The 288,358-nt window shown below is 41.2% G+C and overlaps 1 protein-coding gene across 2 annotated transcripts; it reads right to left on the bottom strand.

Annotated features, from left to right (window-relative positions):
- Nucleotides 1–35,553: 35,553 nt before the first annotated feature.
- NEK7 (NIMA related kinase 7) lies at nt 35,554–166,486 on the bottom strand. Of its 2 annotated transcripts, none has more exons than XM_069459752.1 (10): nt 166,206–166,486; nt 116,605–116,689; nt 103,265–103,405; nt 93,431–93,493; nt 91,495–91,605; nt 74,917–75,025; nt 73,932–74,039; nt 58,927–59,021; nt 54,768–54,881; nt 35,554–38,522 (listed from the first exon to the last, which is right to left on the bottom strand). In XM_069459752.1, exons 2-10 carry the CDS (start codon nt 116,659–116,661, stop codon nt 38,412–38,414), a joined length of 909 nt encoding a protein of 302 aa, XP_069315853.1. In that variant the 5' UTR covers nt 116,662–116,689; nt 166,206–166,486; the 3' UTR covers nt 35,554–38,411. The 2 variants fall into 2 exon arrangements, with proteins under 2 accessions (XP_069315853.1, XP_069315854.1); XM_069459753.1 differs by lacking the exon at nt 35,554–38,522 and adding an exon at nt 53,259–53,305 and having other exon boundaries at nt 166,206–166,259.
- Nucleotides 166,487–288,358: the final 121,872 nt, after the last annotated feature.

Genomic DNA, 288,358 nt, shown 5'->3' on the forward strand with positions numbered 1-288,358 from the left:
TTTTGAATACATACTTACTATGTGTCTGGCACATGCTAAGTGCTTTTCATGTGTTGTCTTATTGAATCCTCATAGCTCCCGAGAAAAAAGTGGAGGCTTAGAAAGGTTAATTATTTGCCCCAAATTTCACAGCTATAAAGAGAAATAAAGAGGCTGGACCTCACCCTGTCTATCTGACTACAAAGCAGACACCTCTGTAGTCTAAGATGTGCCTCTGAAATCAAACTTTTTTTTCAGGCTCTGTAAAATTAGAGCAACTCAGACATCTACCAAAAAAAATGGTTTTCTTTGGAGAGAAAGTATCTGGAATTTTCTCACCAAGTAGAGGACAATGTATGAACATCCCCACAATTATGGACCACAATCAAAGATAATGTTAAATATATGAAAAACGAAAAACTCAGAAATGTACAGTGAAGATTGTGAATACAATAGACAATGATCAGGGGAATGAAATACTCCAAGAATACGTGCCACTAATGAGAATGAGACAGACAAAGCTGAAACTACCTTCACAATGTCCGAACAAAATAATATGCTTGAAACTAAAGCTTTATAGAAAGCATAGATCTGTAATGACAGAATCTCTTACTTGTTATTAATACACAGTAAGAGTGAAACTTCACTCGCTGATCTCAAAAACCCAAGATAGAAAAATATTTGTATTTCAAGCCTTGAACCAGAGGGAAAGGGATGAAAAAAGTCATCTTACGCTGGAAAACCGAGGAGTCACCACAGCTCTGCTGTTTTGTCCGTAACCTCTTCTTACACAAGAAGGAGCTGAGCATGGTGGTCCCATCTCTGTCCTCAGTAGGGTGTGTCACTTTGGACAAGTTACTCAACCTCAATAAAAATTAAATGATTTGTAAAGCACTTAGAATAATACTCCGCCCAGAGTGTAGTTTTCTGTTAAGTATTTTAGCTGCAGATCTAAATAGAAGTATTTATATTACAGATAATAATAGCTAAATTGTATTGGCTGCTGACCGTGTGCCAAGTGCTAAAATAGACTCTTTACACAGATTAATTTATTTAATCCGTCCAATAAATTTTTGAAGTAGGTACTGGATGAGAAAACTGAGGTTGGAGAAATTAAATAACTTGCCCAAGGTAATGTAGCTGATAAATTGCAGAACTGAAAATCAACTCAGGCCATCTGGTTTCAGAGGCCATACTTTTAATGAGAAAACCGATAAATATTCTCCTAAATACAGGAAGTAAATCTCATCATTAAAGAACTGAGGGGCATTAGTTAATGATAAACAGCAAATGAATTCTTAAACAAGTTTATTTTAAAATTAATCAACACAGAGAGAACATCTTATACTGTCTTTAATGCAAGAAGAATGTGTGTGCGTATGTGTTTAATTTGTCAAAGACCATTAATGTGAGTCCAAAAATGCATGTTCAAACTCTTGTACTTCCAGTATTGATTCACTTCACTATAAACAAATAAAAAGAAAATAGCCACATAGATTAACTATGGCCTAATTATGTTAGCCTTGTTCCATATAGGAACTTTCCCCTTCATTATTAGCTTTATACTGAACTAAATAAAGACAACCCCCTTCTATCCTTAGTTATCCTCCAGCTACACACTTAGAAATCCACAGACAACAGCTATCATTTATTGAAATCTATCATGTTCCATGTGCTATACTAGCCCAGGGCTTCCTAAATCATGTTAAGGTAAAAATATTCTATGGGCTGTAATTAGATAATCCAAGAAAAACACAAGTCCTCCCCAAATAAATAAGGTGATGTTTTTACCTGTTAACTAGGTTTCCCTTTTCACTGCAGGGTTGTGTGGAGCTATTAATGTATTTGCTGGTGTTTGCTGGGAACCTCCAAGAAGGGGATTTAGTAAAGTGGCCTTTCCCGTGTTATTTGAACACGGAGATTTGAGGTGTTAGAGCACAGATTTGTGTCTCCTGGAATTATGTTCAGTGACCTCTAGAACATAGTTTAGTACACAGTACTTTTATATGATCTCTGTACTGCATATTACAATTTTCAAAGATAAGTCATATTATCTCTGTTACGCAAGGAAAACTACAGATACCGAGTCACGTGTCTGAGGTTGCAATTATTATGTGGCTATGAGATTCAAACTCAGGTCCCACTTAGCACAAATTGTTCTGTTCTTTCCACCAGGTCATGTTGCTTCCCCCACAAAGAAACAGCGGGAGGCACCCCCCAGGGTAGCCCCTGCATACCCCCCAGGGCAGCCCCCTGCACACACCCCCAGGGCAGCCCCCCCCCACAGCCCCCAGGGCAGCCCCCCCCACACCCCCCAGGACAGCCCCCCCGCACACCCCCAGGGCAGCCCCTGCACACCCCCCAACCTTATTCCTCCCAGGACTTCTCTTCCTACCAGCAGGAACCTGACATTTGGATGAGAAAGAGAAAACCAGTAACTGTGCCCCTGATTTTCTTTCCTCCTCTTCCTCACCCTCCAGGCAAAAATATACCCCATAGATTTGATGTCTAACTCTCTGAGGTAATGAATTTTGGGAAAAAAAAAACAAAGTTTTGATCACCAGAGCATGAGTACAAAAATCCCTTTCAAAGACCCCCAATCCTTCCCAGCAACATCCGAGTATGGACTTAATTTCCCTCTGGAGAAATGTGGGCCCTTTTGTCCTTGTTGAATCGTAACAGTCAGACCCTTCCTACCAGTGGGGAGATTGGGGTGACACAGAATGTGATCTGATTTCATTTAGGAGTTCATGAACTCTACTTTTACCTTTGTGGTTTCTGTCCTTATGGATATAGCATTTCCCTCCTTAAGATAAATAAAAGTAGCCCTTCTCTTTTCTAATGTGCTCATGAATGGACTATTTCTTGCATATGTAAGAATCACAAAATTATTTTATCTACTGTAATAACACCCAAACTTTGTTTCTTTCTATTAATACTATTTTATCCTTCTATGTAATATTATAACTATAAATTTATTCAGCTTATATTGCATGCTGGGTACTTTACCTATTTTTTATAATCCTTACAGCAACTTTGCAAGGTACGTAAAGAAAAAGCATTTTTTAACTGAGTACATTAGTCTAGGATTTAACTTAGTTATGAAAACATTTTCTTAATAGTTAATACTTGTCCCTAACTTCAATCCAGAATTTTGTGGTTGATTAGTAGAGGAAAAAAATACTTAAAATTAAACCTTTACACAATTTTAAAAATTTTAAAACACTGATTTTTTTTTTTTTTCTTTAATGAAGCAAAACTTACAGTCTTTTTCATGAATGTAGCTGGGAGGATTCATTTTTTAGGCAGCTGTTTTTATGACTTGGAATTATTCAGAGAATTTGATCATCCACACAGTCTGGATAAAAGGTATCCGTCCACTTCAGCTCCCCCTTAAGTTTTCACTGACATATTTACCTCAGTCAAACCAATGCAATCCTTTCTAACCTGCAAGGTAACAAGAAGCAGACCCTAAAAATTATGTAATAAAATAAATCATTTTCCCCTTCTATTCAGTTCCCATCCCATGTGTCTAACGTGGCATCACCGTAAGGAGGTGACATTCTTGTTTCCACCAACGATTTTTACTGAGCTTCTGAAATGTTTGACAGCCAAGTCTCACATAATTAGGTTGGGAGTAAAGGCTGGGAAACCATTTAAGCCACCAAACTAAGCACAAATCCATTTTCCAAACTGCTCATGTTTGGCTTGTCATCTAAATACCCATGGCTTACAAAACAGAAAAGAATTAGAAAACAAAGTCTATCGTCCCTTAAAAGTAAGCATTCACACTATTTTAAAATATTTTGTCCAACGAACACTAGTGCTGAACATTCTACCGTATTGGAATGCTTGCCGGGTATTCAATCATTATGTGAATATGATTTAAGAGGATACTTTTCATAAACAGTATCGCCAACACCTGTGCAGTTTTGGTAGCTAATAAACATAACCCAAGAAACTTCTTTTTTCATTTGCTAACGTCATGGTAGGGGACTAAAAGAGGTGAAGTCAGGATAGCGTTTGCACTGGCTTATCGAGGTGAAGAGGGAAAACGGCTAAATTCAGCCACAGCCTGATGAAAGGTTAGAGTATGTGTTCTGGATTATAGAAAGGGTAATCGGGAGAAGACAGAAACGGTAAATACAGAGGGAAGTCATAGATTTCAACAAGAGATGCTAGCCATTCCCACTAAAACTCCACGTTTGATTAATAAATTCCTCTACTCTCACGAATAATAAGTGTTTTAGACAAAACTTTTTAAGAAGTAAATCCATGTCCAAATATAAATATTTCTTAATTAATAGTAATCATTTCCTTTATTTACCCAAGAAAACATATAAGCTATTAATGGTGATCAACTTTAAATAGATAATTGGTATGTTTTCAAACCTAAGGGAGACTTGAAAACATTATGACAGCTGATACACAGACAGGGGCCAAATACATCCCTATCAAGAATATTCTCCAGAGCACACACACCTGAAGAGTAAAATACATTTTGGGTGGGCGGGGGGGGGGGGAATGAACAATGGGATTTTTCAAATGAAAAAGTGAGATATTCCTATTTTCTTACTGGGAAGACATTTATTATTTATTTATTTTTCATTTCTAATTATTGTTTCTTTTAAATCAGAAATGGACAGTGGGAGCAGGGATGGGGATGAACAGTAAGAAAGTCAATTTTTACTTTGTTACGGGATTTAGTAAAATGCCACACTCTTTCCCAGGATGTCAAGTCCCGCGATGACAAGCCATGTCCACTTGTAGTTACTACTCAGCATCTTCTTACATCAAGCCACCAAGTTTGTGAGTTGGTTGGGAAAAGGTCAAACCCAATTCAAACAATGAAAGAGGAGAAGGGTGGAGAGTAAAGATGAGGGAGAGAGAAAATTTTAGGAGAACTGGAAACACATTCTTCCCAGGGAGGAAATCTGCTAAAGAAGATACTAGATTGCGGCATTAGATTGACCATGAAGCTTAAGCGAAAGGATCTGTCACCTGCAGGGGCCCCTCCGAGACCTGGTGTTTCCGTGGCGTCAGAGTTTTGCACAATTGGCAAATCTGGCTAATTTAACCACCATCCGTTAAAATTAGGGTTTTCCCGTCTTTTTCCTTCCACCTTCACTGCAGGCAGCAGAGGGTGGCTGTGGACATTTTTAGTCAACAACTGAAGCCGATTTGGGGCACATTTAATTTGGATGATCAGTCTGGGTCAAACGAGGAGAGACAAATCGCACAGTAATTTAAGGAGGAAAAACTACTGTAAATAATTACCAACTTCGAAAGCGGGTTGGAGCGACAGCGGACTGGCCGGTGCGAAAGAGAACTCGGAAATTACGGGCGTGGCACACAGGAGGGACCGTCACGTCACCGCCGTTAGGGCCGAGACGGCACAACCAGGGCAGCGTCCCAGGCTGAGATCCAGACCCCGCCGCAGGGGTCACGGTCGCGGTCACGGTCGCCTGAACGGCGGAGCGGTCCCCGCGTCCCTTCCCGGGGCGACAAGAATGACCCTCGGAGCGCCCAGGACGGCAGCGTACGGAAAGGTGTTGTCCCGGCGGCGCTCGACGGCGGAGCCACCACGGAGGGCGACGCGAAGCCACCAGCTGCCAGGTGCCGCCGGCCGCCGCGCAGGGCACAAGCCGCGTGTGGAGACGCCGCTGCACTGCAGGCGCCGCCTGTGGAACATTCCAGAAACAGGAAGCGAAGCCTGCGGGGTCTCCCCGGCGTCCTCTGCTGACAGCGCTTACCACTGTGACAGGCGGCGAAAGAAAAACACAAAGGGGCCGGACCCTTTCCACAGAGACGGCCGGAACCTGGAGCCCAGAGGGAACACCCTGCCAAGTCCTGCTCAGCCGTCCGCCCGTCGGCTTCCCTGGGACCCCTTAGTTACACGCGGACAGTCCCGCGCGTCAGCACAGCAGCTTCGAGGGACACTGTCCCTCCTTCCCCGCAGCCCCAGCACACACCGTGTTCTTTGCCGACTGTGTTAATGACCCCTCACATTCAGTGACAGTCCCCCTGCAAATCCCGTCACCGAAACACTGAATCGGAAGCCGCTTTCCGAACACTCCGCCCCAGCCATTTGCCTTTTCCCGCCGGGTCGAGCCCCGCCCTTGGAGAGGCGGAGTGACGAGAAGCGCGTTCCCGCTGCGTGGCTCTCCGGCTTCGGCTTCAGAGGAGCTTGTCCCCGTCAGGCGGCTTCTACCTCACGCTGACCGACCTCCGCCGGCCTCGGAGGGAAGCAGCCACGAGACAGGCCGCTATCAAGCAGCCACGAGACAGGCCGCTATCCAGGCTGCATTTCCCACGGCCTCGGAGGAGCTACGCGCCCGGTGGCTTTTACCTCACGCTGACCGAACTCCACCCTCGAGGGCCGAGAAACGAGAGAAGCCACTTTCTCGGCTGAGGCGCCACGTGGCCTGAAGCAGCGCTCGCCCCGCCCCCTCGCCCGGCGACTTGTATTTCCCGCCAACCAGACTAGCCCCGCCCCCAGAGGGGCGGAGCAAGAGAGAAGCCGCTTTCGGCGCTGCGGCCTCGGCAGCGCCTCCCCCAGCCCTGCGGCGGGACCGACTTGACTTTCCCTGCGGCCGGGCAGACCCCAACCTTGGAGGAGGGGAGAAAGCAGAGAAGAGGTTTTCTGGAATGGAACGTGGGGTGGTCTCAGGCAACACCCCTCCCCAGCCCGGCAGGGAGAAAGGACAAGAGTCGCTTTCTCTGTGTGACTGGGGCGCATCTGTGGGACCTTGGAACTGAGCGAAAGGGGACAGACTGTTTAATGGGACCGGGGGTTGGTCTCGATCACCTGATAAGAACGTAACACTAGGGCTCAGGCTTGGTACCCAGGTCACTGCCAGCTCTGGGGCTTGCGGTCCGGGAAGGACAATCTTGACCAGAGTCCTCGCGATTGCACCAGTTGACACCCCCCACCGGGGCTGCCTCGCGAGTGTGGCGACAGAGCCCTGAGTGACATACTGGCCGCTCTCCCCCAGCAGCAGGTCACGCAACCACAGAAGTCTGTGCTCTCAGGCTTGCAGGCTCCTGTCGCTCTTCTTACCGCACCTAGAGCACAACAGGGCTCGAGTGACCCTTGGGAGTGACAAGTGCTTTCCCAAAGATTGGGGTGCTGGTGTACCCCATTTGGGGGTTTAGAGCCCAAAACAAAGGTACTGGAGTACCTTGATGATCGACTCCTCCACACACTACGAGCAACCACAACAGACAGGGTAACCCCACAGCCCAGCACAGTGCCTTCCTTCTCAAGCTAGCGGAGGACAGCTGAGTCCCACACACAAGAGTGACTGACCACCTGGGACACTAAGCAAGGGGTCCAAACTCACTCATCTCCTTTGGCAGGAGGTGACGACAACAGGCCAGAGACAACCCAACAGGCTAAAACACCCCTAAGGCAACACAGGACCAGAGTGCATCTCCCCGGCACTGTCTAGGAATGTCCCTTCGGGGTTCCGGAGTTAAAGCCATAACCCAGCCCCAGCACCCCCAGTTCTTGACAAAGTAGCCTGATGAGAAAGAATCAGTGAGAGAACACTGGAAATGTGAAGGATCACAGAGAAAATTCTCCCCCAAAAGAAAATATTCGATCTGCATCAATAGATGACAACTTACAAGATACGATTAAATTGACAGAGGAAGAATTCTGAATGTGGATTGTAAGAAAACTCAATGGAATTGAAGAGAAAATAGAAACTTAGCATAAAGAAACCACAAGAATAATATAGGAAATGAATGAAAAATTCTCTAAAGAAACTGAAATACTGTGGAAACCCCAAACAGAAATCATGGACATGAAGGAGGCTTTCAAGGAATTTCAAAACACAGTGAAAAGCCTCAAGAACAGAACGGATCACACAGAGGAAAGAATCTCAGAACTTGAAGATAATGCCTATGTGCTAAACAAATCAGATGAAGAAAAAGAACACAGAAACAAGAGACAAGACCAAAACATACAAGAAGTGTGGGATTATATAAAGAAGCCAAATATAAGAATCATTGGCATCCCTGAGAGAGAAGAAGAAAATACACAAGGGCTGGAAAACTTATTTCATGGAATACTGGAGGAAAATATGCCTGGCCTGGTCAGAAATCTAGATATCCAGATACAAGAAGCACACAGAACTCCTGGGAGACTCAATGTGAAAAGGCAGTCACCACGTCACGTAGTTATTAGGCTGACCAATGTAAACACTAAAGAAGCAATCCTCCGAGCAGTGAGACGAAAGCAGCAAAGAACCTACAAAGGAAAACCTGTCAGACTAACTGCAGACTTCTCAACTGAAATTTTACATGCCAGAAGGGATCGGGTGCCTATCCTTAATCTTCTAAAACAGAATAATGCCCAACCTAGAATTCTCTACCCGGCAATATTAAGCTTCATCTATGAGGGAGAAATAAGGACGTTCCCAGACAAGCAAACCCTGATGGAATTTGCAAAGACCAGACCAGCCCTACAGGAAGTACTCAGACTGGCCTTACACAGGGAACAGCACACTAGACACTCTCCAAAGTAAAATCACTCAGGAGTTAAAGTCTAGAACCTGGTCTCCAAGATGGCTCAAACAGTAAAACAATAGGAATTTACCTAACAATATAAACGGAAATCTACCTATATCCTCTCAATAAATATGAATGGCTTGAATTGTCCTCTGAAGAGACACAGACTGGCAGAGTGGATAAAGATCCACAAGCCTGGTTTCTGCTGTCTACAAGAAACACATCTAACCCACAAAGATGCTTCCAGACTCAAGGTCAAGAAATGGAAAACAATCCTCCAGGCAAATGGAAGTCAAAAGAAAGCAGGGGTAGCTATACTTATTTCAGACAAAATAACCTTTAAAATAGCAGGGGGATTGCTTGAGCTCAGGAGTTCGAGACCAGCCTGAGCAAGAGCGAGACCCCCATCTCTACTAAAAATAGAAAGAAATTAGCCAAACAACTAAAAATAGAAAAAAATTAGCCGGGCTTGGTGGCACGTGTCTGTAGTCCCATCTACCCGGGAGGCTGAGGCAGGAGGATCGCTTGAGCCCAGGAGTTTGAGGTTGCTGTGAGCGAGGCTGACGCCACGGCACTCTAGTCCAGGCAAGAGAGTGAGATTCTGTCTCAAAAAAAAGAAAAAGAAAGAAAACAACTCTAATAACTGGTAATCCTCGGTCAAAATATTTACTGAATAGCGTTAAAAATATTCAATACAATGTGACCTGTGATACCAGTTTGAACCTGACATTGATATTACATAAAGTTTCAGTCTTCCTTTTTGCATATATAGGTGTATGATTATATGTACGTATTTAGGAATACAGATATTAGGTGGTTTAGAAACCTGGAATTTTCATTAAAAATACGTATTAAAAATGAATGTATGGTCCTACAGAACTAGGGCATGTATACAGCTGTATTATTATAAACAATGAGGTAAGCACTGGAGAATATAAGAGTTAAGAAACAAAGCTAACAAACAGCAGAAAGCTTGCAGGTGGAGACGCAGCAGCGATGTGCACGGGAGAGCTCTGCATTCAGGTACAAACAGGAGTGAGAATGATTTTGAATAGTGCAAAATCTCAGATATCCACCTTGACTGACAGACCACGAACAGATGTGCTATATCAGTCATTCTTTTGACTGAAGATTAATACAAATCGCGTCATAATTCTAGCTGCATAAAATGCCCACATAGTTGATGTAGCTTTTGCCGGCATGCAAAACCTGACAGACTTACAAAGTCTCACTGCAGACTAAAAAACACCACCACCAAATACCACAGTAAAGGTATTTGAGGGGGGAGCTCCTCCTTGTCAAGCCATTTTCCTTGCATCTTAAATTCTACAAATTGTACAAATTAGACCACTTGCACTTAGCGTTCATCTTTGACCAGAAAATTTCAAAAGTTTGAGGGATCTGTTTGGCAGATTCAGTCTGCCAGTCAATAAGGTCGGCTTTCTTTCAAGAATTCCCTCTTCCTCTTCCTGCTTTTTTGCGGTTCTACCCCACACAGGATTCTTAAGCATCAAAATGTATTTTTTTCCTAAATAATCCCCCGCTTCCATTACCATAGTCTCATGATCCACACTCAGTGTGAATTTGTGTTGTTGTCTTTTCAGGATGTGGACTGTGTGTGTGTGTGTGTGTGTGTGTGTTAGAGTTTTGGAAAAGGTTGTTTTTATTTTATTTATTTATTTTTTTTATTCGAAGCACGCACTTCAGCCATATGTGAGACTTTACTAAATCAGGTTGACTTTGTGGTTGTGATAAACATATTTTTCCCTCCTAAGTCTACTCCCTATTCAAGTGTAGTCCCATCTCTCCCAACAAATAAAAGGTTACCCGAGTAAAAGCACCCTAGAAACGCTCAGTTCGTAAATGTTCAACTCTCTTCCGATGCCTGTGGGAAATAAATAAATAAATGTCCGGCAGCCACAGGGACAGTGCAGTTAGCGATATGAATGCAAGGGACATCCTAGGTGCCAGTGGACAGGAAAGGGTCAAAGATAAAAGAAGAAAATGAGGATATTTAGAAAAACTTTTGAAATAAAAGGAGAATAACTTAATAAGGGGCTACTTGCTAAAGGCAGCTCAGAAAGGGCTGGATCAAGGGGCTGCTCAGAGGACCAAGGGTCGGGAAAGGGTCCCTTCAAAGCTATTTGTCCAGATAGGACAGCTATTTTTTGCTGCTTGGAATGAAAGTACTGCACCAGATGACATTTAAAGTTCCTTTTTTATCAGGAGGCCCTTGGAATGCAATATGACCTAAGTTAAAGGAAGGAGACATAAGGCAGGAAGGGGGGAATAGAAGGAGAGAGCAGCGCGGAGGAGAGGACGGGGGGAGACGCACTTGGACTGGAAGTGGAACCGATTACGGAGCTGAGTGAAGAAACACACACACACACACACACACACGCACACGCGCACACAAACATACATATGTATATGTATCTATAGTCCGATAATCTGCCGTCTACAAGCTGGAGAATCAATAAAGCCGGTCTGAGTCTGAGTCTGAGTCTGAAGGCCTGAGAACCAGCAGTGTTGATGTCCAAAGACAATTGCTCAGCTCAAACAGAAAGCAAATCTGCCAGTTCCTTCACTTCCTGTTCTGTGCAGGTCCTCAACGGATTGGACGATGCCCACTTTCAGTGGTGAAGGCGGATTTTGACTCAGTTTACCAATTCAAATGTTACTCTCTTCCAGAAACGCTCCCACAGACACCCAGAAATAACATTTTGTCAGTTATCTGAGTCTCCCTTAACCCAGTCAAACTGACGTACCAAAATTAACCATCACACTAGCCTCGCTCAGCTACAACAAGGATGATTCATTTTATCAAAATACAGCAGAGTCACTGTTGATACCAATTAGAAACTTGAATTCAATAGCATCTGAAATTCTAGATGCTTGAGCAAATTAGAATTAGGTGTGTTTAATTAACATCAAACAATTCCAATTGCACCTCACCTTATTTGCGGTTGGTTTTCTGACATCCTGCCATCGTGCGACTGGCCCTGGTAGTTTGCAGTCCCAGGTTACTAACGATAGGGCTATAGCCAGCATGAAATGGGCTAAAAAGTTGGATTTCTAAAAAAAATAAGGGATTACTTGCTTTCCAAAGTAGTAGTCCACTTCATTAAAGAAATCCATTTTTTTGCCTGTTGGTCAAGGCCACATGAAGACAGTCAGAACGAGAGCTGTTCATTACACATTATACACTAGTTCCTGCATTTTTCCTTGAAAGACAATCGTTCTTTATTTTATTAAAGTCAGATAGAACACTCTTTCCCTGAGTTTCCCATTCATAAGGACCCTTGTCTCCTAATTTACCTTCACATAAACCAGGATGCATTTCTACAAGGAGATGTGGTATGGTTAGAAACACGAATCTTCACCAAACTAGCAAAACGATTACTAAAAACAGTAAGTTATCTCAAGGTTTCACTTTCCAGCTAGGCCAACTGGATTCCATTAGTGACGACCAAAACAGAAGGTACTTTATTTCTTAGGAAGTGGCACCCGCTTTAATATTTGGCATTAAATTCAAATACAAAATATAATTTTGAAGTCAAACAATGAAAAGATATGCTTCATGTCTTAAGGTGTTTGTGAGCTGTAATCAGTCAATCTACTATCAGAGGTGTCTACGCAGTCACACTACTGTGTGGTGGTTCACAAACAGTCAATGTTACTGAACTAGACACAAACTTTGGTAGACTTTGTGTTTAATTCCTCGTGTCCCTTATTTTTATTACCTCTGCCAAGTTCACTGTTAGCTATTCATTCCCCTTAGCCCTTCTGGCAGTTTTTCATAAACAATGTTGTAGAATTGTTTACCCATTTTTAATATTAGTTTTTGACTACTTGACCTCAATAGTAAGAGATTCTGAAGTTACTTACATAAATGCAATATATTTTTGTGAAGAGCACATTTTGTAGGTAGAAAAGTGGAGTCAGAACTTGCCTACTTTTAAGATTTGGAGAATGGTTTGAAGACAAGCTAGGAGAGGCAAATGCCTTGCCCCAAGAGGCTCCCTCCCTGCCTGGTACTTGTTTGTACTGTGGTTTCACCTGGTGTAGAAATCTACAGTCACTAGACTGTCAGCCTCACTAGGCAGGAGCTGGGTCCTGCCTTGTGCACTGCTGCGGCTTCAGCATTTAGCCCAAGTACTGGCCCCAGAGGGCACTCTGTAAATATTTGTGTTCACTGTCTATTGCTGCCGTAGCAAATTACAGGATAGAAACGTGGTACCTTACAGTTGTGCAGGTCAGAAGCCCACAGGAGTCTCACAGGGTGTCAGGGCTGCTTCCTCCTGGAGGTCCTAGGTGACAACGTGCTCCTTTGCCTTTTCCTGCTTCCAGGCTGTTTGCTTTCCTCGGTTCAGTCCCTCCCTCCACGTTCAAACACGTTCCAGAACAGCAGACAGAAACCCCCTCGAGCCACCATCTTGCCAGAGCTCTACAGCTGGGAAAGGTTCTCTGGTTTTAAGGGCTCGTGGTTACATTGCTTCCACCTGGGGAATCCACGCTCCTCTCCACTGCTCAAGGTCTTTAGTTGTTTTTTTTTTTTTTAATTTATTTTTTTTGAGACAGAGTCTTGCTCTGTTGCCCGGGCTAGAGTGCCGTGGCCTCAGCCTAGCTCACAGCAACCTCGGACTCCTGGGCTCAAGCAATCCTCCTGCCTCAGCCTCCCAAGTAGCTGGGACTACAGGCATGCGCCACTATGCCCAGCTAATTTTTTTATATATTTTTAGTTATCCAGATAATTTCTTTCTATTTTTAGTAGAGATGGGGGTCTCGCTCTTGCTCAGGCTGGTCTCGAACTCCTGAGCTCAAACCATCTTCCCACCTGGGCCTCCCAGAGTGCTAGGATTACAGGCGTGAGCCACTGTGCCTAGCCTAAGGTCTTTAATTTTAATCACGTGTGCAAAGACTCTTTTGGCAGGGAAGGTAACATGTTCACAGGTTCCAAGGATTAGAGCAGGGACATCTTTGGGGGGACCTATTACAATATTTATTACAGAAGAAAGATGCCTGGAACTGTCTCATTCATTTTTATCACCAAACCTAGTCACCTGCTTCTGACCATCTGGTGAGCTCCACCTCCGTCTCCAGTGGACACTGACACTTCCAGTGGTCGCGGCCACAACCCCCCAAGAATCCTTTGCGTTGATGGGTCTGGCTTCAGAAATCCTGAATCTCCCAGGTTCCACCTTCCTCGCCGTGAGTTGCACTCTGTAGTCTATGAGTGGACGCCAGACTAGCTATGGCTCATTTACAGAATTCAGATCAGGTCTTGCATTTTGACTTTCACCAAAGTAAAATCTCTGGGAATTTTTCAATGAGAATTATACTAAAAAGCAGCAAAGCATGATGCTTTCTTTGATAAATAAACTCCCTCTTGAAAGTTTAGACTGATTTTGCCTCTTAGTGTGCATAACTGACTAAGCAGCAAACCTGTATCAAGCTCTCAAGAAATATGAATTTTGATGGGATTGGCAGTGGTTTGTAAAAACTTGGGAGGTCTGGACAGAGCACAGGATTTTGGGAAGTTAGTGGGCCACATGCTAATGAATCTGATGTAGAGGGAAGGTCGTTGGCTTTGGAGAGAGACCTGCATGCAGTGGCTTGTTGGCGTGCTCACTGGATGGCTCACTGGATCGCTCCCTAGCCTTGGCCACCATGGGGCCATGGACAGGCTGTTCAGCAATGACGCCAGAGCCATTCCAGGTGGCCTGACAGTGAACTGAGACAGGCACCCCCACCCTGTCCCACTGAGAAGGGCTGTCCCCACGATCGACTCCCTGCAGTTTCGGGGCTTCTTCCTCCTGGCAGACACACAACATCCGTGAGCAGCAGGGTCTTGAGTTTCAGGCACCTACGTGTCCAGCCGGCTCCTGTGAGCAGCCAACACCTCGGGAAGCCCAGACAGTGGTGGGGGTGATGAGGAAGGAGAAGGAAAAAAGAACTCTTAACACCCTGGTTAGGTTTAAATTACACTGTGAGTTTATAAGATATTTAAATTTCTGCTGTGGGTCCCGGGAGCCAGGAGAAAGAGATCAGGGAAAAGGAAAGAGGGCCAGGGCTAAGGCAGCTGGGGACTCATATGAGGGGGAAAAATGCCTCTTTTTGAGTGTGAAGACTGAAAATTTGGAGACACTGTTTTAGGGCATACTCGCCATGTTTTGTGATAATCATGTCTAACATTTGTGATATTGATAGTTCACAACCCTGTACAAATACACTGCCCCATTCGACCCGTTCTTCTCCTAGCCCTGTGGGGAGGCTGCATTATCTTCCTTTTAACACTGGGGAGAAGCAGACTCTAGAGGAAGCTGGCTTTTGGCCAGGCCGTCTCAGTGGTGAACAGTAGAATCGGGCTTTGAACGTACACCCCTAGGCTTCGTCTGTGGCGACGGACACCCTGCCATCTCTCCACTGGCGAACGCAGACCACGCAGAACCAGGGCAACTTTCATACCAACCCGCCAGTCAGAGCAAGGGCCGCTTGTCCTCCACGGGGGCAGCTCGGTCAGAGAAGCACGGCGTTTTCTGCTCATAAGAAATTGTGATCTAAATGAGCACGATTGTCTGGTTCCTGTGTGAGCCCTCGTCAGCACTGGCTGTGTTTGGTGTGTCCTCCTCTCTCCCGAGGTCTGGGCAGCCCATCCTCCCCAGCCGTCGGTCTCAGCCAGCTGACAATACTCGCACAGAGGTAGCAAAACAGTGACAATTCTACCAAACGGTACAAAATCATAATGAATAAATTTCATATTTTTAAGAGCAAACTACCTTAACATTTAATTAAGTGTTTTTATTACATCTCTTCCCCCATCTTCAGAATATGCAACTGGGAAGGAAAGAAACCTGGTATGACACGCAGAACAAACTGGTGATGCCACCGCTACGCATCCGCAGGGCTTCCGTGGAGAGGGCCGTGGCGAAGGGGCAAGAGCAGCCCGGACCCACAGAGGTGAGCGGAACACGCGTGTGCCCGTGGCAGCCTCGCGTGTGCCGACACGAGGCGGGCATCGGGGAGGTATTGATTCCATGAGCAGGTGTTTGTCGGATCTGACGGAGAGAATGAGCCAATAAACAGCCACATACACCCTCTCCCCAATATAGTAAATGGCCAAGCTGATTTAAATTCAGTTGCTCATGTTTTCTCAGAAATGGCAGAGAAAATCCAGTCATTACATTCTGCAAACTCCTTAAAATACTGGGAAATGGATGTCGTCTTTATTTTCCCCTCATCTCTCCTCATCAAATTCCCAATCAGAGAGTCGTCGTTCATTTGACCAATTTACCTCTTTGGCCATCGCCGTGGCTTTCTGCCCAGTCCTGCTTGGGCATTTGGGCATTTCACGAGCTTTGCCAGGAAGTTAAAAATGGCCCACACTGTGGAATGTAGCAAGAATTGTGACGAGGAGCTATATTTTATACATCTTTAGGAATGTCCTTAATTTGATAATGATGGATGTATATTAATTTAATACTTGCATCTGTGGACTCTGGTCCTGTGTATTTCCAGTCTTTTTTTTTCCCCCCAAATCTTAGTTTCTACCTTACATTGATGCAATTTCATTGCACCAATCACACAATTATTATAATTATAATATTGTAATAATTATATTGTCATAATTGTGTGATTATTCCATTTCATCCTATCTTTATATTATTGCTCTGATTCATCACTAAGAGTTTTATGATGTCTGTTTCTGACTCTGTGTTCGACATACTTTTTTTTTTTTTTTTTTTTTTGAGACAGAGTCTCACTCTGTTGCCCGGGCTAGAGTGAGTGCCGTGGCGTCAGCCTAGCTCACAGCAACCTCAAACTCCTGGGCCCAAGCGGTCCTCCTGCCTCAGCCTCTCGAGTAGCTGGGACTACAGGCATGCGCCACCATGCCCGGCTAATTTTTTCTGTATATATTTTTAGCTGTCCATATAATTTCTTTCTATTTTTAGTAGAGATGGGGTCTCGCTCTTGCTCAGGCTGGTCTCGATCTCCTGAGCTCAAACGATCCGCCCACCTCGGCCTCCCAGAGAGCTAGGATTACAGGCGTGAGCCACCGCGCCCGGCCTCGACATACTTCAGTGACTGAGAATTATATTCCCCTTCAACTAGTTCACCCCTTCCTTAGACTTACTCCATTTTGCAGGTGGAAGGAGGAAGCTCCCTTTTCATTTGACCTAAGGCTTGAAGAGCTTGTAATCATCACTAGCCCCAGGAAGGGGCCATATGGAATGCTACTGTGTCTCTCTCATTGTCTCTTGCCTGCGTTAAACTGTTCGTTCACACCTAGTTAGATGGGAGTTTTCCAACCAAGAGCAAGAGTAACTACAATGTCCCCAAAGGAGCTGTGTGTTCTAGAACAATTTTTTCTGGCTTACCAAGGGGCAATACTGATAACTAAAGCTTTGCCAAATCCTCTTGCGTGAAGAATGACATAGAAGGAGGAGGACGATGCATCCAGCTGCCCACACTGAAGACAGGAGCAGATGTGTTTGCAGGAAGCGCCATGTCTGCACCCACGGACGTCTCTCTCATCAGACAGGTCGACTGGGGCAGAGCAATTGCTTCCCTCACTTTTAGCTAAAAAAAAAAAAAAAAAATGATTTACTCAAGTGAATCTATTTACTTTCAAAGAAAGAATTTTTCAAAGGTCCCGATGTAACATTTCCTTATTAAAATGGGAGGTGGGACTTAAACTTCAAGCATAATCTGTCAGAAAAAAACAGTATGTGAGCAGTGGTCGTTGGCTTTGGTGGTTGGCTTCCTCTGGAAGTTTCCGATGGCCACAGGCTGGGAGAGTCTTCAGCAACAGTCAAGAGTGATTGTTTATTTGGTCGAATAACTTGACAACATATAAAAGTAAAAATTACTGCTAGAAATGCCATCTTTCCAAATTCAAAAGAGAGCCAAAGATGTGCTGGCCAACAACTCCCGTTGCGGAGACACGAGCATCCCTCCCGTCCTGCGTGATCAGTGAGCACCAGGAGCCCGGCCCTCGCGTCCCAGGCGGCCACTGTCAGCGCCCCTGTGAGGACACCCCCTCCCTGCCTGTGCTGCTGAATCACCCCGCGCTCAGCCCCAGGAGGGAAGAAATAACGAAGCTCCTGAAGACAGAAATGCTTTTCTGCCCCCTCCCCGCCCTCCGCTGCTGCAGCCAGCATGGGAAGGAGGTTTGGCAGTGACTGTATACCAAATTGCAATAAACAAACAGAGGACACTTTATTGATTTCCTTATTCTTTGAAGGGCTGAGAAGCAGTATAGGAAATTGCGAAACAGCAATATCACAGAGCTCAGTGAGGCTGCTCTTGGAGCAGAACCGAACAGACGAGGGAATTTACAGATCGCCTGCTGCCCGGAGACCACCGGGCTTTGTGTGTGTGTTTCTGAATACAGAAAAGTTCGGCAATCTGGTATTCATCCTTTGCATTGCTAGGTGGGAGGCTGGAACAGACCTTCTTTCTTCTTTGATTCTTTCGCCCGTTTATATCTGAAGTGCCACGCTGGCTACTAGCATTCTAAAGAACTGCCCATGAGCCAAAGTCAACATCCTCTTATTGCTAATCAGATTTTTTTTTTTTTTTTTTTAGCATCAGTGTCTCTAAAGAATCCTTTCATTTAGAGATGAGAGCAAATGGTTTGCCAAATACTGCTCCGCAGATTACACTCTTTTCTGAAGCACAGAGAATTTTATGATGATGAAGCTCACTGATGTAAACCCTTTAAATCCACGAATGGCACCTGATTGCCTGAAACATCATCATTAGGTGACAGAATCCAAAGCAGGGTCCACTCTAGGGGGTAAAATCATGCATTTTATTAAATTGTTGCTAAAAATGACTGGCTGCTAGAATTGCAGAATCATAAATTGCACTTTACAGAACTCTCAATTATTGTCTTCGGATCTTCTCCAAAAGGCCTATGAAGTTGAAATGCAATATTTCATTTCTGACACTTAATCTATGAGGGTGTCCTTGGAGATATATTATGCCTTTAAAATAATTTACGTACATTCTATAATGATTGTGCTACGCTGACGGAGCTATCAAAGTGCTTTGGGTTTTATAAATAGGTTCAATGGGAAAGTTAGAGTAAAACTTTTATAGTTAGATGTCACTGTAGACTTAGAGTAATTAGAAAAAGTAAGCAGCTACTTCAAATGTTTAATTATACTGTTAAAGTATTACTGCTGTATACTGTATTACTACTGTATATGATTGCTCCCTTTTTTATCATCAGCAAACATTTCTGACAAGAGAAGGGAAAGAGCAGGGCCTGGGATTTGTAATCCTACAAGCTCTAGTCTTCTTATCATGCTGCCTAGAAGCTATGTGGCTGGGGTCATCTCCCTAGGCCTTAGTTTCTCCATCTCTAAGATGGGAATAAAAATACTTATCTCACAGTACCTGTTAGATAACTGGCAAAGCTAGAAACTGTTTACTTTCAAAATAGGTCATGCAGATCAGAGTCAACTTGCCTCTCTCTCGGATTCTTCACTACATGACGTGTTGGGGACGTGTCCGGATAAGTTCCTACACCGGTCTCCGCACTCTATTCCTTGTGCTTCTTGCCATGGAAGGTGAGACGAAGCCGGCCATTGTCAAAAGAAGCAGAGAGCTCAGCAAGGTAAGATGATCACACCGTCCTGTTTTGCTGGATGCTCATTCCACGGCTCATTACTGAGTGCTGACATCGCCTCAAAGCTTTAGGACGGTGAAACCATGATTCTTAGTATCCAACGTGGAAATGATACCCTGTACACGGAATGATTGTTAACCTGAAGTTACGCCATGGCAATTCGATCCCTCAGAGCCATCTTAATTGTTCTCCTGGTGGGCAATCATTAGATCCCAGAGGGCAAATATTTAATCCCAAAAGTAGGATCTGGGGAAACCAGGGGAAAAACAATGGCTCACAGAACTGGCGAGAAGACTGCCACTACAGTGAGATGCCACCAGCAAGACTCTGCAATGCCTCTCACCAAGCATAGCCCAAAACTGAGAGAGGGGGGCGTTCTCTCCCCCCTTCACTTCTCTCCCATTTTGCCAGACGCATCTTGAGGCTCTGGCATTTGGAAGACTCACTCCCACTCATACTGACAGTGATCCCCAATGGCAGAGCAGTGGCAGGGTGCAGGGCCAATGGGCAGGGGCAGAGGGACACTGAGGAAGGAGCCAGGCCCATCAACGCAAAGGATTCTTAGGGGGTTGTGGCCGTGACCACTGGAAGTGTCAGTGTCCACTGGAGATGGAGGTGGAGCTCACCAGATGGTCAGAAGCAGGTGACTAGGTTTGGTGATAAAAATGAATGAAACAGTTCCAGGAATCTTTCTTATGTAATAAATATTGTAATAGGTCCCCCCAAGATGTCCCTGCTCTAGTCCTTGGAACCTGTGAACATGTTACCTTCCCTGCCAAAAGAGTCTTTGCACACGTGATTAAAACTAAAGACCTTGAGTGGTGGCGAGGAGCGTGGATTCCCCAGGTGGAGGCAATGTAACCACGAGCCCTTAAAACCAGAGAACCTTTCCCAGCTGCAGAGCTCTGGCAAGATGGTGGCTCGAGAGGGTTTCTGTCTGCTGTTCTGGAACGTGTTTGAACATGGAAGGAGGGACTGAACCGAGGAAAGCAAACAGCCTGGATGCAGGAAAAGGCAAAGGAGCACGTTGTCACCTAGGACCTCCAGGAGGAAGCAGCCCTGACACCCTTCCTGTGGGCTTCTGACCTGCACGACTGTAAGGTACCACGTTTTTATCCTGTAATTTGCTATGGCAGCAATAGAAAGTGAACACGAATATTTACAGAGTGCCCTCCTGGGCCAGCACTTGGGCTAAATGCTGAAGCCACAGCAGTGCACGAGGTCGGACCCAGCTCCTGCCTAGTGAGGCTGACAGTCTAGTGACTGTAGATTTCTACACCAGGTGAAACCACAGTACAAACAAGCACCAGGCAGGGAGGGAGCCTCTTGGCAAGGCGTCTGCCTCTCCTAGCTTGTCTTCAAACCATTCTCCAAATCTTAAAAGTAGGCAATTTCTGACTCCACTTTTCTACCTACAAAATGTGCTCTTCACAAAAATATATTACATTTATGTAAGTAACTTCTGAGGTCAAGTAGTCAAAAACTAATATTAAGAATGGGTAAACAAGTCTACAACATTGTTTATGAAAAACTGCCAGAAGGGCTAAGGGGAATGAATAGCTAACAGTGAACTTGGCAGAGGTAATAAAAATAAGGGACACGAGGAATTAAACACAAAGTCTACCAACGTTTGTGTCTAGCTTAGTAACATTGACTGTTTGTGAACCACCACACAGTAGTGTGACTGCGTAGACACCTCTGATAGTAGATTGACTGATTACAGCTCACAAACACCTTAAGAAACGAAGCATATCTTTTCATTGTTTGACTTCAAAATTATATTTTGTATTTGAATTTAATGCCAAATATTAAAGCGGGTGCCACTTCCTAGGAAATAAAGTACCTTCTGTTTTGGTCGTCACTAATGGAATCCAGTTGGCCTAGCTGGAAAGCGAAACCTTGAGATAACTTACTGTTTTTAGTAATCGTTTTGCTAGTTTGGTGAAGATTTGCGTTTCTAACCATACCACATCTCCTTGTAGAAATGCATCCTGGTTTATGTGAAGGTAAATTAGGAGACAAGGGTCCTTATGAATGGGAGACTCAGGGAAAGAGTGTTCCATCTGACATTAATAAAATAAAGAACAATTGTCTTTCAAGGAAAAATGCAGGAACTAGTGTATAATGTGTAATGAACAGCTCTCGTTCTGGTCATTTCTACAGAGACTGTCTTCATGTGTAAAGTCATCTTAGTTCCTCATTTCTGCTACTCTCTTAATGCCTCTCTGGTGTCCAGGCGGATTTCTTAACCTCATTATTGGCGTTTGGGGACTGGATAGTTCTGGAGTGTTGGGGCTGCCCTGTGCATTGTAACATGTGACAATATCTCTGGCTTCTACCCGCTCAACACCAGTGGCACCTTCTCCCGACCCACAGTCACAACTGTCTCCGTGGATTCCCAGTGTCCTCAGGAGGCCAGATGTTACCAGTTGAGAATCACTGGCCTGAGTGATGACCAGGGAGTGATGTAAAGTCAAATAACAGAGAAATGTCTTTGCAGGCATGAAGTCGGCTGGTAATTCATGCTTGCCCTTCCCGTTATTGACTTGGTGAGAGAAAATAGCTTTCATTAGCAAGGCGTGGGCGAATTTTCCCAGAGTTAATTTTGTAACTTATTGAACATCAGACACAGACGGATCTTTCATTGCAATACTAACTTCTTTCATCTTCATAGCCAGACTTAAGATAAAATTTAAAAATAGTAGTAATTTCTATATAAAACATAATCTGCCAGCCACTCTCCCAAATCATTTTATAGATCCCATTTTAGCTAAATCAAAGGACATTTATGAGTAATGACTTAAAAAAGACAAAGTCTTAATAGAAACCTAAGAATTACATATTGTGTGCATCGTTGAGTAAGGGTTTTCTTAAACATCACAGAATAGTAGGTGCAGAGAGATTTAGATGACAAAGTTTAATCTCTTGTCATGAAGTAAGTTGATGACTAAGTTACCTGGGACGTTGAGATGTGTGATATCACATAAAATATTAAAGATACATAAATTTCAGTTTCTGTTTTTATTAAGTTTACTTGCAAAATCCTTAACGCCCAGAGAGGAAGCAGTGTGAGGAGGTGGGGGAGAGGAAAAAGGAATTTCTAAGGCAACTGCTGAATTATGTATCAGTTCTCCTTCCATAATCAGAGTAACTTTGGGGTTTATTTACAACACATAATGACAAGGGTTTTGGACAATGATTTTTGCTTGATGTTTTCCAAGAAATATTATTTAAAAATCTCTGAATCTTTAACAGTGGAATAACACATCCAGAAAATCAAAAGTGTCATCATATAAAATTCTAAGCTAGTGCAAGTCTCCAAAGATACATTGTTCCAGAGAGTCACTTAGATGAGAAGCAGAGCTGACAGATTTCTGTAAACTCTGTTACGCGTGTAAGGAGGACGCTAAGGAGAAAAATTGGCATTTTGGCTTATTTGAGCATATGATATATTTAAGAGAATGGATTAAGTGTATAAAGCCCAGGGTAAGCTGGTACCCTGGGCTGGTACCCATTTTCATACCCACGTGTCCAGGGTGTATTGCACTGAGATTAGTATCTAGATCTGTTATTTCTAGAGTCTCAGAGTTAATGTAGGTTGGGGAAAATGGCTTTTATTTCAAATTTTATTGAAAAAAGTCAGCATCCTAGATGGATGACTTAGCAGAGAGATGAGTTTAAACAAAATCGTCCTTTTCTACACTTTGCCACCAAATGCAGAAAAAGGGGAACAGTTTCTGTAATGACCTGCATCAAATTCCAGCCTGCTCATTTTACATAGCTGGCATTAGATGTGTAATCCTGGATTTCAGGGGAATAATGGTATGTTTAAAGAATACAAATCTCACTTCTAAAGAGTGAATACTTTTGAATTCCTCATTTTAAGTTACCAGGTGAATTCCTGTGGTTTAATCTATGGAAAGAAAGACCAGATCTTAGGGTACAATGCACGCACACACATACGCAGATATACATAAGCAGGCTACATGTTCTTTTGCCCTTAGGAGATGGAAATTTGATTTACAGGCTAGTGGACAGGTTGGCAATTGAAATCAAACTGCTCTCTGCTTCTCAAAACGCCAGGCGTGAGGGTCGTTTCCTCTGATTGGTTATCCCTGGAGAGAAGTAAAGAGCAGAGGGGGAAAATACTGTGGCCAAACGCACCTGAGTGGCTGCTGGATCAATGGTCAGTATCAGCGGGGCTCTATTTAATGAAGCTTACCCCGGTGTCACTGCCTTGCTGACAACAGTGGGTAGCACTGGTGCCAATGCCGCGGAGGCAGAATCTATTGGAAGACAAAATAATTGCTTCATTTTGCAGCACAAAGATATAAATCTGATTTTTGTGTACATGAGAGCAAGCTTTAAACCCTTCACTGGAAGAGAGCCTTGCGCAGAACACAGAGTGCAACGTGATAGAAAGAGACCGTGCAAGGCGGTCTGGCTCACAGAGCTCGGGAGGATTGCGGAGGGGGCTTTATAGTCGAGGGATTGCGGGCAGGGTGGGCAGACGCCCACCCAACGCCATGCTGTTTTGGCTACAGAGAGAAAATACTTGTTTTCATTTGTGCTTTTTTAGAATAAAGTGTTTTGACAAATCAATAGTATCGGGGGGGAAAAAAAATCCCGCTGATGTGATTTACACCTAGTTTATCTCATTATTGCCTCATTATGATGGGGGAGCCCCCGCCGGGCACCCCTCCCAGACACCATGTCTGGCGCACACACCAGAACTGAAACTCACATGGCAGTGACAGACCCCACTCAGAATCTCCATGTCGTGTTCACATTTTCTTGGATTTCCTTGAACTGCCTTTGTGCCGGCAAGTGAAATTATGAGGCAGTGAAACCCTTTTCAAGACGTGTTTCTAAATGTCATTGAGATTAAAATTAAGGCACGATGTGGCCTAAAATTAAGGAATTCACATTATAGCATTCAAGCACATTTTCAGATTTCTACATCATAGTCCACCTTAAATCTGAAACAAATAAATGCATTATGCTTGTTTCTAAGCATTAGGGTCAATCAGCCCCTCGCTAGACACCTGGAAAATCACTAAAACGGACCCAGCTAGCTTCGAAGCAGCCTGTTGCAATAGCAGAAAGGCAGAGAAATGCACTCGTCTTTCCAGTCTCGGCGGAAGAGAGTGTGAAATCAAAGTGGTCATCCAAACTGCAAGTCATAATTTTAAGGCACCACCAACACTGTAGAGACATTTTTCTTTTAAATTAACCACCACCTTTGAACTTCTATCAACATGTCAATGTTGTTTCCAAAATCTCCTTTTTTGTCTTCCTAACATTTTTTCATCCACTGATTTTTCTTTTGTTTTTTTTACACAAATACTCATTTTGATCATATAATGGGCCGGAGATCATTTTCTCCACCCCTTCCAGGCTGTGTGGCCTTGGGCAAGTCAGTGTGCTGAGCTTCACTTGCCTAATCTTTTTAAAAATGAGGCTAATAGTCACAGCTACTTAATGGTGTAATTGTGACAGTTAGAAAAAATACAGGGGATTTGTCTAAGCACCAGGTCTGGCAGGTAGGAAGCCCTCAAAGAATACAAATTAAATGTAAATACATCTTTTTTTTTTTTTTTTTTTTGTCTCTTTGACCACATTAACAGAAATCCCTGTAGGATACTAAGAAGTGGCTTGTTGGGCTTTCTTCTCACTCCCCGGATTTGTTATTAGAGCCACGTGTCTCCACCTGGGGTCATTCATTCCTCAAGTTCCTCACCCACTACACCTGCTGAGGGCCCTGCCTTTGTTTCCGAAGCCGAATATCCCTACCAGAAAACCACAAATGAGAAAGGAACAATAAGGAATAAAACGAATATCTTAGCTTATCTATGCTTGAGCTCTTCAAGGCAATACTGGATTTTCTTTGAAGATTCTTCTGCAGTCAACAAATGACAATGTGTGAGCCTCAAAGCAGAAGAACTAGAACAACATCTGACTTCCTTTCAGTGACCTTGCAAAAAGCCTGTATCCTTCTGGGCCTCAGTTTTCTCCACTGTGAAATGCAGGGCCGGGAGGACAAGGCCGTCAGCCTCATAGACCGGTTGAGAAAATGCACGTACATGAGCGAATGGATGTAAACATCCGTTCAACGGGTATTTACTGGGTATATCCTGTGTTCTAGGTGCTCTGCTAAGCTCTGAGGATATAGCAGTCATCGGGACAGACATGCTCTCTGCTTTCGGGGAGCTTATAACCTTGCCTGGAAAGCAGACATTAAATGATGGCAATATTTAGTTACAGGAGAAATATGTTATAAATGAGACATGAGGTGTATCAGGAGCATGTTTCAATGGTTAGGAATGTCAGGAAAGAGCAGGTAAAACAAGGAGCACAGGATAAGTCTTAAGTACTTGATAAATGTAAGGCATATAGAAATGAACTTTATCTTTCTGGGTCTAGGATTCATATAACCATTAAAATGGAGCAATGTCTCCCGATTACTCAGTTGACTCCATTTGTATTTGAAAAAGTTTTGTTTCAAATACACAGCTATTCTTGGATATGATGAAAAGATTGTATTTCTTATGTGTGAGGTATTCAAACATGCATGTCAGGCTGTTGAGGATTCATATGTAAATGATAAAAATGTAAATGTTAATGATATATATTCCTTAGGCATTGCTAATCAAAGCTGATTATTAGAAGCTTTCAGTATTTCATTTTTTCATCCATACATTTATATTAAAAAAAACTATTTAAGTGCCTCTAGGCCAGGTACTTACGTTATCCACATCCCAGTGTTAGGCAAAACTGCAGAGAGATTTATTCGAGGTATGTCCTGGCGCTTCCCCGTCCCCCTGTTCTCTCATGCTCCCTCTGGACCCGGCATAGTCCTTCCTGAGCCCCGTTTCATTGAAAAATTCCATTTAGCCACATTTCCTTTCCAATCAAAGCGACTGATGCCTCAGTAGCCTACTCTTCAGATTCTCGCCGGCCAGTGGGCCATAGCAAGGGGGACAGTCCTCTGAGGGCCTCCTGCACTGGACGCTCTCCTGTCCTGCCTCGTGTCTTCCGGGACTGCCTGCTACTCCAGCCATTGCTGAGATGCCACCCTCGCCCAGGTGCAATGTACCGTGCCTGACCTCAGCTGCTACACTTGATTCTCCTGTCTGCCCCGGGCTGCTCTGCCCCTGGTGCAAGGGACACCTGCGGGAAAGGGCCTGGTACTCAGCACGCACGGCCCCGCGGTGAGGAGCTCGCGAGCCGCGTGCCTGAACAGCGCAAGACGGGGACAGGCGCCTAAGTGCCTTTCTCTTCTGTCCTTCAGGTGGACAGTTCCAGGCGTGGTTTCTCTGGCCTAGAATGTCCAAGTGGGTTGAGCTGATTCGCTCAGTGGGGATGAACTGCAGACACGCTCCTGTATTTCCTTTTCCTGCTTCTTTGTCGCGTTCTTCCAAAGTCTCCCCCCTCATTCCAAAGGATCCCTTCCCCAAATAAATCACCTGCGTGCAGCTCCTTGTCGCAAACCGCTTTTGGACTGGCCGGGGGGTGTATCTGGGCTAAGGCATTTGCAGCTGTCATTCATGTGTGTGCTCGAATCACAACGAGGAGGACAGAGTGAGAGATGGTTCCAGAGTGGGATGCACGCTTTACAGAAATAAAAGAGGACGGTATGTTGGAGAGTGACCAAGTCGGTGGGGTCGGGAATGCCAGAGGGAGGGGTGTGGTTGGGCACTAGACAGAATGGTCTGGAAAGGCCTCTTGGTCAGGAACCCTTGACCTGACGCCTAAATGAGAGGAAGAAATTGGCTAAAGGTAAAGACGGGGGCCGGTGGCGGAGGGGTGGGGGGGCAAAGTTTCCCTTCAGTCAAAACAGAAAGTGACTGAGGCCTTAGTGTGTCCTAGAAAGAGCATCGGGGCAGTGGGGGCACAGTGAGTGCCAGATGATCAGGCGCCAGGTGGTTTGGATTTTAAGTGCAGCAAGATGATTTGGAGGATTTTAAGCAGAGAAAGAACCATGATGTGATTTACAGTATGAATAATTCGTGCTGTTTGAATGAAGGATTTACAGTAGGAATAATTCGTGCTGTTTGAATGAATGATTTACAGTATGAGTAATTCGTGCTGTTGCGTGGAGATCCGGAAAGCTGAGGTGCGGCAGGCAGCGCGGCTGGGAGGGCCGGGGGTGGGTGACAGCGGGTGGGACTTGGATGGTGGCGGAAGGACGGAGGAAGGCTGCGGGGCAAGGGCCCCGGGGGCTGCACTTGCCAGGCGATATTTGGATTCAGAATCAAATGGGATCGGGTGCCCTGCAGGTTGGGTGGGCGGCGCGTGTGTTCAGGGTGTGGAGACCCCTGGGGTCCCTCCCTACCCCGGGCCTGCCAGCCCGACATAACGCAGTAAGTTGCCGTCCCACTTGTGAAAGACTGCGGTTCATAGTTAGGATGTATCGTTCATGAACTAGCTCTCTAACAGCAGAACAGCTTCCAGAAAAGTCCATTCGCATCGCCCAGCAGTCCTGGGACCGTGCGGGTGAGAGCGGGCGCAGGGGACGTGCTCTGCACGCAGCGCCCGGGGGAAGCCCCGCACTCGGACTGTAGGGGAAGGAGGTTTCGTTTACAAAATGGCAACAAGGTTTCATGACCTAGCTCACCTGCAATGTTAGGTTAATAAACGGTAGCCGAGAGGTGAAATTCTAAGGCTGCAGGAAACACGGAGCAGTAGGAATCAAGAGGAACGGTCCGACAGGCTGGAGCCACCTTTGGGACGTTTGCTGCATGTCAGCAGGCCACTGAGTGAACACGTGCTTAAGGAAGTGGACGAAAAATACTTAGTGGCAGCAACATCTCGCTACATGTTAAGCTGTTGAAAGAGACGCGGTTTGTGGAACCCATTCTGGGAGATTGGCCAGTCTGATGTTGCTTGCCTGGTTTCAGATGTTTGAGCTACATGCGTGTGTCTGGATCATTGGTTAATAACTTCACTCTTGTTCTATTTGACTCCTTTGTTTTAACATGCCTTCTCTTGCCCTTTCCTCTTCTGTCTCTTAAACTATTTGTTGCTTCATTTCTCTCCATTTGAGACGGACGGGGCTACGGTGGTCTACAGGGACCAGGGCTCCCGGGGAGGTGGGGATGAGGAGGCAGCGGGGTCGTCTGGAATTTCCTCGTGGTGATTCCAGCGCTGGGCAGGAGGTGCTGGGAGTGGGCGAGCCTGGGACCCAGGAGCAGGGGCAGGGTCGGAAGACGGTCACACACGGTGGGACTGAGCGTCTGTTGATACCGAGAACCAGGTTCCTTTCTGATAAGAGAGTCAAAATTTGGAAAAATGAACACAGAAAAACAAAAACCTGTGATGTTGGATTAGAACTGGAAGCACTGGTGTAACTTCATGATTTTTGTAGCATAGACAGACACAGAGACAGATACGTCTGTGTGTGTGTGTGTCTGTGCTCTGTCTGCGAGGGCCCGGGAGCAGCACCGTCTGGTAGGAAGGAGCACCCAGCACCCAGCACCCAGTCCCGGTGTCTACCTGCCGTTCCCCAGGCAAGGAACCAGGATCCTTGAAGGAAAACATGACCGATTCTAGGGCTGGGGAAGGGAAGATGGAAGATGAACCTATAGTATCTTTTTGTGCTAAAAAGTAAGAAAATGTACAAAAATTGATGGGGATTTGTCAAAAATCCACAGGAGCCAGCTTGTAGAGGCCCCAATAACTAAATACTAGACAATTTATGTATCAAAATTAGTAATGATACTAACAGATTATAGCCCATTGAATAACATAGGAATCTGTGTCCATACTGATATACATGATGAAGGAATAAAATGTAAATTGGAGGAAAAGGGAAAGTTATTCCTTGGAGTAGAATGCCGACCAATAAATGCAGATGAATGACGAAATTGGAGTCACCTGTGGCAACCGTCATAGTAAAATTAGAACAGGCAAGAATGATCAATGGATGCTGAAACTAGTTGGCAAAAGTTTATTGAGAAACATGATATTTATATTAAAGTATGTACTCACTACATACCATTAATTAAAAACTAACAATAAGTTTATAAAGTCACCAACTTACTGATCAGAGTAAGTTGTAACAGACAGACTGACATTCTTGCTTCCCAAGGGGCTGCATGGAGAGACACTCGGCCTAACGTCTGTGAAGCTCCTGCCAGAATCTAATCGTGAGGAAATATCAGACCTAAACTGAAGGACGTTCCACAAAATAACTGGTTTGTACTTTTCAAAAATGTCAAGGTTATGAAAAACAAAGAACAGTCTAAGGAGCTGATTTAGATTGAAGGTGGCTGGAGAGACAGGACAGCTAAATGCAGCACAGGATCCTTGGTGAAATTCTGATGAAAAATAAAAAATAATTTTTGCCGTAAAGGGCAGTTGGTGAAAGGTGCATGTGATTTGTAGGTTAGATAATATTAAACCCATGTTAATTTTCTTATTGTGGTTGTATTGTGGTTATGCAGGAGAGCATTTTGTCCTTTAGAAAAGAAAAACTGAAATACTTGGTGGTAACAGGCATCACGTTTGCGACTTGCTCTCAGTTGGCTCAGAAAGAACGTGTGTATAAAGTGGCAACGATAAAGCAAATGTGTGGCAAGATAGTGACACTTGTTGAGCCCAGGTGAAAAATTCATAAGAGTTCTTTGTCATAGTCTTGCAATTTTTCTGTAAGTTAGGAATTTTCCAAATGAAAAAAAATTTTAAAGGCAAAGATTCAACTAAAGGTAAAAATTCCAAACTATTTTAATTGGAAGAAAAATTCATGGTTTTTTTTGTACTGAACAAAAAAAATTACAAAGATGTATAAGGAAGAACTATATTGGCCACCCTTTTTGTCATTTATCCTCCTAAGGCGATCAGTGGTAGCGGCTTAGTTTGTGTCTGTCCTCACCTTCTTCCATGTTAATATGATCGTATCCAAACATACACATACTTAGTTTTGTTTATTTTTTAATTATTTATTTATTTCAGGAAATTATGGGGATATAAACATTTTGATTACATGTTATGACTTTGCCACATCCAAACCATGGTTTTAGACATGTCTTTTCCCCCATACAATGCTCTCCGCATCCATTAGTTGTGAATTTACCGCCCCCCCCCAAAGAATATTGCTACCGTGTGACCACCTTGGTGTTGATCAGTCAGTGCCAATTTGATGGCGAGCACATGTGGAGCCTATTCTTCCAATCTTGTGACACCTCGCTGCGGAGGACGGGCTCCAGCTATATCCAGGAAAATATAAGAGGTGCTAGGTCACCATCGTTTCTAATAATTGAGTAATATTCTGTTGTATACATATACCAAATTTGATTAATCCACTCATGAATCGACGGGCACTTGGGTTGTTTCCACATCCTTGCAATAGTGAATTGTGCGGCCATAAACATTCAGGTGCAGATGTCTTTATTAGAGAATGCCTTTTGTTCTTGTGGGTAGATGCCTAATGGTGGGATTGCTGGATCACATGGTAGTTCTATTTTGAGCTCTTTGAGATATCTCCAAATGCTTTTCCACAGAGGTTGCACTAATTTGCAGTCCCACCAGGAGTGTAAGAGTGTTCCTGTCTCTCAGCAGTCTTGCCAGCATTTGTTGTTGGATTTTTTTGATAAAGGCCATTCTCACTGGGGTTAGGGGATATCTCATTGTGGTTTTGATTTGCATTTCTCTAATGATTAGAGATGTTGAACGTTTTTTTATATGTTTGCTGGCCATTATTCTGTCTTCTTTTGAAAAGTTTCTGTTCACGTCCTTTGCCCATTTATTCATGGAGTTGTTTGATTTTTTTCTTGTTGATTTTTTTAAGTTCTATATAGATTCTTGTTATGAGCCCTTTATCAGATATGTAGAGAGCAAATATTTTCTCCCATTCAGTAGGCTGTCTATTTGCTCTAACCATAGTTTCCTTGGCTGTGCAAAAGCTTTTTAATTTGATCAGGTCCTATTTACTTATTTTTGTAGCTGCTGTGATTGCTTTTGGGGGTCATCTTTAAAAATTCTTTGCCTAGGCCAATGTCTGAAAGGATCTTGCCTACAAAAATAGAATCACCTTACTTTTGGTTTGGAATTCATATTATTAGGGAACAAAAGCATCATGGACTTAAGGATATAAAACCAAACCCAACCTTTTATTAATAATAGCATGAGTGTAAAATAATTTATTCTATCAATGCCCTATTCAAAGACAGTTCTTTTTTTCACTATTGCAGTAAACATCCTCATAGATAGAGAGAGCTTTACAAACTGCTACTTTTGTTTCTGTATAACAGATTCCCCAAACAGATTGCTATTTTAAAATGAATATGTGTATTTAGCAAGTAACGCCAGATTACTTTTTAAAAATACCTACGGGGAACAATGTCCACTACTCAGGTGACAGAGACACCAAAAGGCCAGACTCCATCACTATAAAATTATATATGTAATAGAATTCAACTTGTACCCCCTAAATCTATTTATGAAAAATGACAATTCACACAGCCAGTGACAATCAGAAGAGTAGATTTTCCAACATCAGATGCCATCATTTTTCATGTGTATTGACCAGTTTCTTCTGCTATTATTTATTGAATTTCTTCTGAGAATTGTCCATTTATATTCTTTGTTCCGTTTTTCTGCTTGCTTGCATTTTTACTTACCTATTTTACTTATCAATTTGAGAATATCAACTGCCTGTTGTTCTCGGTTTATCATTTGTATTTTGGGCTTTTGTTTTTTGCTTTTGAGACAGGGTCTCGTTCTGTCACACAGGCTGGGTTGTAGTGGCCTCCTGGTAGCTCACAGCAACCTCAAACTCCTGGGCTCAAGCGGTCCTCCTGCCTCAGTCTCCCCAGTATCTGAGACTACAGGCCTGGCCACCAAGCCCAGCTAATTCTATTTTTTATAGAGATGGTGTCTCACCATGTTGCTCAGGGCTGGTCTCAAACTCCTGGCCTCAAATGATTCTCCTGCCTCGGCCTCCCAAAATGTATCATTTGTATTTTGATTTTGTTTATGCCCTATGTTAACATACAGTATCCACTGCCAGCTATTTATATGGTCAAATATGCCTATTTTTTTCCCTCCGAGTTTCCCATTGAGCTTACACACGTCACTCACACCCAAGGCTACGCGTTCACCTAATTTTTTTCCTAGTATTTAAAAAAAAACTTACACTGTTAATTCATCTGGTATTTATCTTTTAATGAAGTGTGAGTTAGGAATCTAACTTTGTTGTCCTCTAGTGGATTGTTAGTTGTACCAGGATGTTTTGATAGAACATAGTTGTTCCCATAACTGGAAGTCACCACTTTCGTGTTTCCGTGATGCTTGGGTACACGTTTGACCGTTTCTCCCACCCGCTGTCCTGTTTATCTATTCCTTGCCAACACCATGCTGCTATAATTAAAGTATCTTTATGGTAAGTTTTCATATTTGATAAGTTCAGTCTTTTTGTTTCTATAATAAAAATGTTTTTGGTTATTCTTGTTTATTTTTCCATATGAACTTTGACATTTTATCTGGTTCCAAAAAAAAGTGAGACTCAGATTGATACTGCATTACAAATATTAAATAGTGCTTAATATTTATATTAATCTTTCTATCAAGAACTCAGCCTCTTTATTTGTTCAGGATTTGCTTTGGGTCCTTCAAGATTTTATAATTTGCTTCATGAGTCTTACAGCTTTCTCGATCAGTTATTTCTATGAATTTTATAATTCTAACTATTGTGATTTTTTTTTTTCCATTTAAATTACTAACTAGTTATTCCAAGTATAGAGAAAACGTTCATCTCCAAACTTACTTGCATGACTCCAGCCCTGGTCACCCCCTCTCACCTTCCGCATCTCGGACGGCCAAGCTACCTCTCGCCTCTACACCTTCACATCTGCCTGGCGTCATGTCCCTTGTTTGTCCTTCAGCTGACCTTTTCATCCTTTAGGTCTTAAGTGTCTCAGTCTCTCCCTTCTTCCATAGCTCTCATCAAAATTTGCATTTATGTATTCATATTTCTGCTAAATATGTTTCTTTCTGACTTGATTTTAAGTCCACGAAAACATCTTTTTGTGCTCACTACTGTATATGTGGGCTTAGCACACAAGATACCCGGTAAACATTTTGGAGTTAGTGGATATATTCTTTCTGTGGACCTCATTCCTTCTTACCGACCTCTGTACTCTTGCTCTAAAATCTTTAGTTTCTTCTCCACTTGCTGTTCTCTTCACCTTCAAACCATTCTAAATTCACTTTATCTTTAAAAAAAATTAGCTGCTACTACTTCTAGTTATCTAACGTTTCTCCATATACTTTCGTTACTATTTTTACCTCAATTTGTTTTCTGGCCTCCTGAAATGGCCCCTTTGAAGATGTAGGATGTTTCTCATTAAGTCCTGGGGCCTGATCTCAGTCCTCACCTTCCATTTCTTTGTAACCCCTGGCAAGGGGTAATGGTAAGTTTCTTCTGGATTAGCTTCTTTGTTCTTCAATCTCGCATCATCTTCCTTGCCCCCACCTCTCCTGCCTCCTGCTTTTCTTGTATCTGTGTACAACCCTTCATTTGTTGTCAAAAAAATAAACTTTATAAACTTGCATATCTTTCTATGAAAGATAATTTATTTCCATGAAATAAAATTATTTCTATAAAATAAAATTTTATAAATTTTCACATCTTTCCATGAAAGATAGTGAGTTCTTTAAATCATCATTATTTATATCGCTTGCAACATTAGAACACTATTTTACTAATTCAACAAAAATAAACTGAGTGATTACCATGGATGAGGCATTATGTTAAGTGTCGAACGCCACAGGTGAGCAACACAGGTAGTACTTGTTCTGCTGACATTTAGGATCTTGCAGGGAGACTGAACTTAAAGAATCACACAAGTAATCATTTGGCTGTGGTTGGGGTAAGCGCTAAATGGATATGGTCTAGGTGGCTCCTGAAAAAATGTATTTAATTAAAGTCAGCTTTGGAAGATGAGTTGGATTTTTTTCCTAGCAAAAAGGGAAGGGCAACTTAAGCTACAGTGTTCCTAAGGTAAGAAAGAGCTTGGGAGGTTTGAAAAATTAGGCAAGTGGTACAAAAGTGGACAGAAGTGTAGCCAAAGGAGACGCACACGTATTCTCTTCTACACTCGTATGATAATAGCTGCATTTATCGAGCACTCATTTGGCATGTAGTGCCGCATTCAGTTGTTATAAAATGTATTCCAATTTGATTCTTCTGTAGAGGTAGGATATTATATCCCTATTTTACACGTGAGAAAGTGAGGATTAGAGAAATGATTTATTTATAGGATTATACTTCTAGAAAGGAGTGAAAAAATTATTTCCTATGCATTGTAACACAGAATAATTTCATCAAACCCCATGTTTACAAATCCTAACTTGACTTATTTTGATTTTTTTAAGGTTTAAAACTAGATTTAGACACCCAATCAAACAATGAAATCAGTACATAAGATCAGAAAGAAAATTCCTTCAAATAAATCTATCAAATAAAAATAAAATAAACTTTTATAAACTTGCACATCTTTCTGTGAAAGATAACCTGAGTTTTTAAAAAATCATCAGTACTTATACCCGAAATTCACATGTAATTAAAAATAGTTCAACTTAATGGAAATCTTTTGGTAACTCATTACAATAATCTTTGTCAATATCATCATCATTTTGATTTTAAAAAGTAATTGCACCAATTTGGTGGTACCTATAGCTGTACCAATTAATACAATTAAACATATATTTCTGGTACTGACTTTTCCAATAAATATACTTTTGAAATAATATTTATAACTAGTTTTGTGGCTAAAATTTACTAGTACTTTATAATGATTTATACACAAACACACACACATAGCCACACAGTCCCAGCAAAGGATCTTTAATACAAAGTCATGGTTTATAAAACTGGTCATTCTTCACCGTGGCCTGTCTGGAACGTAATCCTGATGTGTAAGGTCCACCTATACCTTCTCCCACCAGTCTGGTAGGTTCTATCCTGCTAAGATCTTTTACACTCGGCATTTGCAGGCAGTGTGGCAACCTTCATTTGTTATGTGAGGAGGACGTTCAGTATATAGAGCATCAGTAACGTGAGCAGCCCGTTACAGTGACAGAAATTGAATCTATTGCCTAAATTTTGGGCTCTAAAGATTCAAAGCAGGAAGATAAATGTTACTTTTTTAAAAAACCTTTTAGGAAACTTTTCTTACTTAAAAACAGAAAATGATTCTCTGAAAAGAACAGAACATGGGAAGATGTGCCTTAGTTTAATGCACATTCAAAAAACGACTTCTTAGGATCTGTCAAAGCTGTTTTCACCTTTGACTGTTTCAATGCTTGTGCGTCTCCGAAATGGCAAAATTACAGAAATGTCTAAGAACCATTTCTGTAGGTGAAATGTTAAGTGAAATAAACAATGGTAGATTTTTAGGGGGAAAAAATCAGATACACAGAAATTTTACTATACTCATTTTTTATTTATTTTTATATTTTTATTTATATTAGGATTTGTACAATTTTCAAAGCTAATAACAGAATATTTTTTGTATGTGTATTTAAAGCATAACAAAATAAAAGTATTTCACAAAAGATGTCCATATTACAGTACTATTGAAATATGAGGCACAGGGCAATTATGCATTTGTGGGTTATAAACATAATACATTCATTTTAAAGAATTAACATTTAATGTGAATAACATTTTGGTTAAAATAAATATCATGGTAAATGCTAACAGCAACACCTGAAGTATGCGGCTAGGAGAGAGGTGTGTTGTAACAGACACTATGTAGAATGGTAAAGCATTCATGAAATGGCTGTAGTATCTTGCTAAATTTACAATCATTGCACACTGTTGAGCACTTTGTTTATACAGAGACACCTTCATCCACCATTTCTAAACCTCACCACACAAAACAAAGTTACCCCGCGTTTTCCCTGGGTCACAGGTACCAATGTCTAAATAAGGTTTAGAATCAGGTATGTCTTTTAGCCTACTCTGCTTCTCAAATCAGTCCAAATGTTTAAATTAATATAAAGTTTACTTATAAATAGAAATAGAAAGAGAACATCTTATAGGTGATTATAAAAATTAGAACTTCTAATCATCTTCACAATTTTTTTGAAGTGATCCCATTCAAAGTTAAAATTTGTTTTTTACACAGTGGTTTCTTCAGGAAAAACATGAACACTTAGATTAAAAAAGATATAATATCCAAAACAAAAAGGTTTCTACCAGTAAAAAATAATGATTTCCCTGATCATTAAATTCTTCCTAGCTATTTCCTTCTAGCAGATATTCACTGAGAAGAAAAGCTTAAATCTTTACTTAAAAGTCAGTGTGAGGGGTCAAGCTAATGAAGGTTAGATCCGTGTATTCTTGAAGATTGCAGGAAAAAGGAGAGTATCTCTTCCGACCAGAAAACGTTTCATCTAAGTCAATTATATGATGTCAAAAAGAACATGACGTTAATGGTCAACAGAAACAATTCCCGTATTTCTGGAGACAAACCTATGGATGATCAGCATAAATGTTAAAAATCACTAGAATCTGGGAGAAACAATGCATTCATCCCTCATAACAACCAACCAACCAACCAGATTTCCTTTGTCTATTCCAAAATAAAATTACCTTTCAGATACCATACGTAACTGACTAAATCTTGAAAAACAGGAGTGTATACTTTTTGTCCTTTATACATTTTAAAAATTTACAAATGAAAGTATTCAAATGAATGCATGAAAAACAGAACGGGCAGTTCCGTGGGCTAAGGGGGTGTGCTCTAAACACGAGGTTTCCACGTTGGCAGGACAGTCTGTCCCAGGGTCTCGTGGTGGCACCGTGTCCTTTCCCGGTGACGGCCTTTGGCTTTCTGACGTCAAGTCTGGGGGGAACTGGCCGCCACCGAGAGGAAGGCGTCCGGGACCCACATCGGCACCACAGCACTTGCCAGACTCTGCCCACGGCCTTAAACGAAATGGAGTGTGACCATCTGGGTCATCTTCGTGCACAAAAACGGGACTTTGCTCAAAAGCTTCTCATCAGAAGTGCCAACCTCGTAACCGTCCTGGCTGCAGTAATGGCCAGTTTTCATTTCATTACCCCAACCCTAGGAGTGCAGCCTCGCCAAGAGCTGCAACTGGGCCAACGTGCGCGGGTACAGCACAACACACATCCTTTCTTCCTCGCCAACGAGACCAAACACGTGCGGACAGGGAGGCCCACGTTTTAAAAAGTTTAAAAAAATGTTTTCAATCCAGGAAAAGTACTGGTATACCAAATATCTTTTAAAAGAAGATTATGCTCTCAGAAATATGAAACATTAATGGATAAAATGCACAAACAATATAAATAAGAAAGTAATTTGAATATAAAAAAATTTCTGAAGGGGACCAATCAGAACTTCAATAAAATCTATGAATAAAAATACATGCTTACAGTATAGTGTACAATTATGAGTTAAAATGCACTTAAATTCATAAAGAAATTGAAATATAGTACTGCAAGGTTATTCAAAGAATGTTTTTCAAATGTACAGGCAATAATAAAAACACACAAAGAAGACCTGGGCAATGTGCAACTTTAAAAATGACTATCACACCAGCCAAAAAAATCCTTAACCACTTTTTAAATGGATTCATTTATACCATTTCAATGCAAAGACAATACCAAAGATATGAAAACAAAAAACTCTTCAGTGTCTGACTCACATTTTGTCCCCAAATCTTTTCACATTGAATAGTTGCAAGCTAAGAATTTTAAATGTTCCTCAAATAGCTGATGTCCACATTTATTATAAGAATTATATTTGAAACTACAAAGCTAAAAACTAAAACACATACTTCAAACTTTTTAAAAATAAAATAATCATAAAAGTTCACAATTGTGTTCATCTCAATGTCCATAAATTACTAAAAAACAAACAAGTGACATGTTCAGATACTTTTCCCCAGGTTTTGAGTCTGTCCTGGTGTGTGCCACGCTGCACCTTCAGTATTTGGCACTAACAGTCCACCTGAACACAATTTATCAGCACAAAAGTCTAAATAATTCTAAACATCTTTAGCCATTAAAAACCATCGTGTTGCATTTACTCTCCTAACATGCAATTTGATTATTTCAGAGTCATTTGGGCTTTGCACGAAGGTGGTTTACACAGGTACAAAATGAAGCTTATGTGAAAACTGGTTAAGGATTCAAAGCACATGAGCTCTGAAATATTCATCTTAACACCCAGACACAGATGGGGAGGTATGATCTGCACAGAAATACTTTAAACTGTTTTTATTCTGTTCTTCATGATCTTGCACATGTTTAGCTGCTGGCTGTGCACGCGTGCATCCTCTTGGCCACGTCGTAAACATAGGTGACGTCTGGTCGCTTCTCTGGATCTGGATTGATGCACATGTTAACTAGCTGTCGTAGCTGCAGAGAAAGAACAATACAGCCGCCTGAGACAACTTTTTTCAGTTATTTATAAAAGAAATTCTGAATAGCCATAGATTTACAAGGAAAGTGCATTTCTAAGTATTCACTTTACTAGAAATATATATAAGACTGCTGTCAATTATTTTGCAAACAGGTAAATGTTCTAAGAAGTATCTTCATTAAGAGTATTAATGTCAGCCAAGCAGTATTTCCCAAAAGGCATTATAATAGACTTTTATTTTTTAGAGTCTAATCAAAAAATGGCAGTCCCTAAAGACTGCAGGTTTGAACTATAACTCTCCAAGTTAACTGTATAGATACACGTGTATATTTGATATGGAACTTACTACATTAGCCTTAGTGATAAGCTTACATTTTCATAAAAGGCAATTACGGTAGACGGCTATCACAGGCATTGATCGTGAGCCATTTCATATACATGTATGAAAAAGGTTTTCTATTCAGTTTTACATTAGAGAAACAGCACTCCTCTAAGAGTAAAAATTAAAAGCAAAGAAGTTGTAAGTATTATTGAATCCTCAACTGTGTGAAGTAGCATTTAAATGTCCTCACTTCATAGATGAGAGAGTTGAGGTTTTACTTATTTACATCACAAAACAGTAGTAAAAGCACATCTCAATAAATTAAGAAAATACCCTCCTACATGGTCCTAGACCTACCGGGTAGAAGAATATAGAAGTTATTCTCAATTCTAATTGCTCTCAGTTTGTGAAACTGTGTCATCACAACACTGTATATGTTCTTTAATATACAAGAAACCAGATCGAGAGGAAAAACCTGATTCTTTTGCTTTGTAAGTCTGTCTTTAGGAGTAATGCCGACAATTTGAAAACTTGCGTTAACTCTTTCTTGGCACTGTATTACCACTTAGTAAATTATCAAATTACCATAATTTTTTCATAGTCTTCAGCTTCTACCATAAACCAACTTTCAACTAGAAGCAGCAGAAGTGGCAATAACATGCATGGGCTGAGTATGTTACTAGTGCTACCAGAAGGCTAATGCCAGCGAGAATGTCACTCTGGAATAAGAGGCGTGTGTGGAAGCCAGACGAGGGTCAGGGTCCGGTCAGGAAACAGACGGTGAGGTGGAAACCAGTCTTGCGGAAGGCGCTGGTTACGGTGTGCCCCTAAGTCGGTCACTGTTTCTGGAGGTTTGTTTATTCATCCGCTAAGCAGGGAGATTGGAGTAGGTGCCTTTATAAGGGTTCTTTTAGTCCTAATCCCTTCGATTATATGATTCTAGCAGAATAAAATTTGGAAATGAATATTGGACAGTAACGTTACCCTCACTGAGAGGTTCTGAAGATTTTAGTTTATGTTCCTTGCAAAAGAGCCCAGTATTAAAAACCCTTAAGGAGCATAGCCATACACAAGGCATTTTTTTATGGTGATTTAAGAGACATTTAAGTCGGACAGAGGTTGGCATTTTACCAGTAAAAATAAAAACAAATACCTCTGGTTATATACAATGTAGAAAAAAGCAGGAAAAGCACTTATTAGTGACATTACTTTGAAAGACAGTGTGTTCTAACAGGTCACTTAGCTGTGCGGTCGGATATTTTGTTTAGAGATAAAAATGATAAAGCAGAAAGGACGGCAGGAAAAGATAATTGTGGCGCATAAACTCATGATATTTAACCAAAATGCAAGCAGATGCAATAACAATTTTTTGACTTTGTAATACTGCCACATCCTTCAAGCTGGTTCAGAAAACTTACTTTTTCTGCATCATATTTCAGAATAAGGTGAAATCTGCAACCAGTGGTAATGAATGTCCGGCCCTGAAGTTCTCCTGGCACAGGGAAACACTGCCCAAGATTAGAGACACTTGATGCGAGTTTATTTGGAGACGACTGAATCCCTCGCTCTCCAAAGTAAAAGAGGAGAATGAGAAGCCATGAAAAAGATAATGGCAAACAGGAGGATAAAGAACAGGAGTAGACAGCGAGGTGGGGGGGCTCCAGGGAGCAATGTCTCCCGACCGCTCCTCGCAGGCGGCCTTGGTGAGGGCGGTGGTCCCTCAGCGACCCCGCAGGAGACAGAGCCAAAGCTGCGCCGTGTTTGCTTTTCCCTCCCCCGTTACTGGTTCAATCTCCATCAAAGATGCAGTTTTTTTTTTTTTCATAAAGATTTTTCTTTCCCAGAGGAATTATTAACAGAGCTATCACCATTAAAATCAGATATGTGAAATATAGAATTTACCTAGCTCACTATTTATGAATCAATCTGTTGATAACATTTTTCATAAACAATTATATAACAAATTAATATAATATTGAAAGAAAACTATAAAAGTAAGAGATGCTTTGGCAGTGACGCTCAATCCCCTCACTAAGGATCTGCTCTGCAGGACATGCTACACTAGTGGCATCTGGTGACAAACAAGCTGTCCACAAAGGAAGGCTTCCTGTCCAGTTGAGAAATGACAGAACGACTCAGTTTCCTTTCTGATGGCCTGGCCCTTTCTTCCTTCCCCTCTCTTGCTCCCTTTTTATTCATTCATTCTTCATTTATTTCTTATGCAGCGTTTATTATGCACAAGACACTTTATTAGGGGGTAAGAATAAAGGAATAAATGAAACACACGTGGCAATGCCCTTGAACAGCTTGTAATTCAGTGAGGGACACAGATGGAACAAAGAAATAAACGAAGAGTAAGGAAACCGTGTAACTAACTCTGCTACAAGCTATCAAGTGATGAGTATCTCAAGAGAGAGACTGTGAGATGCAGGTAGGAGATCCCGAGAGAGACCGAGATGCAGGTAGGAGATCCCGAGAGAGACTGAGATGCAGGTAGGAGATCCCGAGAGAGACCGAGATGCAGGTAGGAGATCCCGAGAGAGACCGAGATGCAGGTAGGAGATCCCGAGAGAGACCGAGATGCAGGTAGGAGATCTCGAGAGAGATTGAGATGCAGGTAGGAGATCCCGAGAGAGACTGTGAGATGCAGGTAGGAGATCCCGAGAGAGACCGAGATGCAGGTAGGAGATCTCGAGAGAGACCGAGATGCAGGTAGGAGATCCCGAGAGAGACCGAGATGCAGGTAGGAGATCCCGAGAGAGACCGAGATGCAGGTAGGAGATCCCGAGAGAGACCGAGATGCAGGTAGGAGATCCCGAGAGAGACCGAGATGCAGGTAGGAGATCCCGAGAGAGATTGAGATGCAGGTAGCAGATCCCGAGAGAGACTCTGAGATGCAGGTAGGAGATCTCGAGAGAGACCGAGATGCAGGTAGGAGATCCCGAGAGAGACCGAGATGCAGGTAGGAGATCTCGAGAGAGACTCTGAGATGCAGGTAGGAGATCCCGAGAGAGACTCTGAGATGCAGGTAGGAGATCTCGAGAGAGACTCTGAGATGCAGGTAGGAGATCCCGAGAGAGACCGAGATGCAGGTAGGAGATCCCGAGAGAGACTCTGAGGTGCAGGTAGGAGATCCCGAGAGAGACTCTGAGATGCAGGTAGGAGATCCCGAGAGAGACTCTGAGATGCAGGTAGGAGATCCCGAGAGAGACTGTGAGATGCAGGTAGGAGATCTCGAGAGAGACCGAGATGCAGGTAGGAGATCTCGAGAGAGACCGTGAGATGCAGGTAGGAGATCCCGAGAGAGACCGTGAGATGCAGGTAGGAGATCCCGAGAGAGACCGTGAGATGCAGGTAGGAGATCCCGAGAGAGACTGTGAGATGCAGGTAGGCGATCCCGAGAGAGACCGAGATGCAGGTAGGAGATCCCGAGAGAGACCGAGATGCAGGTAGAACATGCACAGCAGCTGCCCCGACGAGGGCCTCGGCGCTTTCTCCTCTTTCCCTCCGACCCGTCTGACTCAGCTGTGGCCTCACTGGTGGGGACGCCCGGCTGACGGTGTTGTCCAGTCCATGCGCTGCAGCCATTGCCCCGATCACTGTGCTGTTTGCTTGAATGTGGATCAGCGTAAAGTTTCTTGACTACCCAGCCATAACCTTCACCTTTGGTTCATCTTGGCCTCCGCTTCCCAGGGACACAGTGTGTTTCTGACCGTGCTGCATCGGATCAGAAACGCAAGCACGAGCTCCCGTCCTTCCGGGTCTCTCATCCTCTTGCTCTGGTACGGCTGTACTTGGACTTAAGCGAGACCATTTCCCATCCCTTTCGTCCTCGTCATTCCTGCCCTTTTGGATCCATGTGGTTCAGTTCCAGCCGAGACTTCAGTTTCTGATGTGTCCTTCCCAGTTTCCTTTGTAGGTTTATCTTCCTTTGACAACCTTTCCAATGTTGGTGGCCCCGCAGTTTTCCCTTTCGCTGTCACTCTACTCTCATCCTGAACAACATGCACGCCAAGGCTTCCAGAACAAGCACGTCCAGGAACACAGGTCTGTGTCTTCAGCCCGGACCTCCTCGCAGGCTCTGCTCACGCATCTCCAGCCGCCCTCTGAGCCCATCTGCCCCCAAATACCCATCTTAAACATGTTCAAAACTGAAATCTTAATCCTTTTTCTCAATTTCTCAAGCCAGAAATCTGACGTTTGTACAAGGCACCTCCACGTGCTTCCTCGCCACTTGCCTAACAATCCCTGACCAAGTCCTGGTCCCGGACCGCTGAAGGCTCGTGTCTGTTCCTGCTACACAATCTCTGCTGCCAGGGAGTCTTCCCGCTGACGGCTCTGCTTCCCGTTTCCTCCAACCTCCCCGGCCCTGCCCGGCCACCAGGTTAGCTGTACTTGGACTTAAGCATCTCAGCGGGTCCCTGTCGCCCTCTGGACTCACCCTGGGCCTCTCAACCTGGGCTCCTGCTCCTCTTTCAGCCTCCTTTTTAGCCCCAAACGCCTCATCCCTTCCCTGCAGTGACCGCAATACGGCACCTGTGGCTCTGTGTCCGGGACGGGCTCCTGCCCCCACACCTGCTCGCGCTGCTCCCTGCAAACCCCACGCCCTCCCACCTCACCTGTGTGTCCCGCCGCCCCCTCTGCTCCGTCTGCCGGGTAGAAATCGTCATTTTCTACATGGCCTCCCCTGCGCCCTTCACACACTTTAGTTAAGGCCCTTGAAACACTTCATTGTACTTCCTGTAATGTCTGTTTTCCTCTTAAACTGCAGGATCTCCAGGGTGGATACTGGATGAGCAAGTGCTCACTGGCTTGTCCTTTTTGTTTTTTAATTTTTATTTCAGGAAATTATGGGGGTACAAACATTTTTGTTACATGGTATGACTTTGCCACGTCCCAACCATCTTTTGAGATGTGCTGTCCCCCTACAATGCTCACCATGTCCATTAGTTGTGAGTTTACCCACCCCCAACCCCCGACCCCCAAAGAATATTACTACCGTGTGAGCACCTAGTGTTGGTCAGTCAGTGCCAGTCTGAGGGCCAGTACGTGTGGAGCCTGTTCTTCCACTGCTGGGACACCTCGCTGCGGAGGACGGGCTCCAGCTCTATCCAGGAGAATGTAAGAGGTGCTAGATCACCGTCGTTTCTTATAATTGAGTAATATTCCATTATATACATATAATATTTTATTAATCCACTCATGAACTGACGAGCGCTTGGGTTGTTTCCACATCCTTGCAATAGTGAATTGTGCGGCCGTAAACATTCGGGTGCAGGTGTCTTTATTACAGAGTGACTTTTGTTCCTCTGGGCAGATGCCAGGTAGTGCTATTGCTGGATCAAATGGTAGCTCTACTTGGAGCTCTTGGAGGTGTTTCCAAATTCTTTTCCGCAGAAGTTGCACTAATTTGCACACTGGCTTGTTCTGAACGAATGAAAGGGTAAATGGGTGACTTCCGGCTTTGTGGAGGCGGCACCTGAGCTGAGGTCTGAAGCTTGAACACAATCTGAATATATAACAGGGTGGAGAGAATTCTAAGCAGAGGTAACAGAATGAGCACAGGTGCGTGGCCCAAGAAAACAAGTACAGGTGGTACGAAGGCGAAGGCAAGCACGTCTGAATGGCTGGGAGCAACAGGATGAAATGATGAGCTGAGGCCAAATAAAGACTTAAGGGTTTAGAATCTGCTCACACGGGCAACAGGAAACCAGTAGTTACGGCAAGAGGGAGAGACCATTAGAGCTGTGCTTCAGCACGTATTTTCTTGGTACAAAGATGAGCAAAAATTAGAGCAGTGGCAGCAGAATGCTCAATTAAGTCTCTCTAGGATTTCAGGCAAGAGAGCATTGATCAGGTGTTTTTACCAGGGTATCTGAAAGGGGAGTGGGTGACACAGAAGGAGGAGTGATCTTAGGAGGGCACGAGGGACACTTTGAGTTTTGCAGACACCACATTTGAGACACCGACATATTGAGATCTGGGTAGAAATATGAATTCCTGAATTTTGGGTTTAATTTTTTATCCATACCCCACATAACTGAATTGTATATATTAAATAATTTTTGTGACTATACTTTATCTAGATTATGAAGATAAAGGACACAGCACAAATGCAAAGTTATTAACCTATATTGAACATAATTTTGAGAGTATGGTTCTCTTAAATACGTGTTAATTTTGTCTTACTTAAGGGCAGGTATTCTGCTTTATAAAAATATTCCATATTTATATAGAATTTAACATTTTATAAAACCTTCCATATCATTTTATTTGCAATATTTATTTTCCAAGCACTGTAATCCCCAAAACAGTATCAGTTTACAGATATAGAAACTAAGAATTTAAAAATTGATGATGGAACTTCCACTGGAATCCAAATCATCTGATTTTTTTTTTTTTTTTTTTTTTGAGCTGGAGTCTTGCTATACTGTAAGGCTGGTCTCGCACTCCTGGGCTCAAGTGATCCTCCCACCTCAGCCTCCCTGGCACTACAGGCAGGTACCATCACCCCAGCTAATTAAAAAGAATATTTTATAGACAGGTTCTGTGTTGTCCAGGCTGGTCTCCAACTCCTGGCCTCAAGCAATCCTCCTTAATGCAGGTCTTTTACCATTTACCATTGTTGACCGCTTGTTTACTTTTACCTACTTGGTCTTTGGGTTTGAATTTCTCATGATGCCTAATACAGCTTTGCATGCATAATGATCATCAGTAACACTAATTTCAAATCATTACCAGTATGAAGGGATGTCACTTGGTTTAAGGCATCACCTGAGTTTTAATCAGGAGACATTTGCTACTAGCTATTAACAGGAACTACCAGTTTTTAGATGGACATTGTAGGATGGGAAAAAATAATATCTCAGGTAGTTTTTTCCACTCAGAGATTGGTCTGACTTGTGCTGAGTGAACACAGTAGTGAGACCCTCACGCTCGTCAAGGGCGTCCACCCGACGGGCTGCTTGTTTTCCCTTGAGCAAATCAGCAGAATAGAATCCAGGTCCTTGTCAAAGAGTATAACCCTACACAGTGTGCCCCGTGGTGGGGCCCATCAGACTCTTGCATGGATATAATTCACCTGTATACCTCTGGATAATCCAAGTTCTGTGCTTTAATCAAATTAGATCACCAGGAGGCTGGATCCTGCAGCACATTACTTTATCCTGCTTCCAAATCTCCTTTCCAAAACTGCGCCTTAATGCTTGCTTTGGATGTTACCAAACGTCATTCTGGTATTTGCTATGAAATTGCTACTGAAGATACTTCTTGGCGTATTACTCATGGATCTTTATGTGAGATATTTCTACCATAATTTAGTAGGAAAAAACTTTATTTTCTCTTAGAAACTGGTATGTTTGCTCCTTTACAAACAGAAACTAATTTGCTTACTATCTTTCCCTTTGTGCCATGACATGAAGGAGTAACTCTGTTGGCTGTTAGGATCGGTATATTTACATTCCCTCTACCCTGGTTCAGATTTGTACTTATATCTCTATTTTGATGACTGGTAAGTCACGTCTTTTGCTGTAAGTTACCTCAAATCTGTTTTTGAAAGAAAGTGGTTGTAAATTACATAATGGGAGATTTATATAGGCTGAATTCTTAATTTGATGTAGTTTTCCCTGATATAGATAACTACTAGTTCTAAAGATACATTGAAATAGTTGTTACTCCAGGGAGTAAAAGATCAGTTCCAATAGTCTTTTGGCATAGTAAGGAGGGAAAAAAAATCACACCAAATAATTCACTTTAATGCTATGAACAACCATGGACTGAGTTTTATGCCTTTAACTTTAATAATCTGGTTAAAAAATGCAAATTCATATGGACCCATGAATATGTCAGACTAACAATCTAAATTATACAAACAAGGTCACATCTCATCCCTTTTAATCTACACAAAATTATAATATCACTCTTAGATGGCAGAGTTATTTGTGTCCCTGCCCTAATGAATAGGAGGATAAAACAGTCACCTATGTATTACAAACCAGGAATTAGAGACAAGGTTTAAAATTCATTAATTACAGGAAGAGAAAAATCTTTGGCTTTTTTTGTCTCCAATTTTTAAGTTGTTAAATTACCCACAATAGGCTGACTCATGTGGTCACTAAGGGTGCACTTTTTACAGCTGGTGGACAGCTCCAGATGTTTTGTTACTCAGACTTTGATGTTCTGCAGAATCTTCAGTTTTTCTGACTCCAGTGGCCAACTGGAAGTACAGTCTCCTGAACGTTCCAGATCAAAGGACATTTCTTTATGCTCTATGAGATGACTCTGGGGATTCAAGGAAATGCTAGTTCCAGTGTTAGAGGAGAGAGAAGACTATTTCCTAAAACCTAATATTTATGAACCCTTCTATGCATTTTTACATGATTTAACTTAATCTTCATCACAACGCTGTGTGGTGGGCACTCCTATCACACACGATTTTATAGAGCAGTAACACTCCTAAGGTCACTTGAGCTGCAGCCGTCCAGCTCTGGGCCCCGACTGCTGCCCGCAGTGCTCTCACGCCGCTGCAGGAAATCCTGATGTGGTCTGCAGGTCCCCAGGGACACCGTGCACAAAGGTGGGGTGACCCACTGCATGGCCCAGGGTAGACTGTCGGGTTATTTGATTTTCAAAAGAACGTCAGCTCTAACACCAGTTCCTCTGGTTTCTAAAATCGGTGGATATTTCATAGGCCACTTCTGATTTTAAAAACCAAAAAATTTTCTCCAGGGCTCTGCAAAATTGTAGGCCAACCTTATCTGTGAGAGACACATTCAAATTATGACACAAAAACATTCAGATGATTACTATGACTAGAGTGAAAATTTAAATGTTATTTCTAATCTAACTCATTCATCAAACTGGTAGTAACTCCCTCCAAGCAAATAAAATGTACTTGAATTTTAACATGAAACAATTTCTTTATTCCAGATAATAAACTTACATAGTAACCTAATAAACATAAAAACATGCCTCTAAGTTTTCTAAGACAGTAAATAATCAAAAGGAAATAATTATCATAGAGAACTCCCTCTGTGTTAGGCTTAAGTTTTTTTAAAAAGTTCCTGTAGAGCTCTGGAAAAAAGGAAGTTACTTTAAAAATCTTTAACATTTATCTGATACTTTGCAATGATTCTGAGTACTACGTTACTAACCATGTTCAAGGAAAACAAGTGTTCAGATAATAACATTAAGAATTTTATATAACTTCCTTTAAGTCAGATTTCAATTTCTAATAATATTAGTCAATTGCTTGCTCAAAAAAAAATTTTGTGCTTAAATTCAGGGAGTTAGCTTTCCATTTATTACTTTAAATTATGGAAATAGTTCTATTTCAGCAATCAGTAGATATTACAACATTAATAAAAATAAATAAAAGTAAAAAAGCATTTTATGGCTTATGTTATCTCAGAAAATTTATTTAGTTTGCATTACTTTGTACTCATTTGTAAAAAAAAGTGTACTTTGTTGCTTTTTAAAAAATTATTTTATGTAACACATTAAAAATAAGGGAAAAATAAAGACCTGAATATGCAAAAGCCTTTACAAAATCAAAGAGAAAACTATTTAATTCAGATGCTTCAAAAAAATTTAAAAAGCAACACAGAAACTTGAATGAAACAAAACATACAAAGCAAGAAATAGAAGGGATTCTCTATAACACTTCTAAAGGATTATGAAGTCATAAGCCATATGGAAATTAATGAATGTTTTCAATAAAGTAGAAAAATACTAATAAATTTTGATCTATATATTTCTAAAGAGATATCAAAGCCACGAGGTTGATTCCAGAAATACCAGAAAGAAGACAGTGCGAACAGGCATTGTTGTCAGGGTGATAACCCAATTACGATCAAGTTCAGTCACGCACAGGTGATAACAATGGGGCTCTTTGTGCATCATAGCTTTAGGTCACTCGCACAATTCTCCATAGAATAATAGAGACTCGTGCTATCGGTACTGTTTCTTTTTCACCCCCATCTTAATCCCTCTGAGACCAATTATGTTATGTCAGCCTCCCGGATATACCCGATTTCCATCTACCCAAGGACACATTTTAGCACCCCAAAGTGGGTCTAATACATTAAAGTACACGTATTTCGGAGCTTTAGATATTTATACAAAATGATTAGGCGTAGCCAACATGTACACCAAAGTGTCGCTAGTGATTGACTTGGGGGGAGGGAAAAGGGAAAAGAAGGTAATCTCACACAGCTAGAAGGTAATGTAATGTCTGTATTTCGCAACTGAAGATCATTCAGTGTTTTCTGAAAACTGTGAGAGTCTTACAGAAAGTTACATGATTTCATAGGAGCCCACAGGATATGAGAAATATAGGGCACCGTTTTGGATTCATGTCTTCAAGGAGCGAGTCCCCAGTGTCACTTCAGAAGCATAGGTGAACAAAGGACCTGCTTAAATATATTTTTTAAACAAAAATGGAACATTCAAAGCTTAAAGATCTCATCTTAAATGGCAACTTTTAGTAAGGTGGCTAGTTGACACTGTGAATGATGAAAACATTAAATTTACTGAAACAATTTTTAGGAATGAAAATCAAATGTTATTAAGAGTGTTTGAAGTAACAATGCAAATTTTAATGAATAAGGGCAAAATTACATATCATTATGTAGCTCTATATTTTAAAGAAAGACATTCTTATCTCAATACTTGATTACATTATTATAGGGACTACAGAAATATTTGTACAGATTTACTGTCATACATTATTTATGCCATCTGATGTCCTTCATGTAAATGTTCTTGGGACAATGAAAAACCTTCCAATACCAATTTGAATAACATTGGTTAATTTCCAGAAAACTTATAGTTCTATTAAAATTTGTGAATCTAGCAAGTATAAACTAAAAATATTTATTAGACTGCTCAAATGAATAAGAAAGTGTTATAAACTTAGTTTAACTTCAAAAATGCAAAATACTCTCTAACTGGCACTTTCATCTTGTTTTTTTTCTTATTTATATAAAGCAGCTCTTTTATGAGCCAAAACAAAGATCCTGTTCTTTTGTTACCAACTTAACTTTCTTAAAAATCTTCTCTAAACATATTTCAATTTAAAAATAATTTACAGATGTTACGTAGAAAAATCAGTTATAATTTTTAAAGCTTTCATGTAGTATTTTCCTTTCCTTAATGGTGGTCATTTGGGAAATAAAGTATTAGTAAAATTATGACAAACTGTAACTTTCTTTTGTTTGCTATATTATGGATCAGTACCATCTGCTATCTTCTTTGAGATACATGCAGTGATTTTTACATACTCCAACATGTAAAAACCATTCCTACCCTTCTGCAAACGGGTTCTTCCTTCCTATCTTTCACTGTCACATGGTCCCTGAGTTATCACAAGCCGCAGAGAGTTGTGAGCAAATGCCTGATTGTGCCTCTGCCTTCCAGCATCGTTCGCTTTTAGGGAAGGAGGTTCCAGACGAATATGGTAGTGAAAGGGTCAGAATAGAGCACAGAAAAATGAAGAACAGACCCTAAGGTTAGCAGTCGTTACGTGCCCTCTCCCAGAACACCCGAGAGTCTGCTGTGGGCGGTGTGCTCTCGTGGCACACGCAGGCGCTGCCGTGAGGCGGCGGCACCCTGAGTTCTAGCATTTGCTCTAAACAGTGTCTGGGTCTCCACTTGCTCATATGTGAAATGGGAATAATGCCCTGGCCCTTCTTTCTTTAACAGGAAAGCTGATAAAAGAAAACAAGATGATTAAAGAAAATGGTGCTTTCAAAAGGTGAAAAAAAATTCAGCATTACAATTTTATTCAAAGCCATATAAATATACTCTCCAATAACCCATAAATTTCAGAAATTTATAGTTTAGTTCAATTAAAAATTATTATTGTCATTCATATATTATCAACCATAGAAAAGAATACTATTTTTTAATCGTTGTATTAGCTTTTAAATACTCTGGAAAAATCAAGACTTTTCTTATCTCAAGAACAATGAAAATGAAGCTGGAAATTCTTACACATTTGAGTGAAATAGCAGGGAAGACATTGTCAGACAGCACTGCGAAACTATTCCAGAAGAGGCTAGAAAGGAAAGAACCCTCTCTTCCTGCCTTCCATTCCTCTAACTTAAAAAAATGAAAAGAAAAAGGAGGAGAGAATATTGTCTAACTAAGAAAGGAAGAGGAAAATAATAGGAGATTAAACCAAAATATAATTATTACCATTTATGATGTGAAAGTTTATGAGATTTCATCCATTCTCTGTTAGTTCTTTGATTGGATGTGATCTTTCAGGTTGATTTATTTATTTATTTATTTTGAGACAGGGTCCCACTCTGTCGCCCGGGCTAGAGTGAATGCCGTGGCGTCAGCCTATCTCACAGCAGCCTCAAACTCCTGAGCTCAAGTGATCCTCCTGCCTCAGCCTCCCGAGTAGCTGGAACTACAGGTATGTGCCACCATGCCCGGCTAATTTTTCTATTTTTACTAGAGACAGGGTCTCACTCTTGCTCAGGCTGGTCTCCAACTCCTGAGCTCAAGCGATTCTCCCACCTTAGCCTCCCAGAGTGCCAGGATTACAGGTGTGAGCCACCGCACCCGGCTCAGGTTGATATTTTAAGGGATACTTTTTATATGTGAGTAGTAGTCCCATTAATTGATTTTTAATAAGGACAAATACTTTTTTATTTGAGAACTGGATGTATAAAGTCACAAAATGAAGAGAAATTTAAAGTAAAACAAAAGAGACATTAAATAATGTAAAAAGTGATCACTGGGTTAATAATTCTGATTCCAAAAATCACATTTTGATTTCACCTATAAAAAGCAATAATGAGACTAAACTAGCAAGTTTTAAAAAATATAATCAGAAGATAAGCACAAGTGTTGTTCATTTCAGTCTTTCTACTTATAATAAATTTAAAATTATTACTAAACACCTGCCATAGCAATGAATTTAGAGCAACAAGCACTATTATAATAACACAGTCCACTTTACTAAAAAGATTTTAACCATCTTTCTGATGGTTTGTAGGTGCTTAAATATTTTTCATAAAAGCATTGCTTTTAGCCTTCAATTTAATTTCTTCCTACTGTACCTTCTCAAACCAAGATCACCCTATCTTTCCTTCTCATTTCCACTATTCATACTTTCATCTGCAAACCTTGTACTTCTCAGAACTTTTCCAAACAAAAAAATTGTCAGAAATAAAAATATTTCATAAGCCATAAAATAAACATCATTCATGTGTAGCTGAAATATTTCCATCTGAACCCTGATCATTTGTACATACTATAAACAGTATAATTGAAAAGGAAAGATACAGGCTTTTTTTCCCAAAGAATACTACTTCTCATTTTTAATATTAATGCCTAACTGTACCCATGTTTTAGAATATAACACAGGAAATCAAGGTAATCCCACACTTTTAAACTGAGTTCTTATAAATGGAATGACTCTATCTAGAAATGAACCCTGTAGGGTTCCTCGGCATCCCCACCGGCTGGGGCTGGTTGGTGGGTGCAGCTTGTATTCTCACGAAATGTTCCCTTCAAATCTTTGGACAGTAGCTTTAAAGATTTAGCAGTAGCTATGTAAATTTGGTAAACTTTCAAATACATATTTGGTAAGTTAATTTGCTTAAAATTCTTATTTTTCAAACAGCCTGTTACCATTTTGGCTATAAAACTGGCACCTAATGAACTGTCGTTTATTTAAAAGTTCACTGTTGGAAAACTGTACCTTTCATTGGTTCCTATATTTTGCCATACTAATAAATTAAATGGCAATTTGAATTTTTAAAAGATCTAAAGAGCCTACTTTATACAGAAATGTTTACGATATTATGGCGGCCCCAAATCTGTTTGGGGTTTTGCCACCACGAGTTCTGAGTAATTATTTTACAAACAAATTGAGTTCCTACTTAAGGAGAGAAAATATTTATTAGCATATCTGCATTTCACAGCTCATGTTTTGAGAATGCTTCTACATAACGGATTAAAGTGACATTGTTATATAGTCTGTTTTTATGTTCACTTCTTTAATAAGAATTATTTTGCACGTTTACCTACCCTAGTATAGCTTTCTTTTTCATCAGGGCCTGACAACAGATCCACCAGCATGAGGAACTGTACTCTCTTTTTTGGAAAGTACACCCTATAAATGTGTTTTGCTTTATAGCTCTTTTCCAAACTGGTACCTATATAGAGTGAAGTAAAAAGTGGAATCTATTTTCCTTTCCCAACTCGAAGACCTTCTATCTGGGCCAGACTTTGATACCTGCCCCTTGGCTGAGAACCCACGTAGCCAACTCCGCACTCAGCGGCAGCGAAGTAGCCCCGCAGGCAGGCCGACTTCAACCCACCACTCGCGGTATCATCATTAAAATCCCGCTGAAGGTCACCATGGTAACCGCCTGCTGAGGCTTCACTGCTGCACCCGGCGTCTCCTAATCAGCTACCATGTGAAATGCAAATTCAGACAGTCTGAAAATTAGTCAAGAAGAATAGGGGATGAGGATGCAGATACGTGAAATATTCATGCGCTCCGTGGAAAAAAGAAGACAGCATGAATGACACAACAAAGAAAGGCCCCTGCCACCCCTGCCACCGTGCTGCATTACCCTTCACACCCCGCTGTATTTCCAGGCCTGCCGTTCTGAAGTTGGTTTTGTGAAATGCCGTATTTAGAGTCTGTGCCCAAAATAGTAATTAAAAATGGCCAACATAATAGCATTAACATCAAATAAAGATAATAGTTATCACCACTACCTTGTAAGAGAGTTTATCCTAATTACCTGAATACAAATGCTGTAAAGCAAAAAGCCAGGCATAATTGATTATCAGTACTTACTACATCCTAGGAACACAAATGCTTTACATATGGTGAAAATTCTTTACAGATACTTATTATTCAACTTACATGGGCTCAAATTTCCTTACTTAATGCTAAGAATGAAGGCTGTTCAATTCATGATAAAAAGACGGACAAAATTATCTAATAAGTGAACATCATCATTGTTTTATATTTTTCCTTTGCTCCTTTCCATTTTCCAGGGGCAAAAAATCTGTAGCTCCTGAGAAGGTGGGATGTCCTAACTCAAGATGGTGCTTCCTCTGGGTAGGTCCCCAACGAACATTCCAGAAAGAGCTTGTGTGCTCTGAGACCCTGATATCTATCACGCCTACCTCCCCCCGAAACACTGGCCAAGTCACTACGTGTCAGGCTAACGTGGGAGCTGTTGTGTTTGCTGAAAAACCGGACAGTGGGCGGTGCCCAAACAGCCCATTTCAACGGGCCACCAAAGCAAGGATTCAGATCTTAATAAGGTAACGTCTTCTAAAATTTTCAGTCATTTCAACATGTCTACAACGATAACCTCAAAACATTTCCCCAAAGGACTCTGACTCCAGCAGAGGGGTGGTGACAGGACAGGGCCTGTCCAAGGGGGGAGGGTAAAGCTTGAAGAATAAGATTCAGAGACAGGTAGCTAAGAGATAGATGTATGTTTCAATGTTTGCAAAACCTGGACTAGAGGGAACTTCTGCCCAAATAGAAAGTTATAACTGTCTGCTGGTCTGAGTCCACAAAGATAAGGGGTGAGCCCTATCCAGAGAGGCCACCAGACATGCTGATTAAGTGGAGTCTAGGTGTGAGCACCAACCCCGCCCTCTGCGGTGTTCAGTATGCTGTAACCTCAGCTGCTAACACACCCAGGAAGGGGCCAGTTTTACACCACATGCTGCGCTGTGTTCCCTTCCACATTATGAATTCCAGAGTCAACTCTTGAAACAGCAAGTCTCCAAGAAAATGGAAACAGAATAAAAAGCGCTGTTGCTGCCACCTATACTATTCATTTGTACTTCTGGATAAAGCAAAATTTCTTAATAAAACACAAAGGTCGGCAAAACAAACAACAGCCAAACGTGGGGACTGAAAATGACTTACTTCCTCCGAGTAGTGATCTGAAGGAAGAGGGGGGTAGTCGCACTGTTCTATCTTCTTGCACAGCGAGTACAAGTTCATTTTGTCACCGTAGAAAGGACTCTGCAAGGCGGCCATCTGTAAAATGCTCCCAATGAAACCGACATAGCTACAGGGCAACTTGAAGGGTGATTTCATCAAGTACATTACACTGGGGTAGAAATTAATCACAAATACTTTAAATAAAGTTATCTGGGCAGTTTGATTTTTATGAATATCCGTTTCTGAGAATTATTTAGTAAGTGCTAAAAATCTTACTTTAACTTTTGATTATTGTTTCAATATTTACAATTCCCTGAAATAGAGAAATGGTTAGCATTTATATATACATGTATGTATACATACAACATAAAACAATATTAAGAACATACGACTTAAAAACTCCTTGTGTATATAATGCCATAAAAACAACCAGCATATCTCATGACAAAACAGACATTACGAGGTACATCTCAACCTTGTTAATGGTCAAAATATAACAAATATGAAACAAGTTAAAAGTGAAATATAATCTAGAGAACATAAGGTAGGGGCTAGAATGCATAGCATTTTATCTTGCACAATAGTTCTGCAGGGAAAGGCTATTCTGAGGGAAAAAAAATCTTCTCAATTTGAATATTCTAACTGATCCCCAAATAGTTTACAGTGAACTAGAACTTCTTGTCTCAAAACACTAAGTATTTTCCAAAGCTCCACGAGTCATAGCTGCAATGCAAGGCTTCCAAATGAGATTTTTATGCAGAAAAACACGACTCAAAGGATGAACAACTTTAAAAAAGACATTATTGAATTTAAATTTATTTTAAGACAAGGTTCTAACTTGACATTTAAAGAGCAAGCAAGTACTGCGGTAAGCAGGGTTACAAACTAAAAATTCAATTTAAAGTGTTCGCATCCTGTTCAGAACCTTCTAAATCTTTGAACCGCAGCAGCAAGAATACAACACGGAGTGCCAGGCTGCCCCAAAGTCAGTCACCCTTTTCTACATGTGCTAATAAGTTTGATTTTGGAAGGACAATGTGTACATTCCCCAGACAGGCGGAGTGTGTGTGAAACACGCCGGTCCATGCTGTGCTACTCAGCGAGCGTCAGTGGGGACAGGACTCGCTGAAAATGGCTCTCATCTGTCTTCCGTGCTCCAGACAGAGCTTAACTCCTTCCGAGCCTGGGCCAAGCGGGATGCAACTGGAAATCAAACCTGGACGTCGCTTTGTATCTAGGCTCCGTTTTATATAAAACTACATATACCTATACAGAACAGCCTTAGGAGTGGCTGTTCCACGTGAAGAGAAAAAGGTAGAAGACAATTCAAATGTCCCTAATCATATAAAACACTCTATCCAAGAGAAAATCTCTAAAAGAGGAACTGTAATAATAGTGTTTTTATAAATGCCAGGATACTTTAAGATAAAATAAGATTAAAAATGCTACTTTAAAAATACTCTCTCTCTCTCTCTCTCTCTATATATATATAAAAACTATAGTCTCCCTGTGTTTGTGAACCTTAAGTAAATGTACATATATTCATTATCATATGCTAGGAGTTCATTAGTCCTTTTTCTCCATACTGCAGAGTGTTAAAAAGAAATCTGAATGTCCCCTAAGGAGTTAAACAGGAATAGTATATTTTCATGCATCTCCTGCTTTGACAGATGAAAAATGTCAACTGTCCTGTTTTTATTTTCAAGCTTTTGCACTATTCATCTGGTTCATTAGTGCATCTCGATGCTGCCCCTGACAGCTGCTCGCCCTCTCCTCCCAGCAGCTGAATTTTTCAGGCTAATTTGATCCTCCACACTGAGACGATCGCTAGAATGATTGACTTGCTCCCTGACCTCCAGGGTCTGACTTTGCTGATTAGTATTCTGGGGGTGTCCGAGGGACGAAAGCCCACTGTCTGTCTTCGGGGCTGGTGGCAGCTCTCTTTTTTTTTGAACTGTAAGCCACCAACCTACAACCCTGTAAGGATGCAATTGCTGCGCTGAACAATAAAGGAAATGTGTAAAACCTACTTTTCCATGTAAAGGTCCATGTAGCAAAAGCACAGCATCTTGATTTTAATTAGTAAAGTCTACTTTGTTGCATATCAATTAAAACTGTACTGCTAGTTTTTTTTTTTTTTTTTGAAGGTTTCAGGAATATTTGAAAGTCTAATTTTCTGAGTTTAAAATACATTTTCAAAAAAAGCTCCCTACTCCTTCATTGTTAATAATAATTTCTTAGCGGGATACAATACAAAATATCTACGGGATGTTAGGGCCAATTTTTTAAAGCTAAATTGCCAAGTATTTCTCTTAACATTATATTGAAAGGATTTAGAACATAAAGGTAAATTAAATTTTTACAAAAATTCTAGTTCTCCCAAAAGATTTGCATGGAGAAATAGAGAAAATGCATTAGCATGATAAATACTTACCTGGAAAGTATCCACAACACATATAACTCATGCATGCAGGAGTGTCCAAAGAAATAATTTTCATTTTGGTGATCATTTTAAGTACACATAAAGAGGGGACACTGCCTCTCAAAGGCAAATTCAAAATGTGATAAATTATTTCAGTTTTGACACAAGCATCTGTGCTAGCCTTACAAGAATTATGCAAACTTCCCCCCAAAAACCCACTTAGTACCTCCACTGAACCTTTTCTTTTTCATTGCTACATTTAATCTTGTTATTGGAAACCAATTTGCTGTTTGCTTTTAGGTGTTTAAAGAGAAAATGTTGCTTTGATAATTTTGGACTATGGCCTGAAGGAATCTCAGATTACCTAAACAGATAAAAAAATATCTTAAATGTACAAAGTGACTAACTTTGAAACATTCTAGTAACTGAATATAATTAAATTAGTTCTCTTAAGCATTGTACCAAATTATTAACTGGATATAACGGTGAGCATAAATCTCTTATCATCTCATGTGCACATATAAGAACCTTTTGTTACATTACGAATTCATAATTTTTCATAATGAAAATCATCCTAGGGATGAGCTTACTTAAGAACATTTAATCCTTTCATTTTAAGTAGTCAGTCACATTAGAAGGAAAAACTAAATAATTTCAGGTTCCTTAACGAAATTTGAATCTGCAATCAGTAAAATAATAAAAGATCATAACACACATTTAAAAATAAACACTACCTCCTGATGCTCCACTTCCAAATAATAGTGGCACAATTAAAATAGATGACCTCATCAAATATTTCATCATTTGTCAGGAGGACAAGAGATACAAAATATGTAGTAAAAAATGCATTGGTTTCTACCTACTTTAGGTTTCTCATATAATAGAGACAGGAAAATAATTCCATATAGCATGTTTCTTCACTTTATTCAAACCTACTTAGAAGTATACTAATTTTTAATTAACAGCTTTGACTCAAACCCTATATTCCTAGAAAAATTACCATTCAATTAAAAACAAAATTACAGAAGTCACTAGCTTGAGATACTCTTTGATTCCATTGCTCTATATGTAAAATGTGTTAATAATATGCTTTCTTTTATCCATTCAAATTATTGCATTGAAGTATTTCTAAAGGATCTACCTACATGATTCCATTTTCCTTTGATAAATTACCACCAGTAGAACAGGAGAGAGTATTTCACCGAGCTTTACCAACACAAATTGTTATTTGTTTCCATGAAATTAATGATAACCTAGAAAAATTATCTATTTGCATACTACCCTTGATACTGAATTACATCTGTGTTAAAGAGAACTAAAATATTGATAAAGCTATTTACGATATGTTCATATTTTAAATCCATTCCATTATACCTCTCCTACAATGCACAGATAAAGATTCATAGCTTTCAAATGTACATTTTTATAAATGCAAAGTATGCCGAAAAACATATTAATATAAAATTAACTTAAAAAATAAAATTCTCATCAAAAGGACACAACTGAAAAACACATTAGAGGAGGTAATGTTTAGGAATGTATAGTTATTAAATCCCATTATAAAATAGTTATTAACCTAACGGAATAATTCTTCATAATTAAAAAGCTGATTTTTAAACATCACCCAGAAAAAAAATAAGTGTATACTATAAGGATAGGAGAAATACAGCATAGCAAGTAAAACTGTATCGATAGATGGAATTTATCAACATTGCCTACCTCATACAGCAGACAGCCAAGAGACCAGATGTCAGATTTGAAGTTGTATCCATTTTCATGTATTCTCTCTGGAGACATGTAATAAGGTGTGCCCACTGTAAAAAAACAGACCAGATAAAATAAGAGGAGCATAAAAATGAAGATACAGTTTTAGCAAGAAATAACACACAAAATTTTGGATTAAAAATTGTCACCAAAATGATTCATTAGGATCAGAAAATTGTTTTTGAGAGTACCCAAAACTTTAAAATTTCTTCTTTACTCCCCAACCCTTAAACAGCACATTAACATTTACATAATATTATAAAGAGTATGGTGGGTTAAACTTTATTTCCTTTTGAGCAATCCAGGGAGACTCAAGAGAACATAACTAAAGGGGGAAAAAAAAAAGTAATTCTAACAAGAAAACCTATTGCAGTGATCGACATTGGCTTTATTTATTTTTAAAAAATATGGATATCCTAAATAATTATCCATAATAATTTTAAAACACATAGTATTATGTAACAATTTAACAGAGTATGTATAAATAAATCACACTTATTAACTTTTACAGAAACATCTCCTAGAACATACTCGTGGCTCTTAATAAATGATAGGACTGTTAACAACTGGTGCCCTAGTCACGCCCACTTTAGAAAGAATGTAACAGACTTTTGTACATCAAAGGGTTACATAATAACACATGTGAAAGGGCCCTGACATCTCTGGAAAAAAGTCTGAGTTCCTGCTACTACTGAGCCCTTTTTATAGACAAGACACTCTAGATAATTTTTGTTTTTGTTTGTTTTGATGTCCTAATACTTTTTAGTCTTTTCAATGCCATTTTAGAAAATGCTAATATTTAGTAAACATTTAAAAATACACAAAAGCACATACATATTTTGAAGGGTAAAACATATAAGTAAGTGACTTTCAAAGTGAACATCTTTAATTTTAGACTTAGGTGCCTAGTATTTCACCATCATTAGCCCAGGGCTTTTTAGAAATACAAAATCAAAGTTTGAGAACAACGCTTAGAGATCTTATTTACCCGAGGCAAGACCTACCGAAAATACTCAGCTGCTCATGGAGAAAAGGCTTTCTCCTTTTTCCATTAATTTTCAGGAACTCCCCAGGTATTTACTGTAAATCTTAATGAGACTAAATCACAATACCGAACAAGGGTCTTTAGTAAGAGGCAACAAAAAAGTCACACCAATAATGAAAGCATTATCCTTAAAGACAGGAGTCAGTTTTCCAAAAGAAGAAAATCACAGCCTACTAGTTGTACGTGGAAACCATCCTGTGCTACAGGTGAAAACACCATGAACCACATATCCGAGAAATCCTACCCATACTGGAATCCATTTTTACTACTAATGGACAGTCCTAGTCAGAACAGATAAAAGACAAGTATTTATCAAAGGGAAGCAGTGAAAAAAGAGTAGGCAAACAGGAGGATAAAAAATTTAAATAAAATATGAACTATTCAGATAGAAAATTAATGAGACAAACTTAAGTTATTTAACCACAGCATTTACTTTGAAGACAAAGAGGTAAACCTGCCAATTTCTATAGTGTCAGGAAAGCCAAGAAACTTTTAAAAATAGAAGGGTTTAAAGAATTTGTATTACTGTTGTATAAAATAAACACAAGCTATCTAGCTTTGGGAGTTCTAACCACTTTTACTTGTGGTTTGCATAAGCGACACGGATTACTGGAAATATTTACGCCCGCCCCCGTTCGAGGCAGGTACAGCTGGAAGAATGAGCATCTGCACAGGCTCCCGGTCTGGGGACATAAAGCAGTGGCTGGCAGTGAGCAACAGTGAGCGCAGAAAGAGGCTTCGCAGAATCCACAGGGGGCAGCCGAAAACACTGCAGCTCGAAGGTTCAGAGTTTACCAAAAGCAAAGGTAATTTTAACCAGTAGCTCTGGGAAACCTGCTGATACATGAGGGGTTTGCTACGAGTGTGAAAGATTGATGATGGGGAAAAGAAGAACAAACGCTAGCGTTTTACAGAGATTAGCCCCAGCACCACACCTTCACTGCAACACAAACTGAACTCGCCCACGACCGAAGTCGAGCGAGCAGAGAAGGGAATGATTAGGAATTCCACTCAACGAAACCTAAAATGTAAATGATTTTAACACACAGAAAGCCTTTTCCAGGGAGCTGCTGGAGGTCATCACAAAAAGTTACATACTCAGTTAACACTGTCACTTCAAACTTGGATTCCGATTCTTCTCAATATTGTAAATAACAAACTTCTTTATACTAAGTAGGCGTGTTTTATTTCAATATCGAAATTACATATATTCTTGAATATATATTAAAATCTAAAGCCGAGTATGCTACTCACCTCTTTGATTGACACATTTCCAAAGAGTCATTACATGAGATGAGTTTGCATCCTGCACTACAATTATTACTTGGATAAATTCATAACTCACTGAACACAGGCCTCAGAGGGAGGTTCTGCTGTCTCCTGACCTGCTCCCCAACGTGCTCCTCTGTTCCGGACAAGGGCTCTGCCTCTGACTGGCACTGAGGAGCACAGAGGTTCAGCCCCACCACGGAAACTGATTCCTCCTTACCCCTCCTCTCTAGCACAAAGGCCTAAAAGTTTCAGCGCTCAGGGAAATTCCCAATACATTTAGATGCAGTGATGTTTTCAACATTTCAAACTTAATGAAGATACAATTATTTCCTAAAAACCCTCTATAAAAATCCATGACAGCTGTGTCTACGATTACTGTTGCCTCAAGAATGTTGTGACTTCTTTTAACAGTTGTACAAGAGCAGAGAGAGTTGTGGACTGATATGATCAGACATTGAAATAATCCTGCAAATTACTGTCCTATGTACTGAGGAGCCTGAAGACTGAAGATCGCATAATTCCACTTATCCTTCAAGAATTTATGGTTACAGGTAAAAGGAGAATACATTTTGCAATAGCCGATACTTATGTCATTTTAACCTCCTGCCACGAGTAAAAGTGAGAAATAGACGATAACATTATAAAAAGCAGAGAACGCTGACACTAGAGGAAAGTTGCTAAGAACTGAAAATGCTATCTGACCTTTCTGTAATCTATAGTAATATTACATTCAAATATATCACGGCAGTCGTTCCAATGTAGAAAACATTTCCATTATATTAATTGACTTATTATAGCTATGTAAGAGAAGTTTTACATGATGTATAATCCCTAAACAATAAATACACTTTAAAATTTATCCTGAATAAAATGAAGACCGATTTTCGGAAGTTTAAACAATGTTTAAGAGAACCAACAAATTCTGCTCACGTGTTTTAATTATGGAACATATACTAAATTAATTAATGACTTTTATCAAAACAGGTTAGATACAGAACTTTTTCAACACTTTGACCAAAATTTTAGCACTGTGATATCTGCAAAGATTTGAATGAGAAAAAAATAATGGAATGACTGAAGCATCTTTATATATGGTTACATTTTGATTGCTATTTTTTTTTTTTTAAACAAAGGAGGTAGTACGTACAAAACCAGTGAGAGGCTGAGAAATCTCTCTCACATCTTAAATTTGCCACTAACTAGCTAAGAGTGTTTACCTTCTCTTTTTAGTCACTTTCCTCATCAGAAGTGATGAGAAAGATGAGATAATCTCTGAGGTCCCTTTTGCTCTAAAGTTCTACAACGTTCATAAAAATCTACAAAAATCCATATGGACAATGAAATGGAAAGAATTATATACTCCTTTTAAAACTATCACTTAGGACAGCTGAGTGAGAGTGTTTTAAGTTAGAGAGTACAAACAAGCAAATTCAGTTTAGAAATATTGTTTTCTTTCTCTTACGATGGGAGCAAACTGCAGGAAAGAAAGCTTTGAACACTCCTTGTTGGGAAAATTAAAAGGAGACAAGTCATCTTATACCTCAGCTTGAGGTAAAAACACACATAACTTCAGGGAGTTTGACTTAAGTTCCCTTCTTTCCTTCACACTCATGAGTCAGCCCAGAACTCGTGCTGGCGGCCAGATTTATTTCGCTGTAAGGAGTATTATCTGAGGTCAGTTTAGAAATGGTTGAGCAGATCAGTATTTCTTCTGCAAAAGGCATTTATAAAACAAAATTTGTCACCTTTTAAGTGTAACTGATAACATTGGAAAGCTTTAATAATGCTTAGGAAAAACACCTGGGTGCATTTCACTGTTACTGTCCGCCTGCTCCGGGCAGCGTATTAAGTGCATACGTGTCTTCTGCTGCTGCATTTTAACCACTGCTGCCCACGCCTACTGCACGGCACACGCCGTCCTGGGTCCTGCGGTGACAGGAGACGGGACAAATCCCTGACCTCACAGGGCGGGGCCCACAGTCCAGCGAGACGGGGACTGCTATGGGTGGTTTTATGCGATGTCCCTGCTGTCACCCTGCTGTAGGGAGAAGGCACGGGAAGCTCAGGGAACGTGCGCCGATGCTGAAACCAGCCAGGTGTGGACTTGGAATTCAAACACAGGTAGTTCTGCCTCTTACCGTTTAAGCAGACAGTTGTTTCATTGAAACTAACCACTGTGAAGTATGACTGAAAAAAAACTATTTGTCTCTTTCCAAATTAAGAAGCAGAGAAACCTTCTGAAAGTCACAGCGTGTCCATATGACAAGCCAGGAATGCGGGTCCCGGTTCACCGGGCCACATGTGGAAACTGCTGCTCTGCAGCTACCCTGGTTGCTTTAAATAAATAACTGGTTATGGGGGCCGAGAGGTTAAATGTGCCCAGTTTAAAATTAGATAATAGCTTCTTCCAGGAGCAATTACTTAAGTCAAGAAAGGGCTGAGTGTTGAAAATAAATCGGCGACGGCGGCCTACAGTGCTGACCAAACATCCGCTGCGTCTGCGGCTCAAAGCTCCGCGACGAAGGCTCTGCGCCAGGGAGACCCACCAAGAGGTGCGAGGGAAGGTGTGGGGGAAACTGTGTGTGACCGCAGGTGGCACCTGGCACCAGAGAGAAACCGTTTAATGCCTGGTTCAAGAAGACTAATTTTCCAAGTTGAAGTCAGAGAATATATCACACTTGGAAACAGTGTGGAGAACACGAATTGTACACTCAGGAGACTCGAGCGTGAAGATTCTGATACCTAGGCTTGGATAACAGCCATGCATCCACCCCGCTGCAATATCACAAAATCAGAGAACCATTTGTCTCCCTGTGAAAGGTAAACAGGAGTTCAAGCAATCCTGTAACAAAAACAACAACAACAATATAATTTCCTCCCAAGGGGTTTCAAATATTTGTCTAGCACAAGGATCAATACCAGAGAGTTTTTAGTTAGATTAAAAAAAAAAAAAAAATCTATTCCATTTTCAGGATGTACAACAAGCACATACAACAACCAAATTTACACACCTTCGTTGTGAAAAAGAAAATTCTCCATCTTTCCTTTTCTGGGGGACATTATGAAAGAGTAAAATACTAAATCAAAACAATATTAATTTAACTGTTCTCATGTTTTTCTCCTTTCACTAGAACAAGCAGACAGGAAACATTTCACTATTTATTAATAACTACAATTTTGGTGCAAACAGCTTCTCCTGATAACGACCACCAATTACTTTCAGGCACCTTTGGGGTATATAATGTAGTTAGATTTTGTAACAGATTAATTTTCCTAATTAAGTTTTGTTAAAATTACTTTTTATCCCCTCCTATATTCCAAGCCATGATGAAGGAAGCCACTGAGAAGCATGATGATTGCTGGCCAGGTGAGCAGCTCCTTGAGGAATCAAAAAACTGTGCAAATAATTAAAAAAAACCCAGAATTGCCTACAAACTCACAATGACAGAAAAGGATTTGTTTACAAAATTTATATAAGGCCAAGTGTGGTATTTTCTCCCTTAAAGTGTAAGTGTAAATCACAATGCATTAAAATACTTATAAAGGTCTATAATAAAAATGTGAAAATTTAATGTCAAAACATCAGCTCAAAAAAGAAAGTGTTTATTTTCAGTAATGTAAACTTCTATTAAAACCCCGGACTTTAAAAGCATTTTACCTCCTCAGGCTTCAGAGGAGAATCCAAATGACTCCCCACATATCAAGTCTACCAAAATGTGTGATAAGCAGAATTCGGGCCCCTCCTCTTTGCCCCAGGTGTTACACCTGCTTCTGTTATGGCAGGTGGCGGAAGAGACTTTGTAGACAGAAAGGTCATGGACGGTAAAATCGGGAGATCACCCTAGGTCGTCAGCGAGAGAGTCAACAGAAGGGGCGAGAGAGACTCACAGCGTGAGAGGAACTCTACCCACCGCTGCCGCCGACTTTCAGAATAGAGGAAGGAAGCCAAGGGCCCAGGAGTGGAGGCAGCTTCTAGAAGCTGGGAAGGGCCCACACCTGGCAGCCAGCAAGGAAACAAGGACTCAGTCCCACACCAAAGAAACGAATTCTGCCAGCAAGCTGAATAGGCAGCAAACGGACTGAGCCCTCAGGGCCCGCAGTCACCTTGAGTTGAGCTGGGTGAGAGCCATGCTGTACTTCTGACCTACAGAACTGAAAATAAACAAAAATGTGTTGTTTTAAGCCACTCCCTTTGTGGTCGTTTGTTAGGGCAGCAACAGAAACTGAGTACAGCTGTGTTAATGGTTCTTTCGTGCACTGCCCGGGACAGTGGATACGCGATTCAGTGGGCCGAGGACCCGCCACACAGCAAGAGCCACCCTGAGCGCTGAGTGGGTGAAGAGGAGTAGTTATAGGGCTCAAAACACGTTTGACCTCTAAGAGCTCACTGGATCGTTTTGGGATGAAGGGTGTGTTTTTAGTTTTCTCTTTTTTGGGGGGTAGGAGAAGCAGGAGAAGCCAACATATGCACCACAAGAAGAGCAATATGGTAAGTAATACAGTGCACCAGGGCTAAGGTGATGGTCTTTCGTAATCTACATGACCTCTGGGTCGGTCACTGACTGACACAGGTCTCAGCACCTCCTCAAAGAGTTGCTGAATCAGAGGTGCAGAAGAGAAAACAGTTAACATGCTGCATGGCACTCAGTCCATAGCTGGTATCTGAAGTTTGATAACTAACAATTTTTTATCATAAATGTTTTAAGTTGACCAAAATAAGGGCCTTCTCACAAAGAAGTCCAGTGGGGATAACTGCAGATTTACTGATCCAGAGAACAGTCACCAGGGATCCATTCTCTAGTGAACCTCATGAATCGTTCCGGAGTTAAAGATAATCTCTCTTCTCAGAATTTCCCAATTCAGAAAGATGGAAATTTCCTAAGGCTACAGCTACATATGTCTCCCTCTTCATTCACCATTACCCCCCATTCCCACAGAGTAAATCGCCCTTCGTTACAACTGCTATTAATACAAATATGTCACAAAAATAAAGAAGAAGAAAGGGATGTGAACAATATTTTAAAAAGAAAACTAAATGAAGTATTTTTCCTTTATCTTAGGGCCATGGACAATACTGACAGTCATTATTTCTGATCCTCCCTTTCATGGACACTCGGGAAAATCACATTCCCTGTCCCCTTGAGACAGTCCCTGTCATGAGACCCGCTTTGGCCAATGAAATGTGAATGGGAGTAACTTGTCTTACATTCAAGCGGAAGGGTTTAATTAAGAGCCGGTAAGTGATTCTCCATGCTCTCTTCCCCTCATGGGATCCCAAAAACATATGTTGATATGAAGATAACACAAGACTGAAGCTGCCTAAAAGACCAAGTCACCACAGGAAAGGAAGGCGGCTACCCTAGGGACCAGCAGGCACACAGCTGATTTTGGGTAGCACATCATAATACACTTCAGTGCTAAGCAACTGAGATTTTTTTTTTTGTATTGCTTCTCACTGTAGCAGAATCTAACCTATACTTACTGATATATTTAGCAAAATTCATCCTGTGTGTACAGCCTATCTCCAAGCCCCATTTATATAATCAATATTTACTGAATATCTATTATGAGTAATGCCCTCTTCTAGGCATGCTGTGATAAATCCAATCTCCGTGGAAAGCAATATGGAGATACCTCAAAGAGCTACAAGTAGATCTACCATTCGATCCAGCAATCCCATTACTGGGCATCTACCCAAAAGAACAAAAGACATCCTATAAAAAAGACATCTGCACTCGAATGTTTATAGCAGCACAATTCACAATTGCAAAGATGTGGAAACAACCTAAGTGCGCATCAATACATGAGTGGATTAGTAAAATGTGGTATCTGTATACCATGGCGTTCTACTCAGCCACAAAAAACAATGGTGATCTAGCACCTCTTGTATTATCCTGGATAGAGCTTGGGCCCATTCTACTAAGTGAAGTATCACAAGAATGGAAAAACAAGCACCACATGTACTCACCATCAAACTAGTATTAATTAATCAACACTTAAGTGCATATATAGTAATAACATCCATCAGGTGTCGGGCAGATGGGAGGGGGGAGGTGGGGATGGGTATATTCACACCTAATGGGCGCGGTGTGCACCTTCTGGGGGATGGACACGCTTGAAGCTCTGACTCGGGTGGGGCAAGGGCAATGTACATAACCTAAACATTTGTACCCCCATAATATGCGGAAATAAAAAGAAAAATTAAAAATAAATAAAAACTCAAGGATAAAAATGAATAAATAAATCAGGGAACGAAAACACAAAGATCTCTGCACTCATAAAGCTTAAATTTTAGCTGGGAGAGAGAAAGTAAGTACTCATTATAATAAGCAAATTATATATCACATGTCAGAAGATAGTAAGTCCTAGGGAAAAAAGAAAAATTAAAACAGGGTAAGGATTAGGAATTGTAAAGATGGGGTGGGAGTGGGGTGTCAGATTCAGTATTAAACAGAGTAATCTCAGTTTCCTAATCTGTTAACACCCACTATGCAACACCGCAGAACACAGGAGAAATGTGTGTAAAACTACATGGAAATCATAAAATCCTATACAGTATAAAAATTCGTTGCTACTGTTGTTATTGCTGATATTTAGAAGCAATAAAGGATTCCTCTGGGTCATTATTATAGGAAATAAACATAGTTTGATATGATTTGACTAGAAATTATATACTTGGAATATATAAAAATTACTCTGTTATATGTTTAAATATTCAAAGGTGAAGATGAAGATACCTGATCTCTTAATAAGTTACTTCTGAGTCAGAATATGCATATTTGCTGAAAGAAGATTTCAGAGTGATTAAGAACTAGAAATGCACCAGAAGCACATTCTGTCTCTTGCAAAATGAGAAAAATTAGGACTCGATTGCTGTGTTCCAATTTCACAGGTTTTGATGAAGTTTTAGCTTTTAGTTTAGAAAAGCCACTTCTTTAGAAATATCAGCTAAAGTTGCTGGTAGACAAATAGTCATGAAGACAGACTTTGATCTCCTAGAAGCCTATTTCCTATTTCTGAAGCTTGGAGCAGCAAGAGCAGTCGAGACCAGGAGAGAGAGCAGGCGATCTGGGCTCCTAAGCAAGGTAACAAAGCAGAATAAGATGATTCCAGATGGAGTAACAACAAACCAGGAAATGGCAACAGAGTAAGAGAAAATGCCACGAAGTACGGATATAATAAAAATAAGCAGAATGCGACAGTGTGGGAGAGCACACCCTGACCAGGAGGCCACAGACCCCCGCGCTGTCCTCTAGCTGCGTAGCCCATTTACCTCTGTGCCTCGTGTCCTCAGCTCTAGGATGGGGACAGCTCGGGTGCACAGTTCACGTGTATCTGTAAGGACCTCAGGGAGCTGAATGATTGGCAATCTGTGAAGAACTGCCACGCGTGCTACTATGTATCTCCAAAAGCGAAAGGAACACCGCAAATGACGACTTTATGTTTGAGCAACTAAACCGACCACACAGCAAGTCAGGAGAACCTCTAAAGTCGGCAGAAAAGGGCAGTCGGCCTTTACGTTAACGAAACGGCACGAAGGTCCTACAGACCCAGACCAGTGAGTTCCAAATCGCAGATCACGCAATCCATTAATGAGTTGCAAAATCAATTTAATGGGTTGCAACCAGCGTCATCTCTGGTGAGATAAACTAAAATAGAACAGAAAATATAAGAATATGCTGCAGTTATAATGGAAAACAGTGTTCATGAAACTTTGCTTCAGGTATAGACGATTATGTTCCCAGGGGTCACAGTGCTGCTGGGGGTCACCGTCAAGAAATGTGAAAGCCACTGACCTGGAGTGTCAGAAAGCTGGATTCAAAGAAGAGTTGTATCCTCATCATGTATTTGAAAGATGTAGGTACAGATAACAAGTTTCCTAACATCTGTTACATTTATAAGCTTGACAACCAGTATGAAGGAAAACAAGGCAAAAGTCATGGAGATACGTGTAATATCCTATGATTAGCCCTCCTAGCCACACCCCCTATCCAAATCAATTCAAAAGCACCAGATAAAAATCTTACTTAAGTTAATGTACAAAACAAAGAGGGCAGATGAGGGGACAAAAAAAAAAAAACAAACGCCCAAAGAACCGTACAGACCATGGCCCCAGGCAGTGAAGAACTTCGTGCTGTGCGGGCCAATGAACTTCACGTGTTCCACACACTCTGCTCGGTTCCAGACAGCCCATACTAAGAGTCACTCTGAGAGGGAAAGAGGAGGACTCCCAGGTCACAGGAGAACCTAAGAACAGTTTGATTTGTCTGTCCTGATTGTCCCACTGGACAGGCTTAGCTGGACGGAGGAAGATGAAGGGGGGTCACGGCTGCGGTCTTGAACCCGGACCACGTCACCGTCCTCATCACAACCTTGCGAGAGCTGCCGCAAGATACAGTGTGCCTTCCTCCCACGTGGACCCTGCCCCTCCTGCACCGCACTCCAGCGCGGGCAGAGCCCACCCCGCACCCGCCCTCTGTGTGAGACGCTCTTCGTCACCTGACACGTCCTCCACAGCTGCCTCCTCTGCATCCTCCGAGTCCCAGTTCAAACGTCACCTCCTCAGGGAGAACTTGCCGCCTCACCCTTGCTAAATCAGCCCACGACCAGCCAGTCTGTCACATCTTAACAATTCATCTTATTTGTTTGTTTGCTTTATAATTAACATATCTAGTTCTTCCCACCACGAGGTAGGCTCCCTGAAGACAAGGACTCGTCTTACTTAGGCGATATTCCTTGTCCCTAGAATAGCACCTGTGTAAAATAGGTACAAAGACTGTTTTGAATGGATCAATTCAAGTATTTTTAAAAGAATAAATGAAGTACAAATAGAGAACCCCGTATCTTCTTCCCCTCTTCTTTTTCTGCAGCTTCACTACCACTATTGTCATTTCCACACAAGCCATTTAACAGTCCGTTGCGGTCTACCACAATGTTACGAAAATACTTTTATGTTCACTGTATTATTTGGTTGGGACTGATTAGGGTTAAGGGACAACATAGGATGGTTACTACCCACATAAATCCAGAAACCGAGTTTCTGAAAAGTTAATGAATGGCTCGATCAAGGTCCTACGGAGCAATGGGCATGGAGATCCAGGTGTTCCCCTTCCTGCCAAACGTCACACTGTTTCTCATGCTCAGAACACAGCAAGGGGAAACACGGCGGGCACGGAACGCGGTGGGAGGCACAGTAAGCACGAGCGGCAAGTCAGGGACACCAAACTCTGCAGGGCCCTGAATGCCAGGCCAGAGGCTTTTCATGATTTTCTGCAGGCAACAGGGAACCATCAGAGATTTGGGGGAAAGTAACATAATCAGGTAACGTTTCTGAGGAAGGTAATTCTAATCGGAATATACAGAATGCATTAAAAAAAATAATATTAGAAACAAAAGACGGTATTTCCCTAGTCCAAACGTGACATTAGTATGGAGTAAGGAGGAGGGAATGGAAAGTAGAGAGATTCTCAGACAATGTACGTGGCGGTAGCAGGGAGGGAGGAGGGAAAAAAAGGTGAAGTCCTCTGAGGTTTTTCTCGATTTTGAGCATCTAAACATGATTTGAATACACAGCAACATCAGACTTAGTATTTGTAATTTTTAATTCTCCATTAAAAGAATTATTACTATGCTACGTTGTCATACTTGTAAGAACTGATTCTGAAAACTGATTGGAAACCTGGCCATCTATACAACTTTATTGCTGCATAAGATAAGAACTACAGATACTATGGCATGTTGATTTGTTATCACTGAATTAAATGATACAATAAGAGATGCAAATGAATGGACAATTGAAACATGCAAAGATTTGTCCATCTCTTAAGGACTATTAAATACAAAATGTTTTCGTAAGTTCATTTCCTAATAATGAATCAAAATAAGTTAAAATAGTATCTTTATTTGATTTTTTACAAAAAAATGTATTTTGAAAAAAGTATAAGTGCATAGCCATAAGAAGATATTTCTAAAATCCTATATATCCTTTCATTTTAAAATTCAATTCCTGAAAACATCTCCTATCCAAAATTAAAAGAAATTTGGCTCCAGGATAAACATCATTTAAAGTAAACTTATTCAGATTTTTCTTTATGAACTACACACAGATCTCAATTATTTGTAGTTCCACCAAAATTTGGACCTGCTTTATAGATGATTCATGCCCTACAGATTTTATCCTCAGTAAAATAAAAAAAAAAAAAGAATCAACATACAAAACCTATAGTTCTATCATGTTTTCTGTAAGCAAAATAAATTTGCGTAGGTTCTCATATTTTCAATTACTTCAGTACCAAGTCTTACAAGGAAACTTAAATTTGCTCTTAAAAAATATGACAATTAACATAGGACAGTAATAATTCTTTAAAAGTAATAATTAGGGCCAACTTGTCAACAAAAATAAGTCTATGTCAGGATTTCTACCCTTGTTATTTCATATACATATTCTGTGTTAGCAGAGAATTTTTCTTAACTCTTTTAAATAGCATTTTTATTGGGCCCAAAGAGCACAGGCTAGAGTTCAAACTTTAATTCCCGGTGATCAATGAACTTTGCTTAGTGAACATTAGTTTTAAACTATTAAGATCTTCACTTCATAGAGAAGACAAGCAGGGATAAAAGAAATGTTCTTATTTTAAGAATTTTTTTTCTCAAAATAGTATGTAACACAATAATGCACGTAAAAGAAATTACTTTTCTATTGATTCATCCACCATTAAGGAAACAGTCTCATCTGCACTTCTTCACCGGCTGTACATCAGGTGTGTCTTTGAATGCAGAGCATTATGGGCATCACCATGTATTTTATATATATATATAACTACATAACCCTAAGAGAGTTAATTTTGATAAAACTTGATATTAGAAATTCTTAATACATTATTAAATCTATTAAAATTAATTTTACTCTCTGTATCACATAATTTGGTCTAGCATATCACCTAAATTTGGAGATGCATATATGTTCATAAATTCTGTTGAGAACTTTGGCAATGCAGTGTCAGGCAAGCTAAAGACATCCACTTCCCAAACTGTTAAGTTCGGGGTTTCATATAACACGCTGTATCCTTTGGGCTGGATGACTTCAGCATGCTCAGAGTGAAAGTCTGCACAGGAGCATGGAAATAACACACAAGTGTGTGCACAGGCATGTGCTGCTGTGTGTCTAGAACTGCAACCTCGCATTTCTAAGTAAATTAGTGACCGACGTTCCACTCAGGGAAGTAACACAAAGTGAAAACATGTTGCAGGTGTCTTTACTAGGGATAAATGACACTGGCTTAGAACAGTCTAAGGTTCTCTTCATAGAAATCCTTCATTATTTCTATTGTAAGAGTGATAATTTCCCAAATAAAACTCTATTAAAGTACTGGACAAATGTATGCATTTATGGAATTTCCTGTCAAATTTGAGAAAAAGTTGTAATGCTCTGTAAAAATAAAGTAAAAGAGAAAAAAAGCAATGTTAGTCAGCATCAGTGTGAAATTCTGTGTTCTCAAAGTACTTGACAAAATTGAAATCCACGAAAAGTACAAAACATTGTTTTCCCACCACTCTTTAAACTAGGAGACACTATTTCGTGATTCAGTCACTACTGATCGGGTGTCTACTTGTGTACCAGGAACTGTTCCCGATGTAGAAAGATCAAATGACAGGTCCAAGGCCACACAGAACCTTAGTAACAAAGCCATAAAAACCTAAAAAATCTCTCGTCAACTAATTCAGATGCTCATTTCACTACTTTGTTATTTAGTGTAATTCATTTATTCCTTGTCAAGCCATTTAAAAGTTTTTTAGTTCACATTTAAAAACAATTTTATCAAAAAATCAGTGGCTTTCAATGAAATTATAATACAAAAGATGAGCACCATGAAATTAAAGCCAACTTATTTTTACCTTAATTTTTACTTCCTTCTGGTTGTTAGCATTTTATATATGCCTTCAATTTAAAAGAGAAAATATGATTTGAAGAGTTTTAAGAGAGTATCATTCCCTTTAAGTTATTCCATTTAAAAATTATTTCCTCCTAGAAATTTCCATTCTTTCTAAACTGGACAACTTTTTTCCCATTGTCAATGCAATGCTGTTATAGCTACATTAATTCTATTTTAGGGACAAAGGGAACTGTTCTATTATTAATTCTAAAATGAATAAAATACAGATATTTATTCTACTTTATAATTTAAGGGAACGTTTTCCTCATTAGTTACAGATCATCTTTAGGTTTTCCCCTCTGCAATTCTTGTAACCATATGTTATTTTATCAAAATAAATAAACATTTAAAAACTATTATAGTATTTTTTAATGGCCAGGGGAAGTCCTCTTCCAAAATACCTTTAGTCGTCATCTTATCTTACCACTATTAAAGGCAGAATAAAAAGAATGCACCGTGGCAATCATTAAACCAGGTTTATCCGCATTTTTTTAACCCGGCGTCGGCGTGAGATCAAGTTCAGGGAGCATCCAACTGCCAGGTGAGAGGACACGTTACACCTAATAGAGCGTTGCAGGCATCTGCCCCGGACCTGATGATTTTTTAAATAGTTTTATTAAGAATGTAAGACCTGGCATGCAATTGGTACATCCCTTATGCTTTTAACCACAACAAAAAGTAGCTGAAGGAAACTCTGTTGTGTCTCTTACCTAAAGAATGCGCAGCTGTGGTTTTGGAGCTGAAAAACCGGCCAAGGCCGAGGTCGCCCAGTTTCACCACCCCAGTGGCCGTGATGAACACATTGGCTGGTTTTATGTCTGCGAATAAATGAAGGGAGCAGGTGACAGAGGATGTAACTTTAGGAATTTTAAAGGGATTAAGAACCATTTTTCACGGCAGAATTTAAAATGTATTTTAACATGGGAGTTAGAATTATGAACCATTACTTTATTTTTAATAATTTTGATATACCCTAATATTTCAAAGTTCTCAATTCTCTGACAGATAATCAATGTAGTATGACGAAACTACCATTAATTTCCATTTAAAATGCATTTCGTTTTCCATTTTGAAATAACCCTTTGTGAAATTCAAAGCACAAAATAAATGTGTCCTTTTTGTAGCAATTTTAAATAAGATCTTATTAAACATTAATTTATTGGCATATTTACATAAAATATAAAATCATGACAATGCTCTAGGCATATAATTATTTACTTAGATGGCTTTAGAAATCTTAACTGCTTATATAAATTGTAATAAAAATTTTCACACCCCAGAATCAGTGGATCAATTACATAGTGCTATAACCTTAACACACTCTGCCCACCCATTTGGCTAATAACCAAGAATATATTGAGAACTAACGCTGAAGATTAAAAATCTAAGCGGCCATATTATACATTGTTCATTTGTAAAAAAAATAGTCTTCCTTATGTATATTCAACTGCTTTCCTTTTTTTCTTTAAACGTACCTGGTAATATGCTCAGAAGAGTCAAGCAGAAAAATAACTTTTATTCTCATTTAAAACCAACTAGGGCTTAAAGGTTTATCATTCTAGCACAATTATAATTTGGAAAAAAATTACCTGAGACAGCATGATACTAAAAGATATCACTGAAAGATATTTTAAATTGCTTAATTACTTCTACCCTTGAAAACAACACTGCAAGTTCTTAATGATTTTCTCTTACCTCTGTGCATGACTCTCCGAGAATGCATGTGTTCCAATGCACTGCAGAGCTGAACAAAGTACTTCCAAACAGTCCTTTCAGGAATTAGCCTCTTTTGCTTCTTAAAATGCTTTTTGAAAAATTAAAAATAAGAATTATGAAACTAAAATTTCTAAAGAATGGATTCTGACATGCAAAAATCTGTAAGTCAGAAAAACACCTAATTTTACCTACTTATAAACAACTAAAAAGTGTTTGATCTTTTATACCAAATTTTTTTCCCATGAATTTTATCTGACATGATAGCTTAAGTTTCTTCCTATTATACCTAAGGTTAGCATAGGCCATGTAACCCTATGTGATATCCAACTATTTCAAAAAATTAACATCTACATAAAATAATTTCTTGTCTTAAAAGGAAGATGTCAAATTTCATTTTAAGAAAAGCCAAAATAAAAAAGTCTAGAAACCTGTAGGTAATTATATTCACTAAAAGACAATTCTTCTCCTGGCGGAAGATTTCACTATAGAATTCCTTTTAAATATTGAACCACCCTGGTGATTTGAAATATCACAGTTTATTAAAAATTAAATAAATAAAACAGATTTATGTAAAAGGTTTTCGGGAATATTTCTATCCAATCTTGCAACTCAAACCTGCACTTGCCTTTGAACGAATGAAAGTAAACTTTATGGAAGAAGAACCTTACAGGAAGGCCAGGGCAAAAAGCAGAGAGTACCAACAGGCTACTTAGGAGAGAGTGGCCCATTACACATAAGAGGGTAATTCCAAAAGGAACAGCAAAGCCAAAGGTACATTTTTCTATACTAAATTTGCTGGAAGACTATACTAATAATATAGTCATGTAAGAACAAAGTTCTTGGCTTCATAAGACTGACAAAGATTCATTATATAAAAATATGTTTCAAAAACAAAAATGCAATGGGTTTCCTTTTCAACAATATTTATAAATGACCAACATTAAAAAATTGCATTTAAACAGGTTTTCATGAAATTTTCTGATACTTTTGTTCTAAAACATATATATATTTATTAATACAGATCAAAATTTAAATATATACTTTCATGCAATTTATCTGGAGATATTTTGAGAAGTCCAATTTGATTTTTTGTTATTGAATATGGAGAAACTATGCTAGAGAAAATTCCAAAACAACTACCTCTCAATTTTTACACGTGTGACCAGCTGAGGGCAGGCTGAAAGGAGAAACAGTACAGGGAAAACTGTTTATATCCCTACTTTATACTTAGCAAAAGATAATGTCTACTGTCTCATATGCACCCAATATTTGTAGGATATATATAAGTCTTTGAGGAAAAGCTGATAATCTTAGGTTAATCTTTACTATAGCACATACTATGGAAATAAACTTATTAGCAATTTCAATAGCTACTATATTAGTAACAGTACATCCCAAAGAATAACAATTAGATGACCAGGTAATTAGGAAGCAAATCAGGGTCTCACTAAAATGTTGAAAAACCTCCCAGATCATGTTTCAATATTAAGTCTTTTTAATTACAGACTGTGTCAAAATCAGTTTTCATTTGAAGGGGGCGATGCTGCGAAATCAGTTCTTTGCACGTAATTTTCTTGCAGACTTGGAATGAGTCCAAACAAAGTCCGTGTATGTGCTTTCCCCGATGCTGGATTAGCATATCAGAGGACTGTTTGATGTCAACAGGAAGATGGGGACCAGGTTTCTTCTCATTCAAAAATAAATATACCATATCACATAAGTATCAGACCATGAAAAAAAAAAATGCTTTAACATACATTCTGAAGTCATCACAATTATAATTTACTTGGCAGTTTCCTTTTTAAATCCCATTGTAAAAAAAATAAATGTAAAGGAAAAGGTATAACAAAAGAATTGCCCTTAAAATGCACATTAGGGAAGATGTTCTCAGACCAGGATGATCTAATTATTTTCATGTTTTTATATTCTTTGAGACTGTCACTTATAACAAATTAAAGATGATGATGATAAACTGGCATCAATTAATGCTACTCAGAATAATCTGGCAAGAGTTAAGTATCCAAATTACAGGCCTCTGAAGCATAGTATTATGAATTTGATTTTGTCAAAAAATAAATTAAAGCAGTTTTATTATTCATTGGTATCTCCTATTAGTTTTTATAAGTGTCTCTTTAGACATATGTGGTTCTCAATCATTTCTTAAATATACGGTGTTTTTGTTTGTTTGGTTTTTGTTTTTGAGAAAACCGACACTTACAATGAGAAAAGCCTGTCTGTTCTGATGGTGGCACTGTTGGCTACCTCTTAAAAAAAGATGAAAAGCAAAAAGGCAATGAAAATGTGAATTCCTTTTACCATTGGTAAAATTTGTATTAGCACTACAAAGCTGGAACTTGATAATGCCAATGTATTAAAAAAAAAAGAAAGACCCACAACCTTCTCCTAAAACTTATTCTAATAAACACAAATCTTTTAAAGTTAATTCTCTAGCCAAATAGCATTACTATTCAAAAATCCTATTCGCCCCACAAAAGATAGCCCTATATAAACATTCAGCTTTAGATTAGAAAACTATCTAATGCCATTATGTAAAAATAAAAAATGTACATGCATCATATAGTAAGCTTTTAATAAAATAATATATAATACCACCAAAATTTCTAAGGGTTAGTGTCAATATAAGTATTTACATATAAATGAAAGATTATGTGATATGGTTCTTTTACCACATTTATGTTATGAAATAGAACTGCAACTTTTTTATACTTGAAAATAAAGTATATAAAAATTTATGAGCAGGTAAAACTTAACACTCAGGTATGCTTAAATCACTTGGAAGTACTTTTGTTTAGTCTTTTTTTAATAAATAGGTTGTCTTTTCTCTATGCAAATCTTCAAATGTTATTTATTTTAAAAAGTGCATCTTCTACCTTTATCAACATTATTCAAATGAGCAGTAGACATTATTCAAATAGATAAACCGGATGTAACAAAATGCTAATCAATTTACATGCAAAATGTATATATAAACATCAGATTATATTCTCACGTATAAAAAAGATTACTAGCATTTCACTTAGGTAAAATTCAATGTATCTGGTGAAACACATTTGTGTCACCACCTAAGTGATTCGTATTAACATAAAAGAGGCTGATACAAGCTGCTTACATTCAAAAATTTTGGGAAAGTAGACATATCTTAATAAAAATACCTTTTTAAAAATTAATCTCCAAACATTCTTCTACAAGTTAAATGCCCAAAACCAAAGCCAATTATATAGCAGACACTGAATTTTTCTGGACTCCACTGAGTAACTTAGTTCCTGCATTCTAGACACTACAATTCCAAGTAGACCAGGCACCGCCAATTTCTAGGTTTTGCAATTCTAGCATTCTTCCTCAAGAAATCTCAGGAAGAGCTTCTACAATATTACTAGGAGAAACTCAATACCACAGAAAGACTGAAAATCATCTTGTTTTATAAGAAAATATTAACCTCTTTGTATATCAAAATATCTAAGCATACAGTTTGCATGTTAGTCTTTAAAGAAGAAAATTTCAGGCAAAACACCTGGAGCTGTCAGGGGACATCACCTGCTTCGGGCAGGGAGTCCCACACTCGGTTCGAGGCTCTGTTATTGCCATCTTGAAAATTCTTAATAATTTTTTAACAAAGGGACTCGCAATTGTGTAGTCAGTTCTAGGAATCATATACCAAGTATCCTTTAGAAATGTACTGCTGTGGTTAAAAAAATTAAAAAAAAAAAAAATGTGATCCTCGTGTGCAAGGCATTTTTACAGAGGATTAGGAAAAATGATAATTAAATGATGAGAAATAATGAAGTTATAAGAGAAGGAGAATTTACAGGCACCAGCTGTTCTCCATCTCTTCCAAGTATATAATAAGAGGAAGTAAGTGATTTATGTTAAATAGGAGGAAACATTTCCTGCTTGGGAGTGTTGTCAAATGTTCAAATGTGCCACTAACGCAATCCACAGCCATCTTTAATAACAGACCTGATGATGAGGTTTGACAGTAACTGGTCATGTGACCTTGAACAAGCCGCTTCATCTTGCTGGGCCTCGGCTTGCTCACTGAGCAAAGCGTGTGGCGATGAGCTACGAAGTCCCCAACACCCCTAAAACATACTCTGTGGGTCTATACTCTCAGCTGCAAGTAAAAGATAATAAATGTCTGTTTGGCCCATTTTCACACTTAAAATCCCCCCAAAACTCAGAGATCCCCATTGGTCCACTTAATACTATAAATGGTCTTTATGAGTTGAAAGGAAGTTAGAGTTCTTTGCTATAAACCTGTAATTAGGTCAGACATTTACCATCAGAAGGCATGTTACGTTCCCAGACAATCTCTGTAATTATCATGCAATTTTATATGACTATACTTTACAGCTCTTATTTCAAAGAATTAAATGCACAGAGACTGGGCAATGGAAAACATAGGATGTTTCTTAAAGCACGACTGACAGTTCTAAGTGTGATGTTTATGATATATTAATCTTTCCATGGAAACATTTTTCTTCTGAAGGGATAATGAGGTATCAACTGACTACACAAATACTTGCTATACACAATTTTGGGAATTATGTAAAAGTGTAAACTATTTACATCTCAGTTCGAACTTTGGTATCTAATACTAATTTGCAGTATGTGCATATGGTCACTCTTGGCAGTCTCAACAAAATCCAGATACCTTAAATTGCTTTAAAAGGTCTGAAGTGGAACAGGCCTGGCAGCCCTGAGATCACTGAAAATACTTACCACCAACATCTCATCTTATCTGCTGTCCAAGCTCTACTAGTCTTTGTCTTTTCCTGTAATGTTGGAAAATCTATTAAGAGCGCTCAGCTGTTTCTAGATTACAATTTAATAGAATATAAATGTAATCAATTAATTCCCCAAAGGCAAAATTGTACAGGTTATTAACTCGAGCCAAAAATATATTTTATTTTAGGGTAGAAAATGTGACACAGGAAAGGTTTTTTCCGAGCAATTAAGCCTTGGAAAAAAAACACCATTACATTATTTAGCAAACTTTAGAAAAATAAGTGGCTATAAAGTCACAATGTTCTTCCCCAAAAAGAGCTGCCTTCTGAACACTGGTACATCAATATAAATGAAATGTATTCAGGATATTGAAAAAATAAAAGATCAATACAAATGCAAGAATGCATCAGAATTACTGTAAGAAACGATCCCTGCACTGCTGCCATGGGGATAATTCTTAAGAGAAGCTTCCATGTTAGTAAAATTGATGAGAAACTACTTGGAAATATTTAACATGTTTTCTTTACTGAATCAGAGTACTGAAGAAAAAGAAAGATTAAAAAAAAAAAAGAAAGTCTTCAGGAAGACATAGAAGGTCACAAAGATAAACATACTTGCATTTTCAGTAAATTCTTTCTTGTTATATCATACTAGATAACAGTAAGATAGCTGGAAAGAGATTTCAATTTTCCTAATGGACAAAGAAAACACAGCAGAGCAATACTGAGACAGTGAAAGTCTCTCGATAGAAATCGAAATGAAAGAAAGTAAGATGCTTAACACGATGGAGGCTGTACCCTTCTCCTTACTTCCCTGTCTGCAGCAACCAGAGTCACTGCTCCTGGTAGGACGTGGTGTAACAGGCAGCTTTAGATCAGCATCACCTGTAACTGTCAGGTGCAGCAAGCTCCTTGAAAATGATCTTCTCATTTTTGTCCAGGTAAACACATTTCAAAATTCATGTATCACCTTTTATTTATACTCACACAACTACATAATGGTCATTATGGTATATAATTTTCAATTTCTTGAAATCTCTAAATTCTATACTGCTTTACTATCAAACTACTTAAGTATCAAAGAAAACCCAAGTGATGTTTTATCAGTAACGTTGCTTCTATAAAAATAATTCTGTATAACACACCTACATACATATACCATATACAGACAAAAATTTGCATGGATACACACACATAGGTATACATAAATATGGATGCCTAAGTACATGCATCTATATATTAATATAGGTATATATGTGTGTGTATATATATATAAAAAATTCAATGCTATGTAGTTTTCTCAGTGCCACTGATTTGCAACCTTAAGAGTTCAGAATAAATCGAAAGTGAAATACAAGAGAGATGACAATCTTATACAAAAAGCTCAGTGGGAAGCAGACTGCCTTCGGGATCCCTGGCAATTCTCGTGGTTGTCTGACCCGGCCGTACAGCTCGCCCAGACGCTGAACTGGAAAGCGCAGGACGCTGTTGAACGACAAGTCAGAGCTACGGAAGACAGACGGCGCCACCGGGAGCCTTCATTGCTTTGAGGATCCAAAGCCCAAGAGTGGGAAACACATGGCAAAGTGATTTCATTTCCGGTACAACCTCTAAATTTGGACAAGTATGAATAAAAATCTGTCTGCCAATGTAAAGAAACAACCAAACCAAATAGGTGAACAAGATTTATAAGTTATAAGATTTGAAGATAATAATTATCTCCAAAACATGGCTGAGACTCTAGCTAATTTACGAAAGTCTGTAGCAAGTGGAATTCCAGCGTGTACCTCACCACCCTGGATTCCCAAGTCCTGACGTGTAATCTCCTCCCCTTGCGTGTGAGTGAGGCACGTGAATATTATGAAATATGCTTCCCATATTATGTTGTCTTATATGGCAGAAGGAATTTCGCAGATGTAATTAAAGCTCCTGATCAGCCAGCCGGCTTTGAGTTAATCAAAGACGAGTGTGGGTGGGCCTGACCTAATCAGGTGAGCCCGTCAAAGCAGCCAGAAAGACTCTCCTCCCCCCGCCCTCGGGAGCACAGCGGCAGGCTGTGGAGGGGCCACGTGGTAGGGCACAGCTGGTGACCCCCAGAATGTGAGTCTGGGCGACAACCAGGAGAACACAGGGACTTGAGTCACACAACTGCAAGGAACTGAATTCTCCCAGCAACCAATGAACACGGAGCAAGACCATGAAGGTGAGCTCACGGCCCTAGCTGGCACCTTGATTTCAACCTTCTAAGACCTTGAGCAGAGAACCCACTACTTGGCACCTGGTCTCCTGGCCCACAGAAATCATGAGATAATAAATTTGCCCTTTGGAAGGCTGCTAAATTTGTGATAATTTGCAATGTAGCAATAAAAAAACTAAAGTACATTTCTAAACATACTAAAAATCAATATATATGATTTTCTGTATTATGTAAAGAAAACATTTTGAGGCTCCTACCAAACTTAAAGAGAATGATGCACAACTGGTAACAATATAGAAAATACAAAGTTAATAATCCAAGAAGATAGCCTATATCTAAATATATCAGAAATAAGAAAAGATACTCTTAAGTTATTTACTTGGAACAGTGCCAAACTTCTGGCAGAAAATACATACTGATTTAAATTATTTGTATTACATATTTTACTAAAAAACATTTATAAGAATATTCATTTCCTTCTTAGCCATTATGATGTGGTATAACATTCTTTTGGCAGATAACAAACCTCTGAGTTTCCCCTTAAGATATTTATTACATTAGGTTATGTTTTGTTTTACTGATATTCAAGCAAAATAAGGTTTTTAAAAGTATTAAATACACGCATTTATATTTTCTTCTATTGTCTCCAACTGACTTTTTAATAGGTAATTATGAATACAGGCACTTATAAATAGTTCAATGAATGATGTATATTTTGCAAAACGGGCTATGAAAATTTAAAATATATTTTAGCAACATTTCTATTAACAAGCTCAAATTAAAAAATCTTGTTTATATATTTTTGACATTAGTCTCATTTCCTCTACACTGAGTATTCATTGCCAAATACGTTTCTTGACATTAGAACAGTGAAATAAACAGTGTAAAAGGCGAACTACAGAACGGTCAAGTATTAGTCCAATTTAGACTACAATAAAGGAAATATATTGCATATATAGTACAATTTAACTGAAATCTAATTGTTTTGTAAGTGTCTGTTTTCCTTTAAAACTCTATTACTGATAATGAAGAAACATATGATGGAACATTCCGGATTTCCTTTTATCCTAAAACTCATCTGGGAAGTATTTCATCTGACCACAGCCTCAGGTATTCCTTTGTCACTAATTAGAGAAATACTGAATATTTCAACTATAAATTGCTTAATTATATTTGTCAGCCTGCTCTAAACCAATTAATTATTTACTTGTAAAAATCTTTGATGCAATGCTATCCAGAGGTTCATTTCTGGAATACAGACCAGAAGCTATATTTCCTTTTCTACCCCAATTAAGCTGAAGACTTGAGAGAGTGAAACATTGTTGTCATACGCAGTGATTTACAATAGTACTCACTATAAAGAAATGAATCATGTGCGTTACAATTCAAGCATTTACTGCTGTCCTTTCCAAAGCTTTAAATCGCTGACATGTTCCTTCACAAAAGAAGTTCCTACGATTTTTTCCTAATATCATCTCTGGTCACAGGAAACTGCTGTGACTGTTACACAACCACCCGCGTCACCTCCTGGCCCTGCGAACAGAGACGTGCAACACAGGTAAGAGAACCGACTTCCACACCGGTGTTCACCACGTACTTCCTGAGTTCCTACCACCAGCCAGGCACCGCCCTGGAAGATGATCACAGCCTGGCGAGCAAAGCCGACACAGTCCCTGTCCTCAACGGAGCTTTCGGTCTGATGGGAAATACAGACGTCTTATAAAACAGTCACACAGGTAACTACACGATTACGTTACTAAGTGCTATGAAGGAAGGGCACTCCGAGAGCACCTGTACCAAACAACAGTCTGTGGGTCGGAGGGAAATGCTCGAGGAAGTGGTGTCTAAGTGAAGAACTGAAGGATAAAGAGACATAAACGGCCAAGGACGGAAGAGAAGCGCGTCCCGGGCAGATGGAACTGCAGACGCGAATGCCCTGCAGGAGAAAATAAAACAGTCAAGGAGCTGAAAAATCAACGTGCCAGAGCACAAGCGGGAAAGCAGGCCCCAGATCCTACAGCAAGTATTTCCCGGGCACCTGCCCCGTCCCGGGGACTGTTCCAGGCAGCTGGGACGCGTGAATACACAAAATGGACTAAGATTCCTTCCGCAGGAGCTTATCTTCCCCATCACACTAGCTTTGCTAAAGCTCCTCAAACATCGTAATCTTCACCCTCAATGTGAAACCCTACAAGGATCTGACTGAAAGCAGAGGTTTCTTATTTTCCTTTTTTTCTCTCCCCTCTCTCCTCTTAACACATTGACTGCCACACTAGAAAAAAAATTTTTTCCTTGGGGCCACAGTGTTTTATTATGAAAATAAAGACTTCCAAAACAAAACAATCCTTTCTAATTCAATGAAAAATTTGTTATTTATTGTTTTCTGTGTGTGAGTTGTATGCGATTAAAGCATCAATATTAATTACAACAATAAGAACATCAACAAGTAAGATTTTCATGAACCAACTGCAGTTACAGATGCTTCACGAGGCCCCAGGCTCAAAACTAGCATGAGTTAAATACGACTCACATGGCAGTTAACGTGTGAAGGACTGATGGAGAAACAGATGGAATGGGGAAGTGGGGAGACAGTTAAAAAGCTCTCACTGTCCAGGTGAGAGACTATGCCATCTCATGCCATAGGGAGAGAAATGGAAAGGAGCTGGGTGGAGAAATTTGAAAGGCATTCAGAAGAAAAAATAAACGGAACTTGCAGACAGACTGGAAATGGAAAGTAAGGGAGAGAGTAGCATGGAAGGAGAGTCCTGGTCTCCAGTGTGCACAACCAGACAGACTGGCCCCCGGCCTCGAGCTAGGCCACGTGGGAGGAGAAAGTCTGCAAGGAAGATCACGGATTTGCTCACAGACATGTTAAGCTACGTGGAGTCATAATTAAGAGAGAGCTCCCTGCGGAAGATAAAAAAGCTGGGAGTCACAACAGTATCGAGAGACATTGAGGCCACAGATACAAATGACATCAGCTACAAAGTAAGGACAAAGGGGAAAAAAAGTTAAGACTGAAACTTAAAACTCCATCATTAAATCATTAAAGACCAGAAGAAGCACAGTCTCGAGAGAGGTGGGAAGAAAACCACGGTGCCCTGGGACTCAACAGGCCAGTGGAGCAGTATTTGCAGAAGGGGGTAAACAGCAGAGCTGAATGGTGCTGTGATCAGGCAGCGTGGGGGCCGGGGCAAGTCCACGGGATTCCACGCAAGGGGTCGCTCCAGAGTCACTTTGTGTGACGCGTTGGAAACGGGGTCAGGAAAACAGAACCAGGCAGCGACTGAAGGAAGAGGCTGGCAGAGGGGAGGGGGTAAGACTTAGGAGGGCCCCTCCGATCACCTCATTTAAAACAGCAACGCCCTTTCTCCAAACCCGTTACCTTCCTTCCTTTACATTTCTGCGTGGCACTGTCAGTACCTGGCATGCCATCTGCTCTACTTGCTTATCATGTCATTTGTCTTCCCCACTAGAAGGTAAGTTTCTTAAATGAACGAATCCATGAATGAATGACGAGTGTGGCATGTTTGTGTGTGTATTTATGAACATGTTTTAAGATAAAAGCGACCTGGGCATCCGTAAATGATGACAGAAGGGGTCCAGAAGTGCACAGTGGTTATGAATTCAGGACTGGGAATAGATTAGGACAAGGTTTAAGTTTTCTGAGCATATGGGCAGAGCAAGGACAGGGAACCCAGGCGGAGGGACACACTACAACCCCTCCTGTCCAACAAGAACATGGCAACAGGACAGAGTGAGGAGACAACAGTCACAAATGCAAGTTGGTCCCGCAGGTTTGGCCGTGGGGAGACGCGGGCACTGCTGTCTGATGACCTCTATTTACTCTGTGACATTGGAGGTCTCGTGTCATCTGCCAAGAGCAAAGGGCAGGTTTGTACAATGCAAGGAGGAGAGAAGAGTGGTGATCAGAGGTTTAGATGGAATAAAGACAATCTGAGTACCTATCAGACATCACATATTCAGATAAGCATGGATAGATTCGTGCATATAGATGGATATGCATATAATGTCTAAAAATAATATATAAGCATATATATTTTATATTACTTAATCTTCATAATACTTTAAGACAAGTATTATCAATCCAATTTTATGGATGTGGAAACTATAGCTCAGTCACTAAGATTAATAAATCAAGGTCATGTATAGCACTACTACTTAAAATCCTGTTGCCATCAGAAATTCTCAGTCTAGTTTTAGTTGTCCTGTTATAAACACCCATTATAAACCACACTTCTGCTTTCTATAACTTATTACAACTGCAGATTTGTAATTTCCTATGAGTGTTAGTTAAATGTCTGTCTCTTACAATGAGTTCCAAAAATGCATAAACCATGTACCTTGTACGCAGTAAATGTTCAATAAATGAATAAATGAAATGTAGAGCTTTTATGGGTAAAGCTACCAATTGGTAAACCTATTTGAGAAAATAATTTGGCAGTATCTGTTATGATTTAAAATGTGAATACTCTATTATCTAGCAATATTATTCATATGAATCTAAGTAACAGCAATAGATAAGAGAGTATGTATAGGCTGGGCGCGGTGGCTCACGCCTGTAACCCCAGCACTCTGGGAGGCCGAGGCAAGTGGATCGCTCAAGGTCAGGAGTTCGAGACCAGCCTGAGCAAGAGCGAGACCTCGTCTCTACTAAAAATAGAAAGCAATTATCTGGCCAACTAACAATATATATAGAAAAAATTAGCCGAGCATGGTGGCGCATGCCTGTAGTCCCAGCTACTCGGGAGGCTGAGGCAGGAGGATTGCTTAAGCCCAGGAGTTTGAGGTTGCTGTGAGCGAGGCTGACGCCACTCACTCTAGCCCAGGCAACAGAGCAAGACTCTGTCTCAAAAAAAAAAAAAAAAAGAGAGAGTGTGTATAGATATAGTTGTATTGATATATACAAGGCTTTGTTTTTGAAGTTTCTCTATAAGAATAAAAAAATCAAAATAATCCAGTGGTCTATCAACAAAGCAATAATTAAATAAATTGTGATGTGATGGAGAAAGAATACATACATTAGAATATATTTTTGCATTTAAAAGTGTGTGTGTAAAGACAGTGAATAAAGTTAGGAAGGCTTTATGCACATAAACTTAGTGGTTACCTCTGGGACGTGGGAATGAGGGAGGAAAGGGAAGGCCCTTCACCACTTGAGAAAATTAATGCAAGAAAAGAGGGCCTTTCATTTTATATCTAAAAAATCACATAAACACTAAGTTTAAATCAAATGGAGAGAAAAGCTGTAACTAGGTGCACTATTAAAATACATCAATTCACAATAACATTAATTCTATTTGAGAAAGAATCCAGACAGATTGCATAGATCAGATCTTCCCAAGTTATTAAATTACTTTCTTTGAATACAATTTAGGTATTTGGTCAGATCTAAAATATCACACTTCAAAAGACATACAGAAACATAACCAAGATATGAAGATATTTTATTCATGTGAAACTGTGTGGTCAAACTTTCTGCGATGGCTCCTATGCCAAGATTGTTACAAGATCCATAGGTTTGACAACGTGACTTTCAACCTTTAAAAGAGCTCCAAAAGAACCTAGGAAACCTGACCCAGAATGTCTTATACCCTGACTAGGCAAAAACTGATAGTACCTATAAAAAAGGATACGATCATTAAAAGGTTATACGTTACCGAGCCTACTAGAAGGGAGGAGGAATACTACTACTAATTCTCTAAGGAAGAACCACTTCGGTATTCTACCTAAGTACCTGAAGTCTTATAACTTATTAGAACTCAGCTGATACCCTTTATTTAAAAAATTGTTTTCCCCCTAAGTAGTCCTTTACGTGATAGACACCTTCAAATTTCAGTCAGAACCTCAAGGGTATTTATTCCAAGGATGTAGTTACAAATGTATATATTTATATATATGTGTATATTTTTATAGAGAGAATATATAAAGAATTCTCCATATATATGGAATTACAAAGGTGTAATTCTATAATAGTAAGTTATTACTCATTACCAGACAGCTGAATCTATTTTACTGATAGATAAGAATTTGCCCTCTTTTCCTTCCCACTGTAAGTAATTAAATAACTCTCTCAGTTAAAGGTTCAGGCAAAGCATTTTATGTTATTTGTACTCTCTTATAACCACTATGTTTACTTTCACATGTCTCTCTGGTAGAAAGCTGTTTTATAAAATTTTGCATCTGGGTACTGTATTTGCATTTCTTTTGAACATTACGACTATAATTTTTTATTGTTCTTTTTTTTCTTTTTTATTTCAGCATATTACGGGGGTACAAATGTTTAGGTGACATATATGGCTTTTGCCCCAGCGGAGTGAGAGCTTCAAACGTGCCCATCCCCCAGAGGGTGCACACCGCACCCATTAGGTGTGAATATACCCATCCCCCTTATTGTTCTTCAATTTGCAAAGACTTATGTTACTGGTGTTTGGCTGCTGGGGCTACTGGTGGGAAGTCCCTAAAACAGAAAATCAGGTAACTGTTAGAAGCGATGCACTCTAACTATGGGAGTTTAAACAGAGTCAGCTTGGTGGGATTCTGTGATAACAATACCTTCCTTTTATGTAGTGTTTTTATAATTCGGAAACATTCTTATGAATTGTCTTCACCGTACAGATGAGGAAACTAAGACTAAGAGAATTTAAGTGACACGAGAGTTTGAGTGGCTCATACAGAACCCACACTCAAGAGCAGAGTTCTCAACCACTGCCAGAGAGTCTGCGAATGCCTTGATCAGAAAATCCAAGAATGCTCTGTAATGAAATGCAAACTGTGCACGTATCAACTTTTCCCTGGGGAGAAGGTCAAGGACTTTCATCTGATTTTCAAAGGAGTTCTGTGATCTAAAAGTCTTTAAGGCCCACTAAAGGAAACATGGATTTTTGCATCCAACGAACCTAAAGTTGAAAAATACCAGTTCTGCTATTTAGTAATAATGGTACTTATCTTCTCTAGGTGTCAAATTTACCTCCCAGAATCCTTGTGAAGACTAAATAAGATAATGCATAGAAAGTGTCTTTAAAACACTGTCTTTAAAAACTTCTTACAATAAATCCACGTAGCAGAGATGACTAGTGATACTCCAGTATCTGTTGAGAGACTGAATGTACAAACTGACAACGCCCGGACCACGTACAAAAATAGAACTTTGATCTACAACCGGCAGTAACCTTCCCAGGACACCAACCCTTCATCTACAACACGCCAGCCTGCTGTCAGTCAGACTCGCGGGCGGCTATGGCACTCTGGGGTCAGCAGTGGCCCGACAGGTCATCGCTATCTCCAGCGACAATCCAGGAAGCTAAGAAGTAACTTCTGTAACAATCGGCCAGAATGGCCAAGACTTGATTAATAACTGACAGCTTTCCTAGTTCCGTCCCTGCTTTCAACTAGGACCAACCAGAAAAAGCCAAATGTGTTCTCCTAACCCATCACAGGGAAGCCCTGCTTCCAGCCAGCTGCCTACCTGGGCATACCTGAAGGCTGCCCTTCTTCTCTACAAAGCAATTCGCTCTTCTGCAGGCCTTTAATTCTCTCTCAGAACACAAGTGTCAGTGGCTAAATTCCTTGGTATAGCAAGCCCAGAATAAATAGCCTTTTTTTCTCATCTGGTTGTTCTTGTTTGTTTCCGTACCATTCACCTCATCTTCCATAGTAACAGACGTTGAGCTGTGCACGGGGCCAGCTGCAGGAAGACTGTATTTGCCAGCTTTCCTTGCAGCCAGACGTTCGTGAGACCACGCTCCAGCCAAGGGGACGCAGCTGAAAACGTGTGGCAGGCAGCATGCAGGAATGTGCTTTACGATAGGGCCAGCAAGGACCATTTGTCCCTTCAAGCCTACTGTGACTTGATAAGCTGGCAACAGGCTGGGTTCCTGAGATCAGAGTTGACAGATCAGAGCTACCATATCAGCTCCAGACTTCTACGTGACGGAGAAGTAATAATAACAATATAGCAGCAGCAGCTACATTTATATAGCTTCACAACGTATGAGGCGCTGTTCTAAGCTCTTAATAAACATTAATTCATTTAATCACAGCAACAACCCTATGAAGTGCATTCTATTATTATCACGTTTTTGAGAAAATGTGGCACAGAGAGGTTAAGTAACTTGCCCAAGGACAAGTGGTTTCTAAGCTACTGTTTGTTATTTTGGGGTTTCTATTAAGTGCAGCTAACCTTAAACCCAATTAATGTGCCCTTAGGAAAAAAAGTAAGCAACTTCTAAGTGGTCGAGTTAGGAACTGATATCCACGGTCTGACTAAGAAGCCCACTTTCTTCTACGAGGGATCCCTCCCAGAAACAGGGCACGCTGCTCCAGAACCTCCTCCCAGCCTCCTTCCTGGGATGTCCAGAGACTTGGATGGGTCTGCTCAGAGAAATCAGGCAGCACAACTGTAGCTCTGGCTTACAGAAGGTGAGTCTCTTAGCCTATTTCCAAGTTGATTTTGGAGTGTTCACATGGTCAAGTTGATCAGTGTGAATGTCACCAGGTCATCCAACTTCAGAGTCATTATTGATCACTATCATCTACCATTTATTACATATCTATCATATTATTACATATTATAGCTACCATTTATTACATATCATAGACCACAGTGCATTAAGGCCTTTATTTTTTTTTTATTTCAGAATATTACAGGGGTACAAACGTGGATTGCTTTTGTTCTCCTTGAGTCAGAGTTATAAGTGTGCCCATCACCCAGACAGTGTGCACTGTACCTGTCAGGTATGATTTCATCCATCCTCTTCTTCCCTCCACCCCCCGCAAACTGTATGATTTCCGTTGAGTTTTACTTCCATCTGTATACATGAGTGCTATTTGGTTAGTTCCAATTTAATAGTGAGTACATGTGGTGTTTGTTTTTCCACTCTTGAGATACTTCACTTAGGAGGATGGTCTCCAGTTCTATCCAGATGGTTGCAAAAGGTATTAATTCATTTTTTTATGGCTGAGTAGAACTCCATGATATACATGCACCACATTTTATTAATCCACTCATGTACTGATGGGCATTTGGGTTGATTCCACATCCTTGCAATTGTGAATTGTGCTGCTATGAACATTCAAGTGCAAGTGTCTTTTTGATAAAATGATTTTTTTTTCCTTTGGATAAATACCCAGTAATGGGATTGCTGGATCAAATGGTAGGTCTACTTTTAGTTCTTTGAGGAGTCTCCATACTATTTTCCATGGAGGCTGCATAGGTTTGCAGTCCCACCAACAGTGTGTAACTGTTCCTATCTCTCTGCATCCATGCCAGCATCTACTGGTTTGGGACTTTTTGATAAAAGCCATTCTCACTGGGGTTAGGTGATATCTCGTGGTTTTGATTTGCATTTCTCTGATGATTACTGATGTTGAGCATTTTTTTATATGTACATTGGCCATTAGTCTATCTTCTTTTGAAAAGTTTCTGTTCATGTCTTTTGCCCAATTTTTAACGGAGTTGTTTGATCTTTTTCTTGCTGATTTGCTTGAGGTCTCTTTAAAGTACCTAACATGCCTATATGTTTAATAGACAACTCTATTAGAAAAAAATAAAACTTTAAGACCATTAAAAAAAAAAAAAAAACAAACCCTTACCTTTATCATTCTGGATAGATCACCAGCATCTGCTAATTCCAAAACTATGTTTAGTTCATTATCTTCAATGAATGATGCATAATATTTAATCACATTGGGATGGTTGAGTTGCTGAGAAAACAAAACACGCACCAAGAAGTTTTCTTATTGTAAATTCCCCAAAGTCAGGTATAGTTTTGTAATTTAAAAATAAACTTACTGTATTTCATTTTTTAAATCACACAAATATGACAGTATATTTTTTCTTTAATCTAGTGAATTTTGAAACAAATATTATGATTATTGAAAGTAAAACTAGGTACAAATCAATTTTAACATTCTTTATTAAGAATAATACATTTTGGCCGGGCGTGGTGGCTCACGCCTGTAATCCCAGCACTCTGGGAGGCCGAGGCGGGTGGATCGATCAAGGTCAGGAGTTCGAGACCAGCCTGAGCGAGACCCCGTCTCTACTAAAAAATAGAAAGACATTATATGGACAACTAAAAATCTATATAAAAAAAAAATTAGCCGGGCATAGTGGCGCATGCCTGTAGTCCCAGCTACTTGGGAGGCTGAGGCAGTAGGATCGCTTAAGCCGAGGAGTCTGAGGGTGCTGTGAGCTAAGCTGACGCCACGGCACTCACTCTAGCCTGGGCAACAAAGTGAGACTCTGTCTCAACAAAAAAAAAAAAAAAAAAAAAAGAATAATAAATTTTGTATGTAAAACTTTTGAAAATAGCACTATGCCCAATAACCATAAAAGATGCAATAAGTGAATGACAGATTTAAATCACCATGTGCTAAATATTATATCTTTTAAAATGAGAACTGTCATTTGAGAGTACTCCAGGGTAAATAAAGAATCCCTTTTACTCCTACTTTGAAGTTAGGGCTGGTCCTAGTATAACTCCAGCCAGTACAAAAAAACAACTGGTATCTAATATACCTAACTATTGCTTTACATCAAATAACATAAATATACAGAACTTATTTATGTGAGCTGACTCATAAAATCATCCTTAAGAAAAATTTTACCTTGTAGGAATATATGCCTCAGTTTATATACCTTTACTATCTTTTTGTTGAATCTTTAAATATGTTAACACAAGACAAATCATTTCTCAGAGAAATATTCAAGAAGTATAGGTGATCTTCTTCTTTCTACTTACAGTTTTCTCCTCATATTTTCTATGATGACATGTTATTTCTATAGTAAAAGTTTATATTTAAACCAGTTACTTCATGTGCCAAGAAATAACTACAACTAACAGAATAGTCAGAAAGCAGTTTGTTTTGACCTTACTCTTATCTTTTTGGATAAATTTGATTCATTTTTGGCATAAAAATACCCAAGTCTTACCTAAAAGTTTAAAATATAACATAAGCCATCACATTTTTCAAAAGAAACTTAGAACTAGCAAAGAAGTAGTGCAGAGATAGCTGAAATCTCTGTCATACTCTTAGTGGGTGAGAAATTGAAAAGCTAAACCCTGACATACTCTTTACATCCACCTTTTCTAAACTTGGATAAAACATTCAAGGATATTATAAAAAGCACGTGAACCGTTTGGATTGGTCTACATTCTCAATATAACACATCTTGAGATAACACTTATGTGCATTTACATTACTGAACTTTGAGAATGTGCCTTGCTGAGATAGTCGAGAAAAAAAATTCTTCAATGTTTTATGCCCATTTTATCAATTTCCTAGTTTGAAATTAGGAGGAAAAAAAAGCTGATTTTACCAAATGTTCCAATTAAATTATTTTGCAGTAAATCTAAAATGTAACTACATTCTTCAATGTACTGAGATTCAAATTTATTTAATGCTACCTGAAATCAGTGTGGCATAAATCTTAAAGACCATTTTGCCTGTAAGTGTGGTATTTTAATAAATCACTTTGATCAACACATTCAGTGATGTTCAAAACAGTCAATAGTTCATCACTTACCTTAAGGAGATCTATTTCTTTGATGCAATCAGCACGTGCTTTGGCATCCATTAAATCAAATATCTAAAAACAGAATCCAGAATTAGTTAATAAAATAATAATCTATGGTTCAAGCCACCATGTAAATTCATAACACTCTACATATAATTATATATAGACTAAGAAATTTTCTTTCTGATTAGCTTTCAATTACTGTGGAGAGCTGCAGGTATTTTATCTCAAGTTACCACCAAAGCTTACATTTTTCCCTCCAAAGGTAGTCAGTTTTAAAAAATGGAAAAAGGGAACAGCTAGATCTCTTGGTACTCAGATCTTAAGTTCCAATGAACAAAACTGAAGTTAGGATCATTAAAATTATAAAATAATAGTTAATATACATTGAGCAATTAATACATGCTGAAAGTATTACATGAACTATTTCATCTAATTCTCGCTTAACCCTTATAAATATTAGTATTCCCATTTTACAGATGAAGAAAAGCAAGTTGAGAAAGCATAAGACATAAAAGGTTACACAGCTAATCAACTGAGCACCCGGAACTCATTCTCAGAGTTATCCAACCAGAACCTAACCACTGAAACATTAACCTGTTTCATCAAATCAAATCTGAAAAGTCTAATACATGCACCCGGACCATGGCAGTATCACTGCAAGGGGGTAAAAACTGGTTCTTTGAGGAGAGGGGTGACAAAATTTTTCTCTTTTTAAGTATAAAGCACAGATACACATCCAGCACTAGACTGTATTTGTGGTACTAAAATTTCACGGGTGGGAGTAATTAGGAAAAAAAGGGTCTAAAAAGGCAGCTTGTGGGATGATAATGAAGAAAAGGTTGAGAACTATTAGTTTAATGTGAAAACCACAAAAATAAATAATACAATCAAAAAAATATTTTGTGTATCTCTGAAAACACAGAAATCTCTGAAACTTCTAACTATGTGTAAAATAATAAGTAAAAAAGTATTTTCTTAGACGTTACAAAAAATTGTATGAATAAGTCAATACTACAAGCTGATCAAAACCTTAGTCATATAACAAATAAAAAAAAATTTAATGATGTTTTTACTCGTCAACTTGATCGAGTCTTCCCAATTCAGCCAGCCCATGCATCCCGGGAAGAGCAGCTGCGTGACGTGAAAGGAGGGGTCTTTCCAACTAGGGAAGGGGACACCGACCATCCACCAGGCAGCACCGGCCTCTTTAGTCCTCACCGCAGTCTTGTCACACAGGTAGAACTGACTCCAATTTAGGGATGAGAATTGAGGCGTACAGAGGTTAAATAATGTGGTTATGGTTAGAGAACCAGTAAGGGACGGAATCAGGCCCAGAAGTCAGGTTGTTCCAGCTTCACGGTTGGCGTTTTCTCCACTGGCCCAGGCTGCCAGGAAGTCTAACACACATATAACTAACTAATTAGTGCTAAAGTATGTGTGTGGCAGTATAGCACCAGAAACATAAAGAGGGACTCCCCCTATACGGGGAGGCCGTAACATTAGAGCTGAATCTTAGAAAAATTAGGCGATCTACCAGCCAGAAATAAGAGATATCTAATACATTAAAAGTAAATACAGAATACGGGTATACAATTGCAGCTTATAAGAGGCAACTTTTGCTGTATATTGTGCTTAACAGCCAAAGATGCACAAGGTTCTAATTTTTTAATTAAAAAATCAATGTGAGGATATTAAATAAAATTTTAAAACAGAAATAAAATCCATAAATTCACTGCCTTAAAAAATTTTAGCTTTTGCTTAGTCTCTTCCATTTTTTTGTATAAATGCATGTGTTTTTCACAAAGTGGAAAAAAATAGCAGCGGTATAAAAAATGCCCTATGTTTTTTCACTTAACATTATAGCAAAATGGTTTCCATATTTCTAGTCTTCAACTTATTTCTATCATTTTTCATGAAAACTTCAAGCATCAATTTTTGTTTTGCAAGTTTCAACGTAAAACGGTCAATGGCTGCATACTGTTAAGATTTGAAAAATATAGAATCTTAGTTAATGGTTTACAAAAACAGAGAAAATAGATGACATCTAAGTTCCTCTCAAATAACAGAAAAAGAAATATGTATGCTTGTACATGCATTATAAATAGTAGCTTCTCTTTTCTCCATCAATCGTAATTCCAAGCACCTCAGCTACAGTGAACTTGTGTGAATCACCACGATTACAGAAGGGAACAGAATGAAACAGATGAGAAAGGAAAGGAACAGGGAAAAAAGGAAAAGAGTATGACTGGCAAATCACTATCACAAAGTTCACATAAAATACCGAGTAAGATATTTTTTGTGAAACTTCAAGCTCTATCAAACTTAGGTAAAATGAGATGATACTTTAGATATAAACGGACACCAGTAGCAGAAGTTAAAAAACAAAAACCAAAAAACTACCACTTTAATACAAAAAGTATGATACCACTTATTGAAGGAAGGAGAAACTCAAATTTGTCTCCAAAGTATCATAGTTTTACACCACACATAGATAATTATCATGAATAGCCTGATCCTGGATACAGACAAGCTTAAACTGTACGTGTTCATGTTTTCTATCATTTATAAAACCACACTTAATGCCATCTTTTTAGAAATCTAATAAGATGTGCATCTTTAAGGACTTGTAAGACATTAAGCTTGCAGTCCTTAAAGATGCACGGGTAAGGTACAGAATGCAAACTGGAGCACAGAAAATTCCCATGCATCTTGTAGGCGCTACTTGTACAAAGTGATATGAGAACTTCAACAGGGTGCAGTACGGCCGACAGGGCTCTCAATACTTGATTTATGCAAGCAGGAAAGTGTATCCTTTCAGAAAAATTTTATAAAAATTAAGTAAAATCAAAAGTTCTTCACTTGTAGGAATAAGCTTTACGTTCAGCAATTTCACATAGACAAGCTATTCATTCCCAAATTGCAAGATAACAGATGCCAGAAAAATCATGCTGTTACTACATAACTTGTTAACAATAATAACAGACACTAATGTAAACAGAAACACTTGAACTTGATGTTAGTTATAGGCATGAAACATGCACACAGAATGCCTGTGCTTAAAAACCAAATGGCAAGAGAAAGAACCGAATCCTTCCAGAGCACGAAGGCTGCTGCCACTCAAGGAACTGCTAGTCACAGGGACCTGGGAGAACTCAAAGATAAGCTGGGAAGCTCAACGTTGTAAGTGTTTTAGGTATTGAAGGAATTCCTGAAATTTTTTTTTAAGGGGACAGGGAAAGAATAATGGCTGCACAGAGCTAGGGATTAAAATGAAGAAAATCAGAAACACGGAGACACATACAAATCTAATCTCTCAGTAATCAATGTCTCTAACATGGGAAAAAATATTTTAAAAAATCAAAAGGGAGTGAGTGAGAGTGAAATATGTGTAAGAGCTTTCAGAAACTGTAACTAGATAGAAAATACCAAGATAGAAACATGCTACACAGAAATCACAAATCTTTAAACTTTAAATTAATTTAGAATGCAAATCAACTTTTTATTTTTAACAGAATTGTCAATAATATCAAAAGTCACTCCTCAAATACTGGGAGAAATAAGCATTGATGGCACATTTAAGGCAAAACTAAATCCGAAGCTAAATACTTTTACAAATACATTTAACTGGAAATTCAAAAGTATCGTTATCTTTCCCTCTTAGCCAACATGTCAAGACGAAAATAAATAATGAATCTTTAGATCAAATCATTCCCAAACATAGATTCAGAGCTGTCTGATGATTTCATGAGCAAGAAAAGGCATTATGTAAGGGGAAAAAAATCCGGATTTTGTAAAAACATCTTACATATAATACACACAAGCAAGTTTTCAGAATGCATCATTTTCATTGCTACCAAAATTTCTTCGGATTTTTAACCTTATTTTATACTTGGTAAGAGCAAAGTTATTCGCTATGGTTAGGCAAGTACTAGCTGATAAATTCTTGGTATTCTCTGAATCATTTTAAAAGTTTTCTTCTGTCATCTTAAAATTTTGCCAAAATTACTCATGGCTAATGAAACTGAAAAGGTTAACACTTGAGATCTTAAAAAGGAAAGAGAGTCCTTCAAGTAACTTTTTAAAAATCTTTAAAGAGGCATATGTCAAATTATTAGAAGAAAAACCACTTAAAATGCAGCAAAGAAAGTACTCAAAATTATATCCTAAGAGAATCTGACAAACCTGGTTTATCCCATTTTAAATAAACCTTATATACAGGGAAATCTTAACCAAATACCTGCTGGGCCTCACCAGCCTCACAGAGGCCAAATAAATGGACTGAGCATCATTTCCCTAAATTGAAAAGCCCCGTCTTCCTTACGACGTGTCCTCCTTCCTCCTCCTGATCTCACCCTGCGTCACGTCTCGGTCATTCCCACTGTTCCTGGCCCTCTTGACGCTGACGCTATAATGACATTTCCGTCCCTCTAACTGCCCAGTGGCTGCACAGACCCTCCCTGAGCTTGGCCCCAAGTCCCTCCTCTGTCTAAGGAGTATTTTTGCTATCAGCCTGCAAATTTCTGGTTCTCCTCCCGGATGACTGGGAGGCAAAGACTTTCTCTTCCAGAGCCTCTCTCTTTAATTTGACAGGGGGGAAGGGGTTAGAAAATACCTAGCAGGGCTGTGGCCTCTCTAGACAGAAAGCTCAATCGCTGAACAAAATAATCTCCAAACAGTTAGTCTCCACCACCAGCCCTTCCCTGCCTAAACACAAAAACACTCCAAAGGGTGGAGAGGCTGAAGTGAGGAGAGCACAGCACTTAAGCAAGGTGAGTCTGAGAAGAGTCCCTACTGCTACCAGGACTTGCTGCCTCTGACCCCAGCCCTGCAGTCTAGTTTGTCTGCCCTCCTCTCTCATCCTGATGCATCAATGTGTCTGAACTAGAAATCAAAAGACAGTGCTCAAGTCCTTCCTTGCAGATTCCTTAAAGGCTGTGGCAAATAATGGCATGGAACTAGACTCCTGTTTGTGTCACTAATTATTCTGTGACTACTGAAAATCCTTTGTTTCCAAGGGGATACATTTTAACCCTCAGGCCAGTATGTGGTACTCTAACTTCCGATCCATCAATAACTCTGTTCAATAGGTCTCCTTAAAATTAGAGAATTAGGAAAATTACTGTGACAGTCATCTTTTGTTCAGATTTTGTGAGAGCCTGAAGCTCAGCAAAGCTTAGTCAGGGCTGGGGCCACAGATGAAGAAGCCACCACACAGAGGACACTGGCAGCCTTGAGGGAGAATGTAGGCACAGGAGAAGGGGAAAAAAAAATCCAAAATCGTAACCGTGAGAAACACACCAAGAGGAGAAGGAGAAAGAGGAGCCATTGAAGGGGACAGAAAGAGGACATCAGGAGAGGTGGGAGAACCAAGACGGTGCAATCACGGAAAATCGGACAGGCCAGTGTTAAGGACCTGAGCGCACGGGAGCCACACATTCTGCAGGGACTGGGGGGAGAGTGAACTGACGCTGTCTGCAGACAAAGGAGGGGGCTGGCGGGGGGAAAACGGGGCGACTGGTGCGCAAGTCTCGAAAGAGGCAAAAGAGAAGGAATCTCCTCCCAAGAACAGGTGGAGTTAGGAGAAGTTGGGCTGGGGCAGCTATGCAGTCCTGAGAGCTTGCTGGACAGCAGTGACCGTCCCTGTCAAACAGGCGATGACAGGAGCTGCTCAGCGTGAAGGGACGAGGTCTGTGCTGAGGCTCCAGGGAGCAGTCACCGCCGGCAACAGCATAACCACACACCCACTGATCTGGGTTCTTCTCACGCTGTGGTTACAGTATATTCAAGTGGGAGCGTAAGAGAGTGCATTTCCAAAGAAAAGTAAGCAAATCTCCAAGAAATAACCTGAGAACTCTATGATGTGGGACTTGGAAAAGAATTACATGTGAACAGAGAATAAGGAAATACACAGACGAGATAAACTATGACTGCAGATTGCAAGATAAGGGGGATTCCACAGTGGGAGCATCCACGTCACCGAAGCAACTGACAAGGGTCCGAGGAAGTCAAGAAAACACAGAGATTGCATGTACCGGATCAAAACAACTCTTTGACAGAGAACTGATGAAGTTTTGAGACCCAGCTCATGTCCTCTGTGAAGACTTTCCCAGTGAACCCCTCACACCTGTTCCCCTCAGCGCTGCTCCCGCCAGTGTAGACCTCCTGATCCTAGAGGTGTCTCTGCGGTACCCCATTGGAATCCCATGAGTCCAGCTGTGTTTATCTCAGTCTCCTCAATGCCTTACACTGACCAAGGAACACCAGGTGATCAATAAATACTGGTGGAGCGGGGTGGGCAGAGGGGATGGGGGTATAACTACATGATGAGTGCGATGCGCACTGTCTGGGGAATGGGTACGCTTGGAGCTCTGACTCGGGGGGATGGGCGGGACATGGGCAACGTATGTAACCTGAACTTTTGTACCCCCATAATAAGCTGAAATAAAAATAAATAAATCAATCAATACTGGTGGAATCAATGCAATGATCAACAGGAAGGGAAGCATGGGAGGAGGCGGCAGGGGGAGAGGGAAGCAAAGATGGTACACAGAATCTCACAATGGGTACATCAGTTGAGACACCACCTTACTTTTTGCAAATGAACCGTGATGGGATGTAGGAAAGTTTTCAAAGAGACTGGGTAATGTTGCCACACACTGTGGGCTCCCAGCTCCCTTTATGATTCGAAGAAGTGACACGCATTCAGTACACATGCTCTTCTTTCCACACGGGCAACAGGCAAACCTGTCGCAAAGTCACCAGAGCTCGGCACGTTATTTTTTCAAGGCCCTGAATAAGCGAACTAGACGGTGTGGAACAAAGTCAGGGAGGGCCTTGAAAACTGAGCTGAGGAGTCCGGATGGTAGTTCTAAAGTATCTCATCAAAGATCTGCAAGCAGAGAAGTGAATTATAAAAGTAACACTTCAGCATATGAACTCAACCGAAATATTTAAGAAGGATTCTACCAGAGCTGGGAACAGCAATGATACAGCCTTAAAATAACAAATTGCAAGAGGAAATTCAATATTTGATTCTTTAGGAATTTTTTGAAGAGTTGGGTTAGTATTCCTCAGAAAGGAAAATCATCTGGTTAATGATATTTGAAAACAATTTTATTTTAAGCTGCAGAGGTGACATTTTCTCGTGCAGCACAAATGTACTACAGCACGAGAATCAATACGACAACTGAGATGCAAACGTCCTTAAGGAAATAAACTAAAAATATCTTCACAACATCACTTTTTGATTCTATAAAGAAGTTACATTTAAACTAGAAGAGTCCACAGTATCAACACTTAACAAAGCAGAGAGGAATGACGTAATCCAGAAGAATAAACTGGCTTCCCACAGTAACTTGAGGCTTATCACCGTGCAAAACGGAGGCAGCTGGAGAGGACAGAATACAACTGTGCGATTAACTCACGCCTGCTCAGACTCCCCGTCAACAAAAAGAAAAATGTAGGCAAGAGCTTTTTTCTTCCTCCCTCTGTCCATTCCTCCCTTCTTCCTTTCTTCCCTTTTCTTTCTTTCTAAATATTTCTAATGACAACGTTCTGCAACTTAAAAAATAATCACTGGAAACAGAGCAGAGCCGCGTCTCTCTTCCACACTCAGGGTCAAGGACAAGGTGGAGAAGGAGCAGGAAGGCTCCGAGACCTCCCAGCGGATCTCTCCATCTGCCCACCCTCCCATCCCGACTATCTGCGGCAAACGGGAGGCTGTCTTCTCTCCAGTCCATTCTCTATGTTGAATTTATAATGTTATTTTGAAAATAATGAATTTTGAACAGGATTACCCTACTCGAGAGTCTACAGTGAATCCTCACTTGCCTACAGTTCGGATTCCTCTGTCTGTTCCAACACTGCCCACAATCTGGTCTCACATTTATGGCCTGGCTGAAGTTCCAATTCCACCAATTCCAACAGCTCACATTGACATCTCCATTCTGGGAACTCCTATTTCAATCAGGAATCCATGCCACAGCCTTAACATTTAATTGTTCTAGATAGACTCTTGTTCCCCTGGAGGGCAGGAAAAATACCATCAGTTTCTTCTTTTTTATTTCCCTCAGTGCTCAGAGATCATAGTAAAAAATTAATACATTTAAAAAATGAATCAAAGAGTCCTTTTGTAAGAGACTAATCATTCCAAAAGTCATCTGTTTCATAATATCCACATTCTATACTGTGTTTCCTTAAGCTCTGAGTGGCACAGTAGGAGAGAGAAGACTGCAATTCTTATTCGCTGCTGGTGAAAAAGTAAACTGGTGCCACTTTGGAAGACAATTCAGCATTAATGTGCGGTGGCTCCTCATTCCCACTCTTAAGCACAAACAACAGAGAAATTCTTGCATTTATGTAACAGGAAAGACACAAAAAATATCACAGAAGTATTGCTTGGAACAGCAAACAACTGCAAACAACCAACGCAGCAAGCAACAAGAATGACTGAATACTGCTGCCCAGCATGGACAGGATACACTACAGCCACATGCACCAACATGGATTAATCGCTCTAACATGATGCTGTGTGAAAAAAGACAGTTGTGTGCGTGTGTGCGTGATATTAACACACCCATAAAATCTGCTTCATTTCTATCAAGTTCAAAAACTCCAAAAGTAAACAAGCAATAGACTTTATTTTAGAAATTTGTACTGATGTAGGAAAAAGTATAAAGAAAAATGAAGGAATGATAAACATTAAATTCAGGATACGGTAAGAGGGAAGGGAGTGGCAGACACGAGTCAAAAATATTTTTAATGTTTATTTCTTCAACTGGATTGTGGATATGAAAGTAGCTCTATTATTGTTTATATCTAACACATACACCATATAAAACCTTTCATAAATAGTTAATATTTCATTTTTTAAATGTAAATAAAAAACTGTTCATCTCTAGAAACACTGTTGCAAGTATACTGATCACTTAAAAAAAAAAAAAAAAAGGGAAATTTAGGTTTCCCAGGTCCCTGCAGAGGAAAGGGATCAGGATTGCAGGATTGCAGAGCAAAATGGGAGGTCTGCACCAGGTATGAACAGTAACTACCTGCACCGAGAAAGGGAAAGAAAATCACATGACGTCACACACACTATCAGGCAGAAACACAAGTGCGTTCCAGGCCAGAGGAGCTCACTGGGGCAAGTGAAGCTTTCAGGGCTTGGGCAGTGAGCATTCCAGGGCAACCCAGGAGAACCAGAACAGCACAGTCAGGGCAGGACTTGGCAAGAGGAGCCGGAGCAAGATACACGACTTTGAGAAAGACAGAAAAGAGCTCGGATTGGAGAGCAAGGCTGATTCCAGAATGATACGAATACAATATGGAGATTTTAATTCAGATGTCAATCCTCTGATTTTATCTGCCTCTTTTTTGTCATTTCCAAGTAAAGTTCACTTCATTTTCCTTTTATTTATTGACAGTGGAGTTTGACTGCTATTTCTATTTATTAACTTCAGGCAATTCATCATGTGACCTGCTTTCCTCCTGGGATGCCGACAGCTGCAGAACTTCCGCTGAGGATTCTGCACCTACTGGAATGTCCCGTTAGAAGCAACGGTGGTAACTCAAATCTGCCTCTTGAAACACAGCGCTGTGAAAGCATTTCTAGGATCAATACCAGCTAAATTTTTAAAGCCTAGCCCTAGAAGTCATGCTAAAACTAAAAGTTAATTTCCACTCCGGGCTACACTCAATTCAAGCTTTTAAAATACAATGTTCATTCTTTTCCAGCATTCTCAACTTAAGGCTATCGTTACCCCATCATTCCGGACACACTTTTCTCTATCAATATTATTCACAAAGTACATTTAACACGGATTTATATAATTAAAATCATCTTACCTGCACTTTTTTTAAAGCCACTGGTACTCCATCCAAGAGACAGGCTGCTCTATAAACTTCACTAAATTGTCCACGACCAATTTTCTTTTCTATTCGAAAGTTGGCTAACGTATTATAGCCCATATCCGGTCGTAAGGCCTTCTGTAATTAAAAACATCAGAAAAATTTTCAATCACAATATACACACCATACACACAATCATTAATCATTTTCACATAAGCAGATGACACCCATGGCAAGCTTTCCGACATCCACTCATTCAACAATATTTGTTGAAACCTACTCGTGCCGGGCACCGTCCGACACTCAGAACACAGCGGCAGACTACGGACAATCATCCCCACACTCGAGAAACCTACATTCTAATGAGGGAAAAATAACAAACAAGGTAAACATGAAATTCACATGTGAGACAGTAAAGGCTAAAAAGAAAATCAAGGAAGAGGGACGTAACACGGGAAAGAGAAGGATTTTGAACTTTTAGGTAGGCGTTCACAGGATAGGAACTTGTCCCATCTAATCTAGTATTTCTCTGATATTTCTTTTTTAAACACATTTCTTTTCTTTTTTAAACACTCCTTGAGTTGAAATGGACTGTGTGTATGTGTGTGTACATATATTATATATATATATATATTCATTTAGCCCAACCTGTCAACTAATGCATGATACATTTCTTAACTTCCTGACAGTTAATTTAACTTCTGCAAACAATATTTCCAGTGCCAAGGAGTCTACCATCACATCATTACCTTTTTAAATGATTTTGTTATTGTTTTTGTTTGTGGAAAAAGTCATTTATTTACTAACATTTTTTGGTATTTACTATGTGCCGGATACTGTGCTAGCTGCTAGGGAAACAGAGATCAATGAGAAATATTCATGTTTTCAGCTCTCAAACAGCTTACCCAAATACACGGAAGAGGCTCCTCACTGCTGTCAGAGAAATAATTATAGGGCACTGGCGGCAGAGGGCACAGTGGTCGTCCCTATTTTGAGACAAAACTCAACTTACAAATTTTACCCATTGTCCCGGTTCTCTTGTTCACTTGTTTGTTCATGGCCTTATTATCCATTCACTCACAGACACAAGCATTAACCGAATGTCTGCTACAGTCCAACACTGTCTATTGCTGAGGCTGTAGCAACACCCAAAGACACCTCGTGACACTCATTTTAGCATCACTACCTATATAATATATGACAAAGTGCTCTATTTTAGCTATCACATGCCCTTATATTTTCTCTTTTTTGCCTAAACATGCCTGGACCTTTTCAAGATTCTGGATTACTGATGAATATACTATCCTGACACCCTCTCCTCTCTAAGCCCTCTTTGAGTAAATATGACTAGTGCACCCTCTAATGAGACTGAATTTTAAAGACTTATTAATGCATTCAAAGACAGCACTGGTTCACACACACAATACATTTAACCTGAACTCTTAGGCCTTCAAATAAACCTTTGCTGAGGCTGACGAACCCATGTCCTGAACCTGCTATGCAGAAAGCTATTTTGATATATGGCGAGTACTTTACGTTAAACCCTGTACATTTTGTCTTTTAATTTCACTACATCTATCATGCTGACAAAAAGTGTATAATTTCCCTAAGGATGCACTGTAATTCAAACCCAATGTTTCTCGAAAAGAGAAAAAAAGGAGCAATAATTTGTTAATATATACTGCTTTTCTTTTCCTGAAAGTCCAAAATATTATCTAGAAAAATACCATTCTTCCTTTAAAATATCCAAAATAACCAGAATACAAGAATTTCACAAATTTATTTCATAAATATGGGACCGTAATTGCTGTGATTAATGTTTTATCCCTTTTTAAGAAATTTTTTTCATACTGATACACTAGACAGTCTGCAACACGTAACAGGCACGATTCCTTCTTCTCCCACACACAGAGACCACTCTTTCTCTTGGTGAGCCGCGTCAATCTCAAGAGCAAAGCACAGCTCATCGTCAGGAGCACCATCGTGCAATTCAGAGACTGCAAATTTGACTGGGAATTCCATCTTCTGTCTGCACAGCAACGTGACAAACATTAGCGTGAACTGCTAAGGCAGTGTGACAGCCGCATGCTGAGAGCAAAGTCTCACTAATGTGTTTTGGCATGCAGGTTTGTAATCACACATTTACATATGCAATGACCTACATTTGCATGTCAGATCACACACCGTCTTGGTTTATTAAGACCGGGCACCTCCCTGTGCTTGGCCGCCAGAGTGGCGAGAGAGGGCCAGAGGGCGGTGGTTTTTGGCAGTTGAGGGATGAACTGCCACCAAGGATTAGGCTGATATGGCCTGAGCATTAGACACTTCATTAGGCGTAATCTGTTTAACAGTGGGCAGTGTATGTAAACTTCACAGCCCATTTGCGGCACCTTTCCCCCCATGGCCCTTCTTCAAAGGGCAGTGTGGGTGAGTGACAGCTTGTCTCATCTGCTCCCGTGTCCTGTCACGCAGTGTGGATGTGGAGAGCTGCCGTGAGAAGGAGCATAGCTGCACATCTCCAGCTACCCCGGGTCTCCCTGCCACACTGCAATTTGTATAAAAACAAGCGCGTGTGGGAGGAGGTCTCCTTTAGGGGACCATTGGGCAGGGAACACACAGACTTCAGTAACGATTACACGGCATCGTAGTCAACGCCATACGCCATCGCGATGAGTTACTTCCCACTGTAGGTGGCTTTATATTAGGTGCTTTAAATAGAAGATGAGATCATCAAATGAGTTCCTACTCAGGGAAAAAACTATTTTTAGTAAAAAGCTATATTCTCCTTTTTGAATGATATCCCATTCTCCATATGTTTTTCGTTTAGCATCTTGAGTTATCTTGGGAATACAATAAATCAGCAAAACAACGAGATTCAAATCAATATAAAATATAAACCAAATAAAATCACTTAAACTGGCTTTTTGCTGTTCTTAATTTAGAGTGTAAACTGAGTCTCGGTCTCTTGAAGCTCCTCAGTGACCAGGGTTTTTTTCTAAGCTGCACAAAACTGCTTTTGGATTTGAGATGAGCGTCTTAGAAGACCTTCAACTTTCATGAGAATAAAAATCTACTTTGTTTCTTCCGCTACAACCGAGGATAATGATACTTATCTACAACAGAAGGCTTTCAAAGTCCCTGTTGCACCTGGCTACGTCGGGCCTCTCCGCTAGCCACACCGCATGTCCCCAACTGCACTGAGAACGGGGCCTCACGTCCTGACGCTGCACTTGCTGGTCCCACGCCGTCTGACTCTCTTCTGCTTTCACACGAGGCAAACCACAACTCGTCTCTGAGATTCAGTTCCACTGTCGGCTTTTCTACGGCATCGTCCTCAGCTCACTCAGGCAGCGTCACTGGCCGCTGTCCCTGTGCGTGACCCAACTCCACAGAGCTGTGCACACTCGGGCACTGGCTGGGCTCTGCACCACCCTGGCTTTTCACTATTTGTTTACACCGTTGACCCCTGAATGGCACAGGTGTGAACTGCACGAGTCCACTTCATATGTGGATCTTCTTCTACCTCTGCCACCCCTGAGTGGGCAAGACCAACGCTCCCTTTTCCTCCTCTTCCTCAGCCTACTCAACTGGAAGATGATGAAGACGAAGACCTTTATAAGGATCCACTTCTACTTACTAAATAGAAAATACAGTTTCTGTTCCTTATGATTTTCCTAATAACATTTCCTTTTCTACAGCTTATTTTATTGTGAGAATACAGTACATAGTACATGTAACACAGAGTGCTGTGTTAATTGACTGTTTATGGTATCAGTGAGGCTTCCAATCAACATCAGTGGTTAAGTTCTGGAGGAGTCAAAAGGTATACATGGATTTTCAACTCCACGCACTAACCTCCTCGTTGTTCAAGGGTCAACTGTACATACATATTTCTTCTGCACACGTTGAGTTTCTCAAAGGCAGAGACCAAATTTTGTTGCTTTTTTTTGCTTTGTATCCAGATGCCTTTAAGTAAACAATAAATGTTAACTAAGTGAATGTATCTGAAAGAACCTAATGAATGTACACGGCTTTCGGCACACAGTGCGTGATTCTAATTGTCGACATGCTCCACGGAGAATCCGGCAGAGCAGCAGCACGCTGCAGTGGAAAGAACACCGACCGGCAAAGCAAGGCAGCTGTCTCTGCCTCCAACACTTCCAACAGGCGAATTCAGGGAATTCCCCTTAATCCCCACTACTAAAGGTGTCTTTCGTAATAGTCATGTCCCTGCTAGAGTGACAGGGGAAGCACTGGCCACTGCGGCACACCTGTCTTGCTCCAAAGGCTGACCCAGGCACGGTTTTACAGAAGAATCCACTGCGTTCTCACAGAGCCCCGTGGAAAAGGCCCAGGTTCTGAGGTCAATCAGCAAGGCCTGGGCTCAAATCCCAGTCCTGGTGCTCAGTATCCGAGCTGGGCAGGCCACCCAAACCTGTCTTCTCCTTCTTGTAAGACAGAGTGGGCCACCTCAGAGAACCGCGTCTGGGCGAGACACGGAACGCGCGGCACCTGGACAGAGCCACGCGGGCAGCCGGTGTCGCCAGCTCTGCAGACCTTCCCTCCCCGGAAGCGCCAGCGGCAGCAGCCCCCCAGCACCTCACTCTCCCACCAGGGCTCCTGTGTTGGTACATCCTCCTTCATGTGCTCGAGTTTTCCAGACTAAAAGTCTTCTTTAGTCCCTATCCTAATTTCCCTTTCTAGTCTCTTTTTCTCTGGGCCACAACTGGAGTCTGCCCCTACCTGGTGACAGACGTCCCACATGCCAAGGGCACATGTCACTGGAGTTCCAAGTTCTCACCCCATCACGGTCCCTGCCTTCAAACTGGGCTAGCCCGCTTAGCATACGGAGTATCTTCCTGGCTTACTGATCGAAATATCCTACCCCTTCCTTGGGTATAAGACTACTTGGGCGACAGTCTATCTAGCTGTAGCCATTCTATCCAAAGTCCTTTTAATAATTCTTGGGGGAGGAAGCGACATTTAATACATAAAACCATGTTTGGTGGCAATTACGTTATCTGACTGGAACATGCTTAAAATAAGGTTAAAAATCACAAACTGAAGAGAACAAGTGGTCCAAGGCCCATAAACCCTATTGGTTTGACAACGAATGCTTTTCATGCCAAATGAAAACCGAGAGAGGACAAGGCTAAATCAGCAAACAGCGTCTCCTAAAATGACTGAAGGCGACATACCCCATTCCGTATTTTCACACGGACTCATTTTTGGAAGAAGTCTCAAAATATAACTAACATGGATGACATAACATAAGCCCACCTAGGTTGTTTTTTGATACCACTTTATTTCTTACATTCCTAACTACAAAACATCCACAACCCCTCACTGAACAGGCATAATTAAAACTGATCTCGGAAGCATGTATATTACACTTCTGTTGTAAATTATTAAGTTTAGGCTCCTGAGATGTACAAATCTACATACTAACAGGCCACATTATAAAAGCATTCTGAGATCTCAGAAACATAAAATAAATATTGAAAATCACATATGACAACTAAGAAATTAAACCCTAGAATGAGTGAAGCTTTATATAACACCTTTAACATTCTGGGTTCTTATTAATGAATCTCTTGTTGATGTGAATACACTCTAATCATGTAACACCAGATCTTGCTAACTAATTGGGATTAACTTCTACATGTCAGTCTGTGTTTACTGTGCTTCTGTCACATAAATACTTTTCATTTTAAAATAAAATTCATTCTGTGTGCCACTGACTCTTATTTTCACAGGTGCAGACTCCTTGAACAATTAATAATTTCTTAAGACTAAATTAATTTCTTTAATTTGCTTTAAATTTGAAGGCAAGGACATTTACTGAGCAATAAGATAATTCATGATAACATTATGATGATAATTCTCTCTGGGGAAATTAGAAGAGTCACAGCATGAACTCAATAGACTCCCCAGAGAGAAAATTATATCGTGATGCTAGAGGTATTGTTATCAATGATCTAATAAATAAGTCAGTATTAATTACAATATTTGACACCATTAATAAGGTTTTCATTGTTATTGTAAATTCATCTCTCACTGGTGATTTTCACGTACCACTTACTTAGGTAAATACATTACTTTATATTTTATGTTAATATTGTTGAATTTCTCCAAAATTTAAAAGTAACAAAACTTTAAAATGCCCTTCAATTTTATTTAGCAATAAGGCTTATGCTGTGAACTTTTATCTATAAAAAGATGTTACCTCCAACTACACAAACTAGAATATCCTTTCTGACAATATCTAACATAATATTGTCATAAATCATTTTCTACAGATCTCATTAGAAACCAAAAAAGACAAACAAAGTACACCACATGTGCCAGCCAGGCCTAACTATTTGTGCTTCTTCCCATCTGAAAAATTATTTGCCTAAAATTTCTTTAACTATTTTAGAAGTAACATTTTCCTAAAGATTCCTAAGTGTCAAAGATTTACAACAGTTTACACAATATGCCATTAATCACTATAACTGGCTGTTTATCAAAATGAGGAAATTCACTATAACATAAGAAAAACGAGTGAACAAATATAACCCATTACCTAATGAAACATTTATAAGACCTGGGTATTTGTTGCACTTAGTCATCATTAGTTATATTACCCAGTATCACAGTTACTACATCCAAACGATGTAACCAAAAATACTGATTATCTCTCCTAGGTTACCATAAGCAGGATAATTAATTGATGCTAAGGTTCTCCCTTCTCTGGTACTTCCCCATGAGCACCACCAGCTACACCCGATAAAATTAAAAATGGGGAGGAAAAAGCCTCTTACTGAGAGAGACAGAGAAAGAAGAGGTTTGTCAAAAATTATTCATTTATTCCACAAATATTATTAGAGGTAAATAAAACTTATAAAGACAACAAATAAATACATGATAGTATTTAATATTTATTCTGCATATTTAAGTACTATGCAGAGAAATAAAATAGGCTGATGTGCCAGAAAATGGGTGGATGGTTATTTTGATTGGATCATTTAGGGATGATCTTGCGGAGGATGTAACGCTTACACTGAGATTAAAAGACGAGAAGGAAAGGGAACAGCAGCTACAGCAGAAAATGTCCTGAAGAGGAAATGGGCTTGCTGTGTTTAGGGACAGGCAAGAAGGGCGCTGTGGCTGGAGCATGGCGGTCAGGGAGTGCCGAGGCCGGAATGGTCACAGGGGTAACGAGCGCTGACAATCGCACGGCACTCGGACCCAAGAGTGAGGAGCAGGGTCTGAAGCAGGGGACACTGCCCTGACGTGCTCTGACACACATTCCACAAGGACAGCTCACGGTGCCATGTGGAGAAAGGACTGGAAAGGAGGACAGGAGGACGAGCAGAGCAGGAGTGGAAGAGGGAGACCAGACAGAAGGCCGCAGACAGACACAGCCCGAGGAGCTGCCGCACGACGCAGACAGGTGGCACTGGAACCAGGATGTGATCTGAAGCTGATGAAGAGGAGCCAGGGACAGAGAAAAATCAAGGGTGACAGAGCCCCCGCCACTGTTACTGGGACGAACGAGGCTAAAGCAGCAGCAGTTTGGGCAGAGAAAAATATATATGTTTTATTATATATAATAAATAACGGGATGTGGAAAAAAGCCATGGGTAGAGGAATCTGTGGGCCAAGACAATTACTGGCACCATGTTGTCACTGCCATCATCATCATCATCCCTAATATTTGACGAGTGCTAACTATGTGCCAAGCACCATACTGAAAGCTCCGTATCAATTCGATGAGGTAAAAACTATTATTCTTCTCATTTAATAAGAAAACGGAGGCTCGCAGATGTTAAATGGCTTGCCCTGCATCACACAGCTGAGCAGTGGGGGGCCAAGAACTGATCCCAGGAAAAACAGTTAGGAAAACACTTTTATACATTATAATGAGCCTTTATGCTCACTATTTCCCAGCAGTGACTGAATCTCCCTAAATACCACCTGAAACCATCACCTCACCGCTTGGACCTGGAGGTAAAAGAAAGCGCTGGTGTCATCAAGATACGGCTGAATCTGAGTCCAAAATAGGCAATGGCACAAAACGTAGCTGGAAAGTAAAAGGAGACCAGATGATGCAGATCTTTTAAGTCACGTAAATAAATAAAGAATTCATCCTAAAAGCAATAAGAAACCAGAAGGAATAAAATACATATTTTAGAAAGATGACCCTTGCTGCTATGTAGAGAATGGACTAGAAATGGTAAGATGGGAGGTGGTAAAGATACCAGTTACAAAGCTGCTACAGTAACCCAGGCGTAAGAGGGCAGTAATCTAAACTAGCGCAGTTATAGTCAGATACCTCCCCTGCCAGGTAAGTATCTAAATCAATCTGTTTTAAAGACAGAGTCTAGTGTCTGCTAACATTAGATATGAGAGAGAAAAACAGGAGGAAATCAGGAATGGCTCTAAGTTTTAGCCTCAGCAACCGGAAAGACAGACTTGCCTCTAACTGAGATAGAGAAGACTATAGGTCTTCAGTTTGAAGGGAAATACTTGAAGTTTGGTTTTGGACACATCAGGGTTGAAACATGCACATTTGATGTCAAGTAGGCAACTGGATACGTGAGTTTGGAATTCAGGCAGAGGAGCAGGTTGAGATATAAATTTAAGAGTCAGCAGCACAGAATCATGAGCCTGGGAGGGTCACCAAGCGAGGTATACAGGTAGAGAAGAGGTCTAGGAATTAAGCCTTGGGTGTGCTCCACTGTTAAGAGGTTCGGAAGGTGAGGAGAAATCAACAAAGGAGGGACCAGTAAGCCAAGAGAAAACAAGATTCCTGGAAGCCAAGTGAAGAGCAGGTTCCAAAGAAGAGGCAGGATCAGCCCTACCAAGTGCAGCTGGTAAGCAGGACGAGGCCTGAGAGCTGACCGCTGGACAGAGTGACAGGAACTAAGGGGCAACCCTGCCAAGAGCAGCCTGGCGGCACCGTGGGGGAGGAAGCTTAACTGGAGCAGATCTTAGAGAGAAAGGAGAAATGGGAGACAGAACTACAGATAAACCTTTCCAGGAATTTTGCTATAAAAGGGATCAGAGAAATAGGTTAACGGCTGGAAGGAAGAGTAACTTAAAAGGCTGTTTGAGGGTTTTTCTTGTTTCATTTTGCTGTTTATTTAGCTGGGAGAAATAATGGCACAGTAGTATGGACCTAGCAGAGGGGGCTGCATTGAGTGGGGGATGGAGATGAGATCTGGTGCTCGTGGCGGGGTTGGCCTTTGAGACCAGTTTGGACAGTTTATCTGGTAACAGCAGAAAACGCAGACTATATGAGCACAGATTCTGGGAAGAAGACATCCATGGTAGAAGTCTGTGCAAGTTCTATTTGGGTTGCTTCAGTTTTTTCAGTGAAATAGAAAGCCAGGGCATCAGCTGAGAGTGAGCATGGGGGAAAGAATTTCGGAGATTTGAGGAGAGAAAAGACAGGAAGTAGGAGAGTGTGGATGGAAGGGACTAGGGGTATGATCGCTGAGCAGCATTAGGCGTCACTTGAGTTTTATGGCCGTGAGTTCAAACTATGGCAAACTCGTCTTTCCTCCAAACAGTACTGCTCATTCTCCTGTACCATCAAAAAAGTTATTCAATGAAGTAAACAGTCACTAGAAAAATGTAGTATATCTTGATTTCTATGAAGTCTTCCAAAAACAGAAGCCCTCTGCTCAATGCCATATGACAAAAACCTTGGCAAAATCAGTTTATCCAAAGAAGCTAAATGACCCTTATTTCACAAAGAAAGTAACTCCAGAAGATAAGCTAGAGAGAGAGGAAGTTAATATAGTTATCATGTCCAAAACTCCTACCCACTCAATACTGTCCACTGGGGACCACCTTCTTTTTGGCCCACAGTGAAGCCTGTACATGCCACACCAGGGCAACTTCATCTCATCTCACTTCACAAAACCATAAATGCACTGCGGTTTGCATTGCCATAAACCTTAAAGGAACATCAGTACACCTTACTAGCTGAGATGAAGACTCCAAGTTAAGATTCTCATACTTTCCACTCTGTAAAAACAAGGACTATCTATTCTTCCACCTGCAAATCTGAGATGCCTCCCCTCTTTCACAGGTAGCCAAAGTATTATGCTATCTTCGAACTTACAAAAAAAAAGTATATCCTAGGCCTCTGATCATTTTACAATTAAAATTAATTCTCCCCTATAACTCATAGAAATTCTTAGAATTGTATTCTCATTATAATTGTTTTCTTTAACTTTATGATAAAATAAAGCCCTCTTCACTCAATAATCAGAAATCAAAATATTTACAAAATATTAATTGTAAACTTCCATTGTTTAAAATTAGTCTTATAGTAAAGAGCAAAAATTCTACTATTTCTCTGTCACCACCTTTTATACAGTCTGAACTTAAAAAAGAAAAAAAAAGCTAAATCCATTGTTCCACAAACAAGAGTCCAAAGGCAATGAAAATACATAGAATAAGAATCTAGTCAAAATATCCTTTCTGTACCTTTTAGAGTGGAAAGGGAAGGGGGGGAGGGAAGGAAGGAAAGGTAGGGAGGAAGGAAGGAAGGGAGGGAGAGAGAGAGGAAGAAAGGGAGAGACGAAGGAGGGGGAGGGAGGGAAGGAAGAAAACTGACAGAAGAAATTTCCCTTAAGTTTTATTTCCCCTAAGTCTTTATTAAACATTAATAAAGACACATAAATCTCACACTGTAAAACTTTAAAAAAAGGAACTCATACTGTACCAAAAATGAGACCACATATTATGCATTTTGGGGTTACAGTATTCATCTTGAAACAAGAAAAAGTAAGGATATGCTGAGAATATACATTACTTATCATGATAACAGGAAATGGTATTTGACACTTAGAAACTGACCTCCCTCGTTTTCTGTCTGTGTCCAAACATACAACTTAACGTTAGCATCGCAAAGTGGAAGAAGTCGCGGGCTGACCCTGTGTTGCCTGTCACCCCATTACTCAGGCCGAGGGTGCGGAACAAAACCAAGGCTGTCACCCTGAGCAGAGCTGTCCTTTCTCCGTCTTTTAAAACAATTCCATGAGAGCAGGAACACTTTTCAGAGACTTACTAAGCAATAACGCCCATAAGCGCCTGTCAGGCGACCCTTCCTCCCCTGTCTCCCACCAACAGTGAGAAAGCAGAGAGGGGGGAATCCTTCTCCCCCGCCCCCCACAAGGCAGCTGGAACCTGGGACGACACTCGCCTTTTCCTGCAGGAAAGGGAGTCCCCACACAGGGGCAGCAGCAGGAGGCAGAGACGAAAGGAACAGTGTGAAAAGAAATGCGGAACCACTTCTGTAATTCTGAAATTGCTGTGTGGCAGCCCCAGGTCTCAGCCCCGGGTCTCGTAGGAAGACAATTACTTTTATTTCCATCTCCTACTGCGCTTGACCTTTCCTGGCTGGTGGGTCAGTAGGAGGCCAAAAGGAAAGTGCTTATTTTCCCCCCCTTTGAAACACAGAGTACTTCAAAACTGTGAATTTCGAAATCCTAACATGAACTACCTAATCTTTAGAGGTGTTCTTTTATTGCTTTTTCTAGAAATAATATAAAACAATAGTGTCTGTGTATGTGCCCAAATGGGCACTGAGATGTCTATATTTAATAGAAGTTATTATAATCTTGACAATATAATTTATGACCATAACACAAAATATAGATGGTAGATATTAAATAAAGACAAAAAAATCTTGAACTTAAAATACTGGCCTTACTTTAAGCTAAAGGGTCCCTTTATTCAATACTGAAAATTCAGATAGGTATTAACACAATAAAAAAAAGCAATATAAAAGTGCAATTAAGTAAAGGGCTAATTTAAACATGTTAAATTTAAGGAGTCCCTGCTTGGTTTCAATCACATATTCTTACCGAGTTCCTGCTACCCATGGGAAATTGAAGGACCATGGGGCACCCAAGGTAGGTGAGACACAGTCCTTCCCGCAAGGAGATTTTAACCTAACAGAAGAGATAAGGGAAACGCCCAGGTGGAAATGACACCAAAGTGTCAGAAACACATCAGAAGAAAGATGCAAAAAAATATGATCAAGTTCCCATGGAAAGACACTGCACTCGAAAGTTTAGACAAAGCTTCATGGTAGCCATGGCATTTTAGAGATGGGCAGGATTTCAAAAATTGGAGGTGGAAGATGGAGAGTAAAAAAATGAGCCAAGCCACAGACACAGAAAAGATCATTTTTTTGTGGTAGTTATTTTCTGAACTATGCTTCTGGTAGAAGTCAGTAGAGAGGCTAAAAATAAAAAAGGATTCCATAGACAAGTAAGTTTGCAAAACACTACAGCCTCTCTTTGACATTCCCAATGCACACTAGGGTAGGAAAAGCTCTGAGGAAGTGCTGCCAAATGTAACTGTTTACCCCAAGTCTCCCAAACCCATTTGACTACAGAATTCATTTGAAAGAACATCAATTTCCCAAACGTTTTTCCCCAGAAAAGTACTTCCCCAGAAATACTATCCAGGCAAAACTGGGACAGGGCCAGCAGAGTGTGTTTGAGACATACTGCAGTGAGCCTCACGCACCAAGCTGAGAAATGACAACAATAAAAATGAGGTGCTGCCTGACAGGGGGGTGGCATTTGTTACTTAAACATGTCATAGAGCTTTATGAAAAGTCTCCATATCATATGCAGGATGGTAAATAATGAATTCCAATAATGCATGTACATTTTTTATTCAGACATTCTTTTACTTCATTTTATGTTACAAGAGACAAGCAACTATTTAATAGGGGAAACACACTACTGTGAGAGGGAGAGAGAAGAGGGACAATGACGGAAGGCACCTGTGGGCCACGCGGGACCAGCCCACCGGGGCAGAGGCAGGTGAGCAACACAAACGCCCTCCCAAGCCGGGGCAAGCCCGACCTGTTTCTGTCTCCCCTCCCTAGGCCTAACATTAAGCCTTATAGCCTATCGGCCGTTCAAATAAAATTAAAAGCTACAGCTGCCCTTTTGTTTCCATGTTTGTATAGGAGAACTAAGAATTATAAAACAGTATTTTAAAACGGTTCTATGGAAATATCAAATTGCACCCCATAAATATATACAATCATATGTCCATTAAAAAACAAAGAAAATACACTACACCTAAAGAATTACACCTAAAGTTTATACTAATTATACCTAAAGCCAATTACAACTAAAAGCCAAAAATAAAACTGAAAAACAACAAAACAGAAATCACTTCTGACTAAAACTTGGAAATTCAAAATTACAATTTTTTGACTAATTGATTTCCTAAAGGACTGCAAACGTTCTGCCTCCTCACTCGCCCGTGAGTCTCAGGTCTACACGCTTCTGCCCGCCTTCCCCGGAAGACATTACCTGCGGCTGGAACTGAGGAACAGGCTGCCCTTGCATTCCTTGAGATTGCTCATCCATCGTCCGAAGCAAGAGGAACTTTAAAACTCTGCAAACATATAAAGGTGAAATTTAAATTATGTAATCATTACCAATTTATGTCATTCATCATATACTTGACACGTGCATTCAAATACTAGAGATTTACTTGACGCTTCAAAAATTCATCACTAAGATATCTCACATTCCTACTTCTGGCATCTGCTGCATCCAAGCTCTGTTTAGCTCACACAAATATGCACCGTCTCAACCATTTCCACTACTCCACAGTAGCATTATGTGCTCAGAAAATCCTCTTTACCACGATGAAATTCTTTTATCTCCATTCTGCCTTGAAGATCAAAGACAGTCCCCTCACCGTGCCACCACGAGTAGAAAAAGACCGTGGGAAGCGCCTGTCATCATGCTCGATATTTTACATTCCTAAAATGGACCTTACCTTCGTATTCTAAAAATCTTCGTGTTTTTCTTCTTTTATCCAACTGTAAGGTTTATTGTGATTTTTAGGTTTAAAATTACAAGGCCTGTCCTCACATAAGAGTGTTTATTACTCTTACTTGCATACTTTGCAATTATAGAGCGTTCATCCACTAATTCCATAACCATAGGCTGAGACCAATTCTATGCCAGGCACCGCACAAGACTCAAAAATTGCAATGTGAGACGCAGCCCTCGCCGCCCTCCAGGAGTTGCAGCTACTCAACACCAAGTGTTTCTAGCTTCTTTATAAATGTTAATTTATAACTAAAATCTATGAGTCAAAAAACTGGGGTTCCTTTTAAATGGGATTAGCTGGTTGAGAAACTAAAACACATCTTCAGTTCATTAAACTCTTTAAAAAACAATAAAAATATTCTGGACACGGGTTATTTGTATTGCAAATATCTTCTTCCACTCTGTGACTTCTCTTTCTAAAACCTTCCCAATGGTATCTTTCAATTATCTAATGCACAGGAATTCATAATTTTAATGTGGTCTAAGTAATCTTTTTCTCTATCATTAGTGCTTTGTGTACTATTTATGAATTCTTTGCCTACTCTAAATTCTCATATTATTTTCTAATGTAAGCTTTATTGTTTTACCTTTCATATTTACATCTATAATCCACCTGGAATGAAATTTTTCATATGATAATTAAATTTTTTGTATGATTTTGTATGATATAAGGCAAAGTCAGTATTTGTTTTTCCTTGTAGATACCCAATGGACCTCAAATGATATATTGAAAAGACTATCCTTTACCACATTGCACTGCTGCTATGTCACATATCAAGTCACTATATTCATGTGCCATGTGTATACATATTAATATATCTGTACTTTCATTTCTGTTCCACTGGTCTATTTGTCTATGCTAACACCCATACTACACTATATGATGTACTATGTATATTACTACTGCTGCATATAATTACAGCATTAATTACTATAGCTTTATTAGAAAGTCTTGATATCTACTTAATTACATATCTGATTTTAATATAAATTTTAGAATCAGCCTGCCTGTTTCTAAAAAAAAAAAAAAAAAAGACTGTTGGGATTTTGATTGAGATTACACTGACTCCATAGATCCATTTGACGAGAAACAGCATCTTAATATCGGATCTTTAAACTTATGAATACAAAACATCTCATTTATTTTAGATTTAATTTCTTACAATAATAGTTTTCAGTTTCAATATACTGGTCTTCCACATCTTTTTTCACATTATTTCCTAAGTTTTTTTATATTTTTCGATACTATTGTAAATGGTGATTTTTTTTTCATGACCCTTTATCTTAGAAAGTTGCTAAACTCAATTATTAGTTCAAGTAGCTTTTTTTGTAGATTCCTGCTTTATTGCAATGGCTAGGATCTCTACAATGAATAGAAGTAGAGAAGAGACATCCTTTTATTGTTGCTCAACTTAGGGGGAAAATATTCAATTTTTCACCATTAAGTATAATGTTAGCTGCACATTTTTTATAGATGTCCTGATTTATCCGGTTGATAACTTCCTTCTACTCTTACTTTACTGAAAGTTTTATAAAGAATAGATGTTAGGGCCGGGCGCGGTGGCTCACGCCTGTAATCCTAGCACTCTGGGAGGCCGAGGTGGGCGGATCGTTTGAGCTCAGGAGTTCGAGACCAGCCTGAGCAAGAGCGAGACCCCACCTCTACCAAAAATAGAAAGAAATTATATGGACAGCTAAAAATATATATAGAAAAAAATTAGCCGGGCATGGTGGCGCATGCCTGTAGTCCCAGCTACTCGGGAGGCTGAGACAGGAGGATCGCTTGAGTTCAGGAGTTTGAGGTTGCTGTGAGCTAGGCTGACGCCACGGCACTCACTCTAGCCTGGGCAACAGAGTGAGACTCTGTCTCAAAAAAAAAAAAAAAAAAAAAAAAAGAATAGATGTTAGACTTTTTCAAAGGTTTTTTTTCTGTGTCTAAGATGATTATATGGTTTTTCTTTTTTAGTTTGTTAAAATGTTGAATTATGTTGATTCATTTTTGAATGTTAAACCAGGTATTCATTTCTGGAATGAACCCTACTTGGTCATGATATATAATCATTTTTATATAATATTAGATTCAAGGAGGGGAGGAAAATGAAGGAGCATCCTAGTACCAAATACCTTTTAGCATGAAATCTGATATCAAAATCAGCGTGTCTCATCTGGTGTCCCACAAATAACTTCACAAGACACTACATGAAAAAAAGAGTTTCTTGGTCAAAAACCTATGTGAAACACTACTTGTTATACGAATGTCTCTCAGAGAGTCATAGTAAATATTAGCATACTAAAGACCTATGCAGGCCTGCATTAAAAAAAAAAAAAAACTTTATTTAACTTAATCATTAAATGCTTTCTTTGTTTGACATTTTTTAAGGTACCCCAGTCTGGCTGATCCAAGAAAGCCACTTTGAGAAATTCTGTGCCAGGTTAGAATAAAGTGGTGTCACTAAACCTGCTGACAGGTGACAATGCCTAAGCACATAAAACTATGAAAGAAAGAAGCCAACATAAAGGAAACACAAAATTCAAAGAAATCTTAAGTGATTTAATCTAACAATCTACATAACAAAGAAATCACTTCTACAGTATCCCATACAGAAAGGTAAAGAGCCTCTGCTTGGAAAATAAAATTCTCATGTTGAATGCAGGCTCACTCAGGATGGAAACACCACCCGTGTTTCCCTCTGCTCTCACGCCACGCAACGGTCAACACACATGAGATTCTGTGGGCACGTGTGTGAAAGTCTCTCCCCACACACCAAGCAAGTAACCAATCCGCAGGGACACCAGCTGTGTCCCCCAACGGAATCCCGACACTACCTACCTGGAAATAGCATCAGACCCCACAAATTGAGGGCTCGGTCCCACCAGACTGCCACCCCCTTCCCACCAGTCGCAAGTCCAGGCTTCTGGAACTACTGACTGACCATTTTCAACTTGGGGTTTCCATGACTTAATCATTGAGTTCGATTAGTTTGTTGGAGTGCCTCAAAGAACTCAGGGAAACATGTTTATCCACTTACGATAAAGGACATTACAAAGGATACAGATGAAGAGACGCACAGGGCGAGGGACAGGGGAAGAGGCCTGGGGCTTCTACACCCTCCCTGGGTGCCTCCCTCCAGGAACCTCCACATGTTCAGCCACTTGGGAGTCTCTGCACCTGCCCTCGTGGGCCTTTTACAGAGACTTCATTGGATGGTCATGACTGACAACCACGCAGAACTGTAGCTGGACAAACAGGGATGGTCGAATCCTAACGACACAGTGGGGAGATCCAGCAAGGCCTGTCTGTCCAGACTGTTCTTGTCCTCCCTACGCAGTATCCTTCCTCCGGGGCATGGGGCAGGACCCCTTCTGAAACGGGGGTCTCATGACCCACAATCAGACAAGGCAGGGCAGGGAATTTCGTTACGGCCAGCTTCACGGCAGAAAAATGGAAGAAGATTCCCACCTTGGGAAGAGAACGAAGCTGGGGAAAGGAGGGCAGGAGAAGACCAGAGAGACATTCTGTTTCCTGAGGCCTAAAGCCCCCCAACACGACAACAAAGACTGTAACAAGGGCTGTGGGAGTTATGAGCCAGGAACCATAGACAAAACCTATATATCCAAATATTACACTAAGGACAATGAATAAACGCAACAAAATTTTTTGTAATATCTAACATAGTTCCATGTGTCACTGGATTAATGCTATACTATTATTTAATATTATAGAATATGTCCATGTTTATATACTGATTTAATACCATTACTTATAATGTTTCAAAGACCAAAGATACTTAATCTCTTTCTACTAATCCTTTTATAAATGACACAAAACACATTTTATATATAAAATATATTGAATACGTATTGAGTCTTCTATATTGTAAGTTCTGTGTTTCAGGGACCTATCTCTATCATCCACAGCTGAATCTCCAGGGCCTGGGTCAATGCCTGGCACAAAACAGATGGATGGACAAGTATTTAATGAATGAATATATGCATGCCTATCAAAAAAACACCAAATAGTTATTTCTACAAATTAGGTGTGAAGTCGATGAGGGAAAGAAACTATCATCAAATTCAACGAATATTTAATCTATTTTTTGAAAATTCCAATATGCAATCAGAGTTTCTCTATAACTGATTCTTGCGTCATGTTGTGAAACCTTAAATATGAAACTATGTGCATAAGCAATCTAAGAGAGATTTCAGATAAACACTTTCAGTAAAAGTTTTTATCTTTCAATTTTTCAAAAGTATAAAGAGTTGAAGTATACTAATCCAAACATATTTAATAGTTTCCTTCTCTTGAAATCAGCTTTCACTTCAATCTTCAAGGTTATTCATAAAATCTTCAATATTCTTTCTAGTTATATGTGACATTCAAATATTCTGAGAATATTAATAAGACATATTTCATTGACCAAAACAACTATAACTGATGAATAACAACATAAAAAGATCAACTATATTAAAATAGCAACGCTACTCCCACCCAAAAGAAAGTTATTAAATTAGCTGTATGTGTGACACCAAAAAAATGAAAGGGCAGCATGGAAGTTTTAGGGTGACTGATACTTGGCAGAGCCTGAACACTGAAATCCAGAACTAAATATTTTTCTTGGCCCCAAGTCACCGTTCAGCAGGAATATTCCTGACCTCACCCTCCTGTCTCCATTTAACTGCCTGAGTCATGCAGTATTTTCCATAATCAAGCAAGTGACATATCTATATCAGACAACGCAAAGAAAATTAAGTATGCGTACTTAAGAGTCAATAGTTTATTCTTACAGTTCTGTGTTATCATGGGTAAGTTTTTAAGAACTACTGAGATAACTATCAGATCTTTGAAGAGAATAGAACGTTTCTAGAGCATTCTAGTCTCAACATTTATAACTGAACACATTAAACTAACCCAGCACCAATCCTGGTGTCCACAGCCATTCTCCACGTGAGGAGTCGGGGCTCTGGACAAACGGTTGGTTTCAGGGCTGGATCTGGGAAACATCTTATTATGCCAAAAAACAAGGTAGTGCTCAAACAACAGCGTGACCATGTCAAAAGGACATGGAGGCCAGCTGGAATACCTTCCCACGGCCACACTGGGACAGTTTGAAAGTAACAGATCATATAGCTCATTGAATAAAGTAAGAACACATGAGTGCATGAAAAAAATTAATAAATAGTGGAAAGGGGAAGTTATTTCTTACAAAAGAATGCCACCTAATAAAGAATGGTAGACTTTAAAAATCAGTATTTGTTAGTCATCACAGAAACAACTGATTCCGGCAAAAATCGTCAATGGATTCTAAATCAGCGGAGCAAATTATTTACATTGTCCCACAATATATTCTTCACAAAACACACCTACAAACTACAAAGAGGAAAGAATAATTTCATAGTAGAGAATTTAATCATGAGAAAATACCACATCAACCTAAATTAGGGATATCTATAAAATAACTTGCATGCCCTCTTCTAAAAAGGCAAAGGGACAATGAAGAACTACTCCTGTGAATTAGATGCATTCCCTTGTGACAAGACCTTGCGTTTCTTTCAGTTAGAGCTCAAGCAAGTAGAACCTCATGAACAAAAACTATCAAAGAGAATAGGCAGAATGAAAATGATGTCTGGGTAGAAGGCTAAAGATGTAGGAGGAAAAAGTTAAAGAGCACAGCAACACAGCAAATTGAAATAAATATCCATATGAAACAATAGATAAAAATGATTATAGAATTAAAAATGTACCTAAAATTAAAAGACATGAATACCAGTATATAAATAGAGGGGGTAAACAGAGTTAAAGGTTCCTATTACAATGTCTGGGAAAAGGAAAAGTACAAATTAGCATTCTTTATTTTATTTCATTTTCATTTTTCCAGTCTACATGTCTTTTTTTAACATTCATTTTTAGTACTTTTTAATTAAGATATAATTTATATACAGTAAAACTGCCATTTTCAGTGTACAATTTCTACAAGTTTAACAAACTCAGTGATGTCACCAACCTCCAGAATCAAAATATAGACCAGTACATGCAGTTCCATCAGTACCTACAATCCCCCATGTCCCTTTAGAGTCAAACCCTCCCCCCAGTCCCTGCAACCACTGATCTGTAGTCTGTCCCTACAGTTTTGTCCTTTCTGGCATGTCATATAAACGAAGGCTTCTGAATATGACTTCTTTCATTTAACATGGTGCATCTGAGATTCATCTATCGTACTGGGCATGTAGTCTGTTCATTTTTAATACTGAGTAGTACTCTATTGAATGGATGTATCATAGCTCATCCGTTCTCCAACTGAGGGGCATCTGCACTGCTTCCAGTTTGGGGCAATTATGAATAAAGCCATTATTATAAACATTTGTATACAGGTTCACACATAGCTTTTCATTTCACTTGGGTAAATATCTAGGAATGGGACTCCTGGGTAGTATCAGATTTCATAAGTTAAGGATGCACGTAAAATAGCAGGTCTTTATTTAGTGTGAAAAGAAATAAGACACAGAAAATGAAAGTACCTCTGACTGCCCTGAACCATCACACATCTTCCTGGTGGTCCCAATGATGTTCCCTTTACTCATTCTTTTACTGTTCTTTAATAAGATTATCGCAAAAAACTGGCTATCATATTTCCCTACTGGATTTGTATTTTTATCAACTCATCAAGTGGGAAAGAAGAATCTCTAACAAAATTTCTGACAACTTGAGAAACGTAATGAATGCTTCAATTTTGGGGAAAAGCAGACATGACCTTCTCCTGATTATTCAATGTATTAGAATGGACACAAAATAGCTAATTGTATGCTGAAAGCATTATAAATGCTATATTTTCATTGAAAAATTAAGCCCATTGAAGACAGGTGCTTATGAATTCCTACTCCTATTCCTAAAAATGCATACAGTTATTAACTAACCCATAGAAATGGAATACTGAAAAAAAAGCACAGATAACCAGAGAAATATTTAAACTATTAAAAATAGCTTTTTTGATTGGGATAATTTATGCAGAATTTTTTTCAAGGCATTGAAATGAATAAAAGTTCACAGCACTTGGCAAACATCTTTTTCTTTGAACTAAATCATTTTAGAGCTGCTGCTATATTTCAGACATGTTTTCTAAAACATTTGATCATTTCCCATTAGGGCAACATACTGAGAAGGAAAGATTCTACATTAGAATGCAGGTAAGTGTCCACTAAAATAGCATTTTAAAGTTGTTCTACACTGAAGCATCACTCAAAAGTAACAAAATAAAGGTTAAGATAATTAGCACTAATATTTTTATTTTGGTTCTTGCTGACACCTGCTGGTTCAATTTTATCTTCTTCCTTAATATACATTGATATGTTTAGAGTCTTAAATATAGAGGCTTGTAGCAGATGAAATAGAATCCTTAGATTAATCAAGGGACCACTGACCCAAAAACCAAATGAGCACGTATCAGCCAATTACTTTCCATATCCACTGGTTATTACTGAAATCAGTGCTGTGCCTATTACTAAAATTCACTTCCCAATGAAATTATTTAATAGAAATTCTGTTATCTAATATTTTGATTCTGCCTAATTAGCTAATTCTAAAACTGAAGTTACATTTTTTAACTTAAACTGCAAAAAGCATGTAAATAGAACTGAAAAATGAAAAAAATAAAAAAGGATGTCTTAAAGAATGTTATACAGGGTGATTTTTTTTGTTTGTTTTATCAAATCCCAAATCCTATACTTGTCAAATAAGATAATATGTGGTCCTTACTAAGTCCTCAAAATTTTATTTTCTTCCTTCTCTCTTCCTTTCCCTACACCCGTTATAACATAAAGAGAAGTGGCACTTTCCTCTCTGAAACGTGTTTCATATTCCTAATAATACAAACAGTTTAAAAAAATGCACCTAAGGCGGAAAAAGTACTACAGTAAGTCACTTTTTCTCTTATTTTTTTTTACCAGCTCTTACTCTTTCTCTAGCTTAGCAAACCTAGTAAGAAATAGACTCTGTGCACCATTATTAAACAGGCAAAAGGATTAACTCAAATCCAAGACTGGACTGAAGGACATGTAAGAGAAAGCCAAAAACAGCGCCGTGTATGCCGCGAGTAAACACTTTCCCTTCACTCATTAATTACACACTAATCTACTTCTACCAGAGCAAATATAGTAATTTAAACTTAATTATTTTGGGCAAAAACCATCCCGAGTGCAGGCTATGAGTCAGTAGATCTCAATCCTGGCTGGTCACCTGCAGAGCTTTCGGTTGTTTTTTTTTTTTCTTGAAACTACAGCCGCTTGGGCCACCCAAACTCCCACCCTCGATGACGACTGGATAGGTCTGAAGCGGGAAATTCATTTCTCTATTTACAAGTACAGGAACAAAAAAGGCACAGGGATGATTATGATGCACAATTAGGTTTGAGGCCTACACGGCATTTTCCATTAATAGGCAACGGGGTCAGCCCACTTTCAGGCGAGCTCGGTGTCCAGGAGCATCCCTGCAGCCGACAGTGACCAGCGCTGGGCAGCGGCTGCCGGAACCGCCACGCGTGCTGGCCCCACTGACAAAGACAAAGGAACACGGAGGCAGCAGCTCACGCCCAGCACCCTTCTGAGTCTGCACTGGACTCGGACGAAAGTGAGCAGCGCGGTTTTCACTCAAGGACGCTGAGTGACAACTCAGTGGAAGGAGGAGAAGGGCGAAGGCAGGGAGGGGGCGGCAGCCCCTGCAGCAGACCGGACCACCCCCGGGGCGCTGCGACGGTCAACACTGTTGCCATTATTACATGTTATTATGTATAAAAAGAAGAAGAAGGAAAGTTGGGAGGAAACACAGTCATCCCTCTCAGGTACACACTCGAGTATCTCCACTTCTTTGTAAATATGGATCTAAAGTCACCTATCAGTCGTAAATCTACGTGAACTCTGGTTTACTCCCCAAATTGCAACGTTTGGTTGGAATAGTTATTTCAAACAGAATCTGTAAACAAAATATTTAAGTTTAATTTTTAAAATAAATATAGATCTAAGCTATTGAACTTGTAAAAAAGCCAAGCGTCTTAATAGTTGCCAGTTTAGGAGACGTGACGACATTACAGTGCAGTAAAAAATTAGTGCTGTGACAGGCTCTCATCCTCAGCGCTCTCCCCTGTGTCATCCAAATACAGAGACTACTGTGCTCCTGAAAAGGGTCTACGAGAAAAATTTTACAAAAGAAGAAGGAAGGAAGGGAGGAAGGGAGGGAGGGAGAAAGGAAACAAAGAAAGCCCAGTGAATTCAAGCTCGGTCCCCCTTTCTGGGCCACAGGTCCAACCAAGGCCTCTTTCTCTGAGCTCTCACTGTGAACAGCCCCTGCTTTAGGGGAGGGGGCGAGGTTCATTCTTCTATCAGTTCTATCGTATCTGTCACGGCTGCTACTGGTATTTTTACTGATTAGGAAGTGTTTCCACACACATGATGTTACTTACTCCTTACAGTCCCCACTCGAATGACCAGGGAGGCTCACTTCATCCTCCAAATGCAGTAAGACTGAGTCACAACAGAATCACCTCCCCTTCTTGGTAGGGACAGCAATGTCCCCACAGACAGAACTTCCTGCTTCTTCCAGATGCTAAAGTAACAGAGTTCTTAAGTGTCTGCCTTGATGTATCGCTGCTCCAACTCTTTCATGGGCAGTGAAGATAAAGCCTATTACTGACAACTCCGCATGAGTGAGAAATTCATTCAAAGTCTACTTTTCTTTTAAAGGATGAGAAGATTTTGTTCTCCTCTTCATCATGCAAAACATTTCTCTTAAACAAAAAAGATCTTCAGCGTAACTGACGCTCCGGGCTTGAGAAATGCAGCCCAAGGTGAACACGAGCTGCAATAATGTGACCTCCGTGATGAACTGCAGCATTTCAGAATCTACAGGCTCGGGACATAGTAACTATTTCACCCCTTCAATTTTATGTAAATACATTCCAATCACAAAGATTAACATACTTTAGAAATTATTGGCAGTGGGAGGAATGGTTATAAATGCCATATGAGAATTCATAAAAATTTCACATTAAATATTTTATAAAAAAATTATTTTATTATAAAAGCACTTGTAATTCAAGTATGTCATTTATAGCCTTAAAAAAAAGAAATGGCAGGAAGGCTTTTTCCCAGTGAATTATTGTTTCCATTTTTCTCTTGCGCCTTCCCCATCCCTGACCCTGGAGTCACTCTGGGTAACGGGGCGACTGAGGAAGGAGCAGCACCAGATCGGCCACTGCAGTGACTTCTGGAACACTCCGCAGGGGCACAGGAAGAGCCCCGAAGCCGAACACCACCTGAGAGGCTGTGCACACGGCATTACAGAGGTGCCGCAGTCATTTGCTTCCCCCCAAAAAATAACACCTTCGACAGCGGTAAGTCTCCACACTGGGTTTCAGGCGACTCACTGCATGATTGACAGGCGCTTGCTCAAGCAAGGAGAGCACTCAGCCCTCTCCAGTCCTCCTTGCGAACAAAGACTGGGTCACGGTTTTGTTCATATTCCTGACAACACCTACAACAGCACTACAGCTTTAATATGATGATTGATGCCTGTGAACATTTAAATCCTAAGCCGGTGTAACTAATGTGGATCTCTAGTGCTGCCCAGGCCACGTCTCAGTTATTTCTGGTTTGGAAACAGACGTGGCTGAAGCACCTCTGACTTTTTAGGTACAGCCAAAAAGAGTCAGCAGACTCGATGCCCTGAGATGAATGACTGTAATAAACTGTCCTCAAACACGAAACATTAGCCTGGTGCTAAATCCAGACTACAGTGCTCTTTGTGATTGCCACACAGTCTATTACAAACCTGTGCTAAACAAAAGGCTCCTCAATTTGGATGGCTTTAAACCAGGGTTTGTGTCTCAAACCAGGTTCCACATGCGCTATATTTTTAATTAGAGCTTGACTGTGACCTTCAGGTGTTTCTTCTTTACGGTCACTGTGTGGGAAGACACGCTTCCCACCGCGTGCTGGTTCTCAACACTTACGTATCTCTGGTGCAGAAACCCTGCGTGTGTCTCAATGTCATCTGGATTTTTCCAAAAAACTACCAACAGGCTAAGGTTCCAGAGAGAGAAGAAAATGGGAGCAGAAAAGCAATTCTGAAATCCATACAAGGGCAAAAAGAGAGAAGAGAAACAAGACGTACATTTTAAGCTACAGCCAATTCTTTAGAATATTAATGATAGATTCTATTAAAAGAATTGAATCACTTTAGTTTGATAACCTAAAGTAGGAATCAACAACCTTTTTCTATGCAGTGCCAGAAAGTAAGTATTTTAAGCTTTATAGGCATCAGTCTCTGTTGCAACTGCTCCGACTCTGTAATGGCAAAGCAGTCACAGACAACATGCAGAGCAACAAGAGTGACCACGTGCCAATAAAACTTTATTTACAAAAACAGGCAGTTCTCCACTATATACTTCCGATTTTTCATATGGAATTAATAAAACATGTCTATGAGATAGAACGGAATATAGACCTGTTCAATTTATACTAAAATAAGACAGATATTTTGTGGCCATCCCAAATACTTTGCACATTTAGATATGGCCTGTGGAGTGAATGCTGGTGAGACTCATTAATTTATGCTTCTTTTATCCCTCCTCACCACAACACAACGCAACCCTCTCCCACTAAAGAATCCACAAATTAAGAAATTTTACACACTAAAAACATATTCCATGCATTATATACCACAAGAATCACTCTCCCCAAAATTCTATGGGTCTCAACAAGCCAATATAAACAAACACAAAATCTCTGGAGAGGGAGTACTCGTTAAGTCTAGTATCTCAAGTAACAACAAACCAAAGAGGAAGCAGTTGCTAACAGACTAAAAAGCAAAGCCAAGATTTTGGCAGATTCTTGGTGCTGGGAAGACAAAACTGTAAAAAAAAAAAAAAAAGTGCCAAGGAGGAGCAGAGGTCGGGTAAACACCCCGGGTGTTCAGTCAAGACCCCTGAAGACAGACCAGCCTCCACCTGATCAAGGTGAAAGGTGATACGCCCAACAGGAAAAAAAAAACTGATCAAGGTGAAAGGTGATACGCCCAACAGGGGAAAAAAAAAAAAAAACCGAATCCTCTCTGGAGATGCTGACACTATTTAGAGCATCAACAAGTTTTCATCCACAATATCTGGTACACAATAAAAAAAATCACCAAGCTGGCCAGGAAATCAGATACGTAACCCAAAGTGGGGGTGGGGGGGCCAACAGAAATGGTCCCATATGTGAACCAGATTTTAGAATCATTAGAAACAAACTGTAAAATAATTATGATTAATGTATTCTATAAATTAGTTGAAAATAAGGAGAATTTCTTGGAAAACTGGAATCTATAAAAAGAAACAGATGTACTGTCCGCAAAATAATAAAAGTCCTAATTTAACGTTGCCCCTAATAGGTCAAAGAGGCATTGAAATCTCCAGGGTGTTCGCTAATAAATTGGTGAATGAATATGTAACCAGCAACGGGGCAGGAAGTAGCAAAAATGGAATGGTTAGCAAAGATGGGCAAGAAAGGAGGCAAAAGAGGAAGAACAGCTGGAACAACAGAAAACAAACAGGTGAAAGACTTAAATCCAAATATATCAGTAAAGACATTAAATGTAAATGCAAAAGTTACAATTATAAGACAAAAATTATCAAACTAGATTTTTTTTTAATTCTAAGTTGCCTGTAAGACATGTCTTACGTGTTAGTACACAAAAAGACATTTTTAAAAAAATGAAAAAGAAACACTATGTATAATGCACACTATCTGGGTGATGGGCACACTTATAACTTTGACTCAAATGGTACAAAAGCAATTTATGTAACCAAAACATTTGTACCCCCATATTATGAAATAAAAAAATTTAAAAAATTTTTTAAAAAGAAACACTATGTGGACACTGGCCAATGGAGGATAGTATAACTATATTTATATTAGACAAAGTAGCTTTTAGGATGAAAAGCATTAAAAATAAAAGAGGAATACTTCATAAAAATAAAAGGTACACTGCAACAAGACATAACAATCCTACAACTGAATAACACAGCCAGAAATATATAATGCAAAAACTGACAGAACTAAAAGGAGATAAAGACAATTTCACAATCAAGAGTTGGAGGTTTTAAAACATCTCAGCAGCAAACAGAACAAGCAGGGAAAAAAAAAGGAGTTAAATCACACGATTAATTAATTAAAACCATTAAATGTGTGCACTGGAAAAGCAGCAAGTCTGACGATCGGTATCTGAGCACCGGCAGTGGTCTGCGGTCCGGACCAGGCCACTGGGGGTGACAGCTGCTGAGGACTCGTCCATGGGACCCTTTCCTAAGCAGCTGCACCCAGTGACTGGCCAGTGTGAAAGGGCAAAGGTCCAGACCCCGGCATCAATAGGGGACCATCCAAAGGTCTGCTCTAGCCCCGTGGGACTTCCTGAAACCTTTCCTGCCACCCGACTGCACTGCAGGTTCTTCTGCCAGTCCTGCTTCCCTCCCGGTGTTGTCCCCAAAAGCGATGTACGATAAACAACACGCATGCAGATCCCCATCGCAGAGTCTGTTTCTTGGAGAATTCAGCTAATGGCAGTTGCCACTAGAAGTGGCCCAGAAAAGCAGACTTAGAGATGGGAATGTGCAGCTCGATACCAGGCCGGCGATGAGGACTCCCGTCCCCGATGGCAGAGAAGTATGGACGGCCTCTTGCGTGAGCAGGAGGCAACTGTGAAAACTTTCACCTCTTATGAAGTGGGACAGGATCCCAACGAAAGGAAATTTATTGGCCGATGAACTATCTCAGGCACCTGAGAGGCTAATAAGAGTAGTAAGTACAGCCCTACAGTCCTGCTGGGGGCTATTGACAACTGGGTAGGGGGGTGCAATTAAGAACAGAATGATCTGAGGTGACGTGAGGAGATAAAAAGGCCTCTTCGGAGCACAGAAAGAGATTCTAGTCTCCCGCAGTCGGAAAGCAGAAAGAGCTGAGAAGCAGGCCCAGGACTTAACTATCGGAGCAGCAGATCGCCAGAAACACGGAACACTCAATCCCGGCGAGTCAGCCGGCCCACGGGCAGGATCCTCGCTGGGAAGAACCAAGACTCTGAGACGGGAGAGGGGCTGAGGGTCAACAAGCCTGAAGTCCCTGAAACCTCAGATCACCTTAAACCCTCTGGGCCTGCAGAAGGGCCCACTCTTCCTTCACCTTGAGACAACACAGAAGCTTCCACCTCGTGGACACACAGGCCCCAGCAAGACTCACCCCTCCTGACCACCAGACCAACAACTAGGTCAAGCAAGGAAGCACAGTGAAAGCTCCCAGGGCTGGTGATGTTTTATATGCTCACCCAGGTCGCGGTCACATGGGTGTGTCCACGCGTAGAAACTTATTAGGCTGTACACTTAAATATACTATATTGTTTTGTCTGTTTGCACTTCAATAAAAAGATTTTTTTTAAAAAGCAATTACATTCAATTTACATTTCAAAGATAAGTGTTTTTATTGAGAAACTTCTACAATATCTTGTCATATTAGTATCCATATACCCCGATCTTTGCCACTGTATCTACACGGTATGCCAGATGCCACAGCAAATCAAAGCTGTTCTTTATTAGAAATGTTAACTGACAAGAAACCAATGAAACTCCAATATTATACATTAACTAATACGACAAATATAATCAAATTATAGAAAGTTCTATTTGTGCTTGCACAATAAATCCAGAACTTAATCACTACATAGATTGAAAATAAAAGTAGATAACATTCATACATTACTATGTGTCACGTACTGGACTAAGTTTCTTACGTGCATTACTCACGTAATTCTCATAATAATCTTCAGGTATTAATTCGCTGAACAAATACATTTGCCAGGCCTTGTTTTAGATGCTAGAGATTCAGCAGCACACAAAAAGTCCAAATCCCTCCCCAGTGGTTCTATTACTATCCCCAAGAGGAAACTGAGGCTCACTCAGCTTACCTGGGCACCCAGGATCGCCGTGGCAGACACTAAGGACTGGCCAACCCCACGTCCATTCCCAGTCTCCTCCTTGCATGCCTCGACCACACATGCTAAAAGGCTAATTACTCACCTCCCACCTGCCTTTAAGGTAGAACTGACAACCTGGATTTGGCCATAAGACGTAAGCAAAAGTCTCTTATGCTGATAGAAGTTTCTTTGTCCTTCCTCCTCTCTCCCTGCCCACGACGGGGATGTCATGCCTCCAGCTACAGCAGCCAGAGAAAAAGGCCAAAGAATCACTGAGACACCAGCCCTGACCTCACTCAATATTACCATTGCGGAAAAAGATTTCTCGTTATGTGACAAAAATAAACCCCTTTGTTTTGTGCCACTGTTGTTACTTGAAGCTAAATGCTTTCCTAACGGGTGTGCCACACAGCCAGAAAGTGGGGAACCAAGATTTCAAACTAGGTCCATCTCTCTCTAAAGCATCAAATTGCATAACTTTTTAACGAACATTTACTCCAAACTGTAAATATATACATTTTCCATATATAAATGCTTATTCCAAAGCCAGACTGCTATAATTTGTAGTAAAATCAAGAATGTAAGTCACCCAAGAACTCTCTTCTCTTGCATTTTTTGCTGATTCCTACACTGAATAAGCTTGTGATGACCCTTTCCTGACCTTTAAATACAGCTTCGTAGACACTGGTCTGTACACAATAATGCCCTTGCACTTCTCAGAAGCATAAAGCTTTAGAATTAATAACATTAAACTTTCCCATTTTCCTAGAACATGGGGGTGGGGGGGCAGGTGGTAAATTAGAGTCTGAATCATTTTCAATTGATTGATTAACTTTATTTTCATTTGAAGGATAATGTCCCCTACAACCCACCAATTCCTTTCCTAGGTGTTTACTACAAAAAAACCCAAATACGTTGACAAAGACAGACACAGGAATGTTCAGGGCAGCACTGTTTTGCAATAGCAACATGACAGAAAGAGCAACTCACTTCTGCTGGACCCCAGGGCATTGATAGTCCAGGACTGCTTTATGTGTGAGTTTCACAGTTTGAGGGGTCCTAATCCACTGCCTTAGAAGTGATTCGTAAACTTAAATGTTGATCTTTGTTACTACTATCTGTTTTAAAATACTTTAAAATGATACTATAAAATACATCAAAGTATGAAATAACAGCAAAGGCACCAAACAAAATGCCATATAAAACACATGACCACCCCTTCACTGTTTATCTAATAGGAAGCGTAGCAAAACCCTCTGCTGGTTTACAAAGCCAAGATCCCAACAAGTTTCTAATGAATTCCATTAGTTGGAAATAAAATAAAAATGAGCACCCTTCTCTTCGTGGGCCAATCTCCCAATAAATAGTGGAAATGAAAGACAAACAAGATTTCTAAGTTTGTAATTCCAATAATAATTACTTGATTACAAATATAGGTAAATTCATAAGAGTACAAAAAAATGATCTGGGACCAGAACCGGTCACAGATTTAAAAATTGAGAGTTACAAGGGACTTTAGAGAGTACACCTCTAAATACAGACAGAAGCTCGTCCTCTCTATAATATCAGATTCAGTTCAACTTTATTCAGTAAACTGTAATTTTATTCTAGCATTCCATATAACAGTATACTCTTAATAAATATTCATTTTATTAAAGCTTAAGTCATCCAGAAACATTAAAGAAAAAAACTGGCAAAAAATTCCACCGCTCTGACATTTTGGGTTTGTTTGCTTGCTGTGGGAGAAAATACCAGGGGTATAGATTTAAAAAGACGGAGGCATGTTGAAATGTAGAAGAGTCTCTAGGAGTCTGCTGTGTTTGTTGCAATGGACTGAAAACTGACAACATGTTCCCAGGTGATTGCCCTAGAATGGACTCAATGACAGGTTTTCACAGTGGAATTTTTATGGTAACTCTGATAGTGTTAGGAAAAAAAACAAAACCCTGTGGATATTTTTTATACATCTTGAGAAACAGGACACTTAATGCTGAAGCAATATTTTCATCAAAACATTTTCATCTGTTTCATATGTTTCCAATAAAATACCAGCGTTTTTGGAAATAAAATGACTCACAGTATAGGAAAGAATTATTCAAAGTGTTGCACTCTTAAATTAGTATTTGCTCATACAGCAATACAAATTAAATAATTAAGTAATGACAAGGTAATGATTCCCCCTTTTTTTAAAACCACTGAAATCTAAAGATAAGTTTAACTTTTAAATCAGTTAGTTTACAAATCCTTTTTTCAAGTCTAACAACTTCTTGAGATTGATTAAATGCTGTTTTAATTCATAATGGTTACAACTCATAACTTTTTAAAGGTTATCATCTGAGCTTAGTAGGTATTCTGATTGTAATACTAAAAATAATATAGCCCCAGAAGGAATAAGATAACTTTAAGCTGTTGGTCCCAAAAGAACAAATATTTTGAAAACATATTTTGAAACATAAAATTTGCCTTCATCTTAAAAGCCCTTAACGTTAATCTAAACGTTTAAAGAGGCCTGTAAGTGGGTCATGAGCTATTTGTTGCCAGGCTGAATATCTGTATACAAATGGTCCCCTGGAAAGAAATTTCAACCAAAAGTTACAAATATCAAAAGAAGGATTAATAATGGAAAGTCTGACCTAAGACTAGCTGGACTACTACGATATTCTACTCAGTACTATCCTACTGCTCACAGCTCATGCTACTCAGACTTAGAATGGATCTTTTGTTTTCTTAACTTGACAGATGCAAGTATCTACTTTTTCTCTCAATTGTGCTTTAAATATAACTTGTCAAATTATAAGATGTCAGTTCATACAACTGGGGATTTATGACATCAAAATTAAACAAAAATAACAGTTTTTAAATGTCTACCTCAAATGACATCCTTTTCCATTCTCTTTTCCTGTGTGAAGCTAATACCAGCAAAATCTTAATTCAGACTCATTCAAAATATGTAATACCCTACATATCAACGGAACTGAATGTTAACAGTGATGTATTTCCTAAGCAAATTGTTTTAGGATTTTGAAGTCTCAAGGGAGTGACAATTTTACTGAAATATTCACTAACATGCAAATGTTATTCATACCTGTAAATATTGTTCATTTTCCACTGGTTCAAGCACACTTGGTTCAGGGTAGTAAAGAAAACAGCTGTGGGCCCAAGGTCTGGTTCCACCACCTTCACACGTAACCTGCCACGAGCCACTTCACAGCTCTCAACATCAGTTTACTCTTCTGCAAAATGGAGATGACGACGCTTTCCTGACCTACTTCACAAAGTCGTCAGGATGACTCGGTGACATAAATTACAAAAGTGCTCTATTCACTACAAAAGCAGAACTCAAATGTAGTGCTATTATACTACTTCATGCACATTACTGGAAAAATACCTATTCTTATATTTCAGGTGTTTGATATCAATGACATCAGGAGAGCCAAGGGTCCCAAGTGTCCTGGGACAGCCCCACAGAGCAGGCCTGACTGCGAGATCTCACCAGTCTCCGAGTCTGAGCCCTTTACCCAGCGAGCAGCCTGGGTCGGAGGAACCACCGTGCACTTCAGCACGACTGCTCGGCCCCTGGGCGAAGGCGGCAGGCTGGCTTGCTACGAAGAGTACTGACCTTCAGCCCTGGGTTCCTCACCTAAGCACAGCCACCATCCAAGCCCAGCACGTCTCTCCACGGGACTGTGGGCGAGAGAACAAGCACTATCGTCGGATGTTCCTGCTGTTTGCTGTGCTTTAAAATACTGTCTTGCTCTGGTCACTAAGTTTCTACTTTCACCGCCCATGGAGCTGTGGCAAACCAATCTGCCTCCTAGGTTGCATGCTTTACAATCTTGCTCCTCCTTGCATTCTCTACGACGTCTGGCTTCTTCCCTTTAAAAAGTGGCACAGCAAGCAGTGTACCAAGATGGACACTGAGTTTCTGGAATGCCTTCCACAAGGGCCCAGCTAGAGGGCAATGTGCATATGGGTGTTAACACAGGGATTCCCAAAGAGAAGATGGATGGCATCAGCTTCCAAAGAAATGTGGGCCAGACACTGAGCAATGAGAGCCCCAAAGCAGGCAGCTGGTTAAAACCAAAACAGTCAGGCTGAACTAACGTGTCTCTGCAAAAGCAGATTCCTCTATGGAAATCAACCCCCTCTACTGGAGGAACTCAGAGCTGAGTGGCACCCTTAGAACAAATGACACCTTCAGTACCTCTACCACCTCATCTCGTGCCTTTGTACCCTGACGTGCCATCCTTGAAGGAGAAAGGGGACCAGAATCTCTCCACATGGAAGACTTCAGGACGACAGGTCAGGGTGGGGAACACAAACGTGTGCGGTAGTTTGGACATTGATGCTGGCAGGAGCGGGAGGCATACGATGGATTTTCACCAACGGAATTCAGTTGTTGCCCCTGTGGCTCTGGCTGTTCTGGACATCGTGACTGTGGTGGAATCAAATGCAGACTGGTAACACCCAGTACACACCCTGGACTTCACTAATGCCCCTTTCGCAATTCCTTGGGTGCCAAAAGATTAAGATCAGTTTATTTTCACCTGGCTCCAGGTTCCAAGAGAGGTTCACTGAGCAGCCACAAGGTACTTGAATTCTCTTGCTGTCTGCACCAGTGCCGAGATACGGAACAATCCCTCTCCCTTGCAGTGGAATGACTTAGTTCCACTACATCAGTGATGATAAGCTGATTGATAGGCTCAAATAAAGAACAGGTGGCAATGGCTTTGGAACAGATGCTAACTCACACAAGAACCCAGGGCTGGCTCATTAATCTTGACGAGATATAGGGACCAGCCATCCAAGTCAAATTCTCAGGAGCAATGTGGGCTGCCCTGAGAAAGTACAGGAAAAATTACTCACCCTCCAGCCCCCACCTACCAAAAAGGAAGCCTGGTACTTGGTTGTACTGTCCCGCCATTGAAGACAACGTGTGCCTCAGCTAGGCTAAACTACCCAGAGGACACACACACACACTTCGGGTTCCATATAGCAGTGCAAGTACTTTTCCCTACGAAGTTCATGACCTACAGCAAATGGCTAGAAACCTATCCTTAACTTCAGTTACCACAGCTGAGGAGCTGGAAGACCAGCGAGTCAGCTTACACTCTCCTGAACAAGTCACAACGGATAATACATTGGCATTAACTGCATCCTGGCTACACAAGACACGCGTGCATGAGCACCACGGGTCAGGTGGAGCAGTCCATACATCCTGTCAGAAAGGAAACTAATGATTATCTGGAATAAGACCTACCAGTACGTGCTGGGACTTTGCTCAATTTGATGAATTCTGGGGCACATGGTTGAGATGAATGTAGCAGGCTGGCCTCCTCCTGTGGATAACCGCCGAGTGTCGTATGAGATACATTGAATGAATGTGGTCTCGGCGCCCGGGAGCGTATCACTCTGAGCTGCTGACGGGGTGGTACACTTCTGTGCAAACTGGAGTTTAACCAAGAATGCGTACGGGTGAAGGGTGGACTGTGGGGAAAGACGGTCTGTCGTGGGCCCCCAGCACCCTCTGCCTCCTCACCGAGCGGGCCCAGCAGCAAGTGCACCAAGCACCCTCTGTCCTTGAGCCATTTCTCTGGCCAGTTACGTGGGCAATGACATAGGTCAAAGTACTGCAAAGCAGGACTCAGTACTCCTTGCCAACCTATATAGTAGCCAACAAATACTAATAACAATGCAAAAACTAACAACTTGTTCTTTACACAGGACCCTGGCATTTCAAACCTTTAAAAAGGATATTAAAAAGTTAAAGGAAGGTTCAACAAATCAGAATATTTACTTTGATGGATTTAATATTCTATTCTGCCAAATATCACTATTGATATGCCTTCACATCATCTGAATTCATTACTAAACTAAAATTATTATAAGCAAGCAGAAAGATAATATTTCAGTAGCTATGAAAATAATTTCAAATACATCCTTTCACAAGTAAAAATGATTTCCATTAATCATTTTACTGTTCTAAACATATCTACCATAGGTTTAAGTAAAATAACCATTAGAACGGTGATCTGCTAATATAAATTTTCCAGATAGTTAATGGATCACAGCATAAATTATCTTTCTTTGCATTACATAGCTCCTTTGAGATAAGGCTATCTTCTGGGTCCAAGATTTTGTGTGCATGTTTTAACAAAAAAGCTCATTTACAGATTTTCATTTTTACTTTTAATATTTCAGAATGTGCCCACTGGTACAGCCTGAGGAAACTGAAATAAACCAGCAACCAATCACCAAAGTGAACAAGTCTTTTCTTTGACTAAAACCCAGAGGAGATGAGGACATGGGCCAGACAAGGCAGTCCGAGCAGCACCGCCTGCAGACGGAAGATATTCCGCCTGCTCCGCATGCTCGTCACAGAGAGGAAGACTGTATTTCAGGGTCAGTCAGAGGTGGATGGCAACTTTGCATCTGTCAAAACAAGGTATTTCTTAAAATTGTAATTGTTTTATATTAGAACACTATAATTCAAGACATGAGATTCTTAGCTCTACAAGTTAGAACAAGACTGATGGATCCACAAAGAAGGCTCCACTGAGGCATCTTTAGACTTAGGAGAATTTACTTGCTAGAGGAGTACAAAGTAAAAAAAAAAAAAAAAAAATCTTTTACATAGTTTCACAAATTTGAGCCACACACAAAAAGTGGTAATACTTCTTTAAAACACAAATATCTACCAGAAGATCTGACTGATCGCAACTGATGGACACAACTCCCATTCATGACAGAGCAAAGTGCAATTACAGAATCACTAAGCAAAAAGCTTCTGAGAAAAGAAAACATACAGAACGAGAGACGGTAACCATGGAGTAAAAAGAGAGCCTTAGAGAGGAAAAGTGGATATCTATAATACGTGCCCAGTGTCTATGTTAGCACATTTGTTTGCATTTTGGAACAACAATGACAATGTTTTTAATATAACTTTTCCCAGCACCTTTCAGAAGTGTCTTGCCGCTTTCCCAAAACCACCAGAAACTTCTACGAGGGCTAAGAATATTTGTGATTTCGTTAGCGGAGGTAAGGATGATCTTGCTGTTACTGTTGTTGCCACAGTTGCTGGATTGGGTATGTCTGTTTTAATGTTAGTAAACCTGCCATAAACACAAACCAATTTCTTTTACGAATCCTTAAACCAACAATTAGCTACCAATCCTGATCTTTGAATGATCTAGAAAAATAATGAAACATCCATGAATACGTAAGCAGCCTGATTGTTCTCTAAAATATGTTCAGAATTTTTCAACAAAGGCCACGTAAAACACGTCTCTTAGTCAGACTGACAGGAAGTCAAGCCAATCCCTTGAAGACAGAAATTTCAGAGCTGTAAAATGTTATCTCACCTGCTCCTTCAAAAAACTGCACTCACTCATAAGGTCATAAACCAATAATTATAAAGAATTCTGATGCCTGAATAAGTGAAATCGTATTCACATTTATTTATAGTGTGTTTACCATTTATGAAAACTGCCAATGAATAAAAGTCAAAGCCGTGTATGCTGCCAGGGTATCTAATGTATTGTGAAAAATCAGTGAATACTAAGCAGCAATAACAATACATTTTGCAAAAACCCTAAAATCTGACATGTACGTATCTCATTATAAAATCATTTTAAATGCAGCTCTCATTACATAGGCATCCAACTGTTCAACAGTCCAGGTACCACCAACATACACGCTGTCCAAGAAGGTCCATGGGAAGCCCCTACATTCCCAGATTTCCACTTGTGATAATCTTTAGGATAAAATGGAACAAAGGAAAGAAACTAAATCTTTCTACATTTTTTTCACATGCTTTTGAATGACTTTGGAGTTCTGAATGACATTAGACCATGAAAAATGCCTCCTGGAATCGCATGCTAGGTCTGGTTATAACTGTACTCCTAGTGCTCAGAACACCGTGGACACATAGTAGGCACTCAAATATTTGCTGAATGAATGAAAACATAAAGTCTTCCTACTCCTGCTTTGTCTTAGTGAACTTAAAAAACACTGGTGAAGACTGGCCCTAAATGCTAGAGTCCAAAATAAGCAACAGAGGTTTGAACCTTCATTGCATCAACTGACTATCACATATATTTAGAACATTTTTAACTATAAATATTTACTTTCTATAAGTCAGAAGTATTTCGCAGTATGATGATTTGTGTGTATGTGTGTGTGGTTTTTTTTTGGCGGGGGGTGGTGGTCTTTTTTGAGACAGAGTCTTGCTGTGTCACCCCAGGTAGAGTGCAGTGGCCTCCCGGTAGCTCAGTGCAACCTCAAACTCCCGGGCTCACGCGGTCCAAGCAGCTGGGACACGAGGTGCGCGCCACCATGACCAGCTAATTTTTCTACTCTTGCTCAGGCTGGTCTAGAACTCTTGACCTCATGTGATTCTCCTGTCTTGCGGCCTCCCAGAGTGCTAGGATTACAGGCGTGAGCCACCACGCCTGGCTGACACAGTATAATGTTTAGAGGGCTCGTATGCATAATACACAATTCAATGTAATTAAATTAATCATCCTAGAATACCTCTTTCACTATATCATTCTTGTCTTTAAAGATTTCTGATAGTTCTCTACAATCTTTATCATAAAGTCCCAATTCCTTAGTCTGGAACCACAGGCCCTTATTCAGTCAACAGAAATTTACAGAACTCCTTCTCTGAACCAGGTAGGCACTAAGGATACTTTCGAGAAAGGGCTCATAACCTAGTGAGTAGGTAGTATTCAGAAACACCTGCCAGAGACACAGGTAAGGGAAAAAACAACAAAAGTCTGAAGTTTCAAGCGACCCAATACAACTTCTAAAGACAGGTTCTCAGATGGGGTTACTGGGTTGATTTTTCATTTTATGCCATTTTCAAATATCATCTCTTTGGCAGCTATAAAGAGAATGTCCCACTATTTCTGCAAAGCCAGGTCCATTTCTGAGCTTCAGAAATCCCAATTTCCTAATGGTTTCCCCTCAAAGTCCAGCACAAATCCCTATACTCCCATGAGGCCTTCATGGAATCCGTTCAAACTAAAAGACCTCCCCTTCCTGTGATATCCCTGTAGTAGCCCTATGCTAGGGTATACTCTCCTGTGTCGTGGCACTAAGGACCTTTTTTATATTGTTAATGACACTATCAATTGGTATTACCAAGTCCTTAACAACAAAGTCTGTATTAGATTCCTCTGAATCTCCCATTACGTCTAGCATAGTTCTTTATCCACAATAAGCCTTCTGAGGGTACAACAAATAACTGCTATCAGTTATATTTTAACTGAACCATTAAAGTATATTAAAATTCTAAGTAGGTGGTTAGCATGGAACAAAGAACAAACAGTTTAAAAGTAATAGTTTCTAAAATTTGAAAAACAGAAATAATGTTTCCAAAAAATAAAATCCCTAAAATCCCTGCATTGTTCTCTTTTGCCAGATTACTTAATTACTTGTGATACATATAGAAATCAAAGGCCACAGGCCTGACAGCAAGAATACAAACCAGAAAACCAACCTCAAGTCTTGAATCATAATCATGATCTTGGGCTATAAAAGGAAAGTTCAATCAATATCTCTCTCTCACCTCCTCCCCCCTACACACACTCATTGACATCCATTCTCTCTCTCTCTCCAATTTAAAGCCTACGAGATTAAAACAGCCTTCTCCATTTAGACTAGAGGCCAAAATAGACCTACTTATTATTCAACACATGATTTAAACAAAAGAGAAAAATCCAGAATGGTGAAAACATTATTAATGTATGCCCAAGAACACCTTCCTAAATGAAAGCTGACCATCATTATGCACATCTCTAATTCTTCTCAGACTTACAGTCTTGCAATCAAAAATGTTTACTACAGTCAACTATTTTCAAGTTGATTATTCTGATTTCCTGCTACTGACTTTTCCCTGTTTCCTATCTTGACTATTTCACTCTTTATTTCCATCAACAGAGGTAAACCTGAAGAATATCTACACATATTTTAATATCTCAAACATACAAAGTCATTTTAAAATTACACATTTTATCAGTGTTTCCTACTAAACAGAAAACCCAGGGTCCTAACGAATTTATTTCATTAACTGACAAAGTTTAATGAAGTCTCTGTTTCAATTCAACCACTTACCCTTGCACATGTCATTTTTAAAGAACTGATTGGCTTTACCCTGCCAAATGTTAACAAAATCCAGCTCACGAATTAGTACACCACCCAGGTAAAATTTTTCAAATAATCCTTTCTTCCATAATCGCACTGAATGAAATCTAAGAGTCAGACAACCCTGCAAGTTTAGAATTTATTTTTTTGTTGCTCACTTCTTCAGCAACCTTACCAATGTTAGGGAGGAGATTCTCACAAACATAAATAACATAGGAGGAGAAGCACTGGAATATGACACAGAAGACACAAGTCTCAACCCACCTTACTAAGAACTTGGTAACGTCTGACCAACCTCAGTCTTAGAAACCTCAACTATCAAATGAAGGTACTGGATTACAAGATCACCAGTCTTAAAAGTCTACTCAATTCTAATTTCTTCTGAAATAAATAAATAAGCCATATTGTATAAAAATTCAGAATTAATTGGCATTAGGATTCAAGTAAAGCAGCTCCAACAAGGAGCTACTATGGATTTGGGATTCCATGGACTACTCCCCACCCAGAGCAGACCTCACCGGTAATGCACGATTAATTCTCAAGACACCCCTGACTGGAAAAACCTCATGCAAGAGGGCACTATTGAAATAAAGTCCATGACCAATTCATCTGAAATCTAAAACACCAAGAAGAATACAGTTTTTATTTGCTTAGAGTGACATATGAAGTACATGGTTGATCTCACAAATAAACAAAGTTAATGCTTAGATTTGTTGGGTTTGCTGTGGTTATTTTTCTGAACTATTTAAAGACGATGCAGTGCTCTAAGATTCCAATTTATAATTAGTTATCTCATCAAAGTACTATGGTAATTATCATGTCTTTAAAGTTAATGGTAAAACTATATAAAATGAATGACCTCGGTTTTATAACTTGTCCCATTTTAACCTTTTCCATATAGATATTTCTCTTACTTTAAGAAAGAAGTCAATCACATTATGAATGTATATTTAAGGCATCATTTCATAAAGTATTTTATAGACAGTTTTTCCTATTATAAATCAACATTGAATAGTGTGAGCTACAAGCCCATTACTTATTCACACTTTTATTTTTAGTAAATGACTATATGAACATAATTTATTTAATGAGGATGTGAATGTGTTTTCTCAAAGTAAAAATTAAATGTCCTCCTATTGAAAATACTCCATGTGTGTTCTCATTGTGATGCTTCAATTCAACAAGCAAAAGCAACATATCATTTGACTATATTCCTAAAAGATTATGATAATTATCAAAAATTATTACAAGGTCATAATTATCAGCAAGAAAATGCTGTACCCAAAGGGGAAAAATGTGTTAAGTAGCAACAACAAAAATTATGAATTCTAGCCCTGACTCTCACCACCGCGCAAACGCAGGCTCCTCAGTGTCCTTCCTACGCCATCTGCCAAGTGAGGAAAAGCCTGCCCATTGCTCAAGCAAACTGTTGCAAAGAAAAGAAACCTTACCCAAACCTCTTCTCTCGCATTTTCCTCCAGCTATACAGTTAAAACAGGTCTCTGCAGAAATCCCGAATAAATAACAAAATGCTGACAACATAAATACTAATTCTGAATTATGGCACAACTGCATTATTAACTTTCTCCGCAATGCAAAGGCTTTTCTTTTAAATATTAGTTCAAACCAAATGCTTATTTTTTAACTGAAACTCTAAAAGGGGGAAAAAAAGATCTTCATGTTTCCCTCTCACCATGATTTTTAAGGTTTCTAAATTCTATGTTTCTATGTACTCTTCCAGCAAAATGAGCATCAACATGCTTTACTGACGTCTTACACTTGCAGTTTTGTACTTTTCAAAAAGTTTCCACAGGTAGCATCTCAATACATCACACGGTGCGGTGAGTGGGAAATAATTTCCAGGTTACAGATAAGAAACTCAAAATTAAGAAGTTATGCGACTTATCTAAAATCACGCAAGGAGAAAACAACAGAACTCAGGTTTCCTAACTCCTATAAATCGGTATGAAGTTCAGTCTGTTTTGTGTTTACACACATGTGCACACACATACGCACACACACACACACAGAATCCTGTGTAACTGCTGCTTCTTCCTGGCTACAGAAAGACTGAAGAAATCTGCATATGAACAAAATTTTCTTAAATTCTGTAAAGCCGCAGTTGAAAGCTAGGGTTTCATAGGCTATAAAGGCCGTCCGCAAGACCACAGAGAAACTGTGTTTAGCTCAAAACGCAACCACATCCTGGAGAGTTCTAAGCCAGCCTCAGGTCCCCAAATCCCTTGATTTTCCTGCACGAACATTTCTGTTCTGTTGGAGCCTTCCTCATGCATCTTGCTCTACACCAAGGATAATCCTTCTTTAAAACAGTATTTATTATGCCCCTTTGCTGTTCAAGATTCTTTATGAATTCCCTGCCACTGAACTGTTAGACCAAATTTAAATTCATCTTAAGAATTCAAGCCTTGCTGGATAAATGTATAAAGCAAACATAAAGGCCTGAAGAGTATGTATCTGAGTTTTGAAAAATCATGTACGTTTTACATTTTTAAAAATGTTTTACACATAGAAAAAAATCTTTTCTAAAATTCACTGTATTCTAAAAATTACAAAAGGATATGTTTCCAAATAGTGTTTTCATTTAATAAGTAACTATACTATAGAATGCCTAAAAATGCAAAGTCCTATATTAGAATGGGTGACAGAAAATGTAAAAATTAACTTATTTCCTACCCTCAAAGAGCTTAAATGGTAAGAATTATGGACAAACTTATATGAAATTACAATATATTATGATATTGGCCACATTCCATATCAAATAATATTCCCAATTTTCTAAGAGGTCTTTTCCTTTTCAAAAAAAAAAAAAAAATGGAGAGAAAGTTATCAAACGGTATCAAAAGTTTTTCAGCTCTACTGAGCCTGTCATACATTTTCTTACTGAACCAAATGAGATAATGAGTCATATAACTAGACCTTTTCTATTAAACCATCATTACATGCTCAGATAAACCTTTCTTGGTCACGATTGATGATTCTTTAACTGCATCATTAGCTTTAATTTTATTACAGAATTGTGCGTCTATAGTCATAAGTGTTCTTCAAACTCTGCTCTTTAAAACACCAGAATTCCATGAGTTGTTACCAATGTTCCATGACAAAAAGAAAGTTACCGGGCTGGGGGAGAGAGCCATGATCAAAATATGCAAAACACTGGGCTACGTAAAGTCAAGCAGATTCTTTTGCTTTAACACTTCTCAGGAACTGTGAACATCAAAAGAGGACTCTATACAGATTTTTCCAAACTTGTCTAGCCACAAAATTCTTCCACAGACTTTCTATTATCTTGGAAAAGTCTAGTAATCTGCTGAACATAGCTTGGTTAATATTTGATCAAAATGTTGTCCTTTGGTCCAAATTTTGACAGATTTTAGTATTAACAACATAGTAACTTAAGGGCATTAATTGGAAGATTCCTATTCATTCCAATTTAAAAGTAAAAATGTTAAAAACGGGCCTAGAAGTCTGATTGAGAAAGCAACACATATGATTACATTAATTCTTCCATAGTCTATTAGGGCTTGAGTCAATTTATAAAACTTTTTTTATCTTATTTAGTGATTTTCTTCATTAAATTAATTCTACTTTGAAATTTACATTGTTACCCCTCTGTGTTTTCCTTATAAATCTTGGCTACCTTTTTATTCTTAACCTTTCTAGGTTGATTTGTTCTAACGATATCTTTTGAAAGCAGCATATAGCTGAGGATTTTTTTTAAATCTGAGTCTGTCTTTTATAAAAGGAAATTTAATATACTATTTATAAATTGTTCTTTGACACTTATCTTTTATATTCTTATTTCTTATGCTTCCTGCTATCATTTTTTTTTTCATATCTTACCATATGGATCATGTTTGCTTGCTAATTTTGTCTAGCCAGTTAGAAAATAAGCATATATTCTTTTATTTTAATTCTACTACTGGTAATTCCAAGTTGTTTAAAGTCCTCCTTTAACCAGATTTTTGCTCACTATTAAAGTGAAACTGAAATCCGTCTTCTGGTACCGAGCTCCAGCTTGGCTGAGCAATTGATCAAGCTACCACTCTTCCCTTTCTCTGGCTCTCTGCCTTCCCAGTTCTTGGAGGATCACAGGTCTTACGATCACAGCCTACCTTTCTCAGTTGTTTCTGGCATTTTGTGCTCTTTCCACTCTTGCAGAACAACTGTTTAGTCTTGCTTCTACGGTAATTTATTTATTCTTAGTGCTTCTGTACAAAGCTGTCCCTTTCCCAAACTCTTAATTTTAACTTTTCCCCAATAGCACATCTTCATGTAATTTTCTTAAAGAGTTCATATGCAATATGTTTTCTCTAACCCTTGAAATCTAAAGATATCATTCTCTTGCCATCATAGATGAACAATAATTCCGCTGTGTATACAATTTTCAGCCATGGCCCTGTGCTTTGTTCTCTTTAGACCACTGAAGTAACTTGTTCCATTACTTCTGGCATTTTATGACAGTAAAGAGAACACACTGATCCTTTCCAATTCTAGGCTGAATATCCTAGTTCCAGTAACTTACTTTCATCAATTATCAGTTTAGAATCCTGTGTGTATTCAGTACTACTTGATCTAGTACTTGCTTGAAATAAATCAAGCTAGCAATGTGAATCACTACTATAAAGAGTGTAAGAAAATTATTTTATCTACTTTTATCATTTCTATACAAAATACATCTTTTGCTCTGTAATCAATAAGCAAGTCTGCTGGTTCTCTTGCTCAAGTTTCCTTTAATGGTAAGTCCCTTGATTATTTAAATCAATAACCGTATGCATTTTCTCAGCTGGCACATAACCTGCCTCCTACATACTGATGATTTATAAACCTGTAGCCCCAGAATCTCATTCCCAGCTCTCACCATTCTGCCTGATATCCCAAACCTAGTACCTCTAAACCTTAGACACTCTAAACCCCCTATACCCTGTCTTCCCCTTCTTGGTGAACGGCATTGCCACCCAGTCATCCCTAAGTCACACTGGACCCTTCTACTCCCTCGTCTCCACACAGTTGCCCAGCTCCTATTAACTCTGCCTCACAGACCTCACTCGGCCTATCCCAGACCCTCAGACTCCCTGCAACTATCACAACCTGTTCACTGCTCTCCCTGGCTTTGGAAATGTACTTCCTCCTCCATACACTCATTATGCACATTACATGTATATAACAACACATCTAAAATGGAAATCTATGTTATACTCCCGCTTAAAACCCTTTCATGAGTACAGCATAATTTCTTCAGCCTCACTCCTTACTTCCCAGCACTTTTCCTCATGTAAACACTACACTCGGGCCTTAATGAACCATTTACGCTTCCTCCAAATAAATGCCAGGTTATTTCACGTCTACGCGCCTGTGACACAGGCTGTACCGTCTCACTAAAATTAAAATACCCTTCCTGGCTAGCCGGCCGGGCCAACCTTGCCTGGTGCTCAAGTGGCCCTTTGTAAAATACCCCTGCAAGTATTGGCCTCAGTGTCTTCTAATGAATCAGTCATCTGTGCATCTGAGGTCTTGCCCGTTAACTATGTACCAGCAACTACTACTCAAGGGCTAAATCTGTTTATTTTTCATTTTTATACCTCTAGTACACATTAAAGTCTAATAAATATTTGTTGATAACCAAACAAATTTAAAAAACAAAACAAGCATTTATAAAGTCGACAGGTCTAACGATCAGGAAATCTTAGTTCAAATCCACGTAACTACCTACTTTCTAGTGACTAAAGACTAGATATCTGCCCTGTGTCTAGAACCCTCTCCTCTAAAGGAAAGTTCCTAATGAATACACAGCATGAGATCACAGAACAAGGTCTCAAATCTTTATCTCAGAAGCAACAAAAATAGGGCACTTTCTACTGCAAAAGAATGGCTAGAAGAATAAAGCATTAATACTTCTCAAAAGCGTTAAACGGCACACAAATGCAAGACAGTATTACTTCTCCTGCTTATCTTTACAGAATAATTTTCCTGTGAGGATGTGAAACACAAATGACCCCTGTTCAGCCCTTTGAAAGAAGTTTGTCCAAAAAGCTTTGGATAGACCTTGCATTTGTTCAGGTTAACCGTGGGCATAGCAAGCTATTACAAATTACCCTTATGTTTCTGCTACGTCATTCAGTTACAACAACTAAAGTCTGGCAAAGACACGCGCTCAACAAACTAATAATCCAGCTGTAAGACTAGAAAAATCAGGACAACCAAACTGACATAAAATAAAGAGCTAAGATAAACACTTTCGACCATCTTTAAAACCAGATTATACAAAACATTCTACTAAATTCCTTGTACTAAATAATTCATGGTATGAATTCCATCATAACAAAGTTGATAAGACCCTGTGGAATACAGGCTAGTACTTGGAAATATTTTCATTAGTATGAATTATTTATTGTAAGGTCATTTGTTTTAACAGCCTTTGGTCTATAACAAGTGCTCACGAAGAGAAAAATCATCACACAAAAAAAATGAAAAACATTTAAATAAAAGAAAAATTTAATAGAATTTTCTGAATTAACAAATGGTCTTACATTTTATCCTTATAGAAAGACTTATTAACTGCTCATATTTACCCCTTTGACAACTTTTTTTGCATACCTACTCTATTACAGACACTGTTCTATGCAGTGATTATGCCTGAACTTCCAAAGTCCTCTTTTCTTTACGTACTACCGTATATAATAAACTGTCAAGTAGTTTTAAAAGATTTCCCATCAATTATTTCTTTTAATGCTCCTAAAAACTAGACAAGGAAACTGCGGCCTTGAGCTCAGTGGTAAAGCAATGAAGGACTCTAGCTCAGGTCTTCCGATGTCCTGCAGTGAACTTTCCCACTGACCTCACTCGGGCCCTGACCGAGTTCTTAGCATCTGAATTAGTCAGAGCAACAAAGTCTATTTAATGAATAATTAGGTAGTAGGACAAAATCAGTGTTTAATGAAACAAATTAAGTCTGTTATTTTACTTCTTAAAAAACTCACGCCTTCTTTCTCTTATCTACCTTCTCTCTCTCTCTCTCTCTCTATCTCACACACACACACACACACACACACACACAGAGAAAGAGGCACAATAACTGCATCTTTGAGTTTCTTTGTTCTCTTTTTTACCAAGCGTAGACTTCCAATGCAGATGAAGATTTAAAAAAGAGAAAAATAGGAAAGGAAGGAAAAAAGCAAGTATATAAACGCCACTGACTTATAGTTACACAAAACTATCCTTGTTCTTAATAACATGATTTTTCAATGTAATTACAAGGTAAATCAAAGTTATACTTTATGTTTTAAAATTTACCTTCTGAGAAAATCAATTCAATTGCTCTTATATTTTTCTTTATAACCTGTGACTGAACTATGCTTTGAATGGATTGTGCAAAGTTAACCTAGGCAGCTGCTAAGCAAACTTTCTCACCAAACTCTGCCAAAAGATTTCAACTCTGACCTGCACCATCATGCAAGCCCTCTCTGCTCTTTTGAGCATGGACTATAAAATCATGCCAAGCTCTGTGTGTGTGTCTTTTAACATATACAAACATATACTAAAACAAATGTACTTTCTGGCACACTGATCACATAAAACCATGATTTTATGGAAATACTATCCAAAGAATAAGGATTACTATTTTAAATTAAAAGTAAGAATAGCAAACATAACATTATGCTGATGAAGCTGTCTAGGATGTTATATAAGAGACTTTAAATATAAACGGCTCTGACTAAATAATTGAAAATCTAACAGTGACTACAGACTTGCAGACACTCCAAAAGGAATTATATAATTGACATCCAGTTAAATTTTGTTTTCAGAAACCTTCTGAATCTGTGAAAATCCATTATTCCAACTAAAGAATGATAAAATGTTATAAAGATGGTATATACTAAGAGGCTTTAAAAATACACATTTATTAAGGATGGAAGAGAGATTTGGGGGTTCACAAGAAAAATACCTTATATATACTAAAGTCAGGCAGCAACTTACACGTTAAGTTTCCCCAGTATTCACTGGGCATTTATTTACCTTTCAATAAAAACTGCCCTTCTAAGCGAACAAAGGTGAACAGGACCCCAACACACTTTTCCTGGACAGACTCATCTGCTGCCCCATGTAATCCGTCCCCTTCTCTACAGATGACACCAGAGCTCCACTCCAGGCCAGACCTCTCTGCCGAGCTCACTGTACCTATAACAACTTCCTACTGGACAGTGTCCCCTCTACATCCCACAAGCGTTCTAAACTCACCATGAAAGACGCATCCTCCTCCCACCACACAAAGAAACCATTATTTATTCTGACCGTGGTTCACTTTGATAAATGTAGATTTAATCAGAATTGAAGGAGTTATTCTATACTATCTGCTTAAACAACAGGACTCAAAATTCTAAGCTGATCTGGTTACTATTTCTTCTCCTTTGTTTTTCAGCATTAGGCACGATGACAACTTTATCTATAACTAAGGCAAAACTTGCATTTCCTTTTATCTCAGAATACTTCAATTCCCACTGTCCTTGGCCAACAAGTAGGAAATTATACAATCTGGATACTGATTTGATTTGTGGGCACTATACATAGGAGGATCTACATGACTGTCTTGGCACCAAGCTGGCATGCAAAGGCCAGCTGCAAGCATATTTTGTATAAAGATATGAGATTTTTAAAACCACACTAGAACAAAGTTTGTTCCACCTAAGTCTCATGATCATGCTCCTACTGCTTATAAAACACTGCAAAGAGTCAAAATTACAAAAGAATTAAAAAACATTCCAATGGAAGGAGAGAGTGTACCTCTTTATTTCTAGTGAAAAGATATCCCTACCTTCAATGAGGCAGTAAACACCAGGACATAAATAAAACGTCCTGAGAATCTGCAAGAAACTTAAGTCTCTCATTGCTTTATTTCATCTCATTTCAATAAAAAAACACAGCTACTTAAAAGTGGGGATGAGAGGGAAAAGGGAGGGAGAAAAGAGTGCAGAAACTGAAGATAAAGAATACTACCATCCACTCAGGCCACCACCACCCCCATCCCAGCCAAACACCACAGGCTACTCTAGACTCCAGTCTCTCTAATCTTCAGTTCATTCATTAACTCATTTTCTTTCTTTAGCACAACTGGCGTCTCTACCACGGAGCTGCTGGGAATACAAAGAGGACTAAGGCAATTCTGATCCCTCGAGCCAGTCACAGGAGAGACACAGAGGAAGAGATTCCCACACTAACAGGAAGCAGAACAGGACAGACACCACCCCTAGGCCATGCTGTGACAGAGTTCAGGAGAAGGATCTCAGGTCTGAGCAGGCTGCCAGGGCCAAGCAAGGCCTTGCAGAGAGGACACCCCAGGCAAGTCTTGAAGGATGTGCAGGACCAACCAGGCAGGAGGCAGAGGGAGAATGTTCCAGACTGAAGGACGGACAGCTAGTGAACACACACAGGGCCAGGGGAAAGGAGCAGGGATGCACCAGAGGCAAGAGCCAAGGCCCAAATCACAGAGTATTTTTAAGAGACCAAGGAGTTAGAAATTAGGCAGAAGACAATAATTGAAGGACTTTAAGCAAGGAAAAAACCTAGCTAGAAGTGGGTAGACAGTATTGGGGAATTTCTAAAAAATAAGTAAATAAATAAATTTAATTCAATCTTAAATTTAAAAATGAGAAAAAAGAAAGAAGACATTAAGGGCAGTTCTGTTTATAAAAAAAAAAGAAATAACTCATTTTCTTGGTAATTTTTAAGTATACTACAGGATCACCAAAGTATGAATTTTCAAGTCTGAATTTAATTCCTTCATACATCTCATAAACCAAATTTATCTCAATGCAGTTTTCTCACAAATCTACCTCTGAGGTCCCCGTTACAGTAATCTTGATTCTGTTTTGATGCTTAGCTCCCGATCTGCCGCAACTCACAACCAAACAGAGAGATCACAAAGCACCATCGCTGTATTGCTGCAACAAGCAAAACCTGAAAAGATAAAGGTAAAGACGACTTTACAGTCACCTCACAGGAGAGAAGAGTTTCAATCTTCTCAGTGTGGCATTCAAAGCCTTTCCTAATGCAATCTCTGAAGGCCTTTCCAAGTGTTATTTCCTATGTGCTTCTTTATTAATTCATGAATATACAGTGTACCTTTGGTCCATTTGGCATAGGCACTTTGTAAGTATTTTAAATGTTTTTAAAAATAATTACCATTATGATTATTCTTTTAAACTTCCAGCAGTTAAAACTATGAAAAGATACTAAATAAAATGTATCTATTTTGAAGTTGAAAAACCTTTCACTATGTCAACATCAGATGGCCATAAATCTAATGAAAGTCTTCCATCAATTTGCAATTAGGAGTTATTCTTAAGAAGGCAATAATTTCAAGTATTAGCCTAGTTATTTCCTTATTTAAGTGAATACAACATTTTCTTCAGGAGGGGATGCCCGGAGCATCAGAATGGAATTAATCTGACAAACAGCATCTTTCACAGGCAGAAACGTTCTTACCCCTTTACAGAAAGCCAGATCACTGAACTTGAACTAGGAATGCACTAGCCTCCAAGGAAAGGAAATCGAAGGATATTTAGTGAACAGCTCAGTCAATCAGCTTCAGGTCAATCTAATCTGACTGCTGGTCCTGTTTTTAACCTCATGTCCCAATTCCAGGAACTCATCTCACTTTACTCCTTGCCGCCCAAGCCTCTAACTTACACCTAACTGCCAAACTGATCACCGTCTTCACTCCACCCCCCTCCCCACGGTGTGTCCGTGCCTGACACACCCCTGTTCTTCCTGGTCCTGATCTCACCACTCTGAGATCCTGCAGGACCTGGGATGCAGAATTCAGATCCAGAGCCCGGCCTCTCAGACCAGATCCCTGACTGTCATGCCAGTGGCCACTCACAGGTGAGACCTTTACCCGTTTCCCACAGCAAGACCTCGCTCACACCACAGTCCACGGACCAACCGTGCAGGGGCCTGTGCCTGGCATCCATCCTGGACGTCCCTGAAACCAACAGCTCGACTGTTCTGGACACCGTCTCGCTGCTACGACCTGCTCAGACCTCCTACCTCGTCCCGTCCCTGGGAACCGGCTGTCTGCGTTCTCTGAATGGCCTGTTCTGACAAGAATGGTCCTAGGCCCTGTAGGAAACAAAAATACGCACAGGACATGATTCACACCTTCCAGAAGCTTTTACTCCAGGAAGGAAGCTAAGAAAAGTACAACTACAGTAAGTACTTAAGGCGAAAAGAAGCAGAAGAAAGAGGGGTTTCTTCATATTTTTTGTATAATATTTGAGTAGGGCATTAAAAGATAAAGACGATTTTGATACACTGAGATTGAACAGTTGAAGTGTGGAAAGAAGGCTTTTAAAGCAGTGAGAAAAGCATAGAGACAGAGCAGAGAAGCCAGAAAGGATACAAAATTTACCAAAAAACGGTCAGTTGTTAGAAGTGACTAAAATGCAAGGGAATATGTAGGAAATGAATCTGGAGGGTAGGTCAGGACCAGGCTAAAGGCAGAGGCCCCGGCACGGAGCCATGACGATTGGTGACCCAGGAAATAGGACACGGTACTTGCTCATTCCTCCACTCTCATATTCTGCAATTAATAAACCCTGAAATATTTTTAAAGCACAACGCTGGGTTTTGTTTTGACGTGGAATACAATCCTCCAGACTCAGGGTAAATGCCTGACAGTGGTAACCCAAAGCGTTTTGTAACTGTGTAAAGTTGGCAAATAAACTTGGCATCTATGAGCAAAAGAGAGAAGAACCTCACTTGGCCATCTGCTGACTGGAAATCTACCTTCCCTCCCTGATCAACCAATAGAAAAAGGGCTTGCTGAGCAGCACTTACATCTATAATTAATTCATAATCAAACACTAGAGACAATGTAGATTCTTAGAAAACTAACACACAAATCTAAGCAATATATGTGTACTAGCTTAGTTTTAATCTATAAATTGAATACACTAATAAACTATGGAACCTATACACTTACAGGTAATTTTATAATATAGAGAAATCTGAGAATAATCTTTTCAAATTAGTGAACATTACAGAAAGTTATTTCCCCATCTTCCTTTCTCACATTTTCTGCATCCTACTCTCCTTTTTATTTTTAAAGGCTTCTTTTCTTCCTCCTACTTTATCCTGACCATTGTATCCCCCTCCTGAAACTGCCACTGCTGTCCAGGTTTTCTTTCTCACTCCTGCTAATGCTCCCTTCTTAGTTGTAATCACTTCTGCTCACCTTCAGCTACCTGCCAACAGCCCCCAAATTTCTCTTTCTTTGGCCTGTGAATCGTGGGACCAAATAGGAAAATAGGGAGAAAAATAAAGGAAGAAGAAAAGGAAGGACCATAAAAGGAACGTAATCACAGAATCATTCCTCTTACGGCTGCTGGAGGACTCCAGAGATCAGATGGTCTATGTTCTGAGTTCAAGAAAGTATCCTTCCCAAGTTCCGAGAAGACTCCCCTTAGTTTGAAACTGAGTTCAATACCAGATGTCTGCAGTCAACTGGATCATCTTCCTAACATTCTCAACATGCACCTCCAAATACCCCACAAAGTTCACAAGTTGGAAAAGGTGTGAACACTGACATTTGGAAGATGCCAACCCACCACGTGAACAAAAAGGGCCCAGGAATGGTAGCACGGCCCTGTCTGGGGCCACACACTGGAGACAAAGTCCCAGCACTTCCTAACTAGATCCCACTAGGACATCATTGCAGCCCATGTTCCTTTTTATTATCCAAACCATTAAGCACGCTATTGACACTCTGCCCAGGCCAGAAACTCAGCTCTTAAATTGAGTTGCACAGATATATTAATGTAGCTCACACTAAGTGTCAGACTCTATGTTTAGCGTTTGAAAAGACATAAAAATGAACCTGGCCTTAATCCAGAATTTCAAAACCTTCTGACTATGTCAAGCTGCCCCCTCTTATAACAAATAAAAAGGAAAGACCGGGGATGGTCATAAACTAAAAAGGGCTTACATTGTTCATAAACTCATAATTTTCAAAATAGATGAAAAAAAAAATCACCAATAGAAAGCAGTTTTTAAATTACCAAATAGGCTTTTTTGAATAAAGAGCATTATTTGCATGCAGAGGCCTGTATGTACTGACAGAAAGACAAGTTAGAAAGGACTCAAGTACTAGTCACTTGAGAAAACGGAACAGGTTCTTCACCATTATGTTCCTGAACCCTTTCCAGAAACGCAACACAGAAACGCCTGGTGCAGCCAAGCTGGGAACTCAGAACCGTAGGTAGGTCTCAGGCAGCTCAAGGGAAAATCTCTATGTGGCAAGGCGAAAAAAACCATCAGGATCAAGGAAGTGGTAAGCTTTCACACCCAGCTGAGAGAAATACTGTAAAAATGCCAAAAATGGTGAGAACAGCACACAACATAAGCAGCACACAAACAAGGACTGTCTGCTTGGCATGGAACTAAAACTGACGCGTAGATGCACTATTTTCCCCACAACTTGCCTGAAGTACACTTTTCTCTCCTGTTATTGCTCAACTGTCAATTACGAAATATTTACACTTCTTTAAGAATTATAATTGATTTGTAATAGTACTTTCGTAACACCCATCCATGTTTTGAGCTGAAATATTGGTCACATATGCTGAAGAGTCTGATTATTAGGTATAAGCTACTCCAAAAGGCTCCACACCCCCAGTCAGAAATGTTGTGAGCAGTAGCAAAGAACTCTCATTTAAAAAAACAAAAAATGTGGTGTATCTTCATGTGGCCTGAAGAACATCTGTCTACATTAGAATTATCTGCACTGCTCATTTAAAATGCAGGTTCCCGTCAGAGCAATAGCTTCCAAAATCTGCATATAAAAATCATCAGGGGCACCTATTTCAAAACGCCGATGCTCACACTTATCCAATCAGAACTCTGGCCCGGGCACTCCTGAGGACGGTAACTTGAGAACACAGTAATAGGACAAATGCTGTGAAAATACAACTTATCTTGGAGATGACAAAAAGGTCACAAATATATTCTTGAACAGCTACATAAGTTTTGTTTAAATTATTTTCAATATACAAATAGATATAACTATTTCAAGGAATCATGGAATAAATCCTTTAGCAGTGACTTGATTAATTTCTACTTGTTCTACTTTGCAAGAAAGGATCGTCACTGAAACAGTGACAAACCAGAAGCAACTTCTAAGAGAAAGGCATGTCTACACAGACAAAGGAAACTGAGCCACTCATGACCTCTGAATCGTAACAAAAGGAGAAAAAGTGAGAGGAAGAAAATGGTCAGCAGGGCCGCCAAACGTTGCAAGCACACATGAAGCAATGGGAGCGTATGTTATTTTCAATATACTAAAATGACTAACAAGAAACAATGAAGCCTGGCTCTTGTGAATCACAGCATCTAATACAAGGAAACATGTACTTATGAAATATTAATCACTCGTGAACTGTGTGGCCTTTCCCATCCTATTTACTTCCTCTAAGTAAGGGCTCCTTCCTAAGACTAGCCTCCACTTTGGTAATTTCTTCTCTCTGATTCTATTTCAAAGTAAAGCCATAACAGCCGGGCGCGGGGGCTCACGCCTGTAATCCTAGCACTCTGGGAGGCCGAGGCGGGTGGATCGCTCGAGGTCAGGAGTTCGAGACCAGCCTGAGCAAAAGTGAGACCCCCATCTCTACTAAAAATAGAAAGAGACTAGCTGTACAACTAGAAATATATAGAAAATATTAGCCGGGTACGGGAGCATATGCCTGTAGTCCCAGCTACTCGGGAGGCTGAGGTAGAAGGACGGCTTGAGCCCAGGAGTTTGAGGTTGCTGTGAGCTAGGCTGATGCCACGGCACTCTAGCATGGGCAACAGAGCGAGACTCCGTCTAAAAAAAAAAAAAAAATGCAAAGTAAAGACATAAAATATGCCCCAATGCTCCTCATTTTAAGGGCCGACAGAAATGCTTCACCAATTTAGGCATTCAAATCAGGCGCTCAAATATTTGCTGACTTGGCCAGGTGGTCGAGGCCCTGACGTGGACAATCAGAAGTACGATGCCGTCGCTCCATCAGCAAATCTTGATTGAGCAAGTACCATAAACAAAGCAAGGTTCTGCTAACTCGGAAGAAGTGGAAAAAAAAAGAAAGAAAAACACTGTGCCTCCTGTAAAGAACATTACTAAACTAACACAAAGGCAACATTGCTGTTATAAAACAACAAAAAAAAAGGACCCTGAAATGAAACGCAAGAACCATGGAATCTCGTGGAACATGGATTAACAAGTCTATGTCCTCGGGTTTTAGTTTATTCTCACATTAAATAAAAAGCCCAGTTTAGACAATTTATAAATTCCCTTCCAGTTCTGAAAGTATTTGACTGAGTGGATTAGGTACGTAAGGTCTTCCTAGGAGAAACTACAAGATGACAACGGTGACTGGAGAACCTGACGTGGGAACAGCTGCCTTACAGCAACAATGGAATATTAACCACACACCACACATACACACACACGCGCGCGCACACACACACACAGGAGGACTCGGGGGCCTTTATCTCTCAGACACACCCCCGCACGGGCTTCAAATCTGCTGTTAAGACCAAAAATATCAGAAATTTGATGGTCTTTTGTATGGTGAAAAACATGAATGGAAAAGTATAGATTTTTCTTGTTACATTTCAAGTGTAAGAGTGATTAGAGGGGCGGGGCGCGGTGGCTCACGCCTGTAATCCTAGCACTCTGGGAGGCCGAGGTGGGCGGATCGTTTGAGCTCAGGAGTTCGAGACCAGCCTGAGCAAGAGCGAGACCCCATCTCTACTAAAAATAGAAAGAAATTATATGGACAGCTAAAAATATATATAGAAAAAATTAGCCGGGCATGGTGGTGCATGCCTGTAGTCCCAGCTACTCGGGAGGCTGAGACAGGAGGATCGCTTGAGCCCAGGAGTTTGAGGTTGCTGTGAGCTAGGCTGACGCCACGGCACTCACTCTAGCCTGGGCAACAAAGTGAGACTCTGTCTCAAAAAAAAAAAAAAAAGAGTGATTAGAAGTAGAGGTGAGGTCATCAGGGTATCCTTGTAAGAAAAAAAGAGACACAGGGACACACAGGAAGAACCCATGTGACAGGCACACAATGGAGCGATGTGTCCGTCAGCCAAGGAAGGACAAGGACGGCCGTCCACACCTGAAGCTGAGACCAAGGCCTGAGACACGTCTTCCCTTCAGAGAAAACATGGCACGGTCGACACCCTCATTTCTGACTTCTGGCCTTCGGAACTGTGAGAGTATAAATTTCTGTTGTTTTAACCTACCCAATTTGCAGTAATTCGTAGTAGCCATCCTAGGAAACTAATATAGGCATACCTCATTTTATTATGCTTTGCTTTACTGCATTTCACAGACATTGTATGTTTTACTAATTAAAAGTTTGTGGCAACCCTATGTCGAATTAAGTCTGTTGGTATGATTTTTCCAACAGCATGTGCTTACTTTGTGTCTCTGTGTCACATTTTGGTAATTCGCGCAATATTTCAAACTTCTTCATTATTATTTTATCTGTTATGGTGATCTTCGATCAGTGATCTGATCAAAGTGAGTCTGAAGATGTGACTGAATTGTTGCAATCTCATGATATAACTCCAATGGATGAAGAGTTGCTTTTTATGGGTGAGCAAAGAAAGTGGTTTCTTGAGATGGAATCTACTCCTGGTGAAGATGCTGTGAACATGGTTGAAATGACAACAAAGAATTTAGAATATTACATAAACTGAGTTGCTAAAACAGCAGCAGGGTCTGAGAGGATTGACTCCAGTTTTGAAAGAAGTTCTACTGTGGGTAAAATGCTATCAAACAACATAACATGCTACAGAGAAATCTTTGGTGAAAGGAAGAGTCAATCGATGTATCAACTTTCACTGCTGTCTTATTTTAAGAAATTGCCACAGCCCCTCGGGCCTTCAGCAAACACCACCTTGGTCAGCAGCCGTCAACATCGAGGCAAGACCCTCCACCAGCAAAAAGATTATGACTCACTGAAGGCTCAGATGATCATTAGCATTTTTCAGCAAATAAAGTATTTTTTAATTAAGGTACGTACTTTAGTTTTTAGAGGTCATGTTATCGTACACCTAATAGACTACAGTACAGTATAAACATAACTTTAAATATTTTTTATTTTTAATTATTATGGGTACAGTTGTATATCTTTATAGAGTACATGTGATGTTTTGATACAGGCATACAATGTGAATTAATCAAATCAGGGTAATTGGGGTATCCATCTCCTCAGGTATTTATCATTTCTTTGGGTTAGGAACAGCTGTGTTCCTAACATAGCTTGTATATGTACTGGGAAACTAAGAAATTCACGTGACTCACTTTCCTGGGATATTCACTTTATCGTGGTGGTCTAGAATCAAACCTGCAGTATCTCCAAGGTGTGCCTGTATTGGGGTTAAGAGCCAGGGCCCAGAGCATCCATTTCCTAATAACAAGCTGGGTATGGTTCTGGGGCCCCCAAAATAACAGCATCTTCCTCTTTGTAGCTGTATCTTAATCAGGACAGTGACTGTGTGATCCAACTCCCTTGGTGGCCTGGTATTGGGACACTTTGCTAGAAACTCAAACTCCCCTCTCTCACAACCATCAAATACTATTAAATACTCTATAACAAATTTCTTCCTACTTTAAAAAAAAGTGATTAGAGGAGTCAATGGGAGAACTATGTAATAAAAGATGATCTTTATCAACAGCTGATATATTAAATATTCAAAGTTAAGTCAAAATAACAAAGTGAAGTTGAAAATAATATGCCACTCAATAATAAAAATTATCAAATGTAAAAAAACTTATTGAAACTATTTTGCATATATTTACATATATGGAAAGAAATGGCAGTTTTCATTGAAAACCATGCCTGCCACCTTACTATTCCACACATTTTAATACCAAAGACAGTAAAGAAAATAAAAAAAGTGAATTTGTAGGTTGCCATGAGAAAGGAGAAATGTCTTTCCATAAAACTAATCCATCAAAAAAATTCTTCTTGTATAATATCTTTTAATTTACATGTAATTGTTAACTAACAAACCATGCCTAGAAATAAACTGAAATAAGGACATACTGTTTGCCTAAAATAAATTACCTACTCTAGGTTTCTTTATGACAGCATGCAAACATGTCATATTATTTTACTATATGGTCTAGCAGTTAGATATAAAGGCAATGGAAGATTAGAAATTCACTATATTTTGGAAGTATTAACAATTTTTCATAAACATATCTATACAGTATTCCCTATCATAATATAATAAAGGATATATGGCTTTGTTATAGTTATAACCACAATAAAAAAATTATAATAATTTGCTTAGGTAAATACGAGAATATGGGGAAAATATTTCAATAATAAAGAAACACTTTCTAGTAACCATACTAGAAAGAACATTTTTAATCTTGCCATTTTTGAATCAGTATTTAAAGATCTTTCTGCAACTCCCAGTTTTTGTAGTCTGGACTACAACCCGTCCCCCCTCCCCCCCAGGCTCTTGTGGTTTTTTCTACCTGAGGAACTAAAGATTGCTACCTCTCCCCACTCTCCAAAAAAAATTCATAAAAACACTAACTCAAATGTGGGAACCATTAAATGATGCATATGGAAATCACAGGGCAAAAAGAGAAAGGAGAATTCAAGCAGAGAAAGTAGAAATGGCAGAACTAGGAAGCAGCCTGTTCAGACAAAACTGGGCCAAACTCGAGTAGGTGACAGGGCCTGTCATCTGATGAAACTGACAGCCGGATATGTGCTCCCTGACACAAAGGTCCTAAGAATAAAGAAACAGGTGAGATGAAACTAACACGCACTGGACCTGCTACCGCACATTTACAAAGATGTTTTCATTTACTCCTTAAAGCAACCTTATATAAGCTGGGAAAACCACAGTCTGAACAAAGTAAGTAACTCAACCAAGGTCATAAAGTAGGTGACAAACCTAGGACTTCATGCCTAGTCTCTTTCACATTTTGGGAAGCACAAATAATTTTAATATATGTGCAGCATGGTCAGATAAAGAGAAGAGGCTGCTTGTAGCTGGTGAGAACTAGCCAGGAAGCTCTGAATACCCCAGGTCCCACCTAGCCTCCCTGAGGGTTGAAGGGTTAAAATTCCTGCACAGCCAGAACCTACTCCTGACTAGGACTAAGAAACTCGACTGTGTAATTTCAAAGCCATTGCATTTTCCATTCTACTCTACTGCTTCTCAGTAGCTACACCCAGGTAAGCCTACAGCTAATTCTTCTCACAGCAAAGGGAGGAGGTACCTCTCCCCCAAGCCACGCACACCTTGACTTTAGGCCCTCTTCCAAAGCACAGGCCATTTCTAGTATTTTTGTTTTTTACTGGAAAAAATAATTTTTTCACTGGGGAAAAAAGTATTTTTTGAAAGACAATCAATTTTTCTGAAAAAGAAAAAAATATGCCCAACATCTTGCTCATGCCAAAACTTCCCTCTAAGGCAACAAAGGCAATCATACCAGCAGGCCTAAAATGCAAACTACTAGATAAAGCAAGGAGCCAAAACTCACTCTCATTAGGGTGTTAGGGTATTAGTCAATCAAGTAAAGATAAACGACTGACATCATATTCCACCAAAGAGTTTGATAAGGAAGCCTGAGACAGGCACACATTCTTTTAATGTCACGGGATAGGAACGGATTCCCCTGAGGCAAAGAATGGTAGAAAAACTTGAAATGGCAGATAAACCCAGAAGAGGTCCATATGTTTATGAACTCTGAAATGAAACACGAAATTTGGGAATGTATAGCCAGGCATTATTCTGAGGGAATTGGGAAAGATCAACAAATTATCACAAGGGTCTAAGAACAAAAAAGTTATAAAATACTCTTGTGGAAAACTCCGTGTGTACCCAAACATCAATAGCCTAGAATCACATTTAGACCTTTGGTATTATCTTCCAGAGCAGAGGTGGGCCACAAGCCTATTTATATAAACAAAGTTTTATTTGAATAAACCTATGCCCACGTGGTCAGAGTTACAACGGCAGCAGCTGAAACCACATGGCTCACAACGCCAGAAATATTTACTGCATGGCCTGTTAGAGGAAAAGTTTGTGAAACCTCTTCCATACGAAAACAACTTGGAATGAAAAAGTAGCCCTTAACTATTATCAACAGAAGACCAGTGGCAAGATTTATAAAAAGGCTTATTTCCATTATATAACAGAAAACATATATTTCTAAATTTGTATAGGCCACTTCATAAGTTTTGTTCATTTACACATTGTTGCTTAGCACTTTGGATAGCAATCACGACAAAATAGCTCATTGTATAAGCTCATTACATAAATAGTACGACAGAGCTGCTATTTTGACAAAGTTTAAAAAAGTTATCCTGCTCAAAAATATTAAGGCATGCTTCATGATCATCTGTCCTTCTCATTCCCACTGCCCACTAAAAACCACGAAATTCTGTGTTTTCGTTAGTATGAAAAATATTAAGATTTTTGTGAAAATATGTAACACATAGGGATAATCAAACTACCAATTACCAAAAGAGAAATCGGCAGTTCAGAAGTTTTATAACTCAGAGATTAAATGATATAAGTTTGAAAATTCTAAACTGCCATTATTATATCCTACAAACGCATATATTTGATCACAATTATGTAACTAAATATTCATCCATATTCCCTATAAAAATGGGGAGGAGAGTTAAACTGAAACAGTCTCAAAAGGGTAAAAAAATGCTTCTTAAAACATCTTGCTATATATTTATAGGGATGCTGATAAACTGCTGGTAAAGCAACTCAGAGCAAACAGTAATCATGTATGTCATTTCCAAGACACCCTCAAGCACTGCCTTAAGTTTGCTACCATGTTTTATAAACGATGCACTGAAATATCTACCCTCATAATCCCCCAAAAATATTTGAGGGGACTTTAATTTGATTGAAACCAGGAATGGGGACAGAGTGTTGTTTTGTGCAGCTGCAGCTACACTCCACATTTTTTAAATACCAAAGCCTATTTTTAAAATAATAATAGTAAAAGGAAACAAAACCTGAAAGGAATTTTGGAATTTATTACCTAATTAAGCAACTTCTTTTTCAGAACTGCAATAAATAATCACTACTCTCTCCTCTCCAGATGCCCTGAATAGTGACTGCATTAGTAATGCTATAGAGATACATTTTAAAATATCAGACAGTTCCTAGGAAAAATGGTGTTTGGTTTTATAAACACAGTAAGTCTCTAATGATATCTCAGGCCACAAATTTAAGTGAAAAAAAGGAATCTACATCTCAGTAAATGCACAATAGATGAGAAGAAAAGAATATGTTTGCAGTAAGTCAGAGCCCACAACTGTCCATTGCAACCCCCAGGAAGATTCAGCGGTGGGGGCGGCGGTTATGAGATTAAATATTTATTTACACAAACTGTGACAGCACTGCACTTCTGCTTAAAAACCACAATGCAGATTTTTAATTTATTATTCAGGTATGTTAGTTACTTTGGCATCGAGCCTCCCCTCCTCCACTAGCACGTTGCCATCATTGCCGTCATACCAGGAGTGCTTTCCTCATTCTTGGAGTAAGTGCAGTTTTACTGGGCTGGACAAGAACTCTCGAAATTGTCCAGCCAGGAAAATGTGAAAGGGAGGAAAGCAATGGAGGGTATTATCTCCATTAGGTAAAACAGGTATTATCTAAATAAATAAACCCGAATAGTAGTTCAGATTATAAAATGAGTCTGTCTGCATGCCTAAAAATAAAGTTACAGGCTTTACTTGTTAAATTGACAAGATTTTTAACTGTGAGAAGATTCCCAGGTAGTACTGAAAACGCCCGACGATCTAGATTCTGACATTTCAGAGCACAACCCCGATCAGTCGCACAGACTATATTTAGTCTGCTGACCAACTTCGGTTCTTATCTACTATAAACTCTCAGTCCAAGTGGTTAAGTTCAAGGTGCAGTTGAATCACGGAACGAGACGCTGCTGAGGGCTCAGGGGAAACTGGAGCCCCCTCCTCTCCATTATCCCGTATTCGTCTCACAAGGTTAAGCCGCAGCCTGGCGTCCCTCCCACAGCCATCCTTGGAGGAGGAACTCGGTCCCTTCTCCGAGCCCAAAGCCTGAGTAGGAAGTACCCGCCCCCCGGAGCAGTGTCCTCGCAGCGCATTGGCTGTGGAGGCCGTCAGTCCTCCGCAGGGCGGGGCCTCTCGCCGCCGGGCGGAATCTCAGGCCGGCACCTCCAGGAGGGTCCCCACGTCTCCCAAAGGCTGCCGCCCCCCACCGAGAAAGCAACCGGCCTCCTCAAAGGGCTGCTCTGCCTTTTTATCTCGCCGGGCCTTCCTCTCCGTCCCCACATTGTTCCTGCCCTTTTGACCCTCCACGAGGCAAAGCTTTTTCAAAGCCCCAACTTCTCTCCCCCACCCCAGCGAGCTCCCAGCGCAGGACCAAATAGAGGATGCTGCGGTTTTAGGAGTGAAGCAAGCTGTGGCCTGGATGTCCCCGAGGGCAGCAGAGGAGCCCTTCCTCTGGAAATGAAGTGAACTGCTTAGGCTGTATGTTCACCGTTTAAAGAACACTGGCCTTCGCCAAGTGGTACAAGAACACTCGGCGTCCATTTAGCAGGAGTTGCCACAGCTGAGTCTCTTGTTCTACTCTTTACTGTTTTCAAGGTTTGACTGTCCCAAACATTCCATAAACTTTCTGAGTGCAAGTAACTAAGCCATTCTTCGACCACACCAGCAGCAGCCCAAGGGCCTAAACAGATTTGTAACACATATTCTGTTTTTTTTTTTTTTCCTGTATGCAACCTGACAAGACATACGGCTGTCGCCAGTAGGGAGTAGGCATATTCCTGAAACTGCAAATTCCTTGGAGAAGGAATTAGAAATCGTGGTTCTAATTATGATGGGTACACAATACTCTGCAAACTATGGAAATCTGATGTTCTCAACTGCATCCATGAGCTCAGTAACCTCAAAGGAAGAGAAAAACCATTTCGTTTCTGTAACACATTTCTGATTTCCAGTTAAGTCCCGGGAATTGCTCAAGGGGAAAAACATATATCTGACTACAAACTAAGTATATTTTTAAGATTTTTTCCCCCAAAAGGACTACAACTATGGGAGAACACGATTCATCAGTTGATACATCATCTCCTAAGGCCTAGGGAGTTCTTGAGATCCCATTTGCAGCATCCTCCAGGCTGCGTCCGCTTCCTGACGCTGCTCTGGAGTCACGTGGTCTTCTCACTTTTCTCCGTTTTCCTTCGCGCCCCGCTTCGTCTCTCTGACTTTGGCCTCAATTTTCAATTTCTTTCTTTTCCATCGCCACCATCACCACCGACGATTGCTACTGCCTCGCAATGCGTCTCTCCGATATTTCATATTCCTGAGTGTCTCTGAAGTCCACTCTCCAACAGGCCTCTCACGCCCCCTGACTCCTCAGGCCGCTTCTCCCCCATTAGCGCGGCTCCCACCGGCCCCTCTCGCCCAGCGAACTTCACTTCTCTAAATCGGGCCACCGCCGAGTCCTGACAGACGGGCTTAACCAATCCGCGAGGGATAAATAACCGACGCCGCCAATGAGCTTCCGCGGGAGGCGGGACTTCGCTTAAGTTCCTCAGGTCCTGAAACCAAAGACCTGTTGCCGCCGCCGCCGCCGTGGCTGCGAGTTTCTTAACTACCGCGGCGGCCTCGGGCCCCCGGAGCCAGGCCCAGGCGTGCGGTGCCCGCCGCCCGCTCCCGCCGAAACCCCCGCCCGGCTCGAGCGCGGCGCGCCCCGCCCCACCTGCCCCGGGCGGGGGGTTCCCGAGGCCGCCCCGCGCGGTCCCGACCGCCCTCTCCCCGCCCGGCTCCCGCAGGCTGCCCCGCCCGGCCGCGGCCGCCCCGCCCGGACGCCTGAGCTCCGGGCAGCGACTCACCAGGAAGTCGGGAGTTTTCCGTTCTCCCGCCCGCGAGGCACCCGAGGCGGGCGGGCGGACGGCTCGGCCAGGAGCCGCCGCGCAAAGGCTCGCTGGGCCGGGGGCCGCGGCTACGAGGTCCGGAGCCGACCGGCCACCTCCCGCCGCGCCGCCCCCGCGGACGCTGCAGGCGCGGGCACCCACGCTGCGCTCGGCGAGGCGCGTCCAGAGTGCGAGCCTAGCGGCGGCCCATCCTCCCGCGGCTCCCGCTCCTCCTCCCGCGGCGCCGCTGTCAGGAGGGTAAACATCCCGGCATCCCCGGGAGGGGGCGGGGCGGCCGCCGGCCCCTCCCCGCGCCCCAGCTGCGGCCGCCGCGTGCCGGCTCCGCGCTCCCCACAGCCCGCCCGGCCGCGCGGCGCCCGCGACCCCGCGCGCGGGCCGAGGCGGCTCTGGGGCAGCCCCCGGCTCCGCTCCTCCTGCCGTCAGGCCCCGCGCGGCGCGGGCGCGTCTCTCCGCCCTCACACCTCTTCGGGCCACGTTCCCGCCGAGCCCCGGCGGCTGCTTTCTTAAAGTGTTTTTTCTTCACGTATAGTTAAATGCTTCCGTTTGCAGGTGGCGAACCGACTTGGTGACGTTCCTGTTCTTCTGGCACACAGCGTTTTCCTCCCGTTCTCTGTTACCAGGTGGTTTAAACAACCCCTGTGTTTAATGTGAGTGCAGGAAAATGCAGAAAAGAGGCATTTTCCCGAGTCTGGCTAAGCAAACCTTGTAATAAAGTGAGTGTCCCAGAATGGACAACAGTGGCTTTTGGGACATTCCGGAAGGTGAACTACCTGGTGTGGGACCGAGAATCTTTGAAATAAATAATACATGTACGTGACGATATGATGTATATAACAATACTGTAGAAGGACCCCCAAGCTGCAGCTAAGTAGCAGCACCGTGTGCAGAAGGTTGGGAAGACTCGGAACCGAAGCTGCTGCACTTTCTCTTTGTAAATGTTTTGTTGCCTTTGGTGCCCGGGGAGGGCTGTTCCAGCACCAGCCGGCTGGCCCCGCGCAGACCCGATGGAAAAGCAGAGGGGTCCGGCCAAAGAGGCTCCTGTCCAGAGACCATTATCTCAGAATCCGGCTCCAACTGCCTTTCTGTTCACCTCCCCACCACGCTCGTTCCAAAAATGCTTGTTTGGCCTCAAGAAACGCATTGATTACAATCCTTTATAAGAACTACTTAGTGCTTATACCTAATTACTATGCAATACATATTATTAACTATCAGATTAACTTTGCTGTAAATGGTATTTGATTATTACAGTTAAAACCTCTCCGTGTACACCGAGTTTTCATGTGTTGTTATTCAGACACCTTTGTTGGCCCCACACAATTAAAAATTAGAGATAGTATTGATTATGGAAACCATTTTTTCTCGAAAGGCTAACCTAGACCGGATGTTATATAGCAGGCTTAGTGTAAATGCAATTTCTCTGTAGGGAGAAAAGCTTGCGAGAAAAAAAAATGTTTTCCTGAAGGAGGATGGTAAAGTAATATTAAAAATAATTCTCCTTTGAAAGAGATACCCAGCCAGTAGGGTAGACCAGAAAGGTCTAGCCTTCTTGACTCAAGCAAAGTGCTGGCAACAGGTGTATTTAAAAAGCTGCTAGTGATTTTGGCAGCCACTGAATTTGGCAGCTAGATGGTGATGAGGCTTAGTCAAGCTGTTGAAATGTCTGGACGAAACTGGGCCAAGAGGAGGAAGTCAAAGTGCAGACTGCAGACAACCCAAGAGAGATCACTTTTCTCTGGCCCTGGCTGTGGTCACTCTACAGTGTCAGAAAATAAATCTTCATCTTGCTTTCGAAATGCCCATGAAAAATATTAGAAAGTTACTTTTTCGCCTTTAATGGCCCCTTACATTTAATTGTTAATGGATCATGCAGATGAACTTCCCATTAGAACAGTTAAATCAGCCTTAATTTTATCCTCCCATCAAATCCCTAGAATTCAAAATCACAGAAAGACAACCCTGCTATGTCCCAATTATCTACTTATGGTATTTTGAGAATACAGTTCATGGTTAAAAATAGTGGCATACTGACAGTGGCTTTTCCTGGCTATTTTTGTAGTAGTTATAAAACCAAGGAAACATTTCAATACACTGCATATTTTTTTTAATGTAGGGAAATGTAATATATTGGTTGCAAAATAGGAAAGAAACAGTACCAACTAGCAGGCTCTGTTTATATGATGATTTCGTTTGGTCAGCACAATACAACTGAATATCGTTTTCTTGCCTCTCAGTGTAAAAGCCAAAGGGCCAATGTGCAGTGGGCAATAAGTCACAGCAATGAAGGAAATATATTCAGAAATTATTTCCCTTTTCATTCTTGTACACCTCATCCTTGATGTGGAGCCAAACTGTTAGGCCGTTTCTCAGGACATAACTTCCTCAACCATGATGGCATTTCCAATCACGAGTGTTCTCTAGCGCCGCTCAGTTGTGGGGACAGCTGTGGTGCTCTAGTCATCAAATCTCAAAGACCATTTTTTAAATTGCAGGTTTCTTTGGAGTAGGTTTTATGTGTATATATGTCTACCTAGAAACGCGATATGAAAAACATCCTGTGATTTCATAAAGCTAAATGTAAAGATCTCAAGTCCTGTGTCATTTCCCTGTTCTTTCTCTACCTGCCTCTTCTGACGTACTATCTTCCGTGCTCCTGGGTTCAATTCTGGAACACTCCACATCCAGTCAGTTTGAGCATTAGAAGCAGTTGTTTATTTCCTAACAGGAAAGAAGATGGAAGATAAAAGTTATTTTGGTTTACTTTTAGTGTTTCTTCGTAGTTAAAATCGAGAGGCTGCCCTTCAGCTGCAGAGCCAAACGTGTATCCCCAATAAGTCAATACAAGAAGTGAAAAGTTGCATTTAGTATCGTTTCCATCTTTCTCACCCTTTTTTTTTCATACTTCAGCCTTTAGTGATTAAAACATCTCTTTAATCTTTTTTTTTTTTTCAGCTGTCCTACTTAAGGGCAGAAGTGCACCTTAAAATACCTCAGTAATTATCTCTCCAGCAGTTCAATTCTAGTGTTAATGTTCAATCTATTAATATTTGGAAATACAGGATGTGAGTAAACCCAGCTTTGGAATCACGCCACGTTAAATGCAGAGACACACTGAAAGCAGGCGCTGCGCTGTTCGTGACGACAAGCCTAGTTAATCATAAGCAGCCTCAGCGTCCTCCGTAATTCTGCCACTCAGCTGGCCACTGGATAACATTCACATCATAGAGACATTTTATTTTTTAAATCGCTCTGTCGTAACAGCTTTTCCACGCAAAAGTCAGCATCATGTAAAGTCAGGAGCACCTGGAACAGCACTTTCCAGAACGAGCACAGTGCCATTGCCAAAGCTTGAGAAATTGGGGGGAAAATCAGAGAGGGACTTAAAAACTGAGTGCAGTGCTAGCTTTTCCTTAAAAGTAAGGGCAAGAACCTTTAAATTCATGAGCCATTCGGGCACTGGAGAAGGCAAACCAATATTTATCTACAGGCTTATGGGATAATCAGTTCTTTGAAAGGGTAGAAGGCAAACAGTAAAATGTCACCCCATGGAAACGCAAACAATCCTAATTAGACAATATTGTTACATTTCCCGTCAGTGTTATTTATGGCTATGTAACTAATAGGTTTTATTTAATATGTAGGACTTGTAAATTATTTTGAGGGTATTTATATATATAAATAATTGTTTAAATAACTTAGAACTATATACATATAACATACAGTTTGAGCAACCAAAATATACAACTATTTAAAATTCTGTTTTTATTTTCTTCTTGCTCAAATTGAAAGATAAAAATGATTATTTTTTTCTGAAGACAAATAGATAACAAAAATATTATTTTATTTTCTAAATTAATTGAAAGTAATTTTTCATTAGGTCTACTAAGTATTGGAATCAGTATGTTTTCCTATTTTACAATAGGAAGTTTGAAAATATCATGATGTAAATATGACTCGAAAAAATATGAATCATGTCAATGATTAGTTTTAATTTTCTGTTTAAATTTGTAGAAATACATTTCTATAGTTACTATGTAACCAAACCTTTATTATTAATACCTGATACAATAGTGAGGCTACTGTACTGTCTTGAAATCTAAATATGTAAAGAGATTATACTAAGTCACAATAATCATATAGTCTGAATCTTCGCTGCTGATTGTTTAGCCCCTAAAGGTTAGAATCTACTTCTATCACATTCAGAATCTAGTATTTTAACTCCTCTTACGGATATTCTATGTATTTCCTTGGTTTATGATTCTTTGAGATTATGTTTACATGAACTATACAAAATTAATTATCAATAACCTCATTTGTATCTTAACGTATATTGAGATGATCAGTTGCTACATTAAGAGACTTTCATGCCATGATGAGGCAACACCTCATGCATCAGTTCTAGGGGTGGTCCAGCATGGCGTGGAATTGCCACAGTGTTTTGCCGCTGGGGTTCTACCCAGGGTGACAGACTGTGATCCGATTCAAAAGAAAAGATGGTGGGACTGAGGTGGTGAGCAGAGATGCCAACTATAGCAAACTATATGAGTGTTTTCCAGGTATCCGTTGATAGGAAGAGGAGAACAAGCTTAGGTACTAGTGGACTCACTATTCTCTGCACCAGTAAAGACAGTGTAATAGAGTAAATGTCTTAATGAAACATGAAAAAGCTACAAAAGATACAGCTTGGAATTCACTGTAAGAAAGAGTTCCTACATTTTCAAGGTAGGCGCTCAAATATCCTTCTCTGATAAAATATTAAAATGGAACACAACCCATCTCTCTGGCCCGCCCGGTTTAAATGTAACCTGTCCAGAGGCGAGAAGATGAACTAGACTCACGTAAGCTCACGTACTCATGTCTCAGCAATGCAGCCCCAGGGAGAGGTGGAGTCAGTCAAGGTCGCCCTTGCTCCAGGCTCCTTGCCCTGGGCACAAGGCTTTGTTCTCGTTGACTAGAGTATATTAACTATCAATGTTCAGTTTTCTAGTTTTAAGGTTGATAACTGTGAGTGCATGCATTTATTTTTCAATCTGAAACTTGTAATTAGTATGTAGGCTTTCGTTCCTTTGGTTCGTAAATGTTTTTGGATCTTTGATATCTCTGTCAAAGTATAAATGATTTTGCAAATAAGTTACACATTAAGCTGACGGTAGCCTGCACCAATGTCCAAAGACAGGTATATCTGTGTTTCCTTCCACACAAAGAAAAGCCTGCAGGAGCTCCTAAGCCTGGGAATACAAAGATGTCAACTCTGGCTTCTTTTTTATTAACTTGGAAGCAGCCAAATTACTGTTGAACTAATAAGTTTCCATCTGCGAAAAGCAAAGTTGGAAAAGTTTTCTGCCAAGAAACCCTCAGAATTATGCCTATGCTTTAGGAAGGATACGTAATTATTCTTTTCTGCCCTCTTTTTTGCTTTATTTCTTCTCTCCCTTCCTCCCCCTCCCTTTTCGAAATCTCCTTCCCTTCCTCCTTCCTCCCTGCTTCCTTCTGACATATTTATTGGGTTTCTTGCATGCATTAAGACTGTATTAGATTCTACAAATACGCATCTCATTGTTTCTAAGAAGTCACTTTTTTTTTTAACATTGAACGTCTTGTGAGGTTAGAGTGAATCTCGTATTCAGTGGTGTTTTAGAATCAATGAACTGCCGTACAATGGTACATAACAATGAATCTCTGTTTTAAGAGAAACAAGTATTTTAATTAAAATCTGGGCATAAAATACAAGTTATAAGTAAATTGTCTATAAGGATTAATGAGAGAGGCACTAAATTCAACCTATCTTACTCCTGTGCAAGCTGCTCTATTTAGAATTATATACTTTACAACTCAATGTTTGCTATACTTCATTGATTTGATAATTTTAAGAATCTGAAAATAATGGGAAAATTATTAGTGAAAACATAATTTAAACTAAACTTCAAAAAGCACATCTGGTAATTTAGCCATTATGAATAAAGCACTTATCACCACCAAGTGGCTTTGTAGCTTAATTGCAGGAAAGAGTACATAGAAATTTTTTTTTAAGATGATAGTTGACCAGCAGATTTTCTTCCAGGCGATAGCAAGTAGAGGGTAGTGAGACACACTATAACCTCCACATTTTCAGTGGATGAAGTGAGAAAGAGCAGTAAATGCCCCAAATAGATGGGCGTAACAAGTACTTGTGATTTGAGCTACGTCAACAAAATGGACCCCAGGACTTTTGCTGGAACCACTGCAAAAGAATAGGATGATACCACTGCTCCCCTGTGCCTTCTCAGCCCCAGGATGGGGGAGTCCGCTTGAAAATAGTTGATGCACAGGAAAGAAGAGCTGAGAAGTGGAGGAAGACAGATTACTGACCCTTGATTCAGCCATGTCTGAAGTCAGACTTCTCAGTTAGACAAGTCATACATTGGTTTTCGATTTTAATTGTCCACTTAAATAAGATTCTGTTTCTGCAATATAAGGAATCCCAACCAATGTTGTATCACATGACATGTATCCAGGGAAGACTGACACTTGAGTCATGAGAATCTCTTCCTTGGAAGGCAGGGAGGTGAGAGGAGGGAGACAGGTGGGACTATGCCATCTGTGTGCCTGACACCCCTTCTAAGCCTCTGCTTTCAGAGCCTGGGTGTTGTGTGCTATCGCAGCAGGTAGGTGCAGAAGAAGTGGAATAGCTGCTCCTTCTGCAGACACACTTAGGCAATCTCCTGTACTGGGGCTGTCCGGAAAGTATCCGGCCGTGTAAACATTCTCGTAATATTAACAATGGCAGGATACTTTCCGCACAGCCCTCGTATGTATTAAAACATCACATCTTACCCCATAATATATACAATTATTATTTGCCAATTAAAAATTAAAACAATAATAAATACTAATTGTTGAGACTCAACTACTCGCTGAACTGAACCGTTACATGGAGTTTTTCTTTATTTTTTGTTGGTGGTGGTCTTTTGAGCCTAGGGTGTAAAAAAATGACTGAGACACTCAGGGCACCATGAACTGAGAAAGTTTAGAAATTTCTGCTTACGACATACCTGACCGCAACATACTAGAGAATTGGATCAGAGCTGAGAATTAGTACTCTTTGACAATCTGGATTTTAATATACCAGAATTTGCTTTGTCTTGATCTAAATTCATTTATGTATTCAACAAACATTTATTGAACACTTACTATAAAGTACAAGCATCCAGGGGCATACACTGGTAAATGACACAGGACTTCTCCTCTAGGTCCCTCATATCTCTCTACACAAATATTCTTTCCACAAAACGAACTATTTAGTCATGAGAGCTTCCTTCTCTGCAATACATGTAGAAATGCCATATCCCTGAAGAAGGAATTAGAACAACTATTAATTCTACAGAGTTACCATTTTCTACTTCCCAAAATATGCAGATTTATCAATAATTCAAGAAAACGTCTTGTGCACTGTGCTAGACAATTTGAAGCTGTCAGAGCAACGGCTCCAGACAAAGTCGCAAGATGACATTTGTGGCTGAGAAGCTGGAAGGCGGGCTCAGCACTCACTGGTGTGACCAAGGGCGGCAGATGAGTCACCTCTCCCGTGGGAGAGACTCCACGGGCTGTGCTGGGAAATGAGGAAGGAGAAGTTTAACTCGGACACAATCTTATCCCACAGGATGATAAACGCTCCTGGGAAAGTTCTACTAGTATCTTTTTCTTCTTCCTTTTTTATTCTTTTTATTTTATTTATTTATTTTTTAGAGACAGAGTGTCGCTCTGTTGCCCGGGCTAGAATGCCGTGGCGTCAAACTCACAGCAACCTCGCACTCCTGGGCTTAAACGATCCTTCTGCCTCAGCCTCCCGAGTAGCTGGGTCTTCTTCCTTTTTCAAACTGAGTAATACCTCTAGCATTTTAAACAGGGTTATTCCAAATAGCCAAGTAAACTGATAAAAATTTGATACAAGAAAATTTTAAAGTGATTATAGAAAGAGTTATATATGCAAACACATACACATGTGTGTATGTATGTATGTATTTATTTATTTTAGAGGTGAGGCCTCATTGTGTTGCCCAGGCTAGAGTACAATGGCCTGATCATAGCTCACTGCAGCCTCAAACTCCTGGGCTCAAGGGATCCTCCTGCCTCAACCTCCCAAACGGTTAGAACTACAGGCGCGTACCACCACATCCAGCTCATTTTTTTATTTCTTTATCGTTTAGAGAGATGGGGTCTCGCTATGTTGCCCAGGCTGGTCTCAAACTCCTGGCCTCAAGTGATCCTCCTGCCTTGGCCCCACAGAGTGCTGGGATTACAGCCATGAGCCACCACCCTGGTCACTGAATTATTTTATATCTTACTTCAGAGCCAGAAATGCTGTGCCACTGTCCACGTACGCCAAGGGGCCACTGCAACCCTGTAGGACCTCAAGCACGTCACAGTTCCTCGCTGGAAGTTCTGCGCTGTTTCTAAATCTACTATGATTTCTTTCAGCGACACAGATTTAGACTTAGAGGAAAACATTGAATAAAAGTCTTAATTTTAAAAAACATTCTCTCCTATTTTTCTCCACTATTCTCTAACTAGGCTTTGAATTATTGAGTTTTCAAGAAAATGGCAAAAACAGGAAAGAGAAGAAGAAGAAAAAGGAGGAGATGAGGGAGAGGAGGAACAGGAAGAGGAAGAAATAATGTGTAAATGTAACTATAAGAGAATAGGAAAAAGAAGAATTTACCATAGTTGATCAAGTTGAAAATTGAACATAGCATTGCAAAATTTGCTTTTATACCAATGTATATTTGCCGAATTTGTGCTCGTGCATATTAAATCTGATTGGTTTTGTTGATGTTCTTCTGAGGAAGTGAAATGCTTAGAAAAGAGTATTTTTAGAAGCCCTTTGTCTGTCGAGTCCTTATAGCCATCTCAATAAAAATAATTCTGATGGCAAAGTTTGCATTTTGTAATTGACAAAAGTGTAAATTAAGTCTTTAAAAATCTTATGGTCACATTAATGTGATTATTAAGCATTAAGGATTCCATATGAAGAAAATAAATGTTTTCACATTTCTCCAACCAAATTTTTGGTTTTTAACATAACTTTACTAAAATCTAGGGCCAAATATTGTAATTCCCAAGAATCTTATGTTAATATTTTTCCGCTGAGAGTTCGCCAGAGAGTTTATAGGACCACTATGCTTAGTAACTACTTTCTCTGTTCATGTAAATTCTCTATTTGACTGGCGGCTTACAACCTGGGCTGTCTCTGAATTATTCATTAGGAAGGACAGTAAACATGTAGAAAGAGTTAACTTCTTAAGGTTTTTCTTTTAACATTTTTAAGAATTACAGGCAGTCAAAATGGTTAAGGGCGCTAATACTACTTTTGTTCTTATTAAAATAAGCTATGCTCTTTTTCTATTTTAACTAAACTAGGTTTCTTTCCCCCACATCTATCTCCCAGCCATTCATCAGCTTAACGGCATCAACAGGACTAGGAGAACTGATGTCAGGCTCTCCCCTGAGGCAGGTGGTAATGCAGCTCATTAATTTGGCAAACTGAACAGATTCCAGAGCGAGGCGGCTCTCTTGTTCTCCAAGTCGGTCAGCGGACACGCACTGTCTCCACTGAGTGGTAGATTATAACCAGGTAAGAGAAATGTTTTCAGAAGTCAGTAGAGAGCAGTTGGAAGCCTTGGTGTGGGAACAGCACGATCACACATTTCTTTCCGAAAGGGCAGGCTGCCTCCCAGGTTAGAGGTCAGGTCACCCATTTCAGCAGAAACAACTGAGATTCATCATCCAGAGGATGCACTTGGCCCACAGCGAAGAGATCCGTAGGGTCATAACTGAGTTTCAGTTATGCCCAAGAGTACAAAACATCGTCTTAGAAGAATGTTCACATTCTACTCTCCCACATATACAATGTCTTATATATTCTATGCGTATTTCTAAGTTGCCAGAAAAGAATTTTTTTAGGATTTGACTAATGTCTTATTACATTAAAAAAAAAAAAAAAAAAATCTGGAAATGCAATTCTGAACCATTATTTTGCCTGTCCAAATTCAGCAACATTATTCTACTTGTAATTTATAAGATTCCTTTTGGAGTAGCACACAGGCTGTGACCTTTCCTATAAAGAATTTGTAGAGTCATCTGTCAATATTTCAGAGGCAAACCCCTCAGCTGGTGAATCAGCTATATCCATGCTTGAGAACCACATCACCCAAAGGGCAAACCAAATACTAGGAACCTAAAAATAAGTATAATGTTAAGATTTGGCAAAGCTAAGAAGTATGCATGTGTGTACTCTTTCTCTGTTTGAAGTTTGTCATTACAAAAGTAAATAAATTTAGCAAGGTATTTTTATTCAAAAGAATATTGAATTTATTTTATTATTTTTATTTGCCATAATTTCCATTTCTAAATTCTATCTCCTACTAAGGAAAATACAGTGAAATTTTTACTACGTATTTTTAATTGTTTATATAATCCACTATGTTTTCCTTGTTAATTGATATGTTTTTAATATCATACGTTTTTGTAAAAGTGTCATGTAAAAATGGTTTTATAAATCAGAGTTCAGAACGGTTTCAGATGAAAACCATAGCCTTGTGCCCACTTCTTCCTTCCTCAATCCTGTTACACGGGTGAAACCACTTTTAAATATCTCTGTGTTTAGCTCTTCCGGTAATTACTGCTATAATTCTAAATTCTGTGCTGATATTCCGATGAACAAGGATGTAAGTCAACTAGCTCCCTCTACCCTTCTCCAAACATTTATTGCCAATTATTCATTCATTGATCCGCTCACTCGTTTAACAATCACTTACTATTTTCCTACACCAGGGAGCTTTGCTAGGTGCCTGGATATACCAGCTAATAAAAAAGACACAATCATTCCCTTTCTTGAGACACAAAATAAACATAATAATTAAGTAAGTTATGCACGGTGTGTTAGAAGCGGATCAGTGCTGTGGGAACAGGATGAAGCAGAGCAGGCGGGTGAAACCGGGAGTCCCCAGAGCAGGTGGGCGGTGGGCACTGGAGGGGCAGGTCTGGGAGCCTGGGGGAGTGGGCTGTGCAGGTGTCTGGGGGAAGGTGCCTTTCCACAGGGGACCCAGCCAGTGCCAAGGGACAAAGACAGGAGCTTTGGAATTTGCCACTCCAGCTTGATGAAAACAAGCGGCCACAGTGGTGAGGACGGTGAGCGAGGGCAGGAGTAGGGACAGATGAGTCACGGCGGGAAGAGCAGGGGAGAGCGGCATGTCACCGGGCCTGGCAGGCTCTCGGAAGCCCTTCGGCTTTTGCTCTGAGTGCTCTGCAAGGTGCATGGTTTTGAGCAGAGACGTGACAGGCTCTTTCTTACGTCTGAGTGTGGATATTGGATAAAGGCACAAGGCCTAAAGCAGGGGCACCAGCTGGGCAGCTACCGCAGGAATTCAGGGCGAAGGTGAGAGCAGTAACCGCACTGGGAAGGAGCCATTTCCTGAATGCATTTTGAAAACAGAGCAAACAGTATTTCCTGATGAATAGGATTCAGGTTGCCGAAAAAGAGAGGAATAAATGCTAATGCAATAATTCTAGTCTCTCTTTAAATTATTCTAATAACTTTGAACAATATATTTGTTCTTTTCTCTATTGTTCTATCCATGCATAAGAGCGAACATCTGTCATTGCCTCCAGTGATCGTTTGAATATCACATTGGGGGAAAACCAGTGCTGTGACTCCTTTCTCTGCAACGCAAGAGTCCAGGACAAACTCCGGTCGCCCTCGCATCCACCACAGAAGCACGTGACTTAGTTTCTGGCCATCTATGCAAAGTTTCATTCACACATGAACAACACGAGGGAGAAGAAACAGGCTCCTCTGGAACGTCCGTCTGTGCAGGTGTGTGCACGGCAGTGGGTGTGAGACTCTCGGGGCTGGCAACAGCGTGGCAGTGATTTCCCAGTGTTGCAACATGGAATTCCTGACGCAGAGTGCAACTGGTTGGGCGGCAGAGGCCATTTCTTCTAGTGGTCAGTGGACAACACCAAGGGTTTTCTATCATCAGACCTGTTCTGCAACATGCTTTTGGGTATTACTCTTAGAAACAGCCCGAGCCTATTTTTCCGTAGTTCTCCCAAAGCTAAACTCCGACTGTTAGCTTTCCAGTCTAATTTAAATAATCTCCTTTCTCCTTAATAAAATCAAAGTCACCTTCCATTGCTTGCATCTAATGCCCACGCTGAATGCCAGAGACATACGAAAAACAGTGTCCGTCTTAGTCCATTTTGTGCTGCTATAAAAAAAAATTACCGCAGATAGATAAATTATAAAGAACAGAAATTCATTTCTCACAGTTCTGGAGGCTGGGAAGTTCAATATCAAAGCACTATCAGGTTTGGTCTCTGGTTCAAAGATGGTGTCTTGCTGCCTCCTCCAGAGAGGGGGAGGTTGAGTCCTCTCAAGGCAGAAGCAGCAAACCCACCCCCGCAAGCCCCTCATACAGCGCATTGATCCATCTGCGAGGGCCCCTCCGTCACGACCTAACCCTCCAGAAAGGCTCTTCCCAACCCACTGCCTTGCACTGGGTATTGGGTTTCCAGCACCTAAATTTTTGGGGACACATTCGGCCGTAGCAGTATCTTCTGGTTCTTCCTTTTGTTGGATGAGGTTGCCCCTGCCCCTGTCTTTCCCATCAGTTTCACTCCCCACCTTCTACCTTGCAAATTCAGCAAGCTGACCTTGAACATCTAAAGAATCAAGGATGATGTCTGTCTTAGTCAGTTTGGGCTGCGATAAAAACAAACCATGAGCTAGATGGCTCAGACAGCAGGAGATGATTTCTCGTATTTCTGGCATCTAGAAGTCTGAGATCAAGGTGCCAGCGTGGTTGGGTTCTAGTGAGGACCCTTTGCCGGGTTGCGGACTGCCGACTTCACACGGTATCCTCGCAGGGTACAAAGAGGGATAGCAGCTCTTGGGGGTCTTTTCTTTATAAGGGTGCTAATCCCATGATAGGGCTCAACTCTCATGACATCATCACCTCCTAAAGGTCCCCCTCCTAGACCTTCACACTGGGGGTTAGAATTTCAACATGTCAGTTTTAGGGGACGCAAGCATTCAGGCCATAACAATAACGTTTACATTTGGTTCTATAATCATAACTAAATCTTCTATGTTTTGTCTATAAATTAACCCTAAGAGTAAAAAAAAAAAAAAAAGAAAGAAACTCAAACAATGATTTAACCATATAAATCCCATTTTCTTTAAATCCAATTAGTGTAGCATAACTGTATCTTTTTTATTTATCTGGGAATGTCTTATTGTCTTTGTTTACTTTTTACACCGCCAGCATTTGTTTCATTTTTAAGATTATTCAACACCTTCAACCTAGGAATATGATCAAATCTCTGGATTCTATATTTTTTCCTAGGAACTTCTGAAAGTTCTCCATCCTCTGGTTCCAATCATGACTAATTGCCATCTAAGCCTGACCCACAGCTATTTGGGGGACTTGATCACTTTCCTTTGTTATAGTCACTAATTGTTGCATTTCCTGGCCCCTCCTTTCTGTTTAAGTCCCTTAAGAGTACATACTCGAATAGTTTCCTGAGAAAGGCAATATGGGAGATAGCTTTCTAAATGCCTACATGTCTGAAAAGGATGTCTGGCAGATTTTTTTTCCCTGAATACAGAAATACGGATGACAAATAATTTTCCTTCAAGATTTTGAAGGCTTTGTTTAATTACCTTTTATAATAGCATCTATTGCCGGAGACCTTGTATTTTCATCCTTTTGAATGTGACCTTTTTTCCTCTAATAATAATTCTGCGAGGTAGGTATTCTTATGGTCCCTATTTTACAAATGAGAAAAGTGAAGCAGAGAAAAGGAACTAGCTAAAGATTGCACACCCAGAAAAGCAAGGGCTGGAATTCAAACCTGGCAGGCTGGCTCTAGCGATGCACCCCCTAACCTTTCAATACAGTCTAGAAGTTACTGTTGGTTCAAACCCGTGTGAGAACCGTGAGAGGAGAGAGAGCAGAGCATGTTTTCAGAACTGCAAACGGAGGAATTCCAGTATTTGGGTGGAGACAGGCGTCAGGAGACAAGGCCCTGGGCATGAGGTGGGATGGTTTAAAAAGCGTAATAAGTATTTTGAACTGCATCATGAGACCAAAGGGAAGCCACAGAAAGGTTTTAAGCAGGAGACACGCATGATATTATTGGTAAATAATAGTAATAATACCTCATATCAAAATCATCCTGACCTCTGTGTTGCCAAATCCAGCAAATACTTCTCTGTCCTCAGTTTATTCAGCCTATTCAAGGCGCTTCCTCATTCTCAAAACACTGTCCTTTCTTGGCTTCTACGATGCCTCATTCTTCTGGTTTCTCCCCTACCTCTCCGACAGTCTGTCCTTCTTAGTCTACTTTGCTGGCTCCTCCTCCATGATTCAGTCTCTAAATGTAGCAGTTCTGTAGACTCATTTCCGCATGCATTTCTCTAACTATATTCTCTCCCGTTCCCATTTTTATGGCTATAAATATCATCTTATCCTGCTGAGTCCCGAATGTATTTGATTAGCTCAAACTCCTCTGCTGAGCTCCCCATTTATATATACAAGTGCCCACTTGAATTTCTACTTGAATGGATTGGAGGCATCTCAAAATTAGAGACCCCGAAAGGAAATTTCTGATTGCTTCCTTAAGCTAATTCCTTGTTCCATCTTCCGTAATTCCCCAGTGTTCTCTTTCCCTCACTTCCTACATCCAATCCATTTAGCAAATCTTGTCAATTAAACCTACAAGACATTGCAAGAATTCATCTACCTCTCATCACTGCTCTTACCCCAGCCCAAGTCTCTGTCACCTCTCCTCTGCAGCGCTGCGAAAGCCTCCTCATTAGTCTCTGATTCCGCCAGTGCTCCCTGCAATCCATTTTCCACACCGCGGTCGGGAAGCCTTAAAAAGTGTGAGTCTTTGTATGTGACTTCCCCACCCCCAAAACCCTTTAATAGCTTCGCTTTTCATCTGGAATAAAATTCAAACGTCTTTCCAGGGACCACCAGGTCCTGCAGGTCACACCGTTAATACTCGGAAAAGCTAAATTTAGTGTTTTTAAGAAATGGCCTTGGCTAATTAGAGAAAAACAGTGGCTAAGAATAGATCCAGGGAAACCAGTAAGGAAGATTTAGCAAAAATCCCGTCTGCATGTGATGGTAGCCTGAACGTGATGATAGCATTAGTGGGAATGGAGAGAAATCGGACAGATTGATACATACTTACTTTTTCAATGATACAAATGGACCATCATGAAAAAACTCTTACAATAAAAGATTAAAGAAAAGTATAGGACAATATATATGGCCCAATGCCATTGTCCTTCAGAATTTAGGTCCCCGTGAGCTCTTCGAGTGGATATCAAACAACCAGTTGAATGTACAGCTCTGAATATTATCAAAAGACAAAACAACAACAAATTTGGTTTAAAGATCTAATTGGCTTTTATTTGGAATTCTAGAATCAGGCAACATCGTAGTCCATAAAACAGGATGAGTATTCTGATGAGCTGAGCAGAAGAGGTTTGGCTTTATAGACAGAAAAAGGCTGAAGAAAACAGAAACGGAGAATAAAAAGCAGATTGGTCATTTCACATTTTCTTTCCTTGTGAACATAAAAGCAGAAGGGACTTCCTTATCATGTGGCTAAAACTGGCTTCTTTGGAGATTTGCCTTTATCTTTCTCTCCCCTGATTTCTCAGAAGGTCAGATAAACGGCTTAGTTTCAGCTTGGTGGTGTGGAATTTCAGCCTGAAAGACTGTTTTGGTTTGTTCTGTTGGGCCTAGTGCAGGAGCTTAGTCCAAACCAACGGCCCCTATAAATTTAATTTAACGATATATAGGTGATACTGGTTTTTGAAACATGGGTGTAGAAATGGTAAATCAAGCCAGGAGAGTGGGTAACAATGATAAAAGAGAGAAGTAGGATTAGGACAATGTCATTGAAGAATGTCAATATTATAGAGCAAGATTTGTTTTTCTGATTCACTTTAGTATTTTCCCCCTACACAGAGTATCCTAATTGCTACACTCTTTGCCAGTGTGAAAGGTAAAAAAATAAACATTCATCTCATTGTTTTGATTCATAGTTCTTTGATTACTTGTAAAATTGTTTACTGTTTTACCTTTACCAATAATTAATATACATTTTTACCATAGATTCATCTGTTTCAGTTCCAGTTTTTAAATTGTTCTTTAAGATTTTTAGGAGGTCAGCGGGAAAGATGCAGGGGGAGCTAAGTACCCTGGTAAAGATAAATTCAACCTCAGGTAAATATTTTTTTATTTAAATTTACCAACCTGAAAGGGAACACATTCTACTGACAAGACAACTACAAAATGATAACTATGATGCATGTGAAATGTAAAATTATACATTTGTAACAGACAACAGAACTATTTCTGAAACTTCCTGACCGTATCTATTAATGGCAAAATGCAGCTGTGCTTTTTTGAAATGAGGAAATTTGACTAAATAAGCAATCTAAGAATCCTTGTGACTCTGACATTCTGTGATCCATTCACAACGTAATGTATTATAATCACACCACGACACAGCATCATACACTTTATAATAAGAAAGGACCTTGGGGAATCTGTATCCATTCATTATATTTCAAATGCATATCTTGTACTGTACTGTATTCTTTGTAGGCTAGAAATAGTTGTATTTGATATTGTATATAATGAAATACCTCATATTGCTTAACACATGATAGTCACTCAATAAAATATGAAATAAACTCTCCCCCAACATATTCCATTTGGAAATAAGGGAAAAAACCTGAAAGCTAGAAAGGTTAAGCTACTTCTGCAAGATCACTCAGATAATTAGCTGAAAGACCTATACGTTGTTAGACATGACCTCTAGTTCAACCTGAAAATACCAGAGTAGTTTTGAGCAAAACAGTCAGCAAAATCACATTCTAAGAGTAGCTACACAGAACAGTGAAAAAGTACAATAATAATTTTTTTCTTTTTTGGTCTTTTGTTGTAATGGTGACTTTCTCCTCATTCTACCACACACCCACCTTTGCCTCAGGGTAGATTAAGATGAAAACAAACAAAAAACCCTCAATACTCAGCTTTTCAATCCCAAAAAGAGGTCTCTAAAAGTCTATGTCAGGAAGAATAGATAGGAAATTCAGGTTTTCCAATTTAAGAAAAAGGTGATTTAAGCCACAGAGTGAATCCAATCTCGATGGGGAAGTGAACGGTTGTTTCATAGAAATGGGAGAAACATTTTTCCTGATTTGGGGGCAGGAGCCTGGAGACAGAGGGAGAAGAGGGAAGAGGGTTACGAGTCATGTGTGACCCTCTTCTGCCCCACAGGTGGGATTCTGAACCCAGGGTTCTGACCTGCCTTCTGCCCCACAGCTGAAAATGCCGAAAGGAGGTGCTATTGGAGACCACAGGATAGATTTCGTGTCTTAAAGCCCAGGGGCTTCTTCCTCCCTCTGGGAAGCTCTGGGAAAAGGATCTCCAAGTGCTTTGTGCTGACATGGGTCAGACCCAGTAGAGTGTAAACAGTAGGATGGCCCAGGAAGGAAGAAGGCGTCAAGATGCGAGGTACATACAGCAACCACACACCTGCCACGAGTCACCCCCCAGCCCTAACTCTCGGGGAACTGGAAAGTACAGAGAGGGTTGGTGGAGGAAGAAGCCGAGAATCTGGATAAGGGCGTAGGATTTTCAGGTAAAATACAGGATTCCCAGCTAAATTTGAATTTCAGATAAAGAACAATTGTTTTAAATATAAGTATTGCATAGGACACACATACCAAAATATTCTCCATTGTTTACCAGAAATTCAAATTTAATTGGGCATCTATATTTTTATTTGCTACATCTGGCAATTGTAGCGTAAAACTGTTATATCCAGGAGGTTATATTGTTATCACTCTTTTTAAAGCTGGAAGAGACCCAAACATTGATGGCTGGTAAAATTACTGAGTTTATACTAGATTGGGCAACAGATTGTGTTTTGAATTAACATTCCTGCTCACCAGTAAATTTATTATTTACCTTCTCTGTGTTTTCAAAGTTCTAATTTTTGTATGATGTTTTTGCCCCTTATGACATCAAGAGTCTGTTTTAAAAAATGACAGAAGTGATATTAAGAGAGATATAAGTACATATTTGCCATTAGAAAAAATAAAACAGAGAACTACTTAACTTCACTGATTGACCTTTCTAAATTATAAAAACATAAAATCATCCTAACAATATTTTATGAGGTTTGGACTCCTAACCCAGCTAGTTACTAATTACCAGAAAATACCTGACCTAGGGGTCACCGTTCTTATTGAAAGCGGCTTAAAATTCATAACAAAAATATTACAGAATCAATGTTTTATGTGTTGAAATGTGAGACGCTGCACGGTCATTTGCCAACAGGTTCTCTGCTGCTCGTAGTTCTCATCATTTTTTAAAAAGTCGTTTAAAGAGTAACCGATTATTAATAGAAAGCTGACTGGAGGAACCAACTGCAAAGCAAGTTTTAATTCTCGACATTCCATTAGGTTTATAATACGCAGTAAACCTCAGGGCTACCGCTTTTCACTAGGCCTGCAAATTAGCTTGTCTACGTCTAGGTTGGAAACCAAGCCAAGAATTGAGTGTTAAAAGAAGTTAAAATGGTCTCCAAAATTTCTGCCGTCCAGACCACACCACTGTTAGGAAAAAAGAATGACAAGGGTTTTTTTTTTAGTGCTGACCAGCTCTGTGCTTTACACCATGAGGAATCTGACAGTGACAAGTGAGCTCTGATGTCTCTGTGATTTCTTTGGTCTTGTGCCAGCGGCCAGAGTCTCTGGTATTTAAAGCTCATCCTGCTTGAGCCTTCTGTATTTTGAACTCTCAGTGAAGATTTGTGAACAATTTTTACTCAGAACTACTTGAACACAGGGCGTAATTTGTTATTTGGAGAGTTCAGTTTATTCTCAAAAAAATGTTTATTTGATGGAAACATTTACCTTTCCATATTTTCTTCATTCTACTCTACCACTCATAAGATACCAGAGAGTTTAAGACAAAATTTGGGAACAAAACAACAAAGCAATATTAATTATATACAAAATGTGTTATCTAATATGTAATAGACACTATTATGCATGTTACTTATAATTTTATTCTAATTTCAGAAACTTAAGTTTATTCATTCATTCAACTAGTATTTATTAAGTCCCTACTTTTGCCAAATACTGTTTTGTTTTGTTTGTTTTGTTTTGAGACAGAGTCTCGCTCTGTCACCCTGGGTAGAGTGCAGTGGCATCATCATAGCTCACTGCAACCCCAAATTCCTGGGGTCAAGCAATTCCTGCCTCAGCCTCCCAAGTAGTTAGAACTACAGGCACTGGCCACCATGCCTGGCTCACTGTTTTCTATTTTTAGTAGAGACAGGGTCTTGCACTTGCTCAGGCTGGTCTTGAACTCCTGAGCTCAAGCAATTCTCCCACCTCGGCCTCCCAGAGTGCTAGGATTACAGGCGTGAGCCACCGTGTCTGGCCTTGTATGTTTTAAGCACTATTTTAACAAAACAGATAAGGAACTTACATTCCAGCAAATAAATGTATTTTAGATGTGCCTTAGGTATGTCTTAGAATTGAAGAAATACAGTTTAGTCAGGTGAGTTGTTTGGAATTACTGAACTTAGTAAGACCTTAGTGGATATGGAAATCCTTGGGAAAATATGAAAGGAATGTTGGTCCCATTCGTGAATAGACACTTGATATCTCTATGGGGAGCATCTGTCATTGATGCTGAATTGGAACATTACGTGTACTTTCTGCTGGCTGCACGTGTGGCTACCAACAAACCACACTTTCATCACTTTAGTAAACTTTGATGCAGAGGTTTTTTGTGTGTTTGTGGCTCCAAGCAACTGACTCTCCTGTTTTGAGACGTCTAGACTGATCTGAATGTGGTTCTACAAGGCAGCCCTCCTTCAGAAACTACAGAGAAAATTAAAGATGAAACATCAGTCCCCAGCTTAAGATTACTAAATAACTTCTTTGCTTTTCTTGGAATTATGTCTGGTAGCTGTATAGAGAGAGGAAAGTATATACGAACAGTCTGTGTTTTTTGATGCGGTCCCTTAACTATTACAATCACCTCTTCTGTTACCTTCCATTTGCTTGCCGGCTTCCTCGTTTGAAAGGGTTTTCAACTTACTGACTTTGCAAGAAATGAAGAATAGTCATTGCCAGTACCGTCCTTTTTTCTAAAATTAGTATTTCTAATCACATTAGACGTGTTTTCAGTATCTAGAGAGGATGCCTACTCCCCACAGCTATCATGAACCATTAACTTTAATTAAAATTTACAAGTCTAATGTTGCTACATCTGCTAAAAGCATTAACTTCCATGTTAATTACCAAAATATTAATGTTGCATTAAAATAACGTTCCCTTTTGACAGTTCTTCTATAGTTCAATTATTTATTTTGTTGGGGAATAAGTTCTAAAAACTGAGAAGAGAGAAGACTGTGAAGTCGAATTAGAAAAATGAGATAGAGTAGCAAAGCTTCTAAGGAGTAAACCTTATGGTTCAGGCAAAGGTGACTAAAGCATACTTGTATTCTTTATTCTGTATTTAAAAGAAATATGTTCTCTTGTCTTACATCTGAAATATTTTTTAGAATAGTACTTCCTTTTTTTTTTCCTTGCAGCTAGTTTAGAGTGATAGCACTAATATTCATGCCTAATCTCTACATTCCCAAGTGTTTACAAGGCTGCACAATTCTTTATTGATATAAATCACTTAAAAAGAAAACTTCAGTTTCCAAAAAAAAAAAAAAAAAACAAGCCTTATGTGTTTTCTATTTAAATATTTATTTATTCTTTAAAACAGATTTGTTTCGATAAGTTATCCAGTATACCTTCGAGCAAATAAAAATAACCAAAGGAAATTCTCAAGGACCTACATGGGATCAGTGAGCTGTGCAGTGTGAATGTTAGTGGAGAATCTCATGCTTCATTGAAAGGAATTATTCTCTAATAACATAGCAGTTTCTTGCCCTAACATGCTTACTAGACTTATCCTCTAAAGACGTAAGTCTGTGTACGTAAGTTAATTCTCAAATGGGACACAGCCTTCCAACACAGGAATATATTCGCAGTGGAGCAACAGGTTGATCGAGCTGTAGGTCCCGGAGACCCTGCCTGTGTTTCCGTCAGTGTGTCCCAGGCCTGTGACTGTGGCCGCGGTATAGCAGGCACTGGATAAATATCTGACAGTTGATTTAATGCCACTTTAGTTCTTTTTTATTTTATGAAACATTATTTTATACTTTTTTCTTTTGGGAGCTTTTCTATATAACTGTATAGTTTGTATAATTAAACATGTAACTTTGCATTTGGCCCTTTTAAAATGAGAAGCAGTTGTATACAAATGTGTGCTACTCCTAAATACTTATTATAGGTACATCAAATAAAGCTGGTTATTTGGGGGAAAATCCCCAAAATAAAATTGTTTATACATGAGAGTACTAAATTAATTTTTAACATAAGAGACGCTCTAAATGCCCTGAGGAATGAGGAATTCCATTTTTCCTTGAATTGCTGAGCAGTGAACGGAGGTCCTGCCTTCCTCTGAGTGTCGCCGGGAGCTGAGAGTGGGACTTGCGAGGCTGTTTCTAGTTCCTCAAATCTTTCCTTCACCGTATCTGAGAGGGGCTAGAAGGCAGGTGTTGAAAAGACTATGACTCGGGTATTTATTTCCTTCTGTTTGTACATTTACAGCTATAGTTAACAAGCATTTCATATGCATTATCTTCGATTATATCAAATCTGGTTCCCAAAAAACTCCAAAGCAACTTACTGAAAAACATGCAAAAATGTAAAATATTCAGACCAACAGTGAGGAGAATGGAGTGGCTGGTTAAGGCCAAAGAGAAAAGAATACAGATAGGTAAGCGACAAGGTCCTCACTGAGTTGAAATTTAGCTTAAGCCTCCAGAATTGCAAAGCAGAAGGTTACTGTGAATAATTACGTGGTTCTCAATGACCAGAAGAGAAAGCAAATACATGTCCCTGTGTCAGCAAAGCTGTCCCTAACCTCTGTCTCCAGCTTCAGAAAAAATAGGTTGTATGTCAGTTTTTATGCAGGGACCTTAAGAAACGAGGTATAGTGGTTTCTCAAACTTGGTTAAGAAAGTGAAATGGTTTTCCTTTATTATTATTTTTTAGAATGGAATCTTATGACACAATTCAATATATAAAGCAGGTAAGAGTGATGCTGCCTTGATTGAACTAGGGCCCCGGGCACCGTCTTACCCGTGAAACCTACCCCAGCCCTTGCCCGGGGCGCCCGGGCCCCGTCAGGCAGCAGAGCTTCGCTTCTCTAAGCACCGGCTGTTACACTGGAAAATAGGGGTAAGCACAGGGCCATCTCCTGGACTTACCATGAGTATTGAAAACATCAAGCATGTAAAAGTGTTTAGCATAATAGTAAAATTAACTATAAGCTTTACATTATTATTATAGAAGTGAAGGTGTGGGCTTTGGAGTCTTCATACCTGGGTTTGAATCTTTGCTCTGCTGCCTTCTAGCTGTGTGACTTTGAGGACATTTTCTCAACTCTCTGAGCTTCAGTTCCCTCAACTGTAAATCAAGGGTGGTGATATCTACCTTATAGGACAGCCATAAAATTAAATAAGATCATTCAAGGATGAAAAAAGTGGAATAAAATAACCACTTAATATTTGTTATATATTATTAGTATTTTTTATTTAACTAAGACCAACTTAAAGTAATCGCTCCCTGTTATCCAAGTGAGGAAAAACACTCAGAAAAACTAAGAAACCATGACCTTCTGGAGTGCGAGGAGCGTCCCTTGATCGATCTCTACGTGCAGTGCCTAGGCAGCACCTACGAACAATTTATATTCAGCAGATAATGAATGGAATCGAGTGACTCGCCCAAGTCTCGGATACTGTGTAATCAGCACTAAACAGAAATGGGAAACAAGTCACATCGCTTAGGAGCAGAACGTAGACGGGAAGCAAGCGTGTGTGGGACCAGACCTGGGACATTCCAGCACTTGAAGTTTGTGTTAATACAAAGCGGGAGGGGCCAGGGAAGGGCGTGAGCGGCAATCAGAGCCGAGGGGACGAGCCGAGGGGAGAGGACGGGGTGCTGGGAGCCAAGACAAAAGAGACTTTGACAATGAAAGAGGGACTGACCGTGTGGATGCTGTGGGGACATCATGCAGGTGCGGCTGAGAAGTGGCCACTGGATTCAGTTGCCGAGAGGATGGGCGCCTGCCTGGTGGCCGGGACAGAACTGAAGTTGGCAGAATCAAAGGGAAAGTGGGAGGTGACAAATAAGGCTAGAACGTTTTTTCCCCAAGAAATTAAGCTCTGGTGACAGGGGTGAGAGTAAGGAAGTGAGGTTTTGTTTTTGTTATGATGCACACGCAGTCTGAGAAATATTGATAAAAGGATCCGTAGCGAGGAGAAGCTGAAACCGCGGGGGGCCAGGCAATCAGTAGGGCGTGATCACGCCAGAGACCCGGCACAGGTGTGAGCGGAAGGCCACGCTCCCCCTCCCTGACACTGTCCGGCACAGAGGCTGTGACAGTCAGGACTCGATACTGTAAAGTATGTGAGTGAACGAAAGACGCGTCAGTGCTGATGCAGATGTTCCTGCAGATGTGACGGGGAGAAGTTTAGATCGTGGTTCACTGAGAGTTTCTATTTGACAGGAAGGAGAAGTCAAAGTTTGCTGCTGAAGGGAAGGCAGAGGTGGGGTGGCCGGTGTGGAGGCTGGGAGAGGAGGCCACTCCAGGGCCCACTGAGGCAGGGGTGACCACAAACTCACTTTCCCAGTCCGTGCTGTGCTCGGGGCCGGGGCCCACCCACTGGAGGCTGGATCCCCGGTCGGGTGTTGCCAGACGGAAGCAAAGAAAGCACGAAGGGTCAAGGGAATTGAACATTTTGGCGAGAAAAAAAAAATGAAGATTAAAAATGAATACTTGCCAAATTAAGTTGTGAGGATTAAATGAATTAATATATTAGTATTAATAGTAAAGGACTTAGAATAGTGCCTGTCATATAGCAAATGCTCAGGAAAATTTTACTATGACTATTTTTAACTTAAAAAAATCTGAGCTAAAGAGAGACCTGAAGTCAGGAGAGAGCACATCCAGAGAAAAATTGCAAAGAGAGAGGCCTCATTATTAGTATATCAAGAGCAGTATATCAAGGTGGGAATAATTGAGAAAATAATCCAGAAAGATAGGAGATTTGGTTAGAGGCTGTGATTTCTAAGTTATTAAAATTAAAATACAGAGTAGTTTTTTAGGAGAACCAAATTTAGCACGGTGGATATCAAAGTTTACTTTGCTTAAGAATCACATGAGAAGATTGTTAAAATGTAGATTCCCAGGACTTTTTCTCAAAAAAAAAAACAACAAAAAAAATCTGATTCAATAGAACGAGGCAAATGGCCTTGGGGTCTGCACGTTCCAGCCTCCTAGATGACCCTGACGCGGCCGGTCCCTGGGCCATGCTTGGAGAGCTGGGCTGGCCCGTGGCTCTGGGCTGGCCCGTGGCTCTGGGCCGCTGGGGTGGAAGAGCAGAGCTGGTCATCGGAGATGAGGAAACCCAGGAACCGAGAGGCCTCAGTGTGGGGGTGACTCACTCAGATGGTTGCTGAGCTCACTCAGGATGGAGACCAGACAGGGTGGAGAAGACGACCGTGAGCCAGAGGCCAAGGTCACTGGTGAACAGGGGAAGGTGCAGTGAGGCGCGAGGAGCCTGAGTGAGCAGGGGGATGTTGCCTGGTGGCAACAAGCTCATCAGAGCACGAGTGTTTCAAAAGGCTGCGAAGCAAAGGTCTGGTACCGACCTTGAAAAGCAAGTCAGTCACGGGGAGAATATAGGAGGGAATATTCACATTAGGGAAGAGTCAGGAGCCTCCATTGAAGAAGGCAGCAGAAACGCCGCGTGCGCGGAGGAGAAGTTTGTTCTGGTGAACGGGTAGGATCCGTGCTGTGAAGACACTCAGGCAATGGAAGAGCGATTAGATCGTGGAGGTAGTTCCAGAGGGTTCAATGAAAACTAAGGAGGGGGAGTCTGGATTGGAGAAAAGGAAGCACAAAATGTCATGAGATTGAGGATTTGGGAGAATGAAGTTGGCCAGAGGGGTTGGCATTTTGGGTGAAGATGGAGGAACTAGGATGACGGGCGCAGAACGACGTGATCCTGACACACTCAGGCCAACATCTCTCCTCCTCACCAGGCGCCTTGGCGGCTGGGGGCAAAGTTTTAAGAAGGAAAGGCGGCCAACAGTTTTTTAAACACCTTCTCTTAAATTTCTGTCTCACGTGTTATGCACGAATTCCCCAAACTTTCTCGGCGTCCTTAGTGATTCATTTTTTTCACGGTAGCCCTAAGATAGAAGAAATATTTAACAGTTCTGTTTATTAAGTACTTAGGTCCAAATGATTTACTAAGTAGTTATGTCCTAATGATTTACTAGCTGTTTGAAAAATAAATGTAAATTGAAAGAAAAAACAATATTTTATTTCATGCTTTAATAATTCGCTACTGAGATATACATGTCTACTGGGCACTGAGCCACTTCTCAGACCGTAGCATTAGGTTGGACACCACCACCCGCATGCCCTGTTGCACACGGATTTTCACGTAGTGCTATTTTTAATCACAGAAATCGCACGAAACCAAGCTTCGCAAACGTGTAGCGTCATCGAAAGAAACGCAGCTGGATCTATTGGTGACACTATTGACAACCTCGAGCTCAGAGAGCCTGTGGGACATCTCTCACCCTCTGACAGACGTCTCTGTGTTTGGCTTGCCGTTTCTAAACACCTCACCACCGTACCACTGTGGGTTTTATTCAACGTCCCAGAGTATCTCTGTGCACGGTTTGGGAGCTATGGGTGCTATGCTGAAGAATTTGGACATTATTCGTATTACAGGGAGCCATCAAAGGGCTTTAAACGAGACAAACATAATTTTAGAAATCTTCATGTGGGAAAGATACTGGATAAGAGTAAGAACAGAGGCAAACACAAGCTAACAGGCTGGTAACGAGTTCAGAAGATACAACAACGCCTAGAAGCAAAGTACTGGCAGTGACCCTGGAGAGAAGGGGTGGGGTATGCAGGGAAAGAGCCACCGTGTGTTTGTGACGTGGCCCCACCGCCCTTTGCCAGCTTCTCGTTAAGAAGTGTCTTGTCCTCTCTCCTCGAATCCGGCTTCTGAGATTGCCGGACGGTAGAGTTTGCTAGAAGGGACAGGGGCCCGTTTCTGGGCACAGGCTGCAGAGAGCTGACAGCTGCTGCTTCCTGTCCGTGGGCTGCTTGTTCCTGGGACCCACTTCCTGCTTCGTGGATGAAAGTTGGTCCCTGGGCCACAGCCCCCGCCGAGCCCAGCCTCAGCCCCCACCAACCTGCCGACCATCTGCGTGAGCCGTCTTGAGACTGGGCTCCCGGCCCCGGCCGGCCACCCGGGTGTCGCTGCGTGGGGCAGACACGAGCCGTCCCCGCCAAGCCCTGCCTCGTTTACAGATTGCGAGCAGAGCAGATGACTGCTGTTGTCAGCCGCTAAGTCACAGAGGGGGCTGCTATACATCAGGTTACAAAAGCTACATTTATTTAAGGTGTAATATGTGCCAAACGTTGTTGAGAGTGCTTTATGCATATTGTTTCATTTAGTCTTCTCAACAACTATTACGAATATCTCCAGTTTAGTGGTGAGAAAATGAGAACACTTGCCCCAGGTCGTACAACTAATTGGTAAATCAGTTAATAGACGTGGAGAAGAAGGGAGGAGGTGAGAAAGCCATCGATGGGGACTGACTTGTAAATTTGGGGTATTAGCGGTTTTGTGGCCTGACATGATAAATACAGGAACAGAGGAAAAGACAGGAAATAGAGGAAAAGGGTAAACCGAGTTTGGGGGAACAATGGTGCTTGTAGCTTTGGACAATAGTGAGGATGTCTCGTAGCACTTGGCTGTGTGGGTCTGGAGTTCAAAGGTGGACTTCGAGCTAGAGACATAAACATAGAAACTATTAGAATATGAAGGATAATTAAAACTCTGACGGTTAATGCACATCACACGTGATAAAAATGTATATTTAGGGAATAAGAAGAGGATGAATTCTGGTTAGGATAAGATTGAAGACTTGAGAAAAGGAAGAGCAAAGAAAATTCAGAAAAGCAGGAGGAAAACCAATAAAGAATGAAATGAAGAAATCCAAAGGATAAGGTCATTTCAACAAGTGAGAGATTGGCCGATATTTTCAATTTCTACAGAAAAGACAAGTGAAATGACACCGGGCAAACAGGAGGTGAACTTAGCGCCTGAGCTTTTGGTGGTGCGGTGAGACAGGAAGACGGTTGACCGTGGATGAGAAAGGAACGAGAATTGAGCAATGGGAACAGTGACAGGCACCACTTAAGACATTTGTCTGTTTGAAAATGACAGGAAAAGTCATACAACTCAAATGACTTATATAAAAAGCTATCTATTGGCTCATGCAAAAAAAAATATCCAGGAGTATTTCTGGGTTTAGTCACTGCTGGATTCAGCGGCACCAGTGATGTCACCAGGATCCGGTTTCTGTCCACCCCTCTGCTGGTCCCCTCTGCTCCCTTTTCAGCTGAGCTGTCCCGCCCTGCTGGCGGGCAGCCTGTTGCAGCCAGCGCTGCGTATTTCCACTTTGCAAACGCTTGGAAAAGAAAATCCACTTTCTCAAGAACTCAGACAAAATTCCCAAAGTTGAGTCTGGTGGGATCTGATGGGCCTGCCTTGGGTGGCTTGTTCTTCCCTGAATCAATCCTAGATAAACCGAGGAATTGATTAGGTAAGGTGCCCGTCACAAGGGGGCAGGAGGGAAGGGATCCTCCGAGGAAAACCAGGTGCCGATGACAGGAAGAAAGAAGACGGATGCAAGCAGAGAAACAGCAGTCGGTTATTACAGCGATGCTGAGCTACCATCTCGGGAAGTCTGCCCGCAGAGGCAAGAAAAAAGAGAAAACGATATTAATTTTAGAGTGGAATTGAATGAGATTTTTAGGAAAAAGAGATGACTGAAACAGGGAAGCTGAAGACGTCAGAGGGAGAGGGAAATGGATGAAACAAGCCACAGAGGCGGGAGAGAGTTGATTACATCAAGAGAACGGTTGGCAGGATGAGCTCTGAGCTGGAGCAGAGACAACTCTTCCTGTGAGACCAGATAGGAGGAGGTAAGGCTGGGGACAGATACAAAGTGGTTTTTAGATGGAGGAGCAGGACATTCAGGAATTTATGCCTTACGACCTCTGTCTTATCTGTGGTTTAGGAAGGAAGGTCATGTGCAAAGGTTGAGGAGGAGGAGTTCAGCTGGGGGAAAGTGCAATGGTTTCTGTGGGAGAATGGAAGAGTTTGGACATGCAGGGCAAGTTACTGGATGACATGAAGTTTTAAAGGATATTCCCAATTTAATTTTGTCTTTTAATATTAATGCCATTAGAAATTTCAATAAATAGAACATAGATATCAGCTCATACAGTGGAAACTTGGAATAAAATTATAATAAAATGTGAAGATAGTTTGTTCACTTATTGGCTAGCGTGGGGTCTATTAAAGCAAGAAATATATCTTTGTTGGGAAAATTGATAAATATGTTTCCTTGGGGTTCTGAGACTTCTGGAGTCCTTCATGTGGATGCAGCTGGTTTATAGAAGACAAGAAGAGTCATATTTTGTTTCTTTTCCCATCCCAGCTTTATTGAGGTCTAATTGACAAATAAAAATTACATATATTTATGTTGTACATGTTTTGATATATGCATACAATGTGAAATGATTGCCACAATCAAGCTAATTAAAATATCCATCACTTCCCATAGTTATCCTTTTTATGTTGTGAGAACATTTAAGATCTACTCTCTAAGCAATTTTCAAGTATGTAATACATTAGTATTAACAATAGTCACCCAGCTGTATAATAGGATTCCACGTCTGACATTTCACAATTTCCTTTTGGTTGGAGTCCATTGCTGAAGAGCTGGTGTGACTCTTGGGGGTGTTGAAACAACCCGCTTTTCCGTGTTGCTGGAGGTGCTTTGCTGGATCCTTCTCATCCTTCAGTTCAAGACAGATAGGTTTGGGGTTCACCTGTTCTCCTCTCCCAGAAACTCTGCTGCTCAGTGTAGAGAGAGGGAGGTAGACACTGCCTTTCAGCCCATGCAGGTAGGTACCCACGGTGGTGTTGCTGGTAATTTGGGACCCCTGGGAGAGTGTTCAGGTGCCAGCGACGGTCGACCAAGTTAGGTAACTCCCAGTGCCCAGTCCCCTCAGTGATGTGCTTGAGTCCTGGGGAGAAGAGACTGAGAACGAGCCAACAAACTCGCTGTCCAGCCTCCCTGGGTTCCCATGCTGGCTGTGATGGTGAGGGCTGGGGTGCTCCCGGCTCCAGAAGGCTCAGGAGAAGAGTGGATGTGCTGTGATCCGGTGACAGGACAGACAGGCACTTCCTAACGAGATCAGCAGAGATGGGCAGCTGCGGGACGCACAGGCTGCTCATACGTCCCTCTCTCAGCAATGGCAGCAGTCCCTGTCCTTAGGAGGCATCAAAGCTCCCACCTTGGCCCAGCTGCAGTGGCCGCGGTGGAGGCAGCTCAACCTACCGTGTGCAGGGCCGCCAGACTGGCGTGGGCTGTGGCTGGAATGCTCCCGTGGGGGAGGTGCGGCTGTGCCCGGGCTTCGGGGTGGGCAGGCTCCTCACAGAAGAGACAGGCAAATTGCTGCTGGACAGAGGACTGCTAACCCAGCCCGCCCCTTGTGGTTTTAAATTTGCATTTCCCTGATGATTGGTGATGTTGATCATTTCTTCATATACCTGTTGGCCATTTGTATGTCTTCTTTCGAGAAATGTCTATTTAGATCCTTTGCCCATTTTTTAAACAGATTTTTTGTTTTCTTACTATCCAGTTGTTTGAGTTCCTTATTTATTTTGAATATTAACCCTGTGTCAACTGTATGGTTGACAACTATTTCTCCCATTCTGCAGGCTGTCTCTTTGTTGATTGTTTCCTTTGCTATACAGAAGCTTTGTAGTTTGATACAACCCTATCAGTCTATTTTTGCTTTTTCTTTGTTTTCTGAAGGGTATAGGGGAAAAAATGAGAGAAAAAGAAAGAGTGTGAAGAGACAGGAAGCTAAGGAAAGACTACATTCTTTTTTATATGATCTCAAATTTTTAGTAAAATTTCTAAACTTCTGAATGATTGCTAAAAGTAGTTTTTGTTTTGTTCCAGTGTGTATTGCGAAGGACTGTGTTCTTAATCTAGGCTGACACAAGGAGAATTGAAGCAGCACTTTGAACATGGAGATGAAAGCTTGAAAGCTGGAGATATCCGAGGACTGCCTCCCAGAGCATGATAGGAAAGGCTCAGGAATTGCACTGTGGGCTAAATTTAATTTTTTGGGGAGCATGTACTCACCAGTAGAAATATGTATTTTTTGTTCATCCTTTTATGTTTATTAAAATAATGTCAGGAAAAAGAAGCCGTATAGGTAAGATCAGATAAAGTGTAAAATAGGTATTATTTCCATGGCATGTAGCCATTTAGTTCATGGGAATTATTATTTGGGATTCTGCTATATTGGCAAAATGTCTTCATATTGTTCATCTCCTTGTTTTTTCATTCAAGCTTCCTTTTTTTTTTTTTGTTTTTTTTTTTTTTGTTTCAGGGATTGGGTAGTAAATATTATTGGTGTAAAGTAGATAGATTACAATTATTATTCTACAGACACTTTTGTTCATCTGAAAAAAATATGATATTCCACCAGTTCCAGCTTTGGGCTTTGGGAGGCGCAGGGTATTTTCATCCCAATTCACTACAGTGTAATTCTATCCCCACAGTAACCTGTGGGGAAGCAGGGAAGGGTGGTAACCTTATTCCTGTAGCTCCAGAGACAGAATAAATGACCCTTTATCAGGGCCGCACATCCCCCAGTTCAGAGCTTCTCAACCCAGGTGTGTTGCAGGGAGAAGCATCCTGAGAGATACTGGTCCCCAGAGCCCTCGGGCACCAGGAAATCCTGCACCACCCCCAGAGGGAGCAGCTTCTGCTGTGCACCACAACTGCCTTTGTTATCGTGCTGGGACAGGAGAATGCGACAGAGGGAATTAGAATCTGACTCCTAGTGTGGAACCAGTGCTACCTCAGCCCACGGCCTCTTCAAGAGAACCATGGGATTCCTTTCTCATCAGTTAATTTTTATAAAAGGAGTAATCCTTTATCTACGTGTTTTCTTACTTCACCCTATTCAGTACTTACTTAGTTCTACCATGTGCCAGCCACTTTCTGAGCCAGGCTGATACTTCATCCAATCTAGGTGGTCACAAAGAACCAGTGGGCAGTGACGCACAAACACTGATGCACATATTGTTTCCCAGCCTGTCAGCACACACCCGGTCAGAAAGTATCCCCTCGTCATGCGTGGCCCGAGCACCAAAGTTTTCAGATTACCTCCAGCAGACAGTTGAGTGGCTACGACCTACCTTCCCAGCATTTCCACCCTTTGAGATGTGACTTTGCCCCTTCTCTTGTCCAGAGGTGGAGTCTACTTCTCCTCCCCTTTGAATCTGGACTGTACTTGGGATTTGCTGTAACCACTAGAAGGAGGCAGAAGTGATGTTCTGAATTCCAGAGCCCGGACCTCAACACGCCTCATGGTTTCCGTGTTGAGCCCCTCGGATTGCTCCCTTAGACGGCGTCGCAGGGAAAATTCCAGGACAAGGGTCTAGTTGGCAAAAGAGGCCTGACTTTCCTAGCTGAGCCTAGAGAATAGATGGAGTAGAATAAATGAACCTAGGAGAAACTAGCAAAGGAACTGCCCGGCTAACCCACAGAATCGTGAGAAATGATTGTTATGTTTGAATCATATGGTGTGTGGGGGGGTGTTTGTTATGTAGCAAAAGATAGCTGATAAAAAAACAACTTTAGGGCGACATTTGGGTGTCTCTGGAGCTTCCAACCATTGATCATTGCTCAGTCAAAAGGAATCTTTCAGATACTTGAAAGACCGTAAACAAGACAATGACATTTTTATATTCTTTTCACATATCATTGGGATTTTTAGATTTACTGGCCTTTTCTGAAAGCCACTTACAAAGATGCAAATATTTTGTTTTGGGGAACATTTCAATTATGCACCATTTTTTTCCAAATGGGAAAGATATGTATGACTTAGAATTGTGCTTTTTGGCAATGAAAAAGCTATTGGGAAAATAATTTCTGAAGGGCCAAGGCATGGATGCAGCCAATCACATTTTTCCTTTCTGTGGCTTCAACTTACCTTTTCCCTCCTTCCAGGCGAAGGGTGCAAACGCTAGTGGATTCATTTTCCTTTACATGAATTTGAGTTTACTTAAGAATCATTTTTATTTATATCTCTTTAATGCAGAATAGTGTTTAAAGAAACAATTTTCAAGTATAGAATAAGAGAAAGCAAGTTTTTATGAAAATACTTTTTCTAATAGCATAACAGGAGGCAGCCTTGCTTCTGGGCTTTGTTAAGTTACAGAGATTTAATTGCCTAGAGCAGGTCTTCTAAGGTTAAGTTTACTAAAATGTGGGCCTTAGGGAGCACATTTTCTGGAAACAAATGCTTTTCAAACATTTCATTTTATAATTTAGTTGTATCCGGACTCTGCAGTATATGAATATTTTAAGAATTAAACTATTGATCTGAAAAGAAGTTGATATCAAATGTCCAATTCCTGAAAGTCACCCAAGTTAAGGTAATTTTTTGCACATTTAAATGTTACTACCATTCCCAACTCACTCTGCCCCCACCCCTCCGAGCCTTTTAGCTCTTAAAACTGTCTGGAAAAACCAAACCGTGCTTTAAAAATTATTTTTATGGGGGAAAAATGAAAACACATTTTACTTTTCTTTATGGGAGATGGTGCACCTTCCCCTGACTCCTGCGGTTTGAGAGAGACCAGGAGTGGACTGCACTACTTCTACGAGGTCTCTTACCTGCAGGAAAAGAAGAGACAGCAATCAGAAAGGCCTGCATTTGCTAACCTCAGAATCCCTCCTCAACATCAGCAAGACACCCGCACTAATCGCAAATCCAGTTTAACTTGGTTCTACTCAATAGCCTCTGCTGCTCCTTTTTTTTTTTTTTTTTTAACCCCAGGAGAGTTTGGTATCTTTAACTCTTTCAAAGCACGCCCAGACCTGTTTCTCTCATCAAGCTATCGAGCGGGAGTAGGATGGTGGGTACTTGTCAGAATAAATTACAATTTTTGGCAGGCAGCTGCGTCTCTGACCCACTCAGGAACCAGAATATTGCCTTGTAAAACAGTGCAGCCCTTCTATTATTACTTAATTATAAGGCCAAAATAAGGACACTGTTTTATAGGCTCTTTTAAGGCATATACACAGGATTTTCATCTTGGAAAATATCAAAAGAGATGAATTTGTTTTCTAGCTGCCAGTAGGCCGGTTCCGATGACACCAACCCAGTGGTGCCATATTGGTCAAGAACTCAGATCTCACGGTCCCGGGGGAGGTCACACTGCACATTTTCTCTGTCTACTTTCTCCTCTCCATAAACGAAAGGTTAATACACCTCAAACTTGAGCCAGGAAATCGCAGTTCCCGTTCCTACAACACAACGCCACCAGGGTCCCAAGAGAGGGGTTTAGAATGATTAATCCCTGATGTTGGCTCCTCAGCTCTACAGGTCACTTCAGGTTGCAAGCAAGGTCCCCCCTTGCCCTCCTGAGCCCTTTCCCACCTGATGCTCACGTAGGCTCCATCTCACCTGGTTCCAGTGTTATCTAAACCCCGATCCCACCCCGCCTCGTAACTGAATTACGCTCTATGGTGCTGGAGAAAGGGACCAGGTTGTATCATCATGATGAAATGTTGGCATTTGGGAGAGGACTTGGGATGGCCGATACATTTCTGTCAGTCAATAGCTGTTCACTCTACTCCACTTTTAATCTCAATAATTAATATCTTCATGATCAATAAACCTCTAGAACTGGCGTATAGCACAAGAACTTGGGTGTGATGGATAGGAACCGGAAAATACATTCGGTATTTTACAATGATAAATATTGATTGGCAGGCTAATTGGTGCTCAGTATATTATTTTTCCACTTAAAGGTGAGTATTGAGGAGACACCTCATCTAGGCGGCTTGTTAGGGACACAGGGCCCTGCACTCGGGTGCGCCCGTAGCGTGGGCCTCCGAAAACCGTCAGCTGCTCTATTTCTGAGGCCTTATACACGTCTTTTAATTAGTCCTGGTGAGCTGCTACCCAGGGTGTTTTTTATCTAAGCTGTCTTAGCAGTTTTAGGATAACACCCAAAACAATTTTTTTATTTTTATATGCAGTGTTCAAGAGAGCGCACAGTCATCTACTACAGGCGTCAATAGCATTTTTTTAAACCTTTATTTGCACTGGATGGACCTCAAGCTACGTGGATTTTGGAGGGCTGTGTCAACTTAACACTAAATCTAGACCTTCAGGTGAGAATTTTATATTTAATCTTACAATTAACCTTAATTCTTTATAAAGATTCTCTAGAAATCTATTGGGAATATAGCACATAGACAAAAATCAAAAAGTATATGTAACTATCATTTATTAATGACATGTTATATGGCAAACAGAAGCTAAACATTAGCCTCATCTTACAGCGAGGAAAACAAAGGTTCAGAGACCCGAGTGACTTGTCCAGCGCCCAAAGCTACTAAGTTGTAGAGCCACAATTTGAGACCACTTCTCCCACCACACTTTTAAGCTTCTTTGTTGAAAAATGACATAATTTTTTTCCTGTCTTTCTGAAATTTGGTCTCTGGATCATCAAGGTCATGGCCCCCAGCTTGATAATCCACGGTCTACATGCTGGAGTGACACAGTCAGTGAGTCTTGGCTCTAGAGGGAAACACATACCTGGTTTTCTATGGTATTTCATCAGGGTCTGTGGTTGGATTCATATATCTGTTACACCATTTGAGAAATAATTAGCCAGATGTTAATGATAATAAAAAAAAAATCTATGGAAAATTTACTTGTGCCAGGTACAATGTGAAACACTTTTTTTTTTTTGGAGACAGAGTCTTGCTCTATTGCGCGGGCTAGAGTGCCATGGCATCAGCCTAGCTCACAGCAACCTCAGACTCCTGGGTTCAAGCAATCCTCCTGCCTCAGCCTCCCAAGTAGCTGGGACTACAGGCATGCACCACCATGCCTGGCTAATTATTTCCTATATATATTTTTAGCTGTCCAGATCATTTCTTTCTATTTTTAGTAGAGACGGGGTCTCGCTCTTACTTAGGCTGGTCTTGAACTCCTGACCTTGAGCGATCCTCCCGCCTCGGCCTCCCAGAGTGCTGGGATTACAGGCGTGAGCCACCGCACCCAGCCTGAAACACTTTTTTAAAGCATTATCTTTTAATCATCACAAGAATCCTTTCCAGTGAGATTTGCTATCCATTTGACAGATGAAAAAACAGGATCAGAGAGCCACAGTTATTTGACCAAGGTCACAGACAAGGGGAGCTGGTATTAGATGGATTGGAATCTATAGATGTCATCTGCCTGACTGCGATCCTTAGAGTTCCTGAGTTTTGGGTTCTATTTGGTAGACTTTTGAGTATCAACTGCTATGACAGTGACATGGAAAGATCAACCTTAACAGGACAGAAGAGATTGATTATGACCCAGACTAACCAACAGACACAGTCCCTCCAATAACGATAACAGAAAAAGGATCCAGCCACGAAGCTGGTTCACTGGTGATTAAACACACATCAGAAGACGGAAGGACACGCAGGAGGTCTGAGTTTTTATTGCTGCTGCAACAGATAACTACAAATCTGATGGCTTAAATCAATGCGAATGCATTATTTTATAGTTCTATAGGTTAAAGTCAGTTTTAGTTCACTAAATTAAACAAGGCGTATGCATTCCTTTTGGAGGCATAGAGAAGAATCCATTTCCTGGCCATTTCCAACCTATCAGAGGCAGCTTGCATTCCTGAGCACGTTCCCCGTTCTCTATCCTCAAGGCCAGCAATGGCCAACCAAGTCTTTTTCACTTTGCACCACACTGACGCTGATATTCGTGCTTCCTTTTTCACATTTAAGGATCTTCATGGTCACACTGGGTTTACCTGGGTACTGCAGGGTACTCCCCATTTTAAGGTGAGTTGATGAGGACCGTTGATTCCATCTGCAACCTTAATTCTCCTTTGTCATGTAAATAACATAGTCACAGTTTCCAGGGATTAGAGCATGGCTGTCTTTGGAGGCCATTGCTCTGCCTACCACACAGGTAAACCACAGCAACAAGTGGTCCAATGGCACAAAATACGGAGGTATTTGGCATCAGGACTTTGTCGAGAGACAGCAGGGTTTCAGAATCTCCTGGAATTTTATGAGCAGAGAGTAAAAAACTGATAAACCCAAAGCAGGGATTCAGGTTCAAAGGATCTAAAGTACCAGGCCTGCAATGCAGGAAGGGGTTCAGGCTCCAAAGCAGTTGACCACAGAGTTACAACCACGCAGAAAGCAGGGGAGATGATGCTGAACTACCTGAGGGTTCAGTATGAAGTTTACAATGTCTCCTAAGGACATTTTTGTCCCACAGCCTGAAGAGAGCTGAATTCACAAGTGCAAATCAACTACCGAGCATTTTGTTTACCCATTTTGGGATCTTCAGCTGTGTGGCAGAGGCATGATAACAGGTTAAAGGAAGTTTCACAGGTTGACGGGGATGATAGAAGGGTGGATACGTTCGTACAATCATGTACCTCTTCTTGGTTTCTTCTTTCTTCACTTCCTTACATGCCATTTGTCTTGGTTCATTTGTGCTACTGAAACAGAATACCTGAGACTGAGTAACTTACAATGAGCAGAAATGTATTGGCTCACGGTTCTGGAGGCTGGGAAGACCAAGGACCTGGCGTGCAGTGAGGGCCTTCTTGCTATGTCATAACATGGCAGAAGGTATCACATTGGCAAGAGTGCATGGCAGGGGGGTCCAAGTCGTGCTTTTATAAGGAAACTACTCCCTCAATAATGGCATTAATCCATTTACGAAGGCAGGGCCCCTGGGACCCAAACACTTCTCATTAGGCCCCCTCTCAGCTGCATTGGGGATAAAATTTCCAACACATGAACTTTGGGGAGACAGTCAAACCATAATACCATTCAAATTGTACCTTGTGTTATTTCTCAGTTTGTTTTAAAGTGATAGTGGGCCCAGAAATTGAAAGGAAAGAGTGGCTCGTTGAAACTAAACACAGAAATGCCCCCTAAGAGAAATGAAGACCAAAGCCTATTTAGAATGAGCAATATCTAAGACTCACGGGGAGCGTGTTTCTCCTGGGGTCTTTTGTGCTGTGAGGATCACATTCTCAGACTTGGGATTCCAAGCCGCCAGGGCGACCGGCTGACAAAAAGAGCTCACAAAAGCCTCCATCAAATCACAGCCAGCGATGATGATGGTCCCAGAATATCCAAGGAGAGACAAAGTCAAAAGAGCTACAATCTAAAAATAATTCCACTGCATTCCCATCTCTAATGTCATCTCTATCTTTGAAAATGAAGAACAAGGAGAAAAGAGGAAGGAGCTGAGAGTTTGATGAGAGAAGAAAGGGGAAAAAGTGAATGCCGTAAGAAATGACCATTGGCATATTTTTTAAATTTATTTTTACTTCTTATGATATTTTACAAGGGGGAAAAAAAATTATACCAAACACTGTTTACTTCCATAATAAATATAACCTTCTATACTATGTAGACCAGTTGGTGGTTTTTCAAGTTATTAAATGGGACAGCTACTTACAATGAATTGCATACACCACATGGGCCTCCATCCTCACTCAAGGGTAAGAACAACACAAATAACAAGCATTTGTATGGTATTCTATGGTTTACAGAGGTCTAAACCCTAAGTTCTTTTCTAAAAATCTGTGTGCCTTGAGCTAAAAACCACAATTTAATAGTTTAGTTTCTGACCTGGTAAGCTCATAGAAGTCCTTTCTTTTTCTCATATTTCCTAACAATAAAATGGGAAGAATTTTAACAGTACATATTTATATATTTGAGGACCACTATAAAAATCAGATAGTTGAAGGGAAGGGCTTCAAATAGCTAACTAGATGCATCTGGTACTCACCCTTTCCATGGAGAGGAACCAAAATAGCGAGTAGATAATCACACTTTGAATAGATCATCTAAGAGAGAACACTGGAATTCAACAGAAAAATGACAGGAAGCACCAAAAGCAAGTCAGGAGAGGGAGGCAAGGCAGATTATTCCGCTGGGATCAGCCCGGAGTCTGGAAAGGCTCCCCAATGTGGGAAAAATGTAAGTGAGAGATGCCCCACGGGCCACGTTCCCACCAGAGACTCCTGAAACCCGAGCCACAGGAGAGCCCCTTAACCCTTGTGGCTCTGAGACAAACACAGGAAGCTGCTTGGAGACCATGTGAGGGCAGCGCTGCAGAGACAGAGCCCACTCTGGGTCCCACACTCTGGGTACCATTTTGCGAGCCCAACCCACACCAGATGGCGCCTTGCCCTGGGGCTCAACAGCCTCTGCATCTCCAGTTCCTAAAGCCCCACTGACATTCCCCAAGCACAGCTGTTCCTGCTGGGGAGGCAGGAGCCACAGGCAGCAACCCTGCCCCCCACCCCCAGCAAAGGGGTGGCTGCACATTGTCATGTGCCCCAAGTTATAAAAGTCCACTGTCTACGACAGCCTTCACTGTGAGCTGCTGCGGGTCTGAGGTGCAAGTGAGCACACACACACCACCCCCGAACCACCTACCTGTGGCTGCTCCCACTGAAAGCAACCCCGTCCCCCCAGTAGCACGGCCAAAGCACAGCTACTGCTGCTCCCACCTGAACTTTCCACCAGAGGCCTGGAGATGACCTTCTCCTGCCTGCAACAGCCGGTGCCTACGTGCACCTCTGGGGGCCCTGAGGGTAGGTTTGCCTAGTCTAGCTCCACCCCCCATACCCAAGCAAGCCACTCACGGAGCATCCAGCCCCAGGCCACCACCTTTGGCTCCTGAGCACTCCTCCAGGTATCTGAGGTTGGGCCCACTCAACTTGTTGCTGCCAACACGGCTGGCATCCACACATATGCACCACCTGTGGACCTGGGGACTGGCCTGCCTAGCCCATCACAGCCACTGCCAACACTAGCGTGGACTGCATGGGTCCCAGAGGGTCGTCCCACCACTGCCACTGCTATCACCTAAGCCACACCCACTTACCAGGGGTTCAAGAACTTTCCCACCCACTCAGCTCACCACTGCCATTTCTGGCACCTGAACAAGTCACTTGGAGGCCCAAGAATTGGCCTGCTTGAGCCCACTAACACTGGCACCAGTGTATGCTTACCTGGGGCCCAAGGACAGGCATGCTCAGCCTATTGCTGCCACCACTGGGACCCAAAGACTGGCCTACCTGGCATCCCAGTCCCAAAAAAACTTCACCACGACCTCCACCAACAACTGCACCATAAGCCATGAAGAAAATCACAGACACCACAGAAGCTGTTTAAAGCTGAATAAATCATAAAGAGACTATGCTACTGAACACCCAGAATTAAATCCAAAGTGTCCTGGCCAACCAACACCATAGATACATCTTCAGGAAAAAGTTCTACCCTACAAAAGCAAATTCAAAAAATTAGAAGCAGCAATTGTTACACCAGATGTGAGATATCAACGTAAGGACACAGGAAACGTGAAAAAGCAAGGAAATACGACACCTGCAAATGAACACAGTAATTCTCCAGCAACAGATCCAAATCAAAAACAAATTTATAAAATCATGGGAAAAAAATTTAAATATTGATACTAAAGCTCAGTGAGATACAAGAGAATACTGAAAAACTATACAAAGAAATAAGAAAAACAATTCAAGGTATGAATGAGAAATTTACCACAGAGATAGCTATCATTGAAAAGAAGCAAACAAATTCTGGAACTGAAGAATTTATTGAATGAAATACAAAATACATTTGAAAGCTTCAATAATGACTAGATTAAGTAAAAAAACAAATCTCAGAACTTGAAGACAGGTCTTTTGAAATTATCCAGTCAATAAAGAAAAATGAACAAAAAAAGAATGAGAAAATCCTACATGACATTTGGGACCCTATAATGCCACCAAATATTTAAATGTTCAGTATCTCAGAAGGTGAAGAGAAAATGAAAGGACATTTAACAAAATAAAAACTTCTCAAGTCTAGCAAAAGCTGTAGACATCCAGATATAGAAGGCTCAAAGATCCCCAAATAGATGTAATTCAAAAAGGTATTCTCCACGACACATTTATAGACAAACTATCAAAAGTCAAAGACAAAGAGAAAATTCTAAAAACAGCAAGATAAAAGCATCCAGTCACTTACAAACAAACCCCCACCAGACTAACAACAAATTTCTCAGCAGAAACTTTACAGGTGAGGAGTGAATGGGATGATATATTAAAAGTTTTGAAAGAAAAAACCCTGCTAGCCTAGGATACTATACCTAGCAAAGTTCTCCTTCATAAATGAAGGAAAAATAAAGTCTTTCCAAGACAAGCAAAATCTGAGAGCATTCATCACCACTACATTGGTCCTACAAAAATTGCTTTAAGGGAGTTTTATAGCCATAAGTGCAAGAATGATAACTATGATAATAAAAACACACAAAATATAAAAACCAGCAGTAAAGGAAAAAAAACAAGAAAAAGAAAAATCTGAAATGTTACCACTACTGAATACCACCAAACCACAATGATAAACAATAAATGAGCAAGAAAGGAACAAAGTATATACAAAACAATCAGAAACTATTTTTTTTAATGACAGGTATATGCACTCACATAGCAATAATCACCTGGATGTAAACAGATTAAATTTTCCACTTAAAATATAGACTGTGACTGAATGGATGTTTATAAAATCACCCAACTATATGCCGCCTACAAGAAAGTCATTTCACCTTTAAGGCACATATAGACTGAAAGTAAAGGGATGGAAAAGATATTCCATGCAAATAGAAACCAAAAGCAAGCAGGAGTATCTATACTTGGATGGGATAAAATGAAGCACAATAATCAAAGTCTCTTAAAACCCAGCAGCCAGAAACAAAGCACAATGTGTTTTAAAGAACTCTGCCTATTCCTCATTCTAAACCCACCAAGAATGCCTGAGACAACCGGTTTTCTAACGTAATTTAGCAAGATCAGATTTGGTCTTCTACTCCCGAGCACCAGGCTTGGACCTCTGATTGACAATGGGAAACTAATCATCATTGATCAGTGGGTGCCTGCTGTCGGGTTCCTCAATGTTATCACATCTGCCTCAGTCTACCCACGACACTCAGTGCTGGCCTTCTGAGAAACAGCAGAGCCGGGCCTGGAACCCTGGTCTTCTAATGCTAAGCTCTGTGTTTCCTCTTCTATGATTGCATTTTTGTCAGAGTTTTTTACATTGATTTAACATTTATGCTATTCTCAAGAAACCAAAGTTAGGCTTGCCTTCTCTCCCCTCAAAAATTTATTTTTTTCTATTTAAAAAAATTTTTTTTTTTAGAGACAGTGTCTTGCTCTGTCACCCAGGCTGGAGTACATAGCTCATAGCTCACTGTAGCTTTGAACTCCTGGGCTCACATGATCCTCCTGCCTCAGCCTCCCAAGTATCTAGGACTATAGGTGTGCACCACCATGCCTGGCTAATTTTTTTTTTTAAGAGACAGGGTCTTGCTACATTGCCCAGGCTGGTCTCAAACTCCTGGACTCAAACATTCCTCCTGCTTTGGCCTCCCAAAGTGCTGGGATTATAGGCATGCGCCATCGTGCCTGGCCACTCCCCTGAAAATTTTAATCTCAATTTCTTAGGACCTGAGAGTGCTTAGAAATCCTCCACATTCACTTGTCATTACTTACACGGTCATGGTGCCTAATGATAAAATATTTCCATGCAGTAGCCATATAAAACAAGAAATAATTAATGTGGCACAAAAAGCTCCAGACTGCAACTAGGACAGCAAAGTTGTACCAGGTCTTGAATCTGTCCCTATTTCTCTGATGCTGGCCTGGTTATTTAACTTCATAGGACCTCTGTTTTCTAATCTTTACATTGTACAGGCTGTTATCATATAGAAGATACCGTTTGCAGTTCATACGCCAATGCTATAGACTTTTTTTTTTTTTTTTTTTTTTTTTTGAGACAGAGTCTCACCCTGTTGCCCGGGCTAGAGTGCCGTGGCATCAGCCTAGCTCACAGCAACCTCAAATTCCTGGGCTCAAGCGATCCTCCTGTCTCAGCCTCCCGAGTAGCTGGGACTACAGGCATGTGCCACCATGCCCGGCTAATTTTTTCTATATATATTTTTAGTTGGCCAGATAATTTCTTTCTATTTTTAGTAGAGACAGGGTCTCGCTCTTGCTCAGGCTGGTCTCGAACTCCTGATCTTGAATGATCCACCTGCCTCGGCCTCCCAGAGTGCTAGGATTACAGGCGTGAGCCACCACGCCCGGCCTACCATAGACTTTTGTTTGCCAAATGCCATTGCATCAAAATACCTGAAGCAAAAACTCTTTAACTAGATGAGAAATGGCCAAACACGTAATCTTATTAGAAAATCCAGCCCTAATTAAATGGGAGATGTTCCAGTGAGAGGTTTGGCTTAGATGATTGCCAAGGTCTCTCCCAGCTCAGGAGTCTGTTCTGGTGACGAGGTCTGCACCCACCCAGCTACTCTGACGTGTCCTCACACAGCGATACACACTCAACTCCGCACGTCTAGTGCCACGGAATGTGTAATGCAAAACTTCGGGGTTTGGTTTGATCCAAACACTACCCACAGACAAAGCCATGCCCTCAGCAGCAGACTTTGAAACTTAGGAGTGTCTCGTGGGTTTGATCACCGATGAGAGGTGCCTATGGTGTTGAAGCACTGAACACATTTTTTTTAATCTTTCCAGCAGAAGTGTTTGTGTGCGTGGTTTAGCTGAAATGCATCACTAAGGCATTTTCTTTGTACCTTCGTTTTAATATCTGTTTCCTTGCTACATTTGGTGCTTTAAACTGCCCTCCTACTTCCTGGCATTACTGAGCTTGAGAGTAGGTGGAAAGTTATAGCGAAGTTAACAGTTTGGAAATGTGGTTAGCAGCACCGTGTGGTGTGACGGCTTTCAGTTAAAGTGTTAAAATTGCCAGTAAATCCAAAAAAAAAAAAAACACAAAAAACAGAGAGAGAGAGAAGACAGAGGATTTGCCCAAAGCCAAAAGCAGAATTTCACCAACATGAATAATTTTCGGGGCTTAGGAGGCTATTAAACCTTTTCTTTACACATATTTTTAAGCTCCTTTGAGATCACTCACTGAATTCACAGATGCTTATAATATCTTGATGAGTCAAGCAACGTTCAGTTTTAGAATCAAACTGTAAGTCCCTTCCAGCTCGAAGATTTTTAAATTTTATTATCTTTACTAACGGGTCTGGCATGCGGCTTTAAGACCGTTATGGGAAACTGGGTCAGATGAATTCTCGCACCAGTGGCTCATGACCTCAGTCTCAGAAATTTAGGAATGTGCTAAATTTAATTACCCAAATAATACATTCATAAATTTTCATGTAAGCTTTTATTTAAACAAACACTGATTGAGTCACTACTTATGCCAGTGCTCGGCTGGGAGACCGCAAATCTGGGGTCCCTGTACCCGAGTTGCTGCGGTCGGATGGAGAAGTCCTAGATAGGCTTCAAGTACGTGCTGTTAGTTTAAAATTGTCGTATCGTAAGATTCCTTATTTCCTCTGCCATGGGATAGCGCCACTGCTTTTAAGTTCTAGAATCCTAGGTACTATCGCGTGCGATGCATTCTGGATTAGTTCAGTGTGGTGAGTTAGGAAACCGATGCTTTTCTGTGTTTCTGATTCTCATCACCCCTCCAGAGATGAAGAATCGGGGCCAGCCCCACGCCTCCACCTTCCAAGTGTGCAGACAGACCCCCAGCCCCCTGTGGAACGCGGGGACCGCGATTTAGACAGGTTGAACAATCTGAGAAAGGAAGGAAGGATTGTCATTTGCCTGGTGCAGTCCAAAGCTACTTAGGTCACCATCTTAGAAAAGATGTCCAAGAGATTCTCTGAGACAGTGTCTCACAACTAGAAAGGACACGGTATGAGGACTTCCCTGATCACGACACAGCATCCTCGCTTGCATTGACATGAGCTTCAATTGTAGACAATGTGATTCCCAAATGGGTGTTTTCAGGACCCTTTTGGTTTCTTGAAGTTTTGCAGGGATCATTTATTTGAGCAAGAGCTGCACCTAGCACCCATTTGACTGTTTTTTTAAAAACACTATGCTTTTTTTAAAGCCCTTTATAGAGCTTTCAAAAAAAAAAAAAAAAAAAGAGAGGTGGGAAAGTATGAGAAACGAATGTAACAGAAAGGTGGCAAGTGTCCTGAAATGACAGAATCATGTCTCTGTCTGAACTAGTCTCAGGTTCCTTGGTGTGTTCACAGCTTAATGTGTCGGGGAATCTAGTACAAATACAACCTGGGTGGAAGAGGCTCTGGAGCCCAATCAAATGCTGGGAGGAGACTGAAAAGAAAATTTTTTTATCAGATCCTGACCCATTTCAGCGGCCCTGGTTATGTCTCTAAGAAGACTCTTTCGTGCCATAGATACAAAGAAAACTTTGTCCAAAACAATCAGAGCAGGAATAGTCAATGAGAACAATTAGAATTGCTCAGATTTAATATACATTATTAATATAGGCTATGTGTATCTCCCATTTTCCTTGCTTTATTAATTTTTCAAATAAATCAGTGGGAGTATTGAGTATTCTTTTCTGAAGGCAGAAAACAGGTAAATTTGGGTATGATTAGTACAAATGTACTGAATTTCTATGGAGAAAAACAGAAATTTTGACATAAATGAAAGGGAGAGCATTGTTATTGTTGCTGCTGCGTGCCAAATTTAATTGACCCACTAATAAATATGATAGTCACTACATCTATATTACCTGTATAATAGAAAACATCAATGCTGCTTTTTACCTTAAACACTTTTAAGTGCAAATATTACTAAAATGCAATAACCTGGACTAACCCACGTGTCTATTTCTGCTCTCATTTCCAAGCTGCTGAGAGTTACTGGATAAAGCCCCATGATCCAGCTGATTACGTATTCATGCTAGACAGCCCTACTCAAGCCCACAGTGCAGCTTGGCAAACCCCATATAATTTACCAGGGCTAACTTTTCAAACTGTTTCTCCCATTAAGCCCACAATAAACTACTTCATTGATTTAAAAAAAATTAACTTCTCCCTTCCTCAAATTTCTTCTTTTTTTTTTTTTTGGTCTGGAGGGAAGAAATGTCCCTCTTTTCACAGCAAAACTTCCACCTGTGCTTTATTAGAATCAATTTACTGTAACCCCCACCAGGTCCTTAACGGATCACTTCCTTCTTGGAACTTCAATCTCCCCACTCCATGGGCTTCTTATCTACAAATGCACACTTAGGTCTTAAATCTTACCCACAGATCTACTCAGGTCTCCCTCATCTAAAAATATCTCCCGTTCCCTCCGGATGATTCTGACCAGCTGCCTATACCTGCCCCTGCTCTACAAGACTAATCCGAGAGTCGGTTCTCAGACCTGGTCACACGTGCCCTGCCGGCCGCTATCTCAGTCCATTTTCTGTTACTGTAACAGAATACCAAAGACTGAGTAATTTATAAAGAAAATAAATTTGTTTCTTATGGTTCTGGAGGCTGGGAAGGCCCATAACAGGCGCTGGCATCTGGCGAGGGCCTTCCTGCCGCACGTGACATTGCAGAGGGCGCCACCTGATGATGAGAGCGGAAGAGTGTGCACGCCCAGGTCTCCCTTTCTCTCATAAAGCCACCAGCCCCGTCATGGGTCCCACCCTGATGACCCCATCTAGCCCTGATGGCCTCCCAAAGGCCCCGCTTCAACACTACCCACGTATGAACGTGGGGATTAAGTTTCTAACATGCGACATTTGAGGGACACGTTCAGACTACAGCAGCAGCATTTCACACAGTCGGCTCTTTGTTCTTCAGTCACTGTCTCAGATTTGAGACCATGGTCTCCTGGTTTTCTTCCTGCCTCACGGGCCACTCTTTCCCTGGGTCCAGCCTTAGATCTCGATCTCCATGTGGTGCATGGCCCAGGAGCTGGTCCTGCAAATTCCCCAGGCTCTGTCTGCCTCACTTCCTACATGATCTCATCCGGTCATTTCTCTTTCAGGACAACTTACATATTAATGACCCTAGAGTTTACACACACACACACACACACACACACACACGTCTACGTACACTCTAAACTCTCCTTAAGTCTTAGATTTGTTACATCCAACTGCTACCTGACATCTCCACTTACCTGTGTAAGTAATAGGCATTTGAAACTTATATCTAACACAAAATTCTTGATTTCCTACCTGAAGCACACCCCTCCCTAAATCTTCCTTATGATTCAGTGTCATTTCCTTACTGTTCACCCGGGAGCTCTTCCATGTCTTTACACCCCACATCCCATCCATGCACAAAGCCTTTGGCATAAGCTCCAAACTGCATCCAAAATGCAAACTCCCTCGTGACTTCCGCCATTATTATCCAAGCAGGATGACGCCTGCCGGGGTAACTGCAGTGGCCTCCTAACTGATCATGCTGCTTTTACCTTGCCTCCTAGAGTCTGCTCTCCACACAGGAGTCTGGGTCTACTGAAACTAATGTCCATGTATAATAATAAATACTCCAAGTTAGTGTTCAGACTCAAACCCACAGTCCTCTGCATGTCCCATAGGGCTCCGTGACCCGGCACCTTCCTACCTTTCAAACTCATCTCCCAGCATTTTCCCATCTGCTCACCGAGTTCCAGCCGCAGTCTTTCTCCCGTTCCTCTGGCCTCTCAACCTGTTTCCAGCTTGTCTGTCTCCAGACGATTCACTCTGTCGTAACAGCCCTTTTGGGGGTCGTCTGTGACCCACGGGGCCAATTCAGTTAACCTGTTCCCAGATTTCACCCTCCTGATATTTCTGCGGTGTCTGAGACCACTGGCCCATCTGTCCTTACTGGAACCCTGTCCCCCCTGGCTTCACTGGTACTGAATTCTCTTGGTTCACCCATTAATTCTCCAAATCTTTCTTTTCAGTCCTGGGTGGAGTCTTTTTCTTCTATTCATCCCTCAAATGTAGACTTTCAACCAAAGAAAAAAATTTGTTTAGAAAAATAACTTAAAGTAAATCTACAAAGTGTGATTGGATGAATAGAAATATAGAAATAAGAAAAATAACTTAAAGTAAATCTACAAAGTATGAGTGGATTATCTATTTTCATTTTTGCTACCACATATGCTCTATTTTTCTCTAGATAACATAACTACCTTTCATTTTATTTTTATCAAAATACTGCATGCACATGCTTGAAAATTAAATAGCATAGACAGATTTATAATGGAAAGTAATGTTTATGTTCTATTCAAGCCCCACCCCGCACTCATTTGACTTTCCAGAAAACAACTTTCAATCATTTCTGTTTTAAGTCTTACATATTTACCTTATGATTAAAATAATTATTTGTAGGAGTAGGATACAAGTCAGGCTGTTCTAACACTGAACTCAAATACAGAAGCATGGAAGGGAGACAGAAGTTATTTTTCGCTCACATAACAGTCCCAGGAGATAATTCAGGGCCACGTGGCAGTGTCGGGACCGGCTCCTTCCGCCTTGCTGCTCTGGCCTCCCTAGGATGCTCCCCTTTCCACGGGCTTCCAGACCCTGTGCCTGTGCTGCCTTCTGGCCTAGGGGGCCGGAGCAGGAGAGGAGGAGAAGTCACGCTCCTGTATTGTAAAGACTTGATCCCAAAGTTACATACTTTACCGCAGCTCACAACCTGTCGCCACACCCAGCTGCAAGGGAAATGCAGTTCTTAGCGGGGCGCTCGTGTTCCCTGACTCATTTTTATGGTATAGAAGAAAGGAAGAATGAATATTAAAGGATTAACTAGAACCCTCTACCACATTTATACAGCTCTTTTTGAATCATCAGCTTCAGATATTATTTGCTGACTTCTGCAACGCCTCATGAAGATCTAGTTCATCGGTAACCCCTTCTCTTCTTCTCTCCCTTCCCAACAGAGTTCTATCACCAATGGTGGCCCCTGTACTGATCTTTATTTGCCCTTAATAAACTGACCACGCTGTCACCCGTGTCCTTCCCTCCACTTCACATCCTCCTTTCTGCACCTCCACGTGGGCTCCCTGCCTCCCAGCATCAGCTCGCAAATCTCTCCTCCTTGCCCTCGAGCAATGAGATCCAGTCCTGGGGGTACGGGGTACGGGGTACAGGATCCAGCCTGCAGGCCTGTCCTCTGATCCCCCAAGTTCAATCCCTGACCATGACAGACAGGGACTGGTGTACTGGTCCTGGGTTATCTGTGACATGGCCCAAGCTGGCTTCCTGTCCTTCTGCTTCAGGGTGTGCCGGCTCTGCCGGAGCGGCGGGGCGGGCAGCGCTGGGCAGGGCTGGCGGGCAGAAACCCCTGGTCTGAGCACCCCGGGTCCGCTGCGGGTCCCTGAGAGGAGAGGCTGAGCCCCACGCTGGGGGAGCCCGGGTGTGGCGGGAGCACCGACGGGAAGCAGCCACTGAGAGCCGGGCTCGGTCGTCCCTCGGGGAACCGTGCGGACAGACACGCGTGGGAACTTCATACGGACAGACACGCATGGGGACTTCGTGCGGACAGGGACGCGTGGGAACTTCGTGCGGACAGACACGCGTGGGAACTTCGTGCAGACAGACACGCGTGGGAACTTCGCGCGGACAGACACGCGTGGGAACTTCGTGCGGACATGCGTGGGAACTTCGTGCGGACAGACACGCGTGGGGACTTCGTGCGGACAGGGACGCGTGGGAACTTCGTGCGGACAGACACGCGTGGGAACTTCGTGCAGACAGACACGCGTGGGAACTTCGCGCGGACAGACACGCGTGGGAACTTCGTGCGGACATGCGTGGGAACTTCGTGCGGACAGACACGCGTGGGAACTTCGTGCGGACATGCGTGGGAACTTCGTGCGGACAGACACGCGTGGGAACTTCGTGCGGACATGCGTGGGAACTTCGTGCGGACAGACACGCGTGGGAACTTCGTGCGGACATGCGTGGGAACTTCGTGCGGACAGACACACATGGGAACTTCGTGCAGACAGACACGCGTGGGAACTTCGCGCGGACACGCGTGGGAACCTCTTGCGGACAGACACGCGTGGGAACTGCCACGGCTGCGTCAGAGGCTGAGGGGAGGGGAGAGGAAAGGAGGAGGACAGTCTGAATAGAGGGGAGCGGGCACTCTGGTCCCTTTGTCCCAAGGCCCCCTGGCTCGCTGTGCTCTCCTCTCCCCTGAAGGCAGCCCACCCTGAACGTCCGAGCTCTGGGACCCCCCATGCCACCGGCTCCCCGTGGCCACCACGGCCTGGGCAGGTGCTGGGGGACGTTCCCGTGGGGTCCAGTGAGGAGAAAACCGAGGGGCGGGAGCTCCCCGGCAGGACAAGGGCCCACGGCGGGTGGAGGGGCCGCGTGGTGCCCGCTGCCGTGGCTCGGCTCTGGGGTGACGGGGCCACCCCGGGGAGCTGGCAGCCCCGTGCTCTGCTCCCAACAAGCGCCCGGGTCACCGGCGGCAGCAGCGTCCGGACTCTCGGGGGTGGAGAAGTTCTCCAGCGTCTGGGGCCTGCGGTGGGGTCCCCCAGGGGGAAAGCAAACAGCCCCCCAGCCCTCCCGCCCGGCTCCACACCCAGCAGGGGCTGGTGTTTGCCGAAATCTTCCCTCTTCTTGTTCTTCTCCACAAGTTCTTCCCATGGACTCTCCGCTAGGCTCTTGCACTCTCCTTCAGAATTACAGCTCAGCTATGTTTTTGTGCTTTTCTTCTTTGTGAGACAATCTAGCAACCGATGGGGACAAATTAACGTCAGGGGTACGGGGCAAGCAGGTGAGGTGACAGCTAACACTGGGGTGGTAACAGCTCGCTCCCACTCCCTGCAAGAGTAAGGCCGTGTCTTCTTCATCATCCCTTATCCCCTAGCGTTTAGGGGCTTGTAAATATTTGTTGAAGTAAATAATAATACATTAAATTTATATGTCATAATAATTTATATGTGTCAGCCAAAAATTGTATCCTAATAATTTGAAGGAAGTCATTTATAACTGCCATGTGATGAGTAACAACAATAAATATAATCTGCTTTTTCTTAACTAAGAAAATCTTCATTCCTGTATGATTTTATTCAGAATAAGACACTATATAGCATTATAACATGCACATCCGTAATCAAAAACCAACTATTAAATTATGGAAACGCAATTAGATCTGCTAAGTAGAACCCTTCAGCCTCAACCTTTCAACTCAAATAATACAATTTATATGATCAGGAAAGATTAATAATTCATCTTAACTCAAATTTGAAGAATTAGCTAACATTGTATTACCAACTTTTCTGATTATGCATTCTTCTAGAACCACCAGTAATTTTGATTTACCGACAGAGAGCGTATATTTTGTTTTCATGACATTTAACAGGAATATGCCGTCAATCAGCCTTTTGTTTTTACTAAATCTGAAAATTCATTCCAAAAGAGTTTCACAGAAACTCTTAATTACTGAAAGTGATGGTTCTGCTACTACATAATGTTCTGAATAATAAATACTATACTTATGGGGATTAATTATTAAATCCAACTAGGAATTATAACCTTCTTAATGCAAATAATAATAATTGCACATGATAATGTTTACCATCTAGCAGGGGTACTAAAAATGAAAGTGCATCAATGCATGTAAAAGTAGTAAATAACACAGATTCTATATATCATGGTAAAATAATTCTGAGAACTTTTCTAATATAAGTAATTCTTGGGCTGGGCACGGTGGCTCATGCCTGTAATCCTAGCATTCTGGGAGGCTGAGGCAGGTGGATCGTTTGAGCTCAGGACTTTGAGACCAGCCTGAGCAAGAGCGAGACCCTGTCTCTACTAAAAATAGAAAGAAATTATATGAACAACTAAAAATATATACAGAAAAAATTGGCCAGGCATGGTGGTGCATGCCTGTAGTCCCAGCTACTCGGGATGCTGAGGCAGGAGGATCGCTTGAGCCCAGGAGTTTGAGGTTGCTGTGAGCTAGGCTGACACCACAGAACTCTAGCCTGGGCAACAGAGTGAAACCCTGTCTCAAAAAAAAAGAAAAAAAGTAATTCTTGGTCAAGCTGATGAGCATGAAATGTCTACTGCCGGGAATCTATATGTCCTTCCTCAACTATTTTTTAAGACCCTGTCTGGAAAATCTCTTCCAACCCTAAAATTTTGCATTTCTATCCATATGAGATGGATAAGGCCAGGATGGGTCAGGATAATACAGCAATATTGTCTTTGGAGTCCAACCATGTTGAGCTTAAATTCTGGCTCCAGGTTCCAGTACCTACGAGCTGTGTAAGCTCGGGCCAGTTATTTATCCTCACTGATCCTCAGTTTCCTTATCTATATACTGGAGGAAACACTACCTGTTTTAGGTAGGTAATTAGGAAAAGCCTTATAGAAGGTGATATTTTTTTCAGAGTCCTGAGATACTAAAGGTTGGTATTTCTAAGAAGTACACAAAGCTTCCAACTTATAAAGAAAAAAATTATAATGTCTTTATAGGCACTGAAAAACCATAACCTGATTTGCAAGGAAAATGGACCTAGAGATAGTTTTCATAACTAATAAAGAGCTCCCATAAACCAACAAGAAAGTAAAGAGCAATCAGGTGTTAGAATTATATTCACTTAATCTTACGTCTTTGTCAAAAAGACATTCAAACACAGCACTTAGTTAATGGCAGACCTATTTATCTTCTCAGTTCTCTTTAATCTATTAGTACGTATGTTTTATTTTATGGAGGTCACTTGGAATAAAGCTGTAGATTTTTATTTAAGAAATTTAAGAATTAACATAAACATGAAATACAATTGGTCATGAGGATGTTTTTAAAAACAAATTAAGGCATACAGTAGATAGTATACGCTTCTAGTTATACAATTTACAAACATCCAATATAGCACTTACCAGGTGCTAATTTATATTTAACAATGTGGCTATTGTCTTACTAAGGATTCAGTGCCCCCTTCTGTGAGCTAGTTCCCCAGGTGACTCATTCGTGGGACATTTCAAAATGCCATCTGAGAGGCATTTCCCTCCTACACTCTGACTTTTCCTTCTACCGAATGGTCAGAATAAGCCACCGCCACTCCTTAAGAAGCACTTGTGATTCAAGATTAAGAGAAATGTACCTAGAAAAACGGAAAAAAGTATGTATAATGTATGTACAAAGACTCTATATATAGACTATAATATACATATACTGAAAATTGTGGTCAGAAAACTTCTGCTATTTACCAAATGTACATACCCTCTCAGACAGCTGCCATGGCTGGATACTCAACTCGTTTTTGCCTAGTACCTCTGAAGCCCTGGCCCTACCTGATGTTTCCAGGCCCCAGGTCTACACTGCCAGAAGCTCAACCTAGAGAACCGAGTTCCAGCCATTTATTCGTCCAATCATCCTGACTGCTCAGCATTTGGGCATGTTATTAATTGCATTCTCTAAAGTTTATTCTCCACCACACAACACAGTCAAAAGCTATAATATTGAAAGAAAAAAAAAAGAGAGAAACCCTCCAATCCTCCTGCTAGGACTCCTGGGTTTTCTCAATGCCTTTTCCTACACCATTTCCCTTACGTCCTGAGAAAGCGAAGGAAAGAAAAAACTCTCTGTGCTGTGCAAGTTGGGGCAAGTTTCAAAACCTGGCTAGGTCTCCCCCTAGTGACAAGATCAATTCATCTCTCCTGAGATACTTTTGTTTCCATGTTTGATTATATCCTAAATGGCAGGAGGTAAATATTTTTTAGAATATGAAACCTAGACTCAATTCTTTATCAAAAGGCTGTGGAATTCATATGGACATTATTAATAAGAATCCTGGTCACACAGCAAATCAACACCACAATTTCAGCACTAGGGCTTAAGTCACAAGAAACTACACAAACGTAGCCCAAAGGAGCTCTGAATCATCAGTGGCTTGCTGTGTGGATGAAACCATAAATGTCATAATAGCAAAATCCTGAAATGAATTCTCCCAACACCATTGCTAGGTAGATGTTATTTATTTTACTATGTATTTTTTATTTATGATAGTCAAAGAAACTGAGGCTCAGAAAGGTTGTGCTCCAGATAACACAGCTGGTAACAGGGGAACCTGGCATTTGCATTGTGCCTGTCTGACATCCAAGTGTTTGAGCTCCTCGCTGTGCTGAGTTACCCGACGTTCCACACCTCCCGACTCTCTGGCCTCCCGCTGTGTTAACACGGGTACCGATTCCAGCTGGGAGGTTTGACCCAGAGCACACGCTTCTGGTCATGTTTTTGTCCTAATAATTCCTGTATATCCTTTAAGCTCATCTTGGTCCTCACTTCCTCAAGGCAGCCTTATCTTAGCCCCTAGGTTGGTTCCCATTTTATCTAGCACTACTCCTATCACAATTCCAATGAAAGAAAAAGATACGTGATTGAATGTTGTCTACCTCTGCCTGCTGCACCCCCCAATTTAGGTTTCATAAAAGGAAATATCTTGCACAGCATAAGTGAACCATAAATGTTTGTTGAATGAATTCATGAGTGAATGAACAGATGAACAAGCAAACCTCACTCAAGCAGGTTGTGTTTCCAACATCGACTTTTCTGTCATCTCTGCTTAGCCTAAAATTACGATGCCCACATTTCTGACACTGATCTGATGACTCTGATCCTGATTTCTGACTACATCGTTGCTCTAGTATTGCCATTTCTGGACCTGGGTTGTAGCCTGAGTATTATACAGATTAGCTCTTTCATCGTAACTGCAAGAAAGTAAACCCTTTTCCGTGTCATTGTCGGTGCCAATAAACTCATGGGAGAAAAAAGGATTAGAGGGTCCTCATCTCTAAGGTTGCCTCTAGATATAACTCTCCCCAAAGAAAATGTATTTACTTTATAACCCAACACCTTTTGAGAAATCCATCTGTTCTACAGATCAAGAGAAATGCAGCTGGAGGTGAGGTAGCTCACATAAAATCTTTAAAGTACTCCCTTAATGGACGCATAGCCGACAGGTTATTTGACTTTAGCGAAAGACACAAGGACGGGAGCTTTCTATTTGGAGGTAACGTGCTGCCCACCCACTTCCTTATGTGGAAGGCACAGGGGGAGTCCCATCTGTGCTCCGATTTTATTTCAGAACTATTTTATAAATGTATAAAAGCTATGAAAACAATACCGCTTATTAAATATAACACAGAGTGGTTACTTTTGATCCTATTAGCACATGCACTATTTGAAAACAAAAGATTTTCAACATTTTCACCCAACTGAAAATATCTTGCAAATCTATGCTTACCTGATGCATTTTACTAACTAGCTTGTAACTACAGGCTGTGGTTTGCAATAATGCTTAGAATAAGCTGTTATATTAGTTCAGCGACCCAGCAAGAATGTGTGTTATATATATGTGTGTGTGTGTGTGTGTGTGTGTGTATAAAGCATATACATGAGAATATTCATGATGGTGATTAATTATAGAGAATTATTACAGCTTAGAAGCATGTAAATGAAAAACCAAATAACATATTCCATTATTAGCATTCCTCCGTGAAGTGGGAGGTTTGGAGAGAGAGGAACAGTGGAGTGCAGGGAAGTTGGGTCAGACAAGAGATAAATCAGTTGTGGAAAAACAGGGAAGAAATTATCATAAGCATTAAGCCACCATTCTAACACGATGAATGCAGAATAGTAATATCGTATTTGTAATTACAATGATGTCCTTATAAATTATAGATCAATTCAGAAAGCAATGCTTTTATATTTTTAAATAAACGTAGACAGTATATCCACAACAATAATGAAAAGAGTGCATATTAAGCCTCAATGGAATTTTAAATCCTAAAATACGGCTCTCTATTTACATTAACACAAGGCAGGAAGTATCCCTACCTTTTCTATAAGGCAAAGAATCGTGCTGAATTTCCTTAACTAGCATGTAACAATCCCATGTAATAATCCGCTTGCTTCTTTATCTCTGAACGTGAGCTAGGAAGCCCAGCGATGACACTGTACACAGAGAAAAACAACGAAGACCTAGAAAATCCCTCAGATTCCCTGTGACTGGAACAAATAAGGTGGAGATTTTGTCCCTAGCGTTAGCATTTTTAGGTTATCTTGCATCTTTCCTACTAGATTCTAAGCTCCTTAAAAACTGGATTTTATTTGTGTTTGTATTTCCTGTAATACCACTGACAATGCCATGTGCATGATAGAGATTTGGTTGGCTTTTTTTTTTTTTTTTGTGACTACTTTTAGAGGCAGGCCTGTTCTGTACTTCAGAACAAAAGAGAATTGGAAGAAACATACGGGGAAAAAAAAAAAAAAAGGGAAATCTAGCAGCCTGGGCTGTCTATCAGCGCCACTCCTGAAGTTTTAAAAATATACAGATTCCTCGGCACAATATCAGATCTATGGTTCATCTCTGGAGTGAGATCTAGACATCTCACCTTTAATACGTGTTTCAGGTCAGCTAGGAATGGGCACCATTGGTTCCATACCTAATCTTTTTTTTTCATAGCTCCTGGTGTGCCCTAAATTAGTACAATAAATAATACCTGCTTGCTTTATATTTCTCAAAGTATGTAACGTATCTCACTTGAGCAATATGTATTCAACAAGTATGTGTCCAGCAAATTGTTACATTGTTATGAAATCGACCTGGGCCTCTCCTTTCACAGTCCGTTCATTTCCTGCTAAGCGAGACCCTCACCCAACAGGTCCTCTTGCGGACCCTCCTGTCTCCCCACAGCCCTGAGCTCTAACAATGACAAGAGAAGGCCGTTCAATCATCAAGGTTAGAAGTTGGTTTGAAAACACTTTGAAAAAAAGAAGTAGGGTTACTGGCATTGAAGATAACAGGAACATAAAAAACAATTTTTTGCATTTGTATGCATCCACAGAAATATGAGAGAAAATTATCATTCACTGGAAGCAGCTTCATCCTGGCAGGTCATAATGATGGCTAATGAGACTGACATTTACACCGTTCAGCCAAAAAGTAGTTTTCTAAACACGATGTATAATTAACACAGCTTACACACAAATCATACACACAAAAAGCATCAAATTATTAAGACTTATGGATGAATAGCGTCCTCCCCAAGATTCTGTTCAAACCCCACTGTGTCCTGGGGGTAATTTTAAGGCCACTTCCAGGTTTCTTCACTCTTCCGAGTAAAGACACACCAGCGTGCACTGATGAAGGCTGTCGGTTCTTTCTATCTTAGAAAGAAGAAAAGAAGAAAGGAAAGGAAAGAGGGAGGCAGGAGAAAAAAAGAAAGGGCAACAACAGATTTTGAAAAAAGCCCTTAAAAACATATATTACATTCCGTAGAGTATAGATAATGCCTCATTTACACTTGGGTCCTTTTTTTCCTTTTTAACTTGTATTTTTTGTCATTACAGTTCTACTAACAATTTTAGGTACTACGTAGGTATATGTGTTTGGGTCCTTTTAAACGAGCTATAGAGAAAAACAATGTTAGAGCAATGATGGACTTTTACACACAGAGAGGCTAAGAATCTCACAGGTCTGTGTGGACCTACAAACACCCGTTGTGGCTGTATCCAGGTGCATACAGCAGGGCTGTCTGTTTTTTGGTTTTGACAATATAGAACTTTCTTATTTTATAACAGTACAGACTTTGAAACAGACACTGATGCAGAACAACACGGTGAGGAAAATCAAATGACCTACAGCGCAAATTTCCAGTTTCAGCTGCATCGTAACTTATGAAACCTCATTTGTGTCACCTCTTTCTCTGTGTCTTTGGGTTTTTTGTCCATATTTAAAAGATCACGGTTTACGCTGTTAAATGCTATAAGAAAAGGCTCGAGTCACAAGGGTGGCCGCGTTCTGCACGCTGCTTCCTTCCCGCCCCGCGGGACTCACCCGGCGGGCGTCGGCCTGTCCTCAGCCCCTCGTCTGGGTCCCCTCCTGCTGCTCTCACCTCGCAACCCTGCATCCCGATAAATTCCGCATTTCAGTTTAGCATCCGTGTATCAGAATAGACCTATTGATAGGGGACGAATCTCTTTTTCTACAAGATTTCTGAACCCTCTTAGTTATTCTTGAACCTCACCAGATTGCAAAATAAAAATATATTCTGAAAATTTATCTCAAATACAAGTTATGTTCCAGAACCTACACTCGCTCGGATCCTGGGCTTCATCAGCTGACCCAGCCCATCCCCCACCTGTGACCTGTCCAGTTCGGTCTGGTCCGGACAGCCTTTGCACGGTTCTTCACGTATGTGACGCTCATTCCACTCTGTGTCTGAACGATTTTCCTGTCCTGAAATATTCTCCTGCCCAGTCACATCAATCTCCTTTGAACATATAATCAGCTAAATATATAAAAATATATATTTATCCATAATAATAAATATATACGCAAATACATATATTTGCTAAAATATAACTGTTAATTTCCATCTCTTTAATGAAACTTCATGCCCATAATGATCTAATTCTTATTTAATCTGCCTCATTAATTTGTCATGGTGCTTGTTCAGTTTATTTTTAGTCATAATTTAGTATCGTTAAAACATTTTAATATTAACTGCAGCTATTTGTGCCCTCACCTACCTAGATCTGAAGACAATCCAGTGTTGATTCAGAAGGCTATGGGGACGCGTTCAAAATGTTTGAGCTAGAGGGTAGCATGATAGGAACTGCAGGTTTTGGACTCATCTTCTCTGTACAGGATGGGTGAGAACTGGGATACCATTCTCTTGCCCTGCTTAGCAACCTTCAGAAGTGTGACATGGTTTTCAGTTAAATGATATCTTTGTTCTCTTCTCTACTGCACACTCCTGCTGCCCTTCCCCTGTGCTCCATGACCTTCACATGACTGCATGGAATTTTCTAGAGCCGTGAACACATCACGCCTCCAGCATCACAGACAGGTGGGCAGCAGAGGAGGAGGAGGACGACCCCGGAGCAGGCAACTACTTCGGAAAGAGACAAAATTCTGAGTCATAATCTATCAGATGCATAAGCCACTTGCTTTAAAAGGTGAGAAATAATCTGAATGAAATTGAAAGGCATGATAAGTTCCTGATCTAGTGAGCAATAAAAAAAGGTTTTATTTGTGTTTAATAGTTTAATTACTGAAGGACTGAGTTTTTGGAAAAAGCCTGAAGAAATCTCTAGCTAATAGGATCAACTAAACATTTGGAAATGAAACCTAAAAGAATTCCACATGTATTAACAACTATGGGTAGAGCATTATGATGTTTGAAGTTTTCTATTTAAGAGGGAACTTAAAATTTCGTTGTATTACCGCTCATCATATTTCTTTTATATAAAACCCTGATACATCTCTAGATTTCTCAAATTTCTATACTAGAAAGATGAAACTACTACACCTTCTGAGCTACCTGAAAGAGCCACTGAGACTCATTCTGGTGGCAGTGCCTTGTATAAAAACAATACGTTACAAAGACCAAAATAGTCTCCTTAGAATAGACGATGGACCAAAATCTCCCATGCAAGCGTGGCTAAAGGGGAAAAATGGCTTGTGCCACCCTGCAACTATGCCCAATCCTATGCTTCAGTAAATCCAGAAAATTGAGGAAGAACATATAAAATGTCCCTTTACTCCCGGGAGAAGAATCCCAACAAATGACCAAGAGACAGCCCACAGAGACCCCTCTCCACTTGCATCAGTCCCATCTTTTCTGAGGACCGATCTTACGTCTCTCCCTTACTCGAAATCGGATCTTGGCAGTACTGTGTTTCGTGATCAAGTCACATGGTTGTACGCACTTCGTAAAACTTCATTGAGCTATGCATTTATATTTGTGCACTTTTATATTTGTATGCCCTACTTAAATTACTATGAAAACTTGAAAAATACACTTGCTCTTTAGTTTTATTTAAATGCTTTGCTTCTAAAATATTAGTAAGGGCTTCAGTTCAGGGTAGCAGACTGAATACACGCATCTACCTCTCCTCATTAAGGAGGTCCCAACTGAAAAGACACAAAAGTGCGTTTAAGGGAGTGAAACCATAAGCAGGCTAGAAAGCGAGGGAAAGAGCCAGAAAATTTCAGGTTGATGGAGAAAACAAGTCAGGAAAAGTTTTATCCCGAAACACCAGACGTAAGAATGGCTCTTTCCAAGGGGGTCCTGGAGAACCACTAGCTCAGAGGCAGCGACCACCAAGAGGAGGAGTGGACCGTGCGTGCTGACAGATGTGTAATTGCTTTCCGCACAGCTGAACCATGTGGGCAGATGCCCCTGCCCTGCAGCCTCCTCGTCTACACAGCACGTGGGGTAGAACTGTCAGCCATCTAGGGTAAGACTCAAGCTTGCTTTTTCACCTGGGCAAGGCTTCATCATATTGCTGGAGCCTGCAGGGGAAGCAGAACAGAGCCAAAGGTGACAATGACCCATCACATCAGTCCCAGAGGAAATTAATTACAAGAGAAGGCAGCTCCATCCAGTGGTGAGACACACTAACGCACCCCACCCTGTGGGAAAGCTCTCCCTGCTTTAGTAATGACGGAGCTTCCAGCAGACCTGGAAAAATTACAGGGTCTAGCGCCATCCCTCCCGTCTAAGGGAGTGGCATGTCAGGAAAATGGAACTATTAATATACAGCCTCAGAAGGAACCCACACCAAATGCCTCCAGTCATCAACCAAATTTGTATTCAAAACTATGAACAAAAAAGGCAAGAATTTCAGCTATTTTAGGAAAACTAATAACACAGAAAGAGGGGAAATGTCATCAGAGAAAACAGAGATAATCTAAAGAAAAGAAGAAATAAATTTTAAAATATATAGATGATTAGAATTTCTGTGGGGGCAAATTGGCAGGCAGTGATAAGGAGCTAAAACACATAACAATGATATAGGAAATAAAACAACAATAGAAACTAAGGCAAAATTGGGCTTGGAAGAAAAGAAAGAAAAATTCCCAAGTGACTGAAACAAAAGAGGGAACAGAAAAAATAGGATGACAAATAAAGACAATACTGTGGAGATACCGGGTTGTCACACCAAGAAAGAGATTTTAACAACAAAGCAGTTGGATTATAATGTCCATTCAGGGATAGAAAAAGAAATATTTGGTGCACAAGTATGTAGTATTAGTAATTACAACTCAGATACCTATAGAAAACCAGGCTTGTAGAAGGCTATCTTCTCAATAAAAGACTAGAAAAATACTGCCCAGTAGTCTATGTGTACAGCAAGGAAATTTATCTTTGCCCAGAGCTCAGGGTTGGGGGGAGGAATATGTCACAGCCAGGCAGTAATTTGGCATTAGGATTTAATCTATTTGATGAGAGACTTCTCAATGCCAAAAAATAATGTAAATATTGTTTCCAGTCTGGTCCAACATCTAGATCCCACTTAAAACTGTGCTGTATCAAGACCCTTCCGCAAGCAAGACTCAACAACTGTCAAGATAAACCAAAATATATAAGATGGGATTTTGATAAAAAAAAAAATATAAAACACATGTAAAAATGATTGAGCATGAGTAAGAGTCAGAAGACACAACAAACAAAAGGATTAGTATATCAAGAACTTAATATAATACTATAAGTAGATCATAATTTTATGGAAAATAATTTAAGTCGAAAAAGGAGGTAGAAACTGTAAGAAACATAGGACAATATAAAAAATAAACAGATTTGAAGATAAACTAAATGTAACAGCTAGAAATGAAAAATAAAGTGATTGAAAACTAAATACTTGGACTGTAAAACAGACTAGACACAGTTGAAAAGATAATTAGTGAACTGAAAGAGATACCTGAGGAAAATATCCAAATATAGAACAGAGATATAAGGGAATGGAAAATAGTAAGTAAGGCATGCAAGTAAAATGTGCAGATCCAGTGCATAACTGAGAGCAGTTTCAGAAAGAGGGAGACGAGGAGACACAATGTTGAAAGACATCACAGCTGAGAATTTTTCAAAATTCATGAAGATAGGAATCGTAAAATCAGAGCAAGCCTTATGGAATAACACAGACAGTTGGCTCTTGAATAACAGGAGTTTGAACTCTGTGGGTCCACTTTCATGTGGATTTTTCCACTAAATATATTGGAATATTTTTGGAGATTTGTGACAATTTGAAAAAACAGGGATATTTTTCTTTTATATTCACTTCATACCACTGGTACATAGAACAGTGCCTGATATAACTATAGTACTCAGTAACTATTTATTGAATGAACTTGATGAACTTCAGTTATTTCACACCAGCTGAGGAAAACAAGTGTTCACAGTAGTTGTAATAATAATCTGACTTTGAAACCTCAATTCCCATCCATTATGACAACACACACACATCTTAACTTACAAATACCTTGGTTTAAGGCATCGTAAAGAAGTTCGGATAAAGATGTAAGACCTACTTAGCAGATAGTGTGGTACGTGCTAACAGTGCAGGTAGTGATTCCCAAACTATGTGATCGTCACAGACTCCTGAGGAGTTTCACAAAATGTCTAGGGCTCCCCTGTAGACCTGCTTAATCACCACTTGCCAAGACAGTGCCCAGGAATCAACATTTTTTTAGAAGAGCACTAAGTAATGCTGATGATTGTTCAGATTTGGGAACCACCTCAGTTTTTTCTTTGCCCATATATTTAAAAACTTGGGAAGAAATATTAATATTTTTTTGTGATCAAATGCAAATGTTTTTCATCATTGTATAGATTAATTATTTTTCCATTACCTGAAATACTCGCAGCTGTTGTTTTGCCCTGTTACATGTCACTGGATAAGATGGTTTTTTGTGTGCTGTGAGACCTTGTGTTATCCATCAAAATGTGTGACATTTAACATCACCAAAGGGGAAGATTCAGTTTACTGCACAGAAGATATCTCCAGTTTCCTCTCTAGCTTTCCCTAAATTACACGGGTACGTTACATTGGTACGTGTAGAGTGAGTTCCATTTTGATGAGGAGGAAGTTTGTTCTAAGCAGTAGTTGCGTTTTGTGATTTCCTATCATTATTTTTTTAAAATGAAAACAAGCTCAAAATTTTAAAGTGACCCATTCTGCATAAACTATTTCTGATTCATGTCTCTCAGTATCAGTACAAATTTTTGCTTTAACTCATCCTTCTAATCAATATGGAGAGTTTAGTTACGGGTCTTTTCTTACTGTTTCCAAATAATTCCCTTATTGGAAGATGGATGAGTTTAATCCTTGGTCAAATGGAGAAATTGGCTTCTGATACGGGACGGTGTGGTCACCTTGCCAGGTGACAGGGACGCATCTCGTGCCCAGTTCCGGCACTAAGATGGGTTTGTATGTTCACATGTCCTCTTTACATCTCACAAGCAGAGCTGCATTCTCTTTTGAAGTCAATATTTACTAAATGGCAGAGTCACCACTAAATTGGTACAAAATGATTCTACCTTTATCATGTCTGTCTTGGAAACTTTTGTCTGTGGAATTCGTAGGAAGTAATAACCTCAGGAATAAAACAGATTTTAAAATATAATAATCACGAAAACAATTAGCATTTACTGAGACCTTACTATGAACCAAGCACTATGGCAAATGTTTTAAATGCATTATCACATTTAATCCTATGAGGTGGGTGTTAATATTATCTCCGTCTCACTGTGGAAAAAGCTGAGGCTCAGACACGTCAAATCACTTGCCCGAGTTCATGCAACCTGTAAGTGACTGATCCAAGATGCTCCCCCAGCTTCGTTTGGCTCCCAGGCTGCCAATGTAGCCAATCCCTTGGCTAAATTTCCTTGCTCTGATGCAAATTTAATCAAGGACTTTGTGGGTTTTTAGACATTTCTTTTAAAGAGATGAATTGTCCTGCAAAATTGAAAAGAAGACTAATTCTTCTTTATTCCACTTGGGTTCCACTTAAGGAGAAACGCCGAGTGTCTGGGAACTCGGAGGAGGAAAGGGGGCTTTAAAGGGAAAACACGCCGCAGCCATAAACAGTCAGACGGCCAACATCTGGGCAGCTCACAGCCGCGCTGAACATGCTGCCGTGTGAATTACAAAGGTTCGGCAAGTTTTTCACTCTGTTCTAATTTGGCCCGGCCTGCCTGCCTGCCTTCAGCCTTTTGCCCCGCTTCCCACATCTGAGCTAAAATGCCCTTTCACGACGCAGGCGCTGCCAGGATTACCCTGCAGACCTTCTGTTTTGTTTTCCACCTCACTTTGTTTATGTGCTGCGGGGAGGGAGCTCATAATGTTTGATGGCTCCTTACATCACGTTCGCTGCCTGTGCGGGGAGCGCCACTTTGCACAAGCCTTGCAGCTACACAGGGAGTTGTTACTCCAGTCTGGTTCTGCAGGACTGCAGTCCCCAGCCCCGGGCAGGGGCCAGGTACCGGCCCACGCCTGTCAGGGCCCGGGCTGCAGAGCTCTGCTCCACCTCCAGACACCTCCCCAGCCCGTGGGTGGAAAAACTGTCTTCCGTGGGATTTAGGAGGTGGGGTGGGGGGTGCACAGTGGGAGGTGAGCAGCAGGCAGGTGAACGAGGCTTCACCTGTACCTACAGCCGCTCCCCATCGCCCGCATCACCGCCCTCCCGCCCCCAAGTCCCTGGAAAAATTGTCTTCCGTGACACCCGTCCCTGGTGCCAAAAAGGTTGGGGACCGCTGCTTTAGGACGCCTACAGGAGTCCTCTCTTGGCCCACCTCTGGCTACGTCGCAGGCTGAGGGACCCTTCTTGGCCCGTATCACCTCCTCAGCTCCCTGACCCTCAGATGCATCTGGACAGATTTCCATGGGCAATGTGAGGTCTCACAGCAGATTTTAAAATCCTGATCAAATTTTTTTTATTCTTGTTTCTAATTCCTACTTAGGAAATAATTGATGTTGTAATGGGCCATGAAACATAACTGCCACAGCGATGATACTGGGTCACGTGGTAAGCCAAAGCACTAAAAGCTTCCAAACGCATCCTGACACGTAAGGCCTGCGGCTGGAGGCGGCCCTGCCCAGCTGGAGGCGGCCCTGCCCGGCTGGAGGCGGCCCTGCCCGGGAGTCGCCTGCTAGCTGCACTCTGCAGAGGTGCGGAGGGAGTAGCCAGAGGTAAATTCACCCCTCAGGGTCACGCAGCTTTGAAGTAGCACAGAAAGAATTAAAATCCAGGTCTGTCTTCCTTGAAGATCATCCTTGTTAGCTACTATGCTGCATAGACCATCAAAGAGATGAATTTGGACTATGCTAGATCAGTACTGGGTTAACCCGTGAGACTTTAGATGAACGTACTAAAGCGAACGAAACAAATAGTAACAAATCGCACCTGCCTTTCTACAGGTATAAAAAATAATACTGAGGAAAGCAACACGCTGAGTGACAGGAGCCACACGCTACAATCCCAACACTACCATACAAAGTTGCCACTTAAGTGAATTGATGAAATGTCTTCAGTCTTCACATGGACTCATTAAATGAGCTTCAAGCTCTCCTCTAAACTTAAAATTGTGGCCAGCTACATAACTATTGTGATAGTGTTCTATTAACAAAGGAGAGATCACCTAAAATTCATTGTATATGAACATTAAATTAGACTGTTCTCACAGTCACGAGAATAAACAGACCACCTACAGAATGGGAAAAAATTTTTGCATACTACACATCAGATAAAGCACTGATAACAAGAATCTATTTAGAACTCAGGAAAATCAGCAAGAAAAAATCAAGCAACCCTATCAAAAAGTGGGCAAATGACATGAATAGAAACTTCTCGAAAGAAGATATAAGAATGGCTAACAAATATATGAAAAAATGCTCAACATCCCTAATCATCAGAGAAATGCAAATCAAAACCACAATGAGATATCACTTAACCCCAATGAGAATGGCCTTTATCAAAAAAACCCAAAACAACACATGTTGGCATGGGTGTGGAGAGACAGGAACACTAATACACTGCTGGTGGGACTGCAAACTAGTGCAACCCCTGTGGAAAGCATTATGGAGGTATCTTAAACAGATTCAAGTAGACCTGCCATTTGACCCAGCAATCCCATTACTGGGCATATACCCAAAGGAAAAAAGGTCATTCTGTAACAAAGACACATGTACCCGAATGTTTATAGCAGCACAATTCACAATAGCAAAGATGTGGAAACAACCCAAATGCCCATCAATACATGATTGGATTAGTATGCTGTGGTATATGTATACCATGGAATATTACTCAGCTATAAGGAATAATGAAGATACGACATCTCTATGGTTCTCCTGAAGAGACTTGGAACCCATTATATTAAGTGAAGTATCCCAAGAATGGAAAAACAAGCATCACATGTACTCACCAGAAAATTGGTTTCCCTGATCATCACCTAAATACACATCTGGGAACGACACCAATCGGATATCAGACTGAGGTGGGGGTGGGGGAGGGGATGGGTGTATGCCTACCAATGAGTGCATTGCGCACCGTTTGGGGAGTGGTCACGCTTGAAGGTGCTGACTCGGGAGGGGGGATGGGGAGGGGAGGGATATATACCTACACGATGGGTGCAATGTGCACTATCTGGGGAACAGACACGCCTGGAGCTCTGACTTCGGGGGGAAAGGTGGTACATGGGCAACGTATGTAACCTGCAATTCTGTATCCCCCGTAACAATAAGATGAAATAAAAAATAAATAAATAAATAAAATAAAATAAATTAGACTGTTCTCATATGTTCTCTAGATTCCCCATTCCTGGATTTATTATGGCATCATGTCCGTGTTTGTACTTGGAGCTCTCAGACATGAACAGCACGTCTGAGTTATCATCTCTGCTCCATATTATGCTGGAAACTTTGCCTCATAAGGACTTTGCTTTCAGAGATAGTTTTCTCTCAAGCAAAGTAACTTTGAAACAAAAAAAAGTGACAGATATAATTGGGTCATCTTCCAGCATGCATGTACCCCCCACAGTCGGAGATCGGTATTTTCCAATCACCAGATTTGCGTTCACCCACTCGCGGGTGGCTACTGACCATGCGAGTTGAGGAGGGGGCCACGTGAGGGCATCACAGCAGGCTCTTCTCCGTCTGACCTTGCGGTGGAAACCTAGGAGCCTCTTCAGGGACCTCCAAAGTCAGCTTATCTCTAAGTCACTTTTCGGCAGAGATGGAGAAGGAAGCTGGGGAGTTGGCGGGGGAAGAGGATGGAAAGGCAAGCTGGAGCCTGATCCGGAAACCATCAGACAGAATGACGGTTTTTTCACGCTGAGAAGAAGGTAAAAGATAAGCTGGTAGAGATGTCTAATTGCCACAGGCAGTGAGTTACTGGAAAAGTAATGAAACCCTTCTACAGAGATGATAGAAAATTGTAAAGAAGGTGAAGAGTCAAACAGAGGAACAAGGAAACAACAGGCAGTTCTCACCTCCAAAGCTCTTCCAAGATCTCAGCACAAAAACAAATATGCATTGATTGTCCAAGCAATGTGGGGAAAAAGCCTGTCTTGAACATGTCGGGAGACTTTACTTTTAATGTGAGTGCGAAAAAAATAGCAATGAGAAAAATAAGCCCGTAAAATCAACTTTCATGAGGATTTTTATTTTAAAAAAAAATCAAATGACCCAAATTCCTGATGTTTATTAAATCTTTCTAAAAAACCTAAGGAATTTTTCTTGAATGCTGTATTCCTAATGAAGGTGTTCATCTTTATTTTACCTGCTCCTTTGTGGCTCTAAGAAAAAAAAATTACATAAATAAGAGCTTTATGTAGTAGCTGATGAAAATGTGTTATTTAAACAAAATTAGTCTACAGTGTCTCCTTGCGTTGAACGTAGATGCACTAGGAGATTCTGATAACACGGATGCATTTTTTTCTAGTTAGTGTTGATATGGTGTTTGTAATTACTTCTGTAACAAAAAGGATATCTGTCCCTTAGTCAAGAATTTAATTTCTTATTATTCATATAACAGGGAAAATTCAGGTCTGACCTCCATTATTTAGATTTAAATGCCAGTATCCAAAAATCAAAGTCTACTGTAATTCAAAAAAGAGTGTCTATCAATAACTAGAGATACACATGTATCAACTTTTAAAAGATGAAAGTATTTTTAATGTGTGCATAAGTACACAAAAAATATTGGACAGATATCTCTCTAAATACCATCTCTCCCAATCTACTTAGTTACATATACACCAAGCAATAAAAGTTTGTTGTTTCTTTTTAAGATGGTAGAATGCTGAAAATTTATTTTCATTTTTTTGCTTTCGTACATTACACTAATTTTCCAAAATGAACAAATGTTACCTTTATAGTCAGAAAGAGGCTATTTAAAAAAAATTCTTATGTTTTATTTGTCATCTCTAAGCTATGTTGATATTTGCTACTTAAATTATATTTTACTTATTTAAATAACTACGTAAATACTGGTGAAGGTGAGTGACATCTGCTGTCAGACTATCTAAATATCAGACACAGTTACTAAACAGAGAAAATGTGTTTCTGAAGATTAACAATATAAAACAATGCAAAGGAAGTGACAATTTGGGGACATCCAACTGTCATAGCCATCTTGATGGGAATTTACTATTAATAGCTAGGTTGGCTAAGATAGCTGTAAATAATGAGGCTTAAGAATAAATGGGAAAAATGATATACTAAAATTTTAAAATGATTTTTCCTGGAAAGGGGGGCTCAGCTGACCTCTAAGGCCTTTTTTTTTTTTTTTTTTTTGAGACAGAGTCTCTCTCTGTTGCCCAGGCTAGAGTGAGTGCCATGGCGTCAGCCTAGCTCACAGCAACCTCAAACTCCTGAGCTCAAGGGATCCTCCTGTCTCAGCCTCCCGAGTAACTGGGACTACAGGCATGCACCACCATGCCCGGCTAATTTTTTCTATATATATTTTTAGCTGTCCATATAATTTCTTTCTATTTTTAGTAGAGATGGGGTCTCGCTCTTGCTCAGGCTGGTCTCGAACTCCTGAGCTCAAACGATTCGCCCACCTCGGCCTCCCAGAGTGCTAGGATTACAGGCGTGAGCCACCGCGCCCAGCCTCTAAGGCCTTTTCAACTCTAATACACCGAGTCTGTGAGTTTACATTCAGGCTGGTTTTATTTTGCAGGCCGAAGAGCCTTATGAGGAGGAGAGTTTTTAAAATAAGCAATTGAATCCCATTATTCACTTTTTCTTATTTATACCTTAAGTTGTGAAATAAATGTAATTAGTCTTCTTAATATTCAAGAAACAATCTGTCGGCTAAAGATTTTGTCAAAATGCACTGAAAAGCAAAATGAAGGTATTACATTCTTTCACTTTATTAACAAAAAAAATCATAATAGAAATAGTCCAGGAATGTAACTAAAATGGCCCAAGGGACTCACTGGCTTCTTATGAATATGGGTTAAAAAATTATGGTTTCTTAACCTGAGATAATTAATGCTGAAGCCAAAGACTGAATTTAAAAAATGGCAAATATTTTAAACTCGAAGAATATATCAAGAGACATAAAATAAAAGATAATACTACTTTATCTGGCAGGAAATAAAAATATAGTTTGTTATTCAAAGGTTTATATGAGCTAAAAATTTAAATATAGTTAAGCTATGTTTTATAAAAGCAATATACAAGAAAAAATTATATAAATTGTATTTGGGGAAATACTGTCCTATTAAATATCCTCAAAGAGACTGGCTATTTGAAATTAACTCATCTTATTCTTCTCAAAAAATTTCAATCTTCTTAAAATGATCAGTTTTATAAATGTGAGGGTTAGTTTATTCATGTCTCCTACTGAGGAGTCTATTATAGACATAACAGCTTATATAAAGTCGTGTAACAGTCGATTCCTGATAGTTTATATAAAGAGGAAGAGCGGTTTGGGCTAATTTTTTTAACTTTTGGATTTGGCTTTCTCAGAAAACTATCGTGCTTTCCCAGAATATCACCGTGGTTCGACATTACTAGCGAAACCACTGTCCTGAGCCAGCGTGATGTTTTAAAACTTTACTGTCTAGTTTTGAAACTAATTCTCAGCTCTATTATTTTCACGAAAAATAAGAAGAAAAAGAAACAGCCAATGGAGATGCTCACAATCCGCAGATTATCTTCTCCACGGGTGGTTTTGTGACCTGGGACGCTTTGGCATCACCATGAACACAGAACCGGGAGAGGACGCTGCGACTTTCACTCTGCACCCAGGTCTGTGGGAAAGAGGTTCTGCCCATCACACCCTTCAAACGGAGGATTATTTCAGACAGATACAGCTAGCGCCTTTTCTAAAATGTCAAAATTGTAAATATTTCCAAATATACCCTGTGCCAGGCACCAGGCAGTTTTGATTGCTGTAAACCTCCCAGCAGTGCCCGAGATAAGTTGATTTTACTTCTCTTTAACAGAAAACTGAAGCTTCAAGTGATTAAGTCCATGCTGCTAGAATGTGACTAAACTGGGTTTCTCTGTCTCCAAACGTCAGGCTTCTTAGCTGGTGACTGAGGGCTCCAAGAGAAAGTGTCGCAGTATAATAGGAAAGAAGTTCCCGGCTTTTTATGACCTAGTTTCAGAAGTCACGTGGCATCACCTTCACTGTATTCTCTCAGTCAGAGCAGGCAGGAGTCCGTCCAGATTCAAGGGTAGGGACATAAACCCCGTCCCTCAGTGGGGCAGTTTCAAAGAATTTGAGCCTATGTTTTAAAATGGCCACACTGGAAAAATGCTAATATTACTAACCAAGGTCAGTACATAGGCTTAAGGGCTTAAATAATGAAATTTGTTTTATAAATATCAAATTTGTAGTACCTAGTGGAACCTTGGCAAGAAGAATCTGAAGTACAAGAAACAGTCACTCCCAGAGAAATAATCAAATAACGAATGTATGACTTATTGGCATTGACTGGGCCTGTGACGTCATCCCATCAGGAAACAGGAGGTAAAGTCTATTGGGAACGTCTAGAAAAGATTTCCCGTATAGAGGCAGCAAGAGATCGCCCCATTTTTCCCCTTTGCTTTTCCCTTTGCTTGGTATCACGTCTGAGGACCTGAGAGTGAGCAGCGTGGAAAGGCTGTCAGGGAAGACCCTGGATACTTCCGTGACTCTGGGCTGCTTGTTTCGTGAAATTAAAAATGCCCCATTATTTAAGTTATATTGAATTGAGGGTTTCTAATGCTCTGGGCTGAAATCATCCTGCTTAAATACAGTCCCTGCTCACATCCCCAAATTCCAAAATTCCCAGGACGTATCTAAACTTTGGCTTTGGAATTGAGGAATTAAAATAATCTAATTTAAAAGGACTTTAAACGTCTTTAAACATTTAACATTATTTAATTAGCATTATTTAATTATAGACTATGATGGATAATTTTATGCATCAGCTGGGCTGGGCCGTGGGATGCCCGTGTGTCCGATTAAACAGTATTTGTGGGTGTGTCTAGGGGCTGTTTCTGGAAGAGATCAGCATTTAAATTGGTAGAGCGAGTAAAGCAGTTATATGGGTATTTGCCAACCCACTGAGGCCCCAAATAGAACAAAAAGGAGCGGGGACATTGGATTCTGCTCCCTCCATCTGACCACTTCAGCCAGGACACTGACGTCCCTGCCCTCGGTTCTCCTGGTCCTCAGACCTTCCAACTGGGAAGACGATGCTCGACCAGCCCCCCGGCCGTCCGGCCTTCCAACCGCAGCCCTGGACTCCCTGGGCCTCCAGCTGGTGGACGACTAATTGTGGGACTTCCCAGCCTCTGCAATCGTGGGAACCGACATCTTATGATAAATCTCTGTGCATACAGAGAGAGATAGATATAGGGGTGTATACGCACATGCTCTATGGTTTGTTTCTCTGGGGAACCCCGGCTGATTCGCAGAACATAGCAACGTCCTGCCTTTGTATCGCGTGGTACTTGACACACGCTTTACACGGATTGTGTCATGTGAGCCTCACATCTTTTGGAAATAGGCAAAACGCAGACATTATTTCTTCCATTTTCAAATGAGGTAAATGAACATTCTGCCTTAAATCCTGTTGTGAGATTAGGCGTGATTTCAATAATAAATCTTACTCTACTTTTCATATTCCACTTTGCTTTGCAGATAGTACCTGTTCACTAAGAACTTGCGTACCTTATATTTATAGCACTCACTAAGATGATTTTGAAGGCAGAAAATAATGATTGTGTTCAAACACTGGCCGATATGAAATACTCCGGCAAGGTTCTGACCACGGACAGGCAAAGGATGGGAAGGCTTGTTTATGTTAAAGGCTCAGTCAGCTTGAAAAACGGGGGAGACTTTCTCTCGGCTTAGAACCCTCGTGCTTTATGGGAAGAGGTCAGAGAAAGAGGAGGAGGTTCAGGACATTATTCTTTGCATCTAACACAGTACCAGGAGCACAAGTGAGCCTGATCTTATTATTCCCCTGACAATAAATTTGCATGCTGCGCTGTCTGACGTGAAAGAAGCATTTAGGAGCATGGTACCCATTTTAAATCATCTATTTATGATGGCTTTTTCCTTTCCTGATACAGATATTAATTATAAAGCTAAACATTAATTTTAACAGCTAGATCTTTCTTTACCATTTTTCTTAGTAAAACTCCATCAATTTTGACAAGGAAACTTTTATGGAAACATATTGTTTTAACATGTCTGCCAAATTAGCTTGTTGCTATGTATTAACTTAAAATACTACTTTAACCGTTACACCAACAGTCAAAAACAGATGGGATTGATGCAGGACGGTGCAGAGAGAAGCTCCTGGGACGTGCACTGATTCTGTTGTCTTAATGAGCCCTATTTGGGAATAATTCTTTCTTCAAGCCCTTGCCACAAAGGAGAATAATTGTTTCTGTTTACAGAAAATGTGGAGATCCTCAAACCAAAACAGTATGCTCTAGTGGAAAGGTGTTACACAAATCTAAAAAAAAATAATTATTATTATTATTAAAAGTGCGTGTTCATACTGCTGGAAATCTACATGAAGAAAGTCGCTCTCCTTAAGCAAATTTTCTGCACCTCCCCTTACGTGTGAAAGAATAAGAAATCTGAGAAGGTGGGCAGGATTGCGGGTGAGAGTAGCACTAAAAAAGGCAGGAGTATAAAAGTAACAGGTTTCCTCCCAATACTCAGTGACTCTGGGTTTTTCTCTGTCTTTGTATTTTAATAGCTCAGTATCAAGGCTAAGCAGCGTTTGAGATGAAGTCTTTCGACTCTACAGTTCATTTATCTATTCATAAAATATTTATTGAGCACCTAGTATACGCTAGATATTGTCGTAGGTACTAGGTACACATTGGTGAGCAAAAGTGGGCACTGTCCCTGATCTCATTGAGTTTATGGTCAAGAAACTTTGTTCAATAACCCAAAACGGCATGGGCCCACTGCGTCACATTTTGCTTTAAAACTCTGTGAAAATGGGGGGTTTGTTTTTCCTCCAAACGGGATATAACACCTACCATCTGTATTATTTTTATGAATAACTACCCATTTTGCTTTTCCCATTTCCTTTCATTTCCTATTTTCTACTCATAGACGAGGTTCCTAAATACGTTCTCGTCAGGATGTTTGTTTTCTACCTAAGTGTCGTTCCTCACTTGCTCTTCTCGCCAGTGGACTTAGGGTGAAGACCACCCCCAGTAAAGCAGCTGAAAAACACAAGGGGGCATTTCAATTTGGGATTCCACGTCTCTGTCTTACAGCTTTATCCTGCCCTTCATTTTATTGTAAATGTTTGAGGATAAAAGCCCAGCTAGGAGTACCATCTGCTTACATCCCTCTTCCTTGTCCAGACCATTAATGAAGACAATTAAAAATCGTTCTCATGAGAAATAAGCCATTACTAAGAGGAAATCGGATACCACTGCACTCACATTTTCCACCTCCTAGAGGTAAAGTATTTTAGACGTCGTAAGTGTCCTATTTGCACTTCAAAACAGATATTTAATGTATATTAGACATTAAAGACACTGTGTTGTGGTTCGTAATGTATTCTGCCTTTAAAGACAAGGGCTTTCAGTGTGCAAGCTTAGATATGTGTAAACCTGTAACAGCGGGATGAAGCTGACGTGTGCGTGGAGAGAGACGGTTTTACGTGTTCATTTACACGGTGCTCGTTGTGTGCCGGGCCCTCTGCTGGCACTAGGCACAGAGAGAGAGCGCGGCTCAGACAAGGCCCCGCGGAGGCCTGGAATTGCTGTAGTCCAATTCGGTTGGATACACCTTACAGATACCTGGCACTTGGCTGTGCAACAATGAATTTCATTTTCTTTGGTTACTTTGAATGGATCTGATTTAGTCATTTTGTTAAAGGATGAAGTGTCTTGAGCGAGACATCGTACAAGATTTTCTATGTGATGTGTTCAAGGCTAGTGGGCTTTATCGGATCATAACTCAACATCTCATGCATCACTCGTTCAAAGGCAAATTGTTGGGGGAGGTGGGAGGGTTGAAAGGACGACAGACATGTTACAGATTAGGAAAAAAATCTATCTTGGCCGGGCGCGGTGGCTCACGCCTGTAATCCTAGCACTCTGGGAGGCCGAGGCGGGTGGATCGCTTGAGGTTAGGAGTTCAAGACCAGCCTGAGCAAGAGCGAGACCCCGTCTCTACTAAAAAAAAAATAGAAAGAAATTATCTGGCCAGCTAAAATATATATAGAAAAAAATTAGCCGGGCATGGTGGCACATGACTGTAGTCCCAGCTACTCGGGAGGCTGAGGCAGGAGTATCGCTTGAACCCAGGAGTTTGAGGTTGCTATGAGCTAGGCTGATGCCACGGCACTCTAGCCTGGGCAACAAAGCAAGACTCTATCTCAAAAAAAAAAAAAGAAAAAAAGAAAAAGAAGAAAAAAAAAGAAAAAAAATCTATCTTAATTTATTGTTAAAAACGGTTCACTTTATGTTGATAGGGAACATTAATTGCAATACGATAGTACAGGCCCCCAGTATTTTCTCGATTTTAACAACTAGGGGTGCTTAGCAAGTACCTGAACTCTAGCACATTCCGTATCGGAAAGCCAGCGTCTCTGTTCACTCGCTAACCAGACAGAGATGACAACCCTGGAAACCTAACTAGCACTTCACACAAAGCTGGTGTTTTGTTAATGGGGCAGCTAATTAGGATTCCACTTTCTTGGCTTGAGTGTCTTGAATTCTTCCACTTGCTTATGCCTGGGGCACAGAGAACAACAAAACCAAACAGAGGCTTTCCGCGAGCTACATTCATGAAATAACCCAGCCATGTTGGAGTGGAATTGTTTGTCATCAAATATACATGAAGGACCCGGTGCCCTACCTGACTAGACATGACAATTTAACTTGGTGTTTTCCATTGTGGCAACGTGATCATAAACATATTAACAAGTCCCACCGTGTGATCAACAACAGATGTAGAATTGAAAGTGTTGACAAGTTTCATCAGGTATTTGGGCTTATGTATTTGCCACCACATCTAAATCCCACTGCTCCAGAGAAACTGCCCAAGCAACTGTTCTCCGAAAGGCTGTTTGCGACGAAAACGTTCCCTTTTGTTTCGTGCTTCAACCAGATAAGCAGACACAGATTCCCTTCAATTGGCTTTGGGGGAAAAAAAAGCTACTGTACAATGCCAACCACTTATGGTAGGGTAGATCCTAAACAATTCTCCAAAACTTGAAATGGGCATCACACAACACATTTTCACCATCCATAGGTATTGAGAGAAATACTTTTACAAATAAGCTTATTGAAATAAAGTCGGTGATTTAATTAGTATCCATTAGAACCGGAAATGAGCTTCTGAACAATGTAAAAGGTGGGTTTTTAGTAAACATCTGCTGCTTTCTGTCCCCCAGAATCGTTCCCTTCTGGGACTTTCCTGCTGCCCACCGGAGACCTCAGGACCCCGGGCGCAGGGCGGGCGCGTCACCCAGCCTGTTGAGCTGTAGACCCGAGGCAGAGGTGTCAGAATTCTCCTCTGGGCTTTCGCTAAAGCTCTGGGGGAGTACGTGCTTTCTGGATTCACCAGCCGTAAGAACAGGGTAAAGCTAGAGCTCCCAGCTCTGCCACTTGGGGAGAGCGTTCCTGACAACAAAGCTAACAGAAAGAAAAGCAGAGCTGAGTGGCGAGAGGAGAGACAGAAAGGGTGAGAACAACACGAATAAGAGAGAGAGAAAAATCTCGGTGACCACGTCAGAAGCCCCCAGCTCTGGCCGGGCCTGACCTCGTACCCAGCCCTGAACCTTTCTCAATCATCTTAGCCAACAACTCCCCGCTTTTTTTTTTTTTTTTTTTTTTTTTGCTTAAGTTAATTTAGATGGTCTAGTACTGAGGTTCGCAAACTTTTTTCTGCAAAAGGTCAGACGGTAAACAGGCTCTACTCGGGCTGTGCACGTGGTAAGGTCTCTGCTGCAGCTGCTCAGCTCTAACACGCGGCGTGGAAGCCGCCGCAGGCAACATACACGCAAGTGAGTGTGATCATGTCCCAGCGAAACTTACTATGAACACGGAACTTGGAATTTCTTAGAATTTTCCTGTGTCACAAAGTATTATTTCTCTTTCAGTTTTTCCCCCCATCATTTAAAAATGTAAAACTCATTCTTGGCTGCAGGGTTTGGCGCCCAGGCTGTAGCTGGCCCCAGCCCGGCCTAACACTCACTGTTTGGCGTCCCCCAAGCACCCATCCCACTCCACTCTTCTGTCCACACACCCAGATTGTCATTTAGAGAACCAGCCCTTCCCACACTCCGTGCTGTTCCCTTTGGACAGGGCCGACCCCGCGGCAGCTCCGGGAGTGGACGCCACCGGCTCCTGCCAACAAGAGAACCCGTCTTGCTGGGCACAGAGTCGATTCCGAGATGGACCCACGACTAAAATAAATCCAACGAGATTTGCTAGGGCTTCGGAGAAAAACGTTTCCTCTCTTTCCTTTCTACCCACCCCACACCCCAAGCCATCTGAGAAGAGAGAGCATTTTCTCTGATAACACAAGGAACTGGAGTTGAGACTCAGAACAGCCCCGTGATGCTGGGGATGAGCCACCGCGATGGCCCCAGGTGGCTTTGAGTTCGTCAAACCTCGTCAACAGCTAACCAAGGCTATTCAGTTACAGGAGTTCATAAATCTTCCTTTGTTTAGTTTATGTAGGACAGATGTTCTGATAGTTTTCTATGTCTTACAGTGAAAAGAATCCTGACAAATTGGGAAAACAGTCAGAGAGCAACCAGCTGGCTGCTCTGGCGAGGGCCACAGAGCCCAGCAGCACCACGCCGGTGCAGGGTCAAGTTCAGGGTCAAGTCCTTAGCTTTCCAGGTTCAGATATTCTACCTGCTTATTAGGAGTTAGCTAGACTCTGAGGGAACTAATTCACACCAAACTCACAAAAGATGGTACACTTGTTTGTAAACAAAAAAAATTTTTTTTTGAGACAGAGTCTCACTGTGTTGCCCCAGGTAGAGTACAGTGGTGACATCATAGCTCACAGCAGCCTCCAACTCCTGGGCTCCAGCAATCCTCCTGCCTCAGTCTCCCGAGTAGCTGGGACTACAGGCGTGCACGACTATGCCTGGCTAATTTTTCTATTTTGGGTAGAGACGGGGTCTCGCTCTTGCTCAGGCTGGTCTCGAACTCCTGAGCTCAAGTGATTTTCCCACCTCGGCCTCCCAGAGTGCTGGGATTACACGCCTGAGCTGCCATGCCCAGCAACAAAAATCCTTGTCCCACTGCACATTTAGGGAAAACTCCAAACATCTCAGCACCGCTCTAAGGCCCTCCATGACTGGTCCCCTCTCAACAGCATGGCATCCTTGCTCTTCCTCGAACATGATAAATAGAAGGACCTTACATTTGCTTTTTCTTCCTTCCTAAAGTCCTCTTCATTCAGGTCTTAATATGACTCGGTCTCATTTTATTTCGTCCTCTGATATAACATCACTCCCAGAGAGGCCTTCTCCAATCACCCTGTCTGGAATAGCATGCCCCTCCTCCCCTACATACATAACTCCACTCTTTTCTACCCCCTAATTCTGCTTTAGTTTATTCATAGAAATTTCATCTCGCTGAAACTATATTCACATTACTTTTAATAATCTGTTTTCCCACTAGAGTATAAGTTTTATGAGGACAGGAACATTTTTCAGTCCTGTTTACTATTGCATTCCCAGTATAGTGCAGGAACAGGGTTTGACGTTCAATAAATAATTGCTGAAGGCCAGGCGTGGTGGCTCACACCTGTAATCCTAGCACTCTGGGAGGCCGAGGCAGGTGGATCCTTTGAGCTCAGGAGTTCGAGACAAGCCTGAGCAAGAGCGAGACCCTGTCTCCAGTAAAAAAAAAAAAAAAAAAAGAAATAGAAAGAAATTAGCTGGAAAACTAAAAATATATAGAAAATATTAGCCGGGCATGGTGGTGCATGCCTGTAGTCCCAGGTACTCAGGAGGCTGAGGTAGGAGGATTGCTTGAGCCCAGGAGTTTGAGGTTGCTGTGAGCTAGGCTGACACCACGGCACTCTAGCCCAGGCAACAGAGTGAGACTCTGTCTCAAAAATAAGTAAATACGGCCGGGCGCGGTGGCTCACGCCTGTAATCCTAGCACTCTGGGAGGCCGAGGCGGGTGGATCGCTCAAGGTCAGGAGTTCGAGACCAGCCTGAGCAAGAGCGAGACCCCGTCTCTACTAAAAATAGAAAGAAATTATCTGGCCAACTAAAATATATATAGAAAAAATTAACCGGGCATGGTGGCACATGCCTGTAGTCCCAGCTACTCGGGAGGCTGAGGCAGTAGGATCGCTTAAGCCCAGGAGTTTGAGGTTGCTGTGAGCTAGGCTGATGCCACGGCACTCACTCTAGCCCGGGCAACAAAGCGAGACTCTGTCTCAAAAAAAAAAAAAAAAAATATAAGTAAATAAATAAATAAATAATTGCTGAATGAAACAAGGAAGGAAGGAAGGAGGGAGGGAGGAAGAAACAGAAAGAAAAAGAAAATCAGTCCATACAATCTTATCCTTATAAAAAAAAATCTACAGAACTGATTGTTTAAAAATATCTGGAAGATATAAATCACATTGTAGTTTTCTCACCCTAAGACCACAGACAGATAATTTTGAAACAGGCCATTATCATGAACATAAGTGTAAAGCATCTCTAGAGTACAAATTACTTGCCAAATAACATAATTTAACTGATTTACATGTGTATAAGAATGTATAGCTTACAAAGCATTTTCCATCTAGATTTGCATTTAACTCATATAAAACCTTCCTTCAAGAGATATTGTTATTCCTCTTCTGTTGAGACGAAACCAAAGTACAAAAAGCTAAGTAAGAAATAGCTCAAGGTTACCAGATGATAAATGGCAAAAACAGAACTTGGACTCTGAGTCCTCTGGTTTTGTTCTACTCTACTATGCTGCCCACTTCTAGCAACGAGAGGTCCCACCCATAATGTACTGGTTTGCTTGCTTCCATTTCCAAGGGTGACCTAAACTTACTCTCATTTTCTGGGACTTTCCACCCAAAACTCCTAACACAGAATGCCCATCTGTAAGAAGGTCCTCAGCTCCGTTTGAGACATGCTGAGCTCTAGCGCTTCTCAAACTTCAGTGCGCACTTGAGTGGTCCTGGGAGTCCTGCTAAAATAAGATTCTTGCTCAGTGATTCTTGCGGGCAGCCCTAGTTGCTGAATCTCTCACAGGCTCCCATGTGAGACTGACGCTGCTCAGCCGGGAGCCTCCACTTCCAACAGCGAGTCTAGAGGACATTTGGATGGGTGGTTACACCACAGTGTAGGTAGCGCTGCAATCAAGGTCAAAGGTTTATTTCTGACATAGCTGATGTTTGCTATCATTCCCTCCCCTCCAACCACCGCCAGCTCTCAGAGGCCTTGGCTTCCTTTGGTCCTGTTCTATTCCGAGAAGGGTGTTGAATGAGAATCAACACTTGTCCTAACCACTTAAAAATCTGCCCCATTCTTTAGAATGTTGGCTCCCAAATACCCACAACACATCTCGTTCCTGAAACAGAGCTGAGTTTACTGCTAAGCTTTGGAGGGGGAGCTTTGTTAGTGTCCCAGACAGGGAGGGGCAAGGTCAGATTTTATTGAGAATCTGAAATCTGGTTTAAGGCAGGTCTTCCAACATGGGTGGGGACTTGATCAAGATTTGGTGAGAGTCATGATGTAGCATTAATAGTTCAGAATTGGTGGTAGGATTAGAATACTTTAGCAAGACAAGGATGTTGGAGATATGAGTTCAAAAAGTCTTAGGGCATAAACTATCCTTGGTTGATGCTTTCTGTTGAAGAGTTCATGGTTCTTTGGGGAACTTTCTGGAATGAACAATAAAGTTATTTCCAGCTTTCATTCTCCTGGGCAAGAGTTTCATGAAATAGCAAAATTATACTAAGGAAGGCAATGAAATAGTAAAGTTACATTAGTGTAGACAGTAAGCTGGATAGGGACAGGGGGCTGTAATACAGAATCCCAGTATCTGCAGCCTGAGCTGAAGGACAGACCATGAATATCTCAGCGTGTAATCCATCCAGATCTCCTCTGCTATCATAAGCGTCACAATCACTTATCACGTTTCCAATTGCATTAATTTGCTAGGGCTACGTATAAAGTACCATAAGCTGCGTGTCTTAAACATCAGAAACATATTGGCTCACAGTCCTGGGAGCTAAAAGTCCAAGATCAAGGTGTTGGCGGGATTGGCTCCTTCTGGGCTGTGAGGAAGACTGCTCCGGGCCTGTCCACTCCTCTCTGGTAGTTTCTGGCGACCGTCAGCATTCCCTGGCTTGTAGAATTATCACTCCAATCTCTGCCTATGTCTTTATATGGAGTCCTGCCCGTGTGCATGTTTGTCTCAGTGTCTAAATTTTCTCTTTTTATAAGGACACCGGTCATACTGGATTAGGGCTCGCCCTAATGGCCTCCTGTGAACTTGATGACATCTATATAGACCCTATCTGCAAATAAGATCACATTCTGGGGTACTTGGAATTAGGACTCCAGCATATCTTTCTGGGGGCGCCACAACTCAATCCATAACACCAGCGATTGTCTCAACCCACGTAAACATTGGGTTTCCCTTTTCTGCTTGATGGATGATCATTTGTCAGATCACTTTATGGGATGGTGACTCTACAACAGCATTTAAGACCTTACACATCTAATTGCCGCGACACAGACAAATACTAAGAGAAAGATTATAATCAGAATTTGTAGTCCATGACTCAGCTAGGAGCTAAGAATTGCAAGATTAAATCAAAAGATAAGACCCATTCACAATTTGAAGAGCCTACAGAACCAGGTTATTAATCAAATTACCTAATTTTCTGATTTTTTTTTATTGTTTCCCAGCTCTTTTTAATAATATTAATCTGCAGGAATATAAGCACAACCTTCTTCTCTTAAAATAGCACACACTTCCCTTCAAGAGGCCAATGTTATATCTAAGGGGCTCGCGTTCAAACTGCTGCCTGCCAATTTCATGAACCTCTCGGGTGAGGAGGCGTCGTCTAACTCTAACTCGTAGGTTATTCTCTAATCGTAGCATGCAGGATGCTTTCCCCCTTGGGGGCCTTTTGTAAAGCACGAAGCTAAGAGGTTGAGGAGCTCAGAAAGCAACCCAGAATTCCCCGTGAGACGTTACGATTTGGGTTCTTAAATCAAGGTCGAGTTTTTCTCCTTGAATCATGTTTTCTAATTATCTTTTTTTTCCTAAGGGAGAAATGTATGGGCCAAAGCAGGCCCTGGGCAGTGTCAGGAACGGTCCTGAAAGAAGCATCAGTTACGAAGGCGATATGTTCCTACCTTGTTTGTGGATGGGGGGCGGTAGTTACTAGGCTGTTGTGCTGCACATCTCAGACCAGTCACTGGGAGCCACTCAGTGATTTGTATACGGCCCAAATACACCCGTTGGATTGTCAGATAGTGTTGTGATATTTTGACAACAGTTACCAGGAGTAGTTTGGTGCCAGGCAATGAAATTTGTAGTGTGGAGATCATTAGGTAGTTTGAAAGCAAAGAATACGTCTTACTCGTGAGATCTGTGAAAGTGAGACCTACTCCAAATACACACCATCTGTTCCCCAGCCTTCCTGCAAGTTCTATTTCTGTAAAGGTCTAGCTACAAAAGCTAGCTCCCACAAAAGGCCACCAAGTATTTTTCAGGGGATATAGAAATCTCCAAGTCTGCGTTATGACATAATGGAGAGTTTGGGTTTTTGGTTACTTTGCCTGCAGTGTTTTCCATCTAAAAAGTCACTGGAACCTACACCACCCGCCTCAGTGGGCCTCCAGCTTGCAGACTGCCAACGGAGGGACTTCTCAGCCTTCCTGAGCATGTGGACCAACACTCTGTAATAAGTCTCTTTCTAGATGCGTGTGTGTGTATGTGTGTGTGTGTGTGTGTGTGTCTTAGTGGCTCTGTTTCCCCGGGGAACCCTGACTGACACATGGAGAGACATACCATGTTTCCTCACGCAAGGGCTTAATATAAAGATGTTCATTCTCCCCAAATTTAGCTGCCAAATGACCTCAGTTGTAGTTCCAATTTCAATCAACAAAATGTTTCTGAAGTCTATTTTTAAAAAGTTAATGTTTGGAAAAAATTAATTTGCTAAGTAGTCAAAATATTTTTTTTAAACAAAACAAAAAACAAAGGTACAGTAGGCAGAAGGGGGCCTTACCTACCAGACAATAAAACTTATTCTTTAAAGCACTGGGGATGGAAAAGACAGATCAGTTGAAGAGAACAGAAATTCCAAAAACAGGATTACATATACATAAGAAATAACTGTTGCCTCTTTCATGTTGGAAGAAACCGGTAAAATTTCCCTCTTAGAGAATATCTTCCATATCACAACAACAACACACCTCACAAAGTATGAAGTAGGATAACGTTTACCAAATACATTCTATTTAAAGAATTAACTCCTTATATATAAAATCTTTTTTCAAAACGATAAATACTGTAGTGGAAAACAAGTCTAAAAATACAAAGTGGCAATGTATTACAGAAAAAATGTTAATACAAATATCCAATAAATGTATAAAAAATTATTCTCTCTTGTAATTCAGCAAATGCACATTAAAACAACAATAAGATGAAATTTATAATATCAGATTAACAAAGATTAAAAATTATCCCACCTGGAGTTGGTGGACATGTAGGGAAACTATGTTTTATACACAAACTCAGGCAGGAAGCCTAGAGGAAAGTTTCTGTAGAACTCTCGTGGTAGCCCATTTTCCATTGTGATTCAGAAACCTTCAAAACTGCAACATTTTAGCAACTCCTCTTTTAGTAATTTATCATAAAAATTAATTGGACAAGTCTCACGTATAGTAATGTTTATTATATAATTTGATAAGATCAAAAATTAGAGATAAAATAAACACATATCTCGTGTCATTTTAACAATGGAATATTACACAGCAATAAAGACTAATTAGGTAGCAAGGTGTTAATTAACATGCAAAGATGTTCATAATATATTCTGAGTAAAAAAAGCACATTAATAGCAGTTTATAGAATTTAAATTGTAAAATTCTGTGATATATGTATTACACTGTGCTATATTTGTAGAAACAGTCTAACCACCTAATAGAAGGTTAACAGTTATTATTTCTAGTGATTTTTTTTCTTTGGGCTTACCTGTACTTTCTAATTGTTCTATAATGATTATTTATTGCTTGCACAGTAGAGAAAGTTCGGGAGTTTTGTGGGGAGAGGGGTTTCTCACTGACCTCTGCTTGGCTTCAGACACTTTTTTCAAGCCTATTTTTCATGAGCAAAATCTAGATTAAAAATACAATCATCTTTTGAGTTGGAAAAATCATGAAATATTCCTCACGTATCGTTTCAGGACTCCACCCAAATAAGAAACCAACTTTACATTTATAATGGCCCTTTTTTTTTTCTGTTACGACCAAGTAATGCAGTCGATAAGGCGGCTTTGAAAAGCAAAAATGAAGAAAGGAGGCCTGAGAGATAACGCAGTTATTGTATGGTAATGAACTCTGGGGCATCAAAAGTCTGATATGTTGCTGAATACAACCATTTCCCTTGGGTATAATTAAAATCTGAAAAGCTTGCCCCAGAGTCACGGATATAAATAGTCCTCCCTGTAGATAAATATGTTTCCAACTGTTGTTTGGGTGCTTTAGTTATATTCAATTACACTGCACTATAAAAAGATAACTGAAACTGCTTCTGAGTTAGGATTTAGGAACAATCAGAGCAGCCTAAAAGATTCCTAATTCTGAAAGTATAACTGCACCAAATCAGTAACAGCAGCTACAGCAGCAATTACCAATACAATTACACCTCCTGCAGCAGTAACAGCAACAACACAAGACTTCTAAACCCCTGTCAGGCCGGATAATCTCTTATGTCTTACAGGCCTAGAAAATAAGCCCATTAAATATTTAACATTTAAATATTTCAACTGGAATGGATTAACCAAGCAGAAATAAAATCTGAAAAATGCAAGCCTATTCGACCTCCTGTGGACCCTAATTTGAACACACTGTTAAAAATAAAAAATCGTGACATCATCGGGGAAAAGTGAAAACTGGATATTAAGACATTTTGAGAGTTGATAATGGTTTTGTGGTCACGCTTTTCAAAAGAAACCTTATTCTTAAGAAATACATGCTGAGATATGCAGGGATAATATGGTATGATGTCCAGGGTTTGCTTTAAATTAATCCAGTGGGGGTGGGGGTGGCCAGAGGTGACACACACCTGGCTGTGAATTGTTGAAGCTGAGCATGGCACATGTGGTTATTCCATCTCTTCATTTCTGTGAATGTTTGAAATTTTCAGCAAAAACATTTTTAAAAGAAAACTATGTGCTTCAGAAATAGCTCCTGTACACTGATCATTCTGCATCACTGCATGTAATGGACAGTTTGGTGAAAGAATTCACTATATGGCAAAGTTATAAAAAAAAAAACAACAGCATATTTGGTGACACATAATATCCCATTTCTTTCACAAAAGAGTTTTACGTTATTGAAAAGGGAATAATAACAATCGCCAAAAACATAAAAGTGAATGATTAGAAACCGCTGAGATGAGACCAAATTATAGAACTTTGAGTGTGAGTCACGGTGAAATATTGCAGAGCTGAGAACCTCACCGGAACACGGGGACATCCTACCTGAACTGAATTGAGATAACGGCTGCGAGAAGTGATTTTGAAAAACCGAATTCCTTAAACAAGACAAAATACTATCGAATGAGAGGAGTCATAGCAGGTGGCCATCGACAAAGGATAAAGAACTCTATCGGCAACATAAAGTAAAAGGGCGAGATGGAGAAATGAGCAAACCAGTTTGGTTTCAAAGACAATCTGGAAGATTCCGAATGCCCCACGTCCTCTCCTTGAACAGGAATTACACTTCATCCACATGTCGTTTCCACTTTACGTCTCACACGCCTTCCTGAGACCACTCAACGAGCACTAGCAGAGTCAGGCTGTTCAGCCACCCGCCGTCCGGCCAGGCACGGGACAGGCCCAGGGGCGTCACCTCGAGACTGTGCAGCCCTAGGTCCTTCACACCTTTGTGGAATTATTCTTTTGCCTTTCTCCACTCGAGAAACATTTATGGCTTTTCCTCCGCATGTCTGACACCGCGCAAGACCCTGGGACCATAACCACGAACAAACGCTGACGTTTGGCAATTAACATCGCAGGTCGTCGGGCTCAGCATCTAGTGAGTCACCAAAAGTCAATTGACTGATGAAGTTGTGTGTGGCCTAGTCACTGAATTTACCAACTCACTAGTTTATTACATGTTTAAAAATATTTTTAAATTTCACAGAAATTCACATCGGATGGATTGGCAGGGCCTAAGAGATACGTGGGAAGATGGCACTCCGGGGACTTCAAACTTCCCTCCCTGCCCAAACTCCTCTTTCCCCTCCCTCCTCTTCACTCACTCTCCCCTCTCTGACCTCCACCTCCCTCGTCTCTGAACTCTGTCCCCCCCACTTTCGGGAACCCAGACTCTCTCTCAGATGCTGCCCTGACCGTGCCCCTCGGTCCCCCGGTCCCCAAGGGCAGGTCAGGCTGGGCTGCGTCCCACTCTCTGCTCTCCTTTCCCAGGGCCACGTCCCCACCCCTGTCCTGCCTCCTCCGCAGGCAGCAGCAGCAGGAAGCTGAGGCAGAAACAGATTGAATATTTAAATGCAGTTATGAAAACCTATCTGCCAGAACCTTTTGAAAATGCTCAAAAACTATTACAAAACATTTCATTCAACATGAATAGCTATCAAATTTATCAACAATTATAAGAAGTAAGCGTTTAGAAATCAGTCAATTTAGAAAACATGGTCCTTGGGTGAATTGATTCTTTAATGAATTAATTGACTTTTGCAAATTTGGTTTCTGCTGAAATGTCTTTAGGTAAATGATGTTGTTTCCAAGTTTGACAGAGACAGTCAAAAGAGCCATGCAGGTGACCTAAGGTCTGTCTACAGAGCTAGAGTCATGTCACTTTCCCTGTGGGTTCTAGAAGCACCTCAGGACAAGGGGGAAATGAAGGGCTGCCTGTTCACAGCTCAACTGCCATGGCAAACCCTGTGTGTGACATCAGGTTCCTGCTCTGAAGTTTTCATATTAAAAGTAAAGCTCTTCCCTAGAGGTGAAAGCTTTAATCAATTAATATAAGGCAACATTTCTCAAAGCGTGTTGTGCTCAATACTATCTCTATGAGATGTTCTGCCAAAAATTTATTTTAATCTCAAATACATTTGGGAAATATGGCACACAATACCCCTCTTTCTGTATGATTTATAATACACATTAGTATATTAAATTCCTACAATAAACTATGGGGAGAAAAAGTCTCTACCTAAATCCTGCCTTCACGCTGTGGTTTTTATTGTTGTTTTATTTTTCTCTCTTTGAGTTATCTAAATAATTCTGTTACTGTTTAGAGGTCATGCAAGATGTGCCCCACCATGTTGACACTTTGGGGGTTACTTTTGGGCTCTTTTTTATTCTAAAGATTCTTCAGCAGAGCTGACGCTTGGCCGGCGCAGGGAAGGCGGTGGGGGGGATCAGCCACCAAGAGCCGCAGCGAGCGAGCAGATCATGGAAAATCGCCAGAGCTACGCACTCCAGCTCCAAGTGAAATCCTGCAAGGGATGTGACCGAAAACTCCGAGTGACCAAATTATAACTGATGCAGTGATAGCTGGAGGCAGCTCAGAGAAAACTATAGGCATAAGAAGGTGCTAATCCCACGTAAGGCCTGAAAACCACAATATTAAGACTCATGCTGACTAAGTTAAGCAGAATTAAACCCAAAAAGTCATAATCAAAAATAACGTCAGTGCGATCGTCACTTTCTCCAGGGTCTGGTGAAGACCCAGAGTAGACGTGGGTCGGGTTTGGTCTCTGCGTCTGCTGTTACCCCGCTCGGCCGGGACAGAAATCTTGCTGACAGATTCAGGGCACACCTCCCAGCAGCTCTAAGTGGCAACTGCTCCACCCGCATTGTTCCCCGTTTCATTCCAAGTACTCATGACTTCCGCGACCTCGCCCTGTCTGCACCTTCCCGAGGAATTCCAGGACACCTGGAACAGAGGGCAGCCCACTGCCTCCTGTACCTAATAACAGGCGCTCCAGACTTTCACCAAGTTTCGTTTATGGCTTCTTAATTTTTCCCACCTCTGTTCACTTTTTTCTTCCCTTCTGTTCCAAAGATTCAATTTCTGTATTATACGAGTCTTTAGCCTACATTATTCAAAGTGACAACCAAATAAACAAATCTATAAATACAAATAAGTAACCGGCACCCTCGTCTCTGCAACTCAATGTTTAATTCCTGGCACTAATATTGAGTATACGTTTGCCACTTTTGATTTAATATTTCCAAATCCTCAAATCCTTAGTCTGTCCATTTTTAAAAACCATAAAACCTTAAAAAGCAAATGCCTTGCTCTCCCAACATGGCCCCACTCTTTTCTTTAATTCAGTCTCAAATCATAGCAATATGGAATATATTTGAGATCTATGTCATTTTATTTCCTCATTCCTTATGTTTTGGGGTTCTCAATAACTTCACCCTAGCAATGACTTTATTGTTTTGCAAAATAGAAATGTTTTTACTGATGTGAAATTGTCTTAGTTGTGCATCCAAAAAGGAAAAAAATGGTAAATAAATATTCAATTCTGGGAAATGGAGTTCAGAGTATGCTGAAATACCTAAATAAATCTATAAGTGGCTCATAAATAATTGAACAGACCAACAAGCTAGCTCAATTATACCAGAAAATGATTGCTCAGTACCCCATATTATATCATTTGTGGGAAAAAGTATTTGAAGTTAAATATAAATTTAACTCCCCTTCCCACTGCTTATGGTTTCCAAAGAGGCCTGTCTGGGAAGGTGAAATTTTCCATGCTTGGTTTCAGCCCAGAGGGGAAACATTGATGGAGAGTTGAAGAAAATGCCCAACAAAGACTAAAGATTTATGGAGGGTAAAAAATGTTTTTAATTTTATTTCTAAAGAAATTATTTTGAGAAAACATAGTCAATGTAAAATAGTTATGTGAGGATCTCTACATGAATTCATCACATACTAAGAAAAGTGATCAAATAATCTGGGGAAATTTATTTTCATTCTAAGATAAAAATCCACTCCGGTGAATACTCAGAATGAGAATACCAGCTGCGTTTACGACTACCTGACAAATTCTAAAAAGTCTGTAGATACACAAAACTTTGCTATCAAACACCAAAACGTATTTTGGCCTCGCCTAAATTTGCCATGATGTTATTTATCAGTCTCTGCCTTCAGCAGGTGATAAGAAAGCCAACTACTTTAAGAGTGACTCTTGACATCTTCTTTCTAATCCACAGTTTGTTGTAACAACGCACCTCACTGTCTTGTAACTCTGGGGTACATCTCACCTCCTGCATGAAGTCTTCTTAGATTAACCCCATCTAAGGGTTTACCTGACGTTCCCCCTCAATACTCCTTCGTGAAGCATCCCTTAGCAGCAAGCTGTGCTCCACCCTTTAGATTATAGAATTCGCAAGTGCAGGAATCAGATCTAACTTTATTTCTTCCCAAACTCCCAGTTGAGGAGAGTAACCTTGATAGATACATACACTGTGTACACCCACTCTATTCTGACCTCCAAAGAGCGTAGAAAAAATAACCATCTGCCCACAAAAAACACCCTCACGTCTTCCACGCTAGCAGAACTAGAAAAATAAAACAAAGAGGGAAAAGAGATTTAATGATTCTATTTAGAGCATAATAGTTATCTTTAAATATATGAAAATATATTTCCAAAAGGATTCAAATTTATTTAGTGTGTTTCCTAGTAAGTGGAAGTGATCGAAGGTGTATTTTTTTTCACTTTAAGAAAGAATTTATGAGTGACTAAAGAAGTCAAGGAAGTGGAATGAGTTTCATTAAGAGACAGTGCATTCTCTTGATTCCAGAAGATGTCAGGAGCTGGATTACCAGCTGGGATATCACAGAAGAAACTCGAGACTTGAGTTGGACCAAATCATCTCTGAGGCGCCTTCCAACCCTGAGGGTCTCGTCTGGCAAACCCGCTATCTGATTTTCTGGACATCTTTACCAACTCCTTTTAGGCTGCTGGTATTTAGGCAATTGCCAACACCTAGAATTCTTTTAAAGAAAAGTTTAAATCCTCAACAGAGCCATTCTTATCTCTCCTTTCAAATGATGTTTAAAAAAAAAAAAAGTTTAAAAATCTTCATTGAAACTAGCCACCAAAGAGCTTTTGGTAAAAAGCTTTTACTAGAAACGTAAGTACTTAGAAGATAATTGCACCAAGAAATGAGAGTTTTTCCTCAGTAAGGTATCATTTTTCAAAAATCAATCTAACATGGCCAATTAACGTGTTGGAGCATAGCTCGCCTTCAGAGAGATAAAAGCTGCAGCCTAAGCCTTCTTCCCTTTGGAATAAATGACATCCTAACGCTCACAGAAGGTTCTCGGGAAATTTTTCTCTGACATTGAAATAAATGCAGGTGATCCATCATCAGAGAGCTGGGAACTGGCCTTCAGCTAGTTGGTTCACTTGTGCTGCGATGCTTGGTGGGGTCGGCCCCCAGCGGGCAGGAGTCTGCAGGTGTGGCCGCTGCACCCGGCACCAGCCCCTGCACCCGCCTGTTCGGACAACGGGGGACGGTCCCTCCCTCTGCTGTCACCCCCATCATCCCTTCTCCTCTACTTCTTTGACTTTCCCAGTCTCAAAATAAATGTGTCAGACACAGCGAAAAGAAAGTGATGGTTTGAGGGAGATATTTACAGAAGAAATATCGGTTTGAACACGTCATTCCGCCTGTAGGTCTCTCTGCAGTCTCGGGGTCTTCAGCTTCCTTAGTTCAGACCGTGGCTAATGGTGTTGCTCTGGAAAACCTTCCCTGATAAAGGCCATTTAGTTAATCTCCAAGCTGCTGGTACTATTTTTAATACCTTTCTTTATTTCTTCTCGGTGCATTCATGTAATCACATAAGCATTCCATCTATCTGTGCCGGATGTGCCAAGCTCGTAGCTGCAGTGCCAATCTGCCAAATTTGGTGTCGTTTTATGGTCAGCGCTTTGTTAATGTTTTTTTAAAAACTTCAATCTTTTCATTTTTTGCCATAGATCCCGCTAGTCCCAGATGCCTTACACAGGCTAACATTCACACCTTTATATTACCTGTCTGGCCCCTGTAGGCATTTGAATTTGCATCCCTGAAGTTTATTCAAAAATACTTCCATACTGACCTGCAAACTTAGGAGAGAGCATATCTCATAACCACGGCTTGTTTTCCAACACCCAAAACAATGCTCGGCATTGAATAATGTAAGGGTTTGGCAAACACTTAATATTTGAGGGAAAAAATGATTATCAGAAAAAGAAGTCTGTATTTCCTATAGTTTCTTATGCATGTGTGCAGCTCGGAGTGAAAATATGACTTTATTCTGCCTCTATGCTAAATAAAACTCCTGTTCCTTATTATGCCCTAATAGGTGGAAACATTTTTTTATAAACAGGTTTAAAATTTTTATTTTATTTTTTACAGAGGGCAAGGATTGGTGGAAGAAAGAATATGACTTTGTTAAGACTAAGAAAAGCCTCCCCCCTCGTTTTCTCCACCTAACTGGGTCCTGGGCTTGATTATAAACTCCCTGGGGGAGAACGCAGTGGCCATTTGGCGTCCCACACACACAGGAAGAGCTGTTTTAACGAGAGCTACTCGGGCTTTTTTTTCCTCCCAGTGTCCAGAGAAGTCTCATGGAAATAGAGTGTCTATTAAAATAAATATGATTTCAAACCTGTCATAGGAATTTGGAAATGCTTCTCCCTGAGCAAGATCTACCTTGAATGGAATCATCTTAAGTAAAAATTTTAAAACGGAAGGCTAAAAGTTTAGAATGAGCCAAACGGTCAAGACCAGGGACAATATACAAACACAGAGAGGTCTGCTGAGTACGTGAGGACAGGGAGAGAGGGGATTTCAAGCTAAAAAGATACAATTTGAAACTGGGGTTTTTCTTCCCATGTATAACTACATATTTTGCCACATCTCTCCAATTCCTTCCTCTCCCCTTTTCAGCTTTCTATTCCCCTTTTCTTACAAACTCCTTCGTCTCCTGCTCATCTCCTGACCGTTTCTCTGGCCAGCCTGGATGCGTCTGTGTTTAAAACGACTCCCACTCACGGCCCCTGTCACAAACACCCACCCTGCCGCCCACTCATGACGGGTTCCACTTGAAACACACACGCGTCAGATACCAATCTGCTATGTCAGGTCCGGCATTCAACCAGCATATTAAAAACAACAGAATCAAGCACAGGCTTGGGAACTTTCATCGAATAGTAAAACATTTGTGTAGTTAACTTCCCAAAGAAATGAGTGGATCTGGAAGGCCATTTCTCCTCTCGCAGAAACTCAGATGTTCTTAATTCTTTTCCTCTCAGCACATGGGCAGGCACGCCTCGTTCATCTATGCCCTCGACTCCCAGGCACGAGGTTAAATCAGGCTTTCAGGGCCAGGCTGGCTCTGAGCCTGCTTTTCCTTTCTTTAGTCTTATCCTCCATTGCCCCATGGATACATTTTTCAGTATTTCCGGCAACACTGTTTTTATTTAGTTGCAACGTATTCTGTAAGGTTACACGCCATTTCTCTTGATAAACTTCTGCAGTTGCTGTGGCTCTAACTGCATCTCCAGCCACTGCCTAACTTTTCAGAGAAATATACGGCCGAGCTGTCGTCACGAAAGCAGAGCTGACCACATGTCCTTGGAGAGTTTTCCAACAGCTCCCAGAGCAAGTGTTGTGACCCTTTCTCTGCCTGATGGAGTTGTATCGATAGCCTTTCCTGGGGCCAGGGAATGATAGGGAAACTGATGCAAAACTATGAAAACACTGTGTTTAACAACTCTTAAAACACCCCCAAAAGAAAAGCACTATCTATTATTAATCCATCTTGCAGATAGCTGGAGACACAAAGAATCTAGTCACTCAGATGACTGTCTCTCTTCACTTACGGTTCTCTACCATCTCATCACTCACATGTCCAAAGGGAGCTGATTTAATATTTTTAAATGGCCTAAAATACCAAAATGATCATTTTTCAAAAAATCGTTTCTTCATTTAGACACACTGTCCAGGAATCTTTTCATGAAGTTCTCATTACTCCTAGAGAACACTCCAAACGGCTATTAAGAAAAAGAGTAATCGTGAGGTACTTGCAATGCTTCATATTGTATAAAAGTTTTCACAGGATTATGAATAATTTTAAATCAAAAATACTGCAAAAGAACACATTCCCGTATAATTCTATTTAAGATAAAAGACAATGTATTAAAATGTTTCTTGCTATGTTTTGATTTTTATGTAATGAAGTTTGATGGCAAGTACATGGGCTGGGGAATCAATTCTGAGTTCAAACTCAAGGTCCAGCTATCTACTCTGGGTAGTCTGCACTTAACCTCCAGAGCCTCAGTGTCTTAATCTGTAAATTGGGAATAATAAATTGTAGATTTGCTAATGGGATTCAATAAGATAATACATGCAAAAAGTCATTGCACAGAACAATGTCTCAGAGCTTTTCCCCTATGTCTTCTTCTAGTAGTTTTACAGTTTCAAGTCTTATATTTAAGTTTCTAATCCATTTTGAGTTGATTTTTTATATGGTGTGAGATAAAGTCTAATTTCATTCTTCTGCGTGTGGATATTCAGCTTTCCCAACACCGTTTATTAAAGAAACAATTAGCAGACCAAAGAAACAACCTACAGATGGGGAGAGATTATTTGCAAACCATAAGGGGTTAATATTCAAAATATATAAGGTACTCAAACAACTCAATAGCAAGAAAAAAATAACCCCATTAAAAATGGGCAAAGGACCTGAATAGACATTTCTCAAAAACAAGCATAGTAACAGCCAACAGGTCTATGAAAAAATGCTTGACATCACTAATCATCAGGAAGTGCAAATTAAAACTACAATGAGGTACCACCTCACACCTTGTTAGAATGGCTATCATCAAAAAGAGAAAAAAGAGAAAAAACAACAAGTGTTGGAGAGGATGTGAAGAGAAAGGATCTTCTCCATACACAGCTGAAGGGAATGTAAATTAATACAACCATTATGGAAAACAATATGGACGTTCCTCAGAAAATTCAACATAGAACTACTGTATGAACCAGCAACCCCACTTCTGGTTATATATCCAAAGGAACTGAAGTCAGTACGTCATTCCCATGTTCACTGCAGCATCATTCACAATCGCCAAGGTATGGAATCCCGTAAGCATCCACTAATGGATGACTGGATAAAGAAAATATGGAATATATACACAATGGAATTCTATTCAGCCTTTGAAAAGAAGGAAATTCTGCCATTTGCGACGTCATGGGTAAACCTGGAGGACGCTGTGCCAAGAGAAATAAAGCAGACACAGAAAGACAAATACTGTGTGATATCACTTATATGTGGAAACCAAAAAAGTCAAACTCATAGAAGTAGAGAGTGGAGGCCGAGCATGGTGGCTCATGTCTGTAATCCTAGCACTCTGGGAAGCTGAGGCAAAAGGATTGCTTGAGGCCAGGAGTTCAAGACCAGCTTGAGCAACATGGTGAGACCCATCTCTACAAAAAGTAGAAAACTTAGCCGGGCGTGGTGGCACATGCTGTAGTCCTAGCTGGTCAGGGGAGGCTGAGGTAGGAGGATTGATTGAGCCCAGGAGTTTGAGGTTGCGGTGAGCTATGATGATGCCACTGAACTCTAGCCCAGGCAACAGAGGGAGACTCTAACTTAAAAAAAGAAAAAAAAAAGAAAAAAGAAAAAAGAGAAGTAGAGAATGGAGTGGAGGTTACCAGAGGCTGGGAGTGGGGACAAAGGGGAAATGTTGGCTCAAAAGGTACAAAGTTTCAGTTAGACAGGAGGATAAATTTTTGAGATCCATTGCACAGCATGGTAACTACAGTTAATAATAATGTAATCTATATTTCAAAATTGTGAAGAGAGATTTTAAAGGTTCACCAATGTTCATAGCACAAGAAATATGTTAAGTATGTGAGGTGACAGATATGTTAATTAGCTTGATTTAATCATTCCATAATATGTATATGTATCGAAACATTTTCCTTGTAACCTTATAAATTTATACAATTGTTATTTTCAATTAAAAAGAAAAGAAAAGAAAGATTAAGCAAGTGCCTGTGCGCACTCTGACCCCAATTTGCCCCATTCTGTTTCCATTCCATGGAGCACTCCTACGGCTACAACTTAAACTGGAAAACAGAAAAGCGTTGGTTTTGCTCAGTCCTGTATCACCAGTGCCTAAGCAACAATGTCACACCATGTAAGTGCTCAATAAACACAAGCTGAATGTTAACATTCTGAGAAATGGATACATTTGCAAAAATTAGTGTGTTTTCTCAGGGCATTTGAATTGGGAGTATCTTTCATCCACAGGGTCTCTGATCATGTTTTATTATGTGACCTTGGCCATCGTACACTGAGACCTGAAATGAAATCTTAAACGAGCTTAGTCTTTCCCTTATGATCACCGATCTGGTCCTAAGTGTGCTCTTACCTGTAGGAGACTTTTCTTGGCGACTAGATATAAATAAACACATCTATACAAAGGATCAGATAAATATGCAGCACAAGTCAGGTAAAAAAAAAAATTAGAATTAGTGTTACATATTTTTTCCCAAAGTTTGCAAATTATACCATTTCAAAGTAGCCCTTTCCTTAGCTGTCTGCTGATTCTCCAAGTGTCCAGGTACAGGTGGGAGAATGGTGGCCGTATTTCTTCACTTTAACAGGAATAGGGCTCTTAAAAATTACTCTAACTGCTACTCTAGATGCTGTGACTATACATTCAATTTCTATCGTATGTGAAAGAGTTTAAAATAGGAATTAGGATTTTTTGCTTGCCCTACCTGACTTTTCCTTAACTTACGTCCAGTTCCAAGGGGGTGAATTAAATGGCTTACTAGTTTTTTTTCTTCTTTCAAAAGGCTACAATTTTCCGAAATGGCAAGCTGCCACTTCAAGCAGGGTTGTTAGGCATCTCTCCTGTGGATTTAAACCGCGGCTGCCGGCTAAAAGCTGAAAGGGCCATTTTTCAAGCAGCACTTAGGTTTAGGAGCCAAGAGGGTCCTAAAATCTAAAGTGTCTCTACTTTTACTGGAGGAAAAAAATGTTAACTTTTTTTTTTTTTAACCGAGAGAGTAGATGTTTTCACTACTTTTTCTCTTTCACAGTCATCATAATTAAGAAAACCATTCGTCAAAGAGCTCTGACTAGCATATTTTGGCATAGCAATATATTTTTCTGAAAATGTCACCGGTTTATAAACCACCTTTCATTATTCCCATATTAAACCTGTATAGGGATGCTTCAAACATGCGTCTTTTATGATGTTGACTATGAAAGTAACGTTTTACATACATCTTCAATAAATAAATAACTATAATGCATTTTAATTAAATGCTTACAAAGACCTTTATTTGGAAGCCGACAAAATGTGCATTCCTAATGTTATAAAAAGCATTTTCTTGACATAAGGAAAACTATACCACGCTATGCTGATACAATGTATTTTAAACAATGTTTTTGCTGTAACTTATCACCTACGACACTGAGAGTGACCCCACAGGACTTCAATACCTTGTGAAAAGAGAAAAGGAGGCTCCCCATTCTCTCAGGAAAACGTAGATATGACTATGATTCTAGGTCACATACCCCGAAGCAATGCCACATGGGCCGAATGATTTGAAGAAGGCGTCGAACAAGCATGTAATTTACAAACAACAAACTCCAGTAAGTCTTCCTTGACAGCTTAGCTCTTCCTGGCGATACGATTCCAGGTGTTCTCTGGGCAGAGGTGGCGCGTGGTTTCCTAGAAAGCCTTCGTTCATGCTGTCAGGAAAGTGCTCTCTGGGTTCAAGTTTCGTCAGAAATGGCCCCTTTGAACAGCATTTGTCCTGGGACCATTTTTTCTTGTCCCCCATGTCCCCACATATGCTTTCAAAAATTCTAGGAGTCAGGAGTTGGCAAGAATTTATTGACTGCCGACAGGGTGCACAGGGCTGTACCAGGCTGCCCTGGTACTTCGATGCTCCTGTTTTATTGCCAACCGTGAAACTGGCCTCTGTCTTTGCTTCAGCCGCCTGCGCCCTAAAATCCCTGCAGGGTCAAACCCCTCTCGTCTAGGGAAAGTTTAGTTTGAGCCTTAATTGTAATCTACGGCCGCACTTGACCAAAGGTTGAAATTTTTCATCATGATTTGCCAAAAATGAAATGTTTATTAATTAGACTTTGTCAATGTAGATCTCTAAAATTCTAACACATAGTATGTTGATGATTATAAAAATTATTTAATGAAAATTGTGGTTAGATTATTTTCTGTGAGGTATGGAAATGATAAGCAACAAACATTCTAAAAATTAAACAAGAAATTTCTAAAAATTACTCCAACCGAAATGCTGTCATTAATGCCCAGAGCTATTTGATCAGTTATTCACTTGGCATTCTTTGTAAGAAAAACAGAACTATTAATAATTAAAATGTCCATCCATTGATAATTAATTACTGATAATCGACGGATGGGGGACTACCAGGCAGCCATTTAAAAATAGCTTTGTATAAACTGACTTGTTCGAAATGTATTATCTAATGAAAAATGCAATTTACTGACTAGTATATGATCTCACTACTGTTATTCTATATAGGGCTGCTCTGTGACAAATTCAAATGCCACAGTGAATCGCTAAAACCGTCCCGTGACCTGGTATCTTTCTAAGCCAAAAGATTAGGTCAGATATTACACACCAAGGCCTGAAATACTGTGAAGTGTGCGTTCTCTGGATGTCAAAAACTAAGGAGAAGGGAGGGTGAGAGACAAAAACCTACTTACTGGGCACAATGTGCACTTTGCTGGTGACATAAAGCCCCCGGCTTCAGCATTGCACAATTCATCCATGTAACAAAAACACTTGAACCCTTTAAATCTATTGATAAATAGATAGACAGTTAGCATGCATCCTCAACTGGGAAAATGTCATCCCCAGAGTGTAAAAATCCGTTCCTGACAGGGAGTGGGCATGAGAAAAACATCCGGGTATTATTGTGGTTTGCAGTCCTCCAAAGTTTAATCCCATCCGACAAAACCTTATTCCTTAGTAATTAATCCTTCTCATTGGGAAGAAATTAATTTAAATTTAAACTAATTGAATTAAATTAATTGATGCTGAAATTAATTGAATTAAATTCAACTAATTAGTTTAAATTAAATTCTAATTAAGAATCACTGATCTAAAGTCAGTTACACTCTGCTTGGATAAGGACCACGGTAAGAAATAAAAAATAAGTTGCCCACGTAATGAACTCTCACGTAACTTGCTTTAGCTCGAGGAAACTCAAAGGGCAGAGTTGTACCTGCAAAATGCTCTTGCGTTTCTTGCTCATCTCATGCCTACCGCGATGCAGCCAAAGTTAGAGACACTGACAGGACCCTGCAGACGCAGGGACGGGACACCAGGCTCGGTCCCTGAGATGAAGAGCAGAGCACGGGGGAGGGTGGGCAGAGCAGCACGTTTCTGACGAGAGACGCGTGAGCTGACGGAGTGACAGAGCCAGGAGGTCCCGAGACCAGCACCGTGTTGCACCGTGTTCCAGAACAGCGTTAGGAACACGCCGCTGCCACTCTCTTGACTTCAAGTTACCAACTCTGCCAGAGAGTTGTGTTTCTATAACTCCTCCTCCACACCAGGCCGAGTGAACACACGGGCGATTTTGGACCAAGACTCCTGTGGTGTCTTCTATGAATCCTTAAGGGACCGATTACCAGTTATCTAGCCCGATCGCTCTTATTGGCACTAACTCCTCCTGGTTCTGGCCTCTTCCTCTCTGTCAGCCTGTCACTGCGGTGCCAGCAGCCCACGTCTTGGCACTGAGGGCCCTTCACATCGTGACATGGTTATTACGTGATGCTTTCCTTGATCATACCACACACAAATTCTGCCCTCTTAGAAATAACCATGTTGCCCGTTCCACGTATTTTGGATTTTAAACAAATGAGAGCTTACATTGGTCTCTAATTCATCATTTCCCAAACTGCTCTACAGAGTACTAGTGTATGAAGAGATGTGAAAGGTGTTACTTTAATACAAATGTTGGCTATATCTGCTATTTACCTAACAGATAGTTTATGTTTCTCATAACCCAGGACTAAAGGAAAGAGAACTGCTCTGGGATCCAATCCTGGCTGTATTATAACGGCCCAGATGGTCATGGGCAGGTCTCTGTCCCTTCCTAGGGCTCAGCTGGTACATTAGGAAATAAAAACCTGAACAAGAGCCTCTCTGAGGTCATTTCTAGCCAGGAGTCTGCAGGCATTCAAGTAACGTCCAGGATGAGAGTCTTTGTCTTTCAGATAAACCAACTTTTTCAAAAAGCTAATTCCCACAAAGGTGCTATAGAGCCTGCTAAACATTAAGTCAGAGCGTCTAGGTATGCACCAAAGAGAAATGAAAACGTATTTGCATACAGGAACTTGTATGCAACAGTTTTAGAAGTATTATTCATATTAGGCAAAAAGTAGAAACAACCCAAATGCCCATCAACTGTGGAATCGCCAAACAAAATGTAGTGCAGTCATACAATGTAACATTACTCAGCTACAGAAAGGAATGAAGTACTGGTACACGCTACGGTGTAGATCAACCCCGAAAACGTATTAAGGGAAAGAAGCAGTCACAAAAGACCACATATTATATGATGTCATTTATGTGAAATGTCCAGAACAGACAAATTTACAGGCAGAGGAAGTAGATTTGTGGCTGCTTAGGGTTCGGGGGATGGGGGTGTGGGGACCGAGGTGCTAAAGGGCACAAAGTTCTTTTGAGGTGACCGAAATGTTCTGAAGCGGAAGGTGGTGATGGCTGCACGTATCTGTGAATATACTGAAAACCATTAAGTTGGATACTTTAAGTGGGTGAATTATATGGCATATTATCTCAATACAACTATTTTCAAAAATGGTCTCAGACCTCGGCTTTTTTCTCAGGACCTGACGGATTGTCAGCCCAAGACTGCAGGAATCATCACCACTGCGCTCTCTGTCCTGTAGCTCAGAACAGGAGGAGGTGGCTACCGCTGCCCCGCACACACTCTGAGGCCACAGAAGTGCCCCCCACTTGGAGGAGACGTGGAGGACAGTCGTGGCTCTGCTGGGCCATCAGAGCGGGGTTCCCGAGCTCCTGGAGAAGGGGGGCAGGCCGCCCACTGCCTGCCCCTGGCTTGTCTCTGACCTGCAGTCCTGGCTCGCGCGGGACACGCCAGCAGCCTCCCAGCACACGCCAGAGAGGCCTGCGCTCCACCTTCCTTCCCTTCGGGGATTATGAAAGGATCCTTTTAAGAAATAAGCAACGATCCTAAATTGTGTCATCCAAACATAGTGCTTTCTGTCCTCAAATCCTGTGCCTGGGGTCACTGGGCAGCGCCATGACACATGGTCAGCAAGTTATAGTCTCATTAAACGCTGCCTCGCTCGGCTCCTGAATCAATATAGTCTGTTCAAAGCTTGCACAAAAAAAAAATTGATCTTAGATCACTGTATCTATGACTAGTTCAAAAATCAAAAAAAAAAAAAAAAAAATAGAGGCCTAAAGGAAATGCCTTTTTATCATTTTCAGAATTTTTCCTCTAGTCTCTAAAGTCCAGTTTTTGTTATGTATTGATCCTGGTTTCAGAAACCAGGATTAACCTAATGACTATGAGAAAAATAAATTACAGGAGGTAGATTCTTGGGTAAGGTTGAAAAGAAAACCCTCTGAGCATTAAAAATGAGTAGTCTAAAGAAGGATTAGTTAGTCATTTTCAAGTAGTTGACAGAATGTTATGAGAAATGCCAGTTGTGCAGCCCCAAAAATATAGTCCTTTGTACTTTATTAAGTAGACACTGGGTATGTACTGAGGTATTCCTTCAAAATCACAAGCTGACCAGAAAACAATTAAGGATTCTCAACTGACATTTGCCTTTGTTTCCCCTAAAGATTGACTAGATGTTATAAGTCAAATACTTACCAAGTTTCTGGTACATGGTAGGTAAAAAATAAAAGTCTGAATAATTGAACTATCAGTTTCTAGAAGTATTTTGATTAGAAATAAAATATTATGTCAGAGAAAAAGGAAGACCCTACAAATTAAAATTTACACTAGCAACTTAGACATGAATTTTTAAGAAATACTTTCAAGTGAAATTTATCATGTCAAAAACAAACAACCAACCTCCAAATAGTATTACCAAAATGCTCCTCATCTTAAATTATCAATAGCGGTTATGAAAATCAACATTCTTTCTGTTGCCCAAGTTGGAAACCCTACGCTCATCCTTGGCTCCATCTCATCTAGAGAATCATTTCCTCTAGATTTTACTTTAGCAATCTCCATATTCATTGTTGCTTTTCTAGACTACACATTCATCCTTTATTCTTGCCTGTATTATTATAAAGCTGTTCTTCTAAATCACAGTCTTTGCCTCACATAAACTCCCACTCTCCATACACACCTCAGCTAATCATGTTATTACAGTGCTTAGACACCTCCGTGGCTCTCCATGGACTACAACATCCAAATTCCATGCACAAAAGGCTCTCCAAGATCTGCTCCCAAAAGAATCCCTATTCAATAAATGGTGCTAGGAAAATTGGATAGCCACGTGTAGAAGACTAAAATAGGATCCGCACCGCTCACCACTCAAAAAAATTAATTCAGGATGGATAAGAGACTTGTATCTAAGGCATGAAGCTATAAAAATTCTAGAAGAGGAGGTTGGAAAAACTCTTATAGATATCAGCCTAGGCAAGAAATTTATGAGGAAGATCCCAAAGGCAATCACAGCAACAACAAAAATAAATAAATTAGACCTGATTAATTTAAAAAGCTTCTGCACAGCCAAGTCAATAGAGTGAATAGACAACCTACAGAATGGGAGAAAACATTTGCATGCTACATGTCTGATAAAGGGCTAAAAACTGGAATCTACAAAGAACTGAAGCAAAACATCAAGAAAACATCAAACAACCCTATGAAAAAGTGGGCAAAAGACATGAAGAGAAGCTTTTCCAAAGAAGATAGACTAATGGCCAATAAACATATGAAAAAATACTCAACATCTCTAATCATCAGGGAAATGTAAATCAAAACCACAATGAGGTATCACTTAACTCCAGTGAGAATGGCTTTTATCAAAAAGTCCCAAAACAACAGATGTTGGTGTGGTTGTGGAGAGAAAGGAACACTCATACACCGTTGACTGCAAACTAGTGCAACCCCTGTGGAAAGTAGTATAGAGATAACTCAAAAAACTAAAAGCAGACCTGCTATTTGCTCCAGCAATCCCACTACTGGGTATTTACCCAAAGGAAAAAAAGGCATTTTATAAAAAAGACACTTGTACTCGAATGTTTATAGCAGCACAATTCACAATTGCAAAGACGTGGAATTAACCCAACTGCCCATCAATATGTGAGTGGATCAATCAAATGTGGTATATGTACACCATGGAGTATACTCAGTATTCACTCATATAAAAAAATGGTGAGCTAATACCTTTTGTAACAACCTGGACGGAGACCACCCTTTTAAGTAAACTATCCCAAGAATGGAGAAACCAACACCACATGTACTCACTCTTAAATTGGAACTAATAGATCATCTCTTGTACACATATGGTAGTAAAATTCAATGGAAATCCAGCATGCTGGAGCGAGGAAGGGAGGATGGGTAAATTCACACGTAACGGGTACAATGTTCACTATCTGGGTGACGGACACACAACTTTGATTCAAATTGTACAAAAGCAATTCATGTAACCAAAATGCTTATACTCCCATAATATTCTGAAATTTAAAAAAATATATAACATATAAATTGTATGATTAAGTATCCACCTAGCTATGTTTAACTTATATTAATGTTAAAATTAAAATGCATTCCCGGGTACAAGTAGAAAAATAACAATAAAACATCGACTAAGATGTAAAAAAACAAAATCTGGTCCCAGTCTGACTTTCTAGTCTCATTTTCCAGGCACTTAATCACACCTGCTGGCCGGCAGCCTCCCCACCCCCAGTTTTCCCGTAACAAGCTGGATTTTCCTGCCCCCAGGCCTCTCCCCACTGCCCCATACGGCATTTCTTTTTCGTCCGTCTCCCCTGCCCGAGTCCCAGCTCTGTGTTAGGACTCACCTCACTCACTCGTCACTTCCCACACCGCTGTGTGGTGCCCTCTGGTCCCCGTCCCCCAGGCAGAATTCATTTCCTCCTCATCTGTATTCTTAGGGCACCGCGGAGCTCCTCGCTTATCACTTTGTGTTACGGTCTTGTCACTTACATGTCTATAAAGTTTTTAAAAGAAAGGACGTATTTGTTGTTGTGTCCTGGCACCAAGCTTGACATGGAGCAGCTACAGACCTCATTGAATGAAACTTCTATGTAAAAGCAATTTGGGCCATAGCATCCCTGGACCTGGAGCTCTGAAGTTTTTGTTAACCAGGGGCAGTAAGTACATCAGGAAATGTCAGAGCTCAAACCCGGTGGACAGCAGAGATCTGAGACAAGGCTGGTGTCAGTCTGAGGACTTATTTGACTTCTCTGTGACTCAGTCCCCTCCACGGTACAGTGCTGGTAATGGAACTACCGACTGCAAACAGTTGTCCCCAGGAGTAAGTGAAATCACACGTGCCAAGGATAGTCGATAGTATCTGACGTACATTAACGGCAAAATAAACGTTAGGTATGCTGAACTTTCGTCAGGTTGATGTGAAGACGCTCCATTACGTGTTTTTCATCCCAAAATATAAGACTTCTCCTATACTCAGGATTTGAGGGGAAAGTGGGGTTCTCTCCAACCTTAGACTTAGTGACCCCCTGACAGTGACAGGAGGGGGCATCAACCCTGGCCAGCGTAAGCCTTGAGTCGGGCAGAACTCACTGGGTTTGAATCCCCGCTCGGTCACTGTTGTGCGGTGTGAACACAGGCGAGTTATTCAAATCTCTGAGTTTCAATTTCCTGACTTCAAAAATAGGTATTATCAGTGTAACACACAGTCTGAAAAGTAAAAGAGATACGTGAACCTGGCTGTATGTTATAGGCTCAAAACAAGAACGGCAGTTATCACTGTCACGAGCTTGGCCATCTGCGGAGGAAGCCCACCTGGAATACACTCGAGCCCCCAAGTCCAGCCGGTATTACTGATACTGAGCTCACTTAGGAGAACAGGATCGACTGTTAAGAGACAGCCACGGCCTAATCAAAGGATGTGTTGACGGAAGGGCCGCAATCTGCACGAACGTAGAATGCACAGAAACACAAAATCCAAGATTTCGACGGTGTTTATCCAACTCTGAATCAGAAAAGAGAAAAACAGATGCTGAAACTAGAAGACAAGTCACAAAAAAATGTTCACCCCGTAGAGAAGCGGGGAAATTCACCAGGATTGGCGACAGCGTCACTGAAATGTTATCAGACGAGTCCAACCCTCTCTGCTCTGATTCCACAAACTCTAGACGACATTCTCTTCACAGATATGTCCTTGCTGGTCACTTAGTTCTAAAAACCGGAATCCCTGAATGGCAGGAACAAATAGCTGACTATTGAAAAGGCATACTCTCTGGAAATTAATGACTTGTCTTTTTTTAAATAAAATCAGATATTTGGTGTTATTGTTGTTATCTTAGTTAACAGGAACCAGACTTGAAAAGCTCGATAAAGTCTAGAAGACATGACAAAAAAAATTAAGATGTTTTGTTTCAAACAAGACGACCAGACCCCAGAGCGTGGAAACCCCACCCAGCTGTGGCTTCCCGTGAAACCTGTCCAGCCGGCCAGCCCACCTGGCCCCTGACCCCTCTGCTCTGACTGTGTGTCTTCAACGCCAGCCACGAGACCGTGGTGTGAGTGACTCAGTTTGCTGATTTCCATCCCTGGAGAAAGAGCAACCGTTAGGTATTCTCTGTCCTACGCAGAGAACAAGAAAAATGGCAGCACAGTATTAGGTCTCTTACTAAAGCTCATACATCAAGGTGTTAATAGAGCAGGGACGAAAATCCTCAGTACCACCCTAGACTCTGACATCATCTCAAATATACTTTCATATTTACAGTAATTTCCCCCTATAACGTATCATCCACTATTGCTAACTGGCCAATCGTGAGAAAGGTTTTGTTAGCAATGCTTACCTGGGCATATTAACCTTGGCTTGTGTCTCACGACACCTGGTGAATAGAAGGAAGGAAGCGCCGTGTGCTGCCTCTCCTCTCTGGTCCTCCCTGAGATGCTTCTGACAACTCACCCACGAGAGATTTAAAGTTATTTAAGTGAAAATGGAACCCATAATTTTTATTTTTAAAATACAGTCATATCAACACCAGCAAACACAAACCAAATGCCTTCCAAGTGTTTTAAATCAAAGAACGACAGAGAATTTCACAGTTTACTTCTTAGTTGAAGCTGGTGTCTCAAAATAGGGATTGTTTAGTTTTGAAAAGCTCCTTGGTAAGATAAACATACGAGCCGAAAGGCATGCAAAACCTGAAGAAGAAAAACAAGCCCTAAATTTTATTTCCAAAATCTACTAAATGAAAACATACATTCTATTAAGAAAAGAGAGAGACACTCCCCTCCCCTTTTTACTCTCGAAGTGGAGGATGTGTGAAACATTCCAGCCCCCGGAGAGCAATATTTGATCACAGCAGACAGCGTGGTTTCACACATTTATTACGGTACTAGTCCAAATAGACGCAGAAACACACAGCCGCTCGCTCAGGAAAGCGTTTGTAGGTTACTTATGAAATTCAGAAACCTTCCCTCAAAGTACACATTTTCTTTTAGTTTATTATGTTCCTAGCATAGAAATATGCTATCACATGAGCCTGTGGTCAAACTTACTGAAAATCTTCGTGCTGCAATTTTCTCAAATATTTAAAAATATAATAAAATTGATATTTTTAAATGCATACTTAATTTAAATATACTTAATTTAATGCATAACTAAGTTAATGCATAACTAAGTTAATGTTAATATGTTCAAAGTTTAAAGAGAAATAAACTCAACCTTAATATCATCCATAATGCTGATGAAGAATTCATTGCAACCAGACCCTTGTTTATTAGCGGTGAGCTCTACGCATTCACACCACGTCACCCAAAAGGGTTTTGAACGTGGCAGGGTGACGGTGCAGCGGGAGAGAAGCCACACTGATCTAGCGACTAACTGTGATGTATGATATTCCCCAAACCCTCTCAAGCCCCAGGAGAGAGACTGCCCGACACGTCAACAGGAACACAGGTGTGCAGAAAACTGGGCCACTCTGCAAACTACACACCTGCCCAAGTCCCGCTGAGGTCAACCTAGGGACACAGGGTCTTCTACATTCGTCACTCGTGGGCTGTTACCCCTTCCACAGTCTTCTCAGAGAACGTTCGTTCTCACACCTGCGGAGAGGAGGAGGAGGAGGAAGAGGGAGGAGGAGGAGGAGAAGGAAGAGGGAGGAAGAGGAGAAGGAAGAGGGAGGAAGAGGAGGAGGAGGAGGAGGGGGAGGAGGAGGAGGAGGACCCTGCGCGTTTGTGCCACAGGACCCTGCCTGGCGGTGACCACAGTGAGGCCTATCGGAATTTCTCTCCCAGAAGTCTGGGGTTGCGAGAGAGGCGCGTCAGTCGCCACTCTGGTCCTCGGTCTCGGCCACCCACACGCAGGGGCAACGGTGCGGCCGCGCTGAGCACCGAAACCCAACGGCAGGGGGAGGACAGGCGGGAGGACGGAAGCAGAGGCAAAAGACCCCCTGAGGCCGGCGAGAGGAGGGGAGGACAGAGATACCACCTGGTCCCCGTGTCATCCCGGTCCCTATTTTTAGTCCCTCCGATTCAGCTGCATTTATTTCCCTTTTTTTTCATTTTTTTAATTGACACGCCATAGGTCTATGCATTCGTGGCGTGCGAGGTGACGTTCTGCGTGCGTGCAACGTGGCGTGATTAACTCCATCTAATTAACACGCCCATCGCCGCACTCTCCCGTCATCGCCTATGACGAGAAATCGGAAGTTTACTCTCAAGGTTATTTTTAATCATATGATACATTGACTTCAGTCACCCTGGTGTGCAGTAAATCTCAGAATCTCCTCTGACCTGTTTGAAACTTTGTGCGCTTGGATTAGCAGCCCTGCATTCTGGGGATGGATAAAGAAAATGTGGTGTGTGTGCAGGTTGGAGGATTATTCCGCTTTTACAAGGGGGGAAATGCTGACACTTGGGTCAGCACGGATGAATCTGGAGGACGTGGTGCTGACGGAAGTAACCTGGGCACAGGACGACCAGCACCGCATGGACCCACGGATACGTGGGCTCCCACGAAGCTGAACCCACAGAAGCAGAGGACAGGATTGCTGGGCGGCTACTGGGGGCCAGGGGACAGCGAGGGGGGGCCAGGGATGGGGGGACAGCGAGGGGGGACCAGGGGAGGGGGGACAGCGAGGGGGGACCGGGGAGGGGGGGACAGCGAGGGAGGACCGGGGAGAGGGGACAGCGAGGGGGGACCTGGGAGGGGGGGACAGCGAGGGGGGACCGCGAGGGGGGACAGCAATGGGGGACGGGCAGTTGCATTTACTTCTCCCAGGCCCATTTTCCCGTGAGCTAGTTTGAGTGAGTTCTCAGCTTGGTCCTCTACAGCTCTTCTCACCTCCCCCCTTCCGCCGGCTGAGCATCTCCTACCTCCCCCCACCACCTGAGAATGACGTGGTTCTCCTTCCCAACTGCTTCCTCTCACTCTTTTCAGGTAGGATTCTTTGAAAATGTGTCTGTAGGTGTCTTTTGCTGCAGTAAATGAGGCGAGCTTGAGAATAATCAATCTTTGTTCTCACTTTTCTCTTGAATTTGGGACTTTTAGGCCCCTTTAGTAAAAGGTATTTCCTTTTAAAAGCTACTTGGCTTTAATAAGAACCAGAAACACACAATCAACAGTTTGCAATAACAGCAACGGCGGCTTAGGCAGGAGTTGTTTGCCCCTCACTTTGATTCCTGCTTAGTCCGTCTGGCGTGCTTGTTTCCAGCCTTTAGAAAATAAAAAGAAAAGACCGTCTATCTGACTCTCCATTTTTTTTTTTTTTTAATGATTTAGCACATTGACCTGCCAAAAAGCCCAAGGCTCCAAAACCCTAATAAGGCCTCGTAATAATAGCGTTTCTCCTCAGAACGAACTTCCCCTCCAGAGCACCTGAGTCGGCTGGTTCCACGTGTACCGAGTCCCTGACGAGCCCCCCGCCCGCAGCTCTGCAAACCAGAGGGCAGAACCGGTTCCGAACCCGCGACCAGAGGATTCCAAGCACAATCCAAACCAACGCAAAGAATTAGCAAGGAGACAGTTCCAACCTCAGACACCATGCGGATTAGTTTTAAAAATAAACTGACACTACAGTTTTGGAAATTTGAATATTACCGTTTTTGGTTTTTTTTTTTTCCAGATCTGGGGCTCAGTTTTACTGAGGGAGATTTCCTGCTATCATTGTAAACGCACATGAAGGCCATAAAGATGGGATTTTTGGGGGGATGGTGTTTTTTTTTTGTTTGTTTGTTTGTTTGTTTGTTTGTTTTTATGGAGCGATGAGACATTCCCATCTCAGTGCAGGGCGATGAAATTGTTGTCTGTTGCCATCAGAGATCTTCCCCCCCTCCCCTCTAGGTGACGCCGTGTACACACCAAGCCCTAACTAAAAATTGCCTTCTGATATTTGAGGGTTATTAAACAAATAATGTTGACCTGCTCTTCTCTCTCTCTCTCCTGATGGGGAAAAAAACAGTATACAGGCTTTAAATCCCGCAAAAGTGTTTGACAAAACCCACAGCCTGATGAAGAGCTCTGGAGCCAATGGCCAGCCTACCTGAGTGGTGGCATCTCCTTCCCCAGCATGCTCAGAGTTGGCGGGAGGACGGGAGGTGACCTGAGCTAGGACCTCTCGAAGTGGCTTCCAGCACGTGGTCTCGTTATGCATTGACATCCAGGGACACAGTAAGGTTTCATCAACCTGCCCTCTGTTCGTGGGAACAGTAACAAACAGGAGCTGCGGCTGTGGGGGCACTTGGAGACTTTATTTAAAACTCATGATAATTAGCTAACGTATCTCACCTGCGAGTCAAAGGCCTTTCTGCGAATCGATTGGAGGAGGCGGGGCACAGTCCCCACTTTGACTGTCCCCGTGGGCTCCGCCCCCGTCAGGCCGGTCTCTCCCTCTGGGGACCCCAGCAATCCTCCCCCGCCCAGGGAACCTCAGTGCGCTGATCCCGCCACCTCTGCAAAGTCCCCCGGCTCCCCCGTGTCATCACTGTCCTCCTGCACCAGCTCAGCCTTCCTAGTCCGTCGTGATAGTTGCTCCCTTGCTTAGACCCCTCAGTCCCCGGACCCTCTCTCACTTTGTCCTCCTTGCTTGGCGAAACTCCAGCTCTCTGCCTGGTCCGCGCCTGCACCTGCTGGGCTGATGGTGGCTGGAGACAGGCCGGCCTCTGTTCAAAGTCACGACCATGACCTTAAAGGGAGCCTGCAGGCAGCGCTGCCATGGTTCTTGAGTCCAGCCGCTCTTGCTTTCCTGGACCACTGTTTCTTATCTTCTTTCCCGTCAAGCCTCCACTTACCTATTTTCTGTCTCGGCTGGCGCCTTGCTGCTTTGTTCACTGAGGAAATGGAAGCAGTCGGTAAAGAATTTCTGCAAGCTCTCACCATAACCACCTGCCCGCCCTGCGTCTGTGCTACTAACTCTGCCTGTCTCCTGTTATTTTGAATAAACTGCCTATGAATTTCGGGGGCACCACGTCCTGTTTCCGCTCGCGGGTTAGAGAACATCGCCCCAGCAAACCTTCCTGCCCTCTCACCACTACCAGTCTTCCCATCTCCGAGCTGTCTTTCCCAGCAGCAAACACACGTCACTTGTTCCCCCCCAACCACGGCTTTCACTAGCTGCGTGCTCAGCGTCTCCACTGGACTGTCTCATGGATTTCTCAGACTGAACTTGCCTGAGACCAGATCCCAGTTCCCCACCCCCAACCCCCAGACCTGTCCTCCCACAGCCTCCCCAGCTTAGCCAAGGGTGTCTCCATCCCCTAGTTGCTGAGATCAAAATTTCTGGAATATGTGCTCCATTCGGCAGCATATATACCAAAATTGGAATGATACAGAGAAGATTAGCTAAATAAAAATTTTTTAAAAATTTTTGAATAATTTTTAATTCCTTTTGTTCACATCCCATATGCAATCTGCCAACGAATCATTTTAACGTTACCTTTAAAATATACCCACAATCTGATTACTTCTTCCCACCTCCATCCTTCCAGCCCAGTTAAACCCACCGTCACTTCTTAATGAAGTATCACAACAGTCTCCTAAAAAAGTGTCTCAGCTCCATTGATTCTTCTCAGCACAACAGCCCCAGCGATCTGGTTAAAACACTAGACGTGAGACCTCTGGTGCAAACCCTCCGGCAGCTTCCACCCCACACGGACCAAAGCCAGAGGCCAGGGAACCCCTGCCACGCCCTGCAGGGTCCACCCACCAGCCTCCCCTGCTCCCACGAAGGCTGTGAGCTCAGCCCCTGCACACCGACCTCCTTTCTGGTCCTTTCTATTCCTCAGGTGCGCTCAGATCACCGCAGGCCAGAAACTCGCTGTCTGCAGATCGATGGCTGCACGGCTCCCTCCCTCTCCCCTTTCAGGTCTTCACTCAACCCCCATCTCCACGAGGCCCTGGGCAAGCTCTGAAATTCTGCCTCCTCCAGGATCCTCCATTCATCTTCCTTTCCATATCCCTCTCCACTGTGCTATTGCCACCCAGCGCTGTTTTATACTGCACTGAGGTTGGTATTTAAGCTCACTTTGACCATAACCAACAAAACACTAGAATGCAAGCTTCGTGAAGACAGGGCATTGTCTGCCTGCTGCCACACTCCCAGCACCTGCTACAGCGCCTGACACACGGAGGCCCTCACAAAATGCTTGTCAGATAAAATTATGTAAGTGATCCCTGCCACCTACTGCCCTAGGTTGCAATGCATCCCTGCCCTCGGTGGTACCTTCTTATTGCCTTTAAAGCAAGAATAGTGGAAAGTACTCATGAGCACACCTGTAGGCTGTAGGACTGCTGATTGATTAGCAATTAGGAGCAAAAAGGCCAAGCATGGCGGCTCACACCTGTAATCCCAGCACTTTGGGAGGCCAAGGCAGGAGAATCGCTAGAGCCCAGGAGTTCAAGACCAGCCTGGGCAACATAGCAAGACTCCATCTCTACAAAAAAATAAAAATAAAATAAATCAGCGGGGCGTGATGGCACACACCTGCTCTCCAGCTACACAGGAGGCTGAGGCAGGAGGATCGCTATAGCCCAGGAGTTTGAGGTTACAAGGAGCTGTGATCACGACAATGCATCCCAGCCTGGGCAACAGAGTGAGACTCTGTCTCAAAAAAAAAAAAACAAAAAAAAAACAAAAACAAAAGAAAAGAAAGAAAGAAATTAGGAGCAAAGGGAAGAAAACTAATAGAAATCACATAGGGCCTGTATTAGTCTATGCAAGCTGTCATAACAAAATGCCATAGACCAGTGGCTTAAGCAATAAAAGTTTATCTTCTTACAGTTCTAGAGGCTGGAAATCCAAGATGGAGGTTCCAGCTGATTCCGTTCCAGATGAGGGGTCTCTTCGTGGTTCGCAGACAGCTGCTGTCCCTCTGCGTCCTCACAGGACCTGTCCTCAGTGCGTGCCCAGAGTCAGGGAGGGCTGGCTCTGCTGTTTCTTCTTAGAAAGACACCACCCCCAGGGCCCCACCCCTGTGACGTCACTGAGCCTTAATTCCCTCCTGAGTGGCCCCATCTCCAAATGCAGCCACACGGGGGTCAGGACTTCAACGTATAAACTGGGGGGTGGGGAGGGACATGTCACTCGTTCTATGGCATCGCCCCTCGGAACTGTCTTGTCTCAGGCTGAGCACAGAGTAAAGCAACTTGTTTTCCTTCAGGAGTGACGGCATATACAGATTCCGTTCCTAGGATGGCCTTTGGCTTGTCCTCACACACAACATCTTTTTAATCCTATATGATCATGCTTTTCTTTCTTCATACGATTATTATAAGTTTATTTAAAATGCTCGAAGCTGTCACAATGTCTCATCCACAAAAACAAAATAAAATCACTACTTTAGTAATTCAGTTGTAAGTTTCCACTCATTATCTGATTCCCTTGTAATAAACACAGTCCGAGATGTACGTGTGCTTTTCTTAATCCCTGGGTTCGTAGACACACCGGCGTTTGCTGTGTCCGGGCACAGGTGTGGGCCCCAGGGACCCCGGAAGCAGCACAGGGCGCTGTCCCAGACGCAAGGAGCTGGCGCTCCGAGGAGGAAAGCCTGACACAGAGCACGGCGCTACAGTGATAAATGTGCGGGACCGAAACCACAAGCGTTGCCGGCAGTTCATGCTGTCAAGCGTCAGAATTTCTCTGTGCAGCGTGAACTAAATGAAGCCTTTTGGTGGTATTTCTAAGCATGAAAAGAGTGGGGTTTTTTAAATCCCGGTGAACTTTAATCAAATATGACACGTGAGTTTCAGAAAGAAACAAATAGAAAACTATCTCGATGAAGAGAAGGGAAACACCCCACGTTTACCGGAGAGGAGCTTCTCTTCTAGCGCTGGGTCGGGTTTGAGGGCGAGGAGGAGAGATCCAGGTGCCGGCAGCAAGGGTCGCCTTGGATCGCAGGCTCACTGCTTCTTAAATCACGACACAATCGGCAGTGCCCAGAGAAAATTTACACGCTAGACAAACAGTTATCCTGAGGAGCAGCAGTGTGGGAGGGCAGAACGTCTGCTTAAAGGTTGCTTTCACACTTGTGAATGAATGAGGAAGTGTTTGAGGTCTTTCAGGGGGAAAAATATATTTTTTTTCCTCCCTGACTTACTGGAATGAGTACAAAACATTTGGCAAATTTCATAGTGGAATGTTTACCGTGGGACCAGCATAAAAATGTGAAATATAATATGCCTAAAATTATCTAGCCACATAAGAAAACCCCTAGACTTATTTAGTTCAATTCTGCAGAATTCAATTCTGTCTCTACTGAGTGTTCCTTACTCAAAGGAAGTGATCCAACGTTTTGTGATATTTCATTACACTGGCAAACACTCTGTTTATGAAGTGACATACTCTAAAAGCAGGAGTGTCCCCTACGTAGAAGTCCAAGGCTGTGTCTGTGTGTTCTCTGGTGGTTACTGGGTGTTCACGACACCAGGGCTGTGTCAGGTCTGACACCCAACCACCTGGTGTGAGCACAAGTGACAGTTTGTCACTTTCGAGGCACAGACTTCCCCGTGACTCAAGTCCTTACGCTCTGAGCAGCACAGTCTCCAACAGCCCTGGGTGCTTTGCAATTTATCTCTGAAAATGGCTCGATACAACAATAACTGTGGAATCTACTCAGACAATGGTGATGTTTTTAGCATCACTAAAAAGGTAAAATCTTAATGGGCTACAGTAATGTGTGCCAGGACATGCTGTTGTCACACAAAAACCAAGCGTTAAACAACGTGGCCCTCTTGGTCCTGCTCTTTGGGCTCTTTCAACATCACACTCGAGACTGTAGCGACAGAAACGGAGCAGATGTCGGTCTGGGACACCCGTGGCCGGACGGGAAGAGCCTTTGGTTTTTCCCAGAATCTGTGTTTCTCTCTAAATGAGGCACATGGTGGATGGGGAACAAAAAAAATCGGTATCATTTGGTTTCACGCGCACACACGTAAATGTCAGAAGCCGCCTTGTCCTGTTGCTCTCCCTGCTCAAACCTTCCTCTCTCCTCTCCACTTCCTGCCTCAGCTTCTGTTCTTCCTTTCCGTGAATCCTGGGCACCAGCTGAGTTAACATATTCTCTTTATCTCCAGGGACGTTATTGGCTTCCGCTCCTTTATACTCTCGCTCTCCCTGTCCCCGTTTCATATATTCGATCATGCTATTCCACCCTGAGAATTCAGCCCCTCCATCCTTCTTAAATTTCCTTTTAGATTTTTATATCTTAGGAATGATCCCTATGATGATTTCAGTCTGAAATGAACTTTCTTTTCCATAAACACCGATGGTGTTAACAGCCATAAAACTGACATAGCAATCGACTATGTCCATTGATGACAGATGAGGTCACATCATGTCTCTTCTATTTCTGGCTTCCATAGGTTTTAAATACTGCATTTTTAAACTCGGATTTCTCCTATTGACTGTTTGAACCCAGAACGAAACTGTAAATTTCTTGCAGACAGTGACCACACCTCAATGGCATATTTGATTCCCTAACGCAGTGGTTCCCAACCTGTGGTCTCCAGACCAGCAGCAGCAGCATCACCTGGAAGCTGATTAGATGCAGATTTTTATGTGGCCCTCGAGACCTGCTGAATCGGAAATGCTGGGGTGAGGCCCAGCAGTCTGTGCTGCAACAAGCCTTCCGGTGACTCTGGTGCTGGAGTCTGGGAACCACTGCCCTGGAGTATCTGCACCAGTGCCCTGAACGGTTGCTCCATCCACACTCATTCCGTAGGTATTTATGGAGCGCCCACTGCTTGCCTGGCGTTACGCTAGGGACACGGGGCAGATCAGAGACGGGCCCTGCCTGCGTGAGTGCGTGGCCGTGTGAGGGAGACACACGTGACTGAGTAATCTCACAAAGAAACGTGAAGTGGCAGCTGTCGTAAGTGGAGTTATAGAAAGGAAAGGCAAAGTCAGGAAAACTTACAGTGGGCAAGTGATACTGTCTGGGGCGTCACTTAAGCTGGGAGTGAAGGACGAGCACGCGTGTAACAGGTGAGGAGGAGCCGCAGCACGTTGCAGGCTGACGGAGCGGCGTCTGCAGAGGCCTGTGCTGGGGGGACGTGGCCGTCGCGGCTGCGGGACAGGAAGTCAGGACGAGGACACCAGACAGCGCTTCCCTCCCGAGCTAAAAACCTGTGGTCTTCTTTGCACAATGCCGGAGAGCCAGTCAAGAAAGGCTGAAGGCAGGAGGACTGGGGTGGGCTTGGGATGGCGATACAGTTAGGGTGATGTTTTGAACAGATCACGCAACATGGAAGATAAATTTAAGGGGTCAGGAGTGACTGTGGTAGGACAAGCTAAAAACTTTGCTCCGGTTCAAAAAACGAAAAATGCGAGGTTAGACCAGACATGGCAAAGCGGGGAGGTGGATTTGAAAAATACTTAAGAGGTAAAAATTGACAGACTGTGGTGACAGATTGAATTATTGGAGACAAACGGACTGAGTGTTGAGGATGACTCCGGGGTTTCTGGTTTGCGTAATGAATAATAACGGTGCCATTCCCTAAAATGACAAACACTGGACAGGAAGTGGGTTTAGGGACAATCGGGAGGTTGGTTACCTACAAGACAGAAGGTGAATGGATTGTCGTGTGCAGCTCCTGTGAACGTCAGAGAACGCGGGTCTGCAGAGGGAAGGGTCTTGAATAGGAGGCATCGTGACGGTGACGGGAGGGAGGAGAGGCTGAATCTTGACGTGGCCGAGGTGGTCTGCTGCTGCAGGAAGGGGATGTAATCCCCATGTGTTGGATTCTGCTTCCTAGGAAATAAGCCAGCTCGTCTGCTTAGAAAGACGAGGACGTAGGGTTGGCTGGTGACAGGGAGAAGACGGTGTCAGAGGTGTGAGAAGAGCAGAGCAGGGCTCGAGGGTTGCGGCAGAGGGTAAGAGATTAATCTGGTCAGAGAGACAGGATTGCCAGGGAAGACTGAGGTTAACATTGTGAATTTAGCAGAACACCCATCTGACCTAGGGTGCAGATTTCTCCAGCAGGGCTCGGTTGCTTTGCTGTGGTCGTGGAGAAAGTGCGCAGTTAGGCTCAGCCAAGTCTGAACTGTTGTCATTCAAATGTGATGAAAAGATGGAGTGAGAGGACAGAAGTGGGTAGATGAGGGAATGAGTGGTGAGAGATGAATGAATTCTCTTCAACAAATATTTTGCTTAGTTCCTTAAAATTCACGTAGGAAAATAATCATAGCCTGACCATTTTATATATGATTGCATCCCACAGTAACCTCACAGTACTTGTCACCTTGCTTGAAGGCAGCCCTCACGTCCCCATTCCAGCCTTTGCTGCGGATTTTGGCTGTCACCTCCCCTCTTCGTATGTTCCGTCTGATGTGCCCCAGTTGCAGTGAGCTTGATGGGGACATCAGGGTCTGACCCCGGGGACAGGTTCCAGGATCTCATTACTGGTGACCTGATTGGGAATGAAAGGGCCCGAGTTCCGCCTGTGGCCTTGATAAAAGCCACCGTGTCCCTTCTAATGCCGCCTGCTCACTAGCAGGGGTGGAAACCAGCCTCTGTCTGCCTCACCGAGGCGACAGTGCCCTCACTCTGACTCAGATGAAAGAGATAAGGCCCAGAAAAAGTTTTCCAAAGGGGAGGGGGGCAGAGATGGGACGCTCCACAGGCCAGGAAACATGTGAAAATTCATTAGGACGTCACATGAAAGTCCCAAAATTCTAATTCTTCTACACTCTGTCCTTCTGTTCCTTCCCCCCTCTGGAGACTCCTGCATTGTGCACACCCAAAAGAACAATTGTGTTCCAGGGAGAATGGTCCAAGGAATGAGTCATTTCCGGGTGAATGCAGGGACTGGGGGTCTCAAACTCCCGGCAGCCCCACAAACTGGGCCCACCTGGGAGAGTCGCCGGATCCCGACAACACAGGTCACGTGGTCTGGACACATCGTGGCTCCTTCCCAGGAATAAGACACAGCACAACATAGTGTCATCCAGAGAAAAGCGTCATTCTTTTCTCCTGTGGGATCCTTCCAACCACATGACCGTATGACACGTGTGCCTCCTGCGTCCTTGTTTTGGGAACACAAAAGGGCAGTGGGTATAATCTCCTTTGTCTTTAATCTTGGGCTTCCCATGATGTATACCGCAGCCTCCGATCCTCGTCCATCCCCTACAGTCCATCTTTAGTCCCCGGAGCCCTAACAGCTATTCTAACATTTTACTCTTGTGCAGATCTCCTAAAGAAAGCCCTTATTTGAAACAAAACTCAGAGGAAAAAGGCCCGTGAAAGGCAATCATGTCACAATTGCAAATAAATCAGAATATAAGGATTCAACGAGCGTTGCAGAATGATCACTTTTCAAACTGCTGGTGGCTCTTCTTGGTGGCCTTTATGTAAACAAATGAGGACAGAAAAGTAGGTTATTCAGGACAGTAACAGCAGCAACTGACCTGCTTGGGAAGGAGGGTGGCTATTCTGATTACCTTTTAGAGCACCTGTTCTCAAACTTTTTGGTCTCAGGACCCCTTTATACTCTTAATATTTACCGAGGACCCCAGAGATCTTCGTTTTTGTAGGTTATTTATATCAACATGTATTGTATTAGAAATTAAAACTGACTCTCCTATTTGGTTCTGCTTTCAATCTGTTATGATACATTATTTTGGTTGAAATATATGAAGAAAATTTGGCCTCATAAGGACATGTAATAGGAAAAGAGAGGCATATTTTAATGGCCTTTCAGGTAATAGTGAACAGTCTTCTTTGACACTACACCAAAACTTGACAATGGTAGTTTCTTAAAGGTTAGCTGCAATATAGAATCTGGAAACATAATGCTAAATGTCTCGTACTCTGCACACTCATGAGAAAAGAAGAGTGAAAATATCAAATAACATTTTAGTATTATGATACAAATAATTTTGACCTTGTGGAAGCCCTGAAAGTGTCCTGGGGACCCCTGGAGGTGTCAGGGCTGCATTTTGAGAACCATTGCTGAAGCATGACTCATACATGGAACGGATGGATCCAAGTATAAGACAATGGGCAGGTGAGGTGGCTCACGCCTATAATCCTAGCATTTTGGGAGGCCGAGGTGGGAGGATCACTTGAGGCCAGGAGTTCAAGACCAGCCTAGGCAACATAGCAAGATCCCATCTCTACAAAAAATAGAAAAATTAGCAGGGCATGGTGGTGCACACCTGTAGTCCCAGCTACTTGGGAGGCTGAAGCAGGAGGATCACTTGAGCCCAGGAGTTGGAGGCTGCAGTGAGCTACGATCATGCCATGGCACTCTAACTTGGGAGACAGAGCAAGACTCTGTCTCAAAAAAAAAAAAAATATATATATATATGATAATGTGCTATATATTATCACTTCCATATCTAAAAAATGTTTTCACTGACTTAGAAACCATAACAGTGTTGTGAAACATTAAATTGAGAGGAACATTGAGATCACCTCATCTAAACCACTTATTGTTCAGACGAGGAAACTAAGTACTGAGCAAGGTCAGAGCTGAGTTAAGTGACAAACCAGAAGTCATCCTGCCAATGCCGGAGTGTCAGACTCATAACCTATCTCATTTGTGGATTGTGTTAATAGAGAGAATACTGGGAACACCCATTGTGTGGAGTATTTTTACTGCCCCAGTTATTCTTCTTTGGGTACAGACCAATGAGAAATAGACACACTCTGGGGTTCCTAAAGTTCTTTAAATCCCAGAAGAACAAATACATTTTTTTATTCCAGCCATATCCATGGATGTATGTCTGACCTTAAAAGAAAACATATTAGCAGTCTAAATGGCAGGCCACCTAAAGGAAAAGTGAGGGAAAAAAGTAACAGAAACAGTTTTTTATAGTCACTTTAGTCTCTGAGAATAGTGTCCTTGGGCTTGAGCAGTGCACAGCCTGGGCAGTCATGTGTGGCAGCCCTGGCCAATCCTGCAACAGCGGGAAAATGGTTCTATAAACTGTGGGGTAGCTATAGGATGCCATAATACGCAGCCATTACAAATACTAATTATCTAACAATGTGCGGAATGCTTACCATATAATGATAAAGTGTTAGTGAAAAAGCAAAATGTAAAATCACGGCTTCCAGGTGATCACAATGGCATGAAGGCATAATGTCCCTGTGTGGCTTGTCCTGCAGGGACACATTCCCCAGTCTTGCTACTCTGTGTCCACGGCCTCAACCTGAGCAAGGTCACCGTGTCCAAGGCAAGGACCACATCACACCATCGGCTCAGGCTGAATCTGCCCGAAACTAAAACTGACCAGGTTTTGTCCACATGTCCTGTCGCTCGTCACGTTCACCTCACGCTCACTCCCCCGCCCGCTCAGAGCCCAAGCGTTTGCAAACTGTTTTGCGAAACCTCCGAGGGGCCGTGCAGAGGGGTGGGGAGGAGAAGGGAGGGGCTTCCTGGTGCCTCCCCTCCGTCGTAGACCAGAACAGATTTTCCTCACGTGTGAGAATTCAGGTAAGATTTTATTTGGCGAACGGATTCCATGGTAGAATAAAGTTCACACTCGCTGCTGTGACTCTTGTCTGTGCAGGTGGAGTTTGGGACCTGCCCGTGGCTTTACACTTTCTCCCCACTAAATTCTGTCCCTTAGGTTCAGATCAGCGTTCCAATCTCGTGGTATCTTTGCAGTTCTGACTTGGCCATCCACTGTGTTTTCTGTCACTCCCAGCTTCGTGCCATCTGCAAGTGTGACGAGCTCGACAGCTCTGTCCTCAAACTAATTCACTAATAAAAATGTTGAGAAGAACAAGCCCCCAGACACCTCCCACTGGGTCTATTAATTCATTAATTGGTGCTCTCTGGGATTGATTTTCAAGCCCGTTACCAGTCTACATGACTATGTGTAGCGGCTCTCCCACCTTGAGCCCAGATTGAGATTCAAACATGTCGAATCACGTCTGGCAAAATGGGCAGGACTGACAAGTAGACCTGCGGGATTTAGTTGTCTGGGGGCGTCTGTTGGGCTGGAGGGCGAAGGGGGTTTATGTACAGACGCCTGGGGGGAGGGGAGTTACAATGGCATCTCTCCCCCAGCACAGTCCTTGGGGTTGGTGTCCGGGTCTGGGAACAGGAGAAGCCATAAGAAGTTGAGGAAAGGACTGCGTGACAAGGAGGTGACATGAAAAGTGCAGCAGTGAGTGGGGGAGGAGTCATTCTCTTGGGGACATTTGGGGAGTGGCATCTGTGGGACCAATGGTGCATTCTCACGGTGGGCGCCTTCCATAGCTTCGCGGGCAGAAGACGTCACAGGAAACCGGAGCTCAGGAGAGCATGGGACCACCTCCTACCATGCGCCCAGCAGATACACGAGTGTGTCCGGAACAGCCCCTGGGGACGCCCAGACGTCCCCAGCAGGAGTGTAAGAGGATGGTGGCAGAGCTCGAGGAGCACACAGCGGGAAGCGGGTTGAGGACTGGGTGTGTGAAGTTCTGCGGTGCCCTCGGTCCCCCGGGTCGCGAGGCTGGGGGGATGCAGGGCTGCGAATGGTACGTGTCGCCCTAAAGAATATCTCCAGACACTCGATAGCTTGCTGAACTTCAGACACAATCTTCCCGTGTGCACCCTCGCTTCTGCTGCTGTCTGAGATTCCCGACGGCCGTTTGGGCAAGTTCTCTGAGAGTGAAACACCTTCACGCGGCCGCCGTTCCTCGCCATGCGTGCAATCGTGTGTGAATTCCTGCTTTTCCGTGTTGCTTTGCCCTTCCCAATGTGAAGGAACACTCCCGTCACAGAGGGGAGAAACGGAAGGGAGTCACGAAAGGTTAGTGAAGTCACCTAAGCCAACGTGTCCCCAAACCTGCCTGGTGGCGTGGGACACAGTTCTGAAACAACAGACTTCAGGCCTCTCTCATGAAGGAGGGGCAGGGGCAGACCCCTTTTTCTCAGCAGGCCCCCCAGCTAAACCTCGGGTCAAGTAGGTTTCGGAAACACCGCTTTAGGGCAGCCTCTCTTTTTACAGATGATGAAACCAAGACCAAGGCTGTTCAAGGGACTCACTCGAAGTTACAGCTTTATTTTATCATGTTTGCATTTCCCATCTAATTGACTGCCACAAGAATATCACTCTTGGTCGTCCACGTACTTTTACCGAAGTCTTTAATAGGACTAGATCCAAAACCGTGGTCCCCAAAGCGTGCGCCTGGCAGCCCCGGTTTCCCTGGCGAGGCTCGGGGGCTGCTGTGCCCAGGGTGGGGGGCAGCACGGTGGGGGCCCACGCCCCCCTCCCTGCACCGGGACGGCCTCGTTCTTACCTGCTTCATACATTCAGTTCTGTGGAAAAGCTCAGCGAGTAATGTTTGTTGCTTAAAAGAACAATGTGAGAGTAAAAATATGCTCATCTGCAAACCTGATCATACTTTAAAAGTTTACCTATCTCAAAGAAAAAATGCATCAGAGCATCTTATTTAAAAGTTCTTTCAATGTTCATTAATCCTCACTTTGAGTAACATCTACCGATATTTATCTAAAGGTCATATTTATTTTATTCATGTAGAGATGGCCAATTATTGGTCACCATGCATCTTAAATAGTTCGTGCTTAATAAGGACTATCAGCACCAATTTGGGGGAAGAAATTAATAACTGTTTTCTAACGTGAAGAATACAAAATCAACAACTATCCTGGGAAAATGACAGCACATACAAGCACCCGTGTGCTGTGGACTCTCGGGGAGAAAACAGCAGCTCCTTCTCTGACACGGCGACTCTCGGCCGGGAGGACGGGCCGGGAGGACGAGCCAGGAACCGCGGCAGACACTCACAGCGTGGCTCAAAGGTTTGAGGCCAGATTTTGATCAATGTGTTATATTTATTTTTGCTCGGAGTTTATACACTGATAAGGTACTGCTGTTGGTCAGGCTGTGTAGAGCCAGACACACTTGATGCTAGTGAGCGTTAAAATGTGGTTTAAAACTAATCTGGCACGTGCTTCCCGAGGTGTGAGATTTCGCCTTATGAATGTGTAAGCAAGTCTGGGAAGAGCACAGTCGTACTCAGTCCAAGACTCAGGACGGAGGGATGGACCAGTGAACAGAGCAGCCACCAAATAAATGCCGCTGTCGGGAGCGGAAGGCATCATGATTCAGCGCTAGCGACGTGCTGTTTAGTTCTCCTTTGAGTCTTTGCATTTCTTTTACGTGTGCCTCCAAAAGCTCTAGGGTGGCAAGTGTTCTTACAAAATGGAAAGAGCCACTACCGGGACACAACCAAAATATTGAGGGCGTGGAGATCCGGCCCTTCCCAGTCGAGGCACCAGGACTGGTCCCTGGACTGCTCCGTATGCCAGAAATTCATCGTGATGACGGCTGTTACGTGCTACAAAGTAGAATAAAAATGGTGAGAACTCTCACTTCCATTCTGGAGGGACGAACCCACCCAGCACGTGGTGGTCTCGGAGAAGGAAAGTGAGACCTGAGTCCTCCCGGGTCCCCACCAGTCGCCCCTTCCCTGACCCACGTCGTGAAGGATTCTAGGTGCCAGCGTAGCTGTCCATAATGAACCTTCTCTCTCGCCCAGAGTTGCAGCCCAAACATCTCCTTCAGCCGACACTACCCACTCACCTATGCAAGAGTTACTACTGCACAACTCAATTTTTTAAATGCTTATCATTAAACAATTACTATTTTCCTCGTGCCTTTAAAAATACAATGTAAGTATAAAGATATAATACCATCCCTTTTCTCAAAAAAGGTATAATACGTGAGGGAGATAATTAGACTCTAATTAGGAAATAAGTAGACTTATGATACGTGTACAATAAAGGCCTGCTATTATTCATGTCAAGTATAGGACATGCAAGGAGAGTTATGGGTGGTCAGGCAGGCAGGCATCTGTAAGTGTTAACAGAGATAATTTTCATGGAGATATAATTAGAATAATGTGAACGACTGATGGCTTTCAGATTCAAATTCAGTTACCAATTATTGATATTTATCATGTCCCAGATACCAAGCCATGAGCTTTAACAAAATTATTATAATTCTGAAAAAAATAGTACAAGGACTGGAAAAGAACATGGAAGCAATTTGTGTGGGTGATACGTGATGGCTTTAGGATTATAGATGATGTTATTTCTTCTGAAAATTTTTCTTTATTGGTATTATGTACACAATAAGTAATGAAGAAAAAAGAATTTGTAAGGTTTAGGCAGATAGGAAGTAATGAAAAGGGCTTTATAATTAGAGAAGATATTGCATGTGACAACATGACCGTGAGAATTAATATAACACGTGCTGTGGACGATGAGGGGTTAGTGAGGGAAGGAGTGAAAAATAAACCGGAAAAGTTAAGATGGGGTCATATTACTAAGAACCTTGACCGTCTCAGAGAGGAGCTTATATTTCATCGGATCTACAACGGGGATCTACTGAAGTTCGTGAGAAGGGAGGTGCAGCTGAAGACGACGTTTAGCAAGAGAACTCTCGTGGCTCACGGCAGGATTTGAGTGGGGAGGTCAGACACCAGGGGACCCACACAGTGACTGCGGGGTGAGGAACGTGGGCAGACGAGGACTTGGACTAGCATCTCCGTGGAGGAGGCAGAATCTGAACCCAGATCCGTCCGTCTGTCTGTCTGTGCAAAGCCCGTGATCCTTCTGCTTCTTCACACACCCGTCACCTGTGGTTGGCCCCAGAAAGAGACCTGAGTCTACTCTACGACTCCACTG

Source organism: Eulemur rufifrons, chromosome 27 (assembly GCF_041146395.1).
Source record: "Eulemur rufifrons isolate Redbay chromosome 27, OSU_ERuf_1, whole genome shotgun sequence".
Lineage (NCBI taxonomy): Eukaryota > Metazoa > Chordata > Mammalia > Primates > Lemuridae > Eulemur > Eulemur rufifrons.

Bases quoted from the DNA above. Each gene is read 5' to 3' on its own strand.
- NEK7 (XM_069459752.1), bottom strand. From the start codon at position 116,661: ATGGATGAGCAATCTCAAGGAATGCAAGGGCAGCCTGTTCCTCAGTTC. The intron at 103,406-116,604 runs GTAATGTCTTCC...TTTTAATTACAG, and splicing joins TTCCTCAGTTCCAGCCGCAG to AAGGCCTTACGACCGGATAT. The intron at 74,040-74,916 runs GTAAGAGAAAAT...ATTTATTCGCAG, and splicing joins TCGGAGAGTCATGCACAGAG to ACATAAAACCAGCCAATGTG.